General features: G+C 45.3%; 3 protein-coding genes and 1 pseudogene across 5 annotated transcripts; 3 read left to right on the top strand and 1 right to left on the bottom strand.

Moving 5' to 3' along the window:
* Positions 1 to 44405: 44405 nt before the first annotated feature.
* On the top strand, positions 44406 to 48097 carry LOC103231514 (uncharacterized; annotated as a pseudogene).
* Positions 47972 to 65883, bottom strand: LOC140710643 (uncharacterized). The gene is made up of 2 exons (XM_073012902.1): positions 64757 to 65883; positions 47972 to 48064 (listed from the first exon to the last, which is right to left on the bottom strand). Exon 1 carries the CDS (start codon positions 65881 to 65883, stop codon positions 65071 to 65073), a length of 813 nt encoding a protein of 270 aa, XP_072869003.1. The 3' UTR covers positions 47972 to 48064; positions 64757 to 65070.
* Positions 65855 to 103169, top strand: ALDH1A3 (aldehyde dehydrogenase 1 family member A3). The gene is made up of 13 exons (XM_007990580.3): positions 65855 to 66086; positions 71357 to 71461; positions 73444 to 73584; positions 78496 to 78625; positions 78943 to 79004; positions 79952 to 80080; positions 81961 to 82074; positions 84123 to 84225; positions 86926 to 87110; positions 91869 to 92033; positions 93456 to 93613; positions 94719 to 94793; positions 101241 to 103169. The coding sequence occupies exons 1-13, from the start codon at positions 65988 to 65990 to the stop codon at positions 101311 to 101313; spliced, it is 1539 nt and encodes a 512-aa protein (XP_007988771.1). The 5' UTR covers positions 65855 to 65987; the 3' UTR covers positions 101314 to 103169.
* A 1795-nt stretch (positions 103170 to 104964) lies between these two features.
* On the top strand, positions 104965 to 252251 carry LRRK1 (leucine rich repeat kinase 1). Of its 3 annotated transcripts, XM_007990576.3 has the most exons (35): positions 104973 to 105994; positions 109314 to 109493; positions 111057 to 111273; positions 160372 to 160535; positions 169944 to 170115; positions 175036 to 175215; positions 175655 to 175803; positions 195548 to 195774; positions 197187 to 197314; positions 197412 to 197575; positions 198736 to 198873; positions 201061 to 201173; positions 202055 to 202131; positions 207759 to 207888; positions 208545 to 208657; positions 209083 to 209297; positions 211520 to 211684; positions 212682 to 212854; positions 213953 to 214073; positions 214319 to 214478; positions 215648 to 215924; positions 227874 to 228045; positions 230372 to 230535; positions 231525 to 231664; positions 233541 to 233790; positions 234656 to 234822; positions 234957 to 235154; positions 236699 to 236976; positions 238633 to 238827; positions 239763 to 239914; positions 243306 to 243423; positions 244771 to 244887; positions 247501 to 248354; positions 248793 to 248894; positions 250807 to 252251. In XM_007990576.3, the coding sequence occupies exons 3-35, from the start codon at positions 111177 to 111179 to the stop codon at positions 250982 to 250984; spliced, it is 6048 nt and encodes a 2015-aa protein (XP_007988767.1). In that variant the 5' UTR covers positions 104973 to 105994; positions 109314 to 109493; positions 111057 to 111176; the 3' UTR covers positions 250985 to 252251. The 3 variants fall into 3 exon arrangements, with proteins under 3 accessions (XP_072869066.1, XP_007988767.1, XP_007988766.1); XM_007990575.3 differs by lacking the exon at positions 109314 to 109493; XM_073012965.1 differs by lacking the exons at positions 109314 to 109493; positions 247501 to 248354; positions 248793 to 248894; positions 250807 to 252251 and adding an exon at positions 247358 to 247467 and having other exon boundaries at positions 104965 to 105994.
* Positions 252252 to 261213: the final 8962 nt, after the last annotated feature.

The following is a 261213-nucleotide window of genomic DNA, read 5'->3' as shown; positions in this document are numbered from 1 at the left end:
AAGGTGTGTCTTTTGGACCTTTTCAGGGTCTGTGAGCAGGCCTTAAATGACAAATTAATCCTAACATTCCAATCCGTCTAAGCCTTTGAGTGAATATCTTCCTTTGTAGTATAGCAAGACAGTTCTGGTATTTTTAGCTCACTCACTCTGGGCCACCTTTTAGTCCTCATTTTAGTCAACCAACCAACCAAACTTTAGAACCCTTTCTAACTCCCTGAGTTGAAATATTAAATGCAGAATCTCTTCTTAATGGGCCCATATCAGTAAATTTGTCCTCATCCAACTTTATGTTCCTTCCAGCATTATACCACAACCTTAATATCTGTTTCCATACATATTCCCCAGATTCCTGTTTGTGTAAATTAGAAAACTCAAGTAGCTCCTTTAAAGTGTAGCACATCTCATGAGTCGTACTCCATACCCTACCTTTAGGATCCTTTTGGGGTTTCAGTCTAGGTACAGGTTTAGAAACAAAGAAGTGTCATAGGGGTAGACCCTGAGGACAATCTGCCTTGTCTTGCAGGGCAACTGTCTTGGGGCAGCCATTGTAACTTCCTCAAACAAGGCAGGGTTAATTTCCTCTCACTGGGTTGGAGAGGCTTCTCATACTGGAGGCAGAAAGACTCCTTCTACTGACAAAGAAGTCTGATCAAAATTTAGGGTCTCAATGTCCTCAGCTTCATCAGGGTCCCATTTCAACTTTCTATACATCCCATTTCAAATTTAGGATCTAGTTCCTTTCCAATCAATGCCCTCATTAAGCAGTGGACACTCTGCAAGGATGGGAATTCAATTTACATTGTAAGTCAACCTCTTGCAGGATGAGATTCTGGGTTTGGTTTTCAGCAATCTCAGCTCTGAGGCTACAGGAGATAATGGTCTCTTTCAGGGCAGACATAGAAGCTCTCAGGTCATTAATTCAGCATTTGTGCTGGAAACTAATATCCCTGAGCTTAACTTTTTATTTCCCCACTTCTTTGTCTAGCAACATTAGCCCCAACCAGCCAATCTCATTACACTTCTAGTGTGACAAAAATGTTGGTAAGTATTATATACACACTCAGCTCCTTGCTTCTTATAAGTGTTTGGTTAGGAGTATTGAAGGATGATATTTTGCCTATCTCTGTTACGAGATCACTCCATGACCTAACAGTGGTCTCTTTATTACCAGAAATAGAATTATTAGTGTCTTTAAATCTAATCAGATTACAGAACCAATTCCAGAAACCTCAGAAACAATTGGGAAAATGTATCCTTAATATTCTATTCCATGAGAACCACTCTTCATACCAAAATTGGTATTAGTCAGGGTTTTCCAGAGAGACAAAATAGGAGATTATGTGTGTGTGCATGTACACATATGCACATGCACACATGTGTGAAGACATTTATTATAAAGAATTGACTCATGAGATTATGGAGACTGGCAAGTACAAAATCTGCAGTGTGGGCTGGCAGACTTGAGATAGAACAGGGGTCTGTCTTAGGGGCCTGCAGGCATAGAAATAAAGGGAAATCTTGAGTTCCTTCAGGGGAAATTTCAGGCATCAACCCAGCCCTGAGAAGTAAATGAGTAACTTGATAAACAAGAAGGTTATAGTAGCTTAAAACAATAGTCAAGGAAGTTAGAGTCATAGGATATTTGACTAAAGATAATATCTTAACATATCTCCCTGAGTGCTTTATCAGAAATCTGGACCTCCACTAAATGAATCCACTGGCACATAGACCTCTCAGATAAGGGGGAACGGAGGACTAGACTCTGACCATTGTTCTTTGTTCTAAAGTTCTTCCTGAGGTGCTGGGAGGAAGTCACAGAAGTCAGACTTAGCATATCTTTCTACTCACCTCAAATTTTTAAACAAAGCTTCTCTTCCTTAACCAATTGCAAATCAGAAAATTTTTGAAGCTGTCTATTACCTAGAAGCCCCCACTTCAAGATATCCCCACTTTGTAGGCCAAACCATTGTAAAACCTCCATATGTTGCTTTACAATTTTGCCTGTAACTTCCGCTTTCCTGAAGTTTATCCCCACCTTTAAAAATCCTTGCTTGCAAGCCACTGGATAGGTTGTGTCTTAAGTGTGAGCTGCCCAATTCTTTTTGCCTGGTGCCCTATAAATAAATGTTCTTCTTTCTCCTGCTGCAAACCTCAGTGTGGGTGTTTGCCCTTACTGTGCTGACAGAGTGGACCCCAGTTCAGTTCTATAACAGGCTCAAGATACAGGAGAGTCAGTGGTGCAGTTCCATTCTGAAGGCCAGCAGGTGAGACTCAAGAGAGCCATTGGTGCAGATGAAGTCTGATGGCCGTCTACCAGAGAATTTTCTCTTGCTCAGGGAAGCTGATCTTTTTGTTCTATTTAAACTTTCAACTGATTGGATGAGGCCCACTCACATTATTGAGGGCAATCTGCTTTACCCCAAATTTACTGATTTAAATGTTAAACTCATCCCAAAATAACCAGAAAGTGGACAAATAAAATTAATCACTACACAGACTTAACAGTAACAAAATGCCATGATCTTATCAATAGATGCAGAAAAAACACTGGATAGAATTCAACATTTATGCATACTTTTTTTAAACCTAGGCAAACTAAGAATAGAAATGAAGCTCCTCAATCTGATAAAGGGCGTATACAAGAAAACCTACAGCTAACATCATTCTTAACAGTCAAAGACTGAATACTTTCTAAATCTAGGAACTAGGCAAGGATATCTGCCTTCACGACTCCTATTGATAGCATATTAAAACGCTTGCAAATGCAATAAGGCAAGAAAAAAAAATAGACCTCCAGATTTGAAAGAAAAATGTTACTACCTTTATTAAGGATGATTTGATTGTCTATGTAGAAAATTCACTTTAAAAAAGTTTCTAGAACTAGTGTGTTGAACAAGGTCATACCACTGTGAGACCAAAGAAAATGACTGAAGTGAGTCTCAATCAATTTAGAGGTTTATTTTGCTGGGAAAAGGAGATGCAAGCCACAGTAGGATCTGTGGCCCAAACTTTTTCCAAAGAAGGTTTTGAGGGTTTCAATATTTAAAAGGGAAAGGTGAGCAGCAGGAGAAAGAGAAAAGAAAAAAAAAGAGGGCGGGTATGGCCACATTCTTGTGAGGCTTTGATTAATCTTCATGAATCCACACGTTGTTCATGAAAAGGAAGGAGGGTAAAGGGAACAGTCAATTATATATTCATCTTGCACTTGGTAAACCTACACTTAGCATAAGATAAAAACAGAGTAGAGGTAAAAGTCAAATATGTATTCATCTTAGGGTGGGTTGGGGGATGATTTCTAGTATCCTGTTTTCCTGTACTAGTGAAAATAAGCTGTTAACTTACATCATCAGGATGAGAGAGGCCACCTGTGGAGACATGTGGCCTTCTAGCTGTAGTTATATTTTTAGTAAAAAAGGAAAGACAGGTTTTCTTTGGATAACTCAACTTCCAAACTTTGGCATAGTGAGTTTGGGGTCCCAATATTTTATTTTCCTGTCATAGAACATAATATCAATATACAAAATCAATTGCATTTCTTTATAACACTGTACAGTTGGAAACTCATATTTTAAAAGCATTTACAATAGCCTTCAAAATGAAGTACTTAGGTATAAATAAGATTGTCAAAATATGTGCAGCCTTTATATGTTGAAAAGTCCAAAACACCAGTGAAAGAGATCAAAGAAGATCTAAATAGAGTGACATACCATGTTCACAGATTGGAAGACTTACTTAAGATGTCAGTAAATCCCAAAATTGGTTTATACATTTAGCACATTCCAAATTAAAATCTCAGCAAGATCCTTTGTACATATAGACAACTTATTCTAAAATGTGTATGGATGGGTTAAGGAACTAGAATAGCCAAAATCTTTAAAAAGAAGAACAAAGTTCAAGGACTCATATTACCTAATTTTAAAACATATGATAAAACTCCAGGAGTCAGTACAATGTAGTATTGGCAAATGAATAGATATGTGCATCCATGGAACAGAACAGAAACTCAAAAAATAGGCTCACAAAAATATGGCCAACTGAATTTTGACAAAGGTGCAAAGGCAGTTAGGTGGAGAAAGAAACTTTAAATGGTACTAGAACAACTGAATATCATATGTAAAAAATAAATTAAAAAACCTTAACCTACATTCCACATAATATTTAAAAATTAACTCAAATAGAATCATAAACCTACATATAAAACATAAAACTATAAAACTCTTAGAAGAAAAATCTTCAAGACCTTGGGTTAGGCAAAGAGTTCTCAGGTTTGATGCCAAAAAAAAGTTATAAAAGAAAAAATGATAAATTGAACTTAAAATTTAAAACTTTTGCACTGTTAAGAGAATAAAGAGATAAGCCACAGGCTGGAAGAGAATATTTGCAAATCATGTATTTGACAAAGCAAGGGTCCCCAACTCCCAGGGCCATAGACCAGTACTGGTCCATGGCCTGTTAGGAACTGGGCTGCACAGCAGGAGGTGAGTGGCAGGCCAGCAAGCATTACTATCTGAGCTCTGCTTCTGTCAGATCAGTGGTGGCATTAGATTCTCAAAGGAGCTTGGAACCTATTGTGAACTGAACATGTAAGGGATCTAGGTTGCATGCTCCTTATGAGAATCTAATGCCTGATGATTTGAGGTGGAACAGTGTCATCCTGAAACCATCCTCTCCATCAGTCTATGGAAAAAATTGTCTTTGAAAAAACTGGTCCCTGGTGCCAAAAATGTTGGGGACTGCTGAGACAAAGGACTTGTATCCAGAAAGTACTCTACTCAATAAGAAGAAAAACAAAAAAGCCAAAAAACAACAACAACAACAACAAAAATAAACTTTTAAGGAACAAAACATTTTAACAGACACTTCACCAAAAAAGATATACAGATAGCAAATAAACTCGTGGATACTCAATACCATTAGCTATTAAGGAAATGCATATTGAAGCTACAATGACACACCATTACATGCCTATTAAAATGGCAAAATTTTTAAGAAAGAACTCAACAATACCAAGTGTTGGTGAGAATGAGGAGCAACTGGAGCTCTCATGCATACATTTGTTGATGGGAATACAAAATGGTACGATCACTCTGGAAAATAGTTGAGTAGTTGTTGTAAAGTTAACCATAAACTTACAATATGACCCAGCCATCACACTCCTAGGTATTTACCATAGAGAAATGAAAACTTACATTCACACAATAATCTGTTTATGAATGTCTATGGCAACATTATTTATAATTGCCAGAAAAGTGGAAATGATCCCAATATGTCTCAATGGGTAAACAGGCAAACAAACTTGTATATCCATACAACAGAAAACTACTCAGCAATGAAAAGGAACAAAGTCTTTTATTTTTATTTATTTATTTTTTTTGAGACAGAGTCTTGCTGTTTTCACCCAGGCTGGAGTACAGTGGCACCATCTCGGCTCACTGCAACCTCCGCCTCCCGGGTTCAATAAGTTCTCCTGCCTCAGCCTCCTGAGTAGCTGGGATGACAGGCACGTGCCACCACACCCGGCTGATTTTTGTATTTTTTGTAGAAATGGGGTTTCACCAGTTTGGCCAGCCGGTCTCTGACTCCTGACCTCAGGTGATCCACCTGCCTCAGCCTCCCAAAGTGCTGGGATTATAGGTGTGAGCTACTGTGCCTAGCAGGAACAAACTCTTGATACACACAATGACTTGTATGAATTGCAAAAGCACTGTGGTTAGAAGTTATGCTTAAAGTTACCTATTGTATGATTCCATTTATATGACATTCTGGAAAAGGAAAACTTAGTGATGGAGAACACATTAAGTGATTGTCAGGGGTTAAGGGTGGAAGGAGGGTTTGACTACAAAGGGAAAACCCAAGGGACACATCCTTTGGGATATTGGACTTGTTTCTAATCCTACATGTATTGGTGGTTACAAGAATCTATGCATATGTAAAAACCTATAGAATTGTTCATGAGAAAAGTTGATTATTGTATGCAAATTAAAACATTAAGACATATAGATATTTATCCAAATATGTTTCAAATCTTTACAATAAATTCAGTATTTTAAAACTATTGCCAATGGGCTATAAATTTTTTTAAATGAGGAAAAAAGAAAAAAGCCATTTTGGAATGGTTAATCATACACATGATTTATTGATGAATAGAGTCTGTAAGATTTACAAAACTTTTTGTAGGCAGTTGAGGCCTAAAATTATAGTTGTCACATTTCTCCAGTACAATTAGATGTGGAACAGCATTTTACATTGTTTAAAAAGAGGGAATGGGGAAGAAATGTCAAAGCTGTTCTGTCTGGCTTAAATGATAGGTCAAGCAACACAGAAATCTCTTTGGTTTTGGAAACTGGTATCTGGGCCCAGATTGTCCAATTATCTGGGCCATCAGCCTCAGGTCTGGGCTGCCCACAGTGACGCTTTCTGGGCCCAAGGCCAAGGTGTCTAGGCCAGTAAAACCTTCACTGACGTCAGGAGGCCGAACTTGGAGAGGAAGAGAGGGAGAGATCCTCCCAGCATTTGAGTCTGCCTTGAAGGAAGTATTTGACCCATACAGTTCAGGATAAGAATTTTTGCCTTTCCAAATGAGTTCACTGTGATACAGCATTTGTGAGCTCAAAAAACCCAGTGTGGACCTAGGAAGAGCTCAGAATGATAGAGCTGGAAGGCTTCTGTCCTGTCTTATTTCCAACAGTGTATTTCCTATTCAACAGAGCCCACCATGAAATCTGCTCCCAAATCATGGAACCCTGAGGTGAAAGACCCCCATGGGCCGGGTGCGGTGGCTCACGCCTGTAATCCCAGCACTTTGGGAGGCCGAGACGGGCGGATCACGAGGTTAGAAGATCGAGACCATCCTGGCTAACACGGTGAAACCCCGTCTTTACTAAAAAATACAAAAAACTAGCCGGGCGAGGTGGCGGGAGCCTGTAGTCCCAGCTACTCGGGAGGCTGAGGCAGGAGAATGGCGTGAACCCAGGAGGCGGAGCTTGCAGTGAGCCGAGATCGCACCACTGCACTCCAGCCTGAGCAACAGAGCAAGACTCCATCTCAAAAAAAAAAAAGAAAAGAAAAGAAAGACCCCCCATGAATGCCAACACATGACAGATAAATCCGCTTGTGTCCGGGGATAGTGTTCCCTCCAGTTTTCTCAAAGAGGCTCCCATATTCCTGATGAGCAGGTAAGAATCTTCTCTTCATAAAGCCTTCGTCAACTAGCTGGAGGTGACTTGCCAACGTTTTCCTTTGTCATGGTTTATTGGGTGATTTATAATTAGAACACAGTGCCAGCTTCTAGCAGCAGCCCACATGGACTGATATGAAGGTGCTAGAAACCACGCACACTCTGGAATAACTCCTTCACCAGCTTCCAAAGGTGCTCCAAATGTCTATAATATTTACGCTTTGGACCAAAGTATTAAAATGCAAATGTTAGTCAGAATTGAGTAACCCATTAAGCCAGCACCATTCAAGTGGTTGGCTGTTCTAAACTGGAGGAGGGTCCTGGGGAGATGGGACTGAGAAGTTTTGACATCAGGAAAGACAGCAGTTGGGTTTTAGAGGTTCTAGTGAGAAGGCTGCCTCAGTCCTGGGTGCCTGAGGGAAGTGGAGGCAGCAAGGGACAGGGGAAAGCACATACGACACCTCACCATTCTTACTATTCCTTTCACAAAGACAGCCCTCCTCTCCTGAAGCATCTGAGAAGTGTCTGTCAGTGAGACTTTTCTTGAGTAACTACACAGAGTAAGCTAAGAAAACCAGTACCATGCCTGCTTCCTGGCAGCTGACACATCAGCACAGACCACACTGTGCCAGATTGAAATATTAGGAACAGGTATCAATTAATAAACTGGGAGTTTACATTTTTACAGTAATGAAAAGCAAATGGATCAAGGTATTTGGTGGAAGAATATATGTGAGGAAGGAATTGCGGTAGAACTCAACACCCCTTATCTAAATATTTAGGAGGAATTTCTTAATGGGTAGGTATCTCAGAAATCATTTTAAGAACATGGAAGCATAGTGCTTTTACTAAAGCCACTGGGAGTAGACGTTCCAGCACAGACATGGCTTTGGGAAAAGGGTAGAACAGGAACAGAATGTGAAAAGATAAAAGGCTTGAATATAGGTGCCAGGTGGATTTGGGCAAGATGGGGGGATGAAGGACAAAAGGATATAGTTTAGCATTGAACAGACTTATCCCACCAATGTCCACTTGGTTTGGGGTACCCATTTTGGATCAACAGTTCCTCAAAGGGAATGTCCTTTTACTGGGCCTCCCTCTGGCAGGCACAGCTGTGCTTGAGCCTGGGATTCCAGGCATTCTGGGCTAAGTGGACAAACGTTGCAACAGAGAATGGGAAAACTGCTGGTTCAAGTCCAGCCACACCCAAAATTCACACGCCTAGTCAGCTCATCAACACCATCCCTCCGCCACCCCCTACACCTAACCCAGGGAACCTGGCCTGGCCTCTCTTCTTTCCTCAGGCACATGGCTTCTCTTTCCTTTCCAGGTTATCTTTGGTGGCTTTAAAAAAAACAATTTTATTATGAAATTTTTCAAATATACACAAAAACAGAGAGACCAAATGGACCCACATGTACCAATTGCCAACTTCAACAAGTATTAAATCATTTATAATTTTATTTCAATAACACCCCTGACATCCTCCCCACTCACACAAACACAGTCACACACACATTGGCTTATTTCAAAGCAGATCCCAGACATCATACCATTTTGTCTGCAAATACTGAAGTATATATATATATCCAAAAAATTAGAATTGTTTTTTAAAAATCGTAAGCACAATATCATTACCACATGTAATTTTCAAACAAAAAGCCCTTAAAATTATCAATACTCAAGATTTCTCTTGAATGTGAGCACTGTGGGGTGAGAGTTAGGGGTCAGGGCTCAGGCTCAGAGTTTTAGGATGAGGCCATCCTGGAAATCTACAACCTTGCTGGAACTCACTGTTCCAACCTACAAGCCCCCTTACTTTGTCCCTTTTCCATCTTTAAAGCCTTCCAGTTCTACTTTAAGTTGAAATATTAAAAAAAATTGGATGTGCTTGGCAGATGCCCCTGGTCCCTTACTCAGTAGCCTGGTTTCAGGCAAGTTTTGGTTTAAGACTTGGAGTGATAGCTTTATCATCAGTGAAATGTGGTAATAGCATGAATTTGTGGGGGCAGCAGTAACCACATTAATCATATTTGTTAAACACTCGCTTCATAGTGGGAGCTCAGAATTGCTTCTCTAACATTGATTCTGAACTTGGTGACATCTCTGATTTGTTAACTTCAACATCCAACTTCAGCTTGTCCCCTGCCCACCCAGGCCATAGGCATCTCACTGCCTCTTCTTTTACTTTCAAACTACCTATATTATTCAATTTGAAGTAAGTTCTTCACAGACAGAAAATAGTTGGGTCATGATCTTTAATCCACTCTGCCAATATCTGGCATATTTAGATTATTTACATTTAATGTAATTATTAATATGTTAGGGTTTCTCTCTGCCATTTTGTTTTTTTGTTTGTTCTCTGTGTTGTTTCTGTTTTTAATGTTTTGTTTTCTTGTGAGTTGCTTAAACATTTTCTAGAATGCTATTTTATTTATCTTAAAAATTGTAAGTATATCTCTTTTATAGTTTTTTAGTGGTTTCTCTAGGTATTCAAATATGCATATGTAACTTATTGCAGTCTGCTCGTGTCAGTATCTTACTCCTTCAAATAAAATGTAGAAATCTTATCTCCATTTAGAAGCCTTTAATCATCCCCTCCACTCGTTTATAATACAATTTCCTTAAATGTTTCCTGTACATATACTGAGCACTACATTAAATGATGTGGGTTTTTACAAGCATTTTGCTTCAACCATCAGACTTTATTTAAAAAACTAGGCCAGATGCAGTGGCTCACACCTGTAATCCCAGCACTTTGGGAGGCCGAGTTGGGCGGATCATGAGGTCAGGAGATCGAGACCATCTTGGCTAACACAGTGAAACCCCGTCTCTACTAAAAAATACAAAAAAACTAGCCAGGCCTGGTGGCAGGCACCTGTAGTCCCTGCTACTCAGGAGGCTGAGGCAGGAGAATGGTGTGAACCCAGGAGGCAGAGCTTGCAGTGAGCCAAGATCACGCAGCTGCACTTCAGCCTGGGTAACAGAGCGAGACTCTGTCTTAAAAGCAAACAAACAAACAAAAACTAAAGAGTAAATGGGATAGTCTATTTTACTTAATTCCATTTTTACCCATTTCATTGTTATTTCTTCCTTCCTCACATTCCAAGTTTTTTTTTTTTCTGTTATTTTCTTTCTGTTTGAGGAACTTCCTTTAGTCATTCTTCTAGGGTAGGTCTGCTGGTAACAAATTCTCCTTTATCTGAAATGCTCTTATCCTCTCTTCCTTCCTGAAGGATACTTTTGCTGGATATAGAATCCTGAGTTGACAAGTTAATGGTTTGTTTTCCTTTCAGCACTTGAAACATGTACCACTTCCTTCTGGACTCTATGATTTCTGATGATAAGTCCACTGTTACTAGAATTATTGTTTCTTTCTAGGTAATGCATTATTTCTTTCTAGGTGCTTTTCCTATGTCCTTAGTTTTCAGAAGTTTGATTATGATATGTCTGGGCATGGGTTTCTTGAGTTATCCTATGTGGGGTTCACTCTGCTCTTGAATCTGTAGGTTTATGCCTTTTGCCAAATTTGGGGGGATTTTAGGCATTATTTCTTCAAATATTTTTCAGCCCCACTCCCTTTCTCCTCTCTTACTGGAACTCTGATGATGCACATACTAGATTTCTTTTGTTATTGTTTCACAGTTCCCTGAGGCTCTGTTCTTCTTTTTTCAGTACATTTTTTGTATGCTGTCTGAACTGGATCATTTCTATTCATCTGCCTTCAAATTCAGAAGTTCTTTCCTCTGTTATTTCTCCTTTGCTATTAAGCACATTCAGCAAGTTTTTAATTTTGGTTATTACATTTTTTGGTTCTATTATTTCCATTTAATTACATCATTTTATCTGTTATGTCTATTTAGTTATTTTGTATCTTTTTAAATGAAGATTTTAACATATTTCAGGAGTGTTCCTAATTCCTTATTGGAGCATTTTTATGATGGCTGCTTTAAAATCTTTGCCAGAAAATTTCATCTGAATCATCAGATGAAATTTGAATTCATCTCAGTGTTAGCATCTGTTGATTGTTCTTTCAGGTTGTAATTTTTCTGCTCCTTTATGTAACAAACAATTTTTAAAATAATCCTGTGTATTGTGTTATGAGACAGGTCCTATTTAAATTTTCCTTTTAGCAGGCTTAGCATGCAGGTCCAGTCTGCTTCATTTGTGTGCTACCTTGAGGCCAATCTGAAAACTTGGGTGGTATTCCATGTTATAGCCTGTCTGCACTCTGCCTGCCTGCCTCACACTGTCCCAGGAAGGGGAGTGGTCAAGGTGGAAGGTCAACAGCAGTGTCCTTACCTTATGACTTCTGTCCCCTAAACTGCACAGCTGTGCCACAGAACCGTCTTGCCATTCTTCCTTCAGTATCTGGAGACTGCAAAGCCAGAAATTAGGAAAGGAAATCAGTCCCAGAGGTGCTATTTCAATCCTGTGAGCAGATGATAAAACAAACTCCCCAAATCATTACAAATGCAGGTGCCTGCAGTTTTTCTCCATCTGTACCTTCGTCCCAGAGCTGAAAACTCACACCTAGGTAATAAAGTATTCGTTTTACAAAGGAAAGATCATCTGAGACTCTCCTAATTGTATTTTCTCACAGAGGAAACTGTTGCTGTAGGTAATCTTTTATCACCTCATCTTTTTGTTTTAGTTGTTGGATTTAGAAGTTAATTCCCCAATTGTTTCATATCAGACATCCAAAAATCTGCTGAATTTAAATCCTGTTACTCATAAAGCTCAGATTTCTTGACCTCCAGGCTGATTGATCAGGAATCTACCTATTTCCGCTGAGGAAATGCCTACAGCCTTCGGACTGATAGGCCTCTTCTGATGACGTCAGTTCAGGAGTAGGCGCTCTGGGATCACTTCTTCCCACTCACCTTCCTCAGCCACTCAGCTCTTTGGTTGTGGAAATATGCTTTCTTTTCCTCTGTCCATCCCCCAGAATTCTCAAAAGGAATCACCTGAGGATTCGTGGTTATGCAGAAGGTTCCTGCTTCTGGCTTAGGTTGTATGAGACTATAGAGGATTTCACACCATCTAAACAATTAGAGAAAAATGTTAGGTCATGACAGGCAGACAACAGTAGAAAATATGTCCTTTGGTGCAGAATAAAATTAAGATAGTAACCTTTTTTAAAAAATCACCATTAAAATCTGTGATAATCTGTAGCCATCCTTCAGCTTCTCTTTCATAACTAGAATTTTCCTCTTATATATGAAAGAATACAGAAGTGGGGGGACTTTAAAAAATAAAATCTCCTCATTTTGGTGGGAATTTTCCAGTTGCTTCTTGGTTCTAGTCACTAACTTTGTCCACTTACTTCTCATTAGATAAAGATCAAATTCAAAAGAAGTGAGGAAAATTGATTAATAGCAAATCAAGCCAAATCACTGATTTTTGGGAAGAAACACCCAGCCCATCCCTGTCCTTCATTTTGGGGACATAAATAACTCCTAAACTTTTTTGTGTGGGCAAAACCTCTCATAAGCAACCTTGAATTCCCTTTATAACTAATGTAAAACTGCAGAGTTTCCATCAACAAAAAAGTGAATTCTAGCACCAGGCTGGTAACATGGATAATTTACCTTTGTAATGATTTAAAATATGTAATCAGATGGCCATGGATAAACCTGGACAGCCAAACCCTGGGGAATGTCCTGATTTCTAACTGTGGTCTTTTTAGGATTGTCTCCTGGAGCCATCAAGGCAAGACAAGGAGCTTCCTAACTGCCAGGGACCTGGATCATGGGGGACCCCTTCATCTGTCCTGGCCAGAACCCTGGTGAGAGGATTGCCTTGTCAGCCACCTCCTGGGCAGACAGGCAGCACATACTGGGAGAACGGATATGTGCACACTCATGTGTGGGCACAGAAGCTATGGGACCCTGGGCTGAACTGAGCACCAGCGCTAGATGAAGGTGTCAAAGGTGAATGACTGAGCAGGCCAAGGTAGTCTGTTCGGTGAGCAAGTTGGGCACATGCATGCCAGCCTTAAAGGAGAACACTTGGTGAGAGGCCCCTTGAAGAGGCATGGTGTTGCAATGTGGTAGAAGTGAGGAAGGAGCTGGTACATCCACATGTGAACAGTTAGATAAAAATCAGAGGTTCATGTCATGGCTCAAAGCCTCTGTAAGCACTACAGAATGAGGAAAACTGCCACATTCATTATACAGCCCAGGATCTGCCCCTGGAGCCCAGGAGTGGAAGAGTGGGCTTTTCTCCTGTGGAGGAGGTATGTTTATAGGAGGGAAAAGATCACAGCAGGAACAGGTCCCAGCAGGGGGTGATGAACCCCCAAAATCCTTGCCCTGGTGTCCTGATCACAGGCACTCCTGGAGGACAGGGGCCAGTCTGTTCACCCCAACCCTGGGCTGCAAAGCCAGGTGGCTTCACCAGGGATTTGGGAGAGACTATGGCTACTGCAACCATCTCAGCATGTGCATAGCACATGTTCCCACCTTCTTCTCCCCTCCCTGTTCCTGTGCCAGCCTTATTTGTGCCCAGCATGCAGGCCCAAAGACAACTTGGTTTCTCAGCTTTGAGACTTCTGCTCTCACCTTCTGAAACTGTCCACTTCTGACCACCCTGGGCAACCCCCATGTCCCTCTGGCACAAGTCACCTGTGGCAGCCCACACCCTCTAGTTCCTGTGGTTGATTTCAGAAGTGGCAGTAGAAACAGAGCACAGCCCACAGCTGAGCCTCACTGTTTGGGAGTGCAGCCAGAGCAACAGGGAAGAGAGAGGATGAGTGTGGGGCCTTCTCCTCCAGGGGCGATGCAACCACCCTCAACATGTGTCCAGCCAGTGTCAAGCCCCAGACGGATCCAGGCACAGCTTTTGTTCATGGGAGCTAATCTGAGACCCAAGGTGGTTTAAAACAGTACAAGAAGCAGGGATGATGGATGCAGAATTAAGAGAGCCCCAGTGGTCAAGAAAGAGCAGGAAAAAGCACAACCCAGGTGCCACCATGCTGGGTTGGATAGAGGACCCCTGAGCACCCATGGGATAGGGGGTCAGAAAGGGATCAGACAGGCCGTGGGCTGCCCCATGGCAAACAGGCATGCCCCGATGGTTGGTTCAACAGGAAGGGATTGGTGGGGAGTAAGGGATGAGGGCACAGGGAACTGCCAATTTTCAGGTCTCTTTGGACCACCTCCACTAGAGTGCCAGCCTCATGGGGCACAGAGCCAAATGCCCTCAAGGAATTCGTCCTTCCTACCTGGCTTCTTTCTCAGGGGTAGTACCAACCCCTAGAAGCACAGGTGACTGGTACAAAATTCCCAGGCAGTCTAAACATTTCTGGAATATCCCCTAAGGATGCTGTCCAACAAGCTGACTGTTTTTGTTTTGTTTTGTTTTGTTTGAGACGGAGACTCCCTCTGTCACCCAGGCTGGAGTGCAGTGACGTGATCTCGGTGCCCTGCAAACTCCACCTCCCGGGTTCATGCCATTCTCCTGCCTCAGCCTCCCAAGTAGCTGGGGCTACAGGCACCCGCCACCATGCTCAGCTAATTTTTTTTTTTTTTTTTGTATTTTTAGTAGAGATGGGGTTTCACCATGTTAGCCAGGACAGTCTCAATCTCCTGACCTTGTGATCCGCCCACCTCAGCCTCCCAAAGTGCTGGGATTACAGGTATGAGCCACCGTGCCCGGCCCAGGTTGACATTTTTAAAGGCCTCTCAAGGATCCCGTATCAGTAAATAAACAGATCATAGGCACAGGCTGGATTTTCTGAAATGTAGATTTTTTTTTTTTTTGGTAATAATTGTTGAAAATCCATTAGAATTCCTTTAGCTCATCTAAGAGCATGCTAGTTTGAGGGACTCTTTTTATTTCAGATTCCAATCAAGCAAGTGGCTGCTGCTGATTTTTTCCTCTGCCCTCTACTATTTCCTTTTTCTTTCTTTTCTCTTTCACTGTCCTCCTCCCCCCATTCTTCGTCTTTACAGATTTCCCTGGATAAAGTCACCCAAAGATTATTCATAAAACAGAATTCTATAATTTTACAGTGAGAAGTCCCTTGACTGTCATCATATCTCACACCTTCATTGTTTGGGTTGAAGAAATTAGGGCAAAGATCAGGAATACAGGGTAAATAAATAATGCTTTGTCTCATCTAAATGCATTTTAGAAGTCACCACACAAGCCACATGCAAAGTCAGACTTTAGTGTTGTCTTTAAAGATGCTGTCATACTAATGACCTACTAAGGCAAGTGAAGTATGGCATTTGAGATCAGGCAGGAAAAAACACGAAGCTGAACAAGCTTTGAGTGATGGCTGTTTGATCATGGAATTTGTAAGGTAAAAATACCAAAGTCAAAGACCTGAAAAGCATAATGTTTCACATGAAAGACTTTAAGCAGCAAAAGAATTTTTATTGTTATAATCAAGAGGATAATAATAATGAAGCATAGTAGATTCACAATGCATACTGAACACATGAAAAAAAAAATGAGAAAAGAGTGAGTGATGGTTTCTAACTATGATAATGAAGTGTATCTCAACCAAGTGGTAAACACATTACGCCAGTGAATTTCATTCAACATGTGCCTAGATGATCTGACAAGAAAAATTCCATTTCCCTTTTCTCAGCGATCTACTAAAGGATGTGCTCCCTAAAAATGAGGGAGTAAGCCAAGAAAAAGGAAGATGTGGGCTCTAGGAAATAGAATCCAATGCAAAAAAAGGTAAAGGGAGTTTTTAGAATCACGACCAAGAGAAATCTGAGGTTAACAGCTGTGCAGCAGGCCTAGAGAATGATCTGTGAAGATGGGTACAGGAGGAGGAGGGACTCTAGGTGGGAGGGCTCTATCATGTGGTGATACTGGTGTTAGCCCATTGGAGCCAATTGTTAAATATCTGGGAATTTTGTAAGCCAGTTGTTAAACACAGCCATTATTTAAAAAGTAAATTATAAAAAATTAATCATATTAGAAATAAAGATGATAAATATTCCAAATTCATCTATATGTCATTACACTACATTTTACTGGTATCTGTGTTCTTGTAATTTACATTTATTGTATTTTTTTGCATTTTAACATGTGTGGTGTCTTTTTGTTTTTTCTTTATTTCAACTTTTATTTTAAGTTCAGTAGTGCATGTATTGTGTTTTCATGGTAGAGTACAACGCACCTCTTGCCGACTCTGTGTTCAGCAATGTCACATCAGTAGCTTGATATTGGCCTGGGTGGAAGTATTCACACCACAGAAACCAGTATAAGCTTCCAATCAGGGCTTGATTTATTGTTCTGATGGTCTATACTTAAGAAAATAATGAAGACTTTGTTAATGCAGATTAGACTTCACATGGGTCAAGTCTGAAGTCATTATGTTGTGAATAGCAGGAATAAAAAACACAAAAATAGTCCTTTAGTACTCAAAAACTAATATTTGATGCAGCAAAGAAATTATACTCACATCATTGATGAACAAAAGGAAGTTCACAAAAAATTCTTGTTGTTGCACTTGTGTCTTAGACATTAACAAAAGTGAAAATACTAAATAACTAACATGTAAGAACTGCACTCCAGGCTGGGCATGGTGGCTCACACCTATAATCTCTACATTTGGAAGGCTGAGGCAGGAGGATCAATCACTTGAGGCCAGGAGATAGAGACCAGCCTGGGCAGCAAGCGAGACTCCATCTCTACAGAAAAATTTAAAAATTAGCCAGGCATGGTGGTGCATGCCTGTAGTCCCACCTACTCGGTAAGCTGAGGCAGGAAGATTGCTTGAGTCCAGGAGTTCCAGGCAACGAGATCACATCACTGCACTCCAACCTGGGCAACAGAAGGAGACCCTGTCACTAAAAATTAAAAATAACATAAAAACATTTAAAAAGAACTACATTCATTCATTATGGTTATAAGAGTTTGACAAAAATCAATGAAAGCATTCTGTGAGAAACAGTTCACCATATAGAAGTTATAATAAAGAGTTTTTATTGTTAATTGTAAGTAGTGTGCTACCAGTCTTTTATGTCAGTAACACTTATAGTAAGCTTATATGCATATAAATGCATGTGTTTTCTTTTGGAGAGGCAAGTTGTTAAACATGTACCAGCCTGCCACTGGTCCAGACGAAACAATAAAGAAAGCAGCACCTTACCTAATGTGTTTGCAGTGAATGGAGTTAAATGGATTTTTGGAATGTTTAAAATGGAATTAGCTTAGGCATGTAAAAAAGCTAAGCAAATAATATAACAGAATAATTCTTAACTCAAGGAACAAAGATTGCGCAAAACAGGAGATGTAATCCCATCTACTATATGGCTCAGCTTTGAATGTTTAAAGTCAAAATAAAGAATATTAATTTAACCAAAATCTGAGCTTTAAGTACTCTATGCTATTGGTTGTACAACGCACCACAAGGGGGAAAACTGTTACTGATGAATGAAATATCATCTATTGTTGCATCCCATTTTCAGACATTTAAAAATGTGAAGGAATTGTGCCTGACTTGGAATCAGAATGGTAAAGATAGTACTGGTTGGTTTCAATGTTTTGATTAAATCATAAAATGTTAACATTACATGTTAAGTATTGTCTTTTTTTAATCCTGGAATACAAGAGTGATTTACTATTAGAAAGTCAATGCACACACTTTATCACATTAATGTATTAAAGGAGAAAAACCATATCATCTTCTCAACAAGCATCTGAAAATCAGTGGAAATCATCCCCAACTCACTCCTCCCAACTACCTCCTAGGTCAGCTGGAACCTGAGAAATCTCATCACTAAAGTTCAACGAACATTGCTGAATGAATTTTCCTCTTCAGGCCACAAGAGCTTTGGGGTTGCATGCTGCCACTCAAGATCAACTGTATGGGGCTCATAGAGGTCCAGAGAGGCCTCGCTGCTCCCTGATGTTGATGGCCCCAAAACAAGTCCAAATCTAAGCCAGGCACTCGGACCCACAGCAGCGGTCAGGGCCCTGCAGCTGGGCAGAACCCTGCTCCTCTGCGAATCTAACAGTAACAGGCAGAAGAGTACATAGGTGCCCACCCTCCCCAATCTCCAGCTCAGATGCACGTTGGCCCAGAACAAGTGAGCTGCCTTGCACAGCCACCACGAGAAAGAAGCTGGGGCAGGAACAGAAGGGTCTGCTGGCTATGTGCTAACATGGACACGGACTGCACCCCAGCTTCTAGCCCCGAGTCACACAGCGAGGATTCTCTGAGGACACAGTCCTGCTCTTGTGCCTGCCAAGCCATCGACTCCCCTCCCCTCCAGCAGGAAGCTGTGGGGTGGCCAAGAACCGGGTGAGCCCACCCCCCACCAGAAGGCTCTCTGTTCACCCAGTGACATCATCTTCTGCTCCTTGTGATCTTGGTAATCCTATCCATCCTGTGCTTTCCCCCAGAAAAATAAATTAAAGCAAGGCCCTCTGAGTCCCCAATCCACTTAATTGTCCTGCCTTCACAGTCTTTGTTTGAGAAACAGTACCCATAGCTCAAGACTCTTCAAGCATGGATCTGTCTTGCCACGATTATTTCTGGAATCTCTTTGAAATTCCACTCGATGTAGAAAATATGTCCTGCCTGTCTCAGATCTCACTCCACTCAGTCCATACAGAGTGGTCTTTCCACTCAGCCCCTCTCCTGGGGGGCCAAACTGGGAAAGTTCCCATGTATCTTGTCAGAGCCACACTACCTGGGCAGTGATAGGAGGTTTGCAGAAAATGGAAAGGCCTTGATTCACAGCCAATAAGGTCAGGCCACCACAGCGATGCCCCAGGGGAGGGGACAAGATGGAATGAGCTCACAAACATCCGACTGCCCTCAGGATTAGAGAATCCAGGCAGCCCCTGCATGCCTCCTCTAGCTTCATCTAAGTCAGGACAGAGTCACCATCAGTCACAAATCAATTCCAGAACCTTCCCTGAATGACACAAAGGCTCTGAAATTGGTGTTTGCCTCTGGTCAGTTTAAGACCCCCTCCTGCACTGTGTACAGGAAGAATGACAGGCTTTATGCAGAATGCTTTTAATTTTTCTCTATGTCAGAGCAATGCTCAACTCACTGAGCCCTGACTTGTGGGATGACTAGTTCCAGGGCATCCTGGGGCAGTCCTGTTCCAGGAACAACCTTTAGTGAACCAGGGTGGTCCTTTTCCATCCTGTTTACACGTGTGCCAACAATCCGATTTTAGTACTTTCTGTGCTCTCAGAGGACTGACTCCTGGGGATGGCCACCATCTGCTCAGCCTCCTGTCACAAGCCTAAGTCCCACCTCGCTACTACTCACAGATCCCAGCCAGCCCGTAGCTCTTGTCCAAACATGAAAGTCAGGTCTTGCAGTAGGAGACAAATCCCATGCACCAACTTATTAAACTAAAGAGGAAGCCAAGTGAAAAAGGCATCACCAGAAGTAACATGAAGTTGTTCTGGGCTTTTGGCTTGGTGTCAGTCTAGATGAAAAGCAGGTAGCTGAGGTGTGATGGGAAGCTGGAGTCAGAGGAACCAAAGTGGAAATGAATTCTCTTGGACAGAACGCCACAATAGGCCAAGCACATGGTAAGCACTTGATCAATGCTAGCCACAATTTTTACTTATTTGCTTTTATTATTAATATTTAATTTTATAGACAGTGAAATGGACTTCCATGTAGTGTACGGTTCTATAAGTTTTAGTTCTATGAGTTGTAACTACCTCCACAATTAGATTATGAAAGACTTCCATCCCCCAGACTCTGGCCTCATGCTGCCCTTCATAGTCAAACTCTTCTCTACCCCTAGCCCCTGACAACTGCTGGTCTGTTTTCCATTCCTATAGTTTTGCTTTATAAACTCATGCAGTAGGTAACCTTTTGTGACTAGTTTTTTTCACTCAGTGTAATGCCTTTGAAATTTCTCCATGTTGTCATCTGTCTCAATAGTTTATTCCTTTTTATTGCTAGGTAGAATTTCATATATCACAGTGTGTTTATCAATTGACCCATCAATAAGAGTGTTTCAGTTTTAGTGATTATAAATACTCTTTCTATAAACAGTCATGCACAGGTTTCTGTGTAAGCGTGCTTTCATTTCTGTAGAGCAAGTATCTAGGAGTGGGATTCTTGAGTCGTATGGTAAGCATGTGATTAAACTTACACTGACAAACTGTTTTTCAGAGTGGCCACATGTCACTTTGCATTCCCACCAGCATGTGTGAAAGTGCCAGTTGTCTCATTCTTGTTGCCACTTGGTATTGTCAGTGTTTTCATTTTAGCCATTCTAATAGGTGGGAAACAGACTCTCATGGCTGTTCTAATTTGCATTTTCCTAGAGGCTAGTGGTGCTGAAGATTTCTTGTTGTGCCCATTTGTTTATATCTTCTATGGTGAAATGTCTCTTCAAATATTTTGCCCATTGAAAAAAGTCAGTTGTTTATTTTCTTACTGTTGAGTTTTGAGAGTTCTTTATATATTCTGGATATAAGTCCTTAATCTCATAAGTGATTTGTAAGTATTTCCTCCCCATTTGTGACTTGTGTTTTCATTTGCTTAATAGTGCCTTTTGTGGAGCAAAATACTTTAATTTGCTGAAATCCAATTCATTAAGTTTTTCTTTTCTCAGTCAGGTACTTGATGTTAAGTGTAAGAACTTCTTGCCTAACCCAAGGTCATGAAAATGTTCTGTTCTAAAAGTTTTATAGTTTCACATGGTACATTTTGACTTAATTCTTTTATAAGGTAAGAGACTTAGATCAGAGACTTTTAAAGTTTTTTTTGCTTATGGCTGTCCAGTTGTTCTGTTGGCAAATTTTAACATGAATCTTTTTCACCCTCCTCTTTATATCAACTTTTGTCTCTGTAAATTGAGGATCTTTTTTAAAAAAAACTTACAATAAGAAGATATATGTGAAAAGCGCTTGGCAAGTGATTTATAGAAAAGTAGATAAATAAATATTGGTTTAAAACACACACACACACACACACACACACACACTCATAGTAAAATATTGCAAAATGAAGATTCAAAGATGAAGATTCATCACCCAGAAATAAATTCTGAAATCACAAGGTAAAGTTTGCAATGCTAACTTAAAACCACTAAAGGTCACTGGCTCGCAGACAGCCTGCCAAAGAAGAAATGCCTCTGCCTTTCTGTGAAAACAAGGCCAGTACCTTATCCAGTTAGTGATCAGATGTGCTCGCTGGTAAAATGGTTGGATCTCAGCTGAAGGTGAATGCTGTCCTCCTACCTTTTGGAGTGTAGCTTGTGTGCGAGTGGGTGTGGACCTGTGTGCACACTCAGGGTGTATATGAAACCCACATCTACTGGTCTGTGCCCGTGCAGACCCCTCACGGGAGCAGTATTCGTGTGAATGATTTACCCTGGTGACTTAAAGACCACAGAACTCCATCCAACAAAGGAGCTCATTTACTTTCTGACATAGTTAATGTCCTGATTTAATGGCCCTCTTATATCACACACAGCACCCTAAATTATAGGGCAACCCAGACAATAACACTGCAGGGTTTCAGGCCGCACCTCTCCCCAGAGCTGCCCTCCCATACTCGAGTGGAAGCAGCAGAGGCGGACTCTCCTCCCTTCCTGTGAGCTGCGTGCCTCAGCTCTCATTAAAATAATTGTTTGCACTACCTTGTTGCTCCAGATCACTGTCTCCTGAGATTTTTCAGCCACAGGAAATACTATTCTGAACATATAACTGCACATGTAAAGACTGAAAATGTCTTTCTTGTTGACATTACTCAAGAAGCAGAGTCAGTGTTTCTTGATTGTGTGCTCTGCAATGCCTCTGTTATGAAAGATTAGTTTCCATAATGACCCTTTGGAGGGAAGTAGTTGTGGCAAGGATTTCACAAACAGGAGACCCTGAACTTGCTCCTAAACACAAAACTTGCTGTGTAAATCCGGGGAGCTGCCGCTAGGCATATTTAGTGCGTGAGAAAAATTTGTCAGATGGGTTTAAGAGATTTTTACAACCCTGGCATTAATCGCAAGGTTAATCGTAAGGTAAAAAGGTAAAATGCTCATGCCTAGAGCCCAAATTCAAGGGCCTACATCCAAGAGAGCCAGGTGCCTTACAGCTGAAACTCTAAGAACCATTTCTTATCTTTGATCTACTAATTTATGCAGTAAGTAATGACCTAAGAGTAAACTAAACAACTGAAAGCATAAATTATCTAAGAAATGAAATCTCACTTTAAAAAATATTGTAATTTTCTAAAACTTAGATGCCACTTTATAAATATGGAAAATAAAATGTTTTAATGAGAGAAAATAGGGAATGACAGGTTACAAAATTGGCATCCGTAACAATTAAAAAACAGGCTAACATTCTGTAATTATATCAATTTGATTTGCTAAAAGCAGGTGAGGTGGGAGGGAGAGGTCTCTTGAGAAAGAGGAAGGGAAAGCAGGCAGGAACGGTGCTGTATTTTCTGCTCCAGATATTACTCAATTCCATTTTGAATCTTGAAACCTTTACCCAACTCTAAAAAGGGGTGCCTTGCAACGTTGGGAGAAAGCACTCTTTTTTTAACTTTTATTTTAAGTTCAGGGCACAAGCGCAGGTTTGTTACATAGGTAAACTTGTGACATGGCGGTGAGGTTGTTGTACTGATTATTTTCTCAACCCAGGTATTAAGCCTGGTACCCGTCAGTTGTTTTTCCAGATCCTCTCCCTCCTCCCAACCTCCACCCTCAAGGAGGCCCTAGTGTCTGTGGTTCCCCTCTATGTGTCCATGTGTTCTCATCATTTAGCTCCTACTTCTGAGAGAACATGTGGTATTTGGTTTTCTGTTCCTGTGTTAGTTTGCTAAGGATAATGGCTTCTAGCTCCATCCATGTCCCTGCAAAGGACATGATCTTGTTCTTTTTGATGGCTGCATAGTATTCCATACTGGTTATATGTACTGTATTTTCTTTATCTAGTCTATCACTGATGGACATTTAGGTTGATTCCATGTCTTTGCTATTGTGAATAGTGCTGCAATGGACATTCATGTGCATGCGTCTTTATAATAGGATGATTTATATTCCTTCGAGTATATACTCAGTAATGGGATTGCTGGGTCGGATGGTATTTCTGTCTTTAGGCCTTCAAGGAATTGCCACACTGTCTTCCACAATAGCTACACTAACTTACAGTCCCACCAACAGTGTGTAAGCATTCCTTTTGGGAGAAAATACTCTTAGGAAGCCGTAGAAAAGCCTTTAGTAAAGAAGGTTACGTCTTCCACAGAGCATCCTGACCAGTGCTGGTTACGCAATCTGAGTTTTGATCCTATTCCCACTGTAGATGAATTAGTCACTCTCTGAGCCTCAGTCACTTCATGTGTCCAATAGAGATAGCATTCCTATCTTGTAAAGTCGTTGTGAGGACTAACAGATGTAATACAGGCAAGGGACCTAACAAAGAGTGCCGTTGGATAGTGTGAAGATTCAACACAATTTCTCAGGTATTATTATTATCATCATGAATGTTTGATGATACCTTGAAGCTATTCAAATTAGGCAATGTTTTATTGTTTTGTGGCACCTAATCAGTGCCAAGCCATTCTCTCTCCATCCCTCTGTCTCTCTCAGGCAGACACACAAATGCACACATACAACACGGTGAACTCAATTTAATGATAAGCTGAAAAGTATGAGAACATCTGATTTCTTTTTTGCTCATAAAATAAGAGTAAATTACTATAAAATAAAATAAAATAAGAGTAATTACTATAAAATAATGATCATTATTACTATATGACACTGAAGTCAAGTAAAGATGGAATTTCTAAGAAACATGCGCATGCCGCCCTGAAACCCATATACAGCTGTGTGTGCTCTAAAGAAAATGAGCTGTGGAAAGAGCAACAAGAAGACGATGAAAAAGAAATACGAAGAAGCACATAGAAGCTGATGTACCCGCTCCTACACTTTCTGCTGACCAATTGAGGGGACCTAGGCTATTCCCTCTACCTAGAAATGGAAGGAACACTGGGCTCACAGGGGCAACTCTGAGGCCTTGATGAAACACATCCCTCAGCCCTGTGGAACTGCAGCCACTGTAGTTGACAGCATGTAATACAAAACACATCTGTCGATTTTCTTTATATCTAAATAAATAAATACCCAGGGGAAGAGGAAGCTCACTACAGTAATCTGATTTGGTGATGTGTCTCAAGAAAGAATGCACACCCAAGGGCTGGCACGGAAGATGTGGACAGCTATCAGCCAAGCGAAACAACTAGAAAAGACCCACCACATTGGACAGGGTGGAAAATGGCAAATGGTATGGGCAATGGAACCGAATGAATCCCTTGAGAATTATATCATTTTCATCAGATTGAGTCATGTGGGAAGATTTGGGGGAACAAGTCAAAATCCATTACTTCAGGAAGCATTCAAGGCTAAAGTCAGTTTTATAGGTTGTGTGTGAATATTCGCAAAACCCATATTGGATTTTACACGCTTTGTTATTTCTGAATAATTTGAAGCAACGCCTTATCTTTGAGACACTTGGCAGAGCAGGGCAGCATCCCAGCTTGCAGAACTGTTGGAGAGGTTCTTGGCCTCTACAGAGGCCACACAGAAAGACGAGGGCTGGAACGTGGCCCCTCCAAAGGCCAAGGGTGTGGAAGTATTTTGCATCTGGCAGAGGTGATACCACTCAGAAAGTGGTGGGGGGCAAACTTATCTGCTCTGAAGTTGTTGGCTAGATTTTCAATCAGCTGGAAAATGAGGCTGCAAATGCTGACATCCCCTCCCTTAATCATCTAAGTGATGCCCTCCTGCATTGAACTAAAGGGCTCCTCGGGAGGCCAAGGCAGGAGAATCGCTTGAACCCAGGAGGTGGAGGTTGTAGTGAGCTGAGATCTTGCCACTGCACTCTAGCCTGGGTGACAGAACGAGAACCATCTCAAAAAAAAAAAAAAAAAAAAGAAAAGAAAGAAAGAAAGAAAGAAAGAAAAAGCAATAAGTTCAACATAATTCGTATTTAATGTCTTAATAATATAGGAACGTACTCATTTATCACGATTTTACACATATGTGCAGGTGCCAGCATTGTGTTTAATGACAAAATATTTCTACTGAAGTCAAGAAAGAGATCAGGATGCTCATAATTACCACAACAATTCTAAATTGTATTCAAATTACTCATTAATGTAATTAGACAAGAGAAACAAAATGCAAAAAAATTGAGAAGGAGGTAAATGTTTTATTATTTGCAGATAATACAATAGTATGCCTCAAATACACACTCACACAGGAAAATCAACTGAAAAACTGTTGTAAACAATTAAGAGACTTAGTAAGATCACTGGTGACAAAATTAAACAAAAATTAGTAGCTTCTCATGTGCAAGCAGCTACTCATTAGAAAATATAATGGAAGAAAAGAGTAAAAAAAAAAAAGAATATCTGGGACTATATAAGAAATACACAGATCCTACATAAATATACTTTATAAATGATGCCCAAAGACAAGAGAAGACTAAAATTTGGGGGGACTATGTTATTATTGGGTAGAAAACATCAGTGTTGTAAATGCTGAAAATAATTCTCCCTAAACGAATGTGATCTCAACAAAAATATCAATAGGATCTCCCCTTTTTTTAACTACGCAAGCTAAAGAAAAATTCACACAGAAAAAAATAAATGTTTGATCATTTCCAGAAAAATTGTGAAAATTCAAAAGAGTAATAATTTAAAGAGAGCAATAATTTAAAAATATTGTAGAGCTGTAGTTTGGTTTTCATGTGTGAACAGACAAAAAGATCAATGGAATCACTCAGTGAGTAAAGAAACAGGCCAAATACATTTAACAATTTGATGTATGATCCAACTGTATTTCAGGCTGGGCACAGTGGCTCACGCCTGTAATCTCAACACTTTGGAAGGCTGAGGCAGGAGGATTGCTTGAGCCTAGGAGTTTGAAACAAGCCTGGGTAACATAGGTAGATATCATCTCTATAAATAATTTTTAAAAATTAGCTGGTTGTAGTGGCACACGTGCCTGTGGTCCCAGCTACTCGGGAGGCTGAGGTGGGAGGATCACTTGAGCCCAGGAGGTCAAGGCTGCAGTGAGCTGTGATCATGTCACTGCACTCCAGCCTGGGTGACAGAGAGCGATCCTGTCTTAAAAAAAAAAAAGAAATTTTTTTTAAAAAACTGTATTTCAAATCAATGGGTAAAAAGATAGATTATTCAAAAGTGGAGTTGGGGTACCAGGGTAGTAATCTGTAAAAATTAATATAAAAATTCTTATCTCACTTCATTCAACCAAAAACTTCTAGTAGATGGATGAACTATTTAAACACATATGAAAGATGAAACTGCCAAATTATTAGAGTAAAACTTGAGAACATTTTTTTTTTTTTTTTTTTTTTTTTTTTTTGAGACGGAGTCTCGCTCTGTCGCCCAGGCTGGAGTGCAGTGGCCGGATCTCAGCTCACTGCAAGCTCCGCCTCCCGGGTTCACGCCATTCTCCTGCCTCAGCCTCCCGAGTAGCTGGGACTACAGGCGCCCGCCACCTCGCCCGGCTAGTTTTTTGTATTTTTTTTAGTAGAGACGGGGTTTCACTGGGTTAGCCAGGATGGTCTCGATCTCCTGACCTCGTGATCCGCCCGTCTCGGCCTCCCAAAGTGCTGGGATTACAGGCTTGAGCCACCGCGCCCGGCCCCTGAGAACATTTTTAAAAAAAGACCCTTGAGTGTTTTTGGAAGGGTTTTCTACATAAAACATAATATTCCAACATGATAAAAGTTATGAATCTGACCACATATTTCTGTTTAGGAAAAATTACCATAAACAGAGTTTTAAAAAAAATGACAATGTGTGGGAAAGCGTTTGTCACAGATAAGAGAGAGAAAGTGCTAATTTCCATAATTTGTAATGATCTGTTGAGATTCAGTAAGACAAATAACAGAGAAATAAGTAAGGCTATTTTCATGCACAAATGGAATACAAACGGCTACTTGACCTCAATCATAATTAAATAAATGTTATTTAATTTAAAAGTAGAAAGCTTTTACTTTTCAAACTGGCCAGGACAAAAGAAGAGTTAATTTTACAAACTGTTGTGATGAAGCAGGACTCTCATTCAACAACTGTGAAAGAGATCATTGGTGTAACTCCTTGTATGGCAAACTTGGCCCTATCTAGCCCTTGACCCAGTTGACTGGGGCTTTTGACCTGGGCTTTTATCCTTGAGGATACTCACAGAGGTATGCAAAGACATATATAGGGCCGGGCGCGGTGGCTCAAGCCTGTAATCCCAGCACTTTGGGAGGCCGAGACGGGCGGATCACGAGGTCAGGAGATCGAGACCATCCTGGCTAATCCGGTGAAACCCCGTCTCTACTAAAAAAATACAAAAAACTAGCCGGGCGAGGTGGCGGGCGCCTATAGTCCCAGCTACTCGGGAGGCTGAGGCAGGAGAAAGGCGTAAATCCGGGAGGCGGAGCTTGCAGTGAGCTGAGATCCGGCCACTGCACTCCAGCCTGGGCGACAGAGCGAGACTCCGTCTCAAAAAAAAAAAAAAAAAAAAAAAAAAGACATATATAGAAGCAGGGTCATGGTGGTTACAAATAACAGCCAATAACAGCCCAATGATCCAAACATTCTAAATACCCATCAGTTACACTGGTTAAGTAAGTTACGGTACATACACCCAAAGGAATACAACAGAGTGGTGAAAATGAATGAGGAACTATGACATAATTTTTATTTCAAAAAGAAGAGAAGCAAAACAAAATGAGATATGATTTAGATATTATTACATGTGCAGTAAAATGATTTTTATACAGCAAGAGAGTACATGGAAACCCTGAAATTTTTTATTTTATTACTGTGTTTAATACTACATACTCCTGAGCCAGGCACAGTGGCTCACTCCTGTAATCCCAGCACTTTGGGAGGCCGAGGTGGGCAGATCACCTAAGGTTAGGAGTTAGAGACCAGCCTGGCCAACATGGTGAAACCCTGTCTCTACTAAAAATAAAAAAAAAATTAGCGAGTCTTGGTGGCGGGCACCTGTAATCCTAGCTACTTGGGAGGCTGAGGCAGGAGAATCACTTGAAACTGGGAGGCAGAGGTTGCAGTGAGCAGAGATCACACCATTTTACTCCAGCCTGGGTGACAGAGCAAGACTCTGTCTCAAAAAAAATACTACATACTCCTTATACGTTCTATTGTATCTATTGAGTATAATATAATAGTATTGGTTTTTAAGAATGAGGTGCCTCTAGGGTGACAACACTGGTAGTTGCCCTGAACAGGATCTGGGGTTAAAATCCTGGGCTGGCCTCTCTAGACTGCCTTGGGCAGGTCATGTACCCCTCCATGCCTTTATTTGTGCATCTGTAAAATGAGCTTAATAATTGTACCCACCTCATAAGACTGTTGAGAGGATTAAAAATATAAGTACAAATACCAAGCCTGGTGTTCTGGACATAATGAGAACACAAAAGACTTAGCCATTATCACAGTTAAAGAATGACCTACAAGATACTAAGTGAACAGAGCAGGAGACAGAGGGTATCATGGTGCCACTCCCTTCCGTGTAGAAGCTGGAGGAGGACCATGCTTGATGAACTCTTAGAATATTTACGCCCACATAAATTTGGCAACAATGACTGCTCCTGAAAGGAGAACTCAACTAGGAATTTAGGATGGGAGACAGACTTGCTTTCCATTGTACAATCTGACTTTGTTCCCATGTATATGATTACCTTTTTAATTAAAAAAATTAATCTAATATGAAGCCAATCATAAGCTACAAGGCTTCCTGCTCTGGCTGGGAGGAATTCCACATGCCCACGGCCTTTCTCTCTGCCCACTGATGCTGAAGCTATCCATAATCATAGAGCTTGATGTCATGCCAGTTCTCAGTGGTGTTGACAGACTCCAGCTCAAAAGTTCCTTTATGAGACCTTGTCCCTCAGTAAAGCTTGCAAATTGCTCTGATCTTAGCAGACAAAGCCATTGCTCATTCTCTGAATCTCTGAATATCCTACACAATAACGTAAGAATTGGCGAAAATTACCCCAGATAAAGCGTCCTTTAGAACATCAAAGTCCCTGGTTTCCAGGCTGTAGGCTGCAGGTATGTGACAGGCCTGACAACCCAGATGGACAGCAGAGATAAAGCGAAAAGTGAAATTCTCCAGCCACAGCGCCGAGTTGGATTTGGTGCTAGAGTTTCTGCCGAGGGGATTAATGTTATCCTCGGAGGTGTGAGCACATTTTGCTTTTACCTTCAAAACCAGGTAATCAGCAGCAGATAACAATCAAAGAAGGCCGCCTTAAACCCTCAGCGAGCTGGAAAATCTTTCTCTCTCCTCCTGCCTGGTTTGTTTAATTTTGGCCTGAGTCAGTTCACATACACACACATATTTTCCGTTTTCACTGAATTTCTTGTTTCTAGCTTTGTTTATGCTGTGATCCTATTTCCCTTCCTTTTATCATTATTGTACTTTCCAGAGCAACCAGAGTCTTGTCCACTTTTTTGAAGACTGGCTATAGCAAACTTGCCACTTGACTCAACTGACGTAAATAACGCCCATAAATACAGCCAAGCCAGAATCTTGCACACATTCCCCAGAATACATACATGTACAACCTGAAGTCGGCAGCACGGGTTTGAGGGCTCAGCTATCTTCTGGCCGAGAAGTTGCTTAGTCCTCTTGCTGGACAGCTAAGTTCTAGCTGTCTCTCTGGAAGGGAAACATTTTACCAGGTAATAGAATAAATTGGAAACTTTTCATATTTGACAGCTGGACCATCAGCTTTACCTTGCCCTATTTTAGCAACAAGAGTTGTGTTCACAAAAATAAGCACAAGTCACTTAATCGGGACATGCTCTTTTTTTTTTTTTTTTTTTTTTTAACATAGATAATGGGAAACTAGCAATAAAGAAGTTGATAATACAGACCCAGTGCCAGAAGACCCTGGTACTATTGAGACCCTCTGAAATAGAGTTTGCAGTGAGGATTTGTTTGGTGTTTTGTTTGTTTGTTTGTTGGTTGGTTGGTTGGTTGTTTTAGGTTCAGTCCAAAGTATTCTCTAATTCTTGATGTGAAGATAATTTGTAAATGTCAGTGACCCACAACAGCCCTGGGACAGTATTTTGAAGGAAAGCAGAAAAAATTCAAATAGTTTCTGTACTATGATCTCTGGCTGATTGACTGATGACCTGTAATAATTTACAGAATGTATTGTTTTGATAAATGCTTCTTGAACCTGGATGCAACTAACAAGCATGCAGGTCAGTGTGTGGTGAAGTGCCAGGAAGTAGGATGGACCCAGTTAGTGGGTGCCTCTCTCAGAGCACAGCTGTGTTGGAAAAGCATGGAATAGACTTGAGTTGTGAACAGCTGGATCCAAATCCGCACATTCTTCCGGGTGCTGCCTTTCAAAGCAGCCCCTTTGGGACACCCACTCCCACGATGCAGCTTTGGAATATACTTGGAATTGCAGAGTGGGGACTCACCTTGCCAATAAATCTCACCAAAAAAGGTTAATAAGTCTCACCAAAAAAAAAAAAAAAAAAAAAAAAAAATGGTCTTATTACCTTGCTTACGGTCAAAAGATTTTTTTTTTTTTTTAAGAAAACAAAGAATGGTGTTACCAACTGTGATTATTTCTACACCAAATCTGAGTGACTTAGAACTGTTTTCAAAATGAAGCCCATCCTCAAAGAACAAGGATTTGTCACTTACGAGGAAAATCAAAATCATGCTCCCCCAGCCCTGAGCCGTCCGGGTATGTTTTAGACAGGACTGGGTTGCTGGAGTAAAATGTGAGCCCACTCCTAACGGGACAATGTCGGTTGCTCCTTTGAGAGCAATGTTTTTAAAGCATGGTCCCCATGACCTCAATTGACACCTGGATGGTATGTGGTCCACAGTGTGAACAGCTTGTTTGCCTGGTGTGGGGTCTCTGCAACCTGATCAAGTGAAGGGCCAAGAGGCCTTCAAATCTGGGAAAGATACATAGGGACGCCACCTTGCCTCAGTGGAGTCACCCTTAGCTGTTATCCCAGGGTTATTTAGACCCATTGTCCCAAGGTCAGATAAAGTCAGTCACTTCAGAGGGTTCCATCTGCTGATCAAGACTTACCCCTGAAGGGCCCAGGTCACAGATGTCTGATTCTGGCCTCTCAGGGAGGTTCTTTCAAGTCACTGGAGAGAGAGGCATGCAGGCGACCCTGGGGAGGGACCAGAAGGTAGCTGAGCATGGGTTGCTGCTTGACCCCTCCAGGAGCAGAGACTCGGACACTCAGGCACCCTGGGACTGTGCCTTTCAGAAAGACAGCAGGGGGCGCATCAGAAATCATCTGACTGCTCTGCTTTTTGGCCCATAGTTAGTTCCCATTTGAGACCTGAATCAGAATAGCTATGTATTTACCTAAGAGAACTCTTTTTTAAAACAAACAAACACACGAACAACAACAACAAAAACAGAAAATATACACCAACTTTATTAATGTAATAGCATTTTTTGTTTGTTTGTGTTGAGACGGAGTCTTGCTCTGTTGCCCAGGCTGGAGTGCAGTGGCGTGATCTTGGCTCAGTGCAACCTTTGCCTCCCAGGTTCAAGCGATTCTTGTGCCTCAGCCACCCGAGTAGCTGGGACTACAGATGCGCAAGACCACACCTGGTTAATTTTTGTATTTTTAGTAGAGACGGGGTTTCACCATGTTGGCCAGGCTGATCTCGAACTCCTGACCTCAAGATCCACTTGATCAAGATCCTCTTGATCTATCTGCCTCAACCTCCCCAAATGCTGGGATTACAGGCCTAAGCCACCGTGCGGAGCCCCCAATTTTTTTAAAGGAAAATAATATGAAACCAGCACCACCAGGTAAGTGTTACATGACTAAATGTCCACATTTCTTGTTTTGATAGCTTCCACACACCAAAGCTTCCTCAAGGACAACTGCCACCAGAGTTGCTGCAAAAACACGTTTTTCACTGAGTGTAGCGCCACTGTCAACTCCTCAAGCAGAAGACTGAAATATTATTTCTTTTTAGAAGATCTTAGTTTAGGGAGAACATATCAATATGGAGAACAGAGCTTTGCTTTTTGAATTCAAGAAAAACCATGAATGAATCTATCAGTTTTTCTCCGATACAGTGTACCTGAGGGCTCTGTGAAGAATCCTTTTCCATTTCTCTCATGTGTCTGGGTGAAGGGAGAGGAGGTGTGGCACGGTGCTGGTATATTAGCAGGCACTCCTGGTGATGCCCTGGGCTCCGCTCCCTTTCTACTGGTGGTAGAAGGATTATTTTCTGGCAGCTGCAGCAGCTTAATGTTGAGGAGGAAGGGGCCACCCACCAATCATCTTTTCTTTTCTTTTCTTTTCTTTTTTTTTTTTTTTTTTTTTTTTGAGACAGAGTCTCGCTTTGCCACTTGGGCTGGAGTGCAGTGGCACAATCTCGACTCATTGAAGCCTTTGCCTCCCAGGTTCAAACGATTCTCATGCCTCAGCCCACTGAGTAGCTGAGATTACAGGCATGTCTCACCACACCCAGCTAATTTGTGGACTTTTAGTAGAGATGGGGTTTTGCCATGTTGGCCAGGCTAGTCTGGAACTCCTGATCTCAGGTGATTCACCCGCCTCAGCCTCCCAAAGTGCTGGGATTACAGGCGTGAGCCACCACGCCCCACCCAATTGCCTCCTCTTGAAGCCGAATTTTTTGCATTCATGGAAGAGGTCTGTCTTAGAGCTCCCCAAATCGACGATCTTTGGGGAGCCATTTCTATTTTTGACACAGTCTTCTGATGGCCACCACCAGCCTGCTTGCAGCAAAAGATCAAATCGGGATGATGTTTTGTTGTCGCTCCCGACATAACCGGCCACTGGGCTACCTATTAAGATAACTCTGAACCCAATGCATAAACACATCTTTTTCCATTTAGAAATCATTTCTTTTCCTTTCACAAATTCACCTCACTTAGAAATAGTTCCTTTGTTCTCGTTGTCTCCAAATCACTCCAGTTTCAGGAACTGACATTTCAGTTGCTTAGCCTTGCCTTCTAATATGGGTCAGACATGCAGACATTTGGGATTTTAAACTTATTTCAAAACTGAAGAGAGACCTGGTCCCTGGGGACCAGCAGGACAGGGACACGTCAAGTCACTGCTGGTCCTGCTTCATGAGGAGACACCAATAGGAAGCTTCATAGCAACCCATGTTTCATACCATCTGGTGCACATATCAATATGTTTGCCAGAAGATAATAAAGGGGGAAGAATAGACATCTTCAATCCCTCTCAGAGAAAGGCTATTCATCTTAAGAGTCCACACTCACCAGGCTCAGGATCTCCAATCCCACCTCTGCTCTACACAGGTGAATACCATCTTCTCATTGCACGGATGAGGAAACTGAGATTCGGGTCAAATAACCACACAGGAGGAAGGTCTGTGCTGGATTGGGGCTGAGCTCCAGCTGACCCGAAGCTGCCCTATGTGCCACTTTGACATGTTCACTTCCAGTGAATCAGTATTGGAAAAACAGCTTGACTTGTTTACAGAGACACAGCCTGACTTGCTGTGCTCGTTTTTGTTTTTATGCCCCTTGTGGCTGGGTATCTTAAAAAAGGAATAACTCTTCTAATGCATGCCTTAAACAGCACACAATTGTGAACCAAACCTGACACAAAGATAGCAATTTTTTAAATACTTAAAAGCAAAAAAGTGTAAAGAACAACAAATAAAAATAATTTTACCCATAATTTCACTACTTCATATACTCCCTGATATATATGTACATAATTATAATCACAATATAGATATAATTCTGTTGTTTTGCCTTTCAAAAACGTCGTGTTGTGACTATCTCCCCCATTTCTAGCATTTACATAATTACTAATTGCTGGATGTCATACTATGCATTTCACCTATTGACACATACATGCTTTCCAACTTTTCCATTGTATGATCTGCTATAATGAACACTTTCACACATACTGTATTTTTCTTCAGTTATCTTGGGATTAGTTCCCAAGGGGCCATATTAGTGAAATAGTATGGAATATTTTTACACATATCACTAAGTTATTACTCTCCCAAACTGATAGAACCAATTTGCAGGGCCACCAGTGCCAGTTTTACCACAACCTTGCCAGCCCAAGTGGGCAAATCTTCCAAACAACACTGATTTGCCTGATGATTAACTATTCAAAATGTTATGTATTTCCTTATGATTATTGTGGCAAACAATAAAACATCAGAAGAAATAGAAAACTGAATTCAGATGGGATTCTAGTTACAGAATTTTAGTGCTCGTAAAGACCTAAGGAGGGGGAGGCTGGGCATGGTGGCTCACATCTGTAATCCCAGCACTTTGGGAGGCCGAGGCGGGCAGATCACCTGAGGTCGGGAGTTCGAGACCAGCCTGACCAACATGGAGAAATCCCATCTCTACTAAAAATACAAAGTTAGCCGGGCATGGTGGCCCATGCCTATAATCCCAGCTACTCGGGAGGCTGAGGCAGGAGAATTGCTTGAACCTGGTAGGTAGAGGTTGCAGTGAGCCAAGATCGAGCCATTGCACTCCAGCTTGGGCAACAAGAATGAAGCTCTGTATCAAAAAAAAATAAAAATAATCAAATAAAAAAGTTAAAAAATAAGTTAAAAAAAAAAAAAAGACCTAAGGAGGAGGAAAATGAAGGAACTACTTCAAGCTCAGCCTTTACTCAAACACATGAAAAATCAGAGGCTCATTTGTCTGAAGTCCCAAATCAGGTCATTAAGAAAACGGGATGGACAAATCGATGGGGAGGCGGCTCAACCTCTTTTCCTTCTCAGGCAGAAGCCCCTGAGTAAGCCCACCACTGCCACCCACTGCCCCTGAAAGGACATCTGAACACAGTGATTCTGGTGATGCCATGGCTCCAACCAGCAAGGAGCATTTCAAAAAGAGCTGCAGAGAGTCTGAGCATTCCAACGAGAGCCGTATCCCAAACACCATCCACTTAGCTCTCACTTTCCTCCTTCTTACTTTCCCTGCCTGCTTTCTGTTTTTAATTAGGACCTTGGAACTTACTAGTACAGATCCAACTCATTTAAAGACTGACTTTCAAGTTGTTTAAGTCTTTTAAGGAAAATGACTCTTGGTTTCCATCCTCTATCTGTCATTACACTCTCATGCATCTCAGGGAAATTAGCAACCTGATTCTTGCCCCGACTGTCATTTAAAATAAAAAGCTTTCTTATTTGCCGTCTAAGAAAAAGTATAGTAAACTGACAGCAGGCGGATAGGGGTAATGAAACATAATTAGCCGTATTCAGTAAGTTCCTGGGATCATATTTACCTGCATCATCAGGTAACTGGGGGATGATGTATATTTGCCGTTGTGATGCAGGTGTGTGTGTGGAGTCTGTGTGTGCTGGAGAGAGCAGTGTGTCCCCCTAAGGGCCTCAGGGTCCCAGAGCTGCTCACACTGCTGCCTCACTGGATACACAGAACGAGTAGGTGACATCCACTCAACACAAAGCCTCCAAACACCTCTGCCCCGCCCCCTGCCATGCCCTGGGAAGGTGTCTGGGTCTCCTCACAGGGGCTGTTTGAAAGTAGCCTACTTCTGATGATTAAGGTCCTCTGGCACTTTGCAGGTATTATGTAGTGAACCCTCTCACAACAGCTATGAGAGACTGCTGCACTCCCCAGATGAGCAAACCTAGTCTCCGAGAGCTCGGTAAACCACCCGCAGTCTGTGGGAGAGCTGGGGTCTGAAGCCAGGCCATCAGGCTGCCTCTTCCCAGGGACCCGGGAATGGAGGGCATTGTGGCTTAGCCTCTCAGCCTGCTCAGAATGTCCCTCCAAAGAGCGAGAGGATGCACAGCCTCACTCAGGAGGGAACCCTGCCAATAACATTGAATCTGAACCCAAGCTGATCTTAGACTGAACCTTCAAAGTACAATTAAATGCCATGAGGAAATGGAACATTCAACAAGGTATTAGGTAGCATCTCTTTTTATTTTTATTTATTTATTTATTTATTTTGAGATGGAGTCTGGCTCTGTTGCCCAGGCTGGAGTGCAGTGGTGCAATCTCGGCTCACTGCAACCTCTGCCTCACAGGTTCAATCGATTCTTCTGCCTCAGCCTCTGGAGTAGCTGGGACTGCAGGAGCAAGCCACCAAGCCTGGCTAATTTTTAGTATTTTTATTAGAGATGGGGTTTCACCGTGTTAGCCAGGATGGTCTCAATCTCCTGGCTTCGTGATCCGCCCACTTTCAGCCTCCCAAAATGCTGGGATTACAGGCGTGAGCCACCACGCCCGGCCACATCTCTTTTAAAAAGCCAATGTTATCTGGGAAAGTGCAAGGGGTGGGGAGTGGGGGGACTGTTTTAGATTAAAATAAATGAAAGAGATGATGTGCGTCTTCTTAGATGATATTACAGTACCACAGACACTGCAGTTAGATGAGAGTCCAGTATTGTCTGTTTTCTCAGGTGTGATGACTGTGTTGTGTCATGCAGAAAAATGTCCTTATTTCTAGGAATTGCATGCTGAGATCTCAGGGAGTAAAGGGTCATGATGTCTGCGACTTAATTTAAAATGATTTGACAAGGACAGGTGTACACAAAGAGATAAAGCAAATATGGCAGATGTCACCAACTGCTGAATCTATGTGGTGAGTACACAGGTATTTGTTGTATTGTCTTTTCACCTTTCCTATATGTTTAAAATCTTTCATAATGTCATTTGGGGGAAGAAAAGCTTATCTGGCTATACTTATTTGGGAATGTGCTGCCTAAAAGGGGACTAACAAATAAAACCTTAACATAGAACATAACATTTTAGAGACTGAAGGAACTAGAGACCTTCTAGAGCTCAACTCTCATTTTAAAGATGAGGAAAGTGAACATATTGATTTTATCTTATTTTCTTTTTCTCATTACTTTTTAAATGTTTTTGATTTAACTTTATTTTAAGTTCAGGGGTCCACGTGTAGGTTTGTTACACAGGTAAACTTGTGTCATGGGAGTTTGTTATACACACTAGTTTGTCACCCAGGTATTAAGCCTAGTACCCAATAGTTGTTTTTCCTGATCCTCTCCCTCAACCCACCTTCACCCTCCAATAGACCCCAGTGTGTGTTGTTCCCCTTTGTGTCCATAAGTTCTCATCATTTAGCTCCCACTTATAAGTGAGAACATGTGGTATTTGGTTTTCTGTTCCTGTGTTAGTTTGCTAAGGATAATGGCCTCCAGTTTCATATTGAATAGTTAAAAACTATTTAGGCCAGGCGAGGTGGCTGACGCCTGTAATCCCAGCACTTTTGAAGGCTGAGGCAGGTGGATCACCTGAGGTCAGGAGTTCGAGACCAGCCTGGTCAACATGGTAAAACACATCTGTAATAAAAATTCAAAACAATTAGCCAGGAATGGTGGCAGATACCTGTAATCCCAGCTACTTGAGAGGTTGAGCCAGGAGAATCACTTGAACCCAGGAGGTGGAGGTTGCAGTGAGCTGAGATCACACCACTGCACTCCAGCCTGGCAACCAAGCGATACTCCATTGCAAAAAAAAAAAAAAAAAAAAAAAAATTTAAAACAAATGTTACAAACTAACAGTTTATTTATCCCAGGCACAGAAATACAAATACTACATGATCTCACCCATAGGTTAAGAAACAGAGAACTCATAGAAACGTTGAACTCATAGAAACCCAGAGCAGAATGGAGGTTACCAGGGGTTGGAGTGTGGGGGGTTGGGGTGATGTTGGTCCGAGAGTACAAAAGTTCAGTTAGACAGGAGAAAGTTTATCTTTTAGTGATTTTCATAATTTTGACAAAGTTGAAACAATTGAAACAAATTATCTAAATATTTTAGTAATTATTTTTTAATTGAGTGATTTTAATGAGTCAAAAATATTTATAAGGCAATCATGTGTAATACATATAAATAATTTACGTGTTCTACCCATATTACAAATGAAAGTAAAGAACAGGCAGATTCTGAGACTTGGGACGGGCAGCATTTGGCACCTGTGGAGACCTGGTTCCATACATCTGTAGTGGCAGAAAGGCAATATATATTAAAACCTAGGAAAACAGGCCAGGCATGGTGGCTCACATCTGTAATCCTAGCACTTTAGGAGGCCAAGGTGGGCAGATCACCTGAGGTCAGGAGTTCCAGACCAGCCTGGCCAACATGGCGAAACCCTGCCTCTACTAAAAATACAAAAGTTAGCCAGGTGTGGTGGCACACGCCTGTAATCCCAGCAACTTGGTAGGCTGAGGCAGGAGAATCGCTTGAACCCAGCAGGCAGAAGTTGCAGTGAGCTGAGATCACGCCATTGCACTCCAGCCTGGGCGACAGAGGGAGACTACACACACACACACACACACACACACAAAACTTGGAAAACGGGTGAGAGAAGATGGTATCTGATGGTTTTATCAAGTACTTCTACTCTATTTATATGAACTACTCCAAGCTGTGGTAAACAGCTCTGGGAAGCCAGGTCCAGTGCAAGTGGGCCAAAGCCCATATTGGCAGTTATAAACCAGGCATCTCCAGATGACAGCTTTGTGACCTCGGCAATGTTCTCCTAGCTAGACCAGTGCAGTATGTATCAGAAACCAGCAGGGAGTGTGCCCACCTGGAGGACCAGGGTAAAGGTGGGAGGCCAGGACCAGGGATCTGGTAGCTGGGAATAACTCAAAGTACCCATGTTCATGGTTTTCACCCTCCTCCTGAGCCCCCACATATTCCAACCCCAACCCTCTCCCCTATCCTTCAGGTCCATGACTGCCAGTCACCAGTGAGACCCAGCACTCAACAGCCCTGGTTCCCGAACAGATGGATGCACAAGAACAAGAAAAAATGACTTGGTCATTAGAACTCTCAGTTTCCCACAATTCCTGTCACCAGGATATTTTAAAGTTCTCAGATGTTGCCCCCATTGTTTGTCTGAGAAACTGGCCATGGGCACCTCCTGGAATTGGGAGCAAGAGTGACTCTGGGGGTTTGTTGTGCTCCTTGGAAGAGGTTCGCACTCCTTTAGCATGTTGCTGCCTGGCCCTGGACAGCAAAAACCAACCCTTTGAGAGTACTTAAGTAAATACATCATCGGATCTGGGAGCTGATCAAAACCTTATTTCATTGCACTCACATGTATGTGTTTCTTAATGCACTTGATCTTGGATAAAATACGTCCTATTGCATTAGATTTTAAGCCATGGATACACATCATAAGTAGAATATCCAGTTATATTAATTTCATTCATGTTAATTGATATAAATATTCATTTATGGTGAACTATAGATTTATTTAACTGATAGAGTAGTGATATATACATAAAAATTCCTGGAAAGATATGAATTCATATAAGCTGTGTAGGAAAACCTATATTCTTTCAAGCCATCACAGATACCTTATAAAATTATGTACTTCAGGTACGAAATACTACAGTGTCCCCAGCAAATCTGTAGCAATTGGCTTTTGACACTGAAATGTTGGATTCAGTCCTGTTAGGTAATGTTGCTTGTTCGGGCTTTAGAGTTGCCCTTTAGCAATCACTAGAAAGGTTAAATTGGGTGGACTATGTGGATCCTGGAAACTGTTTGGGGTGTTACACTTAGAGGAATGCACAGAGCTTCCATGGCTGACCTTGACCTCGGGAGGTGGCCAGGGACCTGGCAGTCTCTTATACAAGGTTCCACTCAGAGAGCTGAACACTGACCCCACTGAACGCTGTGTTGAAGAGCTAGGGTCCCCCCTCCCCGCCCCCAGCTCCCTGCTATGAGCTTTCCCAGTTACTACATGAATCAAATTACGGGCACCTCTGCTGGGTTTCCTGTGAAATAACAGATCTTACTGTAACCAAATATTACCATCTCGGAAAATCCTTATGCAACTAGCGAGGACTCTTCATTCTCAGGCAACAGAGAAAGGCCTCTTTGTTTTGGGGCTGAACACCTGGAACATGTTATCCGGGGCGGCCTCCCCAGGCCCACAGTGGAGAGGGGGCTCATAGGACCCAGTCACGCCCCTGCCTGTGGAGGACCAGCTCGCCCAAAGCTGCCTCTCGCTGGGTCTGTTTAGCCTGGTTTGAGCAGACCCTGGCTCTTGCTGTCAGCCATAGGCAAATGGCAGAGGGCGCCGCGCATCGATAGAGAAGGACTACATTGGCAAGGACCACAAAACTCCCAGGCAACCTTTGACAAGATGAGAAGAGGAAGGGCTAAGGATGCAGAGAGATGGGAGGCCTAAAATCTACCCTCCCTGCCCCCAGACATTGGTGCCCTCCTGAAGCCATCACAGATAAGAATGCTGGCTGTGTGTGCAGGAGAGCAGGTGTTGTGGCATGGGCTCAATCAGGGGACATGTCTGTGGATGGTTGCCCTTGGAAACCAATGAAACCCTGTGATCCCACCTTTCCTTCAGATCACTGACTTTCCAGAAGAAAACCTAATGCTGCTCTTTCATCCTTACGCCATGGCTAATACAGCAGTCACAGAAAGGGACGGCTCTAAGAACCCGACGCAGGCCAGGCTAGAGGCAGGAGTCAAGGCCGGCTGCCATAGGGCTCAGGATGTCCATGACTTCAGCACTCAGGGTGTCCATGACTTCAGCACTCATTGATGAAAGGAGAGCAGGACCACTCCCAGGTGTAGAGAGGCAGGGGGCATTTATGACAAATGGAGATGCAACACCAGTGTAACTTTTTGAAGATAACACACATTTTTACTTGCAACTCTTAGTCTTAATGAAATACAAGGTCCTTGCTGGAAGGGAGCAGCTATTACTCATCTCTGGGTCCCTCGTTGTTGGACACCTGAATGTAATGTGTAGTCTTCAACCCTCCAACCCTCTCCACCAACACTCATGGGTGTGGCCGTGCCCTGGGGCCTAGGAGAGGCAGATTCTAAGCTGGACATGAGGTGAGGTCAAAGATAGCACTTTCCCAGGAGCTCCAGGGAGATGCTAGGGCTATAGCACTTAGGCTCAGTTGAAAAGGGATGGTCCAATGACAGTTATTTCGCTACAGAATAGGCAATTTTCAACATCCAATAAAACGCCTTTTTCTTTTTTTTTTTTTTTTGAAACAGAGTCTTGCTCTGTCACCCAGGCTGGAGTGCAGTGGCATGATCTCGGCTCACTGCAACCTCCACCTCCCGGGTTCAAGTGATTCTTCTGCCTCAGTCTCCTGAGTAACTGAGATTACAGGTATCTGCCACCACACCCGGCTAATTGTTTTGTATTTTTAGTAGAGACAGGGTTTCACCATGTTGGCCAGGATGGTCTCCAACTCCTGACCTCAGGTGATCCACCCACCTCGGCCTCCCAAAGCGCTGAGATTACAGATGTGAGCCACCACACCTGGCCAAAATGCCCTTTTTTGACTCTGGTATCTAAGACAGTTATAAAAATATAGCCTCCCCCCAACCCACCAAATAACAACAAAATACAGCTGTATCTGTGTGATAATTCTTGTATCATTCCTTCTACCACTTACTTGCATGTGAATATTACCTGTAAATCTCAGCAACTAATCAGCCATGTAGCTCATGTAGCATCTTAGACGATTATTTGGAAAAACAAAGCCAAGTACACACTTTTGACTCAAAGGAAGAAGCACATTCCTGTTGAGCTATTGCTATTTTAATAATTGGAAATAAATTTTAATAAAGCCATTAATTTTGCTAAATACACAGTTGTGCTTTGAGAGTGATGGAAAACCATTTAAAGCCATGCTTGAGGCTCTGTCCTTGGCACAAACATGATTGAAAGTCTATGTCTGATTGACCCTTTTAAAATGCCTTCCTTTACTTCTGAACTGTTGATAAAGAGCTCTATTTGTTTGTAGACTTTTTCCTTAAAAATGGGCAACAGAAATTATTTCCTGCCCAGTGTCCTATTTCAAGGAACCTGGTGCGTTTTTACTCATCTAAGCTGATCTCTCTAGCAGGATGCAATCCGGCTGCTTCGTCCTGCTTTAAAGCAAGTTTAATTTACTTGATTAAAAGTATGCCTATGCTCAGCATGGCTCACAAAGGCAGGGAGAGACATTAATGAAGAGTTTCCCTTTGAAATAAAATATACAGATATTGTTTCCCAGTGTTTCCACGTCTATCTTCTTTGCTTTCTTAGTTTTCATGTGGTATCCGATATCACAGAGGCTGGCAGCAGAACAACATGGACATGCTTCTCATGGGGGCCCATTCTCTGGGCTGGAAGGCGTAACATATATTTTACAAGAACAATGAGAAATCATTTAGGGATCCACTTTTCACCATTCTCTTAGAAGAAATGCTCTCTGGGATGGAAGAGGGGGTGGAGGGCAGATGACTGTTACATAAAGCTCTTGACAGGAAAAAAAGGCACCCCCTATATCTTGGGATTTTCTCCCACTACAATCTCTTTGACAAAGTTCCTTTCCCTAGAATGTTCCCAAAAACCGTAAATATTGGTGAAGAAAAAGAACTCCTATTGACCGGAACTCATTACACAATCAGAAAGATTGAGCATTTTATATTTGTTTTTATATTTATATCTTTCAGGGGGGAAATATACTATGTACATTAATTTTACCACAATGTGCTGAAATTCCTTAAGCAAATATGTAATTAGGCATTTTAAAATATAAAATGTATTTATTTATAGCTTCCAACCACATATTTATTTTTATTTATCTGAAAGATTTAAACGACACTGTCTTGGATTCGTTCTTTCTTTGGTTTCTTTGTAAAATATATAATTAGGCAAAGTTTGAACATACCTAATAGCCCTGAGGAGACTGGGCAGTGATCTTTCTGAAGCTTTAAAAGTATTGGTAGGAAGCTGTTCTCTTCTTTTCCCCAAGTTCAATAGCTTAGCTATTCATTTCCTGTTTCTAATAGCCAAGGTAATTAGACCATAATGAAAACTCTTTGCTTGGAAGATGACATCTGAAAGTTGAAACTATTTGCTGCTGCTCAAACCTCAACAGGGTGGGGAGGGGGCAGGGATCGCCTTCTCAGTGGGAGAAAGTTCTACAACTAGAGTGTCACTTTCCCCTAAAATTATTTCTTCCTGGAAAGACTCCAAAGTCCAGGAGGCAAAGTGACATGTACACTGTTTTTTTATGGAATGGTCAATTCTTCATTGTTAAGGAAACATCGCTTAAAATCTCCAAAAAGCCCAGAACATACAGAAAACCTGTTTGCCCCTTATTTTACCTTTCTTTTACTTTCTAAGTATCACACGTGTACAGTGAAGTGCATACATCTGAAAGGCATATCTTGATGAATTTTTCACCTATGTGCATGTCTGTGTAACTACCACCAATATCAAGAAATAGAACATTTCCTGCCCCTGAAGGCTTTCAGACCCTCAGACCCCTCCCTGTCAAGACCCCACCTGAGGGAGCCACCGTCCTAATTTCTAACCCCCAGAATGGTTTTGCCTGTCTTTGGATTTTCTGTAACTGGAGCTATGAATGTTACATACACTCTGGCTGACAGGCTTCTTTCTCTCAAGGGTACGTGGCTGAGGTCCATCTGTGTTGCTCTGTAGAGCTGGGCTCTTACATTTTCACTGCAGTGAGTGTTCCTGTGCATGAATATTTATTTATCTGTTCTACCTTTTGTGGATATTGGGGTACTTCCCAGTTATCACTCCCAGGAATAAAGCTACTATGAACATTCTCGTCCACACCTCTGAGTGAAAGCACTTTCTTCCTTGGGTGTATAACTAAGAGTAAACTTCCCAGACCACAGAGGATGTGCAGCTTTGGTAGATTCTGCCAAACCATCTCCCATGAGTTGTAGCATTCATCACTCCTACCAGGAGTTCATTCACCACTTTTTGATGGGCAACAAGGGTTCGGTCTCATCATTGAAAGCAAAGTCTCAAGTGTTTGCAAAAGGGGGACATGAAGACTTAGTAGCAGGAGAGATAGAAAAAAAAAAAGATGAAAAGGGAAAAAGCTACCCCCAAGAAAGGAACTGGCCCAGGCTGAAAAGCTCTGGTAGACCCTGGGGCATTGCTGGGGTAACTGTTTCCCACCCTTGCTGCCCAGGACAAGGGGCAGTGGCTCTGGCGGGGAAGCTCAGTCCCTCGGGGCTTCCCACCTCATGTACATGGACAGACAAGGCTTTCCTGGGGTTAGGCCAACTCCAGTACCTTCCAGCCCAATTCTCAGCCACATAGAGCATCACACGTAGGACAAGACTACTGGCTCCAGTAAGTCCCCCGAACTTTTCTTTAGGCCTCATTCCAGATATTCTCTTTCCAATACTTTTTCTAATTATTGACCAAAAAGTAAATAGTAAGGCTATGTCAGGAAATCTGCTGCCTCGTGGCCAGCAAACCTCCCCAGTCCACAGTGGCCCCACTGCACTCTGTGTGCCTGTCCTCTGGGACGGCACTGCCGGGGCCCTCCCCACTTACACGCAGCCCCCCGAGGGTCCCAGAAGGGAGCCTTCGTTCACTGAGCTCTCACTAGGCCAGAATTCCAGGAAAGGTGAGAACCCAAAACACCTCCCCTACCCACTCCAGCCATTCTAGAAATACAGGAGATGGAGGTTAACAGAAGACCACTGGCCTTCCTGACAGCTTTTCTAAACAACCAGGGAGGGGTCATTTTCTACATTTGATATTCTCACGGCTCCCTCTCCAAATTAAGGATGCCCCACCGACGTCTGTGTGGGCTATCAAGGGGTGTGTGTGAAAATCTTCCTACCCATCACAGGCTAGAGCCTCTGGGTCAGGCCTGTGGCCAGGCAAGCCTTGCCCATCTCCCGCCTGGCCTCCCTCACTCAATTCGCCGACTTCCTGCTGGGTTTTCTCTTAGGGCCTTTACTCTGTCCTCTCCGTCTCTGGCTCTGATCGTTTCACATTGCTGCCGGGAGTCTCACATGTACCAGGGTGGATAGTAGAGCCTTAGTCCTGAAGTTTCACTCATAACTCAAAGGGATAGGTATATTTTGTTGTAGCACAAAATCGACTCCCATCCCCTGGGAAGCTTGTGTGTTTAGTGTGTACTTAGGTAATGAGGAACCCACCTGCTCACTCACCTTCTGCACAAAGGAGCATTTCTGTCTGCTCAGGCAGAGACCCCTGACTCCAATAGGCCACACCCACCAGTAGTGAAATGGGTTCAGCCAGGGAGGAAGTTCCTATTGGTAGGAAGATTTTCAAATGCACCCCTTGACAGCCCACACAGATATCAGTGGGTATCCTCAGTTTGCAGAGGGTGCCACAGAATATGAAGGTTTAAAGACGCCAAAGGCTCACGTGCTTCCCTTCCTTCTCTCTCTTTGTCTCTGTTTACCATGAGACTGTTTTGAAACGTGCTCACTCTCCTCCTCTTACCCTCCTGGGGCTTCTCCTCCTGTCTCAGTTGGAGAGGGACAGGGACAGATACAGAGGCCCTGGATATAAATGAAGAGCCTGGGCTGAACCAGGACCACATGGGCCTGAAGTCCTGCATATTGGTCCCAGTATCCGGATAGTCATCTGGGGAACTTGTGTAGCTGTGGTGGTTTTAAGATATGACCCCAGATCCTTTGATGCTCATTTCTTCAAGAGGTGGAGCTTAATTTCCCTCTGCTTAAAATGTAGGCTGGATTTAGTGCCTTGTTTCTCATGCATAAAATAAAGCAGAGGTGATGTGTGTGAGGTCATAAACAGCACTGCAGTTTCCTGCTTGTTCTCCTTCTCTCTCTCTCATATCATTAGCTCTGGGACAAACCAGCTTCTATGTCATGAGTACACTCAGGCAGCTCATTGGAGAGATCCGCATGGTAAAGCAATGAGGCCTCCTGCCAGTAGCCATGTGAGTGGCATCTTGAGGCCAGACCCTCTAGCCTCAGTCAAGCCTTCAGATGCCTGCAGCCCTGGCTGACATTTTAACCATAACTTCATGAGAGATTCTGAGCCAGAACCATCCAGATAAGCTGCTCCCAGATTGCCAGGTAAGAAAAATAAATAGTTATGATTTTAAACCACTTGGTTTTGGAGTAATTTGTTACACAGCAACAGATAACTAAAACAGGAGGTTATTAGTACTTCTCACCAAATATTTCTGGTTCTAGCTTCCAGAATCACAGTAGGATAACCTCTCTCCCCTGCCTGGAAGTTACGTATATCCACACAACTTTGAAATTGAGCAAGACTGGGGTGTGTCATCCCCATGAGGGCACTTCAGGAGCCAGTGTGCCCTCACAACCTCTTTCTCTCCCTCTATCAGACCAATTGCCAGTGTTGTAAATAATGAGGCCAGGGGTTGGGGTGATGTGGAACAGAGCTGTTAGCCGACCCACCATGGATATGTAGCAGCAGAAGAAACAAGCCGTGTGGTCTTTAAGCACCCACATTTTGGGTGTTACTGTGGCACAACCTGAACTATACTGACTGATGCAGGTGGGGATACACAGGGATCCTCTGTCCCTCCACCCCCAGTTCTTCATGCTCTTTAGGCCCAAGAAAGCCAGCATCTCCATCGAGGTCAGCAGGATCACACCCTTGATGTGGGCTCCCCATCCCCTACCCAGGCACTCCACCATGTCCACACCTGGATAAAAAGTGTGGAGCCTGGTTCAGGAGTGGGCTGGGGGCTTGGCCAGGTCATCACAACCTCTCTGTTTAGAACCCAGTGGATGGGAAAGGCTTGCATGGCAGTAAGAGGAGTTTAAGGTGTTAAGTAACGGCCCATGTGATCCAGTTCTGAAGGCCACAAAGTCAACAGTGATTGATCCTTTGCTTTCTTTTCCAGAACCATAGAGAATTTGGGGAAATTACTGTCTGGCCACCCAGAAAACAAAGACCAGTTAGGATTTGTTTTATTTTCTCTTCTTCCCAGATCAATCCACAGTTCTCCAGGGACCCACTGTGGTTTTGTGCTTCCTCTGTGCCTGTTCTGCTCCTCTCCACGCACCCCCACTTCCCCAGCCCCTCCCAGTCCCCTCAACGGTCTTTCTGGCCAGCCCCACAGCCCCCTCTCCGCCCCACAGTCCTCAGGCTCCAGCCTCCTCGTTAGGAAGTGTTAGAAAGTTGCTGGAGTGAGAAATGAGCCTGTGAAAGCTCGTTGTCCTAATTAAACTTCCACAAGGAGAGTGACAAGAGGCGACGGGGAGGAAATGTTGCCACCACCAAGGTCTCAGCCTGGGCCCAGGTCGAGGAAGGCCTTTGTCCTGCAGAACAAAAGCCACTGTTTCCACGTGTTAAACTTCATCAAACTTCAACAGACCCAGGTGCAAAACCCCACATCCCAAATGCCATCCGGGCTTATGCCACCTTCCCGAGCACGGACCATCCCTAGCCGTCAACCCTAATCAGGGCCATGCCCCACATCAAAGCTGCACTCCCTCCACAGACAGCTTCTGCTCTAAGATGCATTGTTCTTATGACTTCCACACTCGGCCTTGTCTGATGAATTAGGGCACGGAGCCCCCATGGCACAGCTGGGCCCTGCTGGCATTGTTAATGAGGTAGGAAGGGCGCATTTGTCCGGGCCTGGGACTAACATAATCACATAAAGCTGTTGCTTTGGAATAGAAGGAGCTGCCCCAGAGTCAATTTTCTTGGAAGCAATGCAAAGCAGAGCTTCCTGGGAGAAGACACAATGCCTCCTATTGTCTCTGTCACTTCCCCTCCAGCCTCCCAGCGTTTCTGCGTCTCCTCGGGAGCCACTGCCCTGTGCAAAAGCTGTTTGCTGATGCCCAGCCGCGGTTTCCAAAACCCCCATGAGAAGTCGTTTCTGTCCACAGTCATTGTTTCCAGACCAGCCAAGCCGACTGGGGAGGAGAGGCCAGGCCCAGGGAGAGCAGGAAGAGACCCAGCTTGCAACACAGGCCCCCGGCGGCTGGAGTCGGCTCGTGGATTGCTGGGGGGCAGCTGGTGCCAGCCCTGCTAGACGTGTCCAGGATCGGGTCAGAGGCCAGGGTGGCTCACATCCACAGGCTCCAGGAGGAGGCTCTCGAGGGCCCAGGTTCCTGGAGGAGGACAGAGTGTGGATTATCCAGTGAGTCCTCAGAGTGCTCCCAGGAGATTCTATCCCTAGGCCCTCATCCTAGCTAGGACTCAGGTAGCCATCTGGGTCTCTGCTTCCCTAACCACTTCCTCCTTCACCCGACCATCACCTAGTCTCAAGGGCGTAGGCAGCTTCTGGAGGTGGCTGAGACTGGAAGGATGTTGTCACACCTACCAGATATCCCTACATGTATCTCTACCACCCCCACTACATATTCGGAAGAACCAAGGTGAGCTGGGGGAATCCCCAGGCCAGCAGGACAAGGCCTGGGCAGGAGTGGAGTTAGGAAGTGAGAAGTGGGGATCCTGGGGGTTGGGGGCTGTGGGGCTGGGCTGAGCACAGGGCAGGAGGCGGGAGGCGGCAATGGAAGCGACATCTCCCCATCTTCCCCAGCTCCATATGAGGGGTTCTGCTGCATTCACTGAGTCACCAAAGGACACTGGAAGGCCATCAAGATCTTTGGGTGACCAAGACATGGCTCCCTTCTCACTGTCTGTGGGGAGACAGGCATTCGAACACCCAAGTCTTAACCCAAGCAGAGTTGACTGAGGGCTAAAGGTTCCACAGAGGCTGGGTGCAGTGGTTCATGCCTGTAATTGCAGCACTTTGTGAGGCCAAGGCAGGTGGATCACTTGAGGTCAGGAGTTCGAGACCAGCCTGGCCAACATGGTGAAACCCCGTCTCTACTAAAAATACAAAAATTTGCCAGGCATGGTGGTGTGCACCTGTAGTCCCAGCTACTCAAGAGGCTGAGGCAGGAGAATCGCTGGAACCCGGGAGGCAGAGATTGCAGTGAGCTGAGATCACGGTATTGCACTCCAGCCTGGGCAACAGGGCAATACTCCTTCTCAAAAACAAACAAATAAAGAAAGGTTCCAAGGATGGTCTGGAGGACAAACAAAGGAGAAGATTTGGTGCAGGAGTTAGGACAAAGACTCCCGGGAGAGCAGCCCTCATGTGGGGCCACAGTGAAAGAGTGGTCCCCTTTTGTAGAAGGGAAATGGAGGATGTGTGTGGTGAAGGCTTTGCTGAAGCATCTCTTATAAAAGGGGCAAAAGCACTTGCTCTTCTCCCAGCTCTGGCTTAGCCTCTCTGTCTTCAAGTCCCTGGCATCCCTGGAAAACCATGATTTTTCCATTCTGCACCTGGCCCAGGCACCTCCTCCCACCCCCACACACTGCAGTCTGGTGTGTGTGGTGGGCACACATAGAATACTCACTGGTCTTGAAAATGAAGCCATCTTTTGGGGCCCCTACAAACCAAAGAGACCCACTGAGCCGAGAGATCACTCTTGGACACCAGCAAGGGTGAGATCACTTGATAGGTATTTTGTCGTGTGTTTCTTTTTAACCATATAAAAAACAAAAGGGTGGATGTGCAACCCAACCCAAGAATACCTTGGCTCAGGATCAACTAGATGAAACTTTTAAAAATGATTTAATGTTATGTTAGACTGTTGCATATTAAAGCGATGTAATGCCTTCTAAGAAACGAGAGTCAGATCCTGAAAACGATGACTTGGGCAAATTTAAGGAGTTACAACTCACTTTTCAAGAGAGCAACATTTTGTCCAATATGTACAGACCTCTAATGACAGTGTGCAAAGACTCTTTCGTTCCCAGATTATAAGGCTGCCACTTTCACCTCCCCTTCCTGAGCCACACTTTTCTAAACAGCAACTGTGGGGGCAGGGGGGATGGGAAGTTCATGAGAGAAGGAAATATTTGGGACCATGTCGGCCAGTGGAACGGGGCTTGTGGTCACCGTGTTACAAAGTCAAATCACTTCCCAGTAAACACCAGTTTCCGATGGCTCTCTGGCCAGGGTTGGCCGGGGACAGGCAGGGAGTATATGTGCCGGGTACGTTGCGTCACAAGCTGTGCAGCTGTGTAGGCCTGTCTGTCCAGAGGCATTAATGGAAAACGACTGGGCACCCAGCCCACAGCAGATGCGCTGGGGAATCCAGCCAGGGGAAGCCGGGACGCAGCGGGAGAGGGGACACGCAGGGCCTGGCTGAGAAGCCTTGCAAGGTAACCACAGGTGGAAACCTGAAAAAATGAAGACATTCCCACCAGTTCCAGAAAACGGGGCTAACTTAAAATGCAGCCCCTTTCCTTGAAGTGGGCTTGGCAAGCCCCAGGTGTTGAAAGGCAAAAAAAAAAAAAAAAAAAAAAAAAAAAAAAAAAAGAAAGAAAGAAAGAGAAAGAAAAAGAGAAAGGAAACAACATGTATCTAGCCTGCATTTCTAATTGAGTTCCCTTCAGACTCCCTCACATGCTGAATTGATGTGTGAGATCAGAACAAAAGGAATTTCAAGGAGTCATTGCTATAGACCCCAGAGCTAAGGAGATTGTAATTTCAAAATACTGTTTCATGCACTTACTAGACTAAATCAGTAAACAGATAGCAGTGTGCCGGGTCCTCCTGGAAGTTGCCAGAAGTCTCATGGCTGTAGCCTCCTTAGCTGCTGCTTCAGGGAGTCCCCTGGACCCCTCAACCCAGAAGAGGAAGGCAAGGATCCATCTCTCCTTGTTTCAAGAGTTCCCCTTTTCCCCGCTTTACGCTTTACGTTTCAGAGCCCCAGCTCCACCATGTCCCACATCTGTCAAGTCTGCTCTCAGGGAAAAGTGGAAACTCACTCAGTCCCAAAGGTGAATGGTAACCTCAGCTTCTTCTCATGGTGGGAGGGGAGACTCATGTTTTCCCAGATCCTAAGCTAAAGTAAGCTCCTGCCAAACAGATGAGGGAATTACGTTGAGAGGGAAGAGGTTCACACTGGACTCCTGTGAATTCCTTGAAGGATTCATGAGATTTCTCACCTTTGGGTTTTCTGTGGGGGTTGAGTCTCTGCATCTTAATGCTCTTTATCTAATTGGTTCAAACTTTCTTTCTGTTGAAAAATGTCACTTCTGTGCTTCGGAGTGGTCTCTGGGGTGGAGGATGCCAGTTGTCAAGCAAAACCTTTTCCCCTTTCTTCCTGACTGACAGACCTTTATATTATTGGGGCAGCAATAGGTCCAGCTAAAGCACTACATTTCCCAAGTTTCCAGACATTTGTAGCCAAGCGGGTGTAAGCAGAAGACTTTGAGGGTAGAGGATGCCTCAGAGAAAGTTATTTGAAAGGGGGATAATTAAACCAGGAGGCGAACTTTCTTCTTTGCCCTTCCCCCATGGAATGTGGCTATGATGGCTGGAGCTCCAGCATCCATCTTGAGACCAATGTGAGGATGGACATTGCAAGCTAAGAGGGCTGAGCAGAAAGAAAGAAGACATCAGACTCTGATGAGTGACTGTGGAGCTGCCTTGTCAGTCCTAGACTGCCCAAGGCTGTATTTCTCTTAGATGAAAATAAACCTGTATCCTCTTTAAGTGATGTTGTTTCTAGTCTTCGTCACTTGCAGCTGAACTAAACCGAAGTAAGCGCTCCCCTTTCTGCACTTCTCCATACCATTACTCACACTTACAGCTTCTCATTCCATGTCTGTCTTCTCCCCGCCATGTACCAGCTATGAGATCAGTGGTTGGTCTGTAGTGCCGTCTGCAGGAGCCTCAGTGCCTGGTGTGGCATCTGGCACATAAGAACAGGCCTGTCAATGTCTGCTGAACGAGATGCCCCTGCAACATGGCTCTGCCAATGGGCTGGCACACCTGAAGCCCCCTTCCATGGAGTTAACAAGATTTAAGGATATCGGGGGCTGGGTGCAGTAGCTCATGCCTGTAATCCCAGCCCTTTGGCAGGCCAAGGTGGGTGGATCACTTGAGGTCAGGAGTTCGAGACCAGCCTGGCCAACATGGTGAAACTTCTTCTCTACAAAAACACAAAAATTAGCCAGGCGTGGTGGCATGTGCCTGTAATCCCAGCTACTCAGGAGGCTGAGGCAGGAGAATCTCTTAAGCCCAGGAGGCAGAGGTTGCAGTGAGCCAAGATTGGGCCACTGTACTCTAGCCTGGGTGACAGAGTTAGCCTCCATCTCAATAAAAAAAAATAAAAAAAGATTTAAGGATATCAGGAGCCAGGGCCCATGAGAAGTCAGCGTTTAGACTAATTAGGGCACCACAGAGGGAAAACCACCTGTTTGCATTTATTTATAAGAAAACCAGCTATTTTTGAGCACCCTCCACGTGCCAGGAGCTGCGTTGAGACTTAACGGAAAATCTTGTGGACCTCACTGTGGGGGTGGAGCAGGCAGCTGGCATTCCTCACTTTAGGGTATGCCCATGTCTTGTGATCTATCCCTGCATAGCAAACTGCCCCCAAGCTCAGGGCTTAAAACAACAGGCATTTTTTGAATTTCTCATGATTCTAAGGGTTCACTGGGGCTCAATTAGAGGGACCCTCTGCTGGTCTGGTTTAGGGTCTCGCCCAGCTGCAGTCAGGTGGCGGCAGTGGCTGGACCTCCAATGCAGGGAGTGACTGCATTCACTTCCCTGGAGCTTTGGCAGGGGTGCCTGGGAGGCTGGGCTCAGTCAGGACATTGGGACACCTGGGCCTATCTCTCCTTGGGGTGCTAGGGCCTCTCCCTCTGCACATGGATTTTCCATGTGGTCTCTCCTGAAGGCTACCTGGACTTCCTACATGGACGCTCAGGCCCCCACAAGTACAGAGGCAGAAGCTGCCGAGCTTCCCAAGGATCAGGCCTGTAACTGGCCCGCCATGACTCAGCACTCTAGTTCAGGCAGCGGCAGGGCCAACCCAGAGTTAGCATAGCCAGGGACCGCACAGAGACATGAACACCAGGAGGCTCCATTCGTGGAGCCCATCACCAGGGACTAGCTGCTGCCCCATGAGTAGGTATGACTGAATTTTATAGGCGAGGAGGCCAAGAGAGAGGCAAAAGAGCTTGAAGGCCCCATACCATTGAGGGTGAGGATGGAACCCAGAGCAACCCACCTCCCTTGCCTGTCTTCTCTCCTCCTCCATACTCAGCCTCTTGAGCAAAGGAATGCTCCTGAAGGTGCATTTGAGGCCAGAACTCTGCCCAAAGAGCACACTGTCAAGGGCTGCATGCGTAGGACTGAGGACGGTCTCTAATTCATGTGTTTCATAAGTCGTTTATAGCAGGAGAGGGCCCTGGGAAAACGTCACAAAGATGAAAGGTGACTTAACAGATGGGCTGACACACGGAGGATCAGGGACATCCACACTCCGTACCCACAACCGTGGGCTTCTCTCTGTTCACTCTTTCTCACTCTTTGAAAGTCTGTGCATTATTATCTCAGATTAAAACAAGCTCACACCTGTACCTTACCTTCTCCAACCAGAGATTTCTCACCTGAATCTCTGCAGGTGCAACAGGAACCCAGGGTCTCAAGAGCCAAGGTGCTCAGCATAGGGGAGCATGACTCTAGGGCTCGGAAGGAGCCCCTCAGGTAAGGTCCCCTGAAAGTCTGAGAGTTCCCTTTGTCCACAACTCATCCATTTTGCCCAAATATGTTTTTGGACACGCAGTTCCCAGAGAAGAGCAGGCCCAGCCCCCTGGCCTCAGAGCTCAGCCTTCAGGGTAGGGCAGGAGAAAGAATGTAATCAGAGTTATGGCTTAATGAAGTGAACCGTAATAACCATAAACAGACAGTTTGGGATTTGATTTGTTATTTTGTACAAGGCAGTACCTTTCAATAGCAACTGGTGTTAGGGCCAAGCTTAAACATTTTCATCTCACCAACAAAAAAACAGTGATCCCATTGTTACACTACACTTTCCCACCTTAAAATGGGATTGGTTTTGTGGATTGGGAAAGTTACCAAAAATAAGTTTCTTCAATCACAAAGGTTAGCAGAAAGGAAGTTGCTAGATCATTGCTAGATTGCTAGGAAGTTGCTAGATGAGAGGGGCCTCTAGGTAAGTAGTATCTGTTACAGACAATGTGTGCCAGGCCACCTACCTCAAACATTTTTCCTATTTAATCCATGTAATAGATAACAAGTCCTACACCATTTAAGGATAAAAAGTAAGTTTGCTTATGAGTCCCTATATACAAGGTAAAATGGAGATAGTTCTATGGACTAGCTTATGGCTGCAAACTACATTTTAAGAAAAGCATAACCAGGCTGGGTGCGGTGGCACATGCCTGTAATCCCAGCACTTTGGGAGGCCAAGGTGGGCAGATCACCTGAGGTCAGGAGTTCGAGACCAGTCTGACCAACACGGAGAAACCCCGTCTCTACTAAAAATACAAAAATTAGCTGGGTGTGGTGGCGCACACCTGTAGTTCCAGTTACTTGGGAGGCTGAGACAGGAGAATCACTTGAACCCAGGAGGCAGAGGTTGCAGTGAGCCAAGACTGTGTCACTGTACTCCAGCCCGGGCAACAGAGCAAGACTCTGTCTCAAAAAACAAAGAAAAAGAAAAGAAGAAAAAAAAAGAAAAGCATAACCAAAAATGTCTTCCCTCTTGAGACCAACACCCTAAATACAACATGCCCACGTGGTTGTGCCACACAGCCTGACAGTGCAGCTTCCTGAGCACCAACGTAAGATGGAGGGAGACAGGTGGGGGTGCGAACGCTCTCCCACCCACCTCGGGAGGAATTCTACTACCTCAAAAAGATTGGGGCCTTTATTTTGTGTCCCAACATAGAGGCAGGATACTACCTAGCAACAGCAAAGTCAAGCCTACTTTCAGCATTTTCAGAGTTTGAAGCCATTTGGTGACTCTCTGAGGAGTTGTCCATCTTTAAAGCACACCCTAAAAATACCTTCTGCTGGAGATGCTAGGACTGGGCAGAAATGGCAGAACCACAGGATGATGGGCCACCAGACTCCCAGCCCCAGGGCCCCAGCACAGTCAGCACATTCTCACCCAGCTGCAAAGCTGGAACTCCCTGGAGTATTCAGTATGGTTGCACCAATGCTGCCAGCTTTTATTTTGCCAAAATAGAGTGACAACACAGAGGCCCAACCACACGATCTTGGACATTTCTCTCTTTTGAAAAATCTTCCCTGTACCCAAGAGGACCCTCTCTTACCTCTACTCTTCCCTCTCCAGGATGTCATTAACATCTTGAATTCATCGCTCATTATTCTACCAGACATAGTTATTCTCCCAATTACATTACAGACTCTTTGAGGGATGTCTTATTATTCTGTAGTTATGGTGCCTAGCTCCTAGAATGCTTTGTAACTGAGCAAAAAACCCTTTGGCTTACCAGAAGTCCACCCTGTTCAGGATTAAACATTCTACCTCTTACAAGATACAAACCAAGAGGGTGCTTTGGCACAGGCCTGGGGTCATGGGTTTCTACATGGCATGAAAGAAGACATCCCAGGCTGGGAGTCAGGTGGCCTGGGCTTCTCCACCCTAGCTAACAGCTAACTCCATAGCCATGGACACACGCTTGTGCCATGGGTGCAGAGTTTCTAAAGATGTAGGTTTTGGAGATCTCTCTGGTCTCCACCAGGGATACAACACTGTGCTAAGCACTGACAGGTTTACTTCATCTATAAATGTCCCAGGCATGGATGGGAAAACAAGCAGAACTTGTTTTTTATGACACCAACCTAAAGCCTTATTTTAATTTGTTCTGGAAAGACTATTAGTCCTGATGTATTCACTGCAGATCTACTAATAAACTATCCAGCTACCAGTTGGTGAGGGTGCCAATTTTGAGTATTTGGGGGCCCCTTGCAATAGTAAGTACCAAGCTGTCCTGGGTCAATGACGCCACCTGGTGGCTGGTGTCGGGGTGGGGCGGGTCCCCTGCATTTTCACTTACGTTCTAGAATCAGGAATCCATCAGCAAACAAAGAGGAAATGTATAATCAGGGCCATAGAGATGACAGAATGGGATGCGGGATGCGGGATGCGGGAGGGGTTTCAGACAGACTCATCAGGGGAGGCCTCTCTGATGAGGCAGCATTTAAGCTGAGACTTTCATGAGGAGAGATCAGTCATGCAAAGATCTCAGGAAAAGAGCACTCCAGGCAGGAGCAGTGGTGATCACAAAGGCCCTGAGTTGAAGTGAGTGATTCTGTTTTAGCAACAGCGGGCACCCTGGCCAGCTAGCACCGAGGCAGCATAGAGGGAGATCATGGGAGGCCTTACTGGGCGGGGGCAGCTGATTCAGAGTGGAAGGGTATTGGGAGTGGGCAGAAGAGTGGTGTGGCACTCTTCCTATTCCTTCATTCTCTGGGTCATTCCTCATGCTTTAGTTAGTTCTGCTTCAGAAGGTATTCCTTTGTTCGGGTATCACAGAAAAGTTTATCTTCCCTTAGTCAGTTTTCCATTCCATTCCACTGGGCCCAATCACAAGCCTAACCTTGGCCAATAAATGCACCGTAGCTGCTCAAACCTCCTTGACCAGCTGAAGGGTGACCATACACCCAGCCAGAACCAGCACCAGCACCAGCACCAGCACCAACACTCCCACCTGGAGAGGTCCATTTCCTTAACATCCCAGCAGAGCGACATCATGCTGTCCCCATAGCTGTGCACTGCCAAGCCACCCACTTTTGCAGAGAAGGAAGCTGAGGGTTAGAGACCTCCATGAGGTACCCCAGAAGTTAGAGATGCAAGTGATGGAGCCAGGGAGCCTGGAACTAGCTACTGAATCTCTCTCAGTTCATAACATAAATTGGAGCTTTGTCTAGTAAAGAAGACCGATGTCAAAGAAGAACTACAGAAATAAATACATCATTATAATTCTGTGTCTACAAAATCATATGTATATAATAATGTGGCCGCCTCCTGAGTTCGAATATGCACAACTCCTGAAGTCAATCCTCTCACGGAAGAGGCTGGGCCACTACCGGGCGGGGCTGAGTGCCTGAGACAGCCCGCCCGCAGCCTTCATCTCAAACGACTCAGCCTGAGTCAGGGTGGCTGCTCTGAGCCCACGTGGAAGGCCCCACCCTGCCCTTGCCTCACCTCTCCAACCTGAGGCTTGGGGCCGTCTCCCAGTTCTGCCTTCCCATTGCCTGCTTCAATTGTCCACTGTCCACACTTGTCCCTTTGATGTCCCCCTTCAGTCATTCTGGGGAAACACCTTGTCGTGCCCTGTTGCCCCTGGGGCCTCACATCCCAAAGTGGGGTTCTTCGCCTGGTAACATTCATTGCAGCCTCTCCGATGGGCACAGGGCCTAACTTACACTGTGCACAGAGGGTCCCTCCTTCCTCCCCAAAGTATATATCCCATCCCAGTAAGCCTGTCTTCCTCAAGCCCCAGAATTCAAGAGCAGTATAAACAGCAATTTGCATGCAATATAATGAAGGTACAACCTCTTGTTAATAGTGTTGCCCTGGTACTTCTAGACTCTCATCTTATAAAAGTGTGTTGATTAAAGTCCTTCAAAGCTATTTCCTTGGGTATAGCTGTAAGGAGCCTCTAAAGAGTGGGGGCAGTTGGGATCTTGGCTGGGATCAGTATTGGGCTATCCTTGGTCTCATAGTAGAAAGTGATGTCATCTCCACCCTGAAAATAAACAGAGAAAGAAAAAGAAGAGCTTGTTTCAGCCATTCTGACAAGGTGGGCTTTTGGTGGGGCAGGGATTGTTTTTCCTAAGAGGCCAGGTATTAGCCAGACCAGAGCCTGGTGGCCCTTCTCATACCGTGACGTGCATTTGAAGCTCCTGGGCAAGGCTTTTGTTAACCTGCAGATTCCAGCTCAATAAGTCTATGGTAGGGCCTGGGAGTCTGCATTTCTATCAAGTTCCTGGTAAATGCTGATGCTGTCTAGGAAGGATGCTTGTTAGATTCTTGTTAGTAGCTTGTTAGATACTTGTTAATAGCTTGTTAGAAGGGCAGAACCCTGAGCCCCACATCAGACCTATGAATGCAACCTGCCTGTCAACAAGATCCCTGGTGACTCCTGTGCATGTCACCCTGTGAGAAGGCCAGTTTCTAGGGCTTGCCTGCATCCTGTGCTCATGGCAGACATCACTAATCAATCAGGACATTCTGATGAGAGTCAAGATCCTTGTCTACACAGTACTGCCAGTGCCCCACCAATGCCTGAGAGGCAGCATGAGGAAGAAAGTAAAAAGACTGAGAAGAATCAGACCTGATACATGGCTAATGAAACAGGAGAGAGAGAAGCAAGTCGGGGCAGAGCTGGGTGTTCAGAAACCCAAAGCCAGATAGATTCCTAGGAGAAGCCCCAAAAGTGTCTGCAATGTTGCGGTGAAGCATAAATACAAATGAAGGGATAGGTGTTGGGGGAATAGAGCCTGGCATCAGCCAAAGAAGAGTCTGGAGCTGCTGAAAGCCACCTGTAGCATAGATCAGAGAGAAGAGCAGGAAGAAGGTTCTAGAAGGGTTGAGAAGCTGCCCACCCAGCTGGAGGTTTCTTGGCCAGGGCTGAAAAAGGAGACTGAAGTCCATCCCATCCCCCTAGCAAGAGAGTCTCTCAAGTGACGTAAACCAAGCATCCACCATATGCCAGGCAGGGCTGGCCCTGTCACATCAGCGATCTCAGTTGCGTTTCTGATCCCATGAAGGAGGTACCATCTTCTACAGACAAGGAATCTGTGACCAAGAGAGATTACAAAATGAGTCTGGCCAATGCCCTGCAGGAATCCTTCCCAGTCTACCTGCCTGCAAGGCTAAACTCCTAGGATCATACACACTTATCCTTTGCCGTTATTTATCCTTTTGCAATTCCTTGACAAATTTCTATTGGAGGGTCCTGGGTTGTCTTGTCTGTGAGAGGGATAGGAAGGGATGGGGATGAAGTGGGCACCCAGGGCCCAAGAGAGCAGCCAGGTCAGGGGTGATGCCTCACAGCCAGCAGGACAAGGTTCTGGGTGGTGCTTTCTGTGAGCTTCATCAAGAGTCAGGCAGCAGTGAGGTCTTGTCTATCTCCTTGCAAATGTACTTGTCGCACCTCCACTCTCACCTACCCCCACAAATTCCTTGCTAAGCAAGAATTATTACTTCCATCTTCAGAAAAAGAAGTAGTGGCTCAAAAAGATTAGGCCCAAGTTCTCCCTGAGCTGAGAACCGCACCCACATCTGTTTGATCTCAAAGCTAGGAACCCATTTTAGGCTTAGGGAGAAGCGAGTAGGCTTTTGTGGGCTAGCCTGGGCACTAATCACCAATTCTGGCATCATGTTTCTGTGGTGCAATGGAAGTTTTGGGCACTGTGCTGTCAACAAGCTCTTGCACTGCCATTTACCTGCTTCTCGCATAGAACAAACTTCAGTGGCAACTTCCTACTCAGTGGCAACTTCCTACTCAACTTGGTCCTGTGACATCTAGTGGCCAACGGGAGAAGTGCAGTGAAATCTCTGGACATTGTAAGCAGGTGCAAAAGCTTAGTACTTCCTGGGATTGAAAAAAAAATGCGCTGAAATTCATAATAGCTGAAATATCCATGGAATTTAGAAGACGCACATTTGCGTGCACCTTATAAAGTCTATAATCCCATGTTTTGTTCCTAATATTCATGTTTATTTGCTATCACTGGTGGAAAATACACCATATCCAATTCATTGTCTCTTAATTGATAAACTATCTTTGCAAATAACATAATATATAATACAATGTAATGTATAATACAGTGTAATGTAAGGCAATCTCAATGCTTGCAGACATGCTCAATAATAAAGAACATTATAAATATGAAAACACTATAGGTCACTAATTAATCCATTCCCTTGGGGGTGGAGTGTTTTAGAATCACCGCAATGCCATATGAAACTAGATGAAAATATACATAAATAGGTTTCCTGTCTGCTACACACATAACAGGCTTCCTGTCTGCCTAGACATGTTATAAGACATGATGTGCTTTATAGAAGCTTTCTGATTACAGGGGAACCTCAAGAGTGCTGCCTGAGTAACTCTCATTCCACAAAGACACAACTGCAAGAGGATCCCCAGGCACTCTCATGAGTACACAGATTCTAACAACCCCTCTGTTCCCCACTCTGATCTCCACCCCAAGACTCACATAATGGCAAAAATCCAAGGGAAGATTCTTGGGTAACTAATGCTCCTTTACAGGGGTCCCGGATGAAGGGCAGGGGGAAAGTCTTGTCACTGTGGGACTAGGATAAAAGAACCCAAGAGTGATTCGCCAAACCTTAACATACTTAAATTATTTTTCAAACATTTTGGGCTTGGCAAAATGTATGTTGCTAAGCCCCCTTTCCTGACAGTGTTATACCCATGTGAATTTCAAGGGAAATTCAATATGTATGTTTCTGATTTTCTTAGGCTTATCTCAGTACAATTATTTAGCAAGAACCACTTTGTGTTCAAGAATCTTCCTGAACCCTTTCTTTTGTAAGCCCCCAGAAACAATTTTCCTTTTAACCAGGAAGCATGTTTTATCTGCAGTAAATTGAACTGAAACCCCAAAAACTGTGGTTCAAAATTCAGAATTCTTGAATTTTGAAGGAGATTGGAAAGTCTGCAAACAACTTCTCACATCACTGAGAATGGCCGGTGGTGGTATTGAGAGGTGTGAAGTATTATGAGCAAAATTCAGTGATTATATGGAGTGACATTTTGTTTACTTTAAAACAAAGTCTGACTTCTTGCTGCCAGGGTTGAGTGCTGGCCTGACCAAGTATCTTCCAGGTCTGGGTGGCCCAGGGACTTGTATAGTCACTCAATCTCTCTGAGTATTGGTGCCTTCCTCAGTAGATGTGAGGACACAACTAACACCTATGGGCACCAGAGGATGGCAGCTCCACGGGGCTTTTGTACCAAAGAGATTCTCTTCCCTAGTAGGACCTCATCATCCAACCATCCAATTTAGGCAATTAAAGCTGTGAATGAATCAATGAGCTAGCTCCATTTATTCCATCCCAGAGCTCGTTTTTGTTTTTTAATATACTAAACCTGAGCACAGCACATCAAGGTTATTTGATTAAGGTCAAAAATAACAGAGATGGTGATAAGATTTTTATATCTGTGCTGCTCTGCTTATACAAAAATGAGATCATTATTCCACGTGAGTTTAAAAGTTTGCTTTTCTTGTCATAGCAATGGCCAACAGCCAGCTATGCTGGTTAGGATTAAGTCGGCCACATATAACAGAAAACCCAAATGGCAGGCTTTAATAATACAAGGATTTTCCTTTTGCTGACATGAAAAAAAAAATCCAAGAAAAAATATCCAGGGATGAAAGGCTCGTTCCAGGGCCATCAGGGACCCAGGTTCTTCTTAAGTATTTCTTCCAACTTCCTTACCATGGAATTTGCATTTCAGAATTGCATTATGGTTACATGATGGCTGCTGGAGACCCAGCTCTCATGTCCATGTTCCAGGCAGCAGAAAGGAATAAGAGCTTTTCAGCTGGCTCAGTCCCATGTAAAGAGCTTCTTTGGTCCTGAACTCCTGGCCTCAAATGATCCTCCCACTTCGACCTCCCAAAGCGCTGGGATTACAGGCATGAGCCACCATACCTAAGAGCTTCTTTGGAAGCCCAAACCAAAAACTTCAGCTTATACTTCTTTAACCACCCATCTGCAAGAGAGGCTGGGAAATAGGTTTTATCAAAGCCAATTGCCACCCTCAATAGCATGGGATTCCACTGGCAAGAAAGGAGAGAACTATCGGGTACTCAACTAGCTCTTTCTACCTTACCCTCCATGCTCTCTCCTGGCTGGGCCACAACTCTCATCCACTGGAAGACAGACCAAGGGGAAAGCTCTGGCAGCTGTGAACTGGCGGGGTATGTGTGTGTATGTGTGTGCACGTGTGCGTGCATGTGTATGTGTGTGTATGTATATGGTATGCATGTGTGTGTGTGGCTGCACTGAGGCTGACCTGCAAATACCATGATGTGTCCTCTTTGCTTTTATGTAATGAGTTCTCCGTTTGCTTCTGCCTGGTCTAAGACTGATTTGCCTCAGCCTAATATTGTGTGGGGAAGGCCTTCCCCAGAACCAGAAAGGACTGGCAGAGCTGGAGAGAAAGCAGCTGGCGGAGCTGTGCGGTGGGCTGGCAGCCCCTTTCTCTTCACCATGTTTGGGTGTTATCAGCTCCTCTTTCTCCAACCTGGGGTGCTCCTGCCTCCATATAACCAATCACTGATGGAAACTCACAGGGAAAAAGATTTGTTTGTGTGTCCCTTGAGGACAGAACAATATCGTAGTATTTGATGGGTCTTAATTTATAGTAAGCTTGAAAGGTAAGTAGTTGCCTATTCTAGTCAGCTTAAGGCAACACCGAATGACTCACATGAAACATGGAATTGACTTCACTGATACCAGCAGGGAGGTGCTCACAGTGAAGTCAACCTTCCCTCACCACAGGGGCACACGCCACCCTCATTTTATAGCCAAAAAACCTGAAGTTAGGTCACCTCCCTGAGTCACCCAAGAGCTGGCCTGAGAGCTACACAGTGGGGTGACTGGGCTTCCCTACATCAAAAAACTACCCTCAGCCCAGGGCCCTGGCTCTCTAGGAAGGGGTTCAGAATGCACACCCAAGTCCCAGGCCCTTGCCTCAACTCCACGACACTGAGGGAGGTGAGCAGACTGGGTGGGAGAGGCAGCTTTGCAGCTGACCAGAGGCTGTGGGGACACAAGGGATGCTCAGCAGACCTGGGCATCTCTCCACAAGGCGCAGGTACCAGATCTGAAATAACATGAAACACAGCAGGGGGTCCATCAATATCATCATCATTACTCATTACATTTGCTTCAGACCCCAACATCACCCACAAATGATTATGGGTTTAAAAATGAAATGAGGTTGAACTTAGGGGGTGATCACCTGACTTCTGTTTTATCTTAGTCTTTTATTGATGCTTCTTTTTACTAAGTGTTCATCCGCAAACAAGCCTGCAACGTGACATGTCTGGGACTCAGCTCATTTGATGCACCAATAAGACAAGCAGACAACAGCAGCACCACGGAGCTGAAAACAAAATGAATAAATACTTTTTCACAATGAAATGAGCAGAGGGACTGTTGACTTGGGGAGCTCCCGCAAGCCAGAGACAAGTGGGGGGAACTTGCTGACTTCCAAGAAGAAAAGCCAGCAAAGAGGAACCAGTCTCCAGGAAGAATACGAAAATGAAGAGCTGGTATGTGATAGCCCTTTAAAGTTTATAAAGCACTTCCTGAGAGCCTTATCTTGCTTGAGCCTCCCCAAACACTGTAAAGTGGGAAGGAGATTATGGAAAAGAAAACTGAAGTTCAGAGAGATCAATATCCAACCCAAGGGTGCATAGCTGCAACTCAGGTCAGGGATGTGATCAGAAGGGGCTGGGCCTCTGCCACCTCCGATGCTCAGGCAACTCACCACCGAACCGAACACCCAGCAACACACTGTGAGCAAAAATAAATCTTCCTCCTTTCCAGCCCCTATGGCCCCTGCCTCTGAGGCCACAGCTAGGAGATACGATTCCTAGGAAAGGCACAAGGAAGAAGGCTACTCCCACCATTTTTGACCTTCAAAGCACTTGGTGTCTTCACTATGTCCTATGCAGCCCCAATGACGTGGGACCGCCCTGGGTCATAGGTGCTCTCCTGCCTGAAAGAATAGGACAGAGGAATGTCAGAGAAGGCCCTCCTCCCTGCCGTGCACCACTCACTCTCACACAGTCTGGCCTTAGTTTCTCCCCCGATGGTGATGTCTGGGACAAGTATCTGCACGCCTCTGTTTACTCACCTGTAAAATGGGGAGAAGCACATTTGCCTCCACCCCTCCCGCTGATGGGAGCAGAGGTAGAACCTGCTTGTCTGGACAAGCCCAGAGCTAAGCCCATCCTCCTGACCTGCTCTCAGTGACAAAGTCTATGGCTAAGTGCTCCACTCTGATCTCAGGCTCCCAGGATCACGTGGGTATCAAACGGAGGAGCTGCAAGTAAGCCAATCGGCATCATTGCAACTGGCTCCTGAGATCACGCCTCGGGTCACAAGGACGTCTGAGTGTGAGGTGAGGTGGCTTTCATTCCTGACTTCATAGCCAACAAAGTGGTGGCTGTCTGTCTTTGACCAAACAGGCTCGACTATCTTCCCTAAAGGAGCAGAGTTCTAAGCTCAATGCCATTTGCCTCCCCCATCAATCCAGAATTATTTAATTAACACAATTTCCTCTATAAATTTTATTTCAGATTTCTTTTAAAAATCCTGGCAGTGACATAATTTCAACCGTCCAGGATCCCAGATAAAGTCTCAGAATGGGAGTTCAGTTTGTAAAGCATCCCTAGTTGCAGCTTCCTGGGGCCTGGTGCACCCACTGGCCTTGGGCTCCTGGCCTCTATCTATGCAGGAAGGGTTTGTCGATACACCCTGACCGTCCTCTTGGGTTCAGGCACCCAAATGCTAGGCTCAGCACCCAGCCAGAGGCCCTGGCATGGCACATCTGCCCAGATGCTTTCAGGAGACCTAAGTAGGAGCCATGGGGCCAGTCGAGATGGCAGGGAGGCCAGGATTTGGCAGAAGCAGCTGAGGAAAGAGCTGGCATTGCTCAGACTCACCAGTGTTGGCCAGCCGATATTGGTCAAGGCTGCCCCGTTCGAGGGTCCATTATCCCCTTTTCCCGGCCTCAGCTGTGCACTCCAGGCCATAGCAGCACAAGAACTTTCCACCACCACAGGGTAAGGGACAGATGCGGGGTTTCCAAAAGCTTCAAAACTTACCCCTCTATCTAGAAGGACACCAGGGGACAGAGATGGACATGGAGGCCTCAAAACAGGAGGAGCCTCAGGAAAATAAGAAGACCCCTTTCCATTGTTGATTACTCTTGGGATTACTCACACAAAGAGATGGACTGAAGGGCCTGAGCCTATCTGAGGATTAAAGCCCAGCTTTTGTCAGGAATTCGTGCCTGCCGTCTTCGTTCCAGCGACCTGAGGAATGGCATGCATCAGAAGCCGCTTCCGTGTCTCAGATGGGGGCTGTGTCAAGTCCTGGGGGGGGGTCGATGGAGCATTTCCCAAATGGCAAAAGGAGAGGAGCTAGACTTACCTCCCACTCCTGGGAAGTTATGCCCGACAAGAGTTTCAACTCTTAAAACGATTAGCAGCAAAGATCTCATGTGCTTTCTTTTTAATTATCATTTTTTAATCGAGTTATAATTTATGCATTTTAAAAACCAAATTAATTGCACTCCGGGGCTCTGGGATGGAGGGCGGTGTGCGCCTGTGAAGGTCAGAGGCCCAGCGGCGCCAGGGCTCCACAGCGTAGAGCTGGAATGGTCCAGCGTTTTGCTTTCGCCTTCTGCCCCACTGCGTGTGAAGCCCCAGGGCCGCAGGGAAATTCCAGGCCAGCTGGGCCGGGGTGCGCCAGCCGGCGGTCCCCGCTAGGGCAGGGTGGGGCGCAGCGGGTGTCTGTCCTGCGAGCGGGGATCGGGCCGCTGGACCCAAGACCAGGGCACGTGCGCAGCGACGCGGGGCAGCCCCGCCAGGAGCCCCGACTCCGGCGCTGCGCAGGGCCCAGCGGAGAGCGGGCATTCCGGAGAGCTGCAAGCCGGCCGAAGTTGGGCGAGCGCTCTGTGCGGCGACTGGGAGGGGGCTGCAGGTGCCGCGGGAAGAGCCCGCCCGGCTTCGGGGAGGCAGCTGGGCGCTGTGGCCCCTGCGGCTCAGCTCCCTGCCGGGTCGGGTGTCCCAGCCCTGCGACTTCCGGGGCCCGGCGGCGCTTCGGGGAGCTAGTCCAAAGCCAACCTCCAGGACGAGAGAGCGCACGGCGCGGTAGCCGGGACGGTCCGCAGCACGCGGGCAGAGCTGCCGGCACTCGGGCTCCTGCAGGGGCGGCGGGCGGGGTAGGGTGAAGCGGGCGGGCCCCCCTCCCCTTCCCTCTCCTCCCTCCCGCAGCCCGCCCGCCCTTCCTCCGGTCCTGCAGCCAATTAGACGGCCCCCTCGGGAGGGAGGCGTGGGGCGCTGCATAAAGCGGCGGGGAGCTGTCACCCCGGGAGCAGGCTGCGCAGTGCCCGGGCCGAGCCGGTGCGCCGCAGACTAGGGCGCCTCGGGCCAGGGAGCGCGGAGGAGCCATGGCCACCACTAACGGGGCCGTGGAAAACGGGCAGCCGGACAGGAAGCCGCCTGCCCTGCCGCGCCCTATCCGCAACCTGGAGGTCAAGTTCACCAAGGTGAGGTGGGCGCCCCTCCCACCCGACGGCCGCCAGCCTCTGCGCTGGGCAGCCAGCTTCGGGGCGACGTGGGCGAGGGACCAGTAGGCCGAGGGTCCGCCGGGCGCTCCCGAGACCCGAGCCTCCCTGCTGGGGCTCGGCCTTCTCGAAACCGCACCCTTCGCGGGGCATCTTGGGCGGGATCGCCGGCGGCGGGGCTCGGCGCTGTGAGCCTCGAAGGCGGGAAACCGAGGCCGTCTAGCGCCCGCGCGGTGCCAGGCTGCACGCATCCCTGCGAGGCCCCGACGTGTGCTTTCACTGCTTTGATCACGAGTGGAGGTGCGCGCCGCGTTGACTAGGAGCGCGGTGGTCTCCCTCCCCAAAAACCCCTGGGATGATTTCCCGGGTGGACGCGTCTGGCTTTGAGAGGGTCAGAGGTGCCCGAGAACGCCAAGAGAGAGTCCGGGAGCCAGATCGCGGAGCTGCAGTTAGAAGACTGGGGAAACAGGTCCTCTGAGCAAAGCGCATCGGGCACCTTCAGTGCTTAGTTTATACCCAGCTCACCAGCAGAATAGGGGGAGTAGGAAGGTGCTCACTTACTGATGAAACCTCTCCGGAGCCCAGAGGTCCCGGTGTTTACAGGCAAGGAGCGCGATTCAGAAGGTCGCAGATCTGGGCCTTTGGGAAGCGGTGGGTAGCAAGGCCGAGCGGCCAGACTCCGTCGCGCCACAGGAGCGCACAGTTCTCTGCCTCCTTGTGCTGTGGGCTGGGAGGCTAGAGCGTTGGCAGAACGGTGAGATTACCTGCCTGGGGCAGAAAGGAATAAAAGAAGATGGTAAGGCCTCCGAGGCCTCTGAGCTGGGGCTGAGGAGGGCCAAGAGACCCGGGTGCGGAAGCGCGACCCAATGGAGGACACCCCCAGGATGTCTGGGGTGCGCTTCTGTCCGTGGGCCGGTGCTGGGGCACTTTAGAGGCACAGGCCAGGCCGAGAGCCATTGCCTTCACTTTCCCCACCTTTGGCTTCTCTTGATTTTTGCTTTTATCCATAGCCCCCAACTCCAGCTGACACCGCACTTAGAGAATTTCCTCATCCGTTTTACTTTAAGAAGTAGCAATTATCTTTCTCAAAGAGTTTTAATCAAGCGGAGAAAGTTACAGGGCACTACGTGTGGCCTTCGGATTTAGGTCTCTTGGCACTTAATTCCCAATGTCGGCTGAGCTTCTGATCACATGACATTAAAATTAACTGTTTTCAGAAGGCTCTGTAATCAACAAAGACACGTCGCTGTAAACTAAACGCTGAAAATTATTCTTAATGTAGTTTTCTTTGTAATATCAGCTTCAGAGTGAAAATTCCAACACGAATTCTGGGAAGAGTGAAAATGATACCTTAATTTTGTAAGACCCTAGCCCTAGGTGCTTGGCTGCTGCTGCGGGTGGTGAAGTGGGGAGGTTGTTTGTTTTCTTTTGGTTGTACAGGATTTCAAAATACTATATATAGAAACAAGAAAGTAAATGTATTATGGTCCTTTTACTTTTTATGTTTTTGAGTCCTATCAGCAATCTGACCACATACAAAAAGTTTACCTCTTTCTCTATGATTTTTAGGCCACTTTTAAAGTGTAAATGTAGCCCTTATGGCGATCTTAGACAATTCACAGAGCAGTAATTGCCTGTCGTCTTGGTGGGTGCGCAACCTTTGCCAGTTAAAGGGAACCAGTGAAGGAGTGAGGTTGAGGGAAGGTGGTTGATGGGCCTGGAGTGCTGGGATCTTGAGGGGTCTCCCAGGCGATGAAGGCCCCAACTGCCTCACACTGGCTGCTCCCTCCCCACCCGTTGGGGGACAGTGCTGCTGCCTGCTCTGTCCTGGCTCCTGGCCCATCTCTGCAGAGACCTCCCCATAGCAGTTGTGGACCCAGGCAGCTTGCGTGGCTGAGGGTGGCCAGCCAGTGCCCTGGCACAGGCCTCAGGGAGCCTGGACAGGAGAGGCCGCCGAGAGTGAGGCCACCAACAGTGCCTGCCGAGGGAAGGAGCGGGATAAACTGAAGTTCAGGACTGAGGCCCAGGGTGGGTGAGTGGCCCGGCAGATGGGTGGCCTGGCAGGAGAGCAGACGGTGGAGCATGGTAGCCAGCAGTGGTCTGCTATTTTCCAAAACTGACTCACGGTGCTTCTCGATAATGGGGCACACATCAGCGTTGGCCTATCTGAGCCACAGCCCCAGCAGTGCCATTTCCAGGGTGGTCCAACTTTCAGAAGGATGACTTTGTCAAAGCCCTTTCATTCGTCCTCACATGTTAACATTGCGTTCTCTAGGGTCATGCTGTATGATTCTGGAGAGCTGAGAGCCCCTCCAGGGTCCCCACACAGATCTCAGAGGATGGAAGTCCCTTCTAATTTAGGGGACCTCTTTCCTTCCTTATAAAATTTCTTCCAGTAGCAGAGATTCTCTTCAAAGTTTTCTGATTTTAAAACACCAGTTTTTATTATCTCTCTTATGAAAAATAAAATTCCCCCAAATCTCCTTTTCTGAAAGCATATTCTTTTTGAGTTTAGCTGAGTGGCCTATTGTCAGATGGAAGTTACTGGAAATCGGCGTCAATAGGATTCACTTGCATGACTGCCATCTCACCTCAACCTGAGACACCTCACAGCTCAGTCCTGATTCCATGTCATTCTGTTCCTTTTGTAAAATGTGAACCATGTCTACAGCTCAATGTAGCTTAATGCTATACCTCTATAAGGCTTGTCGTATGCTAATCCACAAATCAAAGACAATGATTCCTTCTAGACCCTTTACTCTGATTTGGAGTTCAGAACAATACAGCCAGCATAATCAGTAGGCCATTTTTATATACCCTTTCCTTATATTTGTGCTTTTGTTTTGTTTTTGTGGAGAGAGAAATCAACAGTAGAAACCACTTACAAGATTACTTACTACTGTAGTGTGGTATAAAGAAAAAGATTTTACAAAATTAAAAACATAGCGATGGGAAAATACGGTTAGAGTCAAATAGTCTGATTTTGTTTTAAGGTTGCTGGTTACAGATCAATGTCATGAACAAACAGTAATTTTTTTTTGGAGGAGCGTGCTTGGAGATGAGGTATAGCAGACATCCGATCATTGTAATCTGTTTTCAGTCCCCTTATTTATATTCTCTTCTGCCACCTTCTCATTTTCCCTCCCCCTTGGAATTGATACCAGGAAGGACCTAGAATCAGCAATTTTCACTGACAGTCTCTATTATCTAACCCACGAAATTTCATCTTTCTACAAATGGGCCCTTCTTCCTGGCTGCACTTTCCTCCCCGCACTAACTTAACTCTTCTTCCCCAGTTATTAATTTCTCACTGTTACCAAGTGATGACTTGCTGCATGGCAAAAGTGAACTCTCGGATTTAGTTTCAGCTGGAAGAATAAACCTGTAATTGTAGCCTGACCTTTTCCTGGTGCACTTCCCTGGGGGCCTGGCCTCACGTTGGAGATGCTAAGCTTCCAGAAGCCAGACAGGCACATCCCACTGGTGACAGATGCTCTCAGTTCTGGATTCCAAACTGGGGGGCAGCTGGTCTCTGCTCACCTGCCCAGCCAGAGTCTGCCTCTTGTGCTTGGTCCCTAGAGGACTCAGACCAGGCTTCCTCACGCGTAAGCTTCAGAGGTTTTTGTGTGTTTTTTTTTGTTTTTTGTTTTTTTTTGACATTTTTTCAACTTTTAAGTTCTGGGGTACATGCAAAGGTTTGTTACATAAGTAAACATGTGCCATGGTGGTTTGCTGCACAGATCAACCCATCACCCGGGTATTAAGCTCGAGCTGTGGAGTTTATACAGGAAGCTCAATACAGAGAACGTAACCAAGACGCATTCTTAGGAGATTGCTGCCCTCTCTCATCTGTCGTCACTGGGGAGTCAAATATTCCAAAGGAATCAGTTTCACAATAATTGAAATTAGCCCTTGAGGGACGCAATTCTTCCTTTAAACGATTCACAGAGAAGTAAAGTAAAGCTATGTATATACCATATGCAGATAGAGGTAAAAATGGAACCTGATGAACTAACTCTGTACTCAGAAATTATTGATGGCATTTTACTTGACAGACATGCATGTTAGCCATTTCTGCCACAGAGGTTTTTCTGATGCTGTGATAGGCTGTGATGAGGAAGCCATTCCAAGTTGGTGTAGCAGGAGTTTGTGTGTCTTCTGGCTGGGCAGCCGGGGACCTCCGTGCTGTCAGAATGTGTTTTGTGTATTGTCTGCCATGTCTGTTCCTAGTTCTTCTCCAAAAGCCCTCTCTTTTAATGTGACATTATTAAGACGATTAGAACTTAGTGTAAACTAACAGTAAATAGTACATATGTTTCAGTGCATGAAGTTCGTATGTTCTTCTTAGTCTGCTCATGATATCTTGTTTAAAAAATTTTCATTCTCGTCTGCATTCTGGATCACTGAGGTTCCCAGAAAAGTGATTTCTGTGGGTTATATAAACAGTTATTTGTGACATCTCTTAATGTAACCTGGAAAGTTTCTAACCCAGACATTTAACTTTGTATTTCAACACTGGTTTATTGTCAAGCTTCGGAGGTTTTTGTGGGTTTTTTTTTTTTTTTTTTTTGACATGTTATCAACTTTTATTTTAAGTTCTAGGGTACATGTGCAGGATGTGCGGGTCTGTTACATAGGTAAACATGTGCCATGGTGGTTTGCTACGAAATTACACATTTTAAGGGTAATGCTGGGGAGGGACATGCTGATGTGCATTGGTGAAAACTGAAGGGTAATGGTGAGATCCTCCTCAAATTGAGCTCCTTGGTAATCAGTCTGCTGGGTGTTGCCGCTGAAAGGATAAAGGGAGTGCTCAGTGTGTCCTTACCCTTCAGGGACAGGCAGACTGCTTGGGACTTTTATATATATAAACCTATTGGCTCTTCTTCCAAAGTCTATGAGGGTATAAGATTCCATTCACAGCCTCTATTTAACCATTTAACTTAGCCATTCCTCTGTGAATCCATGTTATTGCTGAAAAAAATACTAATAATTTAGAAAAAATCTCTAACTGACTTTAGTTTTATTTGACCAAAACTTGAATTTCGAGTCTGTCCTGGTTGATCTGTTGGTCATGTGGTCCTGGGACTCCGTCCCCCTCCGGGTCTCATCTATAAAATGTTGAAGGGGAGAGGGAAGCAGCAGGGAGGAAGGTGGACAAGATGGATAAGACGTTACCTAAGGTCCTTAGCATGTTGAAATTATATGATTTTGTTCTAAACCTAATTCGTTACACTTCCTTTCCTGGTTAGATATTTATCAACAATGAATGGCACGAATCCAAGAGTGGAAAAAAGTTTGCCACATATAACCCTTCAACTCTGGAGAAAATATGTGAAGTGGAAGAAGGAGATAAGGTAAATATTTAAAAAAAAAAAAACAGTTGCTCTAAGTAATTCAATTATAGATGACCAAAGGATAAGGAAGCAGTTTGGCTTAGCTATAAGATAGAACTGGCCCATCCTAGGGGCAGGGCCTGGGCTAGCTGCATGAATTGGCATGTGGTTCTCAGACATGTGGTACAGAATGGGATCAATTACTGATGATCCTCTGCAGAGAATCATTCTCCTTTGATAGATATTTCTCCATCTATGAGGATGACCTCACCTATCCTCATCATATGGCTAAAGGAAAGGTTTTTTTGTTTTTTGTTTTTTGTTTTTTGTTTTTCAATTATTTGGACCTGGAGGCATTAAAGAATCTTTCCATAAAGCATTTCTGGCTGGTGTATTTCAACAAATGCAGCATTCTGGCAGGAGACATTTTAGAAAAAAAATAGACTTGAAGGAAAAAAATAGTTGCTACCTGGGTGATGCTGGGATAGTTAACAATGTAACCACCAGATTTCTTTTCTCCTAGAAATTTACATGAGCATGGAAAGCGGTAACCTTTATCACTCTATTTCCAAGTGCAAGGTCTATATCATAACACGGAAGTTAAGGGACTTCTGAATGTGTCCTTTATACATGGCAAGACCATTAAATCTATTTTGAATGTTAGTGCAGAGGTAAAGCCCTTCCACTGAGGGCAGGGAGATGTAAATGTTTCCTCAACCGCTAGAGCACTGGACTGATGTTCTTAGTCAGCAAACTGATGACGTTGGAAGTGGATGGAGTGAAGGGCGTGTGCAGCGTAGGCTTGGATTTTATCCTGCCCATGAGTTTTGTGACAGATGTGCAAATGCACAGCGGCCGCACCTATACAGACCCACCTCTGTGTGGCACCTCGTGACAGGTAGGCTCTGCTAACAAAGAAAGTGGCACAGAGGAGCTCGTAGAAAAATGTGAGGGCATCGGGGGAAAGCCATGACATGGAATGAGGTTTCCACTAGGAGACTCCCAAGCGCCTTGTACACGTGCTGGAAGGAGAACGAGACCCTTGCCCTGGGCCTTGATTTCTCCCTTGGTCTGAGTGACTCTTCTGAGCCAGAGGCCACCCCACACTCTGCAGCTGGAGAGGTCCTGGCCTCCACCCCAGAGCCTGGGACAAGGAATCCAGTGTCCCACATCTCCCCTGCCAAGCTTCTACTCACCCCCAAGCCAGTTCTGGACACACGGAGTCTCAGTAGAGTCACTCCTGCCTGGTGTCTGGCATCCACTCCTTGATGTACCTTCTAGAAAGAGAGAGGCACGGAGGGGCCTTCGAGATGAATGTGGCCCATTTTCCTGAGAAGGAGAAAGAATGACACTACTCTAAATGGCCCTCACTTCTTTCCTTTTAGAAAGAAGGTTCTGTTGTGATTATGCTATCAGTGCACAAACGATCCAGTTCTGCTCCCATGGAGTGAGTGAGACTGAAGGGAGAAAAAAGGCCTCCATGTTCCTCCCTGTCTGTGAACTGTTCCATGATGGTCAGTTCTGCAATCCAGAAAGGAACGAATTTCCCCATTCTCACTCTTGGACCACCAGTTCCCAGCTGGAATAAAATGCCGGACAGCCATTTCCCACCTGGTCTGTGAACAGCAGGCTTGTGTGTGTTCACAACGAGCCAGCCAGTGGAAAGTCCTTCCGTCCTTGGGTCCCCCAGAAAAATACTCAGGGTCGGTGACTTTATGAAATATTTTAAAATGTTTTTTATAATCAGAAACAAACGTTTTTGTTTTTTTGACCACTGTAGAAATATTAAGATGATATTTGACCACTGTAGAAATATTAAGATGTAAAGAAGAAAAAAATCACTTGAATGCTCCCAGCCACTCAAGTGATTGAAAAACTTGCTGCTGCTTGCAGCCTGTCTGCCAGCGGCACAATCCTGCTCTTCCCTGTAACTGACAGCCGCGATCCCAAACTGCAGTCACATCAAAAGATGACACCCTCTCTCTGTTGTTTTGGCCACTCAGCCCGATGTGGACAAGGCTGTGGAGGCTGCACAGGCTGCCTTCCAGAGGGGCTCGCCATGGCGCCGGCTGGATGCCCTGAGTCGTGGGCGGCTGCTGCACCAGCTGGCTGACCTGGTGGAGAGGGACCGCGCCACCTTGGCCGTGAGTACACGCACATGGGGGCCGGTGGGGGATGAGCCAGCCTCAGTGAGGGTCCTGTCCCCCATGTGGTGTGGGAAAAAATATCAGGGTCCTGGTTTTCTGTGGTCGCGGGTCTGTTCCATCCTTTGAGATACAGCTCTCTGGCAATACATGCAGGTGTTGATGCCTCTGGACCGAATCCCTTGCATTTTGAAGTCAGACTTTTGTCCTCTGCAGCTCAGCTTCTTGACCAAGTGGTTGTCTGTAGGAAGTTCAGCTATATCAGTGGTCTCAGACTTGGGGCACTCACAGATTGGTGACTATGAGCTGGGCCATATCCTGGTACCACCTGTATGTTTATACACTTAACTTTTTTCTTTTTTGTATTAACTCCCTTTTATTTATTTTATTTTATTTATTTTTTTGAGACAGAATCTCCCCGTCACCCAGGCTGTAGTGCAGTAATGTAATCTCGGCTCACTGCAGCCTCTGCCTCCCAAATTAAAATGATTCTCTTGCCTCAGCCTGAGTAGCTGGGACTACAGGTGCCCACCACCATGCCCGGCTAATTTTTATATTTGTAATAGAGACAGGGTTTTGTCATGTTGGCCAGGTCTTGAACTCCTGGTCTCGAACTCCTGGTCTCGAACTCCTGGCCTCAGGTGATCCGCCGGCCTTGGCCTCACAAAGTGCTGGGATTACAGATGTGAGCCACTGTGCCCATGCTTAACTCCCTTTTAAACTTAAGTTTAACCTCATCCTAAGAAACAATATTCATGAAATCACAGATTTGATGTGGTAATTTTATTTTTCTAATACTTACTAAAGTAAATGCCACCACTTAATACAGAAAAAACTGTTCCCATGTGACCTAAAATTATTCCTCAATCACCCCTGAACTGGCTAGTAGCAAGCATATGTAGAGTGGTGGTGAGGGCAGGATAGCCTGGTTATATGAAACCTCAGAGTAGGAAAGACGTAGGTTCAAATCCCCACTCTGCCACTTACTAGCTGTGTGACTTTGGACAACTTGTGAAACCTCTCTCAGATTTATTTCTTCGTGTAAAATGTCACCAATAATGATAACTCAGTGGTGTAAGAATGGTCTATTTAAGATTCTAGGCAGAAAAAAAAATTCTAGGCAGAGTCCCCAGGCATGCAGTAAGCACTAAATAGATGATAACTATTATTAATAATAGCAGTTATCATAATAAGGCCATGTGAACACCCATTTTCTAACCTCAGCTATATACACTGCTCGCCAGTAATTTCTAGTTACCTTAGGTGGGGAGACTGATGCAGCATACCCCATGAGGTTGGGCTGCGAAGGCATTCATCAGTTGTAAATCCATTCTTTAGCAGGATCCTCAGACTTTCCTCTGGTCTTGAGGGGGTGATCAGAGGCCACGTTGGACTGTGAGGTCCTTTGCATCCTGTCCTTGCACATCTCAGCCTCTTGTTTTTAAAAGTTGTTCCAAACCTTGAGGCCCAGTTGTAGGGGAGGAAATCTCCTTTTTGGCCTTTGATTTGGAAAAATGGTTTTTCTGATGTCGGGAACAAGCAGTAGGGTAGCCACTGTTTAAAGGAGGGTGTCAGCCAGGACACGGAAATTGCTGTTGCCCCTGAATGTGTTTCTTAGGGTGGAAGAACTCTCAGGCCTTACTCTTGGGTGCATTTCCCTAAGGGTGCATCAACACAGAAACTCAAGCTCTCCTTCCTTCCTTCCCAGTCAGCCCGGCCAGTCCACATGTTCCCCGGGTGAGGGTAGCAACCTCCCAGGGTAAGCGCTTCTCTCTGAGGAGCCTCTGGTTTCTTCCTGCAACGTAAGCCAGCCTCAACACTCAAGCTGCCAAACTGGCTTTTTCAAAAACATTTCTGTTTTAACCCGGCATGAGCTCATCAGTCAGCAATGTCCGTGTGGACTAATAGCAAGCTAGAGAGGATGTGCCCTGGGCACCTCCCCCGCCCCGAACCCTGTCCTTAAGTGTCAGTATCATCTTAGAAGCAGAGGCTGCAAAGCCACCTTCATCTTCAGCCTGCCCCATTGTCCTGGCATGACTGTGTTTTGACAGCAGACAGAGCTTTGGAGGACCTCAGAATGCAAACCCAGCAAATCACTTCTGCCATTGGGACCTCGCTGCCCACAAGAAATAAGATCCAGCTCTTTGCCACAACATGAAAGGGACAAGAGAATTACTGGCAAACACGGTTTTTAAAACTCCGACCACATCACAAGAGAGCGCCCCTTGCGCTCCACCTCGATATGGTTTCCGTGCATGTTCATGGAGTGTGTTCTCTTGCCGGCTCAGTGGTTTGACAGAGCTGGGTGTTTATTTCTGTGCTCAGTGTCTGGAAACAGATGTGGGGGATCCAGCAGCCCCTGGATGGCTTTCCTTTGCTGGGGCACCCAGGCCCCAGCTCTCCTCTTTGGGTGCTCATTTTGGGAGCTCCCAAATGGAAGCCCTCCCTATCCACTCTCCTTTTCACCCCAAGTGCCATTTCTGGGTCCTCTAGTTGTAAGCCCTGCTGTGCTGTTTTCCTGGCACTTTCCCGTCATTCTTTAGTATCTGAGGGTTATGATGTGTTAATTTCTCAGGGGGCACATTTTTCTCTTAAAATGCTAAAGGAAATAAACTTAGGAGTGGCTATGGTTTACTCGTGATTGAGCCACAATAACAAGTTGTTTAAAGGATGACTGTTTCAATATGTAGTTAGCACTTATACTCACTCACCTGCAGAATTTTTTTTCTAATAATTTCCCATCTAAACCTAGTCATGACCTGGGTTTTGCTCAGAGAAATTCCATAAAACCAACCTGGTAAATTCATGTTGTCATTCCAGTAAGCAAACTTGCTGAAGTTAATAATAAAAACAAATAGCAATGCTTGTTGAATGCTCGCCATGGATCCGGCTTGTTGTAGCACTGCTTGTTGAATGCTCACCATCACCCGCTTTGTTGAGCTGTAGGATTTTTTATCTCACTTCAGAGATGAGAAACTGAGGCCCAGAGAGGTTAAATAACCTGTCCTAGGTCACCCAGCCAGGACTGGAGGCAGAATGTTGGCTCCATGTCTTGCACTTACCCTCAGTGCTGGATGTTGAAGTCCTCTCTTTTTCCATCCCAGAAAAGAGCGAAGAATAAACTCCTGGTTCCACTGACAGATATGCAGTTACTGTCTGGCATAGGTCAGTGTTAGAGGCCTTTTGGCACTATTTGCAATTGCTAGGTTTCCCCTGGAAAACGAAAGTTCACGCTTGAGTGAAATCTATAGGAACCAACAGTAGAGTATACTTGATGTCACACTGGCCTGACTCAGTCCCTGAGCGGCAGCTGCTGGGGGCAGAACACACACCCCCAACCTAGACCAGTCCTGTGGTCTTCAGCAACCCAGTGGCCTGTCTGGGTCCCCAGGTGAGGATCACTAAGCCCTTCTCTGGTGCCTAACGGGAAGATGATGATAATCAGTGTAATCATCAGTGTTCTCATGTGAACACCAATCTAGCACTCACCATGGGCGGGCACTGTGGTTGGTGCTCTGTGTCCACTGACTCCTTTCACTCTAACACTGACCCTGTGAGGTAGGAACCATTATTATTCTTATTTACAGATGAGGAAACTGAGGCAGGGAGAGATTCCAGGACTTACCCAAAGCCCATTTACTTAACTAGGGTTCAGCAGATGTGGTTGCCTCCTAATTAGAGGGGGCTTGGTTCATTCCTGAAGCAAAGGGGAGCTGGGGTAGCCCAAGCATCTGGAGTGGCTGTCCTGCAGTCTTTCCAGGCACACGTGTCCAGGAGCAGCCTCTAAAGGCCGGTTGCTGTTCTGGCCGGAAGTAGATGCCCCGAATTCAGCTGCTGCCTCACTGGGTGGCCTTGGCCAAGTCACTGGACCGTTAGTGTCTGTGCCTGCACCTTGAAGTGGGAATACAGTCATGAAGCTCAAAGGGTGAGACGTCGGGGAGTATGCTGGGGTTAAAGCCCTGGGCCTGAGGAGGGGCCTGGGTGAGACATTGGGGAGTGTGCTGGGGTTAAGGCCCTGGGCCTGAGGAGGGGCCTCTTCTTCCTTTGTCAATCATCACCTCACTCCACTGACTCTTTCACAAGAATCCAGCCCTGGGCTATGTGTCAGGGCGGCCACTTCCTGCAGAGGCGGATGACTGGCGGTTTCAGCGCTGGGCTCAACTGGGGCCACTTGTCTGAGGGACAAAGGGGTTCTCTTCCACCCAGGCTGGAAATAGAAAAGAATCCCTGCCATTGAGTGGCTGCACACTCGCCCTGGGTAATCACCTCCCTCACCAGCAGGACAGTCTGCTCCCTTCCGACTCTGCATCCGACTCTGCATCCGGCCGGACTCTGCAGTGCAGGAGGGAAGGATTGCATCTTTGTGCTGGGGGCGCGACCCTTCTCGGCTCGGTCACTTTCCACAGCTGCACTGGCCAGCCTGGCTGAGAAGGAAGAGCCTACATCTTCCCTTTCTCTTTTGTTCGAGGAGGGCAGCTCCCACTACAGCCACCCCAAAGCCAGCTAACCTTCAGAGAGCTTCCTGGGAACACACAAGCACACACGACTGGCCACACGGCAAAGGCCACCGTGCTACAGATGGAAGATCAGATGCCAGTGTGCATTCCTTCCCAGCACGGCTTTAAATCTGCCTTGCCTGCATGCATCCTTCAAAGAGGGTGCATGTCTATGTTCTGGCCCACCACCCCACAGCCCACTTTAGGTGTTTTGAAATAAAAGCAATCCTCACACTCAGGGACAGGCCTCACTTTACATTTGGTGTCATGCTTTCTGAAGAGGTACATCTGACTGTGAGGTCTACAGAGTGATGTCCTAGGACTGTGTTCTCTCCCCAACTTCCATCTTTAACAGCCTGACAGTACAAAAGAAAAGCAAATCATGTCCAAAACAGACATCATCTTGTTATTGCAGGCCTTGGAGACGATGGATACAGGGAAGCCATTTCTTCATGCCTTTTTCATCGACCTGGAGGGCTGTATTAGAACCCTCAGATACTTTGCAGGGTGGGCGGACAAAATCCAGGGCAAGACCATCCCCACAGGTGAGCAAGGTGGATTATAGCTTATATTATAGCTTATATTATAGTCCCTTTGGGGCTATATCTTTTCATTAATCCAGAGCCCCTCCTGACTGTTTCCCCAAGTCACCATTCCCAGCCCCACTCCCTCTCCAAATGGTACTGCCAATTCTTCCTCTAAGAACTTCACTTTTAAAGTTGAGGTCAAATCACTTCTGTGTATAATAGACAAGACTTGAATCTGGCACCCTTGTTGGTTTCTTTCTTGTCTTTTTATTACTTCAAGTTTCTAACCTGGATTAAGTGAGTGTATCCTTTCCCACCGTGTAACCCTCTTCCAGATGACAACGTTGTGTGCTTCACCAGGCATGAGCCCATTGGTGTCTGTGGGGCCATCACTCCAGTAAGTATGGCAGCTTTTCTCAGTAGATTCTATGTAGATCCCGCCCCACTGCCCTGTGTCCTTTGGACTCAATTTCTGGTGTGTTTTTATCTGATTGCACTAGCATTGAACAAGCATTTTCTTTGTGGCATGGAACTCCATGCTTGGGGGCTGTTGAGATGGATTACACCCCATTTCTGCTCTCCTAAGGCCAGCTTTAGGCATGCCACAGAAAGCACTGTGCATTCCAGCCAGAGTGGTCAGGAATGGCCAGAATTCCCAGGAAGGTGGTCTCTTAACTGAGCCTTAAAGATAAGAAAGATTTGTTCAACAATAAAAATCATTTTCCAAAGAGTAGGAATGGCCTAAGCAAAAGTGTAGAGGTGTCTGGGCTACTTAGAAGGGAACAGCAGGAAATCTGGCGGGGCTAGAGCTCAGGCAGGAGCAAAAGTGAGGAAGAGGGTGCACACACGTGGCAGGTGGTGTGCGCCAGCTTCCAGCAGCTTTGGCTGCCAAGGAGCCGGGACTTTATTCATTGGGCAGTGGGGATGCTTATAGGTGCCCAAGAAATGCAACAGTGTTGCCTGTCTGTTTGGGACGCCTCTGGCCATTGCAACAACAGCCAGGCAGGAAGCTGGAGAGCCTGGTGGCAACATGAAGTGAGGGTTGGAAAAGTGTCCATGGCGGCAGGGAGGAGGACACGTCTTCAGCAGACGTTTTAGAGGGGGAGGTAGAACACATACAACAGCATCCTCTTTGCAAAGGTTACCTATTAGTACCACCCAGAATGCAACTTAAGAAGTGTTGTGCAGGAATGCAGTTCTGATCATTGCACACTCCTATGTTACCCCATATACCCCAAATCCAGACCATGAAAAGCAAGTGTCCTCCACAAAGGCATCACTGGGCACATGGGACAGGGTGGCAGGGTGGATCTGGGCCCCCAAAGCCCCTGTGCTCTGTCGCAGTGGAACTTCCCCCTGCTGATGCTGGTGTGGAAGCTAGCACCCGCCCTCTGCTGTGGGAACACCATGGTCCTGAAGCCTGCGGAGCAGACACCCCTCACCGCCCTTCATCTCGGCTCTCTGATCAAAGAGGTGAGACATCCAGAAAGAGAATATCACGTGTTCTTGGTAACATTCCCACTCCTAGGAACCAGGCCACCATCACGAGATGGGACAGTGGCAGACTACTGGCAATTGAGTGGGAAGGGAATGACTCCCAATGTTTTGCTTGGCGACTGCACGTTCTTTCTCCTGCTTGTGGCCACTGAGCTGGAGAAACTCCATTCCTCCCAGTGGTCCTAATGAGAATGCTTAACTCTTATTATGGGCTCAAACCTATGGTTGAGGACCCAGTGGTTTGTCTAGAGAATTTGCACGGGGGTCAACCAAGAGGGAGCCAAATATTTGGGAAGTTCTCTGGGATTTGCATTCTCAGTTTATGAAACGGTCTGTTTTTCTCTGGAGGGGTGGCCTTGCCAGCTCCAGTTGGGCTGCTGCAGCTATCTGTGTGCCGGGTCCCTGCTAATCAGTGCCCTCTGCTCTGAATGCAATCTCTTCTCCCTCAGGCAGCCAGAACTTAGGGAAATAGAGGCCCAAAGGGACACCTCCTTCCAGACATACCTTTTGTCATTCCATCCCCAGGTTGTATGGAGCAAAGATTTAGAGAAAGCAACAGAAAGCAAAGAGGGACAGAAGGAAAGATCCTTTCCTTTCTCTTCTTAGTCGGACTGATATGACTGGGAGGCAGGTCCATGGTTGCTTAGAGGCGAGGTGGGAACAGCTGGTGATGAGTCAGTTTCTCGCTTTCCTTTGGTGATGTGGGGCATAATTAAGTCACACTGGTGAGACTTAGGAATTTGAAAACCCCAACTGTTAAGAAACAGTGCCTAAAAATCTAAAGACTCAAGCACCATGCCTAAAATCTTGACCTTCTGAAATAATGTGTTCTAAGTAAACCTCAGGACAGGTGGGGAAGAGCGTCCTCCACCTCATTTGTTTTTCTTGCCTGATAAAGAGGCTTAGTATATGAAAAACACGAGGCATGAACATGAACGAGGTGGCAGTCCCTGCCTTCCAGAAGGGCTTGCTCCAGGTGAGACTTAGGTTGAACAAGCAAAGAACTTTAAGGGAGTGATACCTTGTCACCATTTGGAACAATAACGGATCTGACTAATAAATGAAAACTGGGCTGGGAGCAGTGGCTCATGCCTGTAATCCCAGCACTTTAGGAGGCTGAGGCAGGCGGATCACGAGGTCAGGAGATTGAGACCATCCTGGCTAACACGGTGAAACCCTGTCTTTACTAAAAATACAAAAAATTAGCCAGGCATGGTGGCGGGCACGCCTGTAGTCCCAGCTACTCGGGAGGCTGAGGCGGGAGAATGGCATGAACCCGGGAGGCGGAGGTTGCAGTGAGCCAAGATCGTGCCACTGCACTCCAGCCTGGGTGACAGAGCGACACTCCATCTCAAAAAAAAAAAAAAAAAAAGAAGAAGAAAAGGAAAAAAGAAAACTGAAGCTCTGGGCAGATGTTTTGCAGGTGCTTCTGATCCTGGGCAGGGGATTGTGATAAAGCTGCCCCTCTCCCCTTAACACATACACACACTCTCTGTCTCTCACACACACACCCCCCACCAACACAGAAAGGTGCTGTGCTACAGGTGGGCCACGGCCACCTTGCAGCATAACGACACATTTGCACTGCACATCACTTTGGGATGGGGTCCTCCCTGGAAGGAGAAGTGGGCATCTCCCCTTGCCTAGCCTGCACACTGGGCTGGCAGTAGGGGGTAAAAAGCCCAGGTCACCTCCTAGGGTGCCCAAGGGCAACTGCATCTGGGTCCTGGGTAAACCCACCCCGGCCCGGGCTTCCCTGTGGGGATGTGACATAGCCACGGCTCTCTCGGCCCAAATGTGGATCCATGGTGGGTGAAGTCCGTTCTTCTTCAAGTGCTATCTTGGTTTCTTCCCAGGCCGGGTTCCCTCCAGGAGTGGTGAACATCGTGCCAGGATTCGGGCCTACAGTGGGAGCAGCAATTTCTTCTCACCCTCAGGTCAACAAGATCGCCTTCACCGGGTCCACAGAGGTAACCCTCCTCACGGGGTGCTGGTGAAAGTGAAAGTGGCGCGTTACTTGACACCTGTGAACTTTTCCTTTGACAGGCTTTAATATGGTTTGTTTTTCTTCTAAATTTGACCATGTTTTAGTATATAACAACCAGTTTTAAAAGTCACTGGCCTGGTTTCCAAAGTAAATAAATATCCAATAGAACTCAGAAGCCTTAGAAGAAAAGATTGAGAGATAAGATAAAGTAAAAATGTAAAATATTCATCTGTCAAACAACACCATAATTAAGATTAAGAGATAAATAACAAGCTCAGAGAAAAATAGTTGTGATGCATGCAGTGCTCCAAGAATTTATATCCATCATATGTAAAGTGCTCCTACAAATCAATGAAAAAAAAAAACTGAATGGTAGAAAAATGGGTAGTTCAGAGAATAGAAATACTAAATGCCCAATAAGCTTAAACTAGTTTGCTGGTAATCAGGAAAATGTAAATTCAAACAAAATCAGACTCTCCTTTTGCCTGCCAGTTTGCTAAAAACTGAAATGATACTACTGAGAATATGGGGAAGCAGGCACTCACCGACACTTTCCCTAAGATGACGGTGTTTTGGTAGCACTCATCCAACATTTATAAGTGAAAAACTTTTTGATTCAGAAGCTCCATTTAAAAAAAACAAACTACTTAAAGAAATTTTCTCATAAGGCTTCAGGGACATATTTTCAAGGATGTTATGTTCATTCTATGAAATGTTTTACAGCCATTACAACAAGGAAAGCTGTCCATGATCCATTGTTGAAGCACACAACAGCAAACTGTAGAAAATTACCCACAATATGATCCCATTCATAAAAGTGTGTGCTTGTAGAAGTAGAAATTGTCTGGAAGGATTCCCAAGAAATCATTACTGATTGCCACCTATGGGGTGGGCTCAGGGGCAGAGCGGGAGGGAAGCTGAAGGCTTTCTCCCTTTAATTTACATACATCTCTGTGTGGAATTACTTCTAATGAGAAAGTACTTCTTCTGTACTTAAAAAAGAAAAAAACACCCACTGCAATCAGTGTCCCCATCCCCCTCCTCAGTTAGTCCAGCCCTAATGGGTGCCGTTACTCTCCTTGGGGACAGACATTGTCCCTGTGGATGGATTCCAGACCTCATTCAGCCATCACCCATGAGCTTGCGGATGTTTAAAATGCACTTACACCTTAGCTTTGGAGAAAACAGTCTCAGACCCGAAAGAGCCCGGGCCGCCCCTTGCTAGCTTCTGGCTCTAGGCCTCCGTGTCTGTGCTGGTCTCTGAGGGTCTTCCCAGCTCTGAAGTTCACGGTGCTAGGCTTTACTTGTCGCCCTAGATAAGTCACCAAGTCATGATGGGCCAGCCCACCCCTCCAGGGGTGCGGTGGGCAATGGGAGAGACCCCGTGGGGGCGTTAAGCATGACTGGTGAGTGGCTCTTCTGCTCATAGTGCACCCCTTCACTCCCTGCCTGTCTGCGGCAGCCTCAGTCTTATAGTGTGTTTCCAGAGAATTGGCTCCTTCTCATCCTGAAGGCTGGCTGCCCCCGCTACTTCTCTAACACTTGGAGGTTCCCTCAGATCACACCAAAGAGCCACACAGAACCACCTCCCTACTGGGCTTTTGGAATTTCAGCTGTTTCTAGTGAGGGGTAGAGTCACCCCGTGGTCCCTGAAGCCCTTCACCAGACTGGCTGGACCAGTCTGCTGGGCTCAGAAGGATGGGCACCAGGACAGGTGAGCAGGTGGTGGCCCTGTTTCCAGCCAGCTGTGTGGGCTCCTAGGGGCTCCAACTCACACCTGTAAGTGGAGCAGCTCAGACCAAGGATCCCAGGATGTTGTGGTCTAGCATGGGAAGAGATGCTGGCAGAGGGGAGGAGATGCTGGCAGAGGCCAGGAGAGTGAAGTGACACCATCGGGGCCTGGAGCGCCTGGGCAGAGAGGGAGGTGGTGGCAGTACCACCTGGGCTTGTCCAGAATGTTCGCTGATGTTTGCATCTGGACCAAGTTCAGCCACGTCCAAGGTACATTGTGGTCTGTGTTCTGTCCTGGAGGTTGGAAAACTGGTTAAAGAAGCCGCCTCCCGGAGCAATCTGAAGCGGGTGACGCTGGAGCTGGGGGGGAAGAACCCGTGCATCGTGTGCTCTGATGCTGACTGTGAGTCTTTGCCTCCTGGGCTTTGCTGGGGCTTCGGGGCACCCATCCATCTCTCCCCACTTCCTGGCCTGAATTCAAAACCAACTGAGAGTAAGATGCATGCACACACAGTGGGGATACTTCCACCCTGGGCATCCCGCCCACAGTCAGCCAGCCGCAGACAGGCAGGTGGACATCAAAATGCCAGCTTTACTTGTAGTAGAAAGCTGCCTTCTACTGCCAAAATGACATGGCTTGAGTGGCACCTGAGAGGCTGCCTGTTTCTGTGCCTCCACCTTAAGTTTACCCGCCTGTTCCTGCAGAGCTGGGGTCACAAGGAGCAGGTCTGACTTCTCCTCCAGAGCCCCTGGGAGTAGGGGGGAGGGCAAGTGCCGCCCACTCCCAGTCATTCATTCTTCTCCCCTCCAAGTCACATTCCCTAGCGTATGTTTTAAGATCCCTGAAGAGTGGAGATGCTTTTTCCTTGTGTCTCAGACGTGATAAATCAGAGGAGGGCAGTAGCAACTGATCCTTCAAATTACCCTCTTTGCCTGGTTCTAGGCCTGCACCCCTGCCCTGGGAAGGCAACCTGCCCAGCAGTTTGGGGGCAGCTTGTGTCTTGCCAGAGCCAAATGACACAACATTAAAATATATGCTATTGTTGGCTGCCATGTCCACAAGAGGGAAGAAAGGGCTGGTCGGGCATTCATTCGCCCTGCTGACAGCGTCAGTTATCAAAAGGTGTGACTTCCCAAGTGCCTTAAAACACCTTTACCTTAAAGAATAACCTCCCCCACCTGTCCACTGGTGCCAGAAATTCCTGTCATGGAGAACAAAGCCTTTCATTTCACACTCAGATAAGGTTGGAATTGCAAATATCTCTAAGAAAAATGACCCTGGCACAATTTCTGACTAAGGCGTAGATAACTGATATCAGTTCCTTTCTGGCAGCTGGCTTCCACAATGGGAGAAAGGACAGGAGGAGGAAACAGGCTCTCAGGAAGGAAAGGGGAGCTGGGTGTGAAGATGGACTGCCCATTTCTTGCTTGGGTTAGTGTTCCAGCAGTTAGTGTGGAAGCACCCGTTAGTGCTATGAAAAGCAAGTGGTTTTTGGAGCCACATGGAGCATTTCTGGCACTGTGACTCACATTTGGAGTCCCAAACAGCCAAGACTCCTGTTTTGCATTCCTGTGCCACCATATCTGGATACTCCGCCTACACTGAAATTCATCTTCTTCCTCTTGGGAGGAAAACTGCAGCTAAAGCACAGGACTAATTGTGTTTGGGGCTTGATTTTACTTACAAGGGTCATAAAAACATGCCGTGTAGCCACCTCCTACTCCTCATCAGGGCAGTGCCAGTCCACAAATTACATCCTGACATAACCAGCATCCCAGGCAAGACATCAAGGGTAACAAGCCAGCATTCCCCTGCCCCTTCACCTCACCCCTAGCTCCATCAGGAGCAGGAAATGAGTCTGTTATTTTGGAGGAGGGTCCGTTCCAAGTTGGGACCTGGCCCAGCCAACTGCAGGGGTCGAGAGTGCAGAGAGGTACCCCCAAACCTTATGGTGCGGTCCTGCTGCCACTGAAACTTGCACAAATGACTCAGCTAGATAGGAGCAGCCTCCTTCTCAAAGTCAAGGGCAAAGTCCCTTGGAGCAGCCCTGATGGAATTGGAATGGATCACCTTCCAGTGCCCAGAGCCACTGCCAGCCTCTATGCAAAAGAAAGCTGCATTTCTTAAGCAAGCAGTAGTGCGGGGGGTTGGTGGTGATGAAACCAGCCAAGGGTTGAACACTAGAAACCCCTCTGTAGATGTAAATGACATCCCAATACCATTCTTATCCACTAAGCGTGTCCCCCAAGATCTTATTCTCTAAACGCCCTCTAGCTCGGTTTGAATAACTGGTTTTTAGCTCAATGTCATCTCTACAACTTAGAGTCAGACCTTTCAAGTTACGCACATGATGTTACCTTACTTAATAAGACCCTTCTTTTACTCAAGGTGGAAAATTTTGGCTTCTTTAGAAGTTCTCGCCAGTGGGCCTACATCAATAATTACCAAAGTTTATTCTATAAAACATTAGTCCTCTAGAAAAAGGGGAGGGGAGGGTTACATAGGCAAGTGAAATGAGGAATGCTATGATTCTCTGGACTTATTAGCATATTAAACGTACTAAGGAGCCGGGCGCAGTGGCTCAAAGCCTGTAATCCCAGCACTTTGGGAGGCCAAGATGGGCGGATCACGAGGTCAGGAGATCGAGACCATCCTGGCTAACACGGTGAAACCCCGTCTCCACTAAAAAATCCAAAAAACTAGCCGGGCGAGGTGGCGGGCGCCTGTAGTCCCAGCTACTCGGGAGGCTGAGGCAGGAGAATGGCGTAAACCCGGGAGGCGGAGCTTGCAGTGAGCTGAGATCCGGCCACTGCACTCCAGCCTGGGCGACAGAGCAAGACTCTGTCTCAAAAAAAAAAAAAAAAGGTACTGAGAAGTCCTGCAGTCAGGGAATTGATTTAACCCCAAACTTGGTGGACCCCAAAATCCTTTCTCCCTTCCTCTCTGGAAAAGTCTGCAAACAAAATTAATTTCTGAAATGCAGCCATCCTGGGGCCTGTTTTCTTGTGTAGGCAATTAGAATTGCAGCTGTCGCCAGTCCTGCTTTAACGACTTAATCGCTTCCTCTCACTCCGCCCGCCTCCCTCGCCCCTCCCCCTCCAGTGGACTTGGCAGTGGAGTGTGCCCATCAGGGAGTGTTCTTCAACCAAGGCCAGTGTTGCACGGCAGCCTCCAGGGTGTTCGTGGAGGAGCAGGTCTACTCTGAGTTTGTCAGGCGGAGCGTGGAGTATGCCAGGAAACGGCCCGTGGGAGACCCCTTCGATGTCAAAACAGAACAGGGACCTCAGGTAATCCCCCTGGTGTGTCTAAACACATGGTGCTTGTCTAGGGGCTGAAGCAGGCAGTCCCATGGCCACCGCCTACAGGGTCCCTCTCCAAGGAAGGAACGCTAACTTGACCTACCCAGGAGGCTTTCTTTTCTTTAGAAACTGATCAGCAACACAATCCCATCACATCCCGAGTCAGGTCCTGGGGACTCATGGAAGCGGGCAGGACACACTGAGGCATGGGAGGAGGGTGCTGTTCCCAGGGCAGAAGGCCATCTGCCTGCACCCTCCACTCTCCAGGATGGTCTCCCTACAGAAAAGGGGCTGTAGGCTGGCTGAAGGCAGCAGAGTGCAGGCAGGGTGTGGCCTGGTGTCTCAGTCGCAGCCCAAGGCCCTCAAGCCCAAGTGGGTTACAGGACAAGGTGAACCATCAGAAACCAAACAATCCCAGATGGAGAGAGCCTGGGGCGTGAGAATGTGTCTCCAGGCAGTAGGAACATGTATCTGGAGGCCGAGTTTGGGAAGCCAAGGACAGGATGAAAATGATCATAACCACGAGATTTAATATCCTCTTTAATAGGGCACATCCTGTATCACTTTCTTACTAATTATGAAGTGAAGCAAATGGATAAATATTTAAAAGAGGGCAGCCTGACCATCCCATGCATTATTGAAATGGAGCTCAGCAGCCACTCACTTTGCTTTTAGCCAAAGTTCTGCCCCAGCCACGAAATTTCAAGTCACATGTCTGTGACTTCTCCACTTGTGTCTATCCCGGGAGGCTGCTACTTCCCCCACTGTGACAGCATTGCATGTTTACAGGGGAGGCTGCTGTAGATCTGAGCTCAGATTTGACCCTGGGCTTTATGAAAGTCACAAAAATCCTTCCATGCGTCAGTTTCCTCATCTGGAGAATGGGGAGTAATCAATGAATATTATGATAATTTCGTGGCACCTAGGAAGTATTCAGTTATGGACAGGTTTTATTTTTAAACAGGAGGAAGCTTTAAATGACAGGTTCTGCAGTCTAGGTGGCAGTGAGTGTCTGTGCATGACATCAGGCTGTCCTATGGGGATGCCCTGGCTGGGGAAGAAGGGAGGGCCTCGTGGAGGAGGGGTGGGTTTCTGGTCATTAGTGCCCACCCTCCACTGGCCCCAGCCCACACACTCCGATGCCACATGACCCTGACAGAAAGCACTTCTTCTTGTGGCTAACATTCCTTCTCCTCTGTCATTGCCTGCCCAGCCTCTGCCCCAAACCCAGCAGTCAGTGACACAAGGTTGTCTAATGGCCTCGGCTGGATTTCAGATCTGAACGCAAACATGACCACAAGTCATTATGGAATCCACCGTGATTTTTAAAGCTAATCCAGAATCAGTGAGAAATGTGTGAACTGATCCCCATACAAAAGAAACTTTTTTACCCCATCGTTATTTGTAAGTCTCTTTCCGTGGCTCTTTTCTTGGCTTATGCCTGATGTCTCAGTCTTGACTTTTGGGCCAGATACACCAATTTCTTCCAAGAGAACATATAGAGGCAGAATGGGTGCTGATTTCATCAGTGCATTCATGCCACCGCTCATAGTCCTTTTGAAAGCTCACTAAAGCTGTCTAACCTCAGTATATTATTTTAGCATGCTGTTAGGGTTTTTTTTTTTTTTTTTTTTCTTCCAAAGTGCTTTTTCATCTACGGTAATAAGATTTTACTCTGAGAGGACTTACAGCTGTCTAAATACTCCCGTCTGTCTCATGCCTGTAAAACAGCTAACTGACCTAGATCCGGGTCCACGGCCGGGCTAGCACTCACAGGAATGCTCCAAAATCATTCAGGTTTATTTGGCAACTGAGCAACGAGGCACATAAACATTATGCAGGCCACCTGGCCAGGCAGGATCCAGCAGTGTCCTCCCGGCAGAGAGCTGAGCACAGCCTTGAGCCCGTCCTGTGGGGGCCATATTTCCCTGTTTCTGGTGTTGTGCCCTGCCGCGTCATCTCACTTCCTGGCAGGTCTCTCTTCCTGTACTGTAAGGCACCAGCTGACATTTCATGGAGGATTATTAGATTTAAACAATGTGTTCCTACAGACTCTCCAGGGAGTGTTGAGTTTGGATGTGTAGGGTTTCCACAGGGACCCAGCACTGCCTGCAGGACAAACAGGGTCTTCCAGATGGCATATGCCCAGCAGCCAGGGAGGACCTGCAGTTGGGTGAAGCCCCTGTGGCCCTTTTGGCCCCTCAGGGAGAAGAGCAGCTCAGCAACATCTGGAACTGTTAACCTGAGACTTGGTTCACCCAGAGAGAAGTTGAGAGAACCTTGAGCTCTTCTGGGATCTGTTGCAGAGCTGTTTTTGTTACCTTTATTTCGTTACTTGTTTTTGTTACTTTTTTTGAGTGGAGTACACATAAGTGGGTCAAATCCCAAAATGCCTAAAAACATCTATAGTGAAAGGGTTCCCGCCCCTCCCGCCCCCATCTTTGTACACCTGGTTCTTAACCCTTCCTCCCATGGGTATCCCCAGTTCTTAGTTCCTCATGTCTCCCTTTAGAATGTTTTCATGTGTATACAAGCAGATATGAATGCAAGTCCTGATTGCCTTTGTTATTTTTACACAAAAGTTACCATAATAGTATACTATCTTACACTATGTTTATTGTTCCCTAAAAAAAACTTGAAGAGCTCTTTATACCAGTCCATGGGAACCTGCCTGATTCTTTTTCACATGTGTACAGAATTCTGCTGGATGAAGCCACCAGAATTTCAGTAACGTCTTCTGATTAGCATGCGGGTATGTGCAGTCACACACAAGGCCTCAGAGTATGTAATTTCACACACACACAAGGAGATCCCTGGGACAGCTTCCCCAAAGTGGGTTGCTAAGTGGGAACACATTTGTAATTTCCTTAAGTGTTGCTGAATTACCTTCCATAGAGGCTGACCCAATGTGTATTCCTACCAATATTCTAGAAGCTTGTCTATTTCTTTACCCTCTCCAACAGAATATGGATTTTTTTCCCATCTGAGAGATAAAAATGGTATCTTGTTTCACTTTAATATGCATGTACCTCTTACAATAAGCAAGAACATCTTATTATATATTTAAAAACCATTTGTATTTCCTTTATTATCAAATGTGCATTTGCTTTGCATATTTTTATTTCAAAATGTTGGGCATTTTTCTTACCACTTCTAAGACCTCTTTAAATACATAGTAGAGAGATTAGCTTTCTATGAATATGGCTTATTAATATTTTTTCCAAGTCAGTTGTTTTGCTCTTTGTTATGATAATTTTGCTCCCCTGCCTCACTTTTTTTTTTTTTTTTTTTTTTTAACATACTCAAAATTATACATCTTTTCTATTTGGCTTTTGCATTTTGAGTCATTAGAAGGCCATTAGACATTGCTCCAATTTTGCCCCCTCCTTTTTTTTACATACTCAAAATTATACATCTTTTCTTTTTTGGCTTCTGCATTTTGAGTCATTAGAAGGCACTCCAAGTTCGCAGGAGAAGTCTCCCACATATAAAACGTTTATGGTTTTGTTTTTCCTGGTTATATCTTTGATCTATTTGGAGTTTGGCCTGGTATAAGGTGTGAGGTATGGATCTGAGTTAGTATTTTTAAACTGGGTCCGTATTTCACAGGATGATTGATCAAGTGGCATGCATGGTTTATGCCCTCTCTGCTGCTCCTCCAGGACAGACTGTCATACAGTTTCACCACTGGGTTTGCTTGTTTTTCTGTTTATGATTATTGGAATAAAACCAGTTTTCCCATCTAAAAGTCCCAGCTAAAGTAAACCTAGTAAAGCTTTGTCTCTCCTAGCCAAAGAGGAGGGAGACCAGCCACAGATCATGATAAAGGACAGGATTCCCATAGATATCAGGAAGAAGGCCCAGTGGAGGGGGCAGAAAGAGCGTTTTCCCCCTTGAGCAGTCTGCCAAAAGGGTGTGCTTTTGACAACTGGTCAGTAGCATGTTCACAAGCTGTGTGTCAGGCTGGTGGTATAGGGCAAACTCCAGCCAAGGAGACATCTAGACAAGATAGCAAAAGGAAGAATCTTTCTCATGAACTGTTCCCCACTAACCAAGGAGCAGCCCCTCCGCCCCACTTGGAGTCTCATTCTGCTTTGTCCCCAGGGGTGTTGAGTAAGGTGGTTAGCTTTTCTTCTCGCTTCTCTGCATCAAGATAGGAGAATTCCAGTAACTATAACCCTGAGTCATGGTGCCAACTGAGCAGGGCACAGGGTTGCCAGGTGATACATGGCACCCAGGTAGACATGAATTTCAGATAAACAGTGAATGCGCTTTTAGCTTAAGTATATCCCAAATATTGTTTTGGGACACGCATTATACTAAAAAAAATTATGTGTTATTTTTCTGAAATTCAGATTCACTGGGTATCCTGTATTTTTATTTGCTAAATTTGGCAACCTGAGTAGAATGTAAAGAGTTGGGAGAGGAAAGAATGTGACCATTTCAGACCTCTGCCACCCATGGATTAACTTTGCTGCATGGAAAAGGGAGATAGAAGTGTAAATAAGTCCCAAACCTCCAGAGGACAAGACGAGTCTATCTCCCCATCTCTCCCCTGCTCCAAAGAGTCCAGCTCTGTGCATCAGAGGAATATTTGCCTGCAAGGCACATTAGTTACATGGATCATGACTTGACAAGAATGTGCAGAGGGAGGACGGCTGATCATGTTGAAGGCCACTGAAAACATGAGATGGCAGCCACTGCCCAGAAGGAAGCCAGGCTGCACTTTTTGTTTGTGTTTTGCAGATTGATCAAAAGCAGTTCAACAAAATCTTAGAGCTGATCGAGAGTGGGAAGAAGGAAGGAGCCAAGCTGGAATGTGGGGGCTCAGCCATGGAAGACAAGGGGCTCTTCATCAAACCCACTGTCTTCTCAGAAGTCACAGACAACATGCGGATTGCCAAAGAGGAGGTACAAGGGGGCTGTGGCAAGACTACGGCCTGCAGGGCCTTTCAAACAGGAGTCCTTCCCTAGGGTCCAGGGATCCCAGAAATCCTTGTGATCTGAGCGTTTTTTTGGTTTTGTTGTTGTTGTTGTTGTTTCTGTGTGGTCTTTCCCCTCTCCTTTGGGGTCCCTAGGGAAGCCGTTTTGTCCCTGCCTCTGGTGAACTCCAAGCATGATACAGCAAGTACCTTGTTTGTTCTAGCTAGTTTTCACTCATGGCTCACCCTCTCTGGGGAGCAGCAAGCCCTCTCTGACCTAACACACCGGGTCCCTGAGTCAGTCATGCAACAGCAGGTGGAGAACTGTTGCCACCTGTGGGTTTTGCCAGGGATCAATTCAAGAACCTGTGGATTCAGGGCCCAAAGTCGCCTTCAGGGCCCCCCAGACTAAACTTCAAGTGTTCACTCAAGGAACATGTCACAGCTGGAATTCTTATTGACATTTTCCACCACGGATGTCTTGGAAATGAGGGAAATTAAAGAGACTCCCCCACTCCCATAAGAGTGTAAATCTTTGTCTTGCAACCCCGCTTACACTAGATGGGAACTGGTTCCCCCACAGCATTTGTAAGTGAAGAGCTGGATCCCAGGAGGTTAGACCCTGGACATGGTCTTTTGGGGCACATAAAAGGATGAGTCCCTGCCAAGGGCTTTCTGGGGCAGGTATTTTAGAGGTGTCTTCCTCGAGATTGTTATGTGCGGTGATGGCATAAATCTCAGCTCCTTAAACATCCCTGTGACGAGAGGTCCTGGGGAACCCGGAAGATATTTTGGCAGGCCAGGCACCATCCTGCCAGCTTATAATTACGTCTAATATTGAATCAATTACAAGCTCCCTTCAAAATCACCTTTAAATGTTCAAGCCTTAGTTCTTCCATTTCCTTTTCTTTGCTATATCACAACCTGTGGTGAATATTGTGCCATTCCTTTCTCTGGTAATTATTATGGAAATGTTCTAGGGTATCTTCATTGGTTGGAAACACAGCTCCAAGAGGTAGGAGCACAGTCTTACAAAGTGCCTGCAAATATCCTTCAAGACAACTCTCAAAAAAGTTACCTAAAAGTTTTGTCTTCTGTGCATCTATGGGTTACTCCAAGACTCTCTGGCTGGGTTTCTCAGAAACCCTGATGACAACAAGACATCTTAAACACAACATACATTTTTTGTTATTATTTTTTATTTTTGTTTCATTTTAATCCTTCCCTTTAGTCTTCAACGGTAATGCAGCTAAAGAAATGTTTGGACGTTCTTTCTTCTCTAATCATCATTTTTCATGCATGTGTGTGCTCTGGGTATATGAAAAACGTGTAAAGAGAAGGAAATGCTTGCTCACAGCATGCATTTCCATTCAGTCATGCCTCTCATTGCCATTCTTGCAATTAATCATAGATTTTTGGACCAGTGCAACCAATACTGAAGTTCAAAAGTATCGAAGAAGTGATAAAAAGAGCCAATAGCACTGACTATGGACTCACAGCAGCCGTGTTCACAAAAAACCTCGACAAAGCCCTGAAGTTGGCTTCTGCCTTAGAGTCTGGAACGGTCTGGTAAGTTGACTGTGTGTGTATTTCAGCTCTCCTGGGTTGCTTCTTGCTAAGTTCCTTATTTTTCTATTAACTGAGAGTTTCTCATTGTTCACATTGTATATTATGTACCAAGCACTATCTCGGTGCTTCCTTCCATCCTCATGACCACCTTCTGAGGTAGGTGCCATTATGTCTCCATTTCATAGATGAGAAAATTGAGGCACAGAGAGATGAAGTGACTTGCCCAGAGTCACACAGCTAGCAGATGGCCAACAGGGCTCCAGTGCCCGTGCCTGTGACCCCTTTGCTGTACTGCCCCTCCAACTCTGTTTTCCATTCTGATTCTAAAAGCAGTTCATGCCCATCTGCAAAATAGGGATACTAGTCCCTGCCTCATCAGTAATTCTGCAGATGATGTTTTGTGATCCCCGTTTTAAAGATTAATGAATTGAGGCTCAGAGAAGTTGAGCAATAAGCCTGGAATCATATAACCAGGAAGCAGGAGAACTTTAAGGTCAGGTCTGTCTCATTTCAAAGCTAATTCTTATTCCTCTACACCCTGATTTTTCTTTCTTTCTTTCTTTTTAATTAGATGGAATCTCGCTCTGTCCCCCAGGCAGGAGTGCAGTGGCACACTCTCAGCTCACTGCAACCTCCACCTCCCAGGTTCAAGCAATTTTCCTGCCTCAGCCTCCTGAGTAGCTGGGACTACAGGCACATGCCACCATGCCCAACTAATTTTTGTATTTTTAGTAGAGATGGGGTTTCACCATGTTGGTCAGGCTGGTCTTGAACTCCTGACTTCAGGTGATCCCTCCATCTCAGCCTCCCAAAGTGCTGGGATTACAGGCATAAGTCATCATGCCTGATCCTCTCTTCTTTTTTCTCCCCTTATCATTTCATTCCTATCCCAATGAAACACACTCTGTACTTGAGGATTTCCAAATGTTGCTGATGGGAAGAATGAGAAGACAAAAGTTGAGAGCACCCTGTGTTTTCATCATGCAAGCTTTGGCAAAAGACTGTTTATTAGTCAATGCCCTGCATTGGGGGCTCAGTGGCTGCAGTGCCAGGAGCCAGGGGGTCTTCTCCAGATGACTCTGAACTTTCTTCCATTATTTTCTAGGATCAACTGCTACAACGCCCTCTACGCACAGGCTCCATTTGGTGGCTTTAAAATGTCAGGAAATGGCAGAGAACTGTAAGTGTGTCCATCATTCTGAGCCTACCATGGGCTGAATACAAGATCCACTAGATTTGCAGGCAGTGACTCAGGCTCCAATCTGCTGACCGCCCCCCTCCACTGCCATCCTGCTTTGTCTGGGCCAGCTGTGTCACTCTAGGGCTAGTGGGGACCCATCTCTTCCTCTCTCCCACCCACCACCCCCACCCTTCCCACTCACTTCCCCAGCCTGACCCCCTCCAGGCCTCAGCTTTTGTGTCTGCCCAGCACCCATCATGCTGGGGACGTTCAGTGGATACTTGACAGAAGCTCCCTGAATGGGGACACAGGCAGAACTGAAAAAGTGTACTTTTTACCAGATGTGGGGTGTCATTATTCACACAACTCCCCACTCACAGCAGTGAAGACACGTAAGGCTGACCCAGGTAAGGCTCCTACCTGTTGGGTCCTTTTTTCTGAGCCTAGCAGGGGCCCTTCCCAGCAGGCATATGACAACACCTCCTGCTGGGCTTTTGCAGCCCTCTCAGTACATGCAAACCCACTGCAAATCCCTCCACATGTGTGTGCAAACCCACTGCAAACCCCTCCGTGTGTGTAAACCCACTGCAAACCCCTCCGTGTGTGCAAACCCACTGCAAACCCCTCCGTGTGTGTAAACCCACTGCAAACCCCTCCACGTGTGTAAACCCACTGCAAATCCCTCCACATGTGTGTGCAAACCCCTCCGTGTGTGTAAACCCACTGCAAACCCCTCCACATGTGTTTACAAACCCACTGCAAACCCCTCCACTGTGTGTGTAAACCCACTGCAAACCCCTCCACTGTGTGTGTAAACACACTGCAAACCCCTCCACTGTGTGTAAACCCACTGCAAACCCCTCCACATGTGTGTGCAAACCCCTCCGTGTGTGTAAACCCACTGCAAATCCCTCCACATGTGTTTATAAACCCACTGCAAACCCCTCCACTGTCTGTGTAAACCCACTGCAAACCCCTCCACTGTGTGTGTAAACACACTGCAAACCCCTCCACTGTGTGTAAACCCACTGCAAACCCCTCCACATGTGTGTGCAAACCCCTCCGTGTGTGTAAACCCACTGCAAATCCCTCCACATGTGTTTACAAACCCACTGCAAACCCCTCCACTGTCTGTGTAAACCCACTGCAAACCCCTCCACTGTGTGTGTAAACACACTGCAAACCCCTCCACTGTGTGTAAACCCACTGCAAACCCCTCCACTGTGTGTAAACCCACTGCCAACCCCTCCACTATGTGTGCAAACCCACTACAAACCCCTCCACTGTGTGTAAACCCACTGCAAACCCCTCCACTGTGTGTGCAAACCCACTGCCAACCCCTCCACTGTGTGTGAACCCACTGCAAACCCCTCCACTGTGTGTGTAAACCCACTGCCAACCCCTCCACTGTGTGTAAACCCACTGCAAACCCCTCCACTGTGTGTAAACCCACTGCAAACCCCTCCACTGTGTGTAAACCCACTGCAAACCCCTCCACTGTGTGTGCAAACCCCTCCACTGTGTGTGCAAACCCACTGCAAACCCCTCCACTGTGCGTGCAAACCCACTGCAAACCCCTCCACTGTGTGTGCAAACCCACTGCAAACCCCTCCACTGTGCGTGCAAACCCACTGCAAACCCCTCCACTGTGTGTGCAAACCCACTGCAAACCTCTCCACTGTGTGTGCAAACGGATCCACACTTCCTTTTTTGTCCTGCCCGCTGGGAAAATGAGTTCCCTAGGTTTAGATTAATGGGTGGAACTTCTTGTGTCTGGCCCAGGCCCAGAGCATCCAGGGAGTGGAGATGTGTGGTTTCCAGCCAGACACTATCTTCTCTCCCCAGCTCAGGATTTTATTAGCCTGTGTGGACAAACATTTTGTAGGATCAGTGTTCCCAAGGAACCATCTGTGACAACACCCCTGGTTCCTGGGACATCTCTAGGGATCCAAACTCTTCCTTTTATTTCACCAGTCTGTCCTATTTATATACAAATGTACTCCCTTGTACTTGTTTGCACTTCTTCCAGTGGGAACAGACTCAAACGCTTCCCCTCACCTTGGGCCTTGGTTGGGGCCTTTTTGTGGCTTTCTTTTGAGATTCTTAAAGATGCTATGAAGGGATGGGCCTGGCTTCCATCCCTGAACAGATGCTCTTGACCAGTCTATGTGGAATTGGGGTCCTGTCCCCCTCCCACCTCAGTCCTGCTTTGTAGTCCATCCCTGACTCTCGGCAAATACCCCAAGGCGTCTGCACATGTGAGTGAAGCCTGCCCATTAGCCTCCCCCTTATCCCTATAGCTGGCTTCCTCTTCAGGGGACATCAGTAATTCTTGGCCATGAAACCCCTTTGCAGAAATTGCATTTCCTCCCTCTAGTGGCCTATTTGTATTTGAGTTCTGTGAGCCCCTGCTTCATCACTTCTTACACCTGCCCCTCCAGGGACAGGCAGCTGGGGCTGGGGTCACCAGTGTCCCCTCTTGGGCCCTCCAACAGCAACAGTACTGGCAACAGCTGGGATTTGCTGAGCACAGACTCTGCTGCAGGCTCTGTTGAGCTCTCTGTGCCTGTTCATACCGTCCTTACACCCATCCATGAGATGGGTCCAGCTGTTTTCAGATGAGAAAATGGCACAGGAAACTGATAAGTGACAGTCAGAAATGAATGCTGGCAACTTAGTCCTTGGACCCACCGCAGTGCAGGACCTTGCTCAACAGGGGTCACCCTTGTCCACCACCTGTTTGTGAGGCCACCCAGGGCTTGCATGGTCATTTATCCCCTTTCATCTGCTGCCTTCAACCAGCTGGGTCATTAGGGCTGGGGAACCTAGACCCCACACAGTCCTCCTCCCAGAGGCCAGACAGAGCCTCACCCCACAGCAAGAACTCCAGTCCCCAAAGCAAATGTCCCTGGGTATAGAAGCTGCAGGGCCCCCAATCCCTGGTGTGTACGGCTTTGCACTGGTGATTCACCCTCATTGCAGCCTCCCCTCTTGCCACCCTGACAGTGCTTTTGGCTCCTTAACACCCCCTCGCCTGGCACAGAGCAGGGCTTGGGGAGGACTCACTGAACACAGCCCATGTATCCTCCTGCCAGTTAGCCACCATCGGGACTTTTTTGAATGTCTGGTTTTTAGACCCTTGGCCTATATTTTCTCAAGGCTTTTGATAAAATATTTAAAAATAATTCACAAGGAGCCTAGAAACTGCCTGGAAAACCAATTTCTGTTTTCAGTTGTCTCTAATTAATGTCTTCATGTTGCAAGAAGTTCCCCTTTTTTAATGCTGGAGCGTTGTGCGGGGGATTCCATGGTTTTCCCCGTCCCCGGCCACCTGGACTGGGCTGGCTTCTGGCCGCCCACCCACGGGTCCCTCCGGGAGCTGTTTCTGTGCGGGTCTCAGGATGGAGCCTGAAATTCCTCTTCCTCCTGGGCGCCTTTCTTCTTAATAAAAATGATACAGTAACCAAAAAATCTACACAATAGAGATATGGAAAGTCAAGGCTTCCCTCCTTGACCTTCAATCCAGTTTGTTAGAGGTAAACGTTGTTCCATCATTTATTTGCTCATTCTTTCTTTTATTCGCTTGGCAAATATTTCTTGAGTGTCTTTGATTCACCAGGCAGGATGCTAGGCTCTGAGGATATTGCAGTGAACAGCACAGCCACCAGTCCCTGTGCCTCCTGACATTCTGGTGAGGTTTAATAGGAGTAAGGCTGGGCTCATGGATAGCTTTGAACTCCAAAGTGGATGACACTGGCTGAGAATCCATTTAGGAGATGTTCCACTCGGTTGAATAAGAGCAGCAAGAATTTGAACCAGGACAGCAACTTCAGAAATAGAAAAAATGAGAGGAGCTATGTATTTATTCTTAAAGGAATGCTTTAATACTACTGCATGTGTCAGTTATGTGTTAATTCAATCTGATTTTATCACTTTGTTTTCTTTTCTTTACTAACTTGAGAAATCATTATTGGCTTTGAATTTTTACAATGCGACATTATATTCTCACTTTTTAAAGTGTATTGTGCATTTTATTTGCATACAATGGATTTATATATGTGTGTTCTTTTCTGTTTTCAAATGAAATGGGAGCAAGCTACATTTTGTTATTGAGACTGGGTTTTGGATATCCTTCCATTCTTTTTGTTGATGATCTCCTATGAGGAACTTTTGTGTATTTCCAAGGGGTTTTGCTATTACAAACCATGCTAATGTACTTCCTTGTGTATACATCTTTATGCACTTGTGGGAGATTGTTTTCATAATAAATTCCTAAAATTGAGTAATCTGCCACATGAAAAATGGGCTTACCACTGTTTTGGTTACATTTCTTTAATCATGATGGTGTTGAGCACCATTTTCACACTTATTGGTAATTCGTATTTCTTTTTCTGCAAACTAACTATTCCTGTCCTTTGTTGATTTTTCCATTTGGTTATTTGTGTTTTTCTTGTTGGTTTGCAAGAGCTCTTTGTATATTAAGGAAAATCACACTCTGATCTTCACACAGTGTTGTAAATTTTTTTTTTTCTAGTTTGTCATTTGGGAGTTTTGATGGAGTCTCTGCTCTACAAAAGTAGAATTTAGCGTTCTGTTTATGGCTTTTGTATTTTGTGTTATATTTAGAAAAGATTATAAAATAATTCACTTATTTTCATGGGTTCTGCAACTATTTGTTTTAGAAAATGACCTAAAAATCTCAATGGCACCTAACATTCATTTTCTGCCTAACACATAGTAGGTGCTCTATATGATTATCTGTAATTGTTATAATTACAAAGAGGTGATGGTATTCCCATTTGATAGTTGATGAAGTTGAGGCTCAGGGAAGGCAAAAAACTTACCTAAGCAACATAGTTCTAAGCCAGTGGTTCTCCAACTTAAGTATGCATCAGAATCACTTGGAGAACTTGTTAAAATACAGATGTCTGGGCCCCATCACAGAGTTTCTGATTCAGTACGTTTATTAGTTTTTTATTGCTCCTACAAGAAATTACCATAACATCAGTGGCTTAAATAACATAAATCTATTATCTTGTAGTTCTGTAGGATAAAAATCTGACACAGGTCTCCCTGAGCTAAAATCAAGGGCTGCATTCCTTTTTGGAGGTTCTCAGGAAAGAATCTGCTTCCTTGCCTTTTCCATCCTCTAGAGGCTGCTCACATTCCTAGGCTGGTGGCCCCATCCTCCGTCTTCAAAGCCAGCACTGCTGCATCTCTGAACCTGTTTCTATAATCTCATTTTGCTCTGCCTCTTCTTCTGCCAGTTTTAGGGACCCTTGTGATTACACTGGGTCTATGCCTGGATGATCCAGGATAGTCTCCCTCTTTTAAAGTCAATTGATTAGTAACTTGAATTCCATCTGCAATATTAATTCTTCACCATGTGGCCTAACATATTCACAGGCTTGGGGGATCCGATTGTGGATACCTTTGGGGAAATCCTTATTCTGCCTACCATAGTAGAGCTGGGGGAGGCCTGAGAATCTGCATTTCTAGCAAGTTCAGAGGTGAGGCTGATGCTGCTGGTCTGGGGAACACACTTTGAGAACCATTGGTCTAAGGGAGGAGATGGGATTCTGTCACAAGTCATTTCAACTCCAGAGACTCCAGTGACCACCTCTAGCTTCATCTCTTCCTAAACAAGCACACATTTTTCTTCACCTGACAGCAGATCAAGCATTTAGAGGGATTTAAATCTCTCCAAAGCTGCCTCTCGGGTCTTGGAAGGGAAGCTACCCTGAAGACAGACCATGGTGCCAGGGAAGGATCACCTGAGCCCTGCAACATTTAAAGAAAGGAACTACATCAAGGATGTGAACCCAAAGGCTGTGGACTCCCCGTGTCCAGTCTGTGCTAATGTCTGCTTCCCTCACGCCCCCTAGGCTGGCCTCACTGTCTGACAACTGGTCCCCAGCTGTGCACTCTGAGGCCAACTTCAGGCCCTTAGTGTTCTTCCCTCTGGTCCTCTGGCCACATCCCCAGCCAATGGCTTTGGGCCTCTGCCTCTTCTGTCTCCTCTTCAAGCAGCTCCCAATTGCCATCTAAAAGTTATAAACCCAGTGTAATTTCTGCTCTTCCCTTGTTCACACTCACCCCTCCGTCCACCAGGCCCTCTCTTTTTGCTCTCTATTGCCATCCCAGGGAATTCACCACTTTATTTTTTTTTTAATCCCCTTTATTCTCCAAAGGTAAACCATTAGTCCTGGCTATTTCAAAAGCATCACACACAAGAAAACCTTGATATTTACATCTAAGTCACATATGCAGCTATTGGCACTTACTAGTGGTGTTATAGTCCTGGCTATTATTCCATGAAGTCGTCACATTTTGACCTTTTGCATAAGCCTCCAATGGCCTGATGGAATGATGAAGCATCAGAACAGTTTCTACACAAAGGCTAAGGAACGTGCCCATTTTGAATTTTCCTCTTTTCTGTGATCACAGAGGTGAATATGCTTTGGCCGAATACACAGAAGTGAAAACTGTCACCATCAAACTTGGCGACAAGAATCCCTGAAGGAAAGGAGGGCCTCCTTCTTCAAACATCGGACAGGGGAATGTGGCAGAGGAAACATGCTGGAGAAAAAAATGACATGTCTGACCTTCCCCGTACACATTCTTCTGGAGGCTTTACATCTACTGGAGTTGAACGATTGCTGTTTTCCTCTCACTCTCCTGTTAATTCACCAAACTGGGGATGCCCATATGTTGTCTGTGAAATCGCAGTCCTGCCTCGGGAGGGAGCTGTTGGCCATTTCTGTTTTTCACTTTAGTCCAGATCCCGGAGACAGTGAGATACTCAGGGCGTTGTTAACAGGGAGTGGTATTTGAAGTATCCAGCCATTGCTTAAAATGCTTTGCCGAATCTGACTCCAATAAGAATGTGGGAAAACCCCCCTGCATGTTCTGCAAGCAGGGCTCTTGCACCTGTGGTCTCCTCAGGGTGGACCTGCTCGTAGAGCAAGCCACGCCTCTTTCCGAGGTAAAGGTGGGACCAATCCATGGGAAAGGACTCACAGTACATTTTGGGGTTTTGTTTGTTTGTTTGTTTAAAAAAAAAAAAAAGGATTTCATGGTGAGAAACTTTTGGGAAGCGCATACCGTGGAAGGATATCAGGGTCTTTGTGGATTGCATATTGACATTGACCATGAGATTCAGCTTCAAACCAATACTGCCTTTGGAATAGGACAGAATCAATAGCCCAGAGAGCTTAGTCAAAAATGATATCATGGTCTACCTTATGCAAGGCACTTTCTTAAGCAGAAAATATTGTTGATATTACCTTTGCTGCTAAAGATCCAATATTCTAACACCACAACAGCATAGCAAATCCCAGGATAATTAACCCCCTCATTTGACAAATCAGAGCCGTAATTCGCTTTAACAAATTATGCATTTCTATCATGTTCACTAATGGCTTACGATAAGTCTATATAGTCTTCTTTTTCTCCAGTTCTGTTACCCATTTTAGATTAGTAAAACATACACAACTGGAAAGACTGCTGTTATAACACAGCCTTGTTATTTTTAAGTCCTATTTTGATGTTAATTTCTGATTAGTTAGTAAATAACACCTGGATTCTATGGAGGACCTGGGTCTTCATCCGAGTGGCCTGAGTATTTCACTGGCAGGTTGTGACTATTTCTTTTCCTCTTTAGGTATCCAAATGATGATGTGCAATTTCATGTTTTAACTTGGGAAACTGAAAGTGTTCCCATGTAGCTTCAAATACAAAAACAAATGTATTATTCAGATACTTTTATGATTACTAACTAGTACTTTCCTAATTGGGAAAGTGGTGCTTAAGTTTGCAAATTAAATTGGAGAGGGCAATAACAAAATGAGGCCCCGTATCAGAACCAGTGTGTGTATAAGGAAAACCATGTATAAAATGGGCCTATCACCCTTGTCAGAGATATAAATTACCACATTTACCTTCCCTTCATCAGCTAACACTTATCACTCACACTACCAATAACTTGTTAAATCAGGATTTGACTGCATACACTGAATTTTCAGTATTTTATCTCAAGTAGCTATAGACACTAACCTTGATAGTGGTACGTTAGAGGGTTCCTATTCTCTCATTGTACGATAATGTCTTTAATATGAAATGCTACATTATTTATAATTGGTATAGTTAATGTATCTTTTTATAGTTGTAAGTACACAGAGGTGGTATATTTAAACCTTCTGTAATATACTGTATTTAGAAATGGAAATATATATAGTGTTAGGTTTCACTTCTTTTAAGGTTTACCCCTGTGATGTGATTTAAAAATCTATAGGCCTGGGAATTCTGATTCTAACTGCAGATCGTGTTCCACAATGCAAAAATGATAAAATAAAGTTGGATATTTGGGAAACATTATGCTTTTTCCTTTAAAGACCAAACTCATTTGAATTCTATGGCCGGCCTTTCTCTTTCTGAGACCTGTACAAAATGGCTGATATTAAAGCAGGATCAATAATGTAAGCATAAAATTACATTTACTCTGTCAATTGGGCCCAGTGCTTTGCCTGACTTTGAAACCCATTTCTGTGGGCTCGGGTTGACCAAGCAAGGAGCTGGGCCTCAGAGGTTCCACATCATATCTGGCTGAGTTTCAGCTGTCATCTAAGCTGCCTGAGTCTCCGTTTATCATAAAGTTGTAATGATGTCAGTGCGGGAAATGGTGGGGAGGACCGCATGAGGATTAACGGACAGCATTGTGCCCCTGTGACTGTGAGCACAAGTGTCTCTTTTTGTCACCTTTTCCTCTGAGGATCTAGAGAAAGGATCAATTTGGGTTTCACTGACCTCAAGTTTCTAAAGCTTCTAACCAAGAAGCCTCAATCACCACGTTGTGAGCTGACACTGACACTGGATCAAGATCATTGCTGGTACTGGGGTATGTTCTTGAAGCTCAACCTGTGCATTTGATGTAGAAAGCCCAGATCACTTTGATGTGGGTGGCAAAGCACCACCTCTTTAACAAAAAACTTAAGGAAGGCTGGGATCAGATCACTCGTAACATACACACTTATGTTAAGAGAATTTAGACACATTATTTAGAGACATCCCATTTCTCAATCCAAATGCGAGCAGAAAACTATAGGAGAAGGATATTTTCCCTCATTTGGTGTCCCGGAATGTGACTCCCTGAAGGGAGCCATTCTGGGGACAATTGGAGGGTGTAGTGTGCGTGTGCACACATGCATTTGTGTGCCTGGTGTGCGTGTGGGGGTTGGCACACTCTCTAGAAGTGGCCTCTTTGGGATGTCCTAGCTGCTTCTACTGGGAGGATGAAGATTTGCTCCTTCCTCCTAGGCATGAGCTTGAAGGGGGTTCATGAAGGGCGTTTAGGAAGTTGTTCAAGGAAGACTGTCCGAGGAAACTGCGAACTGGGCTGAAGAAAAACAACCAGAAAACACAGAAGGAGCTCTCAGCCCCTGTGCCTTCAAAAAGAGAGAAAAGTCAGTTCAGGGAGGTGGCTTCCAGCTGACCTCACCCACCTCAGGAGGGGTCATTCCAACCTAGGGTGCTGAGAATCCAGCTGGGATTACCAACAAAAGCTAGAGAACCGTGGGTCAGGGAGCCTTAGGAAGAAGTGGAAAGGAATCTTAACTTACCTGCAATAGCCTTCCTATGAGAAGTTGTGGCTAACACATGCCTAATGGCTAGAATTAAATGCTGGGAATATAACGGGCTCAACACAGGTCATCCGCGTATCAAATGTTCCTGCTGTTTTCTACATTGGGGACATTTCCTAGCCTATTCCCAAGCTCATTTAGAAGGGAAGTGGAGGTGCCCCGCCTTACTCGGCCGCGTCCCCTCCAGCGACTGCCCGGGCCCTGGGCCTGCGCTCCCTCGCGGTGGCGCCAGGTGGCGGGGCTGCGCGCCCTGGAGGAGCTGCGCCTCCGTCGCGGGGCTCTCTCAGCACTGAGGACACCACGCCCTGCAAACTGTTGGGAACTTATCTGTAGCAATCACACTGCTGGCTCCTGTAAACTGGTGTGAGGCCCTCAGAGGTGAGAACAGGATTGCAGAACTGCGCTCACCCTTTTGGAAACTCGTCCAGTGGCAGGAGCAGCCTCCCAGGAGCAGAGCAGACCTGCTCGGTGGTCCCCTCGCCAACCAGGGACCCAAGAAGCCGCTCAAGGAAACACTGTCCCGTGGTGTCCGGGAGGTCCTGTAAGAGCCCTGTAGCTGCCCGGGTTCTGTGAAATGTCAGTGAGGGTGGGGAGATCTGCGCTAAATCCTGGGAATATGCGAGTCATAACACTCCAGGAGAGGAGCCTAGGGTGCTGGTCCTGCAGGGCGTAGAACCCTCTGCTTTTCCTGAGCAGGCCTTTTCCCTGGGTCGACGTGGAGCTCAGTGTGAGGCCCTCCTGCAGAGTGGACGAGGATCTTTATGGTCTGCGTTTCTGTATTAGCCTCAGCAGCCTGATGACACCTTTATGAAAGGTTGAAACACGATAAATTACCAATATTCCATGTTTTATGTATTCGCCTCAAAGCCGACAATTAAACATATTCACCAAACAGCAAATTCTTTGCATACATCCGTTATTGAATTAGTAAAATCCATGTGATGGAGGATGTGCAAACTGCACATCGTTAACGCTTTAGAACTACATATTTCTGTGTTGCCCTGGAAAGAACTGTACACAAATGAATATTCCTTGTCTTTTTCATTTTTACGGACGGAGTGTATGGGCCACATGCAAGCTAGGGGCTGATCTGCGGATTTTGCTGCCACTAGAGCAGAGGCATAGTGACAGCGGGGCTGAGCGCAGCACCGACCAATCTCATCGCCGCGCTTGCCCCGCGTGGAGGGAGCCGAGTGCCCGAACCTGAGGGAGAGACCTGGTACTAGAAGGGCCCGCGGACCCCGGCGTCTCCCGGGGCACGGGGGTTGAGCGCGATCGCCCGCGTTTTACGGCTAGGGAAACTGAGGCGGCCACCGAGGGGACGCCTCGAAACCATTCCGGCTAGAGCTGACGGCGGCCTTGCTCTGCGAGCTCTTCGCGCCACTCGCCCTCCCCGCCCGCCCGCCGGCCTCAGGATTGAGGAAGTGCGTCTGGGCCCGGCCCCGGCGCGCGGCCGGAGGCGCGGGGGGCAGACGGCTGTGGGACGGCCAGGCCCCGGCCCGCCAGTGTCCGCCCAGCCCCGCGTCCCGGAGCGTCCGTACCCGGGCCCCGCCGCTGCCGCAGGTAAGTGCTGTTCCTCTCCGCGCCCCCCAGGGACCTGGTTGCCTCCTGCGGCCGGCCCGGGAATCCGGAGCCCGCGCCCGCGCCCGCGTCCGCGACCGCGGGGAGCCCTGGCCTCTGCCTGCCGCGGGCCTGCGCTCCAGGCGGCCGCATGGTCGGACATGGGTGGCCGTTGCGCCGGGGCCGCAGCCCGAGGGGCGCGGAGGGCGTGTGGGGTGGCCCCCAGTCTCACGTCCCCGCTGCCTCCCGCCACGCCCGTAGCCCAGTCAGCCTGTGGTAGGGGGTCGTGCTGGTCTGAGCGGGGAACCCCGAAACCCCGTATGGGACAGGGTTGGGAACGCTGGGAAGCAGAGGCAAGAAACACAAGCAGGGAAATACACCAGGGCGTCCATATATTTCCTCTCCCTTTGGAGAAAACCCCGTCCTTTTACCGGGAGCGGGTGGAGTGTGAGCGCGCGGTTGTGCCTGTACCAGGGTGTTGGCAAGAGACAGCCCAGGAGTCTCTCACTGCTCCAGGGCTTCCTGGTGTTGCGGGGTGGCCCAGCGAGGCTTCACCTTCCTCAATGTCTGGGTTATGCTTCTTGCCCAGGTATCTCTGGCTGGTACAGATACAACTGCTATGTCTGCCATGGTCTCTGCAACCTACACGGGACCTTCCTGGCAGGCAGGGACGCAGGCGAGGAAGCCTAGTAAGGCCGGGGTCAGCGGGGAGGGGATGGTGGAAAATATAAAGACCCCTGTGGCCATTTCAACCTACCCCTTCACAGTCTGAGGCCACGAAATTTTTCTCCCACAAACACGTCCCCTGCAACAGGTAGAGAAACAGGGGCATATAGCTTTTAGTAAACCTCTCACCATGTACACTAATTTTAGAGTTTGCCACTCACTCGCAGGGTATCAAAATGCCCGGACATTAAAGGGACAGCTAGAACATGCACAATTTTGGAAAATGTTAACGTTAAATGTCTTTTATGATTTGATTTTCTTCATCTGTGCCTATGTCCTGAAAGAGAAAATAGTATAACAAACTAACCTCACACCTAATTTGTTCCTAAAGGAGGTTTGGCTGTCAGCCAAACCTTTCCCTCTCCCAAATGTCAATGTCTCAGGGAGTGACCTCACAATCAACTCAGATGCTCAGATCAAAAACATTCAGTCTGTTGGATCTATGTCTAAAATGTGTCCTGGTCTGTCCCCTTTTTTCTTATGTCCCCCACCCCTTGTCCCGGGTACCAGCATCTCTTTACTGTAGGATTGCAGTTCCCCCTCCTGCCATTCTCTATGTAGCAGCGTGTGTGTGTGTGTGTGTGTGTGTGTGTGTGTGTGTGTTTAAATGGGTAAATCGGACTATATCAGTCCTCTGTATGGAATCCTTTAGTAGCTTCTCCTTGCAATTGGCATGCAATCCAGGAGACCTCCTTCTCCTTACACCCCCAGCTGATCCAGCCTCTGCTATCTCAGACCACCAGGCCATTGCTCCCAGCCACCCTGACTGAGCTCACTGTCCAGCACTGGGCCCCTGCACTGCTGCCTCCCGACTCTTCATATAGCCTCAGAAAGCCTTCCCTGGTCACCCTCTTAAAACCCACACTCTCTCTCACATCCCTCACTCTGCAGCCTCCCCGCAGTCCCCACTCTGTACTCTTTTATCTGTTTAATTTCTCCTTAATTACCTTGTGGTCTCCACTGGAGCTCCTGAGGTCAGAGACTGGTCTGTCTTGCTTACTGCCGCGCCCTCATTCCCATAACTGTGCAGGGAGTCACCCTCTGCATGGTGGTAGAGTGACTGGACAGGGAATGGACAACCCTAACTAACCTGTGGTTTCAGACTCGTGGAGCATTTCTCTCCTCCAGCCTTTTTGTGCTCATCTGGGATTGAGAACAACATATTTCTCTGGCCTACAGCTCCAAGGTATTTTGATGTCCACAAATCCATTAAACACATTTTGTAAGCAAGCCAATGTTAGTAAGGGATGCAAATAGCACTCAAGAGATTTCTAGACTCATGGGCTAACCATTTTGACCAGGATTTTCATTCAAAAAGGAGCTGGGTGATATGAATGAGCATGTCTAGCATGCTTTGCTTACAAGGGTCTTCTAACTCTTCAATATCGACAGTCCTTCCCAAGCCTCCTAAAATACCTGGGTTTCTCTGCTGTCAGAAACTTTAGAGCAATTACTTAGCTGTCTGCTCCCCCACCAGCTTCACAGACTCATGAAGTTCCATCTTCATAGAAAGAACTCAGTAAAACATTTGTAGAATGAATGACAGGTTCCTCTCTTTTCTTTTCTCTAGAGTCTTGCTCTATCACCCAGGCTGGAGTGCAGTGGCACAGTCTTGGCTCACTGCAACTTTCACCTCCCTGAGTTCAAATGATTCTCATGCCTCAGCCTCCCATATAGCTGGGATTACAGGTGCCCACCACCACACCCAGCTAATTTTTGTATTTTCAGTAGAGATGGATTTTCACTATGTTGGCCAGGCTGATCTCGAACTCCTAACCTCAAGTGATCCACCTGCCTCAGCCTCCCAAAGTGCTGGGATTACAAGTGTGAGCCACCACACCCGGCTATTTTCTTTTCCATTAAATATTTAGGTTTATTCACTTATGCAGGTATAAATAATTGGCAAAAGGAAATTGATGAGGTTTTGAAAAATCATTTAAGCCATCAATTCTGCAGAAAACCTCTTGATGCCCTCTTTAGGGTGTGTAATGAAAACATGTAACTTGTAACCATCATTTGTCGGCACTGATCTGAACCCAAATGAAGCAGGAGGAAGTAAAGATCCATTTGAGGGCAAAGATTGAGCAAAATTTGAATTACCTCATCTTAAAACTTCTACCTAAGAATATAAGCCAAAATACTAATTAGAATTTTAAAACTGCTCCAGGGGCAAAATCTTCCACTGGTAAAGTGATTTTCAAAAGGAAACTGAAAATAAAAAGGGGAACAAAATGTGCTGGGTGAGGGTTAGCCTGAAATAATTTTAAGATTTTTTTTAACTTAAAAACATGGTATGGTAAGACACTTCTGTTTTCAGGAAGAATGTCTAGCATTTGGATTTTTGAAATGCTGTTGGTTATGTGTGGTACTGTTTTGGAGAGGTGTCTGAAAGCAGATGGCAACTGTGCTTCTCAGTTTCTGGATGTGAATGTGTGATTTGGAGCCTTTATTTTAAAACAGATTCTGTCTTGCTGGCTCTTCCTCTTTCTGTCACAAATTGATTTTCCAAATCAGGTTTTGCTATTTATAAGGCTTTAATCATCCCCTAAATTTTGCCCACATTGATTGTTTTTCCTTTCCTCCTTCGACTTTTCAGGCTTCCCAACTTCAAACACGGGTGTTTCCCACACATGGTTTCTCTCGACCACCCCTCTTTGGCTCAGAAACATATGCAGCATACACAAGGCTGCTGGAGCCTGACTTGTCTAGCTCCGCCTTCCCCTGCCTTGAAGAGTCCAGTCCACCTGGGCCAGGTGCCTGATTTCTAGGCTTTTAGGTGAGAAATTCCCACAACCTTGTCCTGTATCTTACTTTGTGCTCCTACTGCTCACAGCACCTTCTAGAACTTACCCACTGGTGAGGCTGGCATCTGCCCTCCAGCATTGATATTCTGATCTTATTCATTAGGGGGAGGTGAGAGACCCACTGGTCTCCAAGTCTGCACACTGATGCTACAGGTAATGACCACCCCAGCCCTGTCATACAGAGAGGCAGCAGAAACTTTACTTTAGTTGAATTCACACAGTAACCCCACCAGCGGGCCAGGGCATAAGGGTAGATGTCTATTTTTAACAGGTGTAAAACTGAGACACACATAAATTTCAGCTGGGGGAGGTCACTGCTAACATGTGACAGAGGCAATTCACACCTTTGACATCCACACTGTGCTTTTGCCTTTACAGATTCTCTTAGGCATTATTTTTACATAACCTTGATTTAAAAATATATTTTTGGCTGCACTATCACTCCCCGTTTCAGAGTTGTCTATCTGAGAGAACACAGACAAGGGGTGCTAATTACCTCATACTTCATTACATATAGGATACGCTATAAGAATATTGATAGGCACACATGCATTTCTTATGGTAGTACCTCGTGTCAGGCCTGAGCTGGACGTGGGTCTTACCCTCCCTCTGGTCCTTCAATCACGGTACCTGGATGGGCACCCATGCCCATGGGGGGTACTCCAAGCTCAGTGGGGGCCCAGCATAGAAGAGCAGCACCTGGTCTCAGCAGTTTATCATAGTCAGAGATTAGTCAGAGATTAGTCTAACCCCGCTTTGGAACTTTTGGGGCCAGATAATTCTTTGTTGCAAATAACAGTCCTGTGCATTGTAGGATGTTTAGCCGCATCCTTGACCTCTACCCATTAGATGCCTGTAGCGCCCTCCGCCAGCCAAGTTGTGGCAACCAAAAATGTCTCCAGACATTGCCAAATGTGCCCTGGGAAAGGGGCAGAATTTTTGAGGCTCATTTCTGCTAACCTCTGTCATTTAGCTTCCTGCTAAAGCTCACACTAACTTGACTTCATAACCAGTAATAACTCCCTGTCTTTGGGACTGTTGCCTGACTGCCCCTTTGGGATGACATACTCACCTCTGGCTTCCAGAAGAACTGGCCCTGGGCAAAAAGAGAGCCTTGTATTGTGACCAACCTTAACTATATCTGCCCTACCCCCATTGGAGTGTGCTTCTGAGGGCAAGAGCCTCCTTTAACCATCTTGGCACCACTGAGCCTCACACAGAGCCTAGCTGCCTTGCAAGTGACAGTGGGTGTGTGTTGATTGAACGATGATTGAGTCAGTTACTAGTATGTGTTTTGCAATTGTCTGGGTTTCATTGAGACTCTTTTCAAGTAGACAAGACCTGAGCCCAGCATCAAGATGGGATGGGGGGAGCTCTGCCTTCCCACTGACCACACCTGATGGGTTTGACTGGATAGATGGACTACAAAAAGGAATATTGCAGAGGGAAAGCTCAATGAACCCATGCAGATATTTGCAGGGGAGGAGGACAGGAATTATAAAGGCTTTCTGATTTTATTGTTTTTCACCCACCAGAACAAGAAAGCTTTCTGCTCATCCATGGCTGAATTCATGCCTTAATGCACCCCACGGCCAGTGGCAGTGGCAGTGACAACAGCGGGACCTGCCTTTGAAGATTGGCTGCTGCAAGGGTTGATGGCTGGCATGTCGCAAAGACCACCCAGCATGTACTGGTGTGTGGGGCCGGAGGAATCAGCTGTGTGTCCAGAACGCGCCATGGAGACGCTTAACGGTAAGGACAAGGCCATGCTTATGCCTGCCTGCGTGTGACCTGCCTTGCTCATCCTGCACGGTGTCTAGGCTATGTAAGAACAAGGGGTTCTCAACCAATGGAAATCAGACGTCCATATTTGGTGCTCTTTCATCATAAAATGTATCTTGGGATTCCTAAATTCTAAAAATTGAGGAACCGTGTACAAAATTGATTGCGGACTCACAGATCTTAACAATTGGGACATCACTTCATGTTGGGTTAAAGAACTTTTAAGAATAAGGATTTAGTTTTGTTTTTTCATTATAAAAAGGATACATGTTTATTGAGGAAAAATTGAAAAAATGATTTAAAAAAAGGAAGAAGGGAAAAGAATCATCCAGAATCCCGCTATCTGAAACATAAGCACAATGAGCATCTTGACATGTTCTTTCCTAGTCTGCTTCTCTGTGTTTAAGGGACTTTGTTTTGACTTTATTGCACTTATAAAGTGCATGTAATGTTGTATCTTGCTTTTTTCTCTTAACCTTCTATCAGTGACATTTACCGAGGGCACCACCTAGCTCCTATGATCAAGTGAAGCATCATTTCATTTATTTTATTTTAGTTTTTTACAATTTAATAATTTGATCAAAAAATGATTCATAAATTGAGCAGCACTCAGAACCAAAAGAAACATCATCTTCTGCGGGAGTGCTATGTGCAATTATTGTCCTAATCCTTATTCTCCTGTGGGACATTTGGGTTGCTTCTAGTTATTCACTCCCACCCAAAGCATTTCCTTCCCATTTCTTAATACTTGGTTTCAAGGTTATTTCTGTAATGTAGGTTTACAGAAGTTGAATTATTGGTCTTGAACATCTTTAAGCTCTCGGCACATACTGCCAGCTTTTCCACTACAGTTGTACCACTTTTAAGACCAATAGGATATCATTGTTAATAAATATTTGTTAATCCCTTAGTATGTACCAGGCACTACAAAGTTCAGAACTTTACAAAATAATGCCATAAAATCTTCATGACAACCTGGAACATGGTACTTTTATTTCCGTTTTATAGCTGAGGAACATGAGGGTAAGAGAAGCCTGGAAACTTCAAGGTCAACAACTCAGAAATCACAGAATTGCCATCTGAACCCTGTCTTAATGCTGTAACACTCATTCTTAAATGCTGGGCCATACTATGGCAGGTGAAAAGGTCAACATGTTGAGTCTGAGAGACCCATGTTTGTACCTTTAACCATGTTAACTAACGATCGGCCACTGTACCTGGCTTGGCAGACACTTTGTTCAGTTGTTTGAGAGTTTTTACTCCATCTGAAATGTCCAGCAGCTGACCAGGGTGATGCTTCTGGAAGGTGTCTTTTCACATCCATCACGTTATGAAATGGGAGACGAATTTGCTTCTTGACATTGTCCAGCAATAAATCTTTCCAGAGTGTTCAACTTGTATCTTTGGAAATTTTCTTTTTCTTTGTTTTAGACATATGTCTTTTTTCAGTTGTGTGGTAGAAAGGCTTTGCTCTGTTAGTGTGAGATCAAGGTGGCATGGGTGATAGAACGCTGTCCCCGATTTGGGGGTAGCACCTCCACATCTCCAGTGCACATGAGGCTCCCTTATCCTACTGCTGCTCCTCTTAGCAGCCCTGAGGGATGAGGGCCGGGACAGGGACCTTCGGTCTGTTTGGGGCCTGTTGGGTGGGTGACTGTGTCATCTGAAAAAGTCCCACAGGAGGCGCTGCTCCCTCCCCCTCCTGGTCAACAATTGGTGATCTAAAGGAGTGCTTCTCAACCATGGCCCACAGAGTCACTGGGTAGTGACTCAAACCAGCAGGGCTATGGCACCACCTGGACCCATTGGAGCAGCATCCTGGGGCAGGGGGGCAGTGAGTGAGCAAGCATGGGTAATTTTTTCTTTTTCTTTTTTTTTTTTTTAAAGACAGTGTCTTGCTCTGTCACTCAGGCTGGAGTGCAGTGGCATGACCTCCGCTCACTGCAACTTCCACCTCCCAGGTTCAAGTGATTCTCCTGCCACAGCCTCCTGAGTAGCTGGTACTACAGGTGTGCACCACCACGCCCAGCTAATTTTTGTATTTTTAGTAGAGACGAAGTTTCACCATGTTGGCCAGGCTGGTCTAGAATTCCTGACCTCAAGTGATCCACCCACCTCGGCCTCCCAAAGGGGTGGGATTACAAGAGTGAACCATGGCGCCCGGCCAGCATGGGTGATTTTTAAAAGTTCCCTAGTGATTCTAATGTGTAGCTAAAGTGGAGAATCAGCCCATCTAAATGGTTTGAGTCCTGTAGAGCAGCACTTCTCAAATTATCATGTGCACATGTCCCCTGGGGATCCTGGTGAAATGCAGAATCTCATTCAGGAGTCCTGGGGCACAGAAAGCCTGCGTTTCTAAGTCCCCAGGGATCCCCCACTGATTCTTACAGGTCCCAGGGACCAGGGCACAATGGGCTTTGGGCAAACCCATCCCCATCTCCAAGCTTGTGGCAGGACAGATAACTAGAAAATGTTAAGGTGCTCCGAGAGACCAAAGTGTGGCACTCCCCAGCCCCCCGTGATTCTCCCTAAAGGCCTGCATCTGAGCTTGGCACATGTCCTCTCCTGACTGCTCTGATGGAAAACAGCAGGCACAGAAAAGTCTTTTCTGCCCCAGGCCTCTTTCCCCAGTGGGATCTCAGGAATCCCTGCCATTCCTGTTCTATATAACCCAAGAGACACACACAAGGGCCAAGGACCCTGATGGGATCGCAGCAGCCTTCACTGTGTACTGTTCAAAGAGCTTGAAGTAGAGACAGGACAGGGAAGTGACACCCTGGGACCCCCTGCGAATGAGGGAGGTGTTTGTGCAGCGACGTAACACAGAAAACCAAGAGTTGAAGAGGAGAGGAAAATAGCCTGACATGCCCCAGAAAGTTCTGTCCCCTGTTTAGCATTAAGAAAATTCTATTACATATTAATGAATTACAATAATAACCAAATCCTCATAAGGAATCTTGTGAGAAGCTACTAATTTATACCCATACTCAGAGTTTTAAGGTCCCACAGGTGGTACCAGCAGAACTGAGCCTGTGAGCCCCAGCCCTGGAGCTCACTAACAGAATTTATTAATTCCAGGGATTAAAGCCTACGGTGCCCCCTCTGTAAAGCCTAATTTTAATGCATTGCATGTTGGACTTCATTTTCACAGAATATATTAATAAATATGTACACTAAGGCCACAGCCAAGGAGCAGGTAATGCTCAAAGGGTGGCGTGTGGTCACGTGTGTGTGCTGGGATTGCAGTCACTGTGCTTTGCTCATCTCTGCTGTTTATGTTTCCTACGATATCTACACATTGCTTTTTGTTTTGTTTTGCCTTCTTTTGCGTCCAGAACAATAATATTGCAAGCTATTTTCAAATTATTGTTTATTTAAGTACTGATGATTTGTGATTAGAATCTAAGCGGTGAACCTCCTGTGCTTACATCCAAAGTTAGATCTGCTTCCACTGGCCGCTTTGCTTTGATGTCTTTCTGGAAAAAATGTGGAATACTTGACTTACTATGACTGCAGCTGATCCCCCTGCAGGAATCACCCTCTGAGCGTGTCCCCAGAGCCTAAGCTGGATTTGTCCCATCCCACCTTCTCCCAGACTTCCTGGGATGATAGGGAGTCCTGTTTCCCCTCTCCTACCCCCCAAATCCACCAGCCTCACTCAGGGCAGACTGTTCAGGCCTAATTTCCAGCTCCAGCTAAGAAAAGTTGGCTGCCAGAAGGAAAATTAATGATACTCAAAATTATGTAGGTTCAGTTTTCTCATGCTTTAAAAATCTTTGTTAGATAACGTGTTTGAAAACAATAATGTTCTTAGTATACTTCAGAGTACGCTTTAGAAAAAGACCCACACTTTAAAAAACAGTGTCGACTTTTGGATGTTGGGGTAATGGTATTTTAAATTTTTCATTTGTGTACTAGGCTTGCCTTTTCACACCCCCTACCTGTGGTGACTTGCGTGACCTCAGCTCATGTTTGTTTAGAATGGTTAATCCTTTCAAAGTCCCTGGATGTGGGGGGCTTTACCCAGCTGGTATGGGGCTGGGGTCTGTGTGTGTCTGCCCTGCCGTGCGGCCCACTCTGTGTTTGTGCAACACAATTGTGTCCCAGGAAGGTGTGTGACAGTCTCCACCTCATTAGCACCGGCAGCAGTCAGCTCGCCTGCGATGCAGGAGGAACGGCTGGAAAGTTTTGATGGGCGTAGAGTTTGCCAGCTGACAGAGCAGCTGTCAATGAGATACTGGGCATGGGCTGCAGGGCGCGCACTACTTTGACAAATATGTCATTAGATGTTCATTCTTCTGAGTATGTCTAACACCAGCCAGAGTGGAAAAACCAGTCCTGCCAGCCAAGGAGAGCTGTCCTGGAAAGTAGAGAAGTCAGGAAACTTCCAGATAATTCAGGTGGAGAATACTTGGGGAGACTTCTGGATTGCGGAGGGTGGGTGGAGCTTGATCAGACATCACCCAAGCAGGGGCTCGCACCCCCAGCTCTCTGTGAGTGGCCATCGCTTCGGTCCTGAAAGCCCTGCCACGGTCACACACCTCTCAGAGCCCTGCCCACCACCGGACCCAGCATGGACCAAAGGAGGAGAAGGAGCATTCCAGAAGGTCTTCAAATTCCAGGTTGTTTCATGGCTACTTCCAATGTCTTGTTTTTTTCTCCTTTGGCTTTTTCAAATCTGCATTTGAAATACAACTTCTTAATATAGGAGCTAAGAGGTTTGCTCAAGTAGGGGCTCCTCCTGCCTTCCAGAAATAGAAGTAGGAAATAGGTCAAATTAGCAAGAGCCTCTAGGGTGGCAGCTGGCCTTCTTGTCAGGCCATAGCAGGAAAGTCTACAAAGGACAGATCCCCACTGATGAGCCAGCCCACATCTCTGACTTGTTCCTCCTGTTGGTGTCCTGCCTGAATGTGCTGAGCTGTATTCACACCATGGGAGCCACAGGAAACAGGGCAGGCAGGGCCTTGCAGCAAAGGAGATTCCAGCCTGGCTGCAGGAGCAGGCCAGCCCCTTCAGGGAGCACAGCCACATCTGGTCAGGAATCTTTTAATGAGTAAGGAGAAGGACAGGGAGGCTGATTGGTGGCCCAGGTGGCGGGTGAGGTGGCTGTGTGCGTCCATCCATGCAGGTGGCAGTTAGCACAGCTGTGCTTCATGCTCACAAAGCAGAGCCCAGCTACAGATGCTCCAGGCCTTGATGAGCCTTTGAACATTCGTTTTAACCTGAGGCTTAGATCTTCTCCTAATTACTTGTCCGGAATGTGCTTGCTTACTTGTAGCAATGGGGAACTGACTCCCTAGCAACAATGCCTTTCTGTGGACAGCTCTGGTAGGAAGTGGATGCTGTGGGACTCTCCTCATGCCTGGCTTTATTCATTTAGACAGATCGGAATCCCTTAACTCATTTCTTGGAGTCACTAAAAGCAAATGTGTTGCCCTCCCTGCAGATTCCTTTTTAGGCTGAGTAAGCCATCCCACTGACAGGCTGTCGGCAACTTTACATGTTCCACTTAGATATCACAATAGCTTTTTGACTTCTCTGTATGTGGCCTAATTATTCGGCCATACACACCTGGGTCCACGGGGAGAGCTACCCCTACCTGCCTCCCCACCCTGCCATGGACGAGCTCTCAGGAGTACCCCCACTGATCCACCCCATTCTAGGTGGCCCGAGCCTGAAGGTGGTGGCTCACCGGAGCCCCAGTCCTCACCCCCTGCCCGGCCTCCCCCACCCCACACTTGCTCCTAACTTGGCCTCCTTTATGTGGGGTGTGCAGGGCAGCCCTATCTAGTGGCCTCTGTGCTTGCTAGGGAGCAGCCCAGGCTCACTTGGCATGCATTCAGCCACCAAGAGAGAAGATTTTCTTACCAGCCATCTGCCCTGGCCCCCATAAAGAGGTCAGCAGCCTGACAGCAGGGAGATGTCCGTGTGGGCATCCCTAGGCCCCTGTGCAGAGGGACAAGGATTTTTACCCCTCTTGGTTTGCTTGAGTCAGACTTTGAAGGAGCCATCACTAGGGATTTTTATGAAATTCTTTAGTTCTCTGGGAATGGAGCCCTCCCACCCCACCACTCCCAATGCCATGTAAGTCTAAACTTGAGTGTGTGACTTGCACGCACAGTTTTGGAAAGTTTGATGAATGAAAATAAGGAGCTGCTATTATTCTTTGGAAGCCCCAATTCTGAGTCCCTTCACTATTCAGGCCACCCTTGGGTTCAGTTTGTCCAGATTCTACTTAGTAGCCATCTTGCTACTTATTGGGTGACATTCGTCATAAAGAAGAAAAGAAAAAAACCAAACAGAAACACACATTTCAAGCAATAGAATCCTCCCTGAGCTCATCACCCTTATGCTGCACAATGAAGCACACATTAATCAGAACTTATATTTTCAACTGTAAAGAACTTTTGAGGATTGTATTTCCTTTCGCTAATGCTGCTGGGGTTGTGCCTGGCGACATCCTCTCATCCTTCGTTCAACATCCAGCACCCAGGGGCCGTGGCATGTTGCCAAATGTTGGCTTAAAATCACCTACCTGGTCGTTTCAGAGAACCAAGAACAAAAATAATTTACATGACACTTTGAACTTTTCAGTGACTTAGAGATATTTAAAGGCAGAGAACATTTTAATCAATTATTTTAAATATGGAACCATGTTACGATGCAAATTTGAGGTTAGAAATTGAATATAAATGGATAAGAATGGCTCTCTGAAGTTCCTGTTGGCAGCTTAGTTTGGACTTGACACAGCCATGTGAACTCAGAGAGATAAGTGGGTGGTCACAGGTGGTCCACACCTGCGGAACCTCACTCTGCTGGATGGGGGAGGCCAGGGCAGGGCTCCTCCAGTCATTTTGCCCCTACCCCAGCTTCCAGGCTTAAATGGCTCCAGTGGGCAGTCACCCCAGTCTCTGTGCAAACATCACAAGCACCCATGGGTTCAAAAATAAGAAGCAAGCGAAGAGCCCCTACCTGACAGTGGACTACGAGCATTCTCCTGGTGCCTGACTCCACCCTGAAGGTTAAGAAAAAAGTTATTTATATGGAATTCCACAATTCGCACAGTGGATTGAAATGATAAGGAGAAAGCCACAGTTATTCTTGGCCCCGTTTCCATCACGCCTATGGGTAATCACTGTTAGCTGAGTGTGTATTCTTTTATTTGTTTGTTTGTTTTGACACGGAGTTTCGTTCTTGTCACCCAGGCTGGAGTGCAATGGCGCAATCTCGGCTCACTGCAACCTCTACCTCCTAGGTTCGAGCAATTCTCCTGCCTCAGCCTCCTGAGTAGCTGGGATTACAGGAGCATGCCACCATGCCCAGGAAATTTTTCTATTTTTAGCAAGATGGGGTTTCACCATGTTCCCAGGCTGGTCTAGAACTCCTGACCTCAAGTGATCCACTTGCCTCGGCCTCCCAAAGTGCTGGGATTACAGGCATGAGCCACCGTGCCCAGCCTGAGTATGTTTTCTTCCTAACCTCTTCCGAAGCACAAGTATGATTCTTTTTGTGTATATTTCTGGTTTTACATGCATATTCAGCTGTACATACTATTGTGCAACTTTTTTCTCTTGAGTATGTCTTCTTTTCTCTTGGGTATGAGTTCCCTCTATATGCACCACATTTGGTGTGAATACAACCATGTTTCATCAATCTATTATTAAAATGTCTTTAGATCCTTTCTACCTTTTGCTTCCAAGAGTGGAATATTACTTCATATGCCCCAGAAGAATGGCAGGATCACAGAATAAGCACATTAAAAATTACCAAAGAATGCATACCCCTGGTTAATGAAGGCTGTCAGACAGAAGGCACTATAACATAGGAAAAGCAACAAGGCCCTGCCCCAGTGTCAACTCCCAAAAGAGTTGTTAGTTCCTGTTTCTGGTTTTAGTTCTTCAGGTAATTACCATTTCTCAATGTAAAGAAGATGCCTGCACCTCTCTATTGCTGATCTGTTGAAACGTGTCTGTTGGCTTCCTGCCATGATAAATGAATATTTCCTTCCCTTTTGCACCCTATCTATCTGCTGCTCCCTCTGCATTTCATTCTTTTGGGGCTGACTCATCCCTAGGTTGCATTTGTGACTTTACATAATATGTTCCCTTCGTGATGACAAGTGCCCGGAGACTCGGTATTCTTTGGGGCCCTGGAGACGAGCACCACCCCCACTCCCTGCTACCTCCATCCACCTCCCGCCTCCCACCCAGGACTCTTACTTTGCACCCTTCGATTTAATTGGAATGCATCAGCAAGAAAATGCCTAAGAAAGAGCTCCTGGGAGGCTCCTGCAAGAGACTCCGCGTTCCTGAGGGCATCTTTATTTTGCCCTCTCCTGCAATCTCAATTGGAATCCTCTGCCTTTGGAACCTTCTCCCTTGTCCTCTGATGTGGTGTTATTCTCACTGCTCTGTGGTGACCTGGTTTTCCCTTTCAGAAGCTTTTAGAATCTTCCGTGTGTGCTTGGTCTTCCAAAATTTTCCAGCGAAAGACCTGGGCGAGGGTCCTTTTCCATTCCTGCTGCTTGGCACTGGGTAGGCCAAGCATGTATCCTTTTCATGCCTGCGACATTTCTTGTATTTTATTTGATAATATTTTTCTCTTCTGCTTTCGCTATAGTTTTGTTTTGTTTGTTTTTCTGGAACTCCTATTAATTAAGATACAGGTTGCTTATCTTTTCACTCACATTTTCCAACTGTTGTTCTTTTTCGTAATGTTTATAAACTTTTGACAAGTCCCAGTAACTCACGCCGGTAATCCCAGCACTTTGGGAGGCTGAGGTGGGCGGATCACTTGAGGTCAGGAGTTCCAGACCAGCCTGGCCAACGTGGTGAAACCCCGTCTCTACTAAAAATATAAAACTTAACTGGGCATGGTGGCACACACCTGTAGTCCCAGCTACTCAGGAGGCTGAGGCAGGAGAATCGCTTGAACCTGGGAAGCAGAGGTTGCAGTGAGCCGAGATCACACCACCGCTCTCCAGCCTGGGCAACACAGCCAGACTCCATCTCAAAAAAAAAAAAAAAAGATTTGCTTGACTTTATCTTCTAACCTCTCTATTGAGCATTTCATTTTGAAACTCAGTCTTAATTTCCAAAACTCTTTCCTGTTGTTAGTTGCTTATTTTCATAGCATTGTGCTCCTGTGTTATGTATGCAGTATTTTCTTGAATTTCCCAAAGGATCCTAATTGCCATTTATTTTATTTTATTTTGGTGTCAGTCTTATCTTCTCAGTTAATTTTTATTTATTTATTTAAAAAGTCAAAATCATGTATTGAAACCAACATTTTACAGTGAATTCCAGACAAATCAATAATTATATGATTCAAAGCATTATTAGGGAAATTTGCAGTCAGCTGACTTTGTAGGCAAAGAATGTCTATAAATTACAAAGAAAGCAACTTCCTAGGATACTAAGTCAGTGAAAACACTGGCAGAAAAATATTTTTCACTGGCGCTTATTTTTGAAGCTCTTTTTAATGACCTCTGCATTCTCTATATTTCTTCTAAGCCCCAGCTTTGTGTTTGTCTTTATTAATTCAGCATGATTATTTCAACCATTCTTATGCACCCATTTGTGGAGGACACTGTTCCGGATGCTGGGGACACAGCAGGAGTGTGGCCTCTGCTCTTACAGGGCTTCCAATTGTAGCAGGAACAGTAGACAGCAGAGAGCAAGAGAGCTGAGCAAGGTAGCTCATGCCTGTAATCCCAGCATTCTGGGAGACCGAGCAAATGGATCGCTTGAGCTCAGGAGTTTGAGACCAGCCTGGGAAACATGGCAAAACTCCGTCTCTACAAAAACAAAAACAAAAAAAAATTAGCCGGTTATGGTGGCACACACCTGTGGTCCCAGCTACTTTGTGGGGGCTGAGGTGGGAGGATTGCTTGAGCCTGGGAGGCAGAGATCTCAGTGAGCAGAGATCGCACCACTGCATTTCAGCCTGGGTGACACAGCAAGAAACTGTCTCTCAAAAAAAAAAAAAAAAAAAAGGAAGGAAGAAGAAAACCAGAGAGTGATGCTCAATGAAGCATTAGAGTAACATCATGTACAAAAGAGGCACAATGTGGCCATTTTTATTTGTTATTAGGTAAGGCATTGATGTTGAATTTCAGGTCTGCTCAGTTGACCAGAAGGAGGCAGCCACAGGAAGGCTGGGAAGAAGAGTATTTATCGAACATACTGAAAATAACAGAGAATGATATGCCCAGCCCTCCCTCCTGTGCCTAGTCTTAGTCATACACTCCAGGCTATGTCAGAGCCTGCTATGGTCAGGGCCCTGGGAAGCCAGGAAAATGTCCTCATGATGCTTCTATTCCAGCGGGGCAAACACAGTAAATAAACCTGCACTCTACTGTCAAGAGTGAACAGGGCCATGACAGAAATGAACCAGGCTGCAGGGATGGAGAGTGACAGGCATAGGGCACTATTGCCTATGATCAGAGATCAGGGAAGGTGTCTGGGGGGAGGTCGCATTTACAGAGAATGAAGTGAATGGAATCAGGAGGTCAGTCCTTCAAAGGAGCTGGGGAAATGATGCTCCTGGCAAGGCATCAGTGAGTGCAAAGGTTGGGCAGTGGGAATGAGATTGGTAGGTTTGAGTGACTGCAAGATGGCCTATGCAGTTGGGGCAGAGTGAGAGAAGCACCAAATGGGGCTGGAGAGGTGAGCCTTCACAGCAGGAGTGTAGATTTTGTTCCAAGGTTGATGGAAATATCTGAGGAGCAGCATGATCTTGTTTAGGGAATTAGAAGGCTATTGCCAGAGCTCTGGAGAGAAGGCACCAAGGGGGCCAGGATGGTGGGGTAGGAGTGGGAAGAAGAGAATGCACTGAGAATAGGTTTCAAAAGAAAGCTATCAGGACTTGTGTGGGTATCCATGCACAAGTATGTAACAAACCACCCTATCACTTGTTGGCTTGAAAGAACAACAAATTATCATTTCCCAGGTTTTTGTGGGTCAGGAATCTAGGCAGGGCCCAGCTGGTGGTTCTTCTTGCAGGAGCAGGCTTTGATATGGGTTAGGTGAGTGAGGAGTAAAGGAAGGAGGAATCAAAGATGTGCCCATCACTCAGATTTAGCCAACATTAATATTTTGTCATTTTTGCTTCAAAGAAAATATTTTAAGAAGTCAAACCTTACAGGTACAGCCAGAACCCCTTTGGATCGCTGCCTGATCACTGCTCTCCTTCAACTCCAAGGGTAGCCATTATTCTGAAGTGAGTGTGAACCCTTTATGGCTGTATGTGTGTGTTTGTCTGTAAATACATGGTATCGTTTCTGTCTTGCCAGGTGGATCCGCTCTGGGCTACCACTTATTGTGTGGGGACTGGCATGAACTCCACAATGTCATCCACTGAGGTTAGGGAATAGGCTTTATTAAGAGAAAGAAAATCACAAAGCCTGAATCTGCAAGATGGTGTGACATGTGACCCCCAGCCTCTCCTTTAACAGAAAGCTATTACAGGGACTCTACTGGATAGGGCTGGATGAGGCGGGCTTCTACTCCAGCCAAGGGTCCAGCCTGGGTCTTCCCTCTCAGAGCCCAGCCTGTCAATAGCATGCTAGCTGTGGGTGCTGGCTGCTTACATGGGGCAACTCGGGGTCTGTGGGATGTGCAGTCCTCTATGATGCAGCCACTAGACCCGTGGGAAACTGAACCTGGGTGCTCTCACTTCAGCTGGGAGAAGGGGACATCTCTCAGCTGGCTCATTGTCCAGCTGTGGTGGGGATGGGGTAACCAGAGTTCTGTTTTGTCAATCCTGCTCCTTTCAGAACAGTTTCCATACAAAAATGTTGGATTAAATATTTTAATACTATACCAATCTTTTTGCAGCTTGCTTTTTCAACCAACGTAAGTTTGATAATATAAATACGTGCTATATTTTTCAAGAAGCAGGATATATCACTTTGCCTATAAAACCATACAGGCCTGGTGCTTTTTAATGGGTAGATGTCTCACTATTGATTCTCTGTCTTTAAAGGTTATAGTTTTATTTAAATGCTCTATTTCTTCTTGAGTTATTTTACGCAATACAGTTTTTAGATAGTTATCCAATTAATCTAGATTTTCGAATATTTTAGCATGAAGTTCATAATGGTTCAGGATTTTAAAATATATTTTTAAACTATCTTATTAATTTTTAATAGATGAATTACACACAATTTACTTACACACAATTTAAAAGTACAAAAGGGAATATAATGAAAAGTACCCATTCCTGCCCCCCACCCAAACTTAGTCTTTCAATTGCCCTCTCTTCCAAAGAATCAGGGTTAATACTTAGTTCCCCTTTTTCTTGGCCTCAGAAACCACAGTTTTTAGGCCTGAATTCAAAATGGCATATTTTTCCCTTTTCATAAGTCTTTAGCTATGTGGAACTTTAAAATGTTATATTTTTATCTTAGATTTATTTTTTTAAATGTTTATTTATTTATTTACTTATTTATTTACTTAGAGACAGGGTCTCACTCTGTCACCCAAGCAGGAATGAAGTGGCGACCTCTCGGCTCACTACAGCAGCCTTAACAGCCTGGGCTTAAGCGATCCTCCTACCTCATCCCCCTAAGTAGCAGAGATGACAGACACACACCACCACGCCTGGCTAATTTTTGTTTTTTTTCTAGAGATGGGGTTTCACCATGTTGCCCAGGTTGGTCTCAAACTCCTGAGCTCAAGTGATCCACTTGCCTCAGCCTCCCAAAGTGCCGGGATTACAGACGTGAGCCACTGCGCCTGGTCACTTTTTTAAGATTTTTTATTACAGAAATTTTTGAACACAGTATACAAGTAGAGAGAATATTAAAAATGGACCCCTTTTTACCCATTACCCAATTTCAGTAATTATCACACATGGGCAATCTTTTTTTAACCCTCTTGTTTTTAGTTGACATGTAATAATTGTGCTTGTCTATGGGATACAGAGTGATATTTGGATATATGTATACAATATGTAATGATCAAATAAGGATAATTAGCATATCCATCACCTCAAACATTTATCATTTCTTGGTGTTGAGAACATGCAAAAGCCACTCTTCTAGCTTTTTGAAAATAGACCACAAACTATTGTTAACTCAATTCCCCCTCCACTGGAACTTACTCCTCCCATGCAGGTAACCCACCTTCTGCCATCCTCCCTCCTTCCCCGACATGACCAATCTGCATCCATGTAAATCCCCTTCTATCTCTTTCCAGATGATTTAGAACCCAGTTCCATACTTATAGCTTAAGAAGTCTAAAAAAGAAAAAAAATACATTTAACATACATTTAAATGTATGTTTAAAAATGTATGTTAATGTATGCCCACAACAGCATGCTATTGACAGGCTAGGCTTCTGAGAGGGGAGACCCAGGCTGGACCCTTGGCTGGAGAGGGCCGGGCACAGTGGCTCATGCCTGTAATCCCAGGACTTTGGGAGGCTGAGGTGGGTGGATCACCTGAGGTCAGGAGTTTGGGATCAACCCAACTAACATGGAGAAACCTCGTCTCTACTAAAAATACAACATATTAGCCAGTTACGGTGGCAGGCACCTGTAATCCCAGCTACTTGGGAGACTGAGACAGGAGAATCGCTTGAACCCAGGAGATGGAGGTTACAGTGAGCCCAGATTGTGCCATTGCACTCCATCCTGGGCAACAAGAGTGAAACTCCATCTCAAAATAAATAAATAAAAATAAATAACAAAAATAAATAAATAAGTCAAAATATCAAATATCTAGTCAGTGTTCAAATGTCCTGGATTGTCTCTGTTTTTATCGCTGGTTTGTTTGAGTCAGGTTTGTTCAGTCAGTGCCCCTGCATGCTGGGACATGGGACAGTACAGTTCCTAAGTCTCTTAATTTTTATTGTATTCCTTCAATTTCTTTCTCCTTGCAGTTTCATTGTTGATAAAGCCACATTGTTTGTCCTTTGCAATTTTCCACAGTCTGGATTTTGGCAACTGCATTTCTATGTGAGGCCTGACATGTTCCCACCTTCCCTATGTTTTTGTAGATCCAGAGGTCTGATTAGATTTAGTAAGTGGTTTGGTAAAAATGCCCAATAGATAGTGTATACTTCCTCTTGCATCACTTAGTCACATAATGTCTAATTGCCTCTCTCTGATGTTTAGAGTTTTTTAATGATTTTCATTGGTGTCAGCACAGTCACTCATTATAAATGTCCCAATGGTTTTTCGACTTTTCACACAATGGTTTTATCAGTCATTGATGGTTGCTTAGATCAATTATTTAATTCGAGGTTGCAAAGTGGTGTTATTTTAAGTCTATCTTTCCTTCTTCATTTATTAGCTGAAAGGCATCTCTAAAGAAGAAATTTCTTCCGTCAGCTCTGTGGTACCTTGAGTTACAGTTTGTAAAGCAAAGTCAGGGTCAATCGTTGGGTTTTTCCTCTTAGTTTTCTTATTCATTCTCCTGAAAATAAGTCAATTCCCCAGCACCTTTTGAAGGCCGCCAACGAAGGTGTTTTTTTTCCCTTGGCATCATTATGAACTCATGGATTTTAATTTATTGGATTCTTGATGCTAAAACTGTTCCCCTTTTGCCAGTAGCCCCCCTGAGTAGCTTCCTCTGTCTTTTGGCATGACTCCAGGAGTCTTTGATAACTTCCTTGCTTTCTGATGTGACAAGATGTCCAGGGCCAGGTTGTCCATATACTGCCCCAGATGAACAATGCACTGTTTCTCCAAGAACCCCTGTGTCCTTTGCTGATGATGCCATGATTTTAAGTTCTCTAATGTAGTTTTATCTTTTTGTTCCAGATATTGCTTGTGTGTCCTCACATGTCCTGCTCTCTATCTCTCTCATTTTTTTGTTGATCAGTCTTTCCATAAGCTTGTTTATTTCGCTAGTCCTTTATTCTTCTTTTTTCTAAATTTACTCCTCCTTTTTTTCAACTTCTGGACTAGTATCCTGTCACTTCAGAGGATTCATGTTTTTGCAACTTGAGAATTATTCTTCTTTATTTAAATATATGCTTCTGAAATTCTTATTAGACACATTTTGGAAAACTTCAAGAAATATCTTCGATATCTCTCACTCTTTTATCTCTACTCCCAGCCTCCTTATCTTTTGGTGCTGCATCCTCCTCTTGGTCTTCCAGATTCCTGATTTGTCCTGTAGCATTGTCTCTGCTCTGCAGCCCACCTACTGTGCTTCACAGTGCAACTCTTCTCGTATTAATTTTCAAGAGTTTTAGTTGATTCTTGTTTGTGGATGCTGCATCCTCCCGTTTCTCTCCAAGACATTAGTAATATTTATTCTGAGATCATTCTTGCTCTGCTAACATTAATTCTGCATAGAGAAGGGCCCTGGAGGTGCTGGAAAGCTGGAGCCTGAGATTCTGCTTAGGGAAGCTCCCATGCTAACTCCATCTTTTCCTCCAGGATAAGGATGAACAGTTGCTAATACCAAGCTGTGTTGTGAACCAGGAGAGACCAAAGCTCCCTCATCTCAGTGACTGTGTGATTTGTGTAGGCTTCCCCTGAGCAGTAATGTAAGGATGCAGCAAGACGTGCAGACTCTCTGACCTGGCTAGACCCTGCCTTGCACAGACATTGTCACCAGCAGCTGCTCACCTCTTCCTGGGGACTCTGAGGCCCAAGGGGGACAGTGGTGAAATATGACACAGCCTCTCCCCTAGGTGATCAGTGTGCTTCCAATGAGACTGTGCCCTTGGCTACATAAATAGGGAACATAAACCAGCTTATTTTCTTTGTGTGTGTGTGTGTCTCTTTGTGTGTGTGTCTGTGTGTCTCCGTGTCTATGTGTGTGTCTATGTGTGTATCTATGTGTGCATGTGTGTGTCTGTGTGTGTCTGTATGTGTGTCTATGTGTGTGTCTGTGTGTTTGTGTGTGTCTGTGTCTCTGTGTGTGTTCGTGTGTGTCTGTGTCTGTATGAATGTGTCTGTGTGTCTGTGTGTGTCTTTGTGTGTCTGTGTGTGTGCCTGAGTCTGTGTGTGTCTGTGTCTCTGTGTGTGTCTGTGTCTGTGTGTGTCTGTGTCTGTGTGGCTGTGTCTGTGTGTGTCTGTGTCTGTGTGTGTGCCTGTGTCTGTGTGTGTGCCTGAGTCTGTGTGTGTCTGTGTCTCTGTGTGTGTCTGTGTCTGTGTGTGTCTGTGTCTGTGTGGCTGTGTCTGTGTGTGTCTGTGTCTGTGTGTGTGTCTGTGTCTGTGTGTGTGCCTGAGTCTGTGTGTGTCTGTGTCTCTGTGTGTGTCTGTGTCTGTGTGTGTCTGTGTCTGTGTGGCTGTGTCTGTGTGTGTCTGTGTCTGTGTGTGTCTGTGTCTGTGTGTGTGCCTGAGTCTGTGTGTGTCTGTGTCTCTGTGTGTGTCTGTGTCTGTGTGTGTCTGTGTCTGTGTGGCTGTGTCTGTGTGTGTCTGTGTCTGTGTGTGTGTCTGTGTCTGTGTGTGTGTGTCTGTGTGTGTGCCTGTGTCTGTGTGTGTGTGTGTGTCTGTGTCTGTGTGTGTGTGTCTGTGTCTGTGTGTGTCTATGTCTCTGTGTGTGTGTGTGTGTGTGTGTGTAAAGTGGGATGTCTCTTCCTGCTGACCTGTGGCCTGCCTGTGTGCTGACTCGGTTAGTGGAGTTGGTGCTTCTCTTTACGGTGCTGCTCTTCCTCAAATGTGTGTGGGTGCCTGGCTGGATGCTGAGTGTTCTGTTTGGGATTCCCCGTAGCTGTCTGTGAACACAGCATTTGTCACAGTAGCCTGCTAAGAGGAGGGCCAGGGGACTGCAGCAGCCTGCCTTGGGGACATCCAGACCATGTCTTCCGGGTAGTAGGCTCCATGTACCTCCTGGGAGTTGCCCACCACACTTTCTCTTTAGCCCACATCGAGTGTAGACCCATCAGTCCCAGGCTGCCTGGCACAAGCTAGAGAGGGGCCAGATCCACAGGAGTCTGCCCACTATGGCTCCCCACTCCTCCCAGTCGCCTTGCTGGTGACCTGGGGGCCCTCTTGCTTCCCATGTCCCCCAGCAGCCTCGGAGCACTCCCAAGCCTTCTCCACCTCATGCACAATGGACTCTGGTCTTCTTAGGTTGCTCCTTCCTTTCCCATGCTAATAAGGCTTGTTGATATTTGTTTTTTTGTTTTTTTTTTTTGAGACGGAGTGTCGCTCTGTCGCCCAGGCTGGAGTGCAGTGGCCGGATCTCAGCTCACTGCAAGCTCCGCCTCCCGGGTTCACGCCATTCTCCTGCCTCAGCCTCCCGAGTAGCTGGGACTACAGGCGCCCGCCACCTCGCCCGGCTAGTTTTTTGTATTTTTTTTAGTAGAGACGGGGTTTCACCGTGTTAGCCAGGATGGTCTCAATCTCCTGACCTCGTGATCTGCCCGTCTCGGCCTCCTAAAGTGCTGGGATTACAGGCTTGAGCCACCGCGCCCGGCCGGTTTGTTGATATTTGTAATAATTTCTAAGGATTTGGAGCAGGAGGTGGTAGCTACAGCCGGACTCAGCCTGCTGTCTTGATCTCATCTTCCAGCATCTCCTGGGCATCTCCAAGGTGTGCACTTGCAGGAAATACTGAGTGAGAGTGTCAAGAACCTGGGCTCTACAGTCGGAAGGAACTGGGTGCAAATCCTGATGCCTCCACAGCTAGTCCTATCTGTAACAGGGGCATGGTTAGAATCTGTTTGCGGAATGCTTAGCACCAGACTAAGTGCACATGCTAGGTAGACCCTCAAAAAAATGGCCTTTTTTTTTCTCTCTCTCTGTTGGGCAAATTATGTAGCCTCAGCTGGACTCTATTTCTATTAGCGAAAATGATAATAATATTACAATGGTAAAAATGTAGGGTCCTTACAAAATGGGGAGTCTGATTTTATTTGGCTCTAACCTAGAGAAGGCATGGCTTAAAGTGATGGAAGACATGAATTTAAAATGTGGCCAGTCTTCATTTTCAAATGTGTGTACACTGAAATGTGATGACTCTCAAATCCAATCGTCAAAATTAAAGCTGTTTAATTAACATTTTAAATAAAAATGTTTTAATTAAAGTCCAAATCTTTCCTTGCTTCATCTTCAGAATGCTTTTTTTTTTCTTTTATTTCCAAATTACAAAACCTGTATGTCTCACTGAAGAAAACTGGTATGAAGTTTGAAAATTCATGGAGTAAACGGGGCTGACGATGTGGTGCCCAGAGTCCCCCTCTGATTCTGTTGGTAGCAGTCGTGGGTGGTCATGGGGCCTCTCTGCTCACAGTGGGCGGGTTGGGGGGTGCACTCGCCCAGAGACGGCCTCCATGTCCATGCTGGACCATTCCCAGGGTTCTCCATCCGCCAGCGCTTACTGATCAACCTGTAGTGCTGGACATCCCTTTTCAACAAGTCTGGAAGGCGCTTTTTTCCCGGTTTTTGCAGAGTAACTCAGAAGTGACTTAATAAAAATATGCACAAACTGTCTTGGTATGTTCCAAATTGGGATCTTATATAAAGACTCCCGGGCCTAAGGCAACAGTCTATGTAAAGTGAATCATTTCCCCTTCTTACATCTTCTGACAAGATGGCCTGCCTTTCCTTCAAGTATAACTTTAATCTTTTTGTTTTACTCCAAGGGGGTGTAAAAGCTTGCTGAGTCATTGTTTTTTGCCTTTTTAATAAAAATTAAGTTAGTGGTTTAGAGTAGAAATTCTGCCCCCTCCCTTGGTCAAGTCACTGAATCTCTGGGGATCTCTTTCTTTATCTGTAAACGGAGGTAATACTAGTACCTGATGGGGTTAAGTGAATTAACCTAAGTGTTTCCTTTGAATATTTACTCACTGCCTTCACAAAATAATGTTTCTCTTCTCTCTTTCTCCCACAAATTTCTACAAAACAACACATTTCTATCTTTATTGTTATTGCCATATGACTTCTAAAAATTTAAATAAACACGCAGTAGCTTTAGGAAGTTACAAAGATAGACTATCGGAACCTTCCTGAACTGAATCTTAGATAATGTCCCTTTTTATTTGGTTCTTTTTTTTTTTTTTAAGCTAAAAATAAGGTTAGTTCCTCCTCAGTTCTTGGCATTTTTGTGATCATTTGTTTGCAAGTGATCGTATCATTTTGTTTTGTTTTGTTTTTTGTTGTTGTTGTTGTTTTTGAGATGAAGTCTTGCTCTTGTCGCCCAGGCTGGAGTGCAATGGTGTGATCTCGGCTCACTGCAACCTTCACCTCCCGGGTTCAAGTGATTCTCCTGCCTCAGCCTCCCAAGTAGCTGGGATTACAGGCACCTGCCAGTATGCCCAGCTAATTTTTGTATTTTTGGTAGAGACAGGATTTCACCAGGTTAGTCAAGCTGCTCTCAAATTCCTGACCTCAGGTAATCTGCCCACCTCGGCCTCCCAAAGTGCTGGGATTACAGGTATGAGCCACCGTGCCCGGTCGTGATCATATCTTTCAAATGTTCAGCCTCCAGCCATTCATAATGAATGCCTTGAACACAGGTCAGAGAAAAATCGTGAAGGGGGGCTGTCAGTGAGGTTTGGGTGGGCATGGGGCCTCACAGTGGGGCCCCATTCTTGGAGTGTTTACGGTTGCTGAGGAATCATGGAATTTCTTGTTTTAATATCAGGATATTGCTCATGAAAAAAAAAGGAAGAGACCTATTGTTCAGTCAGAGTTTGTACTAAACGGAAGAAGTTTGCACCATACGCAAGCAGGCTTTTCCATCCAGGAAAAGAGCTGTGAATGCACAACCACAGCGCAGTATTGATCGAACTCAGCTATGCACCAAAAACCCAGCTGCAGAGCAGTGCAGCACCCAGGGAATGTTAACTCTTGCTGCAGACTGAGGATCTTCTCAGAGTTTGTATCTTAGGTCAAAGGGGTGGGGTAGGCAGACTTTCACTTCTGTTCAGCATTATCTTTTACAAGGATGGGTTTGTGGCATTTGCTTTAACCTTTTGGAGGCTACACTGTAGTCACTCACTGGGTTCACCTCAAATCCTCACATGATATACACCAGCCTAAATTCTATGAGCTACGGAGGACTCCTGATCTTGGCTTTTTTGCTTCTATTTTGTGTGCTTGCTTTTGTGTTTGGAAGGCAGATGGCAGTCCCAGAATTGAGACAACTCAGCTGGAGTCAATTTCTGTTGTTTGAACTTGAGGGTGTATATCTCAGCCTGGAAGACACGCAGAGGAAAAGGAAGAAAACATGACCTCATATTTCTTCCCTTGCCAATATGTTAAAACTTTAGTTGTTTGAAAATGTCAGACGGTCATATGGTTCAAAAACCATAAGTATCGATCTACAATTCTGAGATTCTTACATCCTTCCAGAATTTTTTTCTATGTAAAGAAGCAAAACAAAGATAGAGTCTGACTTTTCCCCTCTTTTACACAAAATGTAGCTGATCGCAGATGCCGTTCTTTACCTTGCCTGTTTCTTTCACACATTAAGGGCGTCATTGGCCTTCTTTTAGTCAACTGCATAGTATTCTATGACATGGATGCAACTCAGTTATACAGGCAGTCTCCTCTTCATGGGCATTCGGGTGATTCCTAATACGTGCTGTAACAAATAATGCTAGATGTCTATTTCCACGTATAGAAGCGTATCTATACAATACATTCCCAAAGTAATGGATCAAATGGCATATGCTTCTAAAAATCTGACGGATGTTGCTAAGTAACCCTTCAGGAGAGTTTTTACTGTTTATGCCCCCATCCCTGAAAACGTGTGTGCTTATCTGTTTCCCAGAGGCTGACAAGTATTTATTACCAAATGTTTGCTTTTTCCTAATCTGATATGTGAAAAACGGTGTCCCAGCCTGGTTTGAATATGCACTTCTCTTACGATGAGTGTGGTCAAGCATGTTTTAGCATGTGTAAGAGGTAGTTATATTTACTTTTTAAAAAACTATCTATTCATATTTTTATTTTATTTTATTTTTTTAGACAGTCTTGCTCTGTCACTCAGGCCAGAGTGCAATGGCACAATCTCAGCTCACTCCAACCTCCGCCTCCTGGGTTCAAACAATTATCCTGCCTCAGCCTCCTGAGTAGCTTGGATTAGACACCCACCACCATGCCCAGCTAATTTTTGTATTTTTAGAAGAGAAGGGGTTTCACCATGTTGGCCAGGCTGGTCTCGAACTCCTGATCTCAGGTGATCCACCTGCCTCAGCTTCCCAAAGTGCTGGGATTATAGGCATGAGCCACCGCGCCCAGCCTTCATATTGTTTATTAATCAATTTTTGAGAAACTCTGATTTTCCTTATCAATTTCTAGGTGCTGTTAGTGTCGGCATAGTATCTGGTCATTGTTAACCCATAATTAGATGCCCTATCAAGATCTATCTAAGAACACAGAAAACTGAAATGAAAACTTTGAATATTCAAAGAGGCTATAAAGGAAGTGCTCTGCTTTTTTCTCTTAATTATTAAATGAATATGTTAAATATAAAGTACCTAGAGGAAATAGTGATAAATATATCAGGCCTACCTAAAGAGAACCTTAAACTCTTGACATACAGGATATTTGAGTAAGAAAAATAACATAACATATCATCTTCTTGTGCAGGAACACTTAATATTGTAAATATATGAATTCTCACAAATTGAGCCTATCATTTAATGCATTCTCAGTTAGAATACAAACAGGATTTCTTTTTGGAAGATGAAAAAAGTATAATAAATTTTACCTAGAGAAATAAACCGATGAAAATAGCCAGGAAAGTTCGGGTCGGGGAGGGGATGGGATGAGAGGAGGGGAGGAGATAGTTGCAGCACATGCTAAAATTTATTCCAATGCCACAGTAATGACTGGGATTGGAGACTAGCGAGGGAATGCACAGAGAAAGCAATGGAACAGGAGTGGCAATGTGAAAATAGGCCAAAATGCACATTGATTTTGCCTTGCTAGTTAGAATTAAAATTAGTCCAGGAAAGGTTTATTTGGGAATAGCATAGGGGTAACATACTGCTTTCTCATTCCCACTCCAAAATCAATTTCAGATGGATCAAATCTATGGCATGGATGCAACTCAATTATATAGTCAGTCTCCTTTTCGTAGGCATTTGGGGGATTCCTAATATGTGCTGTAACAAATAACCCTAGATGTCTTAAGCATAAAAATGAACACCACTAAAAGTCTAAGAAAATGATGAAACTAAACAGTTTTGGAGTAAACGACATTTTTCTAGGCACAGCACAAAACCTAGACATCGTAAATTTAGGAGAAGTTGAATGAATGTTGAACAACATACTAATTAGAACTATTCAGTAGCAAAGTCCTTCTTAAGTGCCAGTCAACAAATAGGTAGAAATTATTTCCATCATAGATTCCAAAGAGCTGTTTTCCTTCATTTGCAAAGAGCATTAACAAATCAATGAGAAAAAAAAATTCCAATTTTCTTTTTTTCTTTCTTTCTTTTTTTTTTTTTTTTTTTTTTAGATGGAGTCTTGCTCTGTCACCAGGCTGGAGTGCAGTGGCATGATCTCAGCTCACTGCAACCTCCGCCTCCCAGCTTCAAGTGATTCCCCTGCCTCCGCCTCCCAAGTAGCTGGGATTACAGGCCCGTGCCACCATGCCTGGCTAATTTTTTGTATTTTAGTAGAGACGGGGTTTCACCAAGTTGGCCAAGATGGTCTCCATCTCCTGACCTCGTGATCCGCCCACCTCAGCCTCCCAAAGTGCTGGGATTAAAGGTACGAGCCACCACGCCCAGCCTCCAATTTTCAAATCAAACAAAACACAGGATTAGGCAGTTTAATTTAGTTAATAGAAAAAAAAAAGAAACAATTGATAGACATAGAAAACACACTGTGCCCATTCCTATGGAAAGAAATGCAAATGAAAACCAATTATGAGATATGTTATTCTGTTTTATAGATTGGAAAAATCAGAAAGTTTGGTATTATTTAATGTAGTAAGACTATCGTTTTTGTTCTACTTTATATATATATATTTTATTCTCAATATTCTAACTCAATATTGAAAGAGTTAATAACTGAGGCTATCTTGAAAAGAACTTATTGAATATAAACTGGCAATATTTATAAAAATTAGGACTGAATATATCCTCTGCTCCTTCCACTGCTGGAGATTTTATAGTTGCTATGTGGGCAGAAATGCATATGCATTTCCCAGGATGTTTATGTCAGCATTGCAGAGGCTAAGAAAAAACTGGAAATGCCCTAAATGTTCATCCATGAAGACAGGAAGCTATCATGAAGAAGAATGTGCTAGATCTCCATGTACCTATGCAGAAGAACTTTCAAGCAGGAAAAGCGAGATGCAGAACATGATTGTCGTATAATCCATTTGTTAAAAAACAAGAGGAGGAGAAGTGAATATTTATGTGAGATCCAGGGAAACGTGAGCTGCTCCATGACCTTTGTCTGCACAGTGATGTATTCAAAGGAAACTCCAGCCTGGAATCTTAAAATCAACAAGCAGCTGAAGTCTTTAAGACAGTTGCTTGACAAGGCATCCACGGGGAATTCCACTGAAAGCCCACAGACACGCTGCTGAACTCCTTTGCCCAGATCTTCCCCAAAAGCTCACAAAATCCAGTCTCTGTCATCAATCTTTAATCTCATTATCTCAAGAAAGGCCCTAGGTGCTACCCCCAAAGCCAGCTTGTCTTGTTAGGTATGTATGTTTCTGTCTGTGAGTCTGTCTTCCTCCACATCTGCCCTTTCCAATGCAGACATCTCAGCCCCTCAGCACCCCTTCCCTGCCTGCCCAGCACCAGGAAGGTGCACTTGCACTTGCCTTAGGATACAAGGAGGAGGCAGAGATGGGGAGATGGGACACCTCCTCATGGGTTTCATCTCCGCCGTTGGAATGTGACTTATGAATGCGTGGAGGTCATGAAAGGGATGTAATTTTGCCAAGTATTGGTAAATTCCCCTCCCTATGGGTTGTACCATTTCACATTCTCTCCAGCAATTAAAGAGCATGTCTGTTTCATCATATTAACCCTGTGTCTATAAGTTGCAAATATTTTTTTCCAAGTCGCCATTTGTCTTTTTACCTTGTTTCTGTGTTTTGAGATGTAGAGTTGGGGTTTTTATCCTTATATGTTTAAATTTTATGTTTGGCCATAAAACAAGCCTCCATAAATGTAAAATAATGGAAATCATACAAAATATGTTCAGTGACCACAATAGAAAGAAGTTAGAAATCAATAACAGAAAGAAATTTGGGGAATTCACAAATATGTAGAAATTAACACATTATTAAATAACAAATGTGTTAAAGAAGAAATCACAAAGAATTATAATATACTTTGATATGAATTAAAACAAAAATACGTCATGCTAAAACTTAAGGGATACAGCTAAAGCAGTGCTTAGAGTAAAATTTACAGCAGCAGCTACCTATATATAAAAAAGAAGAAAGATCTCAAATCAATAACCTAAACTTACACCTTAAGAAACTAGAAAAAGAATAGACTAAGCCAAAAGCAAGTAGAAGGAAGGAAATAATAAAAATTAGAGTAGAAATAAATAAAATAGAGAATATAAAAACAGTAGGGAAAATCAGTGAAATCAAAAGTTAGTTCTTTGAAAAAAACAATGATTTTTGTTGACAAACCTTTGGTTATAATGACCTTAAAAATAAAAAGGAGAAGGCTCAAATTACCAAGATCAGGAATGAAAGAGGAACATCGCTGGCAACCTAACAGAAATAAAAAAGATTATAGGAGAATACTGTGAACAATTTTCACCAACAAATTCAATAACCTAGATGAAATGGATAAAATCCTAGAAAGACATAAACTACCTAAACTGACTCAAGAAGAAATAGGAAATCTGAATACACTTAAAATAAGTAGAGAGACTGAATTAGTAATAAATAAACAAATAAATAATTCCCCACAAATAAAAGCCAGGCCCAGATAGTTTCGCTGGTGAATTCTACCAAACATTTAAAGAAGAGTTAACATCAACTTCACAAACTCTTCCAAACAATAAAATATGGAAGAATACTTCCCAATTCAGTCTATGAAACCAGTATTACTCTGAAGCCAAAAACAGAAAAAGATATCACAGGAAAACTACAGATCACTATCTCTTTCAAATATAGATGCAAAATCTCAATAAGACACTAGTAAACCAAATTTAGTAGCACATAAAAAGGATTATACACCATGACCAAGTGGAATTTTTCTTAGGATTCCAAGCTTGGTTTAACATCAATCAATATAATAATCCATATTAATAGAAAAAAGGAGAAAAAGCATGTGATCATCTCAACAGACACAGAAAAACATTTGACAGTATTCACCAACCTTTGATGAAAAACGCTCAATAAACTAGTAATAGAAGGAAACTTCCTCAATCTGATAAACTGCATCTGTTAACCAAAAAAAAAAAAAAAAAAAAAAAAAAAAAAAAAAAAAAAAAAAACATAATTAACATCATACTTAATAGTGAAAGACTGACTGCTTTCTCCTTAACATCAGGAACAAAACAAGGATGTCCACTTTCACTACTTTTATTCAACACTACACTGGAGGCTCTAGCCAGGGCAAAGGCAAGAAAAAGAAACGAAAGGCATTCAGATTGGAAAGGTAAAACTATATTTTCAGATGACATCATACTGTATGTAGAATATTCTAAGCAATACACAAAAGACAATTAGAACTAATAGTTCAGCAAATTTGTAGGATGCAAGATCAAAATGTAAAAATCAATTGTGGTTATATGAATTATCACTTAATCTGAAAATTTAATTAAGAAAACAATTACATTTACAATAGCATCAAAAAGAATAAAACATTTGGGAGTAAATGTAAGAAAAGAAGTGTAAGATTTATACACGAAAAACTGCAAAACATTGTTGAAAGAAGTTAAAGAGAACCTAAATAAATGAAAAAACATTCTGTATTCATGGATTGGAAGACTTAATAATGGTAAGATGGCAATACTCCCAAAATTGACTTATGCATTCAATGCAGTCTCTATCAAAATCCTAGCTGAAATTCTACAAAAAAGGCAAGATGATTCTAATATTCAAATAAAATGCAAGAGAATGGCTAAACCTATAAAACTCTTAAAAGAGGATTAAATCGTTATGATCTTGGATTAGGCAATAGTTTCTCAGATACTACACCAAAAACACAAACGATAAAAGGAAAAATAGGTAAGTCGGACTTCATCAGTTAAAAATTTTTGTTCTTCAATAGACATAATCAAGAAAGTGAAAAGAACCTGTGAAACAGGAGAAAATATTTCCAAATTATTTATCTTATAAAGGACTTGTATCTGATTATATAAAGAACTCTCGCAATTCAGCAACAACAACAAAAAAAAACAATTTAAAAAAGAGCATACCAGGCGCGGTGGTTCACGCCTGTAATCCCAGCACTTTGGGAGGCCAAGGCAGGTGGATCACGAGTTCAGAAGATCGAGATCATCCTGGCTAACACGGTGAAATCCCGCCTCTACTAAAAATACAAAAAATCAGACAGGCGTGGTGGCGGGCGCCTGTAGTCGCAGTTAGTTGGAGGTTGAGGCAGGAGAATGGCGTGAACCTGGGAGACGGAGGTTGCAGTGAGCCAAGATCGTGCCACTGCACTCCAGCCTGGGCGACAGAGCGAGACTCCATCTCAAAAAAAGAGCAAAGGGTCTAAATAGACATTTATCCAAAGAAGATGTGAAAATGGCCAATCAACACATGAAAAGATGCTCAACTTCATTAATCATTATGGAAATGCAAAGCAAAACCACAATTAGATACCACTTCACACCCAACAGAACGGATAACAGAAAGACAGACGGAAAATGGCAAGTGGTAGTAAGGATATGGAGAAATTGGAGCCCTCATTCTTTGAAGGTGGGACTGGAACATGCTGCAGGCAGTTTGGAAAATGGTTTGGCAGTTTCTCAACATTTTACACATGCAATTACCATATGACCCAGTAATTCTACTCCTAAGTACGTACACAAGAGAACTGAGGGCAGATATTCACAGAAAAACTTGCACATAAATGATCACAGTAGCATTATTCCTAATAACCAAAAAGTGAAAAATCCCAAGCACCCACCAGCTGATTAATAAATCAACAAATGTGGTCTATTCATGCAGTGGAATATTATGCAGCAATAGCAAGGAAATAATAGCATTACTAGCAAGTATGAATTAATATTTAACAATTAAATAATAAGGTCAGGCACAGTGGCTCATACCTGTAATCTCAGCACTTTGAGCAGCCGAGAAGGGTGGATCATCTGAGGTCAGGAATTTGAGACCAGCCTGGCCAACATGATGAAATTCCGTTTCCACTAAAAATACAAATATTAACCAGGTGTGGTGGCATGCGTCTGTAATCCCAGCTACTTGGGAGTCTGACACAGGAGAATGGCTTGAACCCAGGAAGTGGAGGTTGCAGTGAGCTGAGATCGCACCTTTGCACTCCTGCTTGGGCAACAAGAGTGAAACTTTGTCTCAAAAAATAATAATCATAATCATAATTAAATAGTAGTATTATTAAGAGTAAGTACTATAATATGCTACAACATGAATAAATCTTGAAAACATGCTGAGTTAAAGAACTAAGTCACAAAAACCATATTGTATTATTCCACGTATGTGACATGTTCAGAAGAGGCAAACTTTCCAGGGTGGTACAAATGTTTTAAAATCAGAAAGTGGTGATAGTTACACAACTCTGTGAATATATTCAAACCCACTGAATTGAACACTTTTAAATGGTGAATTTTATGATATATGAATTATCTCTCAATAAAGCTGTTATCTTTTAAATGTGGCTGATGTATCCATCTTTTATTACTTCTGGGTTGTGAGCCACAGTTAAAGGGGTTATACATGCCCAGGCTAAAAAGAAATTTGCCTGTGTTTTCTTTTAATGCTTACATCATTTTATTTTTTTACATTATATCTCTAATTCATTTGGAATTATCTTAGTGTTTCACGGGAGGAATGGATCTGATCATACATTTTTCTATGTGGCTATCTAGTTGTACAAACACCATTGATTAGCACACTATTCTTTGTGGGGCCCTTCTCACAGGACCTGACTCCTGCCCTGGCCCACTCTTTCCTCTGATGGAGACAGCATTCAATTCTAGCATACCTTTCCCTGGAAATGCTATCAAATTGCTTGTCAGACTTTCAGTGACATCCATGTTTTATCACAGTAATCATTCCCATCAATGATTTTTATGGTGATTAACCAGACAATTAGCTGCCTCCAGGTTTTAAGTCTGCATCATAAAGCTTACATCTTACTTGGGAATATTATTGGGCATTCCTTATGCTTTTAAGCAAGATCTTTTAACAAAATCTATTAGCCAAAATTAACTCCAAGGCCACTCATTTGAATGTTGGCTAATCTCATTAAGCAGAATTTTAATTTACTTATTTTACAGCTTTATTGAGGTATAATTGATGAATAAAAATTATATCTATTTAATGTATACCATGTGATGATTTGATATACATAAATGTTACAAAATGATTAACGTAATCAGCTTAATGAACACATCTACCACTTCACATTATTACCTTTGTGTGCCTGTGTGTATTAACAACACGTAAGATCTACTCTTCTAGTAAATTTCAAGTGTACAATTCAGTATTGTTAACTACATAGTCAAGAGGCTGTACATTAGGTCCCCAGAACTTACTCATCTTATGACTAAAAGTTTGTACCCTTTGACCAACACCTCCCTATTTCTCCTATGCCCCAGCTCTTGGCAACCACCGTTCACTCTCGGCTTCTTTAATTTGAACTTTTTAAGATTCCACATATAAGTGAGATCATAGAGTATTTGTCTTCTGTGTCTGGCTTATTAATCACTTAGCATAATGTTCTCCAGGTTCACCCACGTTGCAAATGACAGGATTTACTTCCTTTTAAATGATGAATAGTATTCCATTTTTTTGTGTGTGTATATATATATATATGTATATAAGCCACATTTTCTGTGTCCATTCATCTGTCAAAGGACACAGGTTGTTTCCATATCTTGGCTATTGTGAATAATGCTACATACAGTTAATATGGGATTACAGATATCTCTTCAAGATACTGATTTCCTTTCCTGTGGGTAAATACCCAGTAATGGGATTTCTGGATCATATGGTAGTTCTATTTTTAATTTTTTGAGGAGCCTTCGTACTTTTTCCCATAATGGCTGCTACCTTATATTCCCATCAACAGTGTATGAGTGGCCCCTTCTCCTCGTCAACATGTGTTATCCTTGTCTTTTTTATAATAGTCACCCTAACAGGTGTGAGTAATAACACATGGGTTTTTTTGTTTGTTTGTTTTGTTGCTGTTGTTGTTGTTGTTGTTTGAGACACAGTCTCCCTCTGTCCTCCAGGCTGGAGTGCAGTGGTGCAATCTCGGCTCACTGCAACCTCCGCCTCCCAGGTTCAAGCAATTTTCTGCCTCAGCCTCCCCAGTACCTGGGTCAACAGGCACGTATCACCACACCCAGGTAATTTTTTGTATTTTTAGTAGAGATAGGGTTTCACCATATTGGCCAGGCTGGTCTCGAACTCCTGAGCTCGTGATCTGCCCGCCCCAGCCTCCCAAAGTGCTAAGATTACAGGCGTGAGCCACTGCACCCAGCCTAATCTATGTTTTTAATTTGCATTTCCCTGATGATCAGAGATGCCGACAACCTTTTCCTGTACCTTTGGTTATTTGTATGTCTTCTTCGGAATAATGTTTATTCAGGTCCTTTGCCCATTTTAAAAATCAAGTTATTTAGCTTTTTTGCTATTAAGTCATATGGGTTATTTACATGTTTTGAATATTAACCCCTTATCAGATATATGGTTTGCAAATATTTTCTCTCATTCCATAGGTTGCCTTTTCATTTTGTTGATTGTTTCCTTCGCTGTGGTTTTAGTTTGATGTAATCCCACTTGTTTATTTGCACTTCGGTTGCCTGTACTTTCAGTGTCATATCAGAAAAATCATTGCCAAGACTAATTAATGTCAAGGAGAATTTTTCATATGTTTTCTCCTAGGAGTTTTATCATTTCTTATGTTTTAAGTCTTTAATTTATTTCTAGTTAATTTCTGTGCATGGTATAAGATATGGGTCCAATTTCATTATCTTGCATGTAGATGTCCAGTTTTTTTCAACACTATTTATGGAAAAGACCATTATTTCTCCATTGTGTATTTTAAGTACCATTCTCAAAGATTAGTTTTTTGTATATTCATAAATCTATTTCTGGACTCTCCATTCTGTTTCATTGGCCTATGTCTCTTTTTACACATAGACCAATGCATAAAATTAGAACCATACTGTTTTGATTATAATTTGTAATATAGTTTGAAATCAGGAAGCGTGATGCTTCTAGCTGTGTTCTTTCTCAAGATTGCTTGGGCTTATTGGGGGTCTTCTGTGGTTCCATATAAATTGTAGGATTTTTTTTCTATTTTTGTGAAAAATGCCATTGGAATTTTGATAGAAATTGCATTGAGTCTGTGGATCACTTTGGGTAATATGGACATTTTAACAGTATTAATGCTTCCAATCCATGGAGATGGGATATCTTCCCATTTATTTGTGTCTTTTTCAATTTCTTTCATCAATGTCTTATAGTTTTTAGCATATAGATCTTTCTGCTCCTTGGTTAAATTTGCTCCTAAGTATTTTCTGTAGCTATTGTAAATGGGATTGTTTTCTTCATTTCTTTTTCTAAAAGCTTATTGTTGGTGCATAGAACTACAATTGATGTTTTGTATGCTGATTTTGTGTCCTGCAACTTTACTGAATTTATTTATTAGTTCTACTCGTTTTCTGGTGGAATCTTTAGGTTTTCTGCATATAAGATCATGTCATCTGCAAACACAGACCATTTGACTTCTTTTCTTATTTGGATGCCTTTTATTTCTTTTTCTTGCCTAATTTATCTGGCTAGGAGTTCCAGTAGAAGTGGCAAGAGCAGGCATGCTTGTCTTGTTCCTGATCTTGGAGAAAATGCTTTCAGGTTTTCACCATTAAGTATGATCATAGCTGTAGGCTTGTGATATATGGTTTTTATGATGTTAAAGTACATTCCTTCTATACCTAACTTGTTGAGAATTTTTATTTTGAAAGGATGTTGAATTTTGTCTATGCTTTTTCTGCATTTATTGAGTTCGTTATATGATTTTTATCATTTATTCTGCTAATGTGGTGTATCATGTCTGTTGATTTGCATATACTGAACCATCTTTGCTTCCCAGGGATAAACTGAACTTAGTAACAGTGTATGATCCTTTTAATGTGCTGTTGAAATCAGTTTGCCAGTATTCTCCTGAGGATTTTTGCACCTAAGTTCAGCAGGGATATTGGTCTGTAATTTTCTTTTCTTATGGTATTTTTATCTGGCTGTGGTAGGAGGTATTGCTAGTCTTGTAAAACAAGTTTGAAAGTCTTTATTCTCTTCAATATTTGGAAGAGTTTAGGAAGGACTGGCATTTATTCTTCTTTAAACGTTTGGTAGAATTCACCTGTGAAGCCATCTATCTGGTTCTGGGCTTTTTATTTTTAGGTTTTTGATTACTTCCTCAGTCTCCTTACTAATTATTGGCCTGTTCAGATTTTCTATTTCTGTATGACTTATTTTTGATAGGTAGTATGTTTCTAGGAATTTATTCATTTCTTCTAGGTTATCTAATTTGTTAGTGTATAATTGCTATAGTAGTCTCATAATACTTTATAGTTCTATTATATCAATTGTAATGCTACCTCTTTCATTTATAATTTTATTTGCTTGAGTTCTCTTTCTTTTTTTTCTTAGTCTAGCTAATGATTTGTCAAATTTTTTTTTTTTAACTCTTTCACTTTTCTTTTTTTTTTTTCTTTTTGCTTTTGTTTGAGACAGAGTCTCGCTCTGTCACCCCCAGGCTGGAGCGCAGTGGCACAATCTCAGCTCACTGCAACCTCCACCTCCCGGGTTCAAGCAATTCTCTGCCTCAGCCTCCTGAGTAGCTGGGATTACAGGCGCCCACCTGTAATCCCTGTAATACAAAAAAGCCTGGCTAATTTTTGTATTTTTAGTAGAGACGGGGTTTCACGATCTTGACCAGGCTGGTGCTGACCTCCTGACCTCGTGATCCACCCACCTCAGCCTCCCAAAGTGCTGGGATTGCAGGTGTGAGCCGCCGTGACCAGCCTGATCTTTTCTATTACCTACTTAGTCTCTATTTCGTTTATTTCTGTTCTAATATTTATTTTCTTTCTTCTACCTTTGGGCTTAGTTTGCTCTTTTTCTAGTTCCTTATAGTGTAAAGTTAGTTTGTCTAATTGAGATATTTCTTTTTGCTTAATGTAGGCATTTCTGGCTATCAGCTTTCATCTTAGAACTGCTTTTGCTGTATCCATAAATTTTGGTATGTTGTGTTTCCTTTTCCACTTGCCTCAAGATACTTTCTGATTTCCTTTTTGATTTCTTCTATGACCCATTGGTTGTTCAGGAGTATGTGGTTTAATTCCACATATGTGTGGATTTTTCAATTTTCTTCTTGTTGTTGATTTCTAGTTTTACACCATTATGATCAGAAAAGAAACTTGATACTATTTCCATCATCTTAAATATGTTAAGACGTGTTTTATGGCCCAATATATGACATTTCTTGGGGAATGTTCCACATGTGCTTGAGAAAAAATTATATTCTCTTGCTGTTGAAGGCATTGTTCTGCATAAGTCTGTTAGGTCTATTTGGTCTATAGTGCTATTCAAATTCACTCTTAAGAATTTTCTGTCTGGATGATCTGTCTATTATTGAAAGTGGGGTTTTGCAGTCCCCTACTATTATCATATTGCTATATATTTCTCCCTTCAGTTCTGTTAATATTTGCTTTACATATTTATGTGCTCCAATGTTAGGTACATACATACTTAAAATTAGTACACTCTTTTAATGAATTGACCCCTTTATCATTATATAGTGACCTTCTTTGTCACTTCTGACAGATTTTGACTGAAAGTCTATTTAGTCTGGTATAAGTATAGTCATTCTTTAGCTCTTTTGGTTACCATTTGCATGAAGTATCTTTTTTTATTCCTTCACTTTCCGTCTATGTGTACCTTTAAAGCAAAAGTGAATCTCTTATAGGTAGCATGTTGTTGGTTCTTGGATTTTTAAAATCTATTCAGCTACTGTGTCTTTTGATTGGAAAATTCAATCCATTTATATTTAAAGCAGTTACTGATAAGTAAGGATACACTTTTGCCAATTTGTTAATTCTTTTCTGATTGTTCTGTAGTTGGTTGTGGTTGTTGTTGTTGTTGCTGCTGTTGTTGTTGTTATTGTTGTTGTTGTTGTTGTTGTTGAGACGGATTCTTACTCCGTTGCCCAGGCTGGAGTAGAGTGGCGTGATCTCTGCTCACTGCAACCTCCACCTCCTGGGTTCAAGTGATTCTCCTGCCTGAGCCTCCCGAGTAGCTGGGATTACAAGCATGCACCACCACTCCCGGCTAATTTTTGTGTGGGTTTCAACAGGGTTTCACCATGTTGGCCAGGCTGGTCTCAAACTCCTGACCTCAAGCGATCTGCCCGCCTCAGCCTCCCAAAGATCTGGGATTACAGATATGAACCCCCTCACCCAGCCTGTTCTGTAGTTCTTTTGTTTTGTTCTTTCTCTCTTCGTATCTTCCTTTTTAATTTGTTGTTTTTCTGTCGTGTATTAAGCAGCATTTTTAAATAAGGGAATTATTGGAGTAAACAACTGGGGCCTTTCATTTTGGCACGAACATGTATACTGAATATTTACTGAGCTTCAGCTGTATGCTGGGCAGCATGCAGGGATCTGGCTGTGTCCACTGGCATATACTGTCGTGTCTGGAGTTGATGTTCAGGTGTTTTGGGTACGTCTGTACCTCTCCTCCCCAGCGAGCCCAGCAAGGGTGCTAAAGCAAGGCTTTTGTCTTCCACTTTTTGGCCTCACTAACATTTGACACATAGCTAAGTAAATAAGATTCCAATGCCCGCTAACTTGTTCATTTGAATACGCATGATTCATCTCAGATAGCTAAGGAATAAGATAGAAATCCCAGACTTCACAGTTTTGAGACAGGGGCCAAATTTCTAACTTAACTTCAAGTAACAATAATAGTAGCTAGCATTTATCTAGAGCCTCTCAGGTCAGGCAGTGTTCTAAGCACTCCTCGTGTTTTCATCCACTTGATCCTCACAATAACCCCTCTGAAGCAGGTGCCACCATCCTCTCCACTTCTGCAGCAAAGGAGAAGAGGCAGTGGAGAGGACGGAAATGAGCCGGGGCCTGGAGGTGGGCCCAGCAAGCAGGGCGGGGTCAGCATGGCGGTCACACTTCTCCGTTTCTCTCCCGGGCTCTCTGTGCTCTGGCACTTCCTTCGCTGCCAACGTTTTAGGGTCATGTATTTCTGGGCAGTGTGTATGACTAAGGTCTCAGATGCTTTTATGACTTGGAAAGCCCCCAAATATTATCTTGAAAGAGTTTACATTTTGACCTGATATGAACCCTACTACTGTTGTGCTAAAGTGACCAGACTTTAGGGCAGGGTTTGAGGGGGATGTGGGGCTGAGGGGCCAAAAGAAAATCATTTTTGGAAAGGAAAATGTAGAAGTGCCTGAAGGCATCATTCTCCTCCTCTTTTACTGGGAGAATTCTGTGCCTCTGTGGCCATGCCATAACTGTAGACGGGCAAAATCATAGACGACCCCCTTATTAATATGCAGAGAGCTCTGGACGGTCAACAAATTGAAGTGGAGAGGCTTTCATTGACACAGCCTAGGTAGGTACCCCTGGCAGTGAGTAAGCAGAACCCAGACCGAGGGCAGCACTGGGCAGAGCAGGAGGCTGGCAGACCTACTCTGCGGAGGACAGTCCAGGACCCAGGTCAGACCACGTGCAGGCAGAGAAAGGAGAGGCAGCCTGGTGGGAAATTCTCAAGTCCTTTCTGGGGTGTACCCCTGTGGTTTGAGAAGCATGGAAGATGTAAGGGCTGCTTCCAGATAAGGCAGACACAGGAACAAAAGCTAAGGGAACCTTGGTCCATAGAGGAAATGAGAGTGCAGTCTGGCAGCCTCATGGGCACCTGGAGTAGGGAGGAAGGGGCCAGGCCTCCTGGAAATCACCCCATTTGTGTACTTGCCGCTTCTATTTGTGTATGTATTTTTTTATTTCTATGCATTGTGCAATATCTTTTGTATGTGCCATTTTCTTTTACAAGAAGACGATAATATTCAGACATCTTAAATACTTGTCAAACACCATGCTACGTCAAATAGCACAACTGGGACTTGAAACCAAGTCTTCCAACGTACAGAGTACAGTTCTTTCTGTAACTGCATGTTTTTACACAGTTCTCAGTAGATGACATGATTGGAAAATTTTCGGTGCCTCATCCTAAATGTTCCTTCCAGATTGAGACATTTTCTTCCTTTCTTTCCACCCATTCTTGTTAGGAGGAAGTTAAATTCAGTTAGGAAATATACTTTGTTAACCTGAAAAGCATTGTTTTTTAATATAACAATGTTCTTGTTATAGTAGTAATAGAGAAATAACTGGAAAATAGAGAAAAGAGTTTCGACAAGTTCACCTTGAATTCCACCATGTTAAGAAAAACCGATGTTATCATTTTGGGGGCTTCCTTCTTGTCAGTTTTCCTGTTTGTGTAGTTCTAGTGTCTGTGCATGTTATAATTGTCATAATCACCATTCTTTGCTATACTAAAAACAGTGCTGCAATCAGCATCTTTTTTTTTTTTTTTTTTTTTTTTTTTTGGCATAGTGCTTTTTAAATGTGTAGAACTATTCTTTTGGAATCAGTTTCCCAGAAGCACATGGCAATGTCAAAGGGTGTCCTGATCCTCCAGTATTTATAATCACAATCATCTTCCCCAAAATCGGACTAGGACTGACTCTGTGTGTGTGAGAGTGTGTGTGTGTGTGTGTGTGTGTGTTTATCTTTAAATTGTACCATTTTCTATAGTATTACTGAGTGATTTTTAGTTTTCCAGAAAGATGGTTCTTCTTTTTTTATCAGGTCGGTTTTTGTCTGTTGGCTCTCCCGAGTCCCTCAAGCATCCCCTTTTGGGTAAAGGGCATGGTTTCTGCTGCGGATGTTTGAAAGTAAACTCTGGAAATACTATAGCAGCGCACTTGAGCTCTTCCTGTGTGTCTCAGCAAGCTGTGTCCCCAGGGTCTAGCTCAGCACATAGGAGGTACTAAATATTTGTAGAACGAATGAGCAATAAATAAATGAATTTTTGGAAGAGGAACAAAATCTAGGAAAGAATTCGTCTTCAGAGCTTTGTATTCCTGTGTTTCTCTTCTTCTGCAGCAGAAAATTCATGGAGGGATTGGTTTCCATTTCCTCTCTGTTTTTTCCATCTAATGAGACAGGGTCATCTCATGTTTTAGTTTCCACGTTTCTGCCATGCATGTTAAGTGCTGAATAAGGGTCTCATGTTCGGCTGTTGTCTTAGTTTGTTTTCTGTGGCTATAACTGGATGCTAGAGACTGGGTAATTTATAAAGAAAATGAATTTGTTTCTTACAGTTCTGGAGGCTGGGAAGTCTATGGGTGAGGGGCTGCATCTGGTGAGGGCTTCTTGCTGGTGAGGACTCACCGTAGAGTCCTGAGGTGACGTCAGGCATCACATGGCAAGGGGCCTGAGTGTGCTGGCTCAGGTCTGTCTTCCTATTCTTATAAAGCCACCAGTCTCATTACAGGGTCCCCACCCTGATGACCTTATCTAATCTTGATTATATCCCAAAGGCCTCAACTCCTAATACCATTACAATGGGGATTAAGTTTCAACATGAATTTTGGAGGGGCCATTAAAACCATAGCAGTTGGGGGCTGGGTGTGGTGGCTTACACCTGTAATCCCAGCACTTTGGGAGGTCGAGGTGGGCAGATCATGAGGTCAAGAGATGGAGACCATACTGGCCAACATGGTGAAACCCCATCTCTACTAAAAATACAAAAATTAGCTGGGCTGGTGGTGTATGCCTGTACTCCCAGCTACTCGCGAGGCTGAGGCAGGAGAATCCCTTGAATCTGGGAGGTGGAGGTTGCAGTAAGCCGAGATTGCACCACTGCACTCCAGCCTGACAACAGAACAAGACTCCGTTAAAAAAAAAAAAAAAAAAAAAAAAAAGCAGTTGGGAACACACAGGCTAGGAAGCAGAGGTTGAGCTTTGGTGGCAGTTGCTGGGGGTCCACATCTCAGCTCTGCTGTTGGGAGCTGTGTGGGGGCAGTTTCTCTAACCACCCAGGGCACTGGTTACCTTGTGGTGAGTGATGATGAGAAGCCCAACCTTGTATGGGTGTTCGGAGGAAGTCAAATGCACGCAGGACACTTTCTACAGCATCCGGCAGGACTCAATAAATGGCACCAATGATCAATACATGAAATATTATTATAAACCATTTTATTTTATCTTTTAACATCTGGGGACACCTGTGCCAATTATTATTCAATGAGACTTTCTTACTCTCCATTCTTTTTTCTAGAGCAACTAAGTCAAGATTTGGTAGATTGAGAGCAAAGAGTTGCTTCAGTATAAATAATACCACTGAAGAACGGGTTCACTAAGGCAGGGTGAAACATAGTTAACATTTCGCTGTACATGCTTCATCTTTTAATATTTCTTTTTCTTAACTTCAACAGCAATACAAGTTCAGTGCCAAAAAAAAAAAAAAAAAAAAAAAGATAGTGAAAAACACAGAAAAATAGAAATATTTTTAAAACTCCAGGCTGGGCATGGTGGTTCATGCCTGTAATCCCAGCACTTTGGGAGGCCAAGGTGGGTGGATCACTTGAGGTCAGGAGTTTGAGACCAGCCTGGCCAATGTGGTGAAACCCTGTCTCTATTAAAAATACAAAAATCAGCTGGGTGTGGTGGGGGACACCTGTAATCCCAGTTACTTGGGAGGCTGAAGCACAAGAATTTATTGAACCTGGGAGGCAGAGGTTGCAGTGAGCCGAGATCACACCACTGCACTCCAGCCTGGGTGACAGGGTGAGACCTTGTCTTAAATAAATAAATAAATAAATAAATAAATAAATAAAATTTTAAAACTCCAGTCATTTCATCTGCTGAAGGGGACAGCTGCTGTAATTTTTGTGTGTGCTTCAGATCTTCTTTCTAAACAGAGACAGGGAGAGGGAGGAGAAAAGAGTGTCAGGTTCAGGTTTTACAAACAAAAATAATAGACTCTATGTATTATCTATACTCATAGACTCATTAGGAACCTTTTTTCAAAGAATATTAATCACAAATAATTGGAGAACTTAGAATAAATTATTTCATTTTACTGTATATATATTTATATATATATTGTTTGTTTGTTTGTTTGTTTTGTTTTTTGTTTTTTGAGACAAGAGTTTCGCTCTTATTGCCCAGGCTGGGGTGCAATGGCACGATCTTGGCTCACTGCAACCTCTACCTCCCAGGTTCAAGCAATTCTCCTGCCTCAGCCTCCCGAGTAACTGGGATTACAGGCAAGCACCACCACATCTGGCTAATTTTGTATTTTTCAGTAGAGACAGGGTTTCCCCATGTTGGCCAGGCTGGTCTCGAACTCCCGACCTCAGGTAATCTGCCCGCCTCAGCCTCCCAAAGTGCTGGGATTACAGGCATAAGCCACCATGCCCAGCCCATTTTGCATATTTTTAAATGGTGTCCATCTGTGTTCTGTGTTTTTCCTGTGATTTGTCACGGCCTCTATCCTATGTTCTACTTTTAGCTTGATATCTGGTAAGCATTTTTTCACACTTCTCCCTAGTCTTCATTGTCATAGGTTCTAATGGCTGCATCCGAGCCCCGTATTCTGAAGTACCAGCAGGTACTAACTTAGAAAGCCGAGTAGCAGCGACTCTGTGGGCCCCAAGGTTAGGACTCACTGCTTCCACTCCAGCTGCTCATTGCCAGCACTGTTGTTTTGTGAACCTGTCACTGTCTTTGCTTTGTTCCTCTGTAAAATGGCAGCAGAGTCACCTCCTTCCTAGTGCTGCTATGAACGTTCAGTTAAGTGATGTCAGTTCAGTCCCCAGGCCTGTGCTGGCCCTTGGGCACCACCCTGCTCTACACCACACCCTAATTCTTGGCTTGGGCCCATTGTCTGGAGAGCTGCTCTTACCTTGGTTATGGCACGGACCCCTGCTGAAGTCCTGGCTCAGGAGTGGTCTTTTAGTGTGTGCCATGTCATTTTTGCAGGGAAATGCCTAGAAGAGAAAATCGTGGGAGAACAGGCTGACCTCCCTCTTTTGTTATGTAATACTATCCCCTTGCTTTCTGAAATGACCATCCGGTTGGCAAGGCCTCCTACGATGGCAAATGGACAAGAGGATGCACCCGTTTCCCCACATTCACACCAGCAAGGAATGTTATAAGCCTGTCAATGTTTTACTGTGTCGGGTGGACACAACATAGCATCTGTGATTAATTATATTTTTATTACTAAAGCAAATAGCACTTTTCCATGCAATTTTCCCCCATGGGACCAACCTGTCTGTATGTAAAACCATCCATCTCCCTTTTGTTAACAAAAATTCCTAGTGATTTGGTGAGGATATCCACAAAAGAGTAATCTATGTCATGAAGCATTTCTGCAATGAGAAATGCTGGCCTGTGAGCCAGAGTTGTTAGTGAGAGCCTGCAGAGCCCGGCCCTGGCTTTTGCTTTCCTGTCTGATGCAGGTGGAGGGCCTGGGTGATGGGTACAATGGCCCTGAGCACCCGCCATCTGGAGAGGAATTACCACTGCGGATCACCCTGGGGCTGGGTGACCCTCCCTCCTCTGCACACCCCCAACCTCCACATCTTTCCTAAAGACCTCAAGGGTTGGATTTCACCGTAATGTGACCCAGAGATGTAAACGGCTGCTGACGCTAAAATACTAGAGTGATATCTGGCAAAGAAAGAAGCATCCTTCCAGCGGAAGGCTGGCAAAGCTAGGGCAACAGAGGGCGAGCCCCCAAAGTGCCAGGAGGATGTCACCTCCCAGGAAGGCCAGCCCTCTTTCCCTGGTGCTTTGGCCACATGGGGACTCAGTGGCACAAGAAGGTCGTTAAACAACTATGACCAGGTCAGTAGCATCCTAAGCTTTGTTTTGTTTGTTCTGCAGTGAGCTGTGGGCTGGTAGATCATTTTCACTTTTTGCTGCTCTACTGACGGAGGCAAATGCAATAAAAAATGTCATGGATGTGCAAATAAAATGGCAGTGTCTTTTCTAAGATTAACAGAGGATGTCACACACTTTGAATGGACTGAAAGCATTTGCCTTTTATTCTAAGTGTTTTCCTTGGCGGACAGGAGAGAAATACACACACACACACACACACACACACACACACACACACAAACACACACGGCCAACATTTAGAACTTACAGAGTTAAAGCCATTTTTTTTTCATTTCATTGTCTCTATTGTCCTAGATTTGTAGGAAAAAAGACAGCAGAGAGAGAATTTTATTCCAATTATTGGGACAGGAGAGATGGCTTAACAATTATTGTTCTGGAACAAAAGGTAAGACTGTCTCCTTGGAACATAAGGACAGACAGAACCAGGGATGGACAGACGGGGGCAGTCTCTTTCGAGGTGTACCTCCAGAACAGTGAGCTGCCGGCCATCAGGGACACGGTTTTCACGGCCAGCGTTACTCTGTCATATTCACGGAATTCTGTTTTATTATTCTTTCAGAATACTGAAAAAGAAAAATAATTTCTGTTAGATTTTGTAATTAAAATAATTTGTTTTTTCTGAAACATGAATTATGGAAATGATGTTTAAAGACTGAATTATTGGCAGCTAAAATCATTTCTCCTTGAAAGGCTGACTGTGAAACACACAGTGTCACTGAAGGTATTTATTTAAAAATAGTATATTAAATTGAAAGCAATTATCAAGAACTAAATGGTTTTCAGGTCCTACAGGTTTTTAAACATTTTATGTTTTTTCTAACCAAATGCTTCTTTACATAGAAACTTTAACTTACCGTCCGTGGCCAGCGCATTGAAATGCCAGTGCACAGTGAAGACTATCACTTACCAGCAACCAGAAATATGTTCACTTACAAGCTGAGAGCTCATTGTAAATGCTTCTTGTCATCTTGAATGGCACCATATGTGCTGATTCCATAACCCTAGCTATTCACTGCATTTATAATTTCGTCTTCCCTTACCAGTTCCTACTTCTAACCACTGCCTTTAAAAATCAAACTAGTAACACCAACCAAACCTGAAAAAACAAATTTCCCTGGTGCTATTCATTTATCCTTCTCCTCCTTTACTTCATTAAATACTTAAGTGGAATGTATTAGCCTTGTATCAAAGGCAAGTTAGATGCCTAGAAATTTGGAAATTATCATCACTGTATATGAAAGTAATGACATAAATTATAATTTAGAGAACAAAAAGGATTTTCTAAAATGTGAAAGTGCATTATAGCAATGTTCTACTATTATTTGCCTACTTGCTCTAGCTACTTTCTTGGGACATTAATGTGTTACTGAAATAGAATGTTTGCCCCATTTTATTTTCTAATATGAATTTGAAATCTTTATGAAGAAAATATTTAGAACTGAGATATTTTCCTGTATAAAAGAATATAATTATGGACAATAGTTGATGAATAAGCACAAGTAACTGAATAATCTCAAATGATATAAATGCATTTCCTACATTTTAAGTTTAAATCAAAAGTTGCCAGTTCTCAAATACAAAACAATAGTATTTTGGAGAAAAAAATGACTAAATAAATATTATCTCTAGGAAAAGGTGCAGAAGTTCTAAATTTTGATGAAGCCTAATTTAGCAATTTTTCCTTTCCTGGTTATTGTTTTCTGTGACGGTGAGGAGGGGCTTTTGCCTTTATATTTATATCTGAACTATTTAATTTTTTTCAGTGAGAATATGTTCTTTTATTACTTTTGTAGTTTCTTTAAAGTTTTGAATGAAGCGGTCATATATTCCCATTATTCAGGTCTTGGGAAATAAAGAAGAAAAATCTTTTCTAGTTCTGTCATGAATTCCTCCGTGGCCCATGCATAATACTCATTATGGTCAAAGCATTTTGGTCCTTTTTCTTTCTATTTAAATAAATGTTAACCATTCTCTGTATAATTTCACAAAATTAAATGAGATTGGCAGATTAAAATAAAATGCATATGTATTAACTCGTATCTTTTCCTAATGTCCTTCCAACAACTTGATTGGTTGGACCAGACCCTCAGCCCACAGGGTCAGTGAGAGTGGATATGGTGTCACCCCTGCAACTTAAGAAAGTCAGAGTCAAAACAGATAAACACCACAACATTTTAATAATGTAAAGAGAACTGAGCAGGTTCCAGATTCTTATTACATCGTTTACTCCACACACAAGGCATGATTGAAAAATCAAGTTAAATCACCCTGTAATCTCACAGGCACCTTATGGCATACATACGCCCCAAGTTCCACCTTCACAATGTCCGTTAAAAGTTCCACCTTCACAATGTCCCTTAACTTGGGCTTAAAGGTTTAGCTGTTTGTATGTATGTTCCTAACATGGACAGAAGAGGCTACTTCGTACCTGCTTGTGCATTCACACATACACATGCCTGTACATGTCTTTTACTGGATAAGCGGGTATTTGTTTAATTCTGAAAGACAAGCAATGACATAATTAAGTGCTCCCATCTGAGGGATGACTGCAGTTGATTCTACTCCTTCTGGGCCCTGCTAATGGCCTTTCTCCCTCTGGCCTGCTCTCAGATATCTCAGGGGCTCTGCCTGTAAATAATTAATGGTGACTCTTAATGTGTGTTGGGAAGTGAAGCTGCCTTATTCACATGTATAACCGCTTACACACCAAGCCTTTTCCCGATTCCTCTTTTCAAAAGCACACAGCCAAGACACAATAATCTCCACTTAGACACAGCAATTCTGTGTTGGCATCTCGGGAATGATACAGATTGTGTGTGATGGTCATCCATTTACTTGGATTTTCAGAATGATTGCCTTTGAAATGGAGCAAGTCATGGCTTAGCGTGAGTTGTAAAGACCCTGGATTGGTATTAGGGCCTTTGCTCTGTAAGCGACTTGCCTTTGCCTTTCTACAGAGCAGAATTTTTCAGCTTTGGTGGCAAGAGCTTATACCTTGTGTCATATGGCAAACCTTGCATTTAGAGTATAGACATTAGGACTCACCTTTTCTCCCAACATTTTGTTATGAAAAATTTCAAACATACACTAAAGTTGAAAGAATTGAACCATCTATAGTCATATGCCTACCACTCAGGTCGCACCATTAACACTTCCAAAATTTCTCTCTTACCTTTCTATCCAACTGTTCACTCATTTTTAATGCATTTCAAAGCATATTGCAAACATCAGTACACTTCACTCTTAAATACTGTAGCATGCATAGTATGGACTAAGATTCAGTAGTTTTTTTAGGTAAAATACATATAAAGTAAGATATACATATCTTAAATGGACTGCTTGATAAGTTTTGACAAATACAGCAACTGTGTAATGAAAACTCCAGTGAGATATAGAACCACCAAACTAATGTCCTTATGCCCCATCCACGGTAAAACTCACTGTCTACCCTGTGCCCACGATCCACTCTTCTGACTTTTTATTCGCTGTACCTTAGAACAGCATATAAATGGAATCATTTTTGTACAAAGTTTCTTTCACGCAGCATCTTTTTTGAGATTGCTATCAGTCTTTTCACAGATCAATCGGTCCTTCCTTTTTATTGTTGAGTAGTTACCGTACCACAGTTTGTTTATTCATTCTCCTGTGGATGGATACTTGGGCTATTTACAGTTTGGAAATATGAATAAGGCTGCTATGAACATTCTTGGATACCTTTTTTGACATATTTATCTTGGGTAGATAAGAATAGAATTTTGTGTCACAGGGTAGGTATACATTTAGTTTTATAAGAAACCACCAGACCTGTTTCCAAAGTGATTGGACCATTTTGCACTCTAACCAATAAGGTATGAACATTCTGGTTGCTCCATTTCCTCATCAAGTAGTGTTTGTCTTACAATTTTAGCTATTCTGGTGAGAGCATAGTGGTATCTCATCGTGGTTTTAATTTGCATATCCCTGATGACCAATGACATTGAGCTTTTTGAATATTTTTTGCTGTTCAAATCTTTACCCTCTCTCTTTCGTTCTCTCTTTCTCTCTTTCTTTCTTTCTCCCTTCCCTTCCTTTGCTCCTTCCTTCCTTCCTTCCTTCTGTTTTGTTTTTTTTTTTGAGGCAGGGTCTTGCTCTGTCACCGAGGCCAGTGGAGTGCAGTGGTGCAATCACAGCTCATTGAAGCCTTGACCTCCTGGGCTCAAGCCATCCTCCCACCTCTCAGCTTCCTGAGTAACTGGGACTACAGGTGTGCACCACCATGCCCAGCTAATTTTTAAAATTTTTTGTTAGAGACAGGGTCTGTATGTTTCCCACGCTGGTCTCAAACTCCTAGGCTCAAAGGATCCACCACCTTGACCTTCCAAAATGCTGGGATTACTTTGGTGTGAGCCACCATGCCCAGCCTGCTCATTTTCAACTGGATTGTTTGTCTTTTTATTATGGAGTTATGTGAGTTTTTATATTGTAGATACCATTCATTTTCAGATATGTTTTGAAAATATGTTATTGTGGTCTACAATTTGCCTATTTAACTTTAAATGGTATCTTTTGAGGAGCAGAAGTTTTAAATTTTGATGAAGCCTAATTTAGCAATTTTTCCTTTCCTGGTAATTGTTTTCTGTGTGCCATGTAAGAAACCTTTGCTTACTCTCAAGTCATGAAGATAGTCTCCCATATGATTTCCTAGAAGCTTCATAGTTTTAGCCTTTATGTTTAGGTCCATGATTTATCTCAATTATTTTTTCTTTTTTTAAAACTTTTTTTCAAGTTCAGAGGTACATGAGCAGGATGTGCTGGTTTGTTGTATAGGTAAACATGTGCCATGGGGATTTACTGAACAGATCATCCCATCACCCAGGTATTAAGCCCAGCATCCATTAGCCATTCTTCCTTATGCTCTTTCCCCACCCTCCCTCACCACAGGTGTCCAGTGTGTGTTGTTCCCCTCATGTGTCCATGTGTTCTCATCAATCAGCTCCCACTTATAAGTGAGAACATGTGGTATGTGGTTTTCTGTTCCTGCTTCCAACTTCATCCATGTCCCCGCAAAGAGATAATCTTATTCCTTTTTATGACTGCATAGTATCCTATGGTGTATATGTACCACATTTTCTTTTTCTTTCTTTCTTTTTTTTTTTTGAGACAGAGTTTTGCTCTTGTTGACTAGGCTGGATCACAGTGGTGCTACCTCGGCTCACTGCAACCTCTGCCTCCCAGGTTCAAGCAATTCTCCTGCCTCAGCCTTCGTAACAGCTGAGATTACAGGTGCCCACCACGACGCCGGGCTAATTTTTTGTATTTTTAGTAGAGACGGGGTTTCACCATGTTCGCCTGGCTGGTCTTGAACTCCTGGCCTCAGGTGATCCAACTGCCTTGGCCTCCCAAAGTGCTGGGATTATAGGCGTGAGTCACCACACCCAGCCACCACATTTTCTTTGTCCAGTCTATCACTGATGAGCATTTGGGTTGATTCTATGACTTTGCTATTGTAAATAGTGCTGTAATGAACATGTGTATGCCATCTCAAGATAATATTTGTGTATGGTGAAAAGTAGGGGTCACTGCTTTTTATTAAATGAGGGTGTCCACTTGCTCCAGCGCTATTTACTGAAAAGACTTTGCTTTTCCCATTGTACTGCTTTGGCTCCCTTGTCAAAAATCAATTGGATATACGCACAGGTCTATTTTTCAACCCTCTATTCTGTCCCTTGGAGCCATTTGTCTATACCCAGTACCATACTGTCTTGATTACTATAGCTTTGTAGTTTGTTTTTTGGAAGGATAATGGCTTCCAACTCCATCCTGCCAAAGTCTTGAAATCAGGTAGTGTACATTCTCCAACTTTCTTCATTTTCAAGATTGCTTTGGCTATTCTAGGTCTTTCAAATTTCCATATAAACTTAAGAATCAGATTGTCAATTTCTTTCCCCAAAAAATGACCCTATTGGAATCATAGTTGGGATTAAATTGAATCTATAGATAAAATCAAAGAGAACTGACATCTTAACAGTACTAAGTCTTCTAATACATGAAGATGGATGTCTTCCCACTTATTTAGGTCTTGTTCAATTTCTCTCAGCAATGTTTTATGTTTTCAGCATACAGATCTTGCCAATCTTTCATTACATTTTTTTTCTAAGAATGTAATTTTATACTATCCTAAACTACTTTTTCAATTTTTCAAATGTTAGTTGCGATTATGTGATTCATTTTTGTGAGGGGTATGTCTGTGAGCCAACCGTGCTATGCATTTACATTTAAAAAGAAAAAGAAGGCCAGGCACAGTGGCTCACGCCTGTAATCCCAGCACTTTGCGAGGTTGAGGTGGGTGGATCACTTGAGGTCGAGAGTTTGAGACTAGCCTGGCCAACATGGTGAAACCCTGTCTCTACTAAAAATACAAAAATTAGCCAGACTTGGTGGCGTGCAGCACCTGTAATTCCAGCTACTCAGGAGGTTGAGACGTGAGAATCACTTGAACCCAGGAGGTGGAGATTGCAGTGAGCCGATATCATGCCACTGCACACCAGTCTGGGAGGCAGAATGAAACTGTGTCTCAAAAAAAAAAAAAAAAGAAAAGAAAAGAAAAAAGAAGAAGAAAATCAATCCAAAGCCTGTTTTATTCTTCCCTTCAGAGAGGCAGCACAAAGATGGGGTGGGTTTAGCCTGAGAGCTGGGAGACCAAACTTCTGTCCCAGTTTGCCTCTACTGGCTGTGTGAACTTGGCCAAGAATGATTGTGTTGAAGTCAAAATAAAAATATACAGATAAATTTTTATTTTTATTTTTTATTTGTACAAATTTGTGGGGTGTAAGTGACATTTTGTTATTGTGTGTATATAGTGCATAGTGATCCAGTCAGGGCATTTAGGGTATCTATCACCTGAATACAGTACATTTTTGTTAACTATAGTCACCCTACTCTGCTATCAAACATTGAATTTATTCCTTCTTACTGTATGCTTGTACCCTTTAACCCACTTTTGTTCATCCTCCCTGCTCCCACACTCACCCTTCCCAGTCTCTGTTATCTGTTTTTCCCATTTTTCCACTCTCTTCCTCCATGTGATCAAATTTTTAGCTCCCACAAATAAGTGAGAACATGCGATATTTGTCTTTTTGTGCTTATTACACTTAAGATAATGACCTCTGGTTCCATCCATGCTGTTGTAAATGAAAAGAGAATTTTTTTTTTTTTTTAAGACAGAGTTTTGCTCTGTCACCCAGTCTGGAGTGCAGTGGTGTGATCTCAGCTCACTGCAACCTCAGGCTCCTGGGTTCAAGTGATCCTCGTGCCTCAGCCACCTAAGTAGCTGAGATTACAGGTGCATGCCACCATGCCCAGCTAATTTTTGTGTTTTTAATAGAGACGGGGTTTCACCATGTTGGCCAGGCTGGTCTCGAACTCTTGACCTCAAGTAATCTGCCTGCCTCAGACTCCCAAAGTACTGGGATTACAAGCGTGAGCCACCATGCCCAGCCTGAAAAGAATTTTAAAATCTAATGTTTTATTGGAATATAAGAATTGTAATTTGTGATACATATATATATATATAGAGAGAGAGAGAGAGAGAGAGTTGGTATGTTTGAAGAATAAAGAGAAAGTTGGCAGTTTCGTAATAAAAAGGAGAAATATTAGGGGTGTTTTACAAGAAAATTTATTAGTATTAGCAAGATTTTGGAGAGTTGGCAAGTTATGATGGGTGAGTGACAGTTGTGGGTAAAGCTAGTTTTAGAGTCGTTTTAGTAGTTATTAGATAAAACTGGTTTTGGTTGTAGTAGACATTTTTAGTAGTCGGACTTGTAGAGAATTATATTTTTGGAGTAATGTTACATGCCCAGAGTGCTTTTTCTTCTTGGCTTCTCAGCTCTGTTTTAGTTGGGTGTAAAAACAATAATCCAATTTGCATGATCACCTTTCACAACAGTATTCTTTCCCTATTTCTGCTGTCACTCCACGCAATCAGAATTTAACTCCTCATCCATTGCGATCTTTTCTGTAGTATCTATGGAGGGAAAGCTTTTTACTGTTGTTCCCTAACCTCTTTGGAAATCTGGTAGAAGTTTTGAATTTTGTCCTCGGAAAAACGTACACACACACATCCAGTTTTGTGTACAATTTTAGGATGTTCAGGAAACTTTTGAAGCCTGTTAGCCTTTCGGGGTCCACAGACCCTCACTGTGAACCCCTTCTAGAGTGGAAGCTCAGGGAGGGCAAAAGGCCGCCGTCCTTTCCCTCTGCTCCTTCTGCAGCCAGCAAGTGCTCGGCCCATCATGGCCGCTCAGTAAATGACTGTCGCTTTTGTTGAATGGCCCGGGCGCTGGATCGTGGCCTCCCGCAAGGCTGGCCTGTCCTCCCGAGTGGCACCAGGTGCTCAGATGACCTGGAGCAGCCCAGTACTCTGGTGAACCAGCGCGAACCGAGGCCCAGTGTTTCGGGGGTTGTCCCAGATTGTTACGCAGCGTGTTTGTGCAAGAGCAGGTCTGGAGTGAGGGCTGCTGATTCTAAATCCCAAGCCCTTCGTGGGGTTTTCTAGGCAGGCAGGGAAAGCGTCCAGATCTCCACACCCCCAGGAGTTGGCCTGTCTTTCTTCCATCACTAAATACTCTATCCCCTGTGGGCACAGCCGCGGGACAGTTTGGCTGAGACCTCCAGCTCTCTCGCCAAAGCCCCTGCTCCTCCGCTGCTGTCGGTGAGGTCAGCCCGGCCGCTCCCCCGCAGGCAGCTGTCCCCAGTGCCCTGGAAGGGCTCCAGGTGGCAGTCTCACTGCAGAATCCTCCTAGCTGTGCTCGCTGCCCGGTGCCTTCGCAGACAGCCCGCTTCGCACCAGCCCCGGGAGGGCTCTGAGGCAGGGTTGCAGGTCGCGGGGCGGCGAGTGCAGAGAGCATTGCAGGGCCATGCCTTTCTCTTCCTGAAGCCCCCACGATCATGCAATGGACCGCGCATCCCTCTGCTGTGTTCTACGATGATTCTCAAGAGCACGCAGGCAGTTGACGGTGACGCTGTGTGTTTGCGCTTCCTCCCACGCAGGTGCCGGGGACATGGGCAGCAAACCGTCCACGCCAGGCGGTGACCCTACAGCGCAGTCCCCCAGGACTGAAGGCATTCGTGCCGCGTACAGGCAGGGAGACCGCCGCGGCGCCCGGGACCTGCTCAAGGAGGCCTGCGACCAGTGCACGTCCCAGCTGGAAAAGGTAGGGGGAGTACCTGCCCCTGCAGCCACCAGTGCAGTCCTGGGCTGGAGGAAGGTGACTGCTCAGATGATTTTCTCGTTCTTGTCATAACTGTAATGAGCATTCTTACTGTGTTCTGGAAATGCTTCATTTTGCATATAAACTTGCGGGCGCCTTTCCTTTCCAATTGACTTCTCAGTCTGCTATCACCTAAGCAGGCCCCTGCCACCTTTTCGTGGGAGGGCTTTGAGGGACAGGGGTGGGGTCACTTAAATGTAAAGAACAAAATGCCACCCAGAGACTTAACCTACTGTATTCTTTTACGCTTTTTGTCATTATAAAAAGTAGCACATGCTGGAAAAGTAAAATGTAGAAAATATATAAAAGTAGGAAAAACGGGACAAAAAAGTAACCAAATTTCTAATACACCCTAAAACCCACTTAACGGTTTTGCTGTATTTTCTTCCAGCCTGCCGATCTGAGCATACATTGCTGTTGCTGTTTCTAATATAGATGCCGCCAGATTGCATATATGGTTATGTAGCTGCTGCTTGTACTTTTATAATATTATTTTAATAATTTTCCAGATGATTAAAAATTCCTTATAGGCGTCTCCTTCAATGGATATATGACATTCCATCTACAGGGAATGTGTTCACCTGGCTATTTATCTTGGTTGGATATGTGGATTGCTTCTCATTTCTTACTAATATAAGTGATGCTCTATTGAATGTTTTCGCCGAATTCTTTTCTTATTGTAATGTTATTTTCTTAGCATAGATGTGCAAGGATTGAGAATGTGGATATGAGGACTTTTAAAATTCTGGAATACATGCCAAGCTGTTTTCCAAAAATCTTCTACAGATTAACCCTGCCAGCAACAATTGGAGTGGGCCCTTACCACGATTTTTGCCCTTGTGGGAGACTTATTGGCTATTATCATGAAAATACCTTAAGGATGTTTTATTTGCATTACTTTGATTAGGGCAGGTTTAACATGTCTCCATTTAATTGATAGTTAGAATTCATTCCATTCCTAAAGCTCCAACCTGTTCTCAGAAGTGTGAGAGATTGGGAGAGGGGCAGTACAGCATGCTTGGGAATTGTTAAGCAGAAGGAAGGCATTTGAAATCCCTCTGATTAGGAATTCATGGTGGACATAGCAAAGGGCCATTCTTCTGCACAGGGAGAGCTGCGCTGTGCACATGAGCAGGTCAGAGCTGTGGGCTCTTCAGGTGGACACCAGCAGCCTCAAGCAGGGAAGAGCTGTGCAGCAAACACAGCCTGGCATCCCTGCCAAGTGGCCAAGCAGCCAGAGATAGTGGCTCATTTCAGAGCTGTGCAGATTCAGGGATGTGGTAGCAGCAGGAGATGCTGATGGGGGAAGATGATCACGGAGGGGCCCGAGAGCCAAGGGGGATGTGATTTCATCCTGAGGTTGGAAAAGCTGTTAAAGAGAGCGGCATCATAATTTGGGAAAGGGCACTCTGGCCAATATTTGAATAAAGGAAAATAGAGTCCTGGGTGTGGGTCCCTTCTCTGTAGCATCATGGACAGTGGCAACTCAAAATCGAAAAGGTTCCTAGAAAGCTGCCTCTCCGCTGAATACAGCACTGATGAAATCCCAGCTGATTGGACTTTAAGAAGACAGTGAGGAAAAGGATAGATACATTTGTGTTTTCATAAAAATGTAAAATTATAGTTCCAAAAAATACCATAATTAAGAGTCAAGGATTGATGCAAAAGGAGAAGGTATATGGCTAATATCCTTCATTGACAAAGAGCTTTTATAAGTCAATATGAAATAATAATATAATTTTCAAAAGGACAACAGGACATGGAAGCAGCAAAATAAAGGTAAAGAAAGTAGAAGGCATGAAATTGTAAAAATTATTTGAAAGTTTTGAAATAGAAAGCAAAGTAGAAAGAAGCAGAAATGACCACCAAATCAAAAATTGGTTCTTTGAAGAGATTAATAAAATGGAAAATCTCTGGTGAGAGTAAAAGATGAAAAAGAAGAAATAGTTAAATCAGGAATATAAAAGAGACCTTCACGACAGTTTATACAAGCATTAAAAACATAATAACAATGTATTATGAGCAAGTTTATGTTAAAACACTCAAAAATTTAGATGAAATGAACAAATAAAAATAAAAATTTAACTTTAAAAAGAAACAAAAAGCATGAATAGTCTTTCAACCATGAAAGAAATAAATCAATCATGTAAAACCTTCTGACGAAACAAATTCTAGGTCTACATGGTTTTACTGGTGTGTTCTACCAAATAATAAAATCACTTGTCCAGAAAATAGAAAAAGAGGGTGCACTCCCCTCCCCTGTTCCTTTGATGAAGCTAACACAACCTCAATACCAAGAGTAGGTGAGAACAGTACCTGGAATGAAAATGACTAAGGATATGAATAGGCAAATAGACACACACACACACCTGAACGATATTCAGATGGATGGTACACATATGTAAAGTTATTCAACTTTGTTAAAGCTTATAGAAAGGTAAATTAAACAAAAATGAAACAACATTTTTAAGCTAATCAGATTGACACCTTAAAGTCTGATAAAAATCAGAAGGAAGGCTATGGGAACTTACACACCTTTATTCAATGCTACTAGGAATATACTAGGAATGTGCGCAGCCTCTTTGGAAGGCCATTTGAAAATGCTTATCAAATTTTCAAATTTCATCATCTTTGACCCAGCAAAACTACTGCTAGGAACTTACCCCTACAGATTTACTTGAAAAAAAAAAAATTACCAAGTTATATGTGTAAGGATATTCACTCAAGTTGTGTTTAAGATAGCACAACCTTGAAAACCGCCTAACTGTTCCATCCACAGGAGAAGGCTGCTACAGAAATGTCAGTCTGTCCAGCGCACAGCACTCCAAAAGCACAAAATAATCTCTAGCAGCTGTTTTGGAAAGAACTCCAGTGTAACTTAATGTGATAAGTGCAGAACTTCTGCTTCCGGGAAGATGGAGGGAACATGGAGGTTGTTTACTTTGCCCTCTTCTTCTCACTAAGTGCACTAAAGCTCTAGACGTTACATGTGAAACAAACGTAGGATTCTGAAAGGTGGAGAAAAGAAGGCAGACTAGCTGGTGGTCTCAGTACTCAAGGAAATCACAGTAGTACGTTTTTGGGTTTTATTTTTATCTCATACGTCCCAAACCAGATACTGAGGAAGTTGGCAATCCAGAAACACAAACTGGCACAGAGGAAAAAAAAAAAAAATCCAAGGAAAGCCTGCTCTCTCTAACCAAAGCACCAGGAAAGGCACAGCAAAGCCAGGCAGGAAACTTATAGGCAATCACCAAACCCCCTTCGGCCAAACACTGCAGAAATATACTTGCAGCCTGGCCCTACCTCTCACAAGCAAAGGCCAGGTGGAGAGCTTAGAGTTCCACCCTTGCCAGGCTGTAACAGGCACCTCAATCATCCCCACCCCAGGGTGTCAGAGAAGGCTGTGAGGAGCTAGGGTGCTAATCCCCACCAGGTGGTGACAACATCCCCCCATCACCATCAGTGGACAGCATGTGGGGAGCCTGGACTTCTGTCCCCACCCAGCCTGGCAGTAATGAGACATGCGTTCCCCATCTAACTAGGGTAGAATTGAAGCAGGCCTGGAGGAGAATCTCAAGTCCCAACTCTGCCCAGCAATAACAAGGAGCCCCTGCTTACTGGTGGTCAACTGATTATAAGTATTATAATCAGTTTTCACTGATTATAAGTATTATAAATCAGATTTCCACCCCACCAGGCAGCATTGAGGGGGCATCCCTGTTTACCCACCAGAGCGGCATCAGAGGAGGCCCGCCAAAACACAAGATTGAAGTAAGATCCAGAGTCTTAAAACATAATGCCCCAAATATCCAGGCCATAAAAAAAATTACTTATAATTACCAAGAACCAGAAAGATCGCAAACTCACTGAGACAAGATGACCAAGAGAGGCCAGGAGCAGGATGACTCCAACGTTAAAATTATCTAACAAGGATTTTAAGGCGGTCATCATAAAAATGCTTCTGTGGGCAATTATAAATACACTTGAAACAAATGGAATAATAGAAAGTTTCAGCAAAGAAATAAAAGACATGAGGAGAGCCAAATGAAAATTTTAGAACTTAAAAGTACAATACCTGAAATTAAAAAAAAAAAAAAAAAAAAAAAAAAAAACTCAGTGAATGGGTTCAACTGTAGAATGGAGAAGAGAGGACAGGGGAAAGAATCAGGGGGAAGGCAGAACAGTAGGAATTACCCACTCTGGAAAAAAGGCCAAAACAAAAGAAAATAGACTGAAAAAATGAACAGAGCCTCATGGACATGTGAGGATTTTAACAGAAGATCTAACATTCATGTCATCAGAATCCCGGGAGAGTAGACAGAAGGCAAGACTGAAGGAGAACTCAAAGAGGCAATGGTTGAAAACTTCTCAAACTGGCAGAGGACATAAATGCTCAGATTCAAGAAGTTGAAAACAAACAGGACATACCCAGAGAAATCCATTCCAAGTGCATCATAGTCAAGCTTATTAAAACTAAAGACAAAACAAAATAAAAACTTGAAAGTAGTCAAAGAGAAACATTGCCTTTAGGGGAAAAACAATCCAAAAGACAAAAATCACCAACATCAGAAGGGAAACACAGAACATCATTACAGATCCTGCAGATATCAAAAAGATAATAAGGGGACATTATGAATAGCTCTAAACACATACATTGGACAACTTAGATGAAATGGACAAATATTTGAAAAGTAGAAATTACCACAACGTGATAGGAAATATATAATTTGAATAACCTTTTAACTATTAAGAAAATTCAATTCATAATTTTAAACTTCCCCCAATAATAAATTTACAGATCCAGATGGCTTCACTGGATAATTCTACCTAACATTTAAAGAATTAATACCAATTCTACATAGTCTCTTCTAGAAAATAGAAGAGGGAACATTTTTTAACACTTTCATCAAGGCTATATTACCCTGACACCAAAACCAAAGACAGTGTTAAAAAAAGTATGGACCAATGCCCATTATGAATGTGGATGCAAAACTTCTTCACAAAATATTACCAAGTACAATTCTGCTATATGTAAAAGGAATTATAAGCCATGACCAAGTGGAGTTTATTCCAGAGATGCAAAGTTGGTTCATTTTCAATCATCAATCAATGTAATCCTCTTTACTAATAAACTAAAAAAGAAAAGTTACCTTATCATATCAATTGATACAGAAAAAAATTGACAAAATTCAATACCATGTTTCTCAAAAACTCTTAGAAAACTAAGAATAGGAGGGAACTTTCTCAATTGGATAAAGAATATTGACAAAAACCTACAACTAACATCATTCTTGATGTTGAAGACTGTTTTCCCCTAAGATCAGGAACGTGGCAAGAATGTCCACTCTCAATATAATGCTGCAAGTTCTACTCAAGAGCAACTATAATATCATTGTATTTAAAAAATACTATTCAATATATTTAATATATTGCTGGAAATTCTAGCCAATGCAAGAAGGCAAGGAAATGAAATAAAAGGCACACAGATATGAAAGAAATAAACTGTCTCTATTTGTAGATCACATGACAATCTATACAGAAAATCCATAAAAGAAATGATTTATGAAAGAAAAATTGGTAAACTGGACCTCACCAAGAGTAAAAACTTTTCTCTGAGAAATACCTAAGACAGTGATTCTAAAAAAACAAGCTACAGACTGAGAGAAATATTTACAAATCACTTATCTGACAAAGGACTCCATAGCTAGAATATATAAAGAACTCTCAAAACTCAACATTAAAAAGCAAACAATCCAAATAGAAAATTTATGAGATATGTGAAGAGACATTTCACTGAGGAAGATACACAGATGTCAAATAAGCACATGAAAAGATGTTTAACATCATTAGCCATTAGGAAAATTAAATTAAAGCAATGATAAGATGTCATTACACAGCTTTATGAACAGCAAAAATAAAAAATAGTGACAGTACCAAATTCGGATTGGGATGCAGAGAAAGGGTATCTCTAATGTGTTACCACCAATAATGTAACATGGTACAATTATGCTGGAAAATGGTTTGTCAGTTTCTTTTAAAAACTAAAAATACACTTATGAACCAGGAATTGAACTCCTGAACATTTAGTCTAGAGAGAGGAAACTTACATGGACACAAAAACTTGCTCACGATGTTTCATATAAACTTTATTTGTAATGACCCAAAACTGGATACAACCAAAGACTCTCAGTAAGTGAATACTTAAACATACATGGAGTGCTACTAAGCTATACAAAGGCACTCTCCTGAAACATGCAACAACTCGGATGGATCTCAGGACATTATGCTGAGTTTAAAAAAAAAAAAAAGCCAATCTCAAAAGATCATATTGTCTATGATTCCATTTATGTAACATTCTCAAAATGACAAAATTACAGAGGTGGAAAGAGATTAGTGTTTGTCAGGGGTTAGAGATGGTGAAGAGGAAGAGGATGAGTGAGACTACCATGGGTATGTGGCATGACAGAGACCTTTGTGGTGATGGAACAGGTTTGTATCTTGATTGTGGTGGTGGCTACTCAAGTCTACACCTGTGACAAAATGCAGAACATATACACACGTTGTACTAACATCAAGCATCTTGCTACAATTATGTAAGATGTTGCCATTGGGGGAAACTGGATGAAGGATACTAGGGTCCTCTTAGTACTATCTTTGTAACTTCCCGTGAATCTCTGATTATTTCAAAGCAAAAAGTTAAAAACAAGTGAAGTATAATTCCACTTCTACAGCACTTAAAAACTGGCAATAATTAATCTACGAAGTTAGAAGTCAGTATAGTGGCTCCTCACCATAGGGCAGTGACTAGAAGGAACAAAGGGGGCTTCTGGGCACAGGTGATGTCCTGGTCTTTGGACTGAGGCCAGTTACACGGGTGTATTCAAATGCCTTGCATGAAACTGAACACTTAAAATATTTGCACTTTTCTGCAGGTGTGCAGGTGTGTTATATTGATGATTAAAAGGTCATAATGAATTAAGTGAAAAAAGCATTCAGTTGTATATGAGATTAGTGAGTACTATAAATAAATATGTTCTGAAAGGTGTCCTTTGCAGAGGGCAATTGGGAGGTAAAGACAGAGAGAGATGCCTACTTCTTGCTTTATGCTTTTCTGTGCTGTTTGAATTTTTTAAAATACTCACTATGGAGACTCCAGCCAGAAAGCCAGCTTTGACCTTTCCCACTGTCTGGGTCCCTCTTGGCCTTGGGCTGGCTCCTATGACATCACTTACCACTGCTAGAGGATGGGGCTTTTAAGCCTCTAACCGACCGAGTCTAGACAGCTGTTAGTTGTGTGCAGTGAAGCATTTAATCAATCACTGTGGCTTTTCTCCATAATGCAAATGCTTTCCTGGAATGACAGGGCTACTGGGCCTCACCCTGGGCAGAGTGGCAGGTGGGTGGGCTTTCCTTTCTGATCGCATTGAATATATGAGTCTACTGTCCTTCACCTGATCCCAGCCCCTTAGACTGTTCCTCTCCTCACTTGTCAGACATAGCTCCCCCTGCCAGCCCATTCACTCCACTTACAGAACCTGAGCCTTCCTCCAAGTCCCATGTTTCCAGGAAGTCTTGGATGCAACAGAGACTCTTAGGCTTTAGAGCTAGACACCCCAGTTCAAACCCTGAGCAGTTCTGCTGATGATAAACTCCCTAACCATGGGCAAACTTTTATTTACTCTTCTGTAACGTAGAAATACAGGCACATTCCTGGCATGACTGTTGGGAGGATTGAATGTAGCCATGTGAATAAAGTACTCAGTCCAGAATCTGTCACATGATGAGAGCTTTGATAAATGTCCATTCCCTTTCCTGGGGGCTCCATTTACCCGTTCCTACCCAACGCACCTAAAATGATCTCCAAACACACTTGTGTTATAAACTATTCAGCAAGTCAAATGTGCTTGTTGGGGGCTGTTTATGCATACTCCCTCCTCAAATTAATTGTAAATCTGTGGAGACCAGAAATGGCCCCTGACATCCTCAGTGCACCATCCCACCTCTCACACACAGTAGATCCTCAATAAGTGTTGATGGAGGCACTGGCCATCCCATTCCAATAGGGGCTCCCCATCTACCTGCTTGAACACACTGATGTTCAAGCCCATAGGAAACAACCAGATGCTAAAGGACTCGACATTTCAGAAATGCAATCAAACACTTCACATGCCAATCTAGCAGACATCTGAGCATCCTTTTCTCAGACCCAGAGAGCTCGTGATAAGTCAAGACCACTTTTACACTGGTCTATGATAGCCACTTACTAGCTATTTGGTCTCGGGCAAGCTCTGAAACTTCTCCGAACCTCCCTATTCTTGTTGATGTATTAATACATGGCCCGCCACATAGGACCTTTACATACCGGAAGGACTGGAAATGAGCAGGAACTCAGGTTTGGGTCCAGTTTCCACCATATCCTTTCCTTCCTCTGGGCCACCAAGTCAAGAGTCCCTCTGCATGCTGCTGGAGGATCTTTGTCCCTGGATTCAGATCCGTGAAGTCCCCTGGTCTGTCACATTCCATTTATGAATAAATTGCAGAATGGTTCCTCAGAGAGCCTGGTTGCCTTCCCTCTTCCCAGGACTGACTCAACATGTCCCAAGTGGTTACTGAGCTCTGGCTCTATGCCAGAAGGGACTATGCGCACCATCCCCTTCCTCGTGAAGCAGGTAGTCGAAAGCAGCAAATGCAAGCCACATGTATAATATCATATTTTCTAGTAGCCACATTAAAGCAGTAAACAAGCACACACCTATAATCTCAGGTAGTCTGGTTGGAGGATCACTTGAGCCCAGAAGGTCGAGACCAGCCCTAGCAACATAGCAAGATCTGGTCTCTACAAAAAAAAAAAAAAAAAAATTAGCCGGTGTGGTGGCACATGCCTGCAGTCCCAGCTACTCAGGAAGCTGAGGCAGGAGGATCACTTTAGTCTGGGAGGTCAAGGCTGCAGTGAACAAGCCTGGGTAACAGAGAGAGACCCTGGCAAAAAAAAAAAAAAAAAAAAAAAAAAAAAGAGCAAACAGAAACAAATAAAATGTTAATATTATTTTTATTTAACATGAATATATTAAAATAATTGTTTCAACATGTAATCAACATAAATTATTCATGAGCTAGCTTACCCTTTCTGTACTAGGTCTTTGAATTCACATGTGATTTTATACTCTCCACCTCTCACTTCTGAGTAGCCACATTTCAAGTGCTGCCCAGTCACACTTGGCAGGTGCTGCCATTCTGGACAACACAACTCCAGCCCTGCCCCGGGACCTGGTGAAGCATTTAACGTCAGTTCTCTTGGCAGTTCCTAATAGAGCCAATCTCACTGGAGCCCTGTTCTGTTTTGGCCAGGGCCAGCTTCTGAGCATCCCAGCGGCCTATGGGGATCTGGAGATGGTCCGCTATCTACTCAGCGAAAGACTGGTGGAGCTGCCCACCGAGCCCATGGATGACAACCCAGCCGTAGTAGCAGCGTATTTTGGGCACACGGCCATTGTGCAGGAATTGCTTGAGTCCTTACCAGGTAAATCACAGGGCATGAGCTCTTAACCATGTCTCAGGGCACCTCTTCTTAGGCATCACCCCAAAATGTTTACTTCTTCATGCTTTCACCAATAATGAGATCAAGAAATCCAGGGCAGGCCACTGACCCCCAAACAAAGTGAAGCTTCCCTGCTAGCCACATCCCACCTCTCACTCCCATGAACTCATAAGAGAAAGTCTCAGACACCATATTTCATAAAGAATGTAATTAACATTGCTTTTTAAAAAAATAATTCATAGACCTTGGTCTTTTTAGAGAAGTTTTAGATTTATGGAAAAAATTGATTGGAGTGTATAGAGTTCCAGAATTAATGATTTGAAGGTATGTTAACAGAAAACAGGTGATCCCTAATTCACTTACACAAGAATGTCTAGGTAAGAGAGAGAGAGTCATCATACTAGTAACTTGTATTGAGATGGGGATGCAGTAGTCTTAGGAGGCAGGTGCTATATTTCAGGGCCATGGTTTTAAGATGAGGAAACCAAAGCTCAGAGAAGTGAGCTCCACCGTACTCCCTCCACACGGTTTTCCCTATAACTCTGTTTTGCATTAGTGTGGTACATTTGCGACAATTGATCAACTAATATTGATACCTTCTTATTAACTAAAGTCCATCGCTTACATTGCAATTCATTCTTGCTGTTGTAGATCCCATCGGTTTTGACAAATGGATAATGACACGTATCCATCAGTACAGTATTACACAGAACAGTTTCACTGCCCTAAAAATCCTCTGTGCTCCACCCCTCCCCTGGCCCCATCCCTCCCTCCCTCCCTCCCCTGGCCCCCGGCAACTACTGATCTTTTTTAGTATCTTTGCCTTTTCCAGAACATCGCTTTAGTTGGAATCCCACAGTATGTAGCCATTTCAAACTCACTTCTTTCCCATAGCAATATGCATTTAAGGTTTCTCCATGCCTGTTTGTGACTTGATAGCTGAATAATATTCCATTGTATTTGTGTACCACACTATGTTGCTTTTGTGGGAACTATTTTTTTCTTTGGTGAACTCAAGATGTCCTGGTCTCCTGTAATTTCCCGTGGTGGTCTTAGCTCAGAAACACTGCACCAGTCTAGGCAGGCATCGCTACAGTTATAGGTTGAGGCACACCCTAGCAGTGGTCTTTGGGAGTTAGGATTTTGCTTGGGAGCCAGGGCCCACCTCTTGGGTGGGAGAACATGCAGTCGCCCAGGGCCCTGCACCTAGAAGGGCCCACGTTTTGTTTAATACTCTGTACTCACTATCTTAAAATGTTCCATGATTTTTAAACAAGAGGCCCCATTCTTTTCATTCTGCATTGGGCCTCACCCCTTATATAGCAGCCTGTTTGAGAGTTTCCAGCTGTGTGCTTTGGTAGATCTGTGCTCAGAGCTGGTTCCAAGCTGGTGTTCCCCTCATATGTCTGAAGGCAGAATGACATCATGGGCAGAAATCAGGGCAATTTTAGGGCCCATGAGAAGACTAAAACAAGACATAGGAGGGCAGAGAGGAGCTTGGGTGCCCCTAAGGAGCCAAAGGCTGACCTGCCTCTTTTCAGGGAGCCCCAAGATTAGCTCTGTTCTAGCCCTGAAGAGTCTACGCCAGCTGACTCAGTCACCTAATGTTAGCTAATATTTATTGAATACTGCCAAGTGCTGAGCACTTTGTAGAACTTGAGAGACACAGATAATTTTTTTAAAGATTTTCCCAGCCTTTTAGTACCTCCTGGCCAACCAGGGGAAATTAAGGCAGAAAGGAGTAACGTTGTGCAATGTAATTATGCTGAGGTTGAAGTATTTTTATGCAGAGGTCTGGGAGCACACCAGGGGGCAGGTTTGTCTGGATGCAGGATGGGGTCTCCCAAGGGAGGCTGACATCTGACCTGGGCTTTGCAGAGTGAATAGGAGTTTACTTGGCAGACAAGTGAGGGAAGGACTTGGGCTGCCTGCTTTTGCAGAACAGGAAGCATGGCTGAACCTCATCATGGTTTTCAACTGCTCCCAGGAGCATCCTGTCTTCAGCTCAACTCTGAGCAGAGCTGCTGAGGACTGAAGGATTTCAGACCTTTGTGGTGGACTTTGCAGAAAGTGCAGAGATGGGAAAAACAGTGTGTACCATCTCTGCACTTCCTGCAAAGGAGTTCCCAAGCTGGAAGGGAAGTCAGCCATGGTCAGGAGTAAGTTAAGACAAGAAGACAAACAAGAGTCAGGCCGGACATGGTGGCTCATGCCTGTAATCCCAACACATTGGGAGGCCAAGGCAAGCAGATCACTTGAGCCCAGGAGTTCATGACCAGCCTGAGTAACATAGTGAGACCCTGTCTCTACAAAAAAAAAAGAAATCTAAATTAACCAGGCATGGTGGCACATGCCTATATTCCCAGGTACTCGGGAGGCTGAAGTGGGAGAATGACTTGAGCCCAGGAGTCCAAGGCTGCAGTCAGCTATGATCACATTACTATACCCCAGGCTGAGATAGAAGGAGACCCTCTCTCAAACAAAAGCAAAAACAAGCAGCAGCTAGAGAACAAAGGAGGGTTTGAGAAGAAGAGGGATGAGAGGTTGATGGGATTTATTCTTTGAAGCATGTTGTTATGTGATTGCTGGTCTCTGAAGCTGAGCAGGGAGGAAGAGGGGCTCCTCTGAGTGTCATTGGCCTTAGGCTGTAGATAATACCTGTAGGGGTTTTGTGTGGTTAAGAGAGCACCCTTTGATTTTAGACAAAGCAAGGTTTAAGTCTTGACCTTGTTATTTACCAACTATGGGACCTTCAGGAAGTTTCCCTGCTGGGTGTGTCCCGCAGACCCTGGCTGATGGATGAAATGAGTACTCAGACACAGGTATACAGTGTAAGAGCAGCTGGGTGACTGCCTGGCTCTAGTGGCCAGAGAGCAGCCTGGAGAAGCTAGAGCTGCTTGCTTTTATTCAATGCAGGCACAATGCCAGAAACCTGGAGCAAGCGCAACCTGTACGTAATTAACATTTATTGTTCCCCTTTCAGGGAATGGCAAGTCAGCAGATGATCAAAGGTCAGTTCCTGGTCACCATAAGTAAATAAGCCTGTTTAAGCTACATTTCCCTACACTCCTTGCCCTCTGCCTTCAGCTATTCTCCCCCAGGGCTCTGCAGAACCTTCTGAACTTTCAGAAGGTTTGCATCCTTTCACTGTAGTTTTTCCCACCACTCTGACCAATCTCCTACATTTCCAAACCTCCTCTCTGGGCTTTGGTTTCCTCATCTTAAAATCATAGTCCTGAAATACAATGCCTGCCTCCAAAGACTGACACATCCCCATCTCAACAGAAGTTACTAGCGTGGTTACTGTGTTTCCCTTACCTAGATATTCTTGTGTAAGTGAATTAGGGGTCACTTATTTTCTGTTAACATACCTACAAATAATTAATTCTGGTTAACAGTAGAGGGAGAAGAAAGGATATTTATTTGGCACTGGCTCCAGCCTCAGTCCTATGCTACATGTTTTTTTGGTGAATAACAGGGCCGTCCTGACCCTGCTTTCCTTCACGTCCTGTCGTGAAGGAGAGGGTCACTCTCTCCTCACTTGGGAGCACTTTGATCCCTAAGACTATGTGCCTCTGGAAATGAGACAGTGTTATGATGCATTTGGGAAGTGTCCATGCAGAAGATGAGGTCATTTTTCCATGGCAACTAGACCCAGAAGATATTGCACTATTTTGAACTTGAAGATATTGTAACATTTCAGCCCACACTGTCCCTGTTAACTCAATGTGCTAAGTGTTATTTCATCCTGGAATTAAGTAGGCAGTTCTATTGGGGAGAAATTCTCAGTTTTAGGCCTGACAGATCCATTTCTTTCACCAAAGCTTTTATTATTATTATTCATGAAAGTAATATATGTATATTATAGATAATTTTAAAATGTGGGAAAGTGTTATTACTCTAATAATACAATGATACAACATAATGAGTTAGGATTTATTGATCCAGGCACTTGACACACATTTTGTGATGTAGTCCTCACATTAAACTTGGGAGGATGAGTATTATTCTTCCAATTTTACCAACAGCCAAACTAAGAGGGAGATTAAGAAATGTGTCCAAAATTGCATAGCTAAATTATTTTAACTCTAAAATGCCTGTCTCCAAAGTTCATAGTCCTGCATGTAATGTTACTCTAGGGGAGGGGTGAGGGCAGGGGAGAGCCCAGAGATAATACCACAACACTGGGGTAGTTCTTTCTAGTCTTATTTCCACACATTCATTTTTTATTTGGCTAAGATCAAGCTGGATATGCCATTTTTAATCCTACATTTCATTGCTTGGCATTTTCTGACAAGCAGGTGGGGGAATGAAGTGTGTAAATGTCATATGCAATTCAGAGGTGCTATTCCAGAAAACACTATCAACTCAACAGAAGCAACTTTCAGCTGGAAACAGGACAGCTGGATTTTTTTTTTTAACTTTTACTTTAGGTTCAGGGGTACATGTGCAGGTTTGTTACATGGGTAAATTGCATGTTGCTGGGGTTTGGTATGCAGATTATTTTGTTACCTGGGTAATAAGCATAGTACCCAATAGGTAGTTTTTTAATCTTCACCCTTTTCCCTCCTTCTACCCTCAAGTAGTCCCCAGTGTCTGTTGTTCCCTTCTTTGTGTCCATGTTCATTCAATATTTAGCTTCCCCTTATAAGTGATAACATGCAGTATTTGGTTTTCTGTTCCTGTGTTAGTTCACTTAGGATAATCACCTCCAACTCCATCCATGTTGCTGCAAAGGACATGATCTCATTCTTTTTTATGGCTGTATAGTATTCCATGGTGCAAATGTGCCACATTTTATTTGACCAGTCCATTGTTACTAGTGATCTAAGAGAAGAGCAGAGTGGGAGCAAGCAGCACCCTTCAGTGGTACTTTCCCTTTGTCCTGCCATCTCCTGCCAGGTCCCTGCAGTCCCCAGCGGCTGCTGAACTGGATGCTGGCCTTGGCTTGCCAACAAGGGCACCTGGGGGTTGTGAAGCTCCTGGTCCTGACGCACGGGGCTGACCCAGAGAGCTACGCTGTCAGGAAGAATGAGTTCCCGGTCATCGTGCGCTTGCCCCTGTATGCGGCCATCAAGTCAGGTGGGTTTCCCCACTACCCCGAGTCAACCCTGACCATGCAAACCATCTCAGCCTCCAGATGTGGGAGCGTGTCTTTATTCTCACTCTTGGCTCTCAAATTACCTCTGTGAGGAGACTTTTGCAATTCCTGTTCTGTGTTTCTTTTTCAAAATATCTGCACCCTTCCTCATTTCCCCCTTACTTGCCCCCGCAAGGGGATTTCAGTGACAGAGACTGACTGTGTCTAATGGGACTGTTGTATGAGGCACTCCAAAGGGCAAAGCCCCACAGAAATTCTCCTACTAACAGGAACTTGATGCATCAAGAGAAGTAAATAGAGAAGTCCAACCAGCACAAGTACCTTTTCAGTTTCCATTCCACATATCAGAGTCTGCCCTTCCAACAACTATGACACTTTCTGTACCTGCATGCCTTTAGCTTTCTGGTTTTGTTCCTTTAGGGAATGAAGACATTGCAATATTCCTGCTTCGGCATGGGGCCTATTTCTGTTCCTACATCTTACTGGATAGTCCTGACCCCAGCAAACATCTGCTGAGAAAGTATTTCATTGAAGCCAGTGCCTTGCCCAGCAGTTATCCGGGAAAAACAGTGAGTAGTCACTGCCTGTGGAGTGTATTTAGTTCCTTTTGTATTGCTGTAACAGAATCCCACCGACTGGATAATTTATAATAAACAGAAATATATTTGGCTTACAGTTCTGGAGACTGAGAAGTCCAAGAGCATAGTGTTGGTGTCTGGTGAGGGCCTTCATGCTGTGGTATCCCATGGCAAAAGTGCTGGTATCTGGTGAGGGCCTTCATGCAGTGGTATCCCATGACAGAAGGTGAAGAGCAAGAGACCAACAGACTGAGAGGGAAGAACTCACTTTTATACCAACCCACCCTCAAAATAACATAACAACATTAATCCATTTATGACGGTGGGGTCTTCTTGGCCTAATCACCTCTTAATGGTCCCACCCCTTAATATCTTCACAACAGCAATTACATTTCATCATGAGTTTTGAAGGGGACATCTGGGCTTCATCCCCCTCCCAAAGTTTTTTTGTTTGTTTTTGTTTTTGTTTTTGTGATTTTTTCAAAAATTGATTAAAGATATCATATTTAACATATTTCTTTTTTACATTTTTAGTTGTTAAATTTTAAAATTACTAAAGTTACATATGATTGTTATAACAAGTGATCACAATTGAGAGTGGTAATAAAAATTATGAATCTTCTGCCCTTGAAGTAAATAATTTAACAACCTGGTAGGGATCGTTTCACATCCTTCTATATGCAATGCTATACAAACATTTATAAACCTATATAGGTTTTAGTTTTAATTTCCCATTTTGATAACAAAAATAGTATTGCATTATTTATATTATCTTCAACTTGGCTTTTTAAATGTAGTACTCTATCATAAACTTCCTCTAGATCAGTTAGTGTGGCTACAACTCATTCTTTTAGGTACATTCTTTAAATACATAGAGCAAATGTAGCTTAGTTGACATAGCTCTCCTCCTATTGGTGAACATTTGAATATTTCTTTTTTTTTTTTTTTCCTCTTGCGATATAGCCTTATTTGCTATGGTATGTTTGCCTATATAGAGCACAGTCCTAAAAGTGGACTGCTTTGGAAACACTGCCCACAAACACTGTGGTGATTCACACTTTCACCAACAATATATGGGATTCTCTGTCTCCACACCTCAGCCAGCATTAGGCATCCTGGAGCCTATTAATTTTCATCAGTGTGATAAGCAAAAATAATATCTCCTTATTTTAATTTCCATGTTATAGTATTAATCTGCATTCCCTTTATGTGAACTACCTGTTAATGTTGGTTGATTATTTTTTCTAAAGGATTATTTGTCTTTTTTTCTTTCTCACTTTGGAGGGTTGGTTTTTTTTTTGTTTGTTTGTTTTTTTTGAACATTAGATTTTTAAGACTTTGTTTATCATAAATGTTGCCAATATTTTTCCCAATCCATTATTTTTCTTTTTTTGTTATCTTTTGTGATAGCAAAGATAAACTAATACATAATTCAATATGTTCATCTTTTCCTTTCTGGTATGTGGTTATGCAAGAAGACCACTTTCTCTCTAATTTTATTTCAGTATTCTCCTGGAGTTCCTTGTAATGTTTTCATTCATTTAGTTTTTACATTTTTAAGCTTTAACCTTTCTGGTATTTATTTGTGTGTATGGTATGAGGGAAGTGGCAGAGGGTGGAGGTGGCTAACTTTTATCTCTTCCAGATAACCAGTTACTCTAGCACAATTTTTAAAATAAAGTTTTCTTTTTCCTGTGAATTGAAATGTCACCATTGGCATTTTCCCCAGTACCTATATCTGTATACATTTTGGGATTCTCAGTAGTGGTTCACTAGCCTATTAATCTGTTTCTGGCAAATGTCATATTGTTTTGATTATAGGCACTGCATTTAAGTCTTACAATCTGTTAATGCAAGTTTTCTGTTCATTTGTTTTTTCCAAAGATATCTTGACTGGACTATTATCAGACATTTGTTTTTCTATTTTGCTCATTTCCCATAGTGACTCTATTTTGTAGCTTTTATGTTCTTTAATGAGATTTTTTTCTTTTCTTCCTAAAAGTCCTGGACCTGTCTTGTCTATTTGTGACTTTTTTATTGTTTTTGCTACCATATTAATGAACTATCTATATATTTATATAACTCTTTTCCATTTCTATTCCAACCTGATATTACTGGTATGGAGAAAAGTTGTTTTGTTTATTTCTATTTTATCCAGTTCCTTTTCCATCTTCTCTTGTTCACTCTAATGTAGTTTTTACTAGAATTCCTTAATACTTTTGGATATATGATCACATATTCTGCAATTTCAAAACAAGTTTATCTCTTCTAATATTTATACAACTTATTATTCCATGTCTTATTGTGTATCTTTAGCAATTTCAAAAGTTGAATAATCGTGATTCTAGCAGTTATATCTATCTTATTCCTGATTTTAAAGGTCTTGGTGTCACCAGTTTATGAGCATTTGCTCTAGACAGTTAGCAAATAGGTTCTTGTTATATTTAGGTAGTTTCCATGTATTCATTTTTGCTTTGAGTTTTTATTAGGAAACATTGCTGAATTTTTCAAATCCCTTTTTGCAGCAATTAGTGTATTCATATAGCTTTTCTACTTTAATTTATTAATTGAATAAATGATTATGATAGATGTTGACTCAACCTTGAACTCCTACTATAAATGCTAATTGTCTTTTTTTAACTGCTGGATTTGATCTGTTGATATTTTATTTACAGTTTCTGCATCTGTGTTTACAGGTGAATTGATCTATAATTTTCTATTTTTAATGTTTTTATGTGATTTTATATAAGACAATGCTAGCTTTACAAAATAACCTGGGGAACTTCTCATCTTATTATTGTCTGGAGAAGTCTCATAGGAATTATTTATTGTTAATGGTTAATTAGATAAAGTAGATCTTTATTTTCTGATTGCTTTTGAAATCATTTGTCAATTCACATTGTCTGCTTTCCCTTATATGCAAATCAGGAAATTATATTTTGGTAGAAAATTATCCATTTCCTTTAGGTTTTTTAATTTGCCATCATAATGTTACATTGACATTTTTCTTATTCTTTTCTTCTATATCTATACTTATATTACTCTTATCATTTATGCTGTTGAACAATTTTACTTTTTCTCTTTCAAACTTAATCAAATCAGCCAGAGATTTATGTTAAAACACAAGGAACTGTCAAGGAACGTGATAGATTTTTTAAATTACTTGCTTTATTTGTTATTTCATTAATTTTCACTTCTGTCTGTATTAAAACCCTCTTCATATGGTTGTTTTGGGGTTTTTTGTTTTTGTTTATTTTTGTTTTTGTTCTTTGAGATGGAGTTTCGCTCTTGTCACCTAGGCTGGCGTGCAATGGCATGGTCTCAGCTCACTGTAACCTCTGTCTCCCAGGTCCAAGCAATTCCCCTGCCCCATACCTGGCTTCTGGCTTTATGACTCATCAATACCTATTTTGGTTATATCAAATGGCCACCTTAATCCTGTTGATGTCTCTATCCTTGAAATTGAGTTTGTTTTCTCTTCACGTGGCCACTTTACCCTCTTTTTCTTTGTGTCAACCTTGCGTAAGTTTTCCCAGATATTTATGTTCAGGTTTTTGTCTGTCTCTTTACCATAGGTATATTTCTTGTAAACAGCATTTGGGTTTTAATCTCATCTGAGTGTGTTGCTTTTCAAAGAGGAATCCACCTACTTCATATCTGTGTAGAACCTGTCCTATTAGCATATATTTTTCCATCTCTTTAATTTATTACTATTTCCTTTTTGCCCTTCCCTTATTCCTGCTGGTTTCCTAGTTTCTAGAGAATACTGATATTGTACTTTCTGTGTATTTCTACCTTTCATTCCTTGGTTGATTTTTTCAGTTATAAAACCGGGTTAACAATAATCTTCACCATGGAGGGCAGCTGTGCACTTAGCACAGGCCCTGGCACATAATAAGTGCTCAATAAATATTAGTTATATTGCTTTTAGCCTCACATCACCAAAGGAAATAATGATCATCTAACCCTTACATCTATGTAGTGCTTGTTATTTTTCCAAGCACTTTCTTATCTTATTAGGTCCTCATAAGACCTCAGTAAGAACTGCAGGGAATAGTGTCTGTTTTACAGATGAAATTATTGAGGTACAAAGACATTATGTTATTTGTCCAAGGATGACAAATACTAAACAGTATTGATGCTTAGACTCCCGAACGCAGGGCTTTCCCCAGTTCTCAGTTCCTGAACTATACCACCTAGGTTTCACATAGACTATTGATTCTCTGCACATCAGAATCCCTGGGAACTTTTTAAAATCTGGACACTAAGACCACATCCTACACTGATTAAATCCGAATCTGTGGGGTGACACCTGGCATGAGGAGTTTTAAAAATTCTCCAGATGATTCCAATGTGCACCCAAGGTCAAGCGCCAGTGACTCCGATTTTCTTGGTGTAAGGGTAAAAGCAGAAACGGCTGTTGTCTTCTACCTGCGATCTTTTCTGTGAGGTAACTCTTCTTACACATGCCAACGTTGGCATAGAGCATGGAAGAAGTGATTACTGCATTTTGTGAATGAAAAGACAAGGGAAAGGCAACGTTGCTTTTCCTCTCATTGGCTCTGTTGCGTGGAATCAGAAGAGGAAATGAAATTTCAGCACAACCTGAGTCACAAGGACCCCTTGAGCTTCCCCAAAGCAGACGGTATTTTTAGCATTCAAGTGAATTTCAAAAGCAAGTACTTTGGAGTGAGTGTACCTGGCTGCCCCATCATCTCCAACCTGCAACAGCACATTCCTTCTGTGCTGCTGGCAGAAGAGAGGAGAGAGGGGTCCGGGCAGAGGGTTCCAGCAGTCAGGAAGGATGACTCAGGAGCCAGAGGTAAGTGCTCCTACCTTCCTAGGTATCCAGTGGGATTAAACTGAGAGTTTGGGTTGGTTCAGAATATTACACAAGGGTAGGCATTAAAAGGGTGCTTCACTGACATGATACATGGCCTGAAAACTCCTTTGGCACTGCTGGCACTTGTGGCTGTGACCTTGTTGAAGTAACAATTCCATCAGGGCACACGTGACGGAGGTTGTTGCTTGGTACAACAAGCAGTCATGGGCCACACGATGATATCTTAGGGAGATCATGCATGTACCGTTGTGTTTTTTGTGTGGTTGAGCTCTGCTTAACCCACCAGCTGGTCAGTATTTTTTAATGTAATTTGCTACCTGCGTGGAAGCCACAGCCGGTCCAGGTATAGCAGCCCCTCTGCATGTTTCTGGGTCAAGCATAGCCCGAATCAACCTCTGCCAGCAAAGGGAGAAAGTGCACAGAAACCCACATTTGTTTTCCATTGGCGGTGGCTGGCTGCTTGGGTTTTGTTGGTGTTTGGTTGAAGAAGGTTCCAGAGGCCACACTGTATGGTCTGGACTGCTGGAACACACTCTGTAAGGAACAAAAGTGAAGTAAAGTCAGACCTGGCCACGCTGTTTGCCTGGCTGGGCAGTGCTCCTTTTAAAGCTGCTGAAGTTTTGCCTGAACGTCTAATAAGACAGCCTGCGTTCGTGGTGAACATCATGTCAATGTTTAGCTGTGTTGCCATAAGAAATAGCTTAATGCTTTGATGTTGTCACACCCAGAAAGGAAAAAGAAAACTCGGAAATGCCAGGAAAAGCCTAATCAGATCCCAGAATAACCACGATGTTCGTTCCTGTTCAGCAGTTAGAGAGCCAGGCTGAGGGCTCACTGGGGCTGTTTTACATGTGGGAAGTAGACCAGGCCTGAAATTAACTTTCAAACAACCCAACGGGGAAATTATTAATTTCCTTTTAAAAGTCTCTAATGATTTCAAATCTGGCAGCTAACCTAAAGAGAGAGGGACATTTATTATTACTTTTTGGATCAGTTCCGCCTTATGTAGCTTACAAGTTCCTGGTGCCCCACCCTTCATGTCTGCGTGTCAGTGCCTGAGCGCAAGCAGCCCAGCTGTGCATCCTCAGAGTTAAGGCAGGCGCTTTACTGGGGCCATGCAAGCTGCTGATGGAGGCAGCTGAGCCACGGCTGCGTGCTCATGAGAGTGCCTGATGGCCGGGGGCTGGTGGCCTTTCCTGAGGCCTCTGGGGAACATCCCTGTCTTAAGTAGGACCTCACATTTGGTGCAGAGGGTGTTATTCCAGAGTTTTGTGCACTTCCACACACATCACCACTGCCCTGGTGCCACATACCCTCTTCTCAGCAGGCGGTGCTGCTATAGGACCAGATGTGGGCACTGGCATTCCCAAAATTCAGCCCGGCCCAGCAAGGCCCCCATGGTAAGAGCCAGTGCTGGGGCATGGACCCTGACTCCTCTTGGCCTGGCCTTTTCAACAATCGCTTGTGTGAACAGAAGAGAGGGTCCTTTCCCTACCCTCTGAGAATCATGAAAGCAAACCCTGGACTGTTCCCAGCATCCTTCCACCAGTTCCACTTTTCTTGTGCCCTGGTGAGCAGTTCAGTCCATTGTCCCACACATGCCCATTTTCTCTAGATTCCAAATACTGAAGCTCCCCCTGTCCTCTTCCTCGCCCATATGCTTTCCCTGTGGAACAGGAGACAAATGTGATGCTATCCACATGTATGTTAGTGCTTCGTAGAACTTGAAAATGGGTAGCCAGGGTCACATGGCAGAATAGTGAATGGGAACAGCACATGGCTTTTCAGTCCGGTGTTCATGCTGTCCTGCTGGATTTTAAGACATCCTACAAAGCAGCCAGCATATCAATCACTTGTATTTAAATAACAACAGAGAAAAATGATTAAGCTAGACAGGCAGAAACAGAAAAACTATTATTTGAACTTAAGTGACAAACTAGAGGACGTAATGAGAAAAGAATAAGAAAGAGAATAAGAGTAAGAAACATTATCCGAGGCTGTGAGAACTGTTGGATATCAGTACAGAGATTTAGGTTCATTACGATGCAAATGGATTCTAGACAAGTTAACGTTAAGCTTTGAAAACTCATCAGAATATGCATATCTATAGATATGATTATTAATATAATATCTATAGATCTTATATCTATAGATACATATATATTTAAAAGCATGTTTATCCCAGTTTTAAGAGGGAAATGATTGCCTTTCAATTTCTAAACATATATGAAGATATATGATCAGAAATAACATGAACATTAAAGCAAAATTATTTATACTAAAACATAATTTTAAAAAGAAAAGACATGGAAAATAGTTCGAAAAAAATAACTGACAAACAGTTAAATCCAAAGCAGATCACTGATGCAATTCCATGTATTGAATTTAATTTAGCCAAAGTTTATAGATCACCTGCTAGATGCTTGGGACTCAGCAGTGATGGCTAGACTCTTGCCCTGGCTTTCACATTGCTCACAGATTCCACTAAGTAAAAATTTGAGAAAAATGAACAGTTAATTTACATGTAAGAAAACACTGGCAGTAAATCGTGGCATGGCAACATATACAACATTACTGGCAATTGCAGAAATTCAAATTAAAATAACTTGCAAGTACTGTCACACACCTATTAAACTAGCAAAAATAAATATACACCCTGAGTAAGACATTTGGCAGAGCAGTAGAGCAACGGACACACCAATGTCTTGCTGCTGGCACTGTGCATTGGTTCCATATGTGTGGAAAGTATTGGCATCATGTGGCAAAAGCTATAAACCTCTTTTCTCCCAGTGAACTGTTCTGAATTCAGTATTTCCTTTCTGAAGAATACCTCGAGGACATAATTCAAATGAAATCGTTAGTGATTGCCACAAACATGGTCAAAGCACTGCTATTTGTGATAAGAAGACATGGGGGAAAGAAACCAACATGTCTGCTAAGTGTGGTGGCTCATGCCTATAATCCTAGCACATTGGGAGGTCGAGGTGGTGGATCACCTGAGGGTAGGAGTTTGAGACCAGCCTGGCCAACCTGGTGAAACCCCCGTCTCTACTAAAAATACAAACATTAGCTGGTGTGGTGGTGCATGCCTATAATCCCAGCTACTGTGGGACTGAGACAGGAGAATCACTTGAAACCAGGAGGCAGGGTTGCAGTGAGCCAAGATAGTGCCATTGCACTCCAGCCTGGATGACAGAACAAGACTGTGTCTCAAAATAAAAAGAAAGAAAGAAAGAGAGAGAGAGAGAGAGAGAAAGAGAAAGAAAAGAAAGAAAGAAAGAAAGAAAGAAAGAAAGAAAGAAAGAAAGAAAGAAAGAAAGAAAGAAAGAAAGAAAGAAAGAAAGAAAGAGGAAGGAAGGAAGGAAGGAAGGAAGGAAGGAAGGAAGGAAGGAAGGAAGGAAGGAAGGAAGGAAGGAAGGAAGGAAGGAAGGAAAGAAAGAAAGAAAGAAAGAAAGAAAGAAAGAAAGAAAGAAAGAAAGAAAGAAAGAAAGAAAGAAAGCCAACATATCTGGTGTCAGGCAAAGGCTATACTATCCATGCTGTACCCACAAGCAGACCACACCTCATCAGGTAAAAGTGAGCCTGCCTCCTCAGCACTCAGCACACTGCTGCTCCTTGACCCAGGACACCCTGCAGATCCCCACACAATATCCTCAGGAAGGCCTTCCTTAACCCTCAGGCGTGGTCACTCGCCCCAACCCCAGCCTTCTATGTCTCAGAGCTCCCTGTCAGTTTTATTCAAAGCACTAAACAAAGTTTGGGGTAATCTGTTTGGGTGACATTCTTCTTTAATCAATTTCTCCACATGACTGGAAGCTTCCTCAAAGCAGAAACCTTGGCCAATTTTACTCACCCTGTGTTTTCCTCTCGGTGTAGGGCTTGGAACAGAATGGATAGGTGGGTAGGTAGAAAATGCATGGGTGGGTGAGTGTGTGGATGGATGGATAGATGGATAGTTGCATGGATAGATAGATGGGTCAGTGGATGGTTGCATGGATGGATAGGAGGATGGTAGATGGATGAATGGATAGATTGATGGATAGCTAGATGGGTGGGTAGATGGGTGGGTTGATGGTTACATGGTTGCATGGATGGATAGATAGATGGGTGGGTAGATGGGTAGGTGGATGATTGCATGGCTGCATGGATGAACAGGTGGGTGGGTGGATAGGTGGATGGGTGAATGAACGGGTGGATGGTTGAAATTTTTGTATGCAATATCTTCCCTTCTGTTTACATAGGGCCTCATAGCTTTAAAAAAGTACTTTGCCAAATACTGTATTTTAATCTCCTATACAGCCTGTGAGGTGGAAGTTTTGTCTTTATTTACAAGTTGAGAAAACTGAGGGTTCTCTCAAAAGCAAGTTAAGTATCTTAGTTAACTGCAGACACCATATTTTTATTTCTTGCATTTTTTCCCCTCTCTCAAATCGCTATTGGCAAAATTCCTAAGTTGGAACTAGTGACAGGAGATTTCTTGTAAGTTTCCTATTTTTAAAAGGAATGACTGAAATAATACAGAAAAACGTACAATGTTGCTTTTTGTTTAAAAAACCTCTCTACCTATTTTTTAAGAATTTTAGCAAAGAAAAAGTGATGCATTTTACTAAACACATCTTTTGGCATTCACTTGCTTAAAAGAGGAGCTCTGTTTCCCTTTCTCTGACAGAGTGTGCTGTGCTTCTCCCTAAATTACTGCCATGCTGTTGTCTTTGTGTAGACCCTACCTGGCCAGAAAACTTAAATCTCTGAGTTTAGTTGTAGCTGATTAAATATTTTGTTGCAGTTTTGTATCCATGTACTTACATGTAATTGGGCTGGAATTTTAACGGCCCTTGCAAAGTAACTGGTTTTGACTCATAAAATGAAATGAGTCCTGTATTAAGGAACCACTTACATAACATAGGGACTATTTGTTATTTGAAATGTTTGACTGGGAAAAAATTATATTGAATTAGGGGCCTTTGGGAGTTGATTCTTTATATTCCTTGTTTGTTTCATACAATGTTTGCTTTTTCTTTGATTGTGTCACTGATAATTTTTATTTTGGTACGTAAATCTTACATTTCTACTTGCAAATTGTTTGCCTAGAGTCTGGACTTGTAGCCACAGATTGTTACAATGAGTGTTTAATACAGATTGTTACATGTTGATTGTTTCATACAGAATGTTACATGTTGATTGTTTAATATATGATCAGAAGTGTATATTGTAAGCTATTTTTGTGCTTAGGTTTCTCACTTATCTGGTTTCTATGGTAATATTTCCTTTCTCTGTTTAAACATATTGGCAGCTAACCACTAATTCTGATATTTACAATATTTTTAATAGACATGCTATTGTCAAAACTGACTTCATTGTTTTCTCTCATTTAGTCTTTTATTTAAGTGGGTAAGCCCCTCTTAGATTAGAAGGAAACTGTCCCCCCATTTTCTTGTCTCTCCTTTCCCTACTCCCTGTGGTACTTATTCTCAAGTCCTTTCTGAAATTTTCCATTTACACCATAGAGTCCTCACAGGCTTTCCCCAAATTTAATGGCTGATTTTTCTGTCATTGTCATTTCCTTTTAAAATTACATTTCTAATCTATTTATCTCAACAGGAATGCTTTTGGCTTTCTAAGAGTCTGTTCCTTGCCTTTCCTTTTGTAATCTGTGTGATTGTGACCATAATCTGTGTCAATGGAATGTCCAGACCTCCTCTTTCTTCCCTTCAGATAGGAATTACCATCTGAATTTCTAGACCTGCTGTAACAAAGCACCTAAAACCGGGTGCTTAACACAACAGAAATTTATTCTCTCACACTCCTGGAGGCCAGTTCATGGTCAAGGTGTTGGAAGGGTCAGCTTCTCCTGGAAGCTCTGAGGGAGGGTCTTTCCCTGCCCCTTTCAGCTGCTGGAGACTACTGGTGGTGCCTGACGCTCCTCGGCTTGTGGCCACATCTCTCCAGTTATCTGCTAACTTCTCCCTGTGTCTTCACATCGTCTTCCCATTGTGTGCCTCTATGTTCAAATTTCTCCTTTTTCATAAGAACACCAGTCATATTGGATGATAGCCCCCACAATAACCTCATTTTGGCTAGATGACCTCTGTTTTTGATTAAAGTCACATTGCGTGGTACAGGACTTTAGGACTTCAGTGTATCTTTTTGGAGGGACACACTGCAACCCATCACACCATCCTTGCCACCTTCGCTTCATTGCCCTTGGCCTGGATCCACCTGCCATGGGCCACCTTAGACACCAGGTAGACGGACAGTCAAGGTACAGTATCCTTCTCATCCTCCCATTTTAAATGCCTCCTTTCTCCTTAAGAGCTTGTCTCCACCAGAGTGCAGGGACTTGAGAAGTAGGTGTTCAGAAAACCCACAATGAGTATTTCTCCTGGGAGCAGAGATGAGGCACAGTTTGTTTTGGTTCTGTTGTGGCCTTTACATGCACAAGGACGCTGGGACAGAGCTGCTGTCTCCAGTGTTGCCGATTCTCTGTCACTGAATCCCTGTCACTGAGGGCCCCTTCTGATGGTCTGGGTTCCCAGAGGACATTTGTAGCCTTGAAATTTACCTTCAGCTTGTGGGCATCAGTGCACAGACCCTCTCTGCAGCCATCATCTCTTCTCTACTGTAATCATTGGCGTCATGCAGATAACCTGGGATGAGCCTTCAGATGTCATTTCTGGGCCTGCTGCTCTGAGCATCTTTGTTTTCAGAGCTTCTTTTGGCATGTTCTCCAGGCCTTTGAGTGAGTCTCTTCATTTCAGATTAGGCTCATTGATTTTGCAGCTCCTTTGGTTGTTCAGTTGTTCTTGTTGTTACTTCTGCGTATCAGAATGTGGCTCTTGTCTTACTGGCTGGTTCAACAAGAAGGCACCATCCCATGAATCTTTGCTTCACTGCAGAAAGAAAGACTTGGGGTTTGTATGGGCCAAGAATTGACAAGTTCAAGAACTTTCTGTGTATTTCCCCCCATTGTAATATGTGTGTCTTCATTGAATAGATACCTATTACTTGCCTTTTATTGTGGCGTGCCCTTTTGTCACTGAGCCATAGTCTGTGCTCTGAAAGGATCTACAGTTTCTAGGGGGGAAGATTCTTACTCATGAGCCAAAAGCAAAATACTGACCAACTGACAGGAACAAGGAGCTGGAGACATGAGAAGAGCTATGGATTCTGCTTTGTGGGTTCAGTGAGACCTAGTAAGTAGCTAACATTACAACTTCAGTCTGGCAAAGCTGCTCTTGACCCCACAGAATCATACAGGGGCACACCTGTGTGCATACGTCACCGGGACCAGGAATCCTTTTCTGAGTCTGCACTGGGTTGGGGTGCCAGCCACATCTGCTGAGGCTCAAACCAGGCTAAAAGCTTTGTAGATGCCAACTCTTCACTAAACAATTTTTTTCTTCAACTCATAGGTTTGCACTGATATAAAAACATAAGAGATGTCATTGTGGGGCAGTGCTTCATTCACTGTGGCAATTTTATGGCTAACATCTCCAGGAAGCATCATGTAAAGGTGTCTAGTACCCTCCTGAATGGCAGCTTCCATCACTGGATGAGGAGGCCCTTCTTACACATCAGTCTAGAATGAACCAGTTGCCCTTAAATACACCTAATCCTTCTTGAAAGCCACCCAAGTCACTGCCACTGCCATGAAGAACAAGTTTCTGAAATTATAGGACTGCGCCTTCTGGAGAAAGTGGTACTTCCTTTTACTTGGACTGAGATTTAAAGGGCTCATGCTTGAAAACCCAACATGAACACATCCTCCCTCTGTCTGTGATACAGTGGGTGGAACTTAACCACGGCTGTGTTGAATTGTTGGCTTCTCCTTAACCAGCTGTCATTGATTTTGTAGTTTAGCCTTCATGGATAGGATTATATAATTGCTGGCTTTGCTGTCTCGGAATCTGCCCGGACTAAACACAAGTACATATTGAGGACTAATGAGGGATCCAGGGCTGGAAGAGCTAGGTTTTAATGTCAAGTGTATGAACATCTTTTTATTTATTTATTTTTTATTTTGAGATGGAATCTGGCTCTGTCACCCAGGTTGGAGTGCAGTGGTGCAATCTCAGCTCACTGCAACTTCCACCTTCCGGGTTCAAGTGATTCTTCTGCCTCAGCCGTGCAAGCAGCTGGGACTACAGGTGTGCACCACCACACCCAGTTAATTTTTCATATTTTTAGTAGAGACAGGGCTTCACCATGTTGTCCAGGCTGGTCTTGAACTCCTGACCTCAAGTGATCTGCCTGCCTCGGCCTCCCAAAATGCTAGGATTACAGGCATGAGCCACCGCGCCCAGCCCTGGACATCTTTTCTAACTGTGCATTTTTTCTCATTTCTCTCTGCCACTTTGTGGACACCTGGGCACCCTGTAATGTCTGTGCTTAAAGAAGAAAATAACTTTTGTAAATCAGTTTTCAGACTAGCCCCAGACCAGGTACAAATTGTACAGGTTTTTCAATGTCCATCCAGCCCAGAAACCATTTCCAAGCATGTCCTTTGCAGACTTCTGCTTTTTACCACTTCCCTCCCAGCTTGAGTTTATCAGATGTCCTGCAGAAACACAGTGGGTATATGCCTAAAAAGAGCTCTGGGAACTGGCGACATCTGCTTTCTCCTCTTTCTCATGTTGAGGGGAATCAATGGTACACACAGCCACTTATTTCTTATTGATGATTTTCTTCTGATAAAGCAATACCCCCAGAGGAAGCACAGGAGGTTTCCCTGCAAGTGTTCTTTCTTGGCTGGGTGGTCAGCATCACGTGCTGTTTGAGACCATGAAGGCCAGGAAACCTTTGAGTTAGGGCAGCCAGATGGGCACACGTACACAACCATGCACACCCTGCACAAAGACATGCACACTGCCCCACACACACGTAGGCACGCCCCTTCCCTCTGAACCATAAGCTACTTGAGTGTCAGTTCTGTCTGCAGCGTCTGCATCTTCATATCCACCCCAGTGCCTGGCAGAATGGTTTACACACAGCAATACTCAAGAAAGTGTTGCTGAACATACGGACACAAGTTCAAGACAGCATCCCTGTTGTAGCATAGTAACATGTGCACTTGTTCAGGGGAGGATGGGGATCCCTGACCTGGGGCTTGCAGCAGGAATGGGATTTGGATGAGAGGGAGGGGACTGTGAATTCCAGGAGAGAGTAAATGGAGTAGGGCGCAGAGGTGGAAAGGGTTGTGTTTCTCCTTCATCATGCTCACAGCACACAGTGTGAACAGAGACCAGCCTCATCTGCAGAATCTCGTTCGCTTTACTGACCTCACACTACTACCACTGCTTTTTACCACTTCCTTCCTGGCTTGAGTTTATTGGATATCTGTCCTGCAGAAACGCGTGGGCATAAGCCTAGAAAGAGCTCTGGGAACAGGCAACATCTGCTTTCTCCAAGAGGAGAAAGGAGGTCCACTCTAAGAGGTGTATGCAAAGACCTTCTGTATTAGTCTGTTTTTACACTGCTGATAAAGACATACTTGAGACTGGGCAATTTATAAAGAAAAAGAGGTTTAATGGACTCACAGTTCCACATGGCTGGGGAGGCCTCACAATCATGGCAGAAGGTGAAAGGCACATCTTACATGTCAGCAGGCAAGAGAGAGAATGAGAGCCAAGGGAAAGGAGCTTCCCTTTATAAAACCATCAGATCTCCTGAGACTTGTTCACTATCAAGAGAACATTATGGGGGAAACCGCCCCATGATTTAATTATCTTCCACCAGGTGCCCCCCACAACACGTAGGAATTATGGGAGCTACCCATAATTCTCTGTCTCATTCAAGATGAGATTTGGGTGGGGACACAGCCAAACCATATCACCCTCTTAGCTCCAGGCCCAGCCTGCCTTATACTTCCCACGTTGTCCTCCCATCTTGGCCCCTTTGGTCACCATGATAACTCACGTTCCAATAGGGAGGCAGGGGAGGTCTGCAGCCCCAGAGCACCCTGGCAGCCCCTTCAGCACATGGGCCAGTCAGTTACCAACAGCAAGGCTACACCCTTGTAGCCCCCAAAGCCTTCCTACAAATGTCAATGTTGGGCCTACTTTGTGATCCCTGCAGTTTATTTATGAACATGCAGTTTCTGCACTTCAATTGGTAGCTTTTCCTTGGCCTTGAATTCCCCTGCTCTGGGACTGTGCCCCCTCCCCTAATTTCTTTTATCCAGAATAAATTAACCCCACAAATCATTGCCCGCAGGAAGGCAAAGGGCATCACTATAAATCAGAGGCTGCTCTGGGTGGGCAGGGAGAAGCTATGAAAGGCAGGAAGACATAAAGTTGAAAAAGTGGGTTGGAGCCAACTGGGGGGCTGTGAGGCTGCAAAGGAAGGACTTTGGATGTTCTGCTAAAGGCTGAGTGGGCTAGGGAAAGCTGAAAGGTTTTGAGCAGACTTTGATACTTCAGGATGATTGACCTAGTAAGAAGTGCACAGAGTGGATGGCTTGCAGGTCTTGGTGACTTGAATCTCTTCAGCTCACAAACACTGATTTAGTTTCTGCTGCTTAGTGGGTATGAGGTTGAGCTGCAGAGGCAGCCAGGCAGGGCTCTGTACTGTGGAGTGTACAGTCTGAGTTCTGGTTGGCCATGCTGTCTGCCACAGCAAAAGAAATGTGGGCTGAGTCAGTGCCACACAGATCAGTGGGGAGGTTAACACATGGGATCTCAAGCTGGACAGAGGCCAAGGAAGTGCTTACCTCCACTGCGACTTGCTCAGAGTTCACGTGGAGTTAGTTAAGCAGCCTGAGGCCGAGCCCCTGCTCCTTCTGCAGTTCAGGGCTCCAGCCCCAGCTCAGGGGATGTGGAAGAGGCGTTGAGAGGAAGGCTGCCATTGTAAGGACAGCCACACCTAAGCTCTTCCCCAAGGGATTTGTACCGTAATTGGGTCATGTTATAGTAATACTTTGATTATTTCCTGTTGTTTTGTTTATTTTATGATGGTCCTCAGAGTTTTATTTAAAGATTTTCAATAGACACTTAAATATGTTGTCAAAACCAAAACCATAACCAGCCTCCTCTGCATCTTGCCTTTGGCTGCCATTTCATTTTGGGTACAAACCATTCAATATTGAATGACCATAACGGCCATGCAGAGTGACTGGAGAGGGTTGGATTGCAATCTTAACACCTTTATTCCATGTTCAGCTGTCTGGCCCTTGCCCCTGAGACCTGGGCGTGTCTCTGTGAATCCAGGAAGGAGAGGTATACAGGCCCTGTGGAACCTTTTTTGACTTGGCATTGCAAAGTCCACATGGTGACCTTCCTGTCAGCCTGTTGCTGGGTTGACTGTCATGCTTATCCAAAGACTCCTCATGGAAGGCCACTGTACTTTGCAAGATGACCACCAGAAAATATATTGGGACCAGAATTGACCTAGGCATCATCTAATCCAAGCCACTTATTTAACAGATTAAAACCAATGATAATGGAATGAAGAGTGATACAATCATGAATTGTGGATTATGGAAAGATTAGGGAAAAAACCCACTTTGCTGTGTTGAATTGGAGGCATCAGAATGCACTCATGTTAAATACAGAGCTGTGTCCCATCAATGGGCTGAGAAGCAGTGACAGTCCAGCAGTGATAAACACACCTCACACCCAGATCTTGGTTTCTAAATACCAATTTTGCTAAAGGGAATCAAGGTCTGGGCTTAGAAAGTACAAGAGGAGACTGGAAGATCTTATTTTGCCAGGAAGCAAGGAGGGACCCCAAAACTGATAACTATATGTCACAGGAAGACAGGGGGCATTCTCTCACCCAAAATGGATCTCCCCCAGACAAATTGGGGATGACTTGGGCATCAAAAAATAATGATACTTGGGAAAAAAAGAATCCATGTGTCCATAGTGATACTTTAAGAGGTGAGGAGGCAATGCTTTTCTGTACAAAAGAATGCCAGGTAATACATGTAGAAGGAAAGGTAGCTTTAGCAAAACTTTCTCTTTGTAACCACCATTGTACTAATTGATTCAGGCCAGGATCAGCAAGGGATGCTAAACCCACTGGGCAAAAGGATGTAGAAACACAGAATAGTCACATAATCTCAGAATATCACCCCACAGATTGTTTACTAATCACAAAGGTGTAATGTTAACCTTTACAAAGGAGGGACTGACAGACGCCACCTTAACCAAGAGACCAAACAGGGTACCACCTGTAGCAGGAATACCTGACATCAGGTGCTCCGGGTGGGATTCGGTGGGAACCACTCAACTGGACTCTAAGGTTGTTGCCCAAAATAGCTAACTTTAATCTAAACTTTGGGGGAAAATTGAGTAAATTCAGATTATGGGATATTCTATAAGACAGGCAGTGAAACATACCAGCATCTGCCCCGTGATGAAGAGGCTAAAAGTTCCAGGACTTAATGCAGTGACAATGTAAAAAAAAAAAAAGGCATTAAAAGGTATGGAGACTCTTCTAGATAAAAGAAAAGTAAAGTAACATGACAATGTAACACAGTGTGGGATTGCAATGTCATGCAATTGTGATGGGATCCCGGATCAGGACACAAAATAGTTATAAACCACATTTCTGGGAGGGTTGAGAATATTTGAACATGGACTGTGAACTTAATATCGTATTGATGTTACACTTATTGAAAATGATAATTATATGGCTGTCATGTATAAAAAATATTATTATTCTTCAGGGATACATGCTGAAGTATTTACGGGTGAAGCAGCACAATAATCATTTACTGGCAAATGATTCATCAAAATATAAAAAGCGTGTGTATTTGTGTAGAGAGAGAGAAGCAAAAGCCAATGTGACAGCGTTTTAACAATCAGTGAGTTGAGGTGGAGAGTGCACTGTGACCTAATGCAACTTTTCTGAAGTTTAAAATTTTTTCAAAATAAAAAAATGTAGGGAGTAAAACAGTAACAATGAAACAGGCCCAGGGCAATTGAGTGACTTGTCTAAAAAAATCAACTCAGAATCTACTCTCCTGACCTTAGATCTAGTGCTGCCCTCCCGTTTTCATCCATGTGAAGGGGGGGGTGGGGGGGAGGGAGAGAGAGAGAGAGAGAGAGAGAGAGCGAGAGAGAGAGCACAAGCGCGACTGAGTCCCTCATTCTCCTGGTTCAAAGACGGGAGCTTTGAGAGGGTGTAGACCCACTCTTTCCAAACTCCTGGAGGGGGCGAAGGGGGATCTAAAGACGGGCGCTCATCGCCATCTAGTGGCCAAATGAGGATGCCTGTCAACTGCCGCCAATTTTTGAGAGGAATTTATCCCACACTGTTGGGACCTTTCCCGCAGCCTCTGCTTGTTACATTTTCCTATTTGCGAAGCACTAATTTTTGTTTATATTTCTGCTCCTCTAATTTTCCAATACGGATTTCCAGTTGCTTCGAAGAAACAGACCCAAAAGCAGATTTCCTCTCCCCAGAAACCTGACTGAGCCCAATATTCTTTGATAATCAAGAAGAAAGAGAAAAGTCCCACTTCGATATATTTCACCAGGTCTCTTTGACCATCTCATGCCAGCAAACCGCTGGCCCTTCTGACTCCCTCTTGTGGAAATAAAGGAAGACCAATGAGAAATGAGAGGAGCAAAGGCAATTTATCTAGCAGGACTTCAACAGCAAGGGCGTCAGCCACCATCACTTGCATGTGGCAGAGACCCACAGGCTGGCAGAGGAGTGGGAGTTTTCTAGTGGGACAAAGGGAAGGCCTCGGGTGCGTCCTGCCTGGAGGCTGTTGGTGTGGGGAAGCTGGGGGGCTCTCTGCAAGCTGGGCATCCTATGGGATTGGTAGGGGAGCAAAGTTGGCTCTCTCAGGTTGGTCCTAAATGGAAAGTGAGGACAAAAATTAGAGAATCTGTCAGTTATTAATCAAGTCCTGGCCATTTTAGACTGACTTTTACGGAAATGATGGTTTAGCTTCCTGAGTTGTTACTAGAGATAAGAAGTGGCTCATGCCTGTAATTGCAGCACTTTGGGAGGCCAAGGTGGGTGGATTGCCTGAGGTCAGGAGTTCGAGACCAGCCTGAGTCTGACCAACATGGTGAAACACTGTCTCTACTAAAAATACAAAAATTAGCCGTGAGTGGTGGTGCATGCCCGCAGTCCCAGCTACTGAGGAGGCTGAGGCAGGAGAATTGCCTGAACCCGGGAAGCAGAGAGCCGAGATCTCACCACTGCACTCCAGTCAGGACAACAGAACAAGACTCCATCTGAAAAAAAAAAAAAAAAAAAAAATGGAAGAAGCAGCAGCAGCAGCTGGCTTCTTGCACCTCTGTCTTACAGGAGACTGGCTTCCTGGGCTATTTACTATCAATAAAGAGGTTGGTTTCCCAGGCAGATCACTGTAGGTTGTGGGTCAGAGTTCTATTTTTTATATATTGCGTGGCCATCGTCTGTTTGTATATCAGGCTCACTCTGGAAGCAGCCCGTCCACCAAGCACCCTGGCGCGGTGCTCCTCTAATCACAGGAAAGGGAGCCTTGAAGGGAGGTCAGAGACTTGGGTTTGGGTGTTCAGCTTTATTCTCCAGTCTAGGGGAGGCGCCTGTAAGCTTCAGTGGTCTCCTCTGTAGGTGAGCAATTTCTGCTGCGCTTCCTCCCTCCGTGAGCCACCTCTTAAGGGGTGGCACTGAGCCCACGCCCACCAGCTCCCTCTGGAGGTTGGAGGGTGACTTGCAGGAGCTGTGCACAGATTGCCTGTAAGATGCAGGTGCAGATGGGAACAGGTAGCTCTTCTGCGCCCAACACCATGGCAGGTCCTGGGGGCGGAGAAGGACATGTGCAGGCCTCTTGGGACCCCGGCTGGAGCAGGCACACAGACATGCACTTGCATTAACCCTTGCTTTATTCCAAGCCCATGTGGGCCCTGAACTCACCCTCCACATGTTCTTTTCCCTTCTCTCCACCACTAGGCGCTCCGTGTGAAATGGTCCCATCTCAGATTGCCCTGGGTAGACCTAGACTGGCTCATAGACATCTCCTGCCAGATCACGGAGCTCGACCTTTCTGCCAACTGCCTGGCGACCCTCCCCTCGGTTATCCCCTGGGGCCTCATCAACCTCCGGAAGCTGAACCTCTCGGACAACCACCTGGGGGAGCTGCCTGGCGTGCAGTCATCGGATGAAATCATCTGTTCCAGGTGGCTCCCCGGGGTGTGAATGGAGCCGTGTGTGACCCCACTGTCACCGTTGTGCTCCTGCACACGCTCCCGGGTTGTATTTTGTGGTTTGGGGGGGGGGGGGGGGGGAAATGTTCTGGCTAAAATAGGAGAAGGAGTTTTGCCTGCCCTTCGGCAAGCCTCCTTTTCAGGTTAAAACAGAGGTTTAGAGAGATCATTTGTCTGGCCCAAGTTTACACAGCTCACCTACGGACGTGCAGATGTTTCCCTGAGATGTTCGTCTCGGTCCTGCCCAGGAATCAGATGAGGGCAGCCAAACCTTCCCATGCTGGTGGATGCAATGGGGCTCTGAGGCACCAGCTTTTACTCTACCTTCCAGGGAAAGTGGGAAGGGCCTCAGAGAAAAGGTTAACTCCGCAGGTCTCCGGCAGCAGGTGGACAGTGTGGGCAGTCCAGGTTTGCTTCTTCTGGAGGCCTTGAGGGGAGACCTGAGCCTTACCCCTGAGCTTGCATGGAAAGAGGAAGGACCTTAGTTGATTTCTTTATTTATTTTATTTATTTATTTATTTATTTATTTATTTATTTATTTATTTTTGAGATGGAGTTTCACTCTCTTGCCCGGCTGGAGTGCAGTGGCGTGATCTTGGCTCACTGCAACCTCCAACTCCCTGGTTCAAGCGATTCTGCTGTCTCAGCCTCCCGAATAGCTTGGATTACAGGCATGCGCCACCACACCCAGCTAGTTTTTGTATTTTTAGCAGAGACGGGGTTTCACCATGTTGTCCAGGATGGTCTCGACCTCCTGACCTCGTGATCCGCCTGCCTCGGCCTCCCAAAGTGCTGAGATTACAGGCATGAGCCACCGCACCCAGCCTACTTTCTTCAGGACACATAACTGCAAGTCCTCATTCCATAAAGGGGTTGAATTGATTTTTAAAACGAAGGCTCTAAGTGAAGTAAGAGTCAAGAATGTTGGAAAGAGCTTGGGGTAGGAAGTAACCCATGGGACTCCCAAGTGAGAATGGGAAGGAAGCCTGCACACCAGAACTTAAAGAGCAAGTGCTGTCCAAGTGGGGCCCTTCACCTGGGCCAGATGAACAGGTCCAGAAGGTTAAAAGCCCGGCTCTGTGGTCTCAGCAGCTTTCAGGGAACCCACTCATTTTGCTATTACATGCATGCAAAGGATTAGAATCCCTGTTGGTCAGCGGGGCCAGGGCCCACCAATGAGAGATCTGTCTTTACCTACACAGGACACAGTAAGATTTCTTCAAATGAATTAAAAATCATATGCACTACATTTTCAATGCACACTCTTTAACCTTGCACAGGGAGAAAAAGAAAAACAAATACATCTCTTGGTTTATAGAAAAATATGTAAATTTGGTGTTTTCCCTCTTTCTTCTGATGCCTGCCTTCCTTCTTCTCCATCCCAGGCTACTTGAAATTGACATTTCCAGCAACAAGTTGTCCCACCTCCCGCCTGGATTCTTGCACCTCTCAAAACTTCAAAAACTGACAGCTTCAAAAAATTGTTTAGAAAAATTGTTTGAAGAAGAAAATGGTATGTTTTCTCATCAATGACCTGAGTGAATTAGTCATTTTCTTCTTGGTTAGGGATATTTTTACCAATTCATACTCTGTGTCTTTTTTTTTTTAAGCCACTAACTGGATCGGTTTACGGAAGCTACAGGAACTTGATATATCTGACAATAAATTGACAGAACTCCCTGCCCTGTTCCTTCACTCTTTCAAGTCCCTCAATTCTCTGAATGTCTCCAGAAACAACCTGAAGGTGTTTCCAGATCCCTGGGCCTGCCCTTTGGTGAGTATCACACCAAAAGTCATGAAAGCCACAGTCAACTCTGCATCTCAGCTAGCCTCAAAGAGCCCTCAGGCGCATTACGTCAGTTCATCCCCTCGGCAGCCAAGCCAGGTAGCAGGACCTGGTTCCCACATTGTAGCATTATCACTCAGCATACAGTGAGGCTAAGTGTCCTAGGCAAGTGACTCACCTGAAAGCCAGCCTGCCTGGCTCTGGGTTCAAGAGCCACCCAACAACACCCATAGAACTTTACCCAGGGACAGCTTGCACCCTGGCACTGGGCTAGTCATGCCTGAAAAAGAAGGGTTCAGTTCTTTTGGGACAACTATCACATGAGAGTAAGAAATCAGACTGGACACGATGACTCATGCCTGTAATTCCAGCACTTTGGGAAGTGGGTGGATCACGAGGTCAGGAGATCAAGCCCATCCTGGCCCACATAGTGAAACTCCATCTCTACAAAAATACAAAAAAAAAAAAAAAAAAAATTATCTGGGCGTGGTGGCACGTACCTGTAGTCCTAGCTACTCAGGAGGCTGAGGGAGGGGAATTGCTTGAACCAGGGAGGCAGAGGTTGCAGTGAGCCAAGATTGCACCACTGCACTCCAGTCTGGTGACAGAGCAAGACTCCATCTCAAAAAAAAAAAAGAGTAAGAAATCACCAATCACAGCACTTCTGATTAAATGGTATTTTTGCCTCTGGGGAATTTTGCTTGTTAAAACAGATGGAACAGCATAAAGAGTGTGTGTGTGTGCACGTGTGCGCACTTGTGTGTGTGTTATGGCTGTTGGTTTTAAACCAACAGTAAACATCATCACTGACATTAACATTCATAGTTGAGGAAACCAGCTTCTCACTCCCGTGTGGTCCTGAATTGTTCCATTATTTCCAAGGACAATGGGCCGGATGTTCTGGAATGAGGGGAAAAGACCATGAGCTCCCCCAGGAAACCCCATTCCTGTCCCTTCCTTGGAGCAGGGGTGGGAGGACAGGGACAGTGAGGGTGTGCAGCCTTCCGACAACACTCAATCATCTTCATCACAGGACATTATTGTAATGGTCCAGTTTTAACATCAAATTTGGAAACAGTCTCACAGGCACCACTGCATTTAAAGAGCTAACTAAGATACATTTTTTTTTTCTCTTGTCAATCTTTTAGAAATGTTGTAAAGCTTCCAGAAATGCCCTGGAATGTCTGCCAGACAAAATGGCTGTCTTTTGGAAAAATCACCTGAAGGATGTGGATTTCTCAGAAAACTCACTCAAAGAAGTTCCCCTGGGACTTTTCCAACTCGATGTAAGCCTAATAGCCCTTTTTTCTCATTTTCAGCTTTTGAGAAAAAATTGCTCCATGTTGCAGTGAAATGTATGTGTTTTCCCTGAGCTTCTGAGACAAATGTAAGGGGAAAAGGTGAAGAAAAAGTTCAGCTATCAAAAATACGCATGGCCATGAACAATGATGAGGGCAGAATATGGACAGCAGAAGCAGCTATGTTAGGTGGTGGTGGGGTTATGGTTCATATCCCTCGGGACTTTCTTTAAGTCCATGGCCTGCCCATATATGAGGCTGAGTGGACACTGAGAGCTCTAGTAAGGGCCTTTCCACAGAGCCCCGTCTGCCTACCCAGAATAGGGGTGCTTTCTCACCTTAGGTGGTTTTAGGTGGTTGGCTGGTCCTTAGGCAGACAGGCCGTGGATCACACTCATTGCTTGGAGCTCAGGGCCAACCCCAGAAGGGGCCCCATCGGTGCCTGCTAAAAGCATTAGGACAGTCTCACCAGGGCCCTGTGGTGGACCCCCAGGCAGAGTGCCCATTCCACCCTGCACAGGCTTCAGCCCCCGGTCCTGCCAGGCCACTGCCAGGGCCCCCACGGGCACTCCTCCAAGGCCTGGTGCAGCCTCCTGTGTGCGGCGACTCCCACAAGGCAGCGAAGGCCCCTTCAGCATGTGTATCCTCAGAGAGGAGGGGCTGTCATGTCCTAGGCTCCTGACAAGCACAGGGCAAAGTCAGGGACCCGGGGATGGGACTTTTCGCTTCTCAGAAGAAAAGAGTCATGCGGGGGTGCCGTTAGGGGGGTCCCACATCATACTCCTCTCAGGGTATTCCTGGCCTTCAGTCCTTGTCCACAGCCCTTGGGCCCCTGTTCTGAGTCTGTCTTCTCGTATTTCACACCAACAACTAATAGGCTTGGTTTTTTGGCTTCCCCCAAAGCCCAGAAGCAGCAAATCAGGAGAGGCAGAGCCTTGTCCAGCACTTCACTGTGGGCCTGTGGGAATGTGTCTGCTCAAGGTCTTTTTCTCCACACTGAGAAGGGATGGATGGGTATGTGGGAGATTTGGAGGGCCCTGAGGCCTGGCACATGGCAGGGTCTCCATAGAATTTCAGCAGGTGGGGGCTGGATGCAGTGGTTCTGATGGTGGGCAGTGGCGTGAGCCCCTTCAACAAGGAAGGAGACAGAAGCACCAGGAGAAGAGAATTTAATGTGGGGCAGCAAACAGCCTGTGGCCCTCCTGATGTCACCCTGGTTGTGGGTGGGATAGTTGGTGGCTGTGGTGATGTCCTCAAGCAGGGAGATAGCATGTCTAAGATACTCCTGTAAAGTAAAACATGGGCCAGGCATGATGGCTCAGACCTGGGCACGGTGACTCAGACCTGTACTGCCAGCACTTTGGGAGGCCAAAATGGGAGGATTGCTTGAGGCCAAGAGTTTGAGGCTGTAGCAAGCTATGATCACACCACTGTACTCCAGCGTAAGCAGCAGAGCGAGACCCTATCTCTAAAAAAGTAGATAAATAAAAAGAAATAATAACAAAAAAAGAATAAAACATGTTCAGGTACAAGGTAGCCCCTCATCTCCCTTGGTGACTGGGTTCCCTGTAGGGTCTGTTTGCAGTAGGGCTGAGGGAGGGCTACCCACAAGGGGCACCCTAGACACACTGATAATCCTGAGGGGCCCAGCTTGGGACTGTGTCGGCTAGCAGAGGGCACGAGGCTAGGGCAGTTACCCTTAGTGGTGCTGCCACCTCTGTCCTCAGACCTGGGCCGGCCCAGGAGGCCACCCACCGGGAGGCGACAGACACCAGCACTGTGCTGTACGCCCCATGCCACCCCCACCAGCCATGACCCGGTGTCCTCCAAACCATAAGAGTCTGGCACTTTCCCCGGAGAGACCCACCAGTAATCAGCACTCTTAAGAATCCTTAACACTGACAGCTACTTGGGCTCCTTTCACTCTAGAATAATTGCCTCTCACTGCCTTTGAGGGAAGAGCTCCTGTAGAGAGATGGCCCCGTCGCTCTGTTTGATATCATTTCATGAGTTTGAAGAGGCTGCTGGGCCCCACACAACTGGGATCTGCATGAAGGCAAATTGGTTGGAATCGTTTGACTGCACGTGGTCGGGAACTGACTGGCTCTTCAGTCTCCCCTCCCTTCTTGTATCTGATGCCATCTTAGCTTCTCTCTCCCTCCCTCTCTCTCTCAGGCCCTCACATTCTTGAGGTTACAAGGGAACCAGCTAGCAGCACTTCCACCTCAAGAGAAGTGGACCTGCAGGCAGCTCAAAACCCTGGATCTCTCCAGAAACCAACTTGGCAAGTAAGCAGGGGCCTCTTCTCCCCAAAGCGTGTATGGGGCCGCGGTCGAGCAGGTCCTCGGAATGGCGGCAAGCGCGTCTGCAAGGGCTGCTGAGCCACTAGCTGGGGGCTTAACAACACAAATCACTGACTCACAGCCCTGGGGGCTGAAGTCCAAGGTGGCGGCGTGGGCAGGCCTGGCTGGTGTCTCCTGAGGCCCCTGTCCTTAGCTTGCAGATGCCGTCTTCTCCCTGTGTCCTGGCGCGGTCGGGCCTCTGTTTGTGTCTGTGTCCTAATCTCCTCTTCTTATAAGGACACCAGTCGGATTGGATTAGAGTCCATCCTAATGACCTCATTTTAACTGATTTACCTCTTTAACAGCCCTGTCTCCAAATACAGTCACATTCTGAGGAATTGGAGGTTAGAGCTTTGACATAAGAATTTGGGGGGACGCAGCCCATAATGGTGTCCTTTCATTTCTAATTTTTAGTCTCCTGGAGAATCTTGTCTCTCACTTCAGCCTGATCTGTAATTCTGTTCAGAAGTCTCTGCTGATCACTAACTAAAACGGATGCGTGATTGAATAAAAGCACCCAGCCCCAAAGCCTTCCAATAGGTGGAAAGCCAGGATGAGCCCAGCCAGCCTCTGGAAACCAGCCACTCCCATTCATTTGCAGAAGGCCACTTCTGCAGTATCATGGTGGAACTTGTACCCCAAAGAGGACTTCTGCGGGGGGCAGTGTAAAAGGCAGCCGCCACTGCAACGTGCACCCCTGCCAGGCCTTGAAGAGTTGCACCTGAATTTCCCCCTATCTCCGTGGCTTGGCATTATAACATCACAACCAAAAGAGTAATGTTTTTGCCATGCTGTCCTCAAATTTTCTCTCTTTTTCCTCCGCACAGAAATGAAGATGGACTGAAAACAAAGCGTATTGCCTTTTTCACCACCAGAGGTCGCCAGCGCTCCGGGACTGAGGCAGGTGTGTGTTGGTTGGGAGATGCTGGTGTTCCCGGATGAGGCAGCCCGGGAAGCCTGGTTCCTGCTCCACCAAAGAGGGGATCGACCTTATCTTGAGCCTTCCCCTTCAATGCCCTGTTGCAATGCCACAGATGTCCATGTTCAAATGAGAACCCTGCACATGAGCTACGCCCATTCCTTCTGTCCCACGCATGACACTCAAGTATCCTCAAGCTCTGCTCTCCTGCGTGGAGGCCAGTGATGCCAGCAGCTAACGTATGCAGCTGATCTACACGCCAAGCGGTGCCCTAGACAGGTTACGTATGTGAGAGTCTCTCATCCTCACAACGTGAAGTATGGGCCACAGTTCCCCATTTTGCACCTAGGGAAACAAGCTCCCAGGGTGTCTTAGCTCCGCTGCCATACCAAAATACCATCGACCGAGTGCTTCAACAGCAGACACTTATTTTCTCAAAGTTCTGGAAGCTGGATATCTGACAGGAGGGTGCCAGCACTGTCAGGGGCTAGTGAGGGCCTTCTTCCTGGCGTCCTTCTTTCTGTGTCCTGAGATGGTGGAGAGAGCGAGGACTCTGGTCTCTCTTCCTCTTCTTTTTTTTTTTTTCTTTGAGACTGAGTCTCACTCTGTCACCCAGGCTGGAGTGCAGTGGCGCAATCTCGGCTCCCTTCAACCTCCGCCTCCCAGGTTCAAGCTATTCTCCTGCTTCAGCCTCCAGAGTAGCTGGGATTATAGGCATGTGCCACCACACCTGGCTAATTTTTGTATTTTTGGAGATGAGCCACCGCACCCAGCTCCTCTTCTTATAAGAATGTTAATCTCATCATAGGGGCCCCACCCACATGACCTCATCTAAACCTAATTACAGCTCAAATATCCCATCTCCAAATAATAATTTTGTATTTTAATACAACATAGGATGCCAGGAAGAAGGCCCTTGCTAGCCCCTGACAGTGCTGGAGCCCTCCTCTCAGATATCCAGGGTTTCACCATGTTGGCCAGGCTGGTCTTGAACTCCTGACCTCAAGTGATCTGCCTGCCTTGGCCTCCCAAAGTGCTGGGATTACAGGCATGAGCCACCGCTCCTGGCCCCTCTTCTTATAAGAACGTTAATCTTATCATATGGGCCCCACCCTCATGACTTCATCTAAACCTAATTACAGCTCAAATAGCCCATCTCCAAATAGTGTCACATTGGGTATTAGAGCTTTGACATATGAATTTGGTGGGGGGCAGGGGACACAGTTCAATCCTTGGCATAGGGACTGACTGATTTGTCCCAGGTCGTGTGGTTGCTTCTCAGTAGCAAAGCCAGGTTTCATCCCAGGACTGTGGGACTTCAGCCCTGGACCAGCAGCTCTGTGCTGTTAAGTCTCTATTGACACACGATGGCATCTTGCAAAGCCCACATGGATCACGGCCACCTTTGGCCTCACAGGCTGAGGTGAGGCCGAGGTTGCACAGGGGCTTGTGGTCTTCCCCAAAACTCATCAGAGACAGAAATTTTCCTAGTTTTTGTGCTGGTCTCACAACAAGGCCAGTTCAGCACAGAGTACATCTAGGGAAACAAGCTCTTTTAGTTCCATTATTTTCTGTGAGACGCAGGGGAAGATATGGAGCTGTCCCTTTCATTAAACAACCAGCTCTGCTTCTTAACCTCAAAGCTACGACTACCAAAGCCAGCTCCGCTCACAGAAATATCCCTCAGGATGCTGGCCCAGAAAACCAGAACCCATGTCCAAGTCGTTTTAAACATAATACAGCTTTCTTCTTCAGTTTGATAGATGGCTGTTGGCAAGTACAGATAGTGTGAGGTAGGGATGAGCGACGCCACAGAGGCGAGGACACATTTGCAAGAGGTGAACTAGGGAGTCTGCCACTGCTACGCTCTTGGATGAACTGGTGTGCTTGTGTGTTGAGTATGATACACATAGAGATCTGTCCCATAAGAGCATGTGTGTTTATATGTGACTGAAAAAGGAATATCAGTGGAACAGATAAAAGAGTTCAAAAATAGACCTAAGTAAATATAGAAATATATCAGGAGTCCCCAGCGCCCCCCAGGCAGCGAACCGGTATTGGTCCGTGGCCTGTTAGGAACCAGGCCACACAGCAGGAGGTGAGCGGTGGGCAAGTCAGCATTAGCTCCACTTCCTGTCAGATCAGCGGCAGCGTTAGATTCTCATAGGAGCGCGAACCCTATTGTGAACTTCGCGTGTGAGGGATCTAGGTTGTGCCCTCCTTATGAGAATCTGACTAACGCCTGATGATCTGAGGTTGAACAGTTTCATCCCTAAACCATCCCCTTCATCAGTGCTGCAGTCCATGGAAAAATTGTCTTCCACAAAACCAGTCCCTGGTGCCAAAAAGATTGGGGACTATTATTATATATGACCAAGACAGAATTTCAACTTAGTGTAAAAGGATGCTTGCTTGCTTTAATAAATGGTGTTGGTATTCCTGCCTGGAAGGGGGACAAAGCACGACACTAGATTACAAAAATGTCTATGTGGTAGGAGGTTTAAGTATAAAAAAAAAGAAAACAATAACATTTAAGGAATACAGGTATAATTTGGCTATGAGGGAGATCTTTAAAATCTAGTTGGAAAAGCCATGAATAATTTTTTTAAAAGACTAAAATCGTTGGCTTCATAAACATTCAAAAATTGTGTGCAGTGGGAAGCATCATAAACAAAGTCATAATGCAAACAGACTAAGAAGAAATATTTGCAACACAAATTGTTGCAACACGAATTGGCTCAAGTCCTTAATATACAAAGAATGCTTACAAATTGATTTAAAAAAAAAAAAAAGACAACACAATAGGCAAAAAAATGGCCAAGGGATATAAACAATTTGCAGAAAAGGAAGTCCAGAGGGCCAGGAAACAAATGAAAATGTCCTTAACCACATGAATAGGGAAATGCAATTATGAATTTCATAACTGATCCTTTTATAAATGAAGGGCCTTAGGACTTTAGAAATTGAGTCCAGACATAGGGATTTCACTTGGAAGGAAGGGGAAACGAACACCGTCTTCTTCATGCCAGACAGGATGATGGGTATGAGAACAGGAGCTAGTGTAGACCTCGTTCACGCAATCCACTTGTGTGGATTAGAAACGTGTCTCCAACTTAGAAATGCCGAATCCTTCCTGGGACCACGGAGGAGTGTGCAAGGAAGTGGGCTCAGCACTCAATGAGACGCCAGAGGGGAAAGTCACAGGCAAGCATGGAAAAGCACCGCAGGAGCATGTGCCGTACCAATGTTCCAGAAAATGACAGTTGGCGGCCCTCAGGAGGATGTCTGGGGAGCCACGTGAGGGGGCCGCGCCCCCGGGAGGTTCTCTGGCAGAGGTGAATCTTGGCTTTGGCAGATGACAAAAGCCTCTTGATTCTTTAAACTTCATCTAGAAAGTTGAGGCCCACACCTGAGTGAAAAGAAGGAGGCTGTTTGCAAACCCTTTTCCTCAGTAGGGTTATTCTCTCAGGGCCATGGACCCTTGGGTAAGGAATTATCTATAAAAGACAGCTTGTTTGCAGAAGGATAGTAAAATTCCAAGTAGATTTATGTACATTCAAGTAGTCATATTTGTGCAGTGGCCTCATCCAAAAATAATTTGGATGGTCGTTTTTACGGTAAAAATCAGACCAGCAGAGTCATAAATAACTTATGAATAAATAATTACAGTTCATAAATACCCTGAACTGTGTTCTCCCCAGCCCAGTGCCCATCATTTTCGACACCGGGCCGGGAGGTCTGTTACAGGTGTTGCCTCTGCAATCATAGCTCATTATTTCACCCATCTCTTACCTAAAGAGGCTTCATAAACACCATAGCGAAACTTTAAAATTGGAAAGCACAGGGGCCAGGTGTTTAGAATGTGTTCTCTGGGGAGAAAGTAAGCCTTTCTCGTTATTGATGTTCTTTCATGAAAATGTGAATTAGGGCAGGCTAATATTGATCATCTTTTTTCACTGAAGAAAAAAAAAGGAAGCTTTTTGAACATTTCCTTACCTAACAAGGACTCATACAAAGCCATCTTTAGAAGGCTGGTGCACCTTCATTTCCTCAGGGGCCCCTGCAGTGAGTTCCATTCACAGTACAGCTAACTGGGCAGATTTTCCAGGCGTTGGTTTTGGTATTCCATTATCGGCTCTCCCTGAATGTTCTTGGAGGCCAGGTTACCCATTACCATTGTTATTGCAGCTACATGTGTGGAGGAAATCCAGAGCCGAGGCAGGGTAGCTATGATCAAGGGCAACCCAGCCTGGTTTCAGCCCAACAAAAGAATCCTGGCTTCTCCATTTTCCGTGTCTGGCAGGGAACCCTATGAGAGGGCTTTGAGGCAGTTGTTTTATCTTGAATTCTCTGAGCTCCCAGGCATGCTGTCCTCCCCGCTCCCCACAGGCCTTAGTAGAGAGGATAAAGGCACTTCAGAGATTCTGCTGAAATCCAAACCTCTGATTCCCATCAGTGTGCGTTTCCAAGCTCTTTCTCAACTCAAATGCTCTGGTGCCTGTGGAAACAGCACATTTGACATGATTTTCATGGTAATCTCATAGTTAGCCTAATTAATAAAGTCACTTAAACACTAAACAGTTGGCTGGTTTTTCAAAGAATGTCATCTTAAGAAGCATAAAAATAGCCAACTGTGGTATATTTTCATTGACTAGCTTTTTTTTCATGGAAAAAGCAAAGCATGCATATTTTAAAACACCATTTTTGAACAGTAGCAAAGGGCATGGGGTAAATATTCAGTCCTCTAGTAATTCCTTTCCCCAGAGACAACTATGGAATTCAGTGCATCTCTGGTAACCATTGTGTTCTTGTCTAACAACTGTATGTAACCTATATGCATACACATGTGCAGGTGTGGTGTGTGTGTATATAACATATACATGGTGTGCATGTGTGTGCATGCATGTGTGCAATATAAGCCTTCTAGATATTTGGTTCTGAACTATTTTTTTTTAGACGGAGTCTTGCTCTGTTTCCCAGGCTGGAGTGCAGCAGCACAATCTCGATTCACTGCAACCTCCTCCTCCCAGGTTCAAGCAATTCTCCTGCCTCAGCCTCCCGAGTAGCTGGGATTACAGGTGCACATCCCACACCCAGCTAATTTTTGTAACTTTAGTAGAGATAGGGTTTCACCATCTTGGCCAGCCTGGTCTTGAACTCCTGACCTCGTGATCCCCCTGCCTCGGCCTCCCAAAGTGCTGGGATTACAGGCGTGAGCCACCATGCCTGGAGCACCTTGCCTTTTCAATTGATGGGTAACTCTTGAGTATCACTTCATACCCCAATACATGTAGACCTGCCTCATGCTTTGTAATAGCTGCAATTATTCTATTACTCATTGAACCAACCCTCTGTGGCTGGACACATAGGTTGTTGTAGATTGTCCTCTATCTCTGCCACTGAGTGTCCTCATTCTCACATCTTTGCCACACATGCATGTAAGGCTGTCTGTAGAATGAGAATTGCTAGGTCGATGAGGTGAGCATTTTGTTTTGATAGGTCTGCCAAAATGCCCTCTGGAGGTTGCATCCATTTATACACCCACCTGGTCACCACGCTGTGATGGTCCAAAATTATTTTTAAATGCAGTCTGCTTTGCCCTGTCTTTGCAGCATGTGTGCTGGAATTTCCGGCCTTCCTAAGTGAGTCTTTGGAAGTCCTTTGCCTGAACGACAACCACCTTGATGCAGTCCCTCCCTCGGTTTGCCTACTGAAGAGCTTATCAGAGCTCTACTTGGGAAAGTAAGTACACATCTGGAGGGGCCGTGCTGGCTCTGCTGGCCCAGAGAGGCAGAACACCCATCCCTAAACCAACTGGGACACAGAAAGCCAGGCAGAAAGAAGCCATCTACTTTCCAAGAAGCAGTAGTAGGATTTTCAGAACAGGGCTTGATCAAGGAGGTGGGGAGAGAGGAAGATGGAGTAGCGATGCAATGATACACACTTTTGCTACATCACTCGGACTGTGATAAGGAGAACCACTCAATCATTCATCCTTTCATTACTGAGCTCCCATTGCATGCCAGCTACTGCCAGGGGTTCTAGGCAGTGTGCAAAGCTTGTTGAGAATGTAAAACGTTATATTAATATTAAAGTGACATCGCCTTTTCAAGAAGAGGTAGTGATCATCTTTATGGTGATGTAATTAGTAGCAGAGACAGGAAAGCTGGGGGAGGGGACTCAATTCTAAGCCATGGGGATTTGCAGAAGACAGAGCTGCCCTTTCTACCACTGACGCTCCAGGAGAAAGGCTTTGGAATTAGTGCTGAAATCAGGGCCCAAAGTATGGGGTCTGGGGTGCAGGCTGCAGAGGCTGACAGGAGCCACGTGTGTGTGCGTGTGCGTGTGTTTGTATGTGTGTGTATGTATTATCTCGTGGTGAGCACATCTGTCTTCAGCAACCCTGGCCTCCGGGAGCTCCCTCCTGAGCTGGGGCAGCTGAGCAACCTCTGGCAGCTGGACACTGAAGACCTGACCATCAGCAATGTGCCTGCAGAAATCCGAAAAGAAGGTAGGGCTTCCGCAGCCCTGTCCCCTACCATCACCTGCTTGGAAAGGCAACTCCAGTCCACTTGTTAAGTTCTGGGGGTGGAAATAGTTGGTGACCCACGGAGCCCAGCTCCAGGTTCCAGGTTCGGCAAGATGCTATAAAATTGCCCCTAAAGCAATCGTTACTGAGGGTCACTATATTGAGAAGGACCAGGTGATAAAACTGTGACCTCCTAGGCAGCAAGGTCTTTGTCCATAAGTTCTTGCCTTTTAGAGTTGACTTTTGGGGTCATTAGTGTCACACCTTCCCTCCACCTGATCCAGTAGTCTTCCTTAACTGTCCCCACTAAAACACAAAGAAAGAGTTCCTTCACAACAGGATTTGTGTCCTAATAGATGTAAGCTTGTTCCCACACAGCTACCCTTCCCCGTAATGATTCTGCACAGGCCCCAAAGCAATGCTGTGTTACCTGCGTGCTCAGCTGCGGAAAGCAGAGAAGTGCAAGCTGATGAAGATGATCATCGTGGGCCCCCCGCGCCAGGGCAAGTCCACCCTCCTGGAGATCTTACAGACGGGGAGGGCCCCCCAGGTGGTGCACGGAGAGGCTACCATCAGGACCACCAAGTGGGAGCTCCAGAGGCCGGCTGGCTCGAGAGCCAAGGTCAAGGATGGTCGGCGTGCAGACTCCCTGTGGGTGGGAGGGACACCCCTTGGACTCCTTCTCCCTTCTCCCCAGAGAGCCCAGGATTTTCTTGGCCTAGTGTCCAAAGCTCAGGACCTTTGCAGGAGCCACTGTGTACTGTTCCATACCAGCTTCTGCCAAGAGCAGCGAATCATTTCTTAATGTGACCTTGTGGTTTTTTCTTTTTCTTTTCTTTTTTTTCTTTTTTTTTTTGAGACAGGGTTTCACTCTGTCACTCAGGCTGGATGCATCCTCAACCTCCCCTCAAGTAACTATAACAGGATGGGAGGATTAAGTGATCCTCCCACCCTGTGTGTTTCTGTTATAGTTACTTGAGGTTCTGGGACAGTGTTTCTTAACCCTGGCTGTCCATTAGATCCCCTTGAGAGGCTTTTAAAGATAGCAATTCCCAGGCCTCACCTCACTGCTCTCTGACCCCAAGGATTCAAGTTCAAGTGGTCTGGGGTAAGGCACCCCCAGGACTGAGAGCTAACCACTGTTGCAGGCAGTGAAACACACCAGCATCTGCCCCCCGCCCAGCACCCCGAGGAGGCTAAAAGCACTCCGGGACTTACTGCCCTGCCCTCCCTGACACCTGCTTTCACCCCAGATTCTGAAAAGTCCTGTTTCTAAGCCCTACTTAAAATGAATCCATCACTGCTTGAACCCGGGAGGTGGAGGTTGCAGTGAGCCAAGATCATGCCACTGCACTCCAGCCTGGTGACAGAGCAAGACTCTGTTCCAAAAAAAAAAAATGAATCCATCCATAAACCTCTTAATCATCCTGCTTTCCATTCAGTGCCAGGCAAATGGAAATGAACATTTTCCTGTTCATGAAACAGAGAAAAGAGCCCACAGACTATTGGTGGGAACTCCATCCCTGGAATAGAGCAGGGGCAGTTAGCCCTTTCTCTGAGCTCGGGGAACAAACACACATAGATAAGGCCATCCTCATCAACTGTATTTGGATTTCTGCCACCCTGTGGTTTCTCAGGATCCAAGGGGCAAGGAGGCTGCTTCATTGTGGAAAACTGAGGAGGCTTGAGATCCAGATGTTCCATGATTTTCCCCCAAAGCTCCCATGCGCAGCGCCAGCATCTTCCTCACACAACCCCTTTCCAAACCTGGTTTGAGACAGTAGGCATTTAAGCTGTGCATCTATTCTAACATGGACTCAGACGTTGATCCTCTAAAGGATGAAGCGCTGCCTGTTGGGGCCAGAACAGTCAAACACGACAATCAATGCCAGGCCAATCCTAGAACATTCCAAGAGCAAATCTAGCTGACTCAGTCTGAAGGTTCTCTCCAGGAACCAGAATCCTCTGCATTCTCTTCTGCTTTGCCTTTTTCTTAACAATTACGCAATCTCATTTCTTGTCTTAGCTTCCTCTAGCTGAGGCCTGAGAGGTGAATTCATGCTTCTATTTTCCCTGACCTTCAGCCCCCACTTTCTTTCTGTGATGATTAAAGGCCCCCCACCCTTTAGTGGAAGGACGATCCTGTGAAGGCTGAGCCCGCAGCTCTCTGCGTGGCCGGCCTTAGCTTGTTGAGAACAGCTGTTTTCATCTTTATACAAAACCAGGTCAGCACGCTGTGTCTTGGAGGCTGACGCTGCCTCACAGAGATGACTCCTTGCTGTAGAAAACTGCAGCCTTAGCTTCCAGGGCCAGACTCTTACCTCATGCAGTGATAGAGAAACCACCGTTTACACAGCCGTTCCCGGCAGCCCGACAGCTCATCTTTTGTTTGATTCCCACAGGGTGGGAGGGAGTTTCCCAGCATCCTTGGTGGGCGCCAACCTCTGACCCCCACAAGTTCAGAGGCTCATCTCCTCCTCTTGCCCTGGCACACAGGGAGGCTGAACCCCAGTGCAAGCCATGACATCAGAGCACAGCTTCCTCCCACAGGGCATCCCCTACCCATCTGCAGGCCAGATGGAGCCAGGCCCTCTGACGTCTGTCCAGGGCCTGGCCTCTGCTTTGCTAGGAGTAGACAGAAGTCCCACTCCCATGCCACTGGGCCCCTGTCCCTCGCCCCGATAACTGCTTCCTAAGAAACTATAGGGTGTCCAGAACTTTTCCACGGTTGTTTTTTTTCAGACCCCCAAGTACAGCTTCCAGAGTTATCAGTTGTCTCTCCTTGATTAACTGAAGCCTTTGTCTCTAAAATGCCTCCCTGTCACTGCCCTGTTGCTCAAGTAGGTTGAGTCTGTGGAGTTCAACGTCTGGGACATCGGGGGACCGGCCAGCATGGCCACTGTCAACCAGTGCTTCTTCACAGACAAGGCCCTGTACGTGGTGGTCTGGAACCTGGCACTGGGGGAGGAGGCCGTGGCCAACCTCCAGTTCTGGCTGCTCAACATCGAGGTGAGGACACCAGACACCAGCCCCGCCATTTCAGTTCCCAGAGCTTCGCGGATCCGACTGCTTTTCTCAAGCATCCCCTCTACTGAGAAAAAAAGGAGCTATGTTCCACGGAGGTCCCCAGAACCGTGGTCCTGCTTGCTTTTCGCAATGAGGCACTTGAAACCTTTCTCGGCTGAGGGCTGGTGGCGCTCTTGTAATTTCCCTGCTTTCCTTAAATTTAGGAACCCCCACCCTTGGATCCAAAGGGGAGCAGGGTTCTCTTCCCGTTATAAAGATGTCCTTGTCTCCCTGCCTCTGATGGCTGCTGTCATGTCTGAAGGGTCGGAAATCCCTTCCCACAAGTCCAACTCAGCACCCTCTGCAGAGGAGGTCACAGAACACCATAGACACCCCTCAATGCAGCAGTCCCTCGGGGTTTACAGAGAATGAGGAGCACAGGTGCTGCCTGGGCTGACCTTCCTACAGCAGTCTGTTTTGCATTACTATAAAGGAATGACTGAGACTGAGTAATTTATGAAGAAAAGAGGTTTATTTGGCTCACAGTTCCACAGACTATACAAGCATGGCTTCAGCATCTGCTTGGCTTTTGGTTAGGCCTCAGGAAGTTTTTAGTCATGGCAGAAGAGAAGGAGAGCCAGCATGTTACATAGTGAGAGAGGGAGCAGGAGAGAGAGGAGGAAGAGCCAGGCTCCTTTTCACAATCAGCTCCTCTGTGAACTGACATAGGGTGAATGCATTCATTACTGCAGGAGGGCACCAAGCCATTCATGAGGGATCTACCTCCATGACCCAACCTCCCATCAGGCCTCACCTCCAACACTGGGGATCACATTTCAACATAAGATTTGGAGGAGAAAAACATCCAAACCATCTCAAGGCTGCAGATTGGTGGCTGAGCAAGGGCTGTGGCATCCAGGGTCAGCACAGCTGGGAGCTCTGTCCTGTCCCTTGTTCAGTGAACAGAGATGATACTCAGCCGTGGGGTTCTCTGTTGCAGGCCAAGGCCCCAAATGCCGTGGTGCTGGTGGTCGGGACACACCTGGATTTAATTGAAGCCAAGTTCCGTGTGGAAAGGATTGCAACGCTGCGTGCCTATGTGCTGGCGCTCTGCCGCTCCCCCTCCGGCTCCAGGGCCACAGGCTTCCCAGACATCACCTTCAAACACTTACAGTGAGTGCCCAGCCTCTAGCAGCTCCCGCCTTCATGTGGGTGCCAGTCGCTGATCTTTCCTGGGATCTGCTTACAGAGAGCTCCTGAGACTGGGTGGGGCTAGGCCCCTTCCCTGGCCAAGGGGGGCAGTCCACAGAGCTGACCCAGCCTTGGAGAGGGTGAAGACCTACCAGACGGCTGGCTGGGTGAGGCCTGGAGATGCCCCCTCTTTGCTTCCTTTCTGCCCCGTCCCCGCCCCAAGGGCCAGTGCTGAAACTGCATGGTGCCCATTGAACCAGGTGACTGAATATGGGTACCACCCATCCAATTACTGCCCATCCATTGGTTGATCACTGATCAAAGACAGACCCTGGGGAGGGAGGACCTAGCCCTTGCCTTTGGTCTGAGTGGTCCTGATAGCAGCCTTTGAGTTAAAAAAGGCCAAGAGTTGGGAGGGGCTTTCGGGTGGGCATCAGGACGTGTCCATGCAGATAAGTTCAACTGCCCTGGGCTGACCTCCTGTCACTGGTTGTGGGGATTGTTCGCCACCTTGTAGATGAAGAAGCTGAGGTTCAGCAAATTGTATGCCCTAATGGGAGTAAAATATACTGCACATTGCATTAGCTGCCCTGGCGGCTCTCAGATTCCCTCACCCGCGGTGCAGCGTCACGGGTATTGGTGCGTGGGTCAGCCTGGGACACATTGGCCTGGCTCAGAATACGGGATGAGGCTGTCAGGAATTATTGCTTTGACCTTGAGAAAGTCCCATGGGGTCTGTGATAAGAGGAGCCCTGGCTCTGGGTCGGAACCCGAGACCAGCGTGCATGAGCCTGTGCCTGCCCAGCTTGTGCCCTTGGGGGTCTCGATGTACCTCTGCACCTCACTTTCCTTCTCTGTGAAGTGCCATGTTTAGTCTAGGAAGACAGACTAACGCGACAGTGTGGGGCACCCAGCACAGTGATTTGCACAAAGCAAGGCCTCAGTAAACTTCTTGTGTTGTCTTTCGTGAGTTCTCCAGACTTGCCAGCATTCAGGGCAAACCTCTGGGGAAAACAGAGGGGCTGCGGCACGTCCTCGGAGTGGGGCACAATGAGTAAAGACGGGTCTCTCTGCACACAGTGAGATTTCCTGCAAGAGCCTGGAAGGCCAGGAAGGGCTGAGGCAGCTGATCTTCCACGTCACGTGCAGCATGAAGGACGTGGGCAGCACCATCGGCTGCCAGCGACTGGCGGGGAGGCTGGTAGGTACCTCACTCGTCCAGCTTAAACCAGTAGGCCTGCTTCCCATTGTTGGGGATCCTCACTTCCCCTCTCTCCTGTGAAGCCCATGTCCATGTGGCAAGGCTCAGCGGTTCCTGGTGAGGGAGGGTCAGGATGGAAGATAGTGGGTGGAAATGTCCCACCCACTCAGGCCACAGGGGCCAGGCAGAATCTGCCCCAGCTGGCGGGCATGCCTCGGGAATTGCCTCGTCCATCTGTCCCCCAGATCCCCAGGAGCTACCTGAGTCTGCAGGAGGCCGTGCTGGCAGAGCAGCAGCGCCGCAGCCTGGACGATGACGTGCAGTACCTGACGGACAGGCAGCTGGAGCAGCTGGTGGAGCAGACACCCGACAATGACATCAAAGACTACGAGGACCTGCAGTCGGGTGGGTGGGGCTGGGGTGGGCAGCAGGGTGCCCGTGAGAAATGGAACTATCTGTACTTCAGCTTGGCCCTCAGCAATGAATGACCAATAAGCAGCCTGTGTTTCTGTCTTCCATCCCCCTCCCCTTCCTTCTTCCCTCTCACCCTTCTTTCCTTGGAGGTAGAGAACACAAACAGCTACTCTACACCAGCATTGTGTTGGCCACAAGGGCAGACATGTATTGGCCACAAGGGCAGACATATAAGCTGATGGACTGGTCCATGCCCTCCAGGGCTGACATTCAGTCAGGGAGACAGAGGTCAAACAGTTACAATTGATTCTCATTAGCCACAGGACTTATGTTCTGTAAAGTCACCATGATCACTGAAATAGCAAATACTAAACCAGTGCTCCTAGGAGAGACGCAGGCTTCAGCTCCTGCAAGCCTCTGGTCAGAACATTCTCATCAGCCCATCAATACAGAACCTTGTTTTATGTGTGTTGCTGCTTAAAGACACTGTACTTAATATATAGTGTTGATTTGTTGGCATTGAACTCATGGTTAACAGTACTGTTGCTCATTCCTGAACAAAACTTACCTAACACACAGGTTTTCTCCATAAGGCACATCGCAGCCTTCTTACGCTTAGGGAACTACACAACACTTCAGCACTTCACTTGGGACCATTTTAAACAGTGAAAGCATCAACAAAAAGCACAAAAATTCAAAAAACATGGCACTGACATAGACCACTAAGCAGGCCCCTGTTTTCAGCATGAGAGTTGAGAGTGTTGCCCTGTTCAGCCTCCACTGGGAATGTACACATTGGTCAATGCAAATTTTTCACCGCTCAGCACATGTCTGCAAATAACCACAGGAGCGTTGATTTGGGGGTCGCAGATAAATTTTAGTAAGAAGGCAAATTTGCAAAGGCAGAATCCACAAATAATGAGGATTAACTGTAGTTACAGAGGTGGCCATTAGCCTAGGACTTTGGCAAGAGTTACCAGGGGCCACCAGGGCACCTGTGATCAGGCTGCCAACCTGCCTGAAGGGTCCAGCATGTGGGGCATGTTGGTTTCTTCCTAGGAAGAATTTGTGACCTGGGTCCCCTTGGAAAGAGGGCCACCCCAGAGTCCCTTTCGCTCCTTTGTCTAACTGCTGCTTCCTCCTCTCCTTACCTGGGGCAGCCATCAGCTTCCTCATAGAAACTGGCACCCTGCTACACTTCCCAGACACCAGCCACGGCCTGAGGAACCTCTACTTCCTCGACCCTATTTGGCTATCCGAATGTCTGCAGAGGATCTTTAACATTAAGGGCTCCCGGTCAGTGGCCAAGAATGGGGTGATCAGAGCAGAAGACCTCAGGATGCTGCTGGTGGGGACTGGCTTCACACAGCAGACGGAAGAGCAGTACTTCCAGTTCCTGGCCAAGTTTGAGATCGCCCTGCCCGTCGCCAATGACAGGTGAGGACACAACTTACCATGCCAGGCTGTGCAGGTTGCTCCCCAAAAGAGGGATTTGGGTCTGGAGCCACTGGTGGCCTGAACAAGATTTCCAGGGATCAGTGCTGCCACTGCTGCTCCCTAGGGACAGGCCAGCACCTGATGACCTGCCTGCCTGGCCTGGGTCAGCGGGACAGTGAGCACGGCTGGCCACTCCCTCCTGTGCCCCGGGGTTCTCTGTTCAGGGAGTTAAAAGAAATCTACTTATTAAAGAAGTGTAGGAAAACGCGAAAGGATGTCATTAAAAATAATTTGTGGGAATTTCACTTTACAGGGGCTTGATTGCTTGGTTATTTGGTAAATGAGAGTGAGTGGCCAGTTAGGTGGCTCACACCTGTAATCCCAACTCTTTGGGAGGCCGAGGCGGCCAGATCAATTGAGGTCAGGAGTTCAAGACCAGCCTGACCAACATGGTGAAACCCCGTTTCTACTAAAAATACAAAAATCAGCTGGGCGTGGCGGTGTGTGCCTGTAATCCCAGCTACTTGGGAGACTGAAGCAGGAGAATTGCTTGAACCCGGGAGGCAGAGGTTGCAGTGAACAGAGATCACACCTCTGCACTCCAGCCTGGGCAACAGAGCGAGACTCCTCAAAAAAAATAAATAAAAATAAAAGAGTGACTGACCAGGATGTACGTGCTAATTACACAGCCCAGTTCAAAATGCAGTCCAACATGATTAAATCATGAGAGCAACATGATCAACTACTCCAGGGTGGATGGTCCGAGGGTCAAATAGAGGCACTCCATATAGTAGCTAATCATCGCCTCTTTCTGTGGATTTCTCCTGGATCTTTAACATACCCAGGTCTCCCCAGTCCTAAACTGCAAACAAAACAAATGAGCCTCTCTCCTCCTTTTCCTCCTTTCCTTGCTCCCCAGCATCTGCTGCTCCTCATCACTTTGTGCTGGTGGCCAGGCAGCCCTCTAGGTGCCCCCAGGTACCCCTCCTGTCCTCTGCTGACCCTGCCCCAAGTACTGACCCTCCCCTCTGGAGGGCCTTCTCCATGAGGGGACCCTGCCACCCTCCCTTCCAGCCTCCAGTGTCCTCAGCAGGCCCCTCCCCTGCACTTTGCCCAAGCCATCAATTCAGCTGCCTTGGTCCTCCATGCCCCAAAGGAAGAATCCCCAGATTTTCAGCAGGGCCCAGCATCCAGAGGCTCAGGCCTGGGCTTCCAAATTGCTCCCACCTGGAAATCTGGCATGGCGACTGACGCCTTATGTCTGAGACACCTGCCTTCTGTCCTCTGCTGTCTGGTCCCACCGATCACCTTCCCCCACCCCCCACCCATGGAACTATGCTCAGGGAGTGGCACTCTAGGCTCAAAATTCCTCCCTGTATCCGTGACACCCACTCCTCACCCCACCTGCCATGATATGGCCCTGTCATCTCCCAGTGAAACAATTCTGTTGACTGGCCCTTTCCTCCTGGTGCCACCCACACCTGCTTCTGTTTTTGTTTGTTTGTTTACAGTTTTAGAGAATTTTTTCCATACGTTATTGGGGCACAGTTGGTATTTGGTTACTAAGTCCTTTAGTAGTGATTTGTGAGATTTTGGTGACCCATCACCCGAGCAGTATACACTACACCCTATTTGTGGTCTTTTATCCCTTGCCCACCTCCCACTCTTCCCCACAAGTTCCCAAAGTCCATTGTATCATTCTTATGCCTTTGCATCCTCACAGCTTAGCTCCCACATATCAGTGAGAACATATGATGTTTGGTTTTCTGTTCCTGAGTTACTTCACTTAGAAGAGTCTCCGATTTCATCCAGGTCACTGCAAATGCTGTTAATTCATTCCTTTTTATGGCTGAGTAGTGTTCCGTCATAGGTAAAGTTTACTTACAGTGAAATGCCCAGATCACTAGTATTCAAAACAATGACTTTTGACAAATGCATACAACTGTGCAACCAGCACCTGCCTCAAGATACAGAATGTTCCTGTCATACTGGAAGTCCCCCCGCACTCCCTTCCAGTCATTTCCCATCCATATCAGCACCAGCACTCTGATTTCTAGCACCAGAGCCTAGTGTTTCCTGTTCTTGAACTTCTCAACTGCACAGAGTCACACGATATGGTCTCTAATTGGCTTCTCCCACTAAACATCATGCATTTGAGATCCATCCATGCGGTTGTGTGTATCAGGGGTTTTTCTTTCTGTTACTGAGTAGCATTCCATTGTATGGCTTTACCACAATTTGTTTATCCACTTACCTGTTGATAGACATTTGGATGGTTTCCAGCTTTGGGCTCTTATGAATAACACTGCTGTAAACTGTCTTAAGTCTTTTTATAGACACATGTTTTCATTTCTCTTGGGTCAAAACTAGGAGCGGAATTGCTGGGTCATAGAGTGTAAGTTTAATTTTATGAGAAATCACCAGGCTGTCCCCCAAGAGATTGTATGCTCCTCCAAGAGACTGTACACTCCATTTCCTCCCCAATATTTGTTGTCTGTAGCTCTTTCTGATTTTAGCTATTCCAGTGGATGTGAACTTGTACTTGACTGTGGCTTTACATTTTCTTCATGACTGAGGTCGAACACCTTTCATGAGCTTATTGGCCATTGCCATATCTTCTTTTGTGAAGTGTCTATTCAAGTTTTATGCCTATTTTAGGATTAGAATGTTTTCCTTTTTGGCACTGATATGTACTTCTTTATATCTTCTGGATACAAGTTATTTCTCAGATATATGATTTGCAAATATTTTCTCCCAGTCTATGACTTGCTTTTTTTATATTAACGAAGTCTAACTTTTTAATTTTGTGATTATTGCTTTTCGTGTCATCTTTAAGAAATATTTGCTTATACTATGATCTTGACAATCTTTCTATATTTTTCTTCTAGAAGGTTTGTAGTTTAGCTTTTACTTCCAGGTCTATAATCTATGTCAAATTAATTTCTGTATATGGGGTGAAGTAGGGGTCGAGGTCCATTTTTTCCTGTATATTATCCCGTTGTTCCAGAACCATTTGTTGAAAAGACTTTCCTTTCCCCCATTGAATTACCTTGATTTCTTTATCAAAAATCAGTTGTGTGGGCTTATTTCAGGACTCTATTTCGTTCCACTAATATATGTGCCTATCCTTATGCCAGTGCCAAACTCTACTGATTATTGTAGCTTTAGAGTAAGAACTCGAAATCAGGTTGCATGAACCTTTTGTATTAGTTTCCTGTGATTGCTGTAAGATACCATGAATGTGGCATCTTAAAACAACACACATTTTTTCCCTTACAGTTCTGGTGGCCAGAAGTCCAAAATAAGTTTCCCTGGTCCAAAGTCAAGGGGTCAGCAGGATCATGCTGCCTTTGGAGGCTCTAGAAGAAAATCCATTTTCTTATCTTTTCCAGTCTCTAGAGCTGCATTTCTTAGCTCACATTTCTTTTATCGATATGTAATATTTTGCATATTTATGGGGTACATGTGAGTTGTTTTTACATGCATAGAATGTGGAATGATCAAGTCAGGGTATTTGGGGTATTCATCACCTTGAGTATTTATCCTTTCTATGTGTTGGTATCATTTCAAGACCTGGCTTCTAACTACTTTGAAATATACAATATATTCTTGCTAACTATAGTCACCCTAGTCTGCTATTGGCCATTAGAACTTACTTCTTCTAACCGTACGTCTGTACCCATTCACCAACCTCTCTTCATCTCTCCCTCCCACTCTCACACCCTTCCTAGCTTCTGGTATCTGTCATTCTGTTTTCTATCTTCATGAGATCAGGCTTTTTAGCTCCCACATATGAGTGGGAGCATGCAGCATTTGTCTTTCTTTGCCTGGTTTATTTCATTTAATGTAATGACTTCCAGTTTCATCCATGTTGCTGCAAATGACAAGATTTCATTCTTTTTTATGGCCAAGTAGTATTCCATTGTGTATATGGACCTTTCTTTATCCATTTGTCCATTGATGGACACTTAGATTGGTTCCTTATCTTTGCTATTGTGAATAGTGCTGCAATAGATAAGGGAATCCAGGTATCCCTTTAATACCTGATTTCTTTTCCTTTGTATAAATATCCACTACTGGGATGGCTGGATTGTATGGTAGTTCTATTTTTAGTTTTTTGAGAAATCACCATACTGTTTTTCACAGTGGCTGTACTAATTTACATTATAGCCAACAGCGTATAAGAGTTTTCTTTTCTCTGCATCCTCATCAGCATCTGTTATTTTTTGGTTTTCTGATAGTAGCCATTCAACTGGGGTTATATGATATCTCATTGTGCTTTTGATTTGCATTTCCCTGATGATTTGTGGTGTTGAGCATTTTTCATATACCTGTTGGCCATTCATATGTCTTCTTTTGAAAAACATCTATTCATGTTCTTTGCCCTCTTTTAATGAGATTATTTGGGTTTTATTGAGTTGTTTGAATTTCTTGTAAATTGTGGATATTAGTTCCTTGTTGGATGAATACTTTGCAAATATTTTCTCTCATTCAATAGGTCTCTTCACTCTGCTCATTGTTTCCTATGCAGTGAAGAAGCCATTTCGTTTGTTATAGTACCATTTGTCTATTTTTGTTTTAGTTGTTTGTGTTTTTGAGGTCTTAGTCATAAAACCTTTGCCTAGACCAATGTCCTGAAGTGCTTTCCCTGTTTTCTTCTAGTAGTTTATAGTTTGGGGTCTTAAATTTAAGTCTTTAATCTGTTTTGAGTTAATTTTTGTATGTGGTGAGAGATAGGGGTCTATTTCCATTCTTCTCCTTACGGATATCCAATTTTCCCAGCATCATTTATTGAAGAGGGTATATTTTCTCCACTGTATGTTCTTGGCACTTCTGTTGAGAATCAGTTGACTGTAAATATGTGGATTTATTTCTGGGTTCTCTATTTTGTTCCATGAGTCTATGTGTCTGTTTTTATACTGATATCATGCTGTTTCAGTTACTATAGCTTTGTAGTATATTTTGAAGTCAGATAGTATGATTCCTCCAGCTTTGTTCTTTTTGCTCAGGATTGCTTTAGCTATTCAATCTCTTGTTTGGTTCCATATGAATTTTAGAATCCATTATTGATCTGTTTAGGTTTACTTTTTATTCCTGATTCAGTTTGGGTAAATTTTTATGTTTCTAGGAATTTGTCTGGTTTTTTTTTTCCCTAGGATTTCCAGTTTGTTAACATACAATTCTTCATAATAGTCTCTGATTATCTTTTGTATTTCTGTGGTATCAGTTATAATGTCTCCTTTTTTATTACCAATTTTGGTTATTTGGGTGTTTTCTTGGTTACTCTAGCTAGTGATTTATCAATTTTGTTTATCTTTTTGAAGAATCGACTTTTCATTTCATTGATCCTTTGTATTGTTTTTTAAGTCTGTATTCCATTTTATTTCTCCTCCAACCCTTATTTATTATGTGATTTCTTTCCTTCTGCTGATTTTAAGTTTGGTTTGTAAATGTCTGTAAGGTCCTTTTGGTCTCAAGTCATTTAAATCCAACTTTTTTTGATGAGTTTCTGTCTAGATGATCTGTCTAATGCTGAGAGTGGTGTGTTTAAGTGCCATAATATTATAGTATTGGAATCTATCTCTCTCTTTAGATCTAGTAATATTTGCTTTATGAATCTGGGTGCTCCAGTGTTGGGTGAATATATATTGATATTGTTATATTCTCTTGTTGGATTGATCCCTTTATCATTATGTAATGACCTTCTTTGTCTTTTTACTGTTTTTGACTTAAAGTCTGTTTTGTCTGATACAAGTGTAGCGATGTCTGCTTGCTTTTGGCTACCATTTGCATGGAATATCTTTTTGCAATGCTTTACTTTCAGTCTATATGTGTCTTTACAGGTAAAGTGAGTTTCTTATTGGTAGCATATAATTGAATTATGTTTTTTTTAATCCATTCAGCCAGTGTACACCTTTTAAGTGGAGAATTTAATCCATTTACATTCAAGGTAATTATTAATATGTGAGGTTTTGTTCCTGTCCTATTGTTAATTATTTTCTGGTTGTTTTTATGTATTCTTTATTCCTTTATTTCTCTCTTATTGCTTATCACTGTGGTTTGGTGGTTTTCTGTGGTAGTACCATTTGAGTCCTTTCTCTTCCTCATTTGTGTGTTTGCTTTACCAGTGATTTTTATACTTTTATACTTTTTCATGATGTTAAATGTCATTTTTCTTTTTGCTTCCAGGTTAAGGATCCCTTGAGCAGTTCTCGTAGGGCCAGTCTATTAGTGATATAAGGTTTCTGCTGAGAAATCTGCAATTAGTCTAATGGGGTCTCTTAGGTGACTAGATTCTTTTCTACTGCTGTTTTTAGAATTCTCTTTTTGACTTTAGACAGTTTGACTGTAATGTGCCATGGAGAAGACCTTTTTGCATTATCTCTGTTTGGGGATCTCAGAGCCTCGTGTATCTGAATGTCTAAATACTAGACTTAGGAAGTTTTCATCTCTTATTTTGCTAAACAGGTTTTCCTAACCCTTTCATTCTTTCTTCACCTTCTGGGACTCCAGTAATTTAAACACTTGGTTGCTTTATGGTGCCCCATATATCACAAAGGCTTTACTCATTATTTTCTTCATTTTTCTTTATTTTTGTCTAACTCTCTTATTTCATAAGACCTGTCTTCAAGTTCTGAGATTATGATTCTGCTTGGTCTAGCCTATTATCAAAGCTTTTGAATGTATTTTATATTTCACTCAATGAATTCTTCAGTCCCAGAATTTCCATTTGGTTTTTTTTAAATGATATTAATATCTATCTCTTTGGTAAATTTTTCATTTGCATCCTGCATTTTCTGATTTCTTTGTATTGTTTTTCAGAATTTTCTTCTATCTCACTGAGCTCCTTTAGTATCAGAATTTTAAATTATTTTTCCAGGATTTTATAAATTTGTTCTTGATTGAGCTGTATGGCTGGAGAATTATTGTTTTCTTTTGGACGTGTCATATGTCTTTGCTTTTTCATGTTTCCTGTGTCCTTACATTGATGACTGTGCATCTGGTGTAAGAGTTACTTCTTCCAGTATTTGAATTTGCTTTTACAGGGGAGAACTTTCTCTCAAAGATGCATCTATGGTGTTGGTTCAATAGGGCACTTTGACTTTCATTCTACATAGATGCAGTAGTGTAATCTGTATGATTTCTTTGGCTATAAACAATGTCAGTGGTGTCTGTGATTTCCTCAGTGATTTAGGGTGCCATTATTAGTGGAGCTTGTGGGGAAGTTTTGCTGGGGACAGGGATGCCAGCTGGGTCAGTCTTTGGGGCCCAGTGGTGGCAGCAGGCATGCCTGTCTTTGGACCCCAGGGTGGTACACACTGGCACCAGTGTTAGAGGGTCCAGGCAGGCCTATTCTTGGGCTTCCAGGAGGCTTACTTGGATGTTGGTAGTGGTATCAGTGATCCAGTAGGTGGGTGGATTCTTGGGTCCCTAGGCAGCTGGCATGGTGTGGGTAATGGCAGTGGGAGTGGCAGGAAAACCCTGTAGGTCCCAAGCAGTGCACACTTGTATGGGCAGTGGCTGCAATGGGCTGGTTGGGCTTGTGCATAGGGCCATGGGTGACACGTGCAAGTAGGTACCAGCTGTAGTGGTAACAGCAGAGTCGGTAGGCCCAACCTTTGGCCCTCAGGAGAAGTGTTCAGGTACCACTGATGGTGGACTGAGTTGGGCAGTCCCTCAGCCCTAGTCCATGTGCTCTGGCACAGGGGCCGGGGGACATGAAGCCAGGCCAGGTGGGCTTGTCTTCAGGCCCCTCAATGGTGTGTACAGGTACCAGCCATGGTAGGCAGGAGTGGAGTGATCCCCAGGCCAGCAAAGGAATGCTCAAGCTGGGGACATCAGTGGTCACACTGCTGCCCTGCCACTGGGGAGGGTGGGCCACCTTCAGTGGCAACAGATTAGGCCGGTGGGTGGGGAATACATGTCACCACACCTTAGCCCTTAAGGTGGTAGCCTATGCTTCACTCACACCTCAGCCCCAGGGGTAGCAGCCCACATTTCTCTTGTACCTCAGCCCCAGCACCTCTGGGCTCCAGGACACTACACAGTCAGTTGGGGACAGGGCTGTAAAATGGCTCCTCGTAGGCCAGGTGCGGTGGCTCATGCCTATAATCCCAGCATTTTGGTAGGCCGAGGCAGGCAGATCACAAGGTCAGGAGATCGAGACCATCCTAGCTAACACAGTGAAACCCCATCTCTACTAAAAATACAAAAAATTAGCCAGGCGTGGTGGTGGGCACCTGTAGTCCCAGTTACTCGGGAGGCTGAGGCAGGAGAATGACGTGAACCCGGGAGGTGGAGTTTGCAGTGAGCCGAGATCACGCCACTACACTCCAACCTGGGTGACAGAGCGAGACTCCATCTCAAAAAATAAAATAAAATAAAATAAAATAAACAATAACAACAACAACAAAAAAAGGCTCCTTATAGATTTCTTAAAGAACTAAAAGTAGATTACCATTTGATCCAGCAATCTCACTACTGGCTATCTACCCAGAGGAAAAGAAGTCATTATGCAAAAAAGATACTTGCACACACATGTTTATAACGGCACAATTCATAACTGCAAAAATATGGAACCAGCCCAAATGTACATCAATCAACAATTGGATTAAAAAAATTGTGCTATATATATACCATAGAATACTACTCAGCCATATAAAGGAATAAAATAATGGCAATTGCAGCAACCTGGATGAATTAGAGACCATTATTCTAAGTGAAGTAACTCAGGAATGGAAAACTAAACATTGTATGTTCTAAGTTATAAGTGGGAATTAAGCTATGAGGATGCAGAGACATAAGAATAATACAATAGACTTCGGGGACTTGGGGGAAAGGGTGGGAGGGGATGAGAGATAAAAAAAACTATACATTGGGTACAGTGTACACTGCTCGGGTGATGGGAGCCCCAAAATCTAAGAAATCACCGCTAAAGAACTTTATCGTGTAACTAAACACCACCTGTTCCCCAAAGCCCTATTGAAATTAAAAATGAAAATGTAAATAAAATGCCTCCTTAGTGTGGCTGCTCAGGTCTCAGAGAGTATGAGACTTAGAGCCAGCACCCTCGGAGCAGTGCCATTGCACAATCTCCCATTGGTTAGTTTCAGGGCCCACAAAGGGCGAGGGGCTCTCCTGTGCCTTGGATTTCAGGAGTCCAGAGTAGGAATGTGGACCACTGGGGATCTCTCACTTACCTTTTCCCCACATTAGGGAATCTCTCTCAGCTGTCAGCCTAGCAGGCTGCCTTACTTCCTTCTCCTTCCTTGCCTTAGGTATTTCCTGCCACTTTTCTGTCGAATTCCAGTGTTCCCTCTTGGATGATCTATTCAAAGTGCGATTATCTACTCACTGTTTTGCCTCTTCTCAGTGTCGGAGGCAAGTCTGAAATGCCTCTAGTCAGCCATCTTGAAGCCGCCCCTCCCAGCAGCTGGCACCCTGCTCCAGTGACCATCTTGCCTTCTTCTGTGCAAGTCTCTCTCTTCCCCCTATCCTTTAAGGACACTTGTGGCTGCACTTAAGGCCCACCCAGATAATCTGGGATCTCGCCCCCATTTCAAAGTCCGTAACTTAATCACATCTACAAAGTCTCTATTTCCATGTAAGGTAACAATCACAGTTCTAGGGTTTAGAACCTGGATATTTTGGGGTTCATTATTCAGCACATGACACCTTCCAATTTTGTTCTTCTGTTTCAAGATTATTTTGGATTATTCTAGATCCTTTGCATTTTCATTTAAATTTTAGAATTAGCGTGTCTGTTTCTAACACAAAAAAAAACTGTTGTGATTTTTATGGAGATTACATTGAATCTATAGATCAAAGACAGCTGACATCTTAGGAATATTGGATCTTCCAATATGAACATGGTATATGTCTTCATTTATTTTGGTTTTTAAAAAGTTTCTCTCAATAATGGTTTGTTTTCAGTATTCAGATTTTCTGCGTGTTTTGTTAAATTTGTGTCTACATAATTTATGTTCTCCGAGATGGGTAAATGACATATCTTCTGATTTGATTTCCTTTTTTTGTTGTTGTTGCTGGTATACAGAAATAGAATTTACTTTTAAATATTTACCTTATATCCAAAAACCTTGCTAAATTCACCTATTAGCTCCAGTAGATTTTTCAGGATTTTCTAAGTATGCTTCTTTTTTGGAAAAAAAGACAGTTTTACTTTTTTCATTCTAATCTTCGCATATTTTTTTTTGCTCTTTTTGCCTGATTGCATTGGCTTGGATCTCTAGCGAAGGCTTAAAGAGAAGGGATGAGAGAAGACATCATTATGTGTGATCTCAGGGGAAAGCATTCAGTCTTTCAAGTGTGGTGTTTTCTACAGAACTTTGTTATCCATGGAAACTTTATCACATTGAGGAAGTTCCCTTTTATTCCCAGTTTGCTGAAAGTTTTTATCATAAATGGACCCTGAATTTTGTCCCCCAAAAATGCTTGTTCTGCCTCCGTTGAGCTAATTTTTTTCTTCAGTTATTTTTCTGTTACATGAATATGTTGACTGATTTTCAAATGTTAAACCAACCTTGTGTTCCCAAGATTCATACCAAAAACATCACGGAGCACCTCTTCTGTGTGCCACCGCATGTCATGCTGGGGAGCCTGGGGACAGAGAATGCTCCCCGCCCTCTCTAAGCACACTCCAACAAGGAGAGCAGCAAGAAAGCCATGGAGCACTGCCACTGTAAGAGGGCCATGTGAGAGACCCAGGATGCATGAGATGAAGTAGAAAAAGCAGAAAGAAACAGCAGGCATGGCCCAGGGCCTCCTGTATGGGGAACAAACAATGAGCAGATAGAGAAGCAAGGAATGTTCAGATGTGAAGGACACTCTGATGAAGAGGCATCTAGCGAGAGATTGGGGATGTCCTTTCACCCAAGACCTGCAAGGCTGAAAAGGCCTCCTGCTTCACCACCTGTGTCTGCCACGTCATCTGCACAGCCCCTGTCTACCTTCACCAGCCCTGCCAAGAGGGGATCCTTTCTCCTCCCATTGTATACCCATGTGTCAGAGCGTGTATGTCAGAGCTGAGACTTGCGCCTCTATGCTTGGGCCATGGGCTGTCATTGAATTTTCTTATAGTTTAGGGAGTCTCTTCCGGAAAGTTCTAAGGACATTTATTGTACCGAAATCAGTTTATTTTAAGATTAGAAGAACTGAAGGCAAAACCTTTACTGGGAAAGAGTCCAGCATCTGCGCACCCAGGGGGCCATCCTGTGCCTGTCTGGTGCCTGCCCCCGCAGCCCCACAGCATGCAGCTATTGCTGGTTTTCTGGCACACTTTTGGAGGGACCTCCCAGGTTTCAGCTGTTTTAAGATGACGACAGACGTGAAGGCCTTGCTGACACAATAATGCAGCATTTTTATGATGACCCAGAGTGTTCTCATAAAACATCCCTCTTTCGCACAAATCAGGCTCATTCTAGCTTTTAAGAAAATTGCATCGTGTCAACTGGCCAAGAACAATAAATAGCTTTGAAGGCCAAAAATGTTACTCTGACCCTAATATCTGCATTGTCCTTGAAACCTTGCAGCTGTATTTGTTTTTCCTTCATCAACCAAAGTTAATGTTAAGTGATTCCCCAACTGCAACCCCATTTATAGAGAATTGAGTCCCATTTGCTATGTCTGACATTTTTAGGACCACAGATGTTTTCATGTCTTCCCTTAGCCTTATTCTAGTCTCTATCTTAGAAACCATAGTAGACATATTAATGTGACCAGTCTTCATTTTCCTTTGGAGTATTTATTCTCAGCATATAAATCACCCTTCTCTTACTAATAATAGAATTCCAAAGGCCCTGGGAGGAAGGAACCTGGCAGCCTGAGGTGTTTCAGCACAGCCTGTCCCCAGACCAGGCCATCTGCTGGGGTCAGGGCACTGCAGTGGAGCTTGGGCCCCGCTGTTCACCAGTCCTCCTTGGTGTGTTTCAGCTACCTCCTGCCCCATCTCCTTCCATCTAAACCTGGCCTGGACACCCACGGCATGCGGCACCCCACAGCCAACACCATTCAAAGGGTATTTAAGATGAGCTTCGTTCCCGTGGGCTTCTGGCAAAGGTTTATAGCACGGATGCTGATCAGCCTGGCGGAGATGGACTTGCAGGTATTATAGCTGCGGTTTCTGCATAGGCAGATGCCTGAGAGGCACCTACAGTTGTACCCTTGGGGGAGGGGAATGCCCTTTGCTGGGGGGCCCTGCCTGGAGACCCTTCTCCCAGAGCCATGCCACCAATGTAGTGCCAGGGGGCAGGTGTGGCGTGGGCTGCTGGCCAACCCATTTAAGCCATCCTGTGAGTTCCAAATCAGCACCCTCCTTAGACAGAACACACCCTTTATAAACAGTGGTTCTAAATGTTAGCCCACCTCAAAACCACCTGGAGTTTGTTAGAACAGAGTTTGGTGGGCCCCACCCAAGAGGTTCTGATTCATTAGGTGTGGACTGAGGCCAAGAATTTGCATTTCTATCCATTCCCCGAGGTGATGCCACTGGCCCAGCAGCCACACTTGGAGAACCGTGAGTTAGAAGCACAGTTTTGCCATCTTGGCTGCACACTAGGCTCACGTGGAGTAAATTCTAAAAGACACAGACCACACTCCAGACTGAGCGAATCAGAATCTGAGTGTGGCATTGTTTGAAAAAGTGATTCCTCTTTGGTATCTTTAAGGCTCCCAGGTGAGTTCCCTGCGCAGTCCAGTTTGAGAACCACTTGTGCAGAGCTTTACATGACTCTGGTAACATTGGAGACCCAGCCCAAGGAGTTAGCTTCTGTGGGTCTACCTGGGGTTATGGGAAGGAGTCCCAGCTGTCAGGCAACATTCATTTCATGCAAAGCGGGAACATGGAAGCAATATTTACTACAGTGGTGTTTTTCAAAGTGAGGTTGCTATACCAGCAAAATCAGCCTCACCTGGGAATATGTGAGGAACGCAAGTTCTCAGGCCCCACCTCAAACCCGCTGCATGAGAAACTCCAGAGGGAACCCCACACTGGTTTTCACAACCCCTCCTGGGGATTCTGACACACTTTTGGTTTTGCAAACCTCTGGCATAATCCCTGACTGTCAAATCCTTGACATTAAACTCCGTATGAGTTTAGTGTTGCTGCATTCTAATTAGAAAGCCCTTATTGAATTATAAGTTCTTAGCTCTATAAAAGTGTTCTTTGATCTCCCCATTTTCACTGAAATGGTAAGAAAAATCAATGCAAAATCCTTAAAGTCCATCGTGACAGTAGCAGCCTGTGTTAGCGGGAGGGAGACTGGTTTACAGTGCCAGAAGGGTGCGCTGATTGAAGGAGTGGGTGCAGGCGCTGGTGCTCCTACTTCTCCATTCCTCTGCCCTCCCTTTGAACTCTGTGTCCTGCTGTGTTCTCAGGGGAGGGTCATGGAGCACTAGCGTCGTGGGAGGCTGAGCTCACAAGTGGAGCCCAACTGGGCCTGGAGGCCTGGGCGCCCTTCCGGGCAGCAGCATCCCTCACTTGAAGTTAGGAAAGAAGTCCTATTGAAATTCAGATGGGTGACAGGACAAAAGTTCAGTCTCATCACTCATCAAAGGCATGCAAATTCAAGCAGCAGTGAGATGCCACTTTTCATCCATCACATTAGCAAAGAGCTGAGCCATAATCCCCAGCCCCTGGGCACGAAGCGGCCCTGTGCACACTGGTAGTCGGTGCACAGGACAGTCTCGTCATTCAAAAAGCGATTCCTCAGCATGCATCCAGAACTTTAAAATATTCAGACCCTTCGACCGATAATCCGACTGGTAAACTTCTAAACTAAGGATACCATTTTCAATCAGAGAAAGCTCTGTGCCTTTCTCATGTAACTCACGGTGGTTTGGAAGGAGCAAAAGATTGGCACCAACTTACACTTTCAGAAGAGAGTGGTTCAGGAAATTACTATGCTTAATAGAATATTAAACTTTAGAAAAATGAATTTTATGTGTGTTTTTAATGACATAGGAAAAGTGAGGTTTTTTAATGTATATGAAATTAGAAATCCAATATGGCTTCAGCTGTTTTTTACACATATATGGAGATAGAAAAAAAAATCCTGGAATAACATACACCAAAATCTGAATGATCTCTCTGCTTGGTGTCAAATGGGTGTTTTGTTCGCTTTCTTACATTTTTCTGTATTTTCTGCATTTTCTAACATGAATTTTTGCTTGTAAAGTCAGAAAGAGAAAAATTTTTAAAGGAAAGCCTATTTTTCAATTCTTTGGAAAAAGCCGTTTCCGGAATACCCTAGAAACCCTGTCAGATAACGTGACATTCAATTTGGCAGCAGGGATGAGCAGCGTGGGAGGAGAGGGTGGGAAAGATGCGGGTCATTTATCAAGATGGGGCCCAGCCCGGCCTCCGCAGAGCTCTGCCCAGGACCAGCGAGGAGCCCAGAATACTTAAGCAGGGTCTTTTCTCTGTCTTTCAGCTTTTTGAAAACAAGAAGAATACTAAAAGCAGGAACAGGAAAGTCGCCATTTACAGTTTTACAGGAAACCAAAGAAATCGCTGTAGCACATTCAGAGTGAAAAGAAATCAGACCATCTATTGGCAGGAAGGGCTCCTGGTCACTTTTGACGGGGGCTACCTCAGGTAGGAACACCTGGAAGCTCACCTACCGGGCCAGCAGGTGCCACAGCAGCCACCCCGGGGCCACGTCAGCAGGATGCTTCATCCTCTTGGTGTCCAGAATTTTGCTCGTGAGAGCGGCTTGCCATGGCAGCTTGCTAGAAATGTGAGGCCCTCCCATGAGTGTCCCAGAGGCTCTGGGCTCCTCAGCCCTGCTGAGTCCCCCTTGCAGGATGGGAAAGGCAAAGGCAGATGTGGCGGCCACAGCTCAGGACTTGAGGGACGTGGTGGCCATTGAGCTCAGGAGAGCCTCAGGCACCTCCCAAAGTTATTCAGGTCACCATGTGACCTTGCAGCCATCCTGCCCATCCCCTTGTTCTGTGAGAAGCCAGGCTGGGGGCAGGGGGCACTGACACTCCTCAGCCTCCCTCTGCACTGCCCATAACCAGACACGGAACTCAGCTCCCTGTGCCATTTATTCTTTTTTTTTTTTTTTTTTTTTGAGAGCAGTAGACCTAAAGTCAGCTCAGCAGATTTAATGATAAACACCCAAGATTATTTTAATATTTACAATGAACTTTGCAAAATAGTCTTCAGCTCTGTGAGAGAAGAAGGGAAAAGGCGAGGCAACTTTACAGAGGACTGGATTGGGACCTGCCGCCTCCACATAGAGGTTCTCACTTAAAGCCCACGGTTGCTGCTGGACAGATGAGAACACTGAGGTTCAGGGAGGTCCGGTAACTTCCTGAGGGCCTCACCCGAGGGTCAGCTCCCAGACTGAGCATCCCTGACGGCAATCTTCCTTGTGTCTCCTTCACCAGGCCAAGTCCGGGGCAAGAGCAAGGCAGGGCCACACACACGTACATACAGGGAGGAGTCCCCCATCAGTCCTGCAGAGCACAGAGTCTCTCCAGGTTCCCAGGGGTTGCATCCTATCCCTAGGGGCAGGGATATCATCCCAGGGTCCTCCAGAGCCAGATCGCAATGGGCTCCTTTTGGTTTCTGGGTTGCAGTGTGGAATCTTCCGATGTGAACTGGAAAAAGAAGAAAAGTGGAGGAATAAAAATCATTTGTCAATCAGAAATGAGGGACTTCTCAGCCATGGCTTTCATCACAGATCATGTCAATTCCTTGATTGATCAGTGGTTTCCTGGTAAGAGAAGATTCTGGAAACAAGCCCTTGTTCATGCTAATATTTATTTATAAATCAGGGTGGGGCTGCTTCTTTTGGGGAGGACAAAAATCCCACTGGGATTCGGCCCAAGCAAACTAGGGGGTCTTAACCGTCCTTTGGTGGGAGTCCTGGCCCCCGAGAAGTCCAGCTCTGTCATGGGGGGGAGTACCGTGGGGAGGATGGGGCTCGAACCCCACTGGGATTGTGCAGGGAAGCGGCCTCCCAGCTGCCCACAGGCATGGCAGGAAAGATGACACTGGTACCACAAATGGTCCACGGAGATGCTCAGTGTGAGCTCACACATGTCTTGTTTTCACAGTGAGGACGGTGCGGCTGAAACTGGGGGAGGGTCGGCAGATGGAAATTTATCCTCTGTGCAGGGGCAGGGATGGAGGGGAGCTGTGGCCACCAAGGGGCCTTGCTCTCCTTCCCTGCCGGCCCACCCATCCTGGCGGTGATCAAACCACTAACACAGCCCTTCTCAGTCCCTTTGGATCTGTTTCTTCATTGATAGTTCACCCAAAAAAAGTACTCTTTGAGTGAAGTTGCTGAGGCTCCCTGTTTGTTTTGCTCCTGCAGTGGAGACAACTCCCAGAGCAACCTGCAGGGGGGAGGCCATCTGGGGCTTAATGGGGCAAGCAGCTGTGGGAATGGCTGCCCCGAGAGCCTCAGCTCCTGAACGCTGGAGGCCAAGCAAGTGACTGGAGAGCGGGTTTGGAATTCCAGTGCCGCGCCTGCAAGCCTCGGCAGGTCCCCAGGCCTCCCCGGCCGGCCTCACCTGCATGCAATGCCTACATCCCAGAGAGCGTCAGGGAAGGTGGCTAAGGAGCAGTGGCAGCATACACTCAGGATATACATTCCAGATCCCAGGGTCTGGTCTCTGTCAGGGTTGGGTCCTTCACGCTGTTAGCAGGAAGGGTGACCTACAAGGAAAAAAGGCTTAGAAAGGAGCCCTCGGAGAAGGCAGTTGGGTGTGTGTGTCATGGTGATTTGCGAGGCACTTGGCCATCTAAGGGGGCCCCTTAGGCCCATGTAAACCTTTCTGGGCACTTTGCAGCTCCCCACCAGCCAGTGTTCCCCCCACAGCAGGTGCTGGGCAGCTTGACAGGTGGATCCCTTAGACAGTCACCTGAGATAGAAAGGGCTCTGGTGAGCACCTGAGACAGGTTGCCTGGAGCTGGCATCCCCAGCCAGGGGCCCCTCCCAACGGGATGCCTTACACATGGACCTACAGATATCAGATGTGCCTGGAAAGTTCTAGGCATCCATCTCCTACCCTGCATGAAGCAGGCAGTTGGCCTGCTCTGAGGGCACCTCCACAGGGCACCTTGGAGGGTGTTTCTCTGCACCTCCTATCAGAGGCGTGGGAGGGAACCCATGTCCACTGACTCAGTTTTGTCTGTGATAATTTGCACTCATTTCTCCCCCTGCATTGCCCTTCATAAACATTGCAAACCTGATGTTTCTAATTGTAGGAAGAGTGGTTTCCACACTGCTGTGATTGTTGGAGGATAGCTCAGACCTAGTCTGTAATGACCTGTTAGGGCCCAGTCATGCAGGAGGGATCCCCACCCTCCTCTCAGGCCCCCCAGCCAGCCTGCTCAGGGTCCCGACCACTGGGCAGTTCTCAGAAGCATCCTGAACCCTCCCGAGATGCGTCTTTCAGGACAAACAATTGCGCTCTCCAAAAAGGCACCTGAATGTGGCAATGGGTTTCGGCCTGTCTCTCGGGTACAGGCCAGGACAGGCAACTCCCCTGCTGTGAAGGCCTCAGGGCCTGGGGTGCAGAGTGCTGCTCAGGGGCCCTCCTGCACCTCCTTCTTGTGAAGCTGTCTCTTGCTCTGTCCTTATTTAGCCTTGACGGCCACAGAGAGTGACGGGACTCCACTCATGGAGCAGTATGTGCCCTGCCCAGTCTGCGAGACAGCCTGGGCCCAGCACACGGACCCCAGTGAGAAATCAGAGGGTGTGCAATACTTCGACATGGAAGACTGCGTCCTCACGGCCATCGAGCGGGACTTCATCTCCTGCCCCAGACACCCGGACCTCCCCGTGCCGCTCCAGGAGCTGGTCCCTGAACTGTTCATGACCGACTTCCCGGCCAGGTATGCCCCGAAGGCCCCTCCCAGAACACAGTGCAGGTCACAGGGGGCGCTCCTTGTTGTGCAGTTGCCAAGTGATCTCCAGGAAGACCCTCCGGAGCCATCGCTTCCCACCAATCTCAGTAGCTTTTTAGGTTCCCATCCTCGGCTGCCTGAAGGGAACAGACTGCTGGCTTTCCATTTTGGAGGCCTTGGTAGGCCCAGCTAGGAAAAGTGCTTTGCAAGTGCAGCCATCCTGCCTCCCCATATGCCTCCCCCTTCCCCTCGTAGCCAGAGCTGCTCTCTCCTGAGCTGCCTCTCCTTTCCAGTCCTACCTCCCCACCAGCTCCAGGGCCAGCAGATAAGCACAGCCGGCACTCCTCGGGCATTCAGGAAGGGGAGAGCTCCCACCCAGAGCCTTGTTTACCTCCTTTGTCAAACGCCGACTCCTATCTGTAACCCTAGTGCTCAGCATTGGACCCCTCAAATCTGTTCTTAGAGTTTATTCTACCTATGCTAACCCAAGATGATAACTAAAGAGAGAATCGGGGAGGAAATAGGAAATGTCACCTTTCAGAAGAAAACTTCCAAAGGGATCCTTTCTCTACGGCCACCACTTCCGTGGACTTCACCCTGTGCCAGCCATCACCACCTCTGAGGCTGTTCGGGTCCTGAGCCCACTTTACAGAGGAGACTGAGGCTTAGCAAGCCTCCATAACCCACCCAGGTGTGCCCACCCGCAAGTGGCAGGGCCGGGGTGACCCAGATCTGTCCAGCCTCACAGATGGCTTTGAACCATGACTCTCGGCCATGGGGACAAATGACCCAGCCCAGGACCCACCCGCGTCAGGGCGGGGGTGATGTGGCTGATGCCGTGTGTGTGTGGCAGGCTCTTCCTGGAGAACAGCAAGCTGGAGCACAGCGAGGATGAGGGCAGCGTCCTGGGCCAGGGTGGCAGTGGCACCGTCATCTACCGGGCCCGGTACCAGGGCCAACCCGTAGCTGTCAAGCGCTTCCACATCAAAAAATTCAAGAACTTTGCTAACGTCCCAGCAGGTAAGCAGGTCCCAAGTTGGTGCTGTTTTTCTCAGACATGTGCCGCCCGGGTCTAAGCTCTGTGCCGCCTTAGAGAGGCCTGAGGCTGCAGGTACCCCGTGTCCTGCTGGCTGACACTGCGCTTTCCATGGTAGACACCATGCTGAGGCACCTGCGGGCCACGGACGCCATGAAGAACTTCTCTGAGTTCCGGCAGGAGGCCAGCATGCTGCACGCGCTGCAGCACCCCTGCATTGTGGCGCTTATCGGCATCAGCATCCACCCGCTCTGCTTCGCCCTGGAGCTCGCGCCGCTCAGCAGCCTCAACACTGTGCTGTCGGAGAACGCTCGAGGTACCATGGTGTGCCGCCCCACCCGACTCCTGAGACCAACTGAGCCCCAGGCGCCTCCTGCCTGGCATGGGGGTAGAGCCTCAGGTGGCCTTGGCAAGCCCACGGCACAACCAACCCATGGCTCGTGTGACCATCCCCTGGGTGCGAGGCCAGGCACCTCACCAGGTCCAGTCACTGGACAGAGCCTTGGCGAGGATGGCAGAGGGCACGCTGTGGAGTCGGCTAAGACCAGCCTCTGCCGCGGTCCAGGATGCTGCTGAGTTTATTTGCCTGTAAAAGGAGGATGATAACATCCTCTCTGGGAGGGGACCAAGCACATGAGCTGCATTAAATCACTTTCTTAACTGCACATGCACACCACTGCTGAGACTCAGATCCTAGGGTCAGTGGGACCATACTATATTTTAAAATAAAACGTTAAAGTAATTTAAGTTGAGAAATGAGCAACTAAACTCCAGAGTTGCCAGAGGGTGAAGGGTAGTTATCTTTTGACTAGGGAAGAAGAAATGCTATTAAAATCAATCACTTCTGCCTCAATGGAAGATAATTTTTTAAACAAAATCTTTATTTTATTTTATTCTTTTCATACAGGATCTTGCTTGGTTGGCCAGGCTGGAGTACAGTGGTGCAATCTCAGCTCACTGCAGCCTTGACCTCCTGAACTCAAGCAATCCTCCTACCTCAACTTCCCCAGTAGCTACAAGCATATGCCACCACACCCAGCTAATTTGTTGTTGTTGTTTTGTTTTTTGTAGAGATGGCCTTTCGCCCTGTTGCCCAGGTCATTCTCGAACTGTGAGCTCAATCGATCCCCCCACTTTAGCCTCCCAAAGTGCTGGAATTACCGGCATGAGCCACCACACCCAGCCAAACAAAATTCTTCTACTTGCAACTCACGCCTTTACGTAGGACAGCCTTGGCCTGAGATGAACTCTAGAGATTTCGAATCCTTGCTCATTCAGCAAAACTTCCAGCAATTCCAGGAATAAGGTATCATGAATGAAGCTATAGTGATGAGCACTTCTATCCTAAATACTATTTCACTTAACCAGGCCATTCTCTGTCCCTTCTGGCAGTCTGGTGAATAGTGAGAATGTGTCAATAGAATGTAAAGTATCTAGGGGCCAGGCGCAGTGGCTCACATGTGTAATCCCAACACTTTGGGAGGCCCAGGCGGGCAGGTCACTTAAAGCCAGGAATTCAAGACCAGCCTGGCCAACATGGTGAAACCCCGTGTCTACTAAAAATACAAAAGTTAGCCAGGCATGGTGGCATGCGCCTGTAGTCCTAGCTACTCAACTTGGGAGGCTGAGGCATGAGAATTGCTTGAACCCTGGAAGCAGAGGTTGCAGTGAGCTGAGATCGTGCCACTGCACACCAGCCTGGGTAACAGAGGGAGACTCTGTCTCAAAAAAAGAAAAAAGAAAAAAAGAATATATAGTATCTAGGGAGATAGGAAGACAAAAAGACAGTTGCTATCATGATAATTTGATTCTATCAAAACTGAAATTTTGATACATTTGAAAATTGTTTTTCTTTGCAAGATTCTTCCTTCATACCGCTGGGACACATGCTTACCCAAAAAATAGCCTACCAGATTGCCTCGGGCCTGGCCTACCTGCACAAGAAAAACATCATCTTCTGCGACCTGAAGTCGGACAACATTCTGGTGTGGTCCCTTGATGTCAAGGAGCACATCAACATCAAGCTATCTGACTACGGGATTTCGAGGCAGTCATTCCATGAGGGTGCTCTAGGCGTGGAGGGCACTCCTGGCTACCAGGCCCCAGAGATCAGGCCTCGCATTGTATATGATGAGAAGGTACCTGCCTGGATCCCCTGGCCCAGCCCCACAATGCAGGAGCCCAGCCCTGAGGCTAGCCAGGCATTCCTGGAGGCACCTGCAGCTTCGGGGCTCAGCATCCCCAAAAGCACACTTTTCTCCCTCTCCCTTGCTCCATGAGGGAGGTTCTGGCTTGAACCAGAAGGGAGCAGGGGCCTATTTCTGTCTGCTTGTAGCAAGATTGACTTCTCCTTAGCCTCAGAGTTCTCAAACCTTGATTCAGAAACATTGTAGAGGCTGTAAACAGCAGATGAAGAGTCCAAGACAGAAACACGTCTGGATTTGGGCTCCAACTCACATTTAGATGTGCACAATGAGGACACAGGACCAGCCTTGCAGGGCACTCAGGAGGAGCAGACAGAATAAGGACGGTAAAGACCCCTGTCCTTAAGTCCTGGTCACAGGGTGCTGGCCAAATTGAATGCCGAACCAGGAGAAGGGTGAAAGGACAAGCTGGCATCCCCAGGCCACTGTGCTGCCAGCCTCAGTTGAAACAATGACTAAATATTAATCTTCCGATAACATTTATCCCTGATGGCTATTTGGTAGATGCAGGCCCACAGACAACTTAAAGTCATCTTACCATGCATGTATTGCATCTAGTGCCAGCCTTGTTAATTAATCACCCAACATTAAAATTCTCTTGTCTATAATTTCTTATTATTTGGTGATTTTTCAGATGGTCATTGACTAATTGCTGTAGGAATGACCTGTGCATGTGTGGATTAGCTCAGCACCTGTGGCTGTTGCCCAAGATAGAAAAGGCAAATCAAAGCAACAAAAATAAGAGCTTCACAATAGTAGGTGACTTCAATAAGGAGGTCACCTTGAAACTCAGATTATCATGGAAACATTCACATTTAAAATTCTCAAGTCTATCTCAGCCATTCTCCTGTTAAAATATTATTTATTGACCCTTATAGGGGTCTGTATAAATTTTCCTTCTGGACCTTTTTATGATTATGAAAATTAGAGAAGGCAACATGTCGTGATCCAGGAGACACTCCTTTTTTTATGAGTTGCATACACAGCACTTTTAGTACCAAGCACATCAAGCTGAGGGTATGTGTTTTCCTGCCTTGTCTTGCTACTCAAGGATAAGGACCATGACCTCCTTGGAGTCCTTAATCAGTGACTAACAGCAAGTTCTCAGTATGTTTTACTGGATGGAAGGATGGATGGATGGATAGATGGATGGATGAATGGATGGATGGATGGGACAATGGGCAAATGGACAATATGGTGGGAAGTCAGATGGATGGGTGGATGGAAAAGAGGAAGGATAGGAAGATAGATGGATAAATGTGCAGGACAGGTGGTCAGATGGAAGATGAGAAGAATGGATAAATGTACAGGAAGACAAGCAAATGGATGGATGGATGGATGGAAAGAAGGAAGGGTGAGAAAATGGATAGATAAATGGATAGAAGAGAAAGTGGTCAGATGGGTGGATGGATGGGTAGCTGGGAGGATGGATGGATAAATGGACAGAGGGACATGGTCAGGTGGTTGGTTGAATGTTTTGTTTTCCTTGTTGTTTTCTAGTTGTGTCTTCCTGATCCCTCCACCTCAGGGCCAACTAGTGAAGGCCACTGGGCCCAGGCAGGGACCTGACTTGGCTTATTCTGTGCCCAGGTAGATATGTTCTCCTATGGAATGGTGCTCTACGAGTTGCTGTCAGGACAACGACCCGCACTGGGCCACCACCAGCTCCAGATTGCCAAGAAACTGTCCAAGGGCATCCGCCCGGTTCTGGGGCAGCCGGAGGAAGTGCAGTTCCATCGATTGCAGGCGCTCATGATGGAGTGCTGGGACACTAAGCCAGAGAAGGTACTCGGGAGCACAGAGCCCAGGGCCCTGGGACCTCCTGCCATGTGGCAGAAGCTGTGGGTTCCCAGGGTATGTGTGTGTGGCTGCCCACCCATCACAATTGGCGACCCTTCTCTGCTCATTTCTCCTAGAGGGTGATATTTGCTGCTCTTAACATATCTACTTTCATTTTCTTTGTGTGTGCATGTCACTCTTAGGAAACAAACTTCCTTTTCCTCCCCAACTTTTGTGTTACTTCACCATGCAAAGTATATCAACCCCTTTATAACAATACAGTCCCTGTGCAAGAACAGAGAGAATGTGGGTATCTCTTTCTAAAGAAACGGGGAAAAGGTTTGGTTGTGAGAATCAGGGATCATATTACAGTGTTAAGGCTAGTTTTTTGTTGGTAGTGTTTTTGTGTTTTTGGAAGAGGCTAGTGGTTTCAAGGTTAAAACTCATTTATTAAATCAAACGAGCTAGTTTAATGTATTGAGAGTAAACAGGATATTCTTTAGAAGAATGCATGTCCTTATCTGGGCATGGTGACATGGACTTATAGTCCCAGCCACTGGGGAGGCTGAGGCAGGAGGATCACTTGAGCCCAGGAGTTCAAGGCTGTGGTGCACTATGATCGCACCTGTGAGTAGGTTCTGCACTCCAGCTTGGGCAATACAGTGAGATGAAGAGTGTATGTCCTTGGCCTGGGTTGGAATACCTGGGGTTCAGCTAACCTGACCAGATGAATTTAAATTGCCATAGCCAAGGGTGACCCAGATATCTGGATGGTTTTGCTCCTGACGTCTGAAGCTGTTTTAGCCTCTTGTTTGGATCCAATCTGAATGAATAGAATCCCTCATTTCTCCCTGGTTGAAGCTGGCTGACCTCATGGGCAGAATTGGCACCAATCTGGTTGTAAGTGACCTTGCTCCCTTCTGGTGGCTCCTCTCCCTCAGCGACCGCTGGCCCTGTCGGTTGTGAGCCAGATGAAGGACCCGACCTTTGCCATCTTCATGTATGAGCTGCACTGTGGAAAGCAGACAGCCTTCTTCTCGTCCCAGGGCCAGGAGTACACCGTGGTGTTTTGGGACGGAAAAGAGGAGTCCAGGTAAGCTCCTATGGCCTGCCCTGCCCTCTTTGAATTTGGGGTGGGAGGCCACTGTGGAATTTGGGAACAGAGTCCATGTTGACCACAATCAGAATTATTTAGCAGACAGTAGGGTCCAGAACCTGGTTAGACTGCACTCAAGAAAGAGCAGGGAGAGCAGAAGAAAGTCCACACAAACAGACGTGCATGTATGGTTTTGTGGTTAAGAGACACCAGAAATGAGTAGTATCTGCCAGGGTGTCTGGGGACATGAGGGCACTGTGGCATGTGCCTACAGTCCTAGCCACTCAAGAGGCTGAGGCAGGAGAATCCCCTGAGCCCAGGAGTTCAAGTTTAGCCTTAATGACATAGCAAGACCCCATCTTTTAAAAAATTAGAAAATTTAAAAACATTTTTTAAAAGGAAATGAGACCTGTCAGCCTGGTTATGTGACTTTCTCAAGAATGTTCTGCTGCCCCAGATTGCAGAAGGGGCAACAGGGTGGGTTTAAACAAAGTTGGGGTTTTGCCAGGAGGGAGAGAGGGGCAGGGACGTTGGGGTGTTTTCAAGGGAGTGATACAGAGATGGACCAAGGCACCTAAGTGAGGCCATAAATTCAGGGAGCACAACGGAAAGTACCAAAGGATCCTAGGTATTGCTAGAGTTAAAAAAAAAATTTTTTTTAAACCTCAAGAGTTATGGTATTAGGTGGGGTGAGCTGAAAAAGTAGGAGGTGGCCGTCAGAAAAGACATGCTTGCCATGGGGTGGGTGGGAGGCACCCAGTCAGTAGTAAAGACAGCATCTGGAGTATGACGTTTGCAGAGGGTGCCTGGGGTAGAGTGGGGGAATATCACTGAGCTTGAGACATAATAAGATAAATGGAACAGACTTTGCAGTTTCTCTTAGGTCAGTCTTCGTGATTGCATCAGATTTTATGCCATTAGGACTGAGTGTTGTGACACAGATGCACTCTAAGAAATGATGCTGTAAAGAAGTTTTTCTGACCAGGCCTTGTGGCTCATGCCTGTAACCCCAGCACTTTAGGAGGCCGAGGCAGGTGGATCATTTGAGTTCAGGAGTTTGAGACCGGTCTAGGAAACATGGTGAAACCTTGTCTCTACAAAAATAAATAAATAAATAAAAACATAATAAAAATTAGCTGGGAATGGTGGCGAGCACTTATAGTCCCAGCTACTCAGGAGGCTGAGGCAGAAGGATTGCTTGAACCCAGGAGTCTGACTCTGCAGTGGGTGGTGATTGTGCCACTGCACTCCAGCCTGGGTGACAGAGTGAGACCCTGCCTCAGAAAAAAAAGAGAAGTTATTCGAAAACACAGCAATGGAGCATGCCTTCCTGAGGGGATGTACTCTAAGGACAAAACAAAAAGCGAACATATTAATTAAACAGGTTTCAGTAATTATATTGTTTGTAGTACTGTTGTGATTGTTTTTTGTTTTGTTTTGTTTTGTTTTGTTTTGAGGCGGAGTCTTGCTCTGTCACCCAGGCTGGAGTGCAGTGGCACTATCTCGGCTCACTGCAAGCTCCGCCTCCTGGGTTCACGCCATTCTCCTGCCTCAGCCTCCCGAGTAGCTGGGACTACAGGCGCCTGCCACCACGCCCGGCTAATTTTTTTGTATTTTTAGTAGAGATGGGGTTTCACCGTGTTAGCCAGGATGGTCTCGATCTCCTGACCTCGTGATCCACCCATCTCGGCCTCCCAAAGTGCTGGGATTACAGGCTTGAGCCACCGCGCCCGGCCACTGTTGTGATTGTTATTCTAAGATGCTGCTTGTGGTTGTGGAGTAAGTTAATGAGTAATTACGTTGCTGTTGCTGGAAACCGTGATTTTCAGCATGGGCTAAAAGAGAAAGAGATGTAAAGTAGGGTAAGTAAAAGCCTGCAGTTCTGAATTGATTGGATGGACTCGTGATATAGTTGAAAAAAAATAAACACAAATTTCTCAGCTCTGCTCACTGAAAAGGCCTAAAAACAAGGACCAACCAAATGCCAGTGTGCATCCCTAGGACCTAGACTGTGCTCTCTAAGTACCAAAGTGAACCAGGGCTCATCAGAATCATGGCAGAGTCCAGGTCTGGGGCAGGAAGTGCACCGGGAACATCTGCCACCCTAGAAGCAAGGACACTGTCAGACACTTCTGAGGGTGAATTGGAGGACCTGGAGCCAGACTGGCCCTGGGAGGCTGGGCCAGGCCCTGCTCTGCTGGCCTAGAGACACACACGTGGCAGGTACCTGAGACAGTTCTGCTCAGGCCTCAGAAGACTTCCCAGAGGGAAGAGAGGCCTCTTCCTGTGACCTGTGAAGGTTCTTTAAAACTCACCGCCGGCCTGAAGAGAGGCTCACTCACAGGAAGGGAGGAGGGGGATGGCCCAGAGCACACGGGCAGCCAAGCAGGGTGGAGCCGGACTTGAGATCTGTCTGAGAATTAAGGAAGGAAAGGAGGCGAGAGAGGCAGGGCAGCTGAGCAGGTAAATAGGATTCACACAGGACACAATTCCAGTTGCGGGGCCCAGGGGCAATTATTCTTTATGACTCTCTCTATTTTTAACTGTTTTCAAAGTAAAAGCTATTAGAATATCTTAGTTTTGTTTTTCTGATGCATAAAAAAATGATGGGAAAAGGAGACAAATATACCTGAAGGAAGTTTTTGTTTGCTGTATTTTCTACCATTTCTATCATCTGCAAATACATTATCAGTCAACAGTGGTGAAGCTTTTTAAAATTTGGTAGTAGGAGAAACTTTATATTGAGAATGCTATTTGTGAGCTTAACGTACTCTCTTGAGTTTGAGGGACAGAGCTATGTGATGTGGGGTATGTAACTTCCCAGTCGCATCAGCTTCAGCCTCCTCTTCCATGCAGTGGGTGCCCGGGATGCCTGCCACGGGCCGAGGGGAGGCAGCGATGCCGGGGACAGAGGCCTGGTGAGCCAAGGCTCTCGCAAATGACAAGCCATTAGTTCTCAGAGCACTCGTGCTGGGAGCACATTTTGAGTGCCCCCCACCCCAACCCAATCTCCTTTGGAATTCTCCCAACTTGTCTTTAGCCCTGACTTTGTCTACTCTGCAGTGAGGGGCTCCCCACGTAACACGGGTGGGAAGGATATGGCTGGTGGGAGGGCCCCTCCTTCCTACTGGGGGCAACCGTCTCAACCCTCAGGGGTCACAGGAAGAGAACAGCCTTTCTACCATGGGGAATGTCCTCCCTGCGGGTGACGGTCAAGCATTATCCTTCAGACAGAACCCAGCTCTGCCCTCTCAGAACGCAGCAGGATGCATCCCTGGGTGGGAGCAGGGGAGGTAAATGAGGCTCGCGGCTGGCCCAGGCCAGGCCTGGGGAAAGGAGGCAGCCCCTGGCCCCCAGGCACTGACCGCACAGTTGCTGCCACTTACAGGAACTACACGGTGGTGAACACAGAGAAGGGTCTCATGGAGGTGCAGAGGATGAGCTGCCCCGGGATGAAGGTGAGCTGCCAGCTCCAGGTCCAGAGATCCCTGTGGACAGCCACTGAGGTAAGCACTGCCCACAGGCCTGCCCACCGAGGTAATCACTGCCCACTAGGTGCAGCCCCTGGGTGGGGGCCACATTCATAAAAATACAGGACACCAGGTCAAGTGAACTTTCAGATAATCCCCAGTGCATCCCCATGCAATCCCAGAGTAATGCCATGAACCCCGTGAAGTAGCAGCCTGTAACCAAGGGCAGCTCAACCCTGCCTGCTGCTGGCTGGCGGCTGGGATTTGGGATAGTGAGGACCAGATGTAGACCCTCAGCAGGAGGAGAGACCCAGGAAGCTAGGGACATGCCTGGGTTTCCCATAACACTGCCAAGTCACTCAGCTCCGAAGGCCTCTTGCCTTCACATCAGGGAAATCAGGGAAGTCACTAGAAGGCCTAAGGAGGGGTCTTCTGAGAAATCCCGAGAGAACTGGCCAAACACAAATGTTCTGAGGCAGGCTGGGCACAGTGGCTCACGCCTGTAATCCCAGCACTTTGGGAGGCCGAGATAGGCGGATCACAAGGTCAAGAGATTGAGACCATCCTGGCCAACATGGTGAAACCCTGTCTCCACTAAAAAATACAAATATTAGCTGGGCGTGATGGTGCACAATTGTTCCCAGCTATTCAGGAGGCTGAGGCAGGAGAATAGCTTGAACCCAGGAGGTGGAGGTTGCACTGAGCCAAGATTGCACCATTGCACTCCAGCCTTGTGACAGAGTGAGACACCATCTCCAAAAAAAAAAAAAAAAAAAAAATTGTTCTGAGGCTGTGGGTGCGGGGATAGATTGGCGCAACTGTTCCCCAGGGCAGTTTGGAAGCGTGTTCGCACATGTATCAGAAATCTCAAAAGCGTGCTTACCACTTAAGCCTCGGAAATCTCAGTGTTAGGAAACATCTGACAACACTTTAGCCAAAGTAGGTGCACCCCAGTCCCAGGCAGCCAAGAGATGCTCCCACATCATTTCCTCCTAGAATGAGTGAGAGCAAGGGCTCTGCCTACAGCGTGCTGTCGCATGGAAAGAACAGTGAGCAGACAGCATTGCAGCGTGAGTCCACTTTGCCGGTACCAGGTGCCCATACAAATACCACAGAGAACCTCTGAGAGGCTGTGGCCCCAAATTCCAATGGTGGTTTTCTCTGGGGAATAGATTATGGGCTATTTTCTGTTTCCTCTGTCTTTTTCAACGTTTCTACAAAGAACAGAAATACATAAACAACCCCCCAGAACGTGTCAATCCATGTAGCTTTCCAAGACCCACAGGGGATCCCCAAGGCTGAGTGCATCCTCATGGGAATGCCTCGGGAAATGCCAGACACTTTCCAGCCTGGGTCTCACAGTGGACCTGTCTGCCTCTGCAGGACCAGAAAATCTACATCTACACCCTCAAGGGCATGTGCCCCTTAAACACACCCCAACGGGCCTTGGACACTCCAGCTGTCGTCACCTGCTTCTTGGCCGTGCCTGTTATTAAAAAGGTGAGGTCAGGGCAAAGGTGGGTATGCAGTGTCTGATGTGCTTCCATGCCTGGGAGGCGTCTCCTAGCTGGGAACAGCCCGAAGCTGTGTCAGGGTGGGGACTGCAGAGCCACACCTTCTAGGACCACCTGGCCTAGGACACAGCCTTAGAGACAGTGGGAGGAAAGATATCAGATCTGGTCCGTCATTAGTGCCTTCTGGTTTGCAAAAACCTAAGCCCTCAGCCAGACTGCGGGCCGAGTGAAAACCCCCTTTCACATGCAAATGCCCTCACTCAGGTGGAATGACTGTTGGTGCAAATGGTACAGTGAGTAGTCTTGTGTGTGCCCTTGCCCTTCAGAGGGCAGTGGCATCCGGAGCCTCTTTCCCACCTGCCCAGGCCAGAGCCACCCCACAGCCACTTGGTCACCAGGTCCTGGAGGTCCTGATCTTCTTCCCTCCATCTCTGCCTCCCACCAAGTACTCACCATCTACACCAAACACAGTTTCTCCTTGTCCAGCATGGCCCTGCAGACTCATCTCTTTAACTTCCTAGCCCTGGCCTTTCTAAATGAGACCTCAAGGGGCACTCTCCCCAGTAAAGAGCCCAGCCAGCTGTGCTATAACTTGGGATTAGCCCCAGCCTCTGTGAGGCTGTCCTCCGGACCCTGCCGGCCCCAGCACCCTCCCCACAAAGCACCCGACTCTGTGCTGGGCCCTTCACATCCCAGCACCTCTTCCCAGACCGCCTCCGATTCAGCTCTCAAGACCAAAGGCCTTGGCCCCTCCTTTGAGAAGCTGCCCCTCAGTGGGAGGCAGCTCCCTGGCCTTTCCAGGCTCCTCCACCCACAGGATTCAGGCACGGCTCAGGCAGTTCTGGTTTCATCCACCCTGAGGGGCCTGTCTGTGCAGTGGGCACCCTCAGTAAATGCACAAGAAACCTTTACTGGTGTTGCTTTGTTAAAATGTGGTGACTGTCATCATCCAATTCCAGTTTGCCCATCTACAAAATTAGGTATAAGAAGAGACAGAGAGAAGGCCTAGCATACCCAAAGGTCTAGGCCGGTGCACTTGGTAAAAGAGCATTATTATTACTTCTGGAGGGAAGCAAAATACATGAACTCTTCTCTTCACCCTTCTTCAGTTTCATTTCTTTAAAAAAAAAAAAAAAAAAAAAACAAGTATGAAATAAACCTTAGAGTCATTTATGACCATGGCCCCACAGCAGGGCTAGGCAGCTTGGGACCCGGCCCGCACCAGAGCACAGGAGAACACGACACAAAGTGTTATTGAGGCCACCACTGGCCAGAGCCCCCAGCCAGGGCACCACCTCCTGCACGACCAGAGGGAATAAAGCCTGCTCTGTGCAGGGCCTCCTGTGCAGGGTGTCTGCCCCCTCCGAGGCCGCCAGGGCAGAGCCTGCATTCTTGCACGCGCACGCACGTTCACACCCAGCCAGAACGTGGTGCTCACCGCCCTGGCCGGGGCCTGAGCCAGGACTCCAGATACAGACCTGGAGCCTATTTGCCTTGGCTGCCTTCTTTCCCTAAAATCCTGGGGATGGATTTCGATACGCTTTCTTACAGCATGTTGTCCTGGACAGTGAGCTACGGGTCTCCATTCCATTTCCCTGCACAGCCAGCCTCCTGAGCTCCCCAGCTCCCCACAAGGAGGCTTTCTGCCCTGCCCCCTCACTGGCATGAGGCCCAGCTCCCTGCTCTGCCCTGACTCCAGCTTTGTTCTGTAGACCTCTTCCCACCCCCACCACAGCCGACGTGGTGTCTAGGCTGCGAAGCTGCACTGTATTCCTGGCTCTGCCCTGGGAGGTGCCCTGGGGTGGTCTGGGGTGGGTCCAGCATTCAGCATGGTCCCTGCAACTTTGGCCTCTGCCCAATGACCTCTGGCGGGTGTAGAAGAGCTCATGCTTCATTGAGAGGGTGGGGGGCACCCTGAGGACCCTGTCAATGTCAGCTGAACCACAGGCATCTCAGATAGATGTAAGCTGGGATGAAGGCTTAGCAGGCTGAGACAGGCCTCCACGAGAGGGTTGAGTAGGAAGCAATTTCTTCCAGAATTAGTTCAGCAAACACGTGTCCACCTGGAGCAGGAGCCAGGTGGAGTCACAGGGCCACCAAGATGAAGGAGACTGAGCCCTTCCCTGTGCCAGGCCAGTGCCATGGGGATGCTGGTGGGCTGGGAGCCCGTCCTTATGGAACACTCCACCTGGTAGAGAGGTGGCAGGCAGTGGGCAGTGCACAGACACTTGCCATGCCCACACTGCCGTCACATTAAGCACAACCAGAAAAGGGCGGGCACCAGGTCCTGCCTCTGAAGGAGGCCTTGGTGGCCTCAAGGAGAAGGCAGCTCCCTGCTGCTCGCCCTGCAAGAAGCTGGCACAAGCAGAGGCAGCCCATGTGGTCCAGGTGACACGCAGTCTCACTTGGTGCCACAGGCCCTGCCTCTCGGTGGCATATTCCTTTCTTTGCTGCAGGGATGGTAGACATGGCTCTGCTGAGTCAGAGCTCACTTCCTTAGGAGCAGCCCCAGCCTTTCTAAGAGCTTGGCTGCCCTGAAGCGTGTTGGTGGAACGTGTGAAATGGAAGGATGTGGCCCATCCCTGTCTCCTTCCTGCAGAATTCCTACCTGGTCTTAGCGGGCCTTGCCGATGGGCTTGTGGCTGTGTTTCCCGTGGTGCGGGGCGCCCCAAAGGACAGCTGCTCCTACCTGTGCTCACACACAGCCAACAGGTCCAAGTTCAGCATCGCAGACGAAGACGCACGGCAGAACCCCTACCCAGTGAAGGCCATGGAGGTGGTCAACAGTGGCTCTGAGGTCTGGTACAGCAATGGGCCGGGCCTCCTTGTCATTGACTGTGCCTCCCTGGAGATCTGCAGGCGGCTGGAGCCCTACGCGGCCCCTTCCGTGGTTACGTCGGTCGTGTGCAGTTCTGAGGGCAGAGGGGAGGAGGTCGTCTGGTGCCTGGATGACAAGGCCAACTCCTTGGTGATGTACCACTCCACCACCTACCAGCTGTGTGCCCGGTACTTCTGTGGGGACCCCAGCCCCCTCAGGGACATGTTTCCCGTGCGGCCCTTGGACATGGAACCCCTGGCAGCCAGCCCCACGGCCAACCCAAAGGTGCCCGAGGGGGACTCCATTGCGGACGTGAGCATCATGTACAGTGAGGAGCTGGGCACACAGATCCTGACCCACCAGGAGTCACTCACCGACTACTGCTCCATGTCCTCCTACTCCTCATCCCCACCCCGCCAGGCTGCCAGGTCCCCCTCCAGCCTCCCCAGCTCCCCGACAAGTTCTTCCAGCGTGCCTTTCTCCCCCGACTGCGAAGACTCAGACAGGCTACACGAGCCCAGTGCTGCCTCTGACAGGTCTGAGCATGACCTGACCCCCATGGACGGGGAGACCTTCAGCCAGCACCTGCAGGCCGTGAAGATCCTCGCTGTCAGAGACCTCATCTGGGTCCCCAGGTAAGTTTCCCGAGGTGAGGGCACCATCGAGGGCATGCCCACAGAGCAAGGAGACCCCCTGGGAGCCAGGGAGACCCGCTGGCTTCCTTAAAGGTCATGTGGGGACCCAGCAGGTGCTGTGCTTCCAAGAAGGTTGGTGCCCTCCATTGGGAATGGGAGTGATATCTTTAGCAAGTCTAAGAGTGGCTGCACCGAAGCTTATTGCCTGCCAGAGAGCTTAAGGTGCCACACAAGGAAAGTCACAATCAACTGTGATTCAGCTTCCACTGGGAAACTTCTCCTCTGCTTTGGGGTCTGTCCCCTCCCCATAACTTAATCCCTTAGCAGAAACCGCATGTCTGTTGCCTCCCTCCCACACCCTTCTGCACACCGGCTTCATTCCCCCGAGAGCATGGCTACCGACAAAAACGCTTCCCCTTCTGGGTTTTGGTTGCTTAGGCGCGGTGGAGATGTTATCGTCATTGGCCTGGAGAAGGATTCTGGCGCCCAGCGGGGCCGAGTCATCGCCGTCTTAAAAGCCCGAGAGCTGACTCCACATGGGTAAGACTGAGTGGCAGCTCCTTTAGGACCCAGGCAGCAGCATGAGCACAGAAGGCCCCACAGCCAGGTCCTGCACAGTGGCTTTGCTGCCCCTCCATTCTCCCAAATAGCGTATCCACCAACGTGGCTATAAGGCAAAGTGGAAACAAGATGGGGCCCCGCAGACAGCTCCTGGGGCTCCACACTGGCCATGGCTCCCTGTTTCTGGAGTACCCAGTGCACCTGTAGATCAAGTACCCTACCTAACGAATGCCTCCAGGGCCAGAATTCAGCTGCAGTTGACATGCAGATGCATCCAGGTGATTGATTCACTGTTCTTCCTGCCAAGCAGGAAACCCTACCTGAGGTGTCCACCTGCCCACACAGCACCCTATGGGGACACATGACATAGGCACACCTTGTCATCTCCAAGCCTGGGGTCTCAGCTCCTGCCCTTCCTGGGCTGAGGCATGGTTCAGTACCTGTCTGTGGGTGGGTACCCCAGGATTATGCCAGTCTCCTCTGCGAGGGTATGCTGGGCAGGGTGGCCTGTCCAGAACATGGTCTACATGGCTGGAGTGATGTGAGGCTGGCGCCAGCTGCAGCTCCCCACAGTGTTTACACCCCTCACTTTGACTACTGAGCCCCACATGGTAAATCTCCCTTATGAAAAGTCCTCAATTCAAATTGTGTGTGTGTGTGTGTGTGTGTGTGTACTCTGGAGCTCTTCCACTTCACACTAGGCCTGTTTTCCTGTAGCGTGAGTTATCCCCCATCCCTGGGCAAGTGGGTTTTTATTTCATCTGGAGGATAAGAGGGTGGAGAAACCCCAATCAGCTTGTTTCTCCCAGAGCAGGACAATGACCAAGGAGGCATCCATGGCAGTCTCACTCCCTTGCCTGCCAGCTTTGAACTTTGGCAGTGAATCCTGGGCCAGTGAGCCTTGCTCTGTTAGTGGTTCTGGAAGCAAGATCTGGATCTGCTCCTGAGCTCTACCAGAGTCTGTGGCTGGAAGCCTTGAACTGACGGAGTTCCCAGCTTGCAGGTTGGCCTTCTGGAGGAAATGGGTGTGCAGCACCCAGGTTGGGACCTTGGCATACCTGCTGTTAGTGTCCTAACGTTTAGTAGTTGTTGTTTTTCCTATCCATCCCCTAAAGCCAGATTTTACCTCTTTCTCGCTATAGGGAGAAAGAGGCCCCAGCAGTCAGCCTAAGGGGAGGCCCTGGCAAGGCCATGCGGAGTCAGAGGTCCCTGGACATCCCAGTTTGCAGGAGCACCTCAGTGCCACGCAGGCCGCACACACGGGGCACAGAGGGAGGAAAGGCAGTTAGTATGTGCTCGGGGTGGGGCACCACCAGGGCAGGGAGGCTGCACTGCGGCCCAAAAGGAAACTTGTAGCGCACCCACCAATCCTGCAGAACTGTCCACAGTTTCAAAAAATGTATATAGTGATGACTTTGGGGCAGTAGGTTTTCCATTTAATATATGAGCCTGTATTTCCTAAGCGTGTAGAAACAGAATGAGAGAAGAATCACATTGAGCTTAGTGGCAAGGGAGTTGAGTTAAACTCGGTCATGAGCCATTCACAAGCAGAAATTTGGTTCATTGGTGTTTTCTGGGCGCTTTGAAGTTAAGTCACGGATGCCTGATCTGATTGCTTCTGTGGCTTTCCAGGGAGTTGGACTCTTACAGACAAAGCCCATGGAAGTGAACTCATGTCACAGCCCATGTTTGGACTTTATAAAGCCTAAGCCCGCAGGCTGGGCCACCGGGGCGAAGTGGTGCATCTGAGCACACCCCAGAGAGGGCTGGCGAGCAGACATACTCCCCTCCCCTTAGCCAGCTCTGCCTTCCTCAGAAGACCCAGGGTGAGGGTCCCAACCCCACCCAAGTGGGGACCCTGTGAGTTTCCTCAGACCCCTTCTCTCTGCAGGGTGCTGGTGGATGCTGCTGTGGTGGCAAAGGACACTGTTGTGTGCAGCTTTGAAAACGAAAACACAGAGTGGTGCCTGGCTGTCTGGAGGGGCTGGGGCGCCAGGGAGTTTGACATTTTCTACCAGTCCTACGAGGAGCTGGGCCGGCTGGAGGCTTGCACACGCAAGAGAAGGTAATTCCTGTGGAATGACAGTCACATATGCAGAGCTGGCTGGCCCCAGGCTGCAGCCTGACCCCTCAGCCATCAGCCTCTAGTTCTCCAAGGACCTAGAAGACAGATGGAGCTCTCCCCTGAACTCCTTGCTGCTAAGAAGTGCTGAGAAGTTACCCGCCTGGCGGTGGCTCCAGGGTTCTCTGGTTCTCTGGAGCGGAGTTATCTGAATACCCCATCCCCCAACTGCTGATTTCACAGCCCCAGGGAAGACAGTGGTATCAGGCCGGGCAGGGCCTCCACTGGCCTCCTCCATCAGTTTCCAGGAGCAGGGGTGGAGGATCCCGTTCTGAGCTGGGTCAAACAAAGTAGGGCCGGGCCTTCCTGCCATCCCCGGGTCTCAGATGGAATTACACTAGAGGCCCTCGGTTGGGAAGCAGTTGAGGTAGGGCAGGAGGGGGGCTGTAACCCCTGCCCTTTCCCCGCCGGAGACCTCAGGCTCTCAGCACATTCCACAGGCTCCTGAGTCCCTGAGGCCTGGGCCAGCTTGGGCAAGCCAAGATCAGATGTCTCTGTGTTCGGGAAGGTCTCTGTGTGGGAAAGCCCTCGGAGGACGCTGGGTGAGGAGCGTTGCCCCAACCAGAGAATGAATGAGTTCCTTTAAGCGCCGCAGCCAGAAAGCCCAGAGGCGCATAGTGCGAGTGCACCAACTTAGCCTTTACATTCCTCTCCACCGACAAAAGGAAGGGGAAACTCAATCAGCAGGACTTCAGAAAGGGCCTTGTGTTTATAGCTTTGTCAAGTAAATTTGGACGCAGCTGGAGCACAAGCCCTGTTTGTTTGCACATAAAAATCTTGTTTATCACTTTAAAAAATTCAGTAATATCTCAGCGGTCAGGCTTCTGGTTGTGAAATCACATTGTATGGGATTTATACCAAATTATGTATTTGCTAAACTTTCGCTCCGCACGTGTACAGCAGAGTACGAAAAGGAAAATTGTCCACAGGGGGTTTATGGATACAACAGCAAACATTGTATAAATTATGCACATGCATGTATTACACACATGCACACATATATGCACACACATGTGCAAACATAGCCACTTTTTTGTCGAGGGTTACCCTTTGGGGCTTCTTAAACCAGAATGGGAGTTTGAAAGAGAGATCATACTCCAGCTGAAGTTTGTTGACCCTTTTCTAAAATTAAAAAGATCAAATTTAGTATTTGCGGGATATGCAGGGGGATGAGACTCTTAATCTCAAAATAAACAGATTCTTTCAAGAATGAAGCTGTGGCCTCTGTCTGTCGAGTGCTTACGACCACAGCACAGACTCAGTCCCTCCCAGACCCACTGGCTGTCTGGGGGTAACGGGCAGTCCCTCCTTGCCCACTGTGCCAACATGCAGGTGGGCCCTGAGCAGCTTCCAGGGGTAGAGACACTGCTCTGTCAGTCACAGGTTGGAAAAAGCGAGTTCCCCTACTTTTTTTTTTTTTTTTTGGTGCCAGCCTGGGCACCAAGTCCGAGGGGGTTGAGGGTCTGTGCTTCCTGTCCACCTTCCTGCCATTCTCTCACCCTCATCCCACAGCAGGGCCTCAGGAGTCCCACTCTCCCTCTCCTTTCATTGCAGTGCACCACAGCTGCCCAGTTAACCCCCAGATACAAACCAGAGTCTGTCTGCCCCAGGTCCCAAGCTTTTGCTTTGGCATCACCTGAGGCCAGGCTGCTTTGCAGGCATCAGGCACCAAACTCACCCTCTCTTACTCCTGGAAAAGCCCAGCCCCAGGCCTCACAGAGCCAGGGGAGGGGATCTCTTCACACCACAGTTAGAAATCGTATAGGCCTGAAGTCCCAGCTACCCAGGAGCCAAGGCAGGAGGATCCCTTGAGCCTGGGAGTTGGAGGTTACAGTGAGCTATGATCACACCAGCTTTCTAGCCTGGGTGACAGAGCAAGACCCAACTCTTTAAAAAAAAAATGCAGGAAATGACTAATGCACTTGACTCCATGAAATTGAAACGTACATGGAAAATTAGTCCAAAGCCTAAAAGTAGACTATCGACTGAGAAAAAAAAAAATTGCAATACAAATGAGAGACAAAGACCTGACTTATCTTCATTGCAGAGAGTTCGTGATATCAATAAGAAACAGAAAACCTGAAAGGTAAACAGGTTAAGGGCATGGGCAGCAATCAAATTACAAAGAAACAGACAGACCCTTAAACATCAATGCTTGACCTCACCCAACAGCAAGGAAACAGTCCCGACAACAGTAAAATGCCACTTACCACCCTCATGTTGGCAGAGGGTGGTAACCAGCCAGCATCTCCTTCTTGAACACCTACTAAGTGTCAGGCACTGTCACCGGAGACACAGTCAAGAATTTCTGTGTTTTGTGTGTGTGTGTGTTTTTGTTTTGTTTTGTTTTTGTTTTTTGAGATGGAGTCTTGCTCTGTCGCCCAGGCTGGAGTGCAATGGTGCGATCTCGGCTCACTGCAGCCTCCACCTCCCAGGTTCAAGCAATTCTCCTGCCTCAGCCTCCCAGGTAGCTGGGATTGCAGGCATGCACCACAATACCCGGCTAATTTTTGTATTTTTAGTAGAGACGGGGTTTCACCATGTTGACCAGCCTGGTCTTGAACTCCTGACCTCAGGTGATCCACCCACTTCAGCTCCCAAAGTGCTGGGATTGTAGGTGTGCGCCACCTGGGCTGGCTGAATCTCTGCTTTTAGGAGTTCACTCCTCATAGGTAGAGTTGACAATGAGCACACAAACAAGTGAGATGGTAGAGCAGCCAGACCACCCAGTTGGGCAATTGGTGGCTTGGCCTAGGGCTGTTATATTTAACTGAGGCTGCGGAGGCCTGCAGCCTGCACCAGGAGGTACAGTGTGAGACTGAGGAATGGGAAGAAGGTATTCCGTGGAGCTCTGAGGACACTAGGTGCAAGGGCCTTGCACATGCAAAGGCCCTGTTGTGGGATCAAGCCACTGTGTGGGAGGGACACGAAAGCCTGGCGTGGCTGGAGCCTTGAAGAAGGGGACTGGGCACACAGAATTGCAAGTGTGGGTCTCTGCTGAAGCTCCTGGCAGTTTTAAGCAGGATTATTAGATGATTTAGTCATCTTTACAAATCACTTTGCTGAATGTAGGATGGATTAATGAGGGGGTAGTTGGAGGCTACTCCTTGGAGGGCATTTTGGCCTTATCTACCAAAATTTCAAATGCGCATACCCTCTGACCCAGCAGTTCCACTTAAGCACTTGGTCCTGAAATATTCATAAAAGTGCCCAAAGATACAGAACAAGGATGTGCATTGTAGCATCTCTTAGAATATGGCCCCAAACAGGAAGCAACCCGAACCTCTATCAGGAGGGAGGTCATAAAATTCCTGCACATGCAACAATGCGATCTTCTGCAGCCTGTCAAAGAGGCAGGCAGCACTAACTGTGCAGGACTGGAATGTTCTCCAAGATATAATAAATGCATTTATTTGAAAGCAGCTTGCAGCACAGTGTGTATTGAGTTACCATGTGTGTAAAAAACCTTATAGAGCTCCGCGCGTATGCACAGGGAAAATATCCCAAAGGACACCCAAGGACGTGGTAGACACTGGTTGCCTCTGGGGAGAACTGAGGGCTGGCATAGAGGAGTGAACCTTTATTTTTATTGCACACCTTCCTCTCTGCACCCCGAATTGTGTGCATGCCCTATTATGGAGGTAATTAGGCTGGGAAGGGCCTCTTCCCTGAGCCCAATAGGTGGCTCTTGGCCTTGGTCTCTAGAGGTAATGGAGAGGAGTCCCCCTTTCTCCCCTCTCCTCTGTGGGTGTCTTACTCCATCGAGGGCAGGTCCTGGGGCAGGGCTGGGTCCTGTCCCTCTAACTTCATGGTCCTGGCTGAACCAGAACCTCCTTGGCTATCTTTGGGATGCAGGCACAGAGCCCCAGGTGAGGTGGATGGCTACAGCACGGGGACAGGTATGAGGGGCTGGGCACAGGGGGCCAAGGTCAATTGGCTCTGACCCTGGTCCACCTTTGCCCTGGAATGAGGAGGACCTAAGAACCGTGGATTGGAGCGCCGTGTGCCAGGCGTGCCCCTGCTCACCTGTGCATCGTGAGAGCTGGGTGTGGTGTAGCCCACAGTTCTTCCCAAGGCAACAAGCAGTCATTTTGCACCAAATCACAGTCACAGAGAGGGTCCAGGGTTTTATCCAAGTCGCCCAAAGGCCAAAACTTAAGGTGTGGTGGCTTTGATGTCCTGCAAGTTTAAATTCCACCCTGGACAGGCTACCGCAGCTCTACAGCCCTGGTTTCTCCTCTGTCATCAACAATTCCTGATGGGATTGGCACAGGGACTCGGAGAGCCCCCGCCAGGGTCAGGACTCCCATCTTTGGCTGTGAGACCCGTCTTTCCTGCCTGGGAAGGGCGCCCTGGGGGAAGCACACAATCCTCCTTGAGAACCACTTAGGGGAAACACAAGCAGTCCTGTTGCCGTGAACTATTCCAGGGTTCACAATAAATCACCTCCCTGTTTTTTCTGAAATAATCAGGAAGACTTTTATGAACACCTTTACTTGAGAACTGAGTTAAGGTGTAACACATAGAAGAATAAATGGATGCTGATGGATGAGTGTAATAAGAACACGGGGATGTTTAAGAGTCCCAATTTGGAACACATGGGTTTTGTTGTTGTTGTTGTTTCTTAGATGGAGTCTGGCTCCCGTGGTGCAGGCTGGAGTGCAGTGGCACAACCTTGGCTCACTGCAACCTCCACCTCCCGAGTTCAAGCGATTCTCCTTCTTCAGCCTCTCGAGTAGCTGGGATTACTACTCAAGATTACTACTGTGCCACCACACCTGGCTGATTTTTGTATTTTTAGTAGAGATGGGGTTTTTCCATGTTGGCCAGGCTGGTCTCGAACTCCTGACCTCAGGTGACCCACCCACCTCAGCCTCCCAAAGTGCTAGGATTAGAGGCGTGAGCCACTGCGCCCGGCCTGTAAAATATGTTTTTTTTAAATGAACTAATAATAATGATGGACACACAAATAAAATAAAATGAATTTCCACTTTGCCATCAATGGTCTCTGCCACCCACAGGGCTGTCACCAGGTTCCCTGCTCTTCTGGGCCTATGGTTGGACTGCGTTCCTTGGCCCACTGAGGTCTGTTGGTGGGTCCTAGGGGAGAGGGACTAGTTAGTACTGGTAAATACGTGCTGAGTGCAAGCGCACTGTCACCTCTCTCGCCGTCCACAGGCAAGAGGCCTGCACTTCCTGCGTGAGGCCACCCTGCCAGGGCACTCCTTCCCTCCACCCTGGGCCCTGCAGCATTCGCCGGTGGTTGCTCAGTCAGCCTGGGTGCAGGAGAGATGACCTGGAGTGCCCAGGCAGCTCACCACGGACACGTATCAAGAACAAGAAGCAAAGCCTGTGGTTGGGGCCACTGGGAGCTGGGGGTTTGGTGACCTGAGCTCACCCAGCCCACTCTGATTGATCTGTGGCCCTGACACCCTGCCAGCACTCATGCCCAGACCACCCAGCATGCTCACACACAGACTCGCACCCCTGGCACCGGCTCCATGGAGCTGTCCCCTGCTCTGTAAGAAGAAACAGCCCAGCTCTGCCTCCCCAGCCTGGGAACTTCTCAAGGGAAGGTACAGAGAGGTGAAGTCTTAACAGGCAAAGGAGTCCCATCCAAAAAGAAGGTGGGGGTGGCCAGGGGACAGCAACCTAACATGTGAAATTGGAAACATCCACATGAACTCATGACCTTTAATTGTAGAAAGAAGTCAAAATATGGAAGCAGTGGTTGCCTCTGGGGAGGGAATCAGATGGCTAGGCGGGACCGTTCTTAACATGACTCTTACTTATTTTTAAAGCAAATGGAAATGAATACACATCATCAAAAATATTTTCTAGCTCTGTCATGAAGAGTGGTCCAGGGAGTAGCACTTTCTTTCATTCAAAAACACGTACACACACACCACACACATATATATACATAGACATACACACCACACACCTACACATGCATACACTCGTATACACATACAGGCACATATGCACATGGCATACACACTCATACACACATATATGCATATACCACGTTCAGAGATACATACACACACGTGACACATGCGTCCTCATGCACACACACCACACACACATGCATAGAGACACACACCACACACCTACACATGCATACACTCGTATACACATACAGGCACATTTACACATGACACACACATTCGTGTGCACATATACACACATCACACACATGTACACATACATGCATATACAAATACACATACATATGACACATAAATGCTCATACACACACACCACACACACATATATACAGCTCTACACACACACTCATATACATGCACACTTACACATGACACACACACTTATGCACACACACACACAGCGTGCACACATACGCATCTATGCAGATACATATATATACAAATGACACGCGTGTATGTGCACACACATATGCCACACACACCATACACACACAACACACACATGCATATACACACACAGACATGCACACACATGATTTACAATGGCCTGGCACAAGCTGAATACCCAGGGATTTCAGGGCAGTGTCCACTGAAGTGGGCAGTGACTTGTTAACTGGTTCACTGAAATAATGCCAGTTGTCAAAAGCTGCAATGATACCAGTGCAGTTACTAGAAAGCATACAAATTGTAGTGATAATGGAAAAGGTTAGAGCTCATTGTACATGTATGTATGTATGTGTATCCTTATCTTGGAAGGAGTGTAGGAGCTGTCACTCTGGTGGCTGCACTGATGACCAGCTAGAAAGAGGTCCAGCAGGGAGGGACCCACAGATGCGGGACAGCCATCTGTCCTGAGATAGCCTTGAGACAGTGAGCCACCTGCACACACTCACGCCTCCCGCCTGAGAAAGACCCTCAAACTAGCCAGTCTAGCACATGCTAACAAGATGTGCTTGCCTGGTCCTAGTGAAGTAGGCCGCAGAGACATATCTTGTTAGCATGTACATGTCCCACCAGCGTATCATAAGGGTGGGACAAACAAAAGTTACAGAGTACTTTGCTTCAGGAGGTGGACATCAGGCTGCCAAAAAATGCAAAGCTTCACGAAAAGTTTGAGCTTCCAACATCCTACGGATGCAATAAGGGAACTCGTCCTCCAGAAAGGACACAGCCTAATGCCTGAGCTCAGGTTCCAGTCACCTCGGGAGGAACAGTTGGGAGCACCGCCCCAAAGGAACCATCAACACCCTGACCCCTGTGTCCTCAGCCCTTAACTGGTCCCACCTTGAAGCCTTGTCTCTTTTCCTGGGGTCGCTGCAACCCTAGGACAGCTCAGAACCCCCGGGAAGAGCTATGAGCACTGGTAAGAAGACGGGGAGTAGGGTGAGGACGGGAGGTGGGAAGCAGGCTTCAGCATTGGTCAGTTCCAGAGAGAGCAGAGCGCTTTGTTGTGTAACCAATATAGCATTTTAGGCGTGTTTTGACTGTCTGGGTGTTTGAAGCACTAGATATAGTATAACATTTTAGACTTTAAACATTTACAAGTGGGATCCAATAAAAATATTAAATCAGTGTTTCACTGGAGGAATTGCCAAAACTCAGGAGTTGAGCGTTAGACGTAGAAGTGGTGTGTTGCTGTTTGGAAAGCGTTGAAGGTTTCATGTTTAACAGATTCGTGAGCCTGATAAATAGGGCATCAACAGTGCACAGGCAGCAATGCGTGAGCCCAGCAGTGCCCTCAAGCCTGGCACCCAGCCTGGCTCCCAGGAAATGCTCACATGGGTTGAAGGCAGAGGGAGATGGCCATGGAGACGCTTCAGGTTTGCTGGCCGAAAGTGCTGGGATGACTCCATCTCTCTGACATAAGAGCAGAAAGATCTGGAAGAGAGTGGCATCCTTTTCCCAAGGGCACATTCACCCCACTCCAGGCTAGATATCCCTACCTCCCCTGCACCCTACAGTGTTGAACTCAGCCAGAAGCCCAGAGAGCCCAGGAGAGGTGTGAGCAATGGAAGAAAGATCAGCACAGGTGCCTTGCCAGGCACACCCATGTCACTCAGCAGTGGGGCAGGGACATCCTTCAGGGAGTGGGACATATTATTTATACTCTGGGAGACTGGGAACAAACAGCCCTACAGCATCCCACAAGTCTCAGGCTCTAGGGTTCCCCTTCCCCATCCGCGGGGGCTGCAGATCAAAGACACTCACCGGAAGCCCACAGCTCACGGCATGGTGTTCCATTATTTATCACTGGACGATCTTGCGCCTTTCTGAGGTGACAGCGGTGGGGAGGGAAGTCATATCTGACATTGCTGTGGTTCAGATGTCTGTTACTTCTCTCTTGCCAGCAGAAACCTTGACCCCTGGAAATTCCCCTGCAGTTGCCCTAGGCCCGCCTCCCCATTCCGCAAACCCCTTTCCCAGGCATGGGGGGAGGGCACATCCTGGGAGGGAAGGGCTGCTTGGGCCATAGTGCTGCCCAGGTGGAAGCTGGTCCCCAGCTGCCCAAGCTCCACGCTGCAGTGGGTCAGGAAACCTGCTCAGAATTACTTCTGCTCCTCAGTAGGAGGAGGCTGCACTCTGGAGGCTGAAAGTCCAAGATCAAGGTGTTGGCAGGGTTGGTTTCTGCCATGGCCTCTCTCATTGGCTTGGGGATGACCACACTTCTTGCTGTCCTCATATGGTCATCCCTCTGTGTGTGTCTGTGTCCTCATCTCCTCTTCTTACAAGGACACCAGTCCTATTGGATTAGGGCCTACCCTAATCACCTCTTTAAAGCCCCTGCCTCCAAATACACTCACACGCTGAGGTACTGGGGGTTAAGACTGCAACACATGAACTTGATGGGGCCCATTTGAGCCTATAACACCCTCCGTGTTCTGAAGGCTCTATGGGGGGTTCCACGGAGCATAAAGGATAGCCAGAGAGCATGGCCTACAGTGAGGGTGAACGGAGGCTCTGGCAGGAGGACAGCGAAAGGCAACGAAAGGTACCTGCAATCCACTGAGTGAAACAGGGAGATCATGTTTATAAAAAAATTGTAGAGTATTATAGAAATGTATAAATGACAAGGCTGGAAGGACATAGACAAAAATATTAGTGGTGGTTATTCCTTGCTGCTGGAATGGCCACTTTTATTCCTTTTCTTTTGGATTGTTCGTATCTAGAATTTCTTTTGCAATAAGAAAAAAAAATCAAAGTTACGATTTTTTTTTGAGACAGGGTCTCACTCCATCGCCCAGGCTTGGAGAGCAGTGGTGTGATCTTGGCTCACTGCAGCCTTGACTTCTGGGCTGAGGTGATTCTCCCACCTCAGTCTCCTGAGTAGCTGGGACTACAGGTGCACACCACCACGCCTGGCTAATTTTTTTTTGTAAAGATAGGGTTTCACTATGTTGCCCAGGCTGGTCTCAAATTTCTGGGCTCAAGGGATCTTTCCACCTTATCTTCCCAAAGTGCTGGGATTACAGGTGTGAGCCACTGTGCCCAACTAAAATATTCATTCTTAATTACTATAAAATTACTATGGAGCCAAAGAGTGCACATCCTTCTTGTGATTGGTCCCATTTGGGACTCCGAGCATCCTGGCAGCAACACGGAAAAGGCACCGTTGTCAGTTACTCAATTCCTAGAATCCAGAAGCAACACATTTATTCAAGTGGTAGGCAAGTGCCTGGCTCCTCCAAGGTGGACAGGAGTCTCATTTTCCCCAGGAGGGTGGGACACACAGAGGGCCTTCTGCAGTGTTGTCTCTTCTAACTGCCTTAGACGAGGGGGACGAGGAGGCTGCTCCCATCCAATCACTGCCCAGGTGAGTGCTGGCCCTTGAAGGCCAAAAGAACAGGTTCCTGGTCTCAGAAGAACCCCAAGGTACTGGCATACCTAGTATACCCAGCCTCCTAAACCCCCTCCTGGAGTCGAGTTTCTGAATGAGAGGGAGGCTGGGTGCTGGGAGGGCCTGAGTGCCCACCCTCTGATGAGCACAGTTGGCATCCTCTCCGGGGATGGCGAGGGGCAGTGGCTTCTCTCAGCACTGGAGGCTGGCCCGGAAGCTGCGCCTCCAGTGACCTCACTGCTTCTATAGAGACATGAGTTTTGGATCACTGCCATCCAGAAGCCCCCTCTCCCTCTGCCATTTACAAAGGACTAAAGGACAGAGCCCCAGATTCTCACCCACCCCTCCCTCCACACAGGCATTTGTCTCCTTCCCAATTGAGCACTTTCT

The sequence above is a fragment of the Chlorocebus sabaeus genome, chromosome 29 (assembly GCF_047675955.1).
Source record: "Chlorocebus sabaeus isolate Y175 chromosome 29, mChlSab1.0.hap1, whole genome shotgun sequence".
Taxonomy (NCBI): Eukaryota; Metazoa; Chordata; class Mammalia; order Primates; family Cercopithecidae; genus Chlorocebus; species Chlorocebus sabaeus.
The sequence above is the reverse complement of the archived record's forward strand: the minus strand, read 5'-3'. Positions and strand labels throughout refer to the sequence as shown.

Bases quoted from the DNA above. Each gene is read 5' to 3' on its own strand.
- LOC140710643 (XM_073012902.1), bottom strand. From the start codon at position 65,883: ATGCAGCGCCCCACGCCTCCCTCCCGAGGGGGCCGTCTAATTGGCTGC.
- ALDH1A3 (XM_007990580.3), top strand. From the start codon at position 65,988: ATGGCCACCACTAACGGGGCCGTGGAAAACGGGCAGCCGGACAGGAAG. The intron at 79,005-79,951 runs GTAAGTATGGCA...GCTCTGTCGCAG, and splicing joins TCTGTGGGGCCATCACTCCA to TGGAACTTCCCCCTGCTGAT. The intron at 92,034-93,455 runs GTACAAGGGGGC...AATTAATCATAG, and splicing joins TGCGGATTGCCAAAGAGGAG to ATTTTTGGACCAGTGCAACC.
- LRRK1 (XM_007990575.3), top strand. From the start codon at position 111,177: ATGGCTGGCATGTCGCAAAGACCACCCAGCATGTACTGGTGTGTGGGG. The intron at 175,804-195,547 runs GTGAGTAGTCAC...CTCCACCACTAG, and splicing joins GCAGTTATCCGGGAAAAACA to GCGCTCCGTGTGAAATGGTC. The intron at 235,155-236,698 runs GTACCATGGTGT...TTTCTTTGCAAG, and splicing joins GCTGTCGGAGAACGCTCGAG to ATTCTTCCTTCATACCGCTG.